The sequence below is a fragment of the Onychomys torridus genome, chromosome 3 (assembly GCF_903995425.1).
Source record: "Onychomys torridus chromosome 3, mOncTor1.1, whole genome shotgun sequence".
NCBI lineage: Eukaryota > Metazoa > Chordata > Mammalia > Rodentia > Cricetidae > Onychomys > Onychomys torridus.
The window spans coordinates 140,709,462-140,997,819 of record NC_050445.1 but is presented as its reverse complement, the minus strand read 5'-3'; the positions used below and the strand labels follow the sequence as shown (position 1 = coordinate 140,997,819).

General features: G+C 43.9%; 7 protein-coding genes and 1 long non-coding RNA gene across 14 annotated transcripts in view; 5 read left to right on the top strand and 3 right to left on the bottom strand.

The window, feature by feature from the left end:
• Nucleotides 1-13,796: 13,796 nt before the first annotated feature.
• On the bottom strand, nucleotides 13,797-24,507 carry Fgf6 (fibroblast growth factor 6). Its single transcript, XM_036180317.1, has 3 exons — nucleotides 23,942-24,507; nucleotides 22,766-22,869; nucleotides 13,797-14,547 (listed from the first exon to the last, which is right to left on the bottom strand). Exons 1-3 carry the CDS (start codon nucleotides 24,285-24,287, stop codon nucleotides 14,371-14,373), a joined length of 627 nt encoding a protein of 208 aa, XP_036036210.1. The 5' UTR covers nucleotides 24,288-24,507; the 3' UTR covers nucleotides 13,797-14,370.
• Nucleotides 24,508-70,088: 45,581 nt separating this feature from the next.
• C3H12orf4 (chromosome 3 C12orf4 homolog) lies at nucleotides 70,089-105,480 on the bottom strand. Of its 4 annotated transcripts, none has more exons than XM_036181407.1 (14): nucleotides 105,423-105,480; nucleotides 102,609-102,803; nucleotides 99,254-99,399; nucleotides 97,633-97,814; nucleotides 93,657-93,756; nucleotides 93,445-93,566; nucleotides 89,891-89,997; nucleotides 89,396-89,593; nucleotides 88,506-88,634; nucleotides 84,689-84,763; nucleotides 79,606-79,808; nucleotides 72,144-72,201; nucleotides 71,197-71,264; nucleotides 70,089-70,661 (listed from the first exon to the last, which is right to left on the bottom strand). In XM_036181407.1, exons 2-14 carry the CDS (start codon nucleotides 102,784-102,786, stop codon nucleotides 70,569-70,571), a joined length of 1,659 nt encoding a protein of 552 aa, XP_036037300.1. In that variant the 5' UTR covers nucleotides 102,787-102,803; nucleotides 105,423-105,480; the 3' UTR covers nucleotides 70,089-70,568. The 4 variants fall into 4 exon arrangements, with proteins under 4 accessions (XP_036037300.1, XP_036037303.1, XP_036037301.1 ...); XM_036181410.1 differs by lacking the exon at nucleotides 105,423-105,480 and adding an exon at nucleotides 103,903-103,923 and having other exon boundaries at nucleotides 102,727-102,803; XM_036181408.1 differs by lacking the exon at nucleotides 105,423-105,480 and adding an exon at nucleotides 103,903-103,922.
• Nucleotides 105,481-105,841: 361 nt separating this feature from the next.
• On the top strand, nucleotides 105,842-120,162 carry Rad51ap1 (RAD51 associated protein 1). 3 transcript variants are annotated; one of them, XM_036181806.1, is made up of 9 exons: nucleotides 105,842-105,959; nucleotides 109,112-109,167; nucleotides 110,696-110,834; nucleotides 112,911-113,014; nucleotides 114,517-114,603; nucleotides 115,032-115,184; nucleotides 116,212-116,373; nucleotides 118,394-118,543; nucleotides 119,117-120,162. In XM_036181806.1, the coding sequence occupies exons 1-9, from the start codon at nucleotides 105,943-105,945 to the stop codon at nucleotides 119,260-119,262; spliced, it is 1,014 nt and encodes a 337-aa protein (XP_036037699.1). In that variant the 5' UTR covers nucleotides 105,842-105,942; the 3' UTR covers nucleotides 119,263-120,162. The 3 variants fall into 3 exon arrangements, with proteins under 3 accessions (XP_036037699.1, XP_036037697.1, XP_036037700.1); XM_036181804.1 differs by having other exon boundaries at nucleotides 115,029-115,184; XM_036181807.1 differs by lacking the exon at nucleotides 105,842-105,959 and having other exon boundaries at nucleotides 109,114-109,167; nucleotides 110,724-110,841; nucleotides 115,029-115,184.
• Nucleotides 120,163-122,806: 2,644 nt separating this feature from the next.
• Dyrk4 (dual specificity tyrosine phosphorylation regulated kinase 4) lies at nucleotides 122,807-160,009 on the top strand. Its single transcript, XM_036182551.1, has 15 exons — nucleotides 122,807-122,896; nucleotides 127,925-128,018; nucleotides 136,492-136,572; nucleotides 137,280-137,396; nucleotides 138,600-138,738; nucleotides 139,585-139,748; nucleotides 142,384-142,520; nucleotides 142,820-142,960; nucleotides 144,646-144,784; nucleotides 148,047-148,128; nucleotides 150,399-150,571; nucleotides 151,746-151,806; nucleotides 155,430-155,559; nucleotides 158,723-158,898; nucleotides 159,663-160,009. The coding sequence occupies exons 1-15, from the start codon at nucleotides 122,859-122,861 to the stop codon at nucleotides 159,887-159,889; spliced, it is 1,899 nt and encodes a 632-aa protein (XP_036038444.1). The 5' UTR covers nucleotides 122,807-122,858; the 3' UTR covers nucleotides 159,890-160,009.
• Nucleotides 160,010-161,847: 1,838 nt separating this feature from the next.
• On the bottom strand, nucleotides 161,848-190,891 carry Akap3 (A-kinase anchoring protein 3). Of its 2 annotated transcripts, XM_036180226.1 has the most exons (5): nucleotides 190,525-190,891; nucleotides 183,351-183,461; nucleotides 180,256-180,351; nucleotides 173,634-175,928; nucleotides 161,975-162,323 (listed from the first exon to the last, which is right to left on the bottom strand). In XM_036180226.1, exons 3-5 carry the CDS (start codon nucleotides 180,349-180,351, stop codon nucleotides 162,168-162,170), a joined length of 2,547 nt encoding a protein of 848 aa, XP_036036119.1. In that variant the 5' UTR covers nucleotides 183,351-183,461; nucleotides 190,525-190,891; the 3' UTR covers nucleotides 161,975-162,167. The 2 variants fall into 2 exon arrangements, with proteins under 2 accessions (XP_036036120.1, XP_036036119.1); XM_036180227.1 differs by lacking the exon at nucleotides 183,351-183,461 and having other exon boundaries at nucleotides 161,848-162,323.
• Nucleotides 190,892-190,961: 70 nt separating this feature from the next.
• Nucleotides 190,962-219,005, top strand: Ndufa9 (NADH:ubiquinone oxidoreductase subunit A9). Its single transcript, XM_036181421.1, has 11 exons — nucleotides 190,962-191,036; nucleotides 193,555-193,725; nucleotides 194,076-194,173; nucleotides 196,004-196,095; nucleotides 197,586-197,727; nucleotides 201,345-201,447; nucleotides 202,932-202,999; nucleotides 204,888-204,964; nucleotides 209,790-209,885; nucleotides 213,753-213,819; nucleotides 217,194-219,005. The coding sequence occupies exons 1-11, from the start codon at nucleotides 190,988-190,990 to the stop codon at nucleotides 217,362-217,364; spliced, it is 1,134 nt and encodes a 377-aa protein (XP_036037314.1). The 5' UTR covers nucleotides 190,962-190,987; the 3' UTR covers nucleotides 217,365-219,005.
• A 23,333-nt stretch (nucleotides 219,006-242,338) lies between these two features.
• Galnt8 (polypeptide N-acetylgalactosaminyltransferase 8) lies at nucleotides 242,339-273,628 on the top strand. The gene is made up of 11 exons (XM_036181955.1): nucleotides 242,339-242,525; nucleotides 246,255-246,501; nucleotides 252,003-252,169; nucleotides 255,586-255,769; nucleotides 256,987-257,184; nucleotides 257,653-257,767; nucleotides 262,757-262,942; nucleotides 264,757-264,894; nucleotides 265,323-265,418; nucleotides 267,413-267,583; nucleotides 273,485-273,628. The coding sequence occupies exons 1-11, from the start codon at nucleotides 242,339-242,341 to the stop codon at nucleotides 273,626-273,628; spliced, it is 1,833 nt and encodes a 610-aa protein (XP_036037848.1).
• A 13,165-nt stretch (nucleotides 273,629-286,793) lies between these two features.
• Nucleotides 286,794-288,358, top strand: part of LOC118580402 — a 15,228-nt gene continuing 13,663 nt past the window's right edge. The window contains exon 1 of the long non-coding RNA XR_004944526.1: nucleotides 286,794-286,820. This is a non-coding gene — a long non-coding RNA (uncharacterized LOC118580402). The remainder of the gene's footprint in view (nucleotides 286,821-288,358) is intronic.

Genomic DNA, 288,358 nt, shown 5'->3' with positions numbered 1-288,358 from the left:
TGATGGGTCTCTTGTCTTTTCTAGTGACAAGAGCTAATTCTTCCCCTCTCTCTGCTGCCACTCCAACAGCACTTTTAATAACAAAAAATTCCTAATGGCACTGTACTGTGTGCAATAAAACCTATGACTGATACAGCCCACCTACACATATCATCTTTTAAAAGATTCAACTGCAGGAGAAAGAAAAAGCAAGTCATTTAACACACTCTGGAGTCTGATGTCTTAAACACTTGGGCACAGCTATATTACAGAACAATAGAAGCTGCATGTGCTGGCACAGGCCTGTAATTCCAGTCTAGAGACTGGGGCCTCAAGGCTTGGAGTTCTAGGACAGCAGGGGCCACCGGAAAAGGCTCTGTCTCAACCAACAAGGACAAGAAGACTTTCTCAGATGCCACATGGAGTACAGTGGATGCATTTTTAGTTAGAAGGAACCAGAAAATTTTCTGCTGAAAATTATCTACATTTTCTGACATTTGAAATAACATTTAGAAAAAGTGTGTGTGTGTGTGTGTGTGTGTGTGTGTGTGTGTGTGTGTGAGAGAGAGAACCTCTGTGAATGTGATACTACAGTTATATTAATATAATTTTTCCAAAGTAATAAACAACTCAAGAGTTTCAAGTAAGACACACCATTGTTTTCTCCTTCATTCACACTCTAGTTAGAAAGTTCAATGAACTGTGACCTGATTGTGCCTCCTGTGAGGCAGGCTGACTCTGGCTCAGATTCATAAGCAGACATTCTGAAGGCTGAGCAAAGTAATTCTTCACCATGGGGACTGGACTATCCTACAAAGAGACAGTTGTTTTCAGTGTCTGTCACTGACCATCACTGTCCCCAGTCACTATGACAACCAAACACCTTCCCCAAATTGCCTGAGGGCTCCTTTGAGAACTCTTGGTGTAACCTGTCTGCCAGCACCCAGCACTCACAGAACAATCTCCTTTCCCTGACTTCGTTTGGATTTTTTTACTTTGGAGCAATGAAAGGAGGCAGAACCTCTTGCTGTGTTGAATGGGCTGAGTCAGCCAGATGAGTCCCCTGTGAGGCGAGTTTAGATGTCACACCATGAACCCATTCTTATTCTTGTTCTCACAGTGACTGAAGCTTCTGGTAACCTTTTTATAGCATGTGGTCTCATCAGATGCACCAACTGATCCTGCAAGGCAGTTAGGTAGGATCCAAGCCATGTGACACCCAGGGAGTGCATGTGAGATCCATCTACCTGACAGCCTCCCATGACGTGTAATTGTGTTGCAGTGTGAGGTGGACCAATGGATGTGTCTACTTTGTAGTGAGGTGGACCAATGGATGTGTCCACTTTGTAGTGAGGTGGACCAATGGATGTATCTACTTAGTTAGAACAGAGGTTCCCAGAACACAGGCTCTTGCTGCCTCTCTCTCTTGTTCTTCTTTCTTTATAAGCACTCTGCCATGATTTTAAATGAGCAGGAGGAAAGATAAATATTTACGAAGTGAATTAGCACTTTCTGGTCTTTTATCCCCTTCAAAGGTTCTCTTCAGGTCATGTTGCTTGGTGGCAAACACCCACAGCAGCACACCATTGTCTAAAAGGTAATTTGGGGCTCCTTAGGTTGGCCTTCAAGCTCTGTTTTCAACTCACATTTCTCTGCACATTCATCCACATCTATTATCTGTTCTCCAAGACTTCCTAAAACTCATCTCATGACCCTACGTGGAGTCACATAGCTGAATGGGGAGTTCTGAAAAGTTCAGCGGCAGTAAATGGTATCTCAACACGCACTAACGAAAAAGAGAGCTCACAATTAAACACAGAACGAATCTGAAGTGTGTTTGGCAGCATTTACCCATGGTGAATCATGCAGCTTCACTGCAGCCTTGCTATCAAAACATATACTCTACATATTTTGTGCTACGAATGCCCGTGAATGCTACCTGAAACCCCTGGCTTCGATTACAGATAGCTGTATATTATAGACTGCTTCTTTCAGTATATACAGCTTTCTACTTCATAGAAACATAAAGGTTTAATTATGGAAAACAGACCTGTAATTTTTTACTGTCAACCCTCAGCATATATCAGTGTTTGGGGGTTGGATTGAGCGAGACAGACAAGTACAACCATCTCATTAGTATGCAAATTAGTTCTTATTATCAGTGCATGATAAAGCATATCTACGCCTGTGCTAGTTTGATTTCTGTTGCTGTGATTAAAAAAAAAAAAAAAACACTCCAACCAAAAGCAACTTAGCGGGGAAGAAAGGGTTTATTCGACTTACACTTGCAGGTCACAGTCCATCACCGAGAGAAGCTGGGCAGGAACTTGAGCAGGAGCTTGAGGCAGAGACTGCGGAAGAACAATGATGCTAGCCTGTGCATTCACAAGCTCAGACTTAGCTAGTTTTTCTATACAGCCCAGGACCACCCAGGGAATGGAGCTCCCCACCATGGGCTGAATCACCTGCATCAAACTCAATAACTAAGACAAATCCCACTAACATACTCACAGACTGATTTGAGCGAGATAGTTCCTCAATGGATGTTTTTCTCTCTGAGAATTCTAGGCTGTGTCAAGCTAGAATTTTTAAGTTTTTAGTTTAAGCTAACTAGGACAATACCAATGGCTTATTTTTTTAGAATAAATGCCCTTATACTTCATTATCATCAAACGTTTTGTTGGAACACCTTTTTTAAATCTACCTTTCTTGGAAATACCCTGTGCCACTTGTCACCAGTGGCTACCTTTAATCATTGTAAGGCCAAGTAAAGTAAGGAATTCTCAACAGTTAATCTTCACGTCGACTTATGAGGCAGGCACTATTATCACCCCCATTTTTGTGAAAGAGGAAACTGGGGTTTGCATAGCTTGCCCAGGACCAGGTGTCTCTAGAACAGCACCTCCAACTCTCTGTCTCCTGCTGTCCACTCCTTAGGTCTACACTGTCATGCTGTAGGCTTGAGCTGTGCTGGGGCTGGAGCACAGGCTGGGGTCCTTCAGTCTAGGATGCTCCTTTCTCTCCTAGCTCAGTGCCCTCCCTCTAAAGTCTTGTCGCTCTCTTCAAAGGGAGCCTACCTTCTCTCCAGCAAGTTCAAGTGGATTCTGACTCTAAGCATTACTGTGATCTTTCTAGGCAAGGAAGGGCCAATCTGTTTATTCCTAAACTCAGCATCCCAGTCCCTGCTCACAAGTCCGCAGGCTCTGGTGATGAATATTAGTTAAGAGACAACCACAAGGGGGCGGAACTAACAGCTCTGGAGATGAATTACCCTGACTGGGACAAAGGAAGTAATGAAGAGACGCAGTACTGTGAAGCATGTCAGGATGACAGAAAGAAGGTTAGGGGGAAGTTTTTGGAGTTTTTAAAGCATATGAAAAGCATGGGGGATGTTAGCATTTTCTGATGGACAGCTTGTTATACGTTATAAAAGGTTCACATTTTTAGTTCCTCAAATAGGATTTTTTCAACCAACCAAGAAACTCACAAGCCAGTTGGTATGCACTTACAGAAAGCACACACTTATATCTCCAAGGGCAGTTTAAAAAATGACTTTTCTACAATCCCCCCTAATTTGGCTCCCTTTCTTATCCCTTCATTCTTCCCAGTTGCTATCCACAAGTTTAAAATGTTTTAAACCTAGAATTATATGGAGCATGGCTTCACGGAGAAGGCTAGGGAAGGACACAGAACAGTGTGTAGTGGCCGTGTGGATCTACATTCAAGAATTCACAGGATTTACCTATTGGGAGAGTCAGACAAGAGGAAGTTTGAAAGGTGATGTTTTAGAAGAAATTGTCTTAGGATCTTTGGAGGACCCAGAATCCCCTAAGGATTGAAAGAAATTTCAGTGGAGCCTAATGGGAAGCTTGATATGCACCCCCACCCCCTCACCCCCTCACCCCCTCCAGCCTCAGTGGATGGATGCAGTGGACTGCTCTGAGATCTCTACCTGTGAAATCCCAAGGTGGTGGGGGGGGAGGGGAGGAGCAGAACTCCACTGCTGTCTTGGAGTTCAGAGTGAAGTGTAGGCTGTTACTGCCCCAGCTATACATATTCAAGGGGTTTGTTGTGGGAGGAGTTTCTGCATATTTCCCAGGAACTTAGCTTGGGACACTTGTTAGTGAAAGGGTGATGGAGGCCCTGTCCAACACTATTGCCTTTCTGCATATTTCTCAGGAACTTAGCTTGGGACACTTGTCAGTGAAAGGGTGATGGGGGCCCTCATCCAATACATTGTCTAGGGAAGTAGTACAGAGTGCAGAGAAAAGTAGCAGTGGATGGCTGGCTTCCTAAGGAGGCAGAGCAAGGGAAAAGACCCCCATAGATGATAAAGCCACTGGGTCCTGGATGTTGTAAGCAAGGGATCTTCAGAGTCGGGGGCCTCTGAGTAACCCAAAGCCGTTTCTAATGAGAGAGGAGGGTTCTAGCATTTCTGAAGCGCAACAAGCATGAGCTCATTTCCAACTGGCCTGCTGAGGTGAGAGCCTCCCTCTTACTTGCCTTCCTCCTGGCCAGTACTCGTTGGTCCAGAGGAGAAGACTGGGGGAGAGAGAAGCAGCCACAGCCTTCCTTCCTCCTCGCATCTGGGAAAGGAGTCTCATTGGAAGCCAAGACCAATGAGCACCTCGCTCTGTTCCCGGAATTTGTTGTCTCTGACTTGCCTCTGCATTTGTGAAGCTTGCTAAGACTCCACAGCTTTGCAGATCGCCACGAGGGGACAGGTCATTCTCCAGGCTGCCTAGTTTTGCATCCCTGGACACTAACCTCGCTGAACAAATTTAAAAAGAGCTTCTCGAGACAGAAATAAAATTGCTCTGCAATGGCACCCTTCAGCTGTGCTTGTCCATGTGCTGAATTTGCTTTGTATATGGGAGGCTGAAGGAAACTGACATCTGAGCAGCAATGGCCTTTGGGAGGGGAGATTGTGAGTGAAAATTATTCCTTAATGTCTGGGAGTTTTAACCAGCTTTCTGGCTTGGTGACAAATTGCCTGAGATAAGTCAGCTTAAAATAAGAAATGTATACTTCGGCAGAGGCTCCAGTCCATCACACACATAGTAGAAGCATGTGGACAGGGGTCTGCTCCCTTGGTGGTGACTGGGAAACAGAAGAGGACAGAACATAACATCCCCTTCAAAGGCACACTCCTCGATACTGAATGTTTGTCCTTTTAAGACCTCTATCTTGGCTGAGTGGTTAGTGGTGCAGGCCTTTAATCCTAGCACGTAGGAGGCAGAGGCAGAGGCAGAGGAAGTTAGGTCTCAGTGAGTTCAAGGCCAGCTTGGTCTACAAGGCAAGTTCCAGGGCAGCCAGGCTACACAGAGAAACTCTGTCTTGAAAAACAAACAAACAAACAACAACAAAACTCTATCTTTTTATTCTAGAGAAAGAACCCAGGCCCTTGTACATGCCAGGCAAGTGCTCTACCATGAAGTCACATTTCCAGCCCAAGTCCCATCTCTTGAAGATATCACCACCTCCTAATGCTGCCACAGGCTAGTGAGCAAGCCTTTAGGTGAGGTGCCTTTGGGGGACATTTAAGACAAACCAGAATACTGGAGCTTTCCTTTGTTTTTTTTTGTTTTTTTTTTTTTTTTTTTTTGCTTTCTAAATTTTTGACCAAGAATCAAGAAAATGTTGTGTGTAGAGGAGTGGGGTGGGGGAGGAAGTGGCTGGAGAGATGGTTCAGTGGTTAAGAGTACTGGCTGCTCTTTCAGAGAGGAAGCTTGGGGGCCGACAGCTGTCTAACTCCAGTACCAGGGCTCCAATGCCTTCTTCTGGTCTTCAAGGGCACCAGGTATGCACATGATACACAGACATACATGCGGGGAAACACCCATACACATAAATAAAAAATTTAAAGAATTTAAAAAGGAAATGAAAATAAGCAGTCTTTTAACAATGAAAAGGTTATAGAGGAAGAGATATATTCTATTGGACTAAAGTTCATAAGCATAGTCCTGCTGGCCTATGATGAAAGATAGTGTGGGAGGAGGGCTAGAGGTGGAGGCTTGATCCAAATATGGTAAAACAAAAAGTGCTGGTGAGCACCAAAAGAAAGTGAGTGTCCACTTCCCTTGCCCATGACCCTGGCTTCTCATGCTGCTCCGTCTCCCCCGGATCCCTTTCCTCAGGGCCAGCCTACAAACCCTCCACGATAGACAGACTGTGATAATGCTAACCTTAGCAACTCCAAGTGGGAGTGGCTTAGGATGGGAATTTCCATGCTAACATGGACACTAGCACTTAGAATATTTCTTTCCGGTCTGGGTTTTGGCAAGAGGGTCTTCCATAGAGAAGTTCATGCCAAATCACATGGGTATCACACCTCAGCAAGGGCTTCTCAACTTTGTCCCCATTGCTATTGGTGCTATTCAGCAGATGAAGGGTGTTAATATTATCCCTAGTCATTTCCCTCTAGTTACCAGTAGTACCCATAACTGTTTGTGATAACCAGAGTAGTCTTTAGACACTATCAAAAGTCCTCTAGATGTTAAAATCTCTGCTTTCCATGTAACTGCCTATCTTACTTATCCACAAGAAGAGGATCCCCAGTTTGGAGCTATTTATGTTGACAGCAGATCCTCTCAGAGTCTGACCAAAGTGCCAACTGTAGACTCCTTCCTGGAATGTTGTGAAAATGACATCAGATATGAGGTCAGACTTTGCCAGGTGGCAGCGAGGCTCTGCGATAGACTGCTCTCCTTCACCCACCAACTCATAGATTGAAGCTCTAATTTCCTGTGTGACTGTATTTGGAGATGAGATCGTTAAGGAGAACATTAAATTTAGACAAAGCCATATGTTAGGGTCTTGATCTGACAGGACTGTGGGCTTGTAAGGAGAGGAACAGACATGGACCAAAGGCCCTCTCCTCACATACAGAGGAAAAGCTGTGGGCAGACACAAAGAAAATATGCCAGTCGGAGAGAACTCACTAGATACCAATGCTGTTTGGCCCTGATCTTGGATTCTAGCCTCTGGAACAGCAAGAAAATCAGTCTGTTGTCTAAGATACCATCTGTGGGATTTGTGGTTGCAGCTTAAGCTAATACCAGCATTCAATGCACTGTAAGGGAAAGAGGCAGCATCTGTGGCCTGGGGACCAGGAGTAGCTTTGACTCGGAATGTTTGCATGATCCACAGGAGAGAAAGTATCCCACCAAAATGTGAGGAAAGGGATGTTGTGGTTTTAATGAAATAACTAATTATCAATCATTGATATGGACAATAAATCCAATCCCTTGGCCAGCCCTGAGAATCCTCAGGTCCTCTTCAGTTCAAGTCTCCCATATAGTCATGACCCTTTACCACCTCTTCTATCCACTTCCATATTTTGGTTGTATGATATTTTTTTTTTTCTAAACTGCATTGAGCTCTGGGTGGGGTGGGGGATAGGGGTCTGTCCAAAGCTTTGTGTTGGAATACCTGTTAAAACCCCACTGGCAATAGAGAGTTTTGCGTGTCTTGGAATCAACATTCTCAGCATTTCTGCACGAGAGAGGAGGAGAAGCTGGGCATGGTGGTGTACACTCAGGACTCCAGATTCTGAGGTAGAGGATCTTAACTTGAGGCCAGTCTGGGCGATGAGACTCTGCTTGTCTCCAGGGATGGGTGTAAGGATAGGGGTGGGGGTAAAACTAGAGAATACAGGACAGATATTTCGACTGAGTATGGGCAGAGTACAGAATATCCCTAGGAGATTATTCCTTGGCACCGTGGCTCTCTCTCCTAAGACATAAGGAAAGGCAGGATAGTTTTTATTGTGTGGGGTATCTGTTTTTCAGGTTAGACAGCAGGGCCATTTTGCCTGTGTTCATGTCAACACTAGTTTGCTCTGAGAGTCTCAAAAGTAGGCACACATACTGTCATGGGAGCGGTAAACTGGCTGCCCCCATGACCCGTATAAGAAAGATGGATGGTCAGAAAAGGAATCTGAACCGTTCAGGGTTCATCTCAGTCAGTGATGGAGGCTGGCTCTTGAGGCTTAGATTCAACCTGTAAGCAGCATCCTGGGGTCAGGCTATGGTTGAGAAGGTGGGTCAGATGTCTCTCAATCCCCCTGTCACTAGTCTATCCAGCCAGCATCTCCTGTAACCTGGAACACTTCAATTGGAAGCCTCCAAATTATTCTTGCTTCCCAAGTTATTTCAAGCTGACCCTCAGTGACATACTTCCCACCAGCAAGGTCACATCTCCTAAGCCTACCCCAAAAGCTCCATCAACTGAAGATTAAGTATTCAAATATTTGAGCTAGTGGGGGACATTCTCACTTAACCCACCACAATATACGACACAATTTTATTTTTATTCTGAGAGCTGTAAATTTACTTACCATGGCAAGGAGGTTACAGGTCTGTGGTGGTACACACCTTTAATCCTAGCACTTGGGAGGCAGAGCCAGGTGGTCTCTGAGTTCAAAGCCACTTTAGAAACAGCTAAGCATGGTGACCCAAGCCTTTAATCCCAGAAACCCAACCTTTAATCCCAGGGAGAGGGGGCAGAAAGAGAAAGATATATAAGGGATGAGGACCAGGAACCAAGTGTAAGCAGTAAAGCATGTAGTTAGTTAAGCATTTAGTTAGTTAAGCATTTGGTTGGTTAAGCGTTCAGGCTTTGGAGCAACACAGTTCAGCTGAGATTCATGTGGAGGAGGACTCAGAGGCTTCCAGCCTGAGGAAACAGGATCACCTGAGGAACTAGCAAGGTGAGATAGCCGTGGCTTGTTCTGCTTCTTTGATCTTCCAGCATTCACCCCAATAACTGGCCTCAGGTTTGTTCTTACTAATAAGACCTGTTAAGATTCATGCTACATCTCTGAAGAAGGAAGTCTCAGAAAGATGATGTATGACGGTGTCACACAAAAACTCTACGGCACAGTTTCTCACCACCCATCTTGAGTCCCATCAACACTGCCCGCAGATCTCCTCTCATTTTGTCCCTGCAACAATGGCCACATTTTGATCAAGGAAGGTGCAATGTTCTCTCCCCTTTCCCTAGTAGCCCTACCTTCAAGCATCTCTCGTATTCCTCTCCCAGGACACTCCCTGTCTCCTGCCTTCCAAACCCAGCTGCTCCTCTGCCCTCAGTCTCACACCCTTAAGAGCTCATCTTTCTCAAGGACTGCTCCTCTTATCCACTTATGTGAGGTAAGGCCTTTTTCTAAGCTCCAGAGGACACGGGAATTTCTTCTTCCACACCCTCAGTACTGTTTGCTGGAATTGTTTCACATCTACCTTCCTTGCCAGTCGATAAGCCTACATGGAATTTGTCAAAATGATATTCTAAGGGTCTAGTATGATTTCTGGAACATAGTAGGAGGCTAGAAATATGAATTTCATGAATAAATGCAGAAACATGCCAAGTACCACACTGTTCTTCCAAGAGTGTCTAGATGTATGCAGAACCCAGCCCTGCTCAAATGAGGGCGTGGATTCTTCTCCTCAGGTGTGAGCACAGTAAGAAGCATGTGGGGAAGGGATAGCTGGAGAAAGAACATGCAAGGGAGGTAATGGGCCTGATGGTGGGAGGTGGGCATGTGTGAGGGGAGGGGCCTACGTTCCTTGGTCTTCATCACCTTTGCTTAATTTACTATGAAAAGTCAGACAGTGGCTCCCCTTGCACAAATGCTCTGCAGTTCCACTCCTACTAGACAATTTTCAGTGTCAGAGCTGCCTAGGCACTTATAAGAAATACAACCTCCTGAACCCCTTTTGGGTCTCATCAGAGTCAATGGAGTGGGCTTGGGCATCTACGAGGCAATGTGCTCTTAAGTGGTGGGCTTTGTCCTCATCCAAATTATTTTTATTTTTTGCAATATTTAAAAAAAAACTACTTGGTGGGGACAATGGGAAGAGTTGGGGATACAAGACGGATTGCATCATTTCTTCCTCCATCTCTTCTCCCCAACTCCTCCCACCCCTTCCAGGTGAGGTGGTTTTTTGTTTGTTTTTTTTTAAGATGTATTTATTTTTATTTTATGTGTATGAGCATTTTATCTTCATGTATGTCAGAGCACCATGTGCATGCAATGCCCTTGGGGCCAAGAGATGGCATTAGACTCCCTGAAATTGGAGTTGGAAACACTTGTGAGCTGTGGGTAATGGGAACTGAAGCCAGGGCTGTTGGAAGAGCAGAAAGTTCTCTCAACTATTAATCCACCTGTACACAAGGTTTTAGACTCACATCTGTGAGAGAACGGATGAGATCTACTCATGCATCCTCCAAACCAGGATGAGACACTCATTAAGTAGTTCCAGGTGGGTTAATGAAGGAGAGGATTCCAAGACAGAAAAATGTTCTAACTTAGATGAAGGCAGAGAGGAAGGGGGCTATAGTCCCCTTCTGTATTTGGTCATGAACTTTCCCTGGACAATGTGCCATTTGTAATAGAGCCAATGGGCTCCCCACAAGTTCTTCCTGACCTTCATCATCCACAGCACCAGAACCTGTATCCACCCCACCCTGAATCCTAGCTCCCAGATAGGAGTAGATAATTGAGATAAAAATCAATTACAAACTGTGAGATTTGTTGTCAGTTTTAATAGGAGGGGTGAGTCAAACAGTTTAGAGAAAAGTATAAAAAGACCTTGTTAACTTCTTGTTGGAACATGTTATGGTTTGTGCATAGCACATACATATTAAAAAAAAATAGAAGCATCACATTTCACAAGCACATGATTGAACAGCTTCTGGATTCCCTATCCACTGCCCTCAAGCTTGAGGACAGGTCTGCACCAGGACCCAGCCCGAGGTCCCTAACAATGAAACAAAGAGAACTGTGTCTGAGGCTGGGCTTTCAGTAGTTCATGAGGTATACAAACATGGCTCCATGTTGGCTATCTGCATGTTGCCCTAGAGTCAGGGTCTGATTGGGGGAAGCCACTCTCCTTCTGCTCCGTGAAGAGGCTTCACTCCAATGTAAACACAGCCTGGAGTATTCCTGTTGGTTCTAGCCTTGTCCCAACATTTCTATCTTTAGTGCTTTTTCAGGGAAGTGACGTGGGTGGATGGTTCATCATGGAGAGGGAAGGTAGGAGTAACTCATAGAAGTTACTATGAAGACTTGTCACCTATTCTGTCACAAGTGGCTTGGAGTTTTTCTTAAGGGAAAACATAAGGGTAGAAAGTTGAAGAGTTTTCTAGCTTAGTTCTATACAAAAAAAGGCCAGAAGGGAATCTCAGCAGAGATGCTATTCTGGAGACTTAGGGCCAGCAACTGCATATGGTAACTGTGTTTGTCCCGGCAACCACAGCACTAGTGACAAAGGCAAGGAGCATCATGGACTCTTCAATGTCCTTCCTTCCTCAGAACTCACACAGAGTGCGAACCTGGAGAATCTGTGGTCTTAGGGCAGGAGAAGGGGCTGGAGGCCACATGAAAAGAATGCCAAACTTCACAGACTAGGGCTGGGGACAGGATCAGAGTTCAGGCCTGGGCTGTTGATTTAGAGATAAACTTACATGTCTAAAAAAGAAGACAGGTTGTATTGATTCAGATGACAAGGAAAAAAACACCCGTTCTTCTTAAACAATACAATAGTTGTGACCAAGGGCTTGGAGCAATGTGTGAAGAGAAGTTTGTCTGTTGGAGGAACTGTGGGATGTGACAGAGCAGAAGTCTGAAAGGGTGATTGATGGCAGCATATTAATTATTAGATTGCCTACTGTCTTCCAAGGGGAGGCTAAAAAAAAATGTATCGGAAGTAGGAAGCAAAGAGGTGGTACAAGGCTGTGGGACAGTGAAATGTTTTGCCTGCATGTCTGTGCAGTGCCCTTGGAGCTAAGGGACACAGGGTGTTGCATGTTAGGGAGTTAAAGATGGCTGTGGCTGTCTTGTGGGTACTGGGAACTGAACCCAGGTCCTCTGGAAGAGCAACAAGGGCTCTTAACCACTGTCTCTCCAGCCCTGCCCCCATCAGTTTCTAGAATGCGCATTGGTGAGAGGATTAGGAACAACGGCTTCAAATAAGGCAGGTGACCAGGTAGAAATAACACTCCACCCTGTGCACAGTAGCAGGAGAGAAGGGATCGGCAGCACCTTTCACTGACTGTGTTCTGCTCTTGCCCCTTAACTTGCCTGTGGATTGGGTTGAACTTGGATGAAGCCCAAGTCAATTCAGGTCAAAGAGAAACCTCATAAGAGAATTTCTTCACATGAGAAAAAGTTGAAATTATCAGCCATGCATTAAACTGATAAAGCAAAATCCTGGGGCCAGCTAGAGAGCCCAGCTTCTCAGGACTGACACCAATCATAGGAAACCCTCATGCCAGTATGGCTCCCAGGCAGCCAAACACCGGGCCTGCCCCCCACCCAGGGTCCTGTATCTCCTCCTTCTTACCCTGACCATGAAAGGTGGAAGTGGGCAATTGATAAAACTCCTTGTTATTATGATTTGAGCAGCTTCATGAAGTGGGGAAGATCTAGCAATCTTTCCAGAGTATGTTGGCTCAAGGCATGTAGGCTTAAAGGTCTAGAAAGGAAGACAGGAAGGGAGGGAAGTAAGAAGGGAGGCTGGTGGTTGATTGTCTTGGGGCTTAAAACATTTTCTCCTATCTCTCTCGCAGACCACAGCCCCAGCCATCCTGGCCTTATAGTTCCATCAGGAACGAACACACTTGAAATTCCAACTGGCCTCATTTCTGACAAACCCTGTAATGAGCTTGGTGGTGCTGGCAAAGATGTCTTAAAGGAGTGTGGCTTTCTCCTTCCCAGCTGACTTACACCCCAACATCCCAGTATTTAAGATGGACCAATTTCTTTCCCCCTTATACCTGATCCAAGACTCGGTTCTTTCTAGTTTCCATCCAAAGCTTGGGGATGTCCTACCATCTGTTAATTTATCTCACCTCGCTCTGGCCTTTCCTCCTCACCTATCATATGTCCACCCTGACACTTGCAGGACAAAGGAGGAAGCCAGAATGGAGTCTCTCTTTTGCATTGCCAACCCCATCTTCAGCTCAGAATCCCTGAGTCTAGATCTGTCTATAGAGGGGTGAATCTACGAATAGAGAGGTATGTTGAAGACTGAGGTATTTGCAACAGATGAGGGATTGTCTTGCAGGTCAGGGCTCCCAAGAGTAGCAGAGGGTGTCAGGTCATTTTGTAACATATGCTGAAAATATTTGTGCACTGATTCGGCTCTCTCTGGTATCAGATTTAGGAACATTCCAAGAGTTCAGGAATCTGCAGGCTCTAGGCAGACCACATTTATAGTCCCTCGGGGAACCTCAGTTTAAAATACTCTGAAAGGACAAGAGGCACGAAGGCACTGAAGAACAAGGAGCCATTTCAGCTTGGCCTTGACTATCACACCTCTCCTACTGTAGTGAGGAAGAGGGGCACACGACAGAGGTCACAATACCCATTCTACAGCATCCAGGTGGCATTGTGTATGTAAGATTAGGACAAGTGAGGAGGAAGTGAGGGTATCAGGTGAGAACTTGGGCGAGTTTCCTGGACATAGTTGGAGAGGGATCACCATGGCGAGTCCAAAGCCTCTGGACTTCCTTCATGCCCTAATTTGCACACTGCCCTCCCTTGCCAGGGAGGTTGCCATTATTAGGATCCTTGTCATCCGAGGTTAAAATAAGACCTGGTTCAAAGTGAGGAAACGCTATGGGCAGGCAGCCTGGTGCTGGCCTGTTCTTAGAGCCACACACGGCTCAAAGACCTTCAGGCAGAACTGCTCTCTACAGGACATCCAGTCCCTCTGCCTCCACAGATCTCCCCAATGGCCACAGACACTGTTCTATCACCTTTTTCCAATGCATCATAGTGTTCTCAGAAGCCCAGTGCCAGTTATTTTTTTTCTAGTTTGCCATTAGTTGTTATACCCCCATTTCCTCCCTACACATAAAAGACAGCCGCTCACTGTCACTCAGACAACTGGTGCAGTTAATGCCTCAGGATGGATGGATGATCAGAACAAGGCAGAAGGAGGCACACCTCAATCCTGCTGACTTGACAAGTGATGCTCTGGTAGGCAGGTTCTTGCAGTGACAATGTCAGAGAAAGAAAATTTTGAAATGCCTTTGCTCTGAGGATCTACAGGAAGACATATGGGCATGCATGGACACAGGCACACTCCCATCTCGACCTTTCCTTATGCATGGGACCACATGTCACAAGTGTCATCCATTCTGTCTCTCCTTAGGGGAGGTTAAAGTGCATGATCCACTGGCAGTCTGAAATGTCAAGTGCAACCCTTCGGTCATGTGGGTTACATGCCATGCAGTCCAGTGGCCAAGGAAACCAACTCCAGTCTCTTGAGGCACAAGATAAGCCAGACTCAGAAGTCAACAGGATACGAGCATAATTGTTCTCTTGTGGAAAATTCCAACAGAAAAGATGCAGCTGTCACTTTGTGAGCCTTCATCTGTGGGTCCTTATATCCTGGGGAGGAAGTGAGTAACAGTCATGATGGGGGACACCTTGCTGCCCCGCTTCACCCGGCCATATTTGCTCAGTGCAATGTAGGTCCCTCTGTACAGGTCTGACTCGTAAGCGTTGTAATTGTTGGGGAGGAGGGTTTCTCGGAACTTGCATTCCTCTTGGAAGCTGGGCTGTGAAGATGAACAGACAGCAGAGACCCAGTGATAATTAAGAAGTGCCAAAACCCCAGCTGAGCCACGCAGAGGAGGCCCTTCCTCTGTGTTCCCTTCCTTCCTTTTGTAAAGACACTACCACAGGGCTTCCACTGCAGAGGGAGAAAGGTAAGAGGTTAAAATGGAGGCACTTACAGTTCCTCTCATTTGCCCTCCTACAGCAGGAGGAAGCCAAGGCAAGGAACACAGAGGGGTGATATTAAGAGATTGGAGCAGACCTCCAGACTTCCAGGTAGTGGTGCTTTCTACCCACTTTTCGGGTGAGAATGTGTTCTATGCGGAGCAGAGACCAGGGAGGGTGATGCTGAGCTATGTTAACGATACATTGGGAGCAGGACAGAGGCCCAGGGCTCCCCTCAGTGACTTTTCCATTTCCCAATAGTGTGAGCTTGGACAGTCTCCTCCACTCAGAGCCTCAGTTCTCCTTCATGCAAACTGGGTGGTGGTGCCAGGGAGCTGCTGGGGTAGTGGGTGCAGGAACAGAGAAACAAATGAGCTCTTGAGTCTTTTTCCACCCATAGTTCTTCTGTCCAAGGTCTGCAGTCCCTTAAAGAAAAAAGGCTCATTCTCAGTTTTCACTTTGAGCCCAGAAAGTGAGTGGAGCTTCATAGTCCACACTATTCTCTGGGGTCACGTGCACCTGAGATAATAGCCACTTTACAGAGAAAAAGAACCTGGTTCCCCAGAGAACTAGGCAGAGAGCTGTAGAGGGAGTTGTTTTGTGTCTCTCTCTGGCTATCATGTGGGCATAGGCATATGCATGCATGTGCACATGCATGCATGTATATACATGAGTACTAGCAACCACAGTTCAATGGCTCTATGACTTCTCCCTGGTACCAGAGGTGTCCTTGGATTTCTGAAAGAAAACTGTTGTGGAATATTTTGATCACACTCTGGTACTCCCAAAACTGCCAATAAAGTGTACCTTGAATCAGAAGGTAGAGCTAGCTGCTAGCTGACCATAGAGGTTTTGGAGGACCCAGGACATACAAACAGACACAGGAAGTAGTAGGGAGAGGCTTAGAAAGAGTCTAAGCCCTTTTTGGATCAAGGAAAGAGAGAGAATGGAGATTACTGGTTGCTTCTCCACCATTTTCCTGATCAAACAGGTTTTTACTGGATATCTGACTCCCAAGTTTTACTTAGATCAATGCTTCATCTGGCAGTTCTAGTCTCTGAAAACTAGCAAAATTAAGAAATGCAGGTTAGTAGTCAGTCATCTATAACAATCAAACATAGTCATGTTGGGTATGTTTTCAAGGTCAATCAGAGATATATTTTAGATAGATAGGTGGTCTTCAAACACTTCAGAGATCTACAGAATGTGACATTTAAAATGTTTTAATAACATAAGGGTTTTTTTTTATGACAGTGAAACACATCTGCTCCTGACAGCACTAATTTACTTCAAAAAATGATGATGGCCTTCAGAGAACCTCCTCCATATGGTGCTTTCATTTATGTCAACGTTAGCCATTGGGTAAAGAAACTACTTTTGCATTGACTGCTGACAGAATGCTGTCAAAATTGGTCAATCAGGACACATAAGAAGTCAACTGCCAACTTTGCCAGGACAAAGTAGAACAATCCTTCAAAATGCCTGCTTCACAAAATAGTCTGTCAGGTATTCTAGACCTGTAGGCTGAAGATGGATGCCCCAACATTGCAGAGGAACCTTGGGTGACTGTCCAGGCAGCCAGCTCTCTCTGTCATTTCTATAGTTCTGGAAGTTGTTTGCTCTGCACTTCCTGTTTACTCAGGTAATATTTTACCCTTCTCGGGTCTATAATGGGGTCGAATACTAGATAGTTATTGTTTTATAGTTTTCCTTGTTACCAAATTAAAAAAAGAAACTTACATAAGAGATGTAAAGTTTATTGAAGTCAAGAAACATAAAAGCTTAAGTTGTTTATGTAAAAAAAATGTTTTGAGCTCTAAAAAGATATTTTTAGGATGGTAACACAAGTTAGGGTAGAGAGTGAATTAGATACAAAACTTTGGACTCACCAAGATAGGATAGATAATGGAGTGTTTCCTCTTAATCTGCCAAATGCAAATGGACTGGAAATTGTGAATATAATTCTTACCTGATAATTCTCCTTATTGTTTTAATTCTCCTTATTTAGTTTTACTGTGTTAGAGTTAAAACCTTTTCTTTTTATTTACATAAAAGGGGGAAATATTGTGGGATATTATGATTGCACTCTGACACTCCTGAGACTGCCAATAAAGTTTACTTGAATCAGAGGGTGGAGCTAGCTGCTAGCTGATCAGAATTAGCCATAGAGGTTTTGGAGGACCCAGGACATATAGAGAGACACAGGAAGAAGTAGGGAGAGTAGAAAGAGTCTCAGCCTTTTTTAGGCTCAAGGAAGGAGAGAGAGCAGAGGTCTCTTCTCTGCTACTTCTCTGATCAATCAGGTTTTTACCCAGATATCAGACTCCCAAGTTTTTATTGATAAAAGAATAATTAGAGAAATACTTCAGTAGTCTGTACATCCAGCCTCACCAGCAATGGGGACACATAGGTCTCCCTTCGTGTTGCTATCATGGGGTGGTAGAGAACCTGCCATCCTACTCCAGAGCCCTGGGGGCAGATGCCTCCACCAGCATTTAAAGAGCACCTGAGCCCTATGGATGTGCTTCTTTCCAGTAGACTCCAACTCCTACCCCCAGACAAATATGCCAGGGATCAATGGTCAGATTGCAGGGAGAAAGACATTTGATACTGTAACTGGTAAGGCCCAGAGACTAGAGATTCTCACTGTTCTTTGGTGTGTAGTGTTATTACTTCTATATAGAGCAATTCACAGTATCTACTAGAATTATTTTTGAAAATGGAGATAACTGATGATCAGCAATTCTTTTTCTAGAAACAGATTTTGGCCTTCAATTCCCGCATGTGTACAAAAGTTGGCACAACACTTTTTTAATAGTAAGAATCCCAAACAGTCAGTCTCTGCTAAGAGGGGAGCAGTTGTCTCAGCTATGACTGAGCTACACTATGGGATGCTTTAAGCCATGAAAAGAAAACCTTTTGCACATTGACACTGGACTGTCCCAGAAACATATTACCAAGCGAAAGATGCATAGTTTGAACCCATGTTCTACAGAGGATCTGGGTGCAATTCCCAGTACCCACATGGTAGCTCACAACTGTCTGTATTAACACCCTCTTCTGGCCTCTGAGGGTACCAAGCACACAGGTAGTACACAGACAGACATGCATGCAGGCAAAACAGTCACACACACATAATTTAAAAAGCCTTGAACCTCTGTAATGTGACTTTTTAAAGCTACCAGTACATACACGCATGCACAAACAGGTTATTCACGGAATGGTGCACAAGGAACTGGTCACACAGGTTGTGTCTCAGGAGGAACTCATAGGCATCAAGACAATGGTAGGAATGAAATAATTTAAGTTCTGTGGGAATCTTTTGTGCTTTTTCTTCCTTCTTAAATCATTTTCATGTGCCCACATAAATTACCCACATAAGTAATTTATTTAAAATGGCAGAGGAGTACAGGGTACAAAATGGGCCAGGAAGTGGGGGGAGGAGTTTTGATCAGAAGCAGTGGTCTCTCATGATGATGCGGCCCCCTCCACCCACCTACTTTCCCTCTGTTCTAACTTTGGGTGTCTCTGGAGAGGAACTCGCCCAGCCAGTTTCCAGGAGAATTTATTTCTGATCTGGATAGTGGTTAAGGGAGAGGTTTTTGTGTGTTGTTTGCAAACTGGTAAGAGGAAATCAGGCCTTAGGGTGGAGAGCAGAGCAGAGGAAGGGAGAGGAGCTGAGCCATTGGATTAAGGACTATGGGCATTGCCCACATCCCATTGTCTAGAATGAGTCTGGCTAAGAATCACCGTTTTTGAAACATCTGCATCACTGTAAGTGCATATGCAGATGACCATGTATATCTGTGGGTTCTGTAACCCTAGAGTCAACTGAATACAGATCAAAAATATTTGGAAAAAGATTGCACCTATATTAGACATGCATAGATTTTTTTATTCCCTAACAAATTGTTCCCTAAAAAAACCAGTACAATATCTATCTATGTATCCTTTAGATTTTATTTAAGTGTTAAAAGTAATCAAATGATGAGTCAAAATGTCTAGAAGGATGCACTCAAGTCACATAGAGATGTTACAGTATTTTTATGAGGCACTCCTGCACCTAGAGATTTGGGGCTCCATGGGTCTCCTGGAATATCTGGATATTTGAGGATATCAAGAGAGGCTACACTTCACTTTGCTTTCTGCTCAGTAGATATTTTTGACAGGGACAGTGCTGGAAACGGAACCCAAGGCTTTGTGCTCTAGACCAGCTCCCAGCCACATTTCAGCCACCATGCCCATCAGATTTTGATGATCTGAATCTGTCCCGATGCCCCCACTTGTTTGCTTTGTTTTAAGTTGACTGCTTTTGCTTCCATTCTGTCCTTTCTCTCCAACCTGTCTTCTATCCCTGGCCTTCCCAGAACTTACAAACCTGAAGTAGGAACTGAGAGCTCATGCTCTTTAGGAACCTCCTACCTGGCCCTGCTTCTGCCAACTCCCCATCCTGCAGGACATTCAGGTGGCTTGTGACATGACAGCACCACAAGACAGCTCCCTGAACCCACTGGTGCCTCTCCAGGCTCCAGGCTGACAGTGATTTCCACAGGTCTGTGGTGGTGCTTTGTGCCACACCCCTGAGCTTTGAGTTCCCATGGATCAGGAACACTGGTTCTTTGGCTTGGTGAGAAAGGCATCAGCCAAGCAAACACCGTGTTAAAAGTAGCTACCATATATTATGACTTGAACAAATGAAAATAATTCCACCAGATCACATTTCCTGGGCCTGCCACTCTCAAGCACCAGCATGACAATGTCTTGAATTCCATGTAGGGCTAAGCACAGCCAAATCCATTTAAAAAGAAATAGCCTTTAACTCCCCCAGTGCAAAAGTACTGGGTGTTTGGTGTGAAATATTTCTGGTAAAAATGGTCCCAAAAGTTGGGGAGGGGGGCGGTGCTACCACACCCATCCTCTTGTCTTTATGCCTAGCTAAGCCATCTCTGTCTTTAATAATCTTCATCCTGGATGTGCTTTGGACATGTGTCCCTATTACTCCTGGACACATGAGGAGATGGGAGGTTTGCATGTCACTGTGATCATATTGATTGTATGTGAACATGGTATAAACTCTTCAAAGTGCAACACTTATTTTTCTCAATGGATAGCCACAGAACCACCTTCAGGAGGGGATCTTTGATGACTTTCTGGATTTTAAGGGGAGTGAGAATGTTGGAGTTCACTCATATTCTGCTCCAGTCTACATCCAAGATGGCAAAAATCCAGGCTGAGAGAAGCTCAGTGACTTTGCCCGAAGTAAGTCCAGCAGCTAGAGAGTAGGACTGGGCAGCAATGGGAACACTAGTTCCAGTCCGCCCTGTCACATGAGCTTCTCCTGCAAGCTTCCTATGCATCATCTGTGGAGTCTAGAGATGGTTCTGCACACAGATGCCACTGGCTGAGGGCACAGAGCCAGAGACTGTGGACATCTTGTGTCTCTACCTGCAAAGGGAGGCTGAAACCAAATGCTTCTCCAGGGCACTGCGGGACAATGTTTATAACCACTCTACAGGACCGCAGATAATCTGTATGTGCTCAGTACCGGGCTGCTTATGCCATCTGTAGAGAGAGCCTAACAGGCTCTAAGCTTCATGCTCCTTCATCTGAAAGGAGGAAGACCACTTCTAGGGAGCTTTTCTTTGCCCTTTCCTCCCACCACACGGTGGCTGCCTCTTCCTCCTCAGCAGTCTCCCCTCCCCCACCATGAGAAACAGCCATTTAGAGGTTACAGCAGCTGATCTTCTTGAGGGAGGAGGCACCTCAGGGGGGCTTAAAGGGAAATAGTGTGAATGAAATCACCACCCAGCAGGAGTCTTCCTGGCTCCTGGGATCAGTTGGCAATTGTTTTTTTAGACTGTGATAACTGCTGCTGAGGGCCGGGAGAGGGATAGGGAGGGATGTTCAGCAGCATCTGGTCCCCAGCCACACACACAGCATCAGGTGCCCTAGCTGGAGCACTGCTGTCCAGCCAGCTTCGATCTCTAGCTGGGATCTAGGGAGAATCCCCCACCAAGAACACATACTTCCAGGCTGCTGGGTATGGAAACCAGAGTCTCCTCTCAGAGAGTCCCCCTTTCTCCCTGGCAATGGCTGTTTAGTGAGAGAGCACGCCAGACACCTTTAGAACCTGAGTCTGAGTGGCTCAAACTTCAGAGAAATTTGCTGCCGTGGGAGGGTCTACCCTCAGGGAGCATTTCCTCTGGTAGCCACAATGTACGCTCCAAGTCCTCTGCTTCTCTTAGAAGCAGAGATTTGGAGCAGGAAGTGGATGCATTTACCCTTTTTTATGTCCCTTTCCCTTGCCATAACTGAACTATTTTCTAATTGAGAAAAAAAAAATCTGTTAATTATGGTGGCAGAAGTGTTTTTAGAATTTGGGCTTCTGGCAGATTTGCCTGCCAAAATGCCCACCCAGAGTCATAGACCCAGCTGTCCCGGATCTCCTGGCTGATGGAATTCTGGATGCCATGGGGGCTGAGGAGGAGAAGCTTTTAGGAGGACTCACTCCATAGAAGGGGTGCCTGTTCTACTAAAGCCTCAGGTGGTCACAGGCTGCTTCCTGCCCTGCCACTGTCCCAGAGAGTGGTACATCTGGCATCTGAGAATTCCATCTAGGCCCGGTCTTCTTCTTCTGATGCCCTCAGGCCTTGCTTCACACCAGGCAGGTCTGACATCCTTCCTTGTTTTCCACATGCCTTGCAGCACCCACAACTACCTGCACCTCTAAAAACATAATCAAAGACAAAACAAAAACCTGAACCCTGAACCAGACAGACTGACAGTCTCTAGCCTGGGGCTGCTGAGTTTCTGAAGCAGGTCCTGGAAACCTCGGCATCTAACAGGCTCCCAGAACGATGAGTGCACATGGGTGTCCACAGAACTGTGCTGGAGAGGTGCTGGTTTTAGCATACACCATAAAGCAACTTTGACACCTGCTTGAAAGGTTTGGAAGCTGAGAAGCTCTGACCAGCTCACTCGATTATTTTCCAGACTTTCTTTGCTGGGAGATTTCCTTAGGAAGCCAGCACTTGTCCCAGGTCTGCTCTTCCCTTCTTAACCCTTCTTCTGTCCCCTCAAGAGACAGAGGAGCAGGCCCTACACTCTCCTGTGGACTCCTCTAGTGGATCCAAGGCCCCTTCCTTTTTAGCCATTGGCTCCCCTCCCCCATCTCCCTCCACATCTTTTTTGGTGCCAGGGATTGAACGTAGAGCCTGGTATGTACTAGGTAAGCGCTCTACCATGTAGCTAGATCCAGCTTCCTTATTTCTGTCAAAGGCCTCTTGGCTTATCAACTCCCTAGAATGTTCTCCTAACACATGTTTTGGAATAGGCCAAGTTGCAGGCTGAGAGCCCTGGAAGTGAGTGGGTCAGAGAAAGCCAGGGTTTTAACAAACACATTTAATGGTTGTCCTTACACCACGGGGCCAAATCTCTCAGACTTTGCCCTCCCATAGTGATCTATGGTGCAGAGGGAGGGGTGGGGCCCGATGCCTGCTGGGAAGGTATGACAGAGGAGGATACTTCTGTAGTCCCTGGGATCAGCAACCAGAGGACATAAAACTCAGGCTAAAGTCTCTCAAGACACTAATGAAGATGAGAGATAGCCTCCTTCTGCAGGCCTCCTGCAGCACTCCAGCAGAGTGTCTCCTGGAGGGGTGTGTCATGTGGGCAGCACACACAGGCTGACCCACAGGCCTGCCTCTCTGGGCCTCTTGAGTTCAGCCACTCAGACCCAACTGTGAGCCCACATGACAACTTTATGTCAGAATGCACATTTGTCCTAGCCAAGAGCTCTCTGAACTGTGGCTTCTTTAAGGACAAAGGTCCTGGCAGGTGGGGCTGGGAGAAGCCCAGGCCTGTGCAGGTGTTTCTCTGGGAAATAGAGGAAGCATGAGCTCCAAGGTGCCTGGCTAGCAAGGGCTTCTTTCACTGCCCTTCTTTCTTCCTCCTCAAAAAAAGAGTCGGCTCTCAGTGTTGTCTGTGCGCTGTCTTCAGCCGTGTGAGCTGCAGGCTTCCTGCAGCCTGGAGCTTCCCCTCTCCCGAGGAACTCACCGTGGTGTACAGTCTTCCTTTACTGTTCATGGCGATGAAGAGGGTGCTTTTCACACCGAAGAGGCTCACCACACCCCGCTCTACCGTGGAAATCTCCAGCAGGCCTGACAAAGAAATGGAGAGCACACATTCATGTTCATAGAAGTGAGAGAGGAGACTCAGATCCTTCAGAGGCACCCAGTTGTCCCCCTTCTAGAGGCTCAGCCTCTCCATCACTTCTGTCCTCAATCTCTCTAACCTCACAACATCCCTTGGCTGCTACACCAGCCACACCCTGTAGCACACTCAGTTCTGTTCACACCCTGTAGCACACTCAGTTCTGCATGAAAAAGTTTTACATTGGAATTGGGGATCACAAGGAACATTCAAACATCTATTTAAGATTAGCTTTGAATCTGGGCTTTCAGTGAATCTGTCATTTGAGGCCATTGACTTGGGTGAAAAAGATGGGCATTGGAGATATAGCTCAAAATGATAGAGTACTTGCATAGTATGCCCTGGGTCCCTGGGTTCAATCCTCAGCAACACACACACACACACACACACACACACACACACACAATCAATCAATCAATCAATCAATCAATTTTGATTGTCACGGTTTAATGTCTGCTCTACAACCTTCAACTCAGTTCACAGACCCTGCAGCTACACAGAGCCAGATGGCTTGTCTGGGACCCCATAGCCCAACCTTGCCTTGGCTGGAAGACTGTCCATGAAGGCAGGCACCTGACATTAGAGGAAGCACAGTGAAAAGAATGTGTTTCAGAACGGCACTTTTCAGACCACTTGCCCTTCCCTTTCAAAGAGGACAGCTGTATTGAAATGTGTGGGTCTAACTGGGATGGAATATAACAACTTATCTTCCTTACCAGTGCAGTTAGCTTTTCAGGCTGACTCCAGGTCCAGAGATGGGCCACTAACACTGGAGTAATTAGTACCACCAGGATGGAGTTACCCGGGATGATGGCTAAGTACACCAAGATGCCCAGGTCTGGGTCTACTGGGCCTGGACTTCTATCTGGGTAGGGGAGGGTGGGATCGAGCCATCTAAACGTTGTCCTGCACGTTCCCTTTAGAGTGCAGCTCCACCCACCAGAGCAATGCTCCTTCATCTTTTGACTCTGCTTGTGCCCAAGCCAGCACGCACCCCATCTGTCTGCTGGTGACACTCACTGTAGGGGTTCTCCTCGTGTGTTCCACTGATCCGGCCGTCGGGGGGCACCTGGAGATGGAAGCCGATGCCCACGTTGCAGTAGAGTCTCCGCTGCCGCTTGATGCCCACCAAATAGCCACTTTCCCAATTCACACCCGAAATCTCTCCAGCTAGCCCAGCTCGGGACCTGGACAAGAGGGTACCCCAGCCTCTGGAGTCCAGGAGTGTGCCGTTGGCGCGGGCGCCGGCAGGTGAGGGCACCACCATGCCCACTAGGACGCCTAAGAAGACGAGAGTCTGCAGCGTGCCCTGAACACGTCCTACTCCCTGGAACATAGTGATGAACAGCCTCTGTCCCAGGGCCATCCACCTTGCCTCTCAGGCACGTGGTCAGAATTAATGGCCCTAAAAATACCGCCCTTCTTGTTTTTCTCCCCTCGGCATGGTGGCAGGGGCTTATTTTTGGAAGGCAGATGAAGGCTGCTGACATGAAACCAAAGCCTGCTTCAGGCACTCGGGTTGAGAGTAGAGGGACCCAGACTGAGCTGCGGCTGGTAGGGACCATGGCTTGGGGACGCTCTCTATCCAGTTTGCAGGGCTCCGTCCGGAGGTGATCCTATTTGATTTGACCTATCATTATAGTTCAGCAACCCAGCCCTCCCCTCCACCCATCATCACCCTGACGTCAGCCCGCCCAGCTCACTTACCCAGGGCTGTAACATTAACCTGCTCCTGGGCCTGGCTGCCTCCCCAGACCCTCCCCACCCTCCCCACTCCCCAGGGATTCTGAGAGGCACTGTCATTCCAACTATGAGGCAGGAATGAAGTTAGCAGGGAGCATCTCTGCGGGAGGGTGGAGCTGGCTGGGGGCCCAGGGAAGAGGGAGCAGAGGCCACCCAGGACCCAAATTGGGCAGCAGTCCTTGGCCCCACCATGCTGGCTTCCTTATTTAGAGGGCAAAGGGTAAAGAAAGATGGGGAAGGCGTGGTGGCAGGTGATGATGCTGGTCTACAAGTGACTCTCAAGACCTATTCATGGAAAGAGCTCATGGCTGCGGAGGGCCTATCTCCCAGGACAGGGGATATAGGCGAGGGGCTGGCCAGCAAAATGAAGGCTGTGGGGGCAAGGAGGGATGGGCTCACCTTTTCCTGCTCACAGTTCTGGCCATGACTTTCACCCAGAGGTGAAAGTGGTGTCATGCCCTTCTCCCACTTCAGCTCACCCTTGGCCTCTAATTGTAACCATTCATCTTCAAGAAGGTATGAGGCTTACCACAGGCTGTAAGAGGCAGAACTGGGCCTTATAGATTCTGCACAGGTCCAAAGCCTTCTCACAGCATTGCTTAGAAATAGAAGCCAAATTTTCAGAGGCTACCACAATTTTCCTTATGTACCAAGGAGACACTGAATGACTATTTCAGTAGGACAAAATGTGTGTGTATGTGTGTGTGTGTGTGTGTGTGTGTGTGTGTGTGTGTGTGTGTGTATTTGTCTCATCTATCCCAAGTGACCTCAAATTCATTGTGTAATCAAGGATGACCTTGAACTTCTGAATACCCAGAACTTGTTTTACTGGAATGTACTAACAAGCCTGGTTTTCTGTGGTGCTGGGGACTGAATTCAGGAATTCATGGATGTAAACAAGCAACCAATCAACTGAGCTATAGCCCTAGCTGCAAAATGATTTTTCTGTAAAAAAAATAAAAAAAAACAAAAAACTTACCAAATGTCTCAGAAAATTTCTGTAGTTTCAACCAACTTAAAATTATTTAAAATTTTTTTAAATTATGTGCATGTGTGTGTCTGTGTCTGTGAGTATATGCATGTGTATGGTGGCCATGGAATCCAGAAGAGCGCTGGATCCTCTAGAGCTGAAGTTACAGTGATTGTGAACTACCCAGCGTGAGTTCTGGGAACCAAACCTGGGTTCTCTGCAAGAGCAGTAAGTGCCTCTAATGGCCGAGCCGCCTCTCCAGCCTGGATAGTTAACTTTCACTAGGCTAATATTATAGCTAAAAACTACTAAAATCATTTCTATAGTTACCCTACACCCACTTTATCCTCTCAGGTATCATTTAAGTAGAACATGTCTATTCCCTGAGGTTAAAAAATTATTTTAAAAGGGTATAGAAAGGAGCCTGCGCTGGTGAGATAGCCAAGTATGAAACGGTGCTCACAACCAAACCTCATGACCTGGGTCTGATCCCTGGGTCCCACATGGTAGAAGGAGAGGACTCTTGCAAGTTGTCCTTTTAACCACACATGTGCACCATGGCCCACGTGGAAGTGCACACCACACACACACACACACACACACACACACACACACACACACGCACACAGAAGGGATACTTACAAATGGTTATAAATATATAAGAAGGATACATATCTATGAGTGTGAAATAGGTTCACAAAGGCCACCTGAGGAGACAACTTGAGTCTGACATCTAGTTTCATTGTCCTGCAATCCGGTTCTTAATCTGTTGGTAGAACGCCAATGCAGGAACTGTAAGGGGCACATCCTGAGGCCAGAATAGGTGAGAATAGCACCAAGGATAAGGAACACGGCATGGTAGGTGGCAGCTGATCCCAGATCCTGTCCTGTGTACATAAGACCTGGATGCCACCTCACTTACATGCCAACCTCATCTTTATGCCACACTCTCACTGAAGGCTGCTGGAAGCCTAGACAAACTCCTCGGCAAGTTCCACGGCTTAGCCACACGTCCCCTGTGGTCTTGAGTCTCCTGCTCAGGTCTGGGGCTGAGCCTCCAGTCAATGGCTTCTGCATATTATCTGTCCCTCTCTCGTTCAGTTGACTGATGCTTGGTTATCATCCCTTTTAGTTCTGCCCTAAACATGCATTCTTAGATCCCTTGAAGCTGTGTGGCCAGAGATGGAGTCTATCACATAGGTCTTCACAGAAAGAAAAATTAAATTAATAAAGTAGGACTTTTGGAAGTATCCTTCTGCAGGACAGCAGTAACCTAGAGTAACTCTGAGTAACCCAGAAATGGAAGAATTTCACTTTGGACTCCCAGCTTGATTTCATAGACTAAACTTTGACATGTGCAAGAGCAGAGGCATGCTCTGACTGATGTTCAGCTTGGAATCTCGCTTTAACCACACTCCCACTGCCTTGGGAACCAGCATCCCAGTCACTTAATGATTGGTTTGGAGAATGCTGTGGTTTGCACATAGAATGGCCTCTAAAGGCCTCTGTGTTGAAGGCTTGGCCCCCAGCCTGTGGTGCTGTTGGAAGATGGAGGACTCTTTAAGAGGTAAGGCCCAAGAGGAGGAAGTCAGGTTGTTGGAGGTGTGTTCTTGAAGAGGGTATTGGGATGCCAGTCTCTTCCCACCTCCTCTCCCCTACCTGCTTCCTGGACACCATGAGGTAAACAGACTTCCATTATATGTTCCCACCATATGAATCACCACAGGCTGAAACCCCAGAGACCATGAGCCAAAACGAAGCCTTCCTCTTTGAGGCTGATGGCTCAGGGATTTTGTTACAGTAACAAAAAGTTGAGCAATGCAGAGAAGTTGGTTTGGAATTAATTTCCTATAATTAGTGAGGTATTCATTAGTGAGGACAAGTCAGAATCCCTGGAGTTCTTCTTGGAATACACCCCCTTTCAAAACGAAACTAAAGTACAGCAAGGCCCACAGGCTGCCTCTCAAATGACGCAGGTGCCCGCCCCTCCTTGGGTTTACCTCATCTCCCATTCCTTCCTGTGCAGATGTCACTGCTGTGGTGACATTTTATAAAGTGATGGGCTTTGTTAGAGAGACCCCTGAATTGAAATTCTAATGGTATCCTTTCTTAGCTGTGTGATCTTGGGTAAGTTTTGGACCTCTCGGAGCCTCATTTCTTCTCATTTGAAAGGTGGGGTGATTAGCCCGCGTGGTTTTTATGGGGAGTGGTACAGCACATGCAAAGGGGCATCGCTGAACAGCATAGTTCTCAACGGACCATTCTCTGAAACACCTCGGAAATCCCTCACCCAATTAAGGAAGGGCCCTCTCTCATCTCGGTATTGGGGTGAGAGTGGTACATGGCCATCCAGTGCTTCACTGCTGCGCTCCACAGCACATGCAGTGATGGCTGTTGACATATGCAGGAGCAGGCAGTCCAGATTCCTAAAATATTCTGAAAACCAGTAATAGCTTTGGTGTTGTCCCCTGTTAAATATAAAACTTAAGTAACTCATTCTATTAAAAAGCCCCAGTCTTATTTTTATCGGGTGATGTGATGAGGCTCCACTCTAAATGCACCTCCTGTCCCTGTGTCCATAGCAACTCCACTCTGCTCAGATAGCCACATAATTTTCCTGAAGGCTAATTAACCTGACAACTGCTAGGGCGGCTTGGTTTACCAGATTTGCACTTGACCCTTTACTCGGGGCTTAGGGACCCTTTGGATACGAAGTGATAAAGAAAAGAGTAACAGGTGGAGGAGGCCTCTCCGGACCCTTCTTTCACATAGTTGATCTCAGTAGCCTTTGGGGGCTGTCAGTCACTCTTGCTTGATGAGCCAAGACGTAGTGTGAGTGAGTGGGAAAATGTCCATGCGCATCTTCTTCCATGAGTTGGGGCAGCATGAACTGTGGATGGCTTAGATTGGGGGCTGGGCTACACCAACCTGTCATATCAGCTGCTCAGGGGAGCTACCTCTGCATAGCATGCTGGCTGCCCTCAAGACTCTGGTTTATTACATAATATTATTTAACACCCCCCCACACACACACATACACACACCAGGAGCACCAACAAGAAAGAGAACACACAAGCTGGTCCTAAGAGCCAGGCCTGTTGACTGCCTTCATTTACACAGCTTATTTGACTTTTCACAGTTGGTTCAGAAAAAGCAGCTTTACCCTTTTCAAACGACTGGTTGGAACATTCAGAAAACTGGCAGTGAGAAAGCAAAACAGCAGTCTGTGCTTACTGCATCTATACCCTCCATCTTGGGCTCTGGGTTTGCTCTCCTTTGGCTCAGAGCCTTGGGGCCTCCCCTTGCTCAGAAAGGCACACAGAACCTGCTGTAGGTTGCTCACAGGCACCATCAGCACAGGATGGGCATGTAGAGAGGTGAGGGTTGAGGAAGGGCCCCTCTCTTAGACCTGAAAAAAGATATTAGGACACTTAGGGCTCATGAAACTTGTGACAAGAGATGGGTCTGCTGTCCTGTGGCTGTTTCTATGGAGAACCTGTGCTTTTCAATTTCCTAGCAGAGCTCCACCAGACCCAGGCCTCCCCATGTAAGTGGAAGCCCCATGTAAGTTCAGAGTCTTCACCCAAATCCCCTGATTGCTGTTACCAATTTGTGTGTAACCTCACCCATGGCAGATCACTCCCAAGGGATTTCTGGACATGCCAAGCATGCCTCACATGTATACCTGAGCACATGACTGCTCTTGCTTATGGCCATCATGGGGCATCGGACCACACACCCAGGATATGACTACAACTCTATTCTTAAAGCCCTCAAGGCATTGTGCCTGCCATGTGTGTCCTTTCTAGGCAAGTGAGAACAAACGGGTCTTTCTTCATGTTGCTCCTACAAAAGGATGTACACAGTTGAATTTGATTTTCTGACTTCCTGTCTAGCAGAGGGCTAAGTCTCTTGGTGGGTCCAACTCATCAGGGTGTGAGCTCCCTTCCCCTTTAGGGTGGCTTCTTTCTCAATAGGTCCCTAAGTCCCTAGACACAGGGTCTCTGCTGGGAATAGTCAGTCTATCATTGTCCTGATATGTCAGAATATTGATGAATAGTTAACTGGAAACTATGCTCTATCCCTGATTTCCTAAAGTTGGGGATGCACCAAGGAAGACCTGGGTGTTCCACTTTGTGGTGTAGCTGACCACATTGTTTCCTTTGCTCCACCTCGGAAATCATGTGCTTGGGGGTTTGCATGCTGTGGGATGCATTCCTTCAACCCGAGTCTCCATCTGGTTGTGTCTCTCAGGGTGATTGACATCCAGGCTCCCAGTTCTCTGATCTGATCTCTGCTGTCTCATTTTTCTCTTGTCTCTCTCAGTGCCCCCTTCTCACTATGCCCCAGCTCTCTATGCCAATGCAAAGGGTCATCCTGTGCTGCTGGAAGCAGTGTGTAGGGTTGGACGGCCACCATGGCTGCACTCCTCAGCTGAATCTGCAAAGGGGCAGAGGAGTCAGATAACTTTCTGGAGCTTCACAACATAAAGGACCTTGGCTCTGCTCAGAGTTTGCAATCTCTCAGGTTTGTCTCTGTGGTCATCATCATCTAATAATACCTCATGCGTGCTGAGGCGGGCATGCCCCTGCCAGCCATCATGAAGAGTTATGTAAAGCTCTCTTCCCTTAGTGGCAGGCTCCCCAGTGTGGCACAGGAGGCTCTCATGCCCTGACCTCCCCTGTCCTCTCCAGCTCCATTCCCCGCTCCCCTTCTCTGGGGACTTTTCCTTCACCCACCTCAAATGGCCTGTTGCTCTCAGGCACATTTTACACTATTCCTGTCTCTTGACCCTGCTCAAACCACCCTCTTTTGCTGGTGGATGGGGTCCCATGCTAAAAGATATCATGAACACCACCTTCAAAGCAATCCTTGCCATTCTCCCACTTGCCTCTAGCTACTCTATGTGCTCTGTCCTCACACTCCTCCTTCCTGTCTCATGGGTGGTTTGTGTGCACCTCTGCCATTGCCATTACCTGACTGACAAAAATCAAACGAATATTCCCTTTGATAATGAACTCCATCAGGCAGCCAGAGTATACTCATATTTGGATGCGCAGGATTGCACCATCCCTGCCACAAGATACAGCTGATGAGCCATCTGCATAACTATTGGATGGAAGGCTTGACTCCATGGGTTTCTGTAGATCAGTGGTATCAAATAGGAGAGAAGCCTTCTATAGAAGGGAGATTAGAATTTTGGTGCTGATAGGACACATTAATTTAAAAAGCACACTTTCAATAATAGCTATTAACATTTTGTCATTAAAGATAACACTGGGGATGAGAAGAGTCAAGATCATCAAGAATAGATAATTTTTCAGAAGATGGTGATTAATATAGACACCCACAACTGGTCAACATGCAGAGAATAAGAGACAGTGGAGTGCTCAGCTCTACATGGGACATTTGTAGCATAACTCATCTCCCACAATGCTCATTGGCTCACAGATAAGGGGCTAAGGTTGTGAGGGTCAGAGGTTGTGGGCATGTGCAGTGAAACAGCATTTGCTGGATGTGACAGGGCCACTGCACACATCAATTCACAGAAGCTGTGACTGCAGGCATCAGATGTGCACAAGAGCAGGCCATCCGCACTTCTGGGAAGGATGGGGCATGGGCTCATAAAGTCCCACCCCTAGCCGAGGAGCTATTGGCAAATACTGGCTTCTAGGGAGAGTAAGTTTTCTTCAGAGATGTGGCCCCTGAGAAGCTTCTTCAGGCTTCAGTAGGTGGCCCTATGCCCCCCTTACTGACAGCATTAAGTGAGCTCAGTGGGTTTGGGGGGATCAAGAGAGTAAAAACATGAAATTGGGAGGAAAAAGTAGTACTGTGGATAGGGAGGAATTGGGGGAAAATAAAAGGTGGATATTATCAAAATGCATATGTGCGTTATGGGACTCTCAATAAAGTTCTCTGAGGAGGGGTGATTGGAATGTTGGTGTTGGTGGGACACATTAATTTGAAAAACTCACCTTCAATAATAGTATTCTTTGCTTTTTTGTCATCAAAAATAGTTACACGAGGATTGAGAAGAGTTGGGATAATCAAGAGTAGAGCATTCCCAAGACAGGAAGAGATGAAGAACATCGGAAATCATAGAGTGGATAACAGAACAGCTGCAAAGGGCATCTCAGCACAGGGAAGGGATACAGAGCCCCAGCCACTTGACTCCCCTGCTTATTCCACAAGTGAATCGGATAGCCTATGTGAAAAAGTGCTGTCCACTAGATAACCCATCGGACCTGGAAAGCCTCAAATCACTGCTAAGATAGCAAAAGATAGATAGGAGAGAGGGGTCAGCAGTGGAAGTGAGTCCTCTAGCTCAGAGGGCTGTGGCTAGCAGAATCCTGAGAGAAAACTTGTTGCTTGAAAGTGAGTTTCACAAAACAGCTTGAGGAAGGGGGAAAAAAAATCACAAGTCAGGGAGCTAGTGTTCAACCCACCACAGCCCCAGGGTGATAGACAGCCACAGGAAGAAGTGATTGAAAACAGTGAGGGGCAGCAGCTGGCAAGCCAAAATGTGCAGGTGTCACGAGGCTCAGCCCAGGCAGTGAGGTTTACAGAAGAAGGTAGACCTGCCCTTAGAAGCTAAATGCTGACCTCAATCATTTGAGAATAAATTTGGAATCTGATAGCCATGAACTTATGTGGCCAACAGGCAAACAAACCTCCAGAGACACTTTTCTTTCCCAAGGTGCTCTGAGAACTCTAAAAGCTCAGCAGACTTCTTGACACTCCTGATGTCAACCCTCAGGCAGGGTGCTTTAATGCTCCGTGGGTTGTGGGAGAACAGAGACAGGTCTAACTGTCCAGGTCTCGGTCCTGGGTTGTTTCATCAATTCTCAACATATTTGGGAGACAATCCCCCAGCCCAGATAGAACATTAGCCTCCTTAAGGTGTGTATCCAAGGAAATCTCATGAGGGAGGAAAACCTGCCCAGCCGACAGAACAGAGTATGCCAGCAAAGGACCCTGGTGCACAGAGCAGGAACATCATTGAAGTGCAGACAGCTCTGGAGGACGTTTGATACTTGTCCAGTACAGGTTCAGCAACAGCAGAAAATACAGGAAAGACAGTAGCCCACAGGTTTCACTGACATCCTATCTTCCTGGTAGGCTTCAATTTCAGTGGACTCAGAAAAAAGTCATTCAAATCCCATCTTTCTCTTTTTAACCCCTTACCCCCCTCTCTCCCTCTTCCCCTCTCCCCCTCTTTCTTTTATACTGTTAGTTGTACTTGTTTTTATCTTATTTTTTTTTTTTAGAAAAGCTTTTAGGGCTAGGAAGATGCCCTAATGGATAACATGCTTGCTGCCCAAACCCTCAGATCTGATTTCAGATCCCCAATTACCCATGTAAAACAAAACAAAACAAACAAAAACAAAAAACAACAAACCCACCAGGCATGGCAGTGTGCAGCTATAACCTCAGTTCTGGGAAGATGTGCAGACACAGGCAGATCCTGGAGGTTTGCTAGCCAGAAAGTCTAACCAAAACAGATAAGCATGGGATAAGTGAGAGACCCTGACTCAAAACATAAGGTGGAGAGCAAGGAAGAAAATCACCTGATAATCTGTGGCCTCTACATGAGCCTGTAAGGGCATGTGCACTCACATACATGTATACAGACACAGACACAGTTTTTAATTTGTATTACTTATATTCAACTACATTTTTTTTATTACTGGATGTGGTTGTTTGAATAGGAATGACCCCCACAGGCTCATAGATTTGAATGCTTGGTCACCAGGGAATGGCACTATTTGAAAGGATTAGGAGGTGTGGCCTTGTTGAAGGAAGAGTGTCACTGGGGACAGGCTTTGAGATTTCAGAAGCCCAAGCCAGGCCCAGTGGTTCTCTCTCTTCCTGCTGCCTGTGGATCTGCTGGATGGAAAACTTTCAGTTACCATGTCCTCCTGTGTGCTGCCGTGCTCCCCTCCTTGAGGATAGTAGACTAAGCTGTAAACAAGCCCCCAATGCAATGCTTTCCTTTGTAAGAGTTGCTGTGGTCATGGTGTCTCTTCACTATAATAGAACACTGACTAAGGAATGTGGGAATACATTTTTCCTGTTAAAAAACACTTCTTGCTCTTCCCTCTTATTTTTATAGCATTCCTCTCCACTTTTATTTTTCTTTCTTAAGCCAATTCTTTGATAATGTCACATACATATGTAATGCACTATGACTATCCTCTTCTAACTTTCTTTAACCTCCCTCCCATGTTTATCAACAACTTTTCTTCCTGACCTGTCCCTTTCTCAGACTCGTGACTTTTGTTTTGTTGTGTGTCCCATCCAGTTTAACCAGAGCCGTCTATGTGATCCCAGGATTGGGATTATCAAGTAAAGCCTGGTGGAATCATCAGTGGCTACCCCACTGAAGGCAATGATGCCCCCTTTCCCTGAATCTTTCTACAGGAACTGGTTTATCATTGAGGGGTAGGGTCCCCCGAGTCCCTCCTGCAACCTTCTCTGACTGTTGATGGGCCCCTGCTTGTGCAGACCCGGTGAATGCATCCACAACTGCTGTGAGGTCCTGGCTGCAATGGCTGTGTGCTGCCCAGAAGTCGGCATTTCAGAGAGCCGTTCTCACCGTCTTCCTACTTGCACTGTCTTTGACACCCTATTTCACAGAGTCCCCTGCACCTTGGAGGGGATGGGACGAAGATGTTGTTCAGGGCTCAGCACTGTCACTTACTTTCAGTGTTCTGTGCGGCCGTAAGTCTCTGCATTCCTCATAGCTCACTGTAAAGAGGCTTTTCTGACTAACACTGAGAGATGTAATTTTATGTGGGCTTAAATATGCATATATATTTAGAAGGTGGTTTAACACTGAGTCAATTTACTGAAACAGCAGAATGAAGTTACCTCCTAGGTCTTGTGACTTTCCTAGCCATGTGCTTTTAAGTGGGTTTAAAGACAAAGTAGATTCCCTCCTGTGGAGTGGGCCTCAATTCCAATCAGAGAGTGGTTGGTTAACCCGCCCCCCCAAACATTGGTGACATTATTAAATAGGGAGACACATCTTGCCTGGCAAGTTGGTATCTGTCAGAACAGCCAGAAGGATGACCCATGATGAACAATGCCTTGGGGAACTGTGAGGGAGACTCCAGGAAAAAGGGTAGAGGGACTTTTATCTCAGGAGCATTTTGTTCCCTGGATTGGTCTTGAATGTGATTCTGTGACTTCTGTGACAAACATTTACATTCAATTTATCAGACATGTTTATTCCTGTTGGATGTCAGAACATAGCTCTAGAATCCAATCTGGTCAGTGTGCCCAGAATCTAGATATGGGTTTCTGCCTGGCTCTCATGCTTTCCCAGATATAGTCTATAGTACATGTTGGGCAATTGTGTTTAAATTAGTTTGTCCTGAGAAAATTCTGGCTAAGAGCTGCTCTGTTAATGTTTAGTATGTGTATTGGTGTTTATTTACATGTTTTTCTGATCATGTTTCTCTGAACTCAAACAGCCGTCTTTGGATCATTGCTTTCTTTGTTTCATGTGTAAAAGCATACTGAAACTGAAGTGAGGTTGCCTACATTAAGATGTGCTTCATCCCATTATTTCGTGTCCTCAGGTTCCAGGTCTAGCACACAAGATCTGCTCAGGTTGGCAGAAAAGTCAACAGAATCCATAGTTCATAGGGTTCACAACTGAGTAATACTATTGATGCCATTTTTCCACCAGCAAGATACATAGTATCTTCAGCTGCTGTAAAGACTAGCTGACATGGAAGAAGCCTCAAGCCCAGTTCCAGCTTGATTTCTATATCTCATGAAACCAAGTTGTCTTCAGCAATAGGGTCTTATCATCTAGTTCTAGTGAGCACCAAGGAGGAGCAGTAAGAGTTTAGGGTCTCTAGGGCCTCCATGGCCAACAACTCATAGGGCATTATCCCACACCTGGCTTTGCGGTTGAGCTTTTTCAGCCAGATACAGTGTTCTGATTTTATTCTACTGCTCTGATAAAACACTCTGACCAAAAGCCACTTGTGGAGGGAAATGTAAAGGCTTACACTTCCAGGTCATAATCTATTATCAAGGGAAGTCATGGCAGGAGCTCAAGATAGGAACGTGGAGGCAGGAACCATGGAGAAACACTGCTTACTTTCTCACTCACAAGCTTATTTATACCTTTCTTGCACAGCCCAAGTACAAGGAATGGAGCATCTGCACAAGAAATGGTGCCATCCACAGAGGTCTGGGTTCTCCTACATCAGTGTAAGCAATCAAGACAACCCCTCACAGACATATCCAGAGACCAAACTGATAAGGACAATTACCCAGTTGAGACTCTTTCAGGTGATTCTAGGCTGGATCAAATTGACAGTTAATGCTAACTACAACACGGGTCATCTCACTTCCAACCTTTTTCAGGGTGGGGGTGGGAGTGTGGCTACAAGATTATAGTTTCCCGAATGTCTTTTTCATACCCCTGTCTATTGGGTTGGCCCTCTCCCAATCCCCTGTCTTCTTTATCCCCCCCCCACGCCCTACTTAAGCCTTTCCACTCCCAGTATTCCGATCTCTACTTTCATACCCTCCCTCACTACCCTCCTTTGAGTCCTCCCCACTCCTAGTGACCTCTTTCTATGTTTCTGGCCTCTCTAGAAACTCTAATTTGAACACACAGTATTAGAGATTCAGAGCTAGAATCTACACATGGAGGAGAACACATGGCATTTGATTGGGGCCTCGGTGACTTCATTCAGTGTATATATTTCTCAGTTTCATCCATTTACCTGCACATTTCATGGCTTCATTTTTCCTTACAGTTGAATAAAATTCCATTGTGCATTGTTGCCATATTTGTATGAACCTTCACCATTTGCTGGGCAATTAAGGTGGTTTCCTTTTGGGAATAGAGATTCAATAAACATGGATAGGAGAGAATCTCAGCTGTAGGAAGCAAAGTTCTTGGGTATATGCCCAGGAGTGGAATAACTGGGCTTTAAAAAGGTGTTTATCAGCCTTTTATGAATACAAACAGCCAAGAAACACTTTTTTTAAAATCTGAGGATCGAACCCAGGACCTTGTACTTGCTAGGCAAGTGCTCTACCACTGAGCTAAATTCCCAACCCCAATTAAATCCTCACAAGTTTTCCTAGAGTGACTTCTCCACAAATGATGAATAAGGGTTCCTCTTTTCCCACATTTTCACCAGCATTTCCATTTTTTTATTTTGATCTTAGCCAAGCTCAAAGCAGCTCTAGTTTCCCCTGATAGCTAATAATGCTGAACACTTTCAATAAACACTTTTTAAATTTATTTATGTTATCTTGGTTTAACTTGAGTAGGTCGGATATAGGCTTTCCAACTTGGGTTTTAAAAATATCCTTACGATTTTTCTAGATTTCTTTGATGTATGTTGTGATATCTCTATATTTAATTTTATTAACTTGGGTCTTTTATCTCTTTCTTTCAGATAATTTGACTAAGGATTTTAGTAGATTTTATTTATCTTTTCAAAAAACCAACTCTTTCATTGATGCCTTGTATTTTTAAGTGTTTTTCCATTTCATTAATTTCTGCTCTGGTTTTGACTATTCCTTCCTGTCAACTGCTTTGGGTTTGGTTTATTTTTGTTTTTCAAACTCTTGAATTAGAATATTAAATTTGAATTCTTTCTTTTTGTTTATTTTTATTTTATGTGTATGAGTGTTTTGCCAGTGTGTAAGTGCACCACCACATGTGTACAGTGCCCACGGAGATCTCAAGAGCGTCATCGGATGCCCTAGAACAGGAGTTACAGATGTTTGTGAGCCACGATGTGGGTGCTGGAAACTGAACCCAGGTTCTCTGCAAGAAAAGCAAGTGCTCTTAACCACTGAGCCATCTCTCTAGTCCTCTCTCTTTTTTTATGTAGACACTTATACATTTCCCTTTTAGGACTGTTTTCATTGTATCTCAGAGGTTGGACTATGCATTGTTCTTGTTCTCATTTAATTCCAAGTCTTTTATCACTTCCTTCATGATTTTTCAATGACATGTTTTTCATTCAAGAGTGTGTTATTTAATCTCCATTAGTTTCTGTATTTTCTGGAATTTCTTCTGCTATTAACTTCAAGCTTTTTTAATATATAGTATTTTTTGGAGAAGCTTCAATGGGTGACAGGGAAGAATATGTTATGGAGTGTTTAAATGGAATCTTCTGAAAATATATGTTAGAGCTGTTTGGTCCATGATATCATTTTGATCCAATGTTTTCTCACCATTAGTTTACTTAGGCTGTTTTTAAAATGGAGTTTTTCTTTTTCCTTCAATTATGATAAATACTGTAGTAGTGTGATTGAGCAATGTCTCCTATAGGCTCAGGCACTTGAACACTAGGTCCCTAGTTGGTGGTACTGTTTGGAGAGGTTATGGGGAGGTACAGCCTTACTGGAGGAAATACATCACTTGGGGGCAAGCTGTGAGAATTTAAAGTCTCATACCACTGCTTCCGGTTCACTTTCTCTGCTTCAAGCTTGCAGTTGAAAATGCAAGCTCTCCACTTCCCACTATGATGCCTGCTGTGTGCTGCTGTGCCTCCCTGCCATGATGGACTCTTATCCCTCTGGAACCACAAGCCCAAATCAACCCTTCTTTCTGTAAGTCACCTGTGTCATGGCATTTTATCACAGGAACAGAAAAGTCGGCGACACAGATAGTTTTGTCAGGTAAATTAGTCTGGGTTGGCATCTCTCAGTACTTGAAGCATGTTCTCCTATCTCTCCAGGCATTTATAGTTTCCATTGAGAAATCCATCATTCTGATGGGTCTGCTTTTACATATGACTTGTATCTTTCCTCTTGCAACTTTGATACACGATCTTTGTTCTGCACAGTGAGTGTTCTAACTATCATGTACTATGGAGAGAGTTTATTTCCAGCTCCTGTCTACTTGGCATTCTGTGTGCTTCTTGTACTTGAACGTACGTCTCTCTCCCTAGATTTAGAAATTTTTCTTCGATGATTTTATTGGACAATTTCTATGCCATTGACTTGGAATTCTCCATTTTCTATGACCAAGTATAATTTGTAAATTTTGTCTTTTCATGGTGTCTCAAACATAGTGCATTGCCTGATTTTAAGGTTTTAAAAAATTATCTTTTTGAATGATCTAATATTCTACTTTGTCCTCAGGTCTTGAAATTCTGTTCTTTACATAATCTATTCTGCTGAAGTTTCCACTGGGTGTTTTTAATAGACTTGCTGATTTTTTTAAAATTTCAGTTTGGGTGTTCTTTGGTATTTTTGTCTCTACTGAATCCATTGTCTTCAATACATCATTCAGCTGATTGTTTTCTTGGATTTCATTAAGTTTATTCTTGTCTTCTCTAAGTTCATTAGGTGTTTTCTTTGTGACCTTTAGTCTGGATAACATAACAATTGATGAAAGTGTAGTACTGAAGCCACCTGCTATCATTGTATGGTGACCTAGCTGTCCTTTTGTGTCTATTAGTGTTTCCCTAGATAGGGAAGTAGAGACAGGAGGATCTCTGGGATAGTTTTGCTCAATTGGTGAGCTCCTGGTTCCGTGAGAGAGACCCTGCTTCAAAAATAAGGTGGAAAAAACTAAAAAGGAGCTGGTGCCACACACCTTTGATCCCAGCCCTCGGGAGGTGGGAGGCAGAGGCAGGAGGATCTTTGAGTTTCAGGCCACCCTTATCTACAAAGTGAGTTCCAAAATAGCCAAGGCTACTCAGAGAAAGTCTGAATTAAAAAAAAAATAGGATGGAGAATGATAGAAGAAGATAGTTAATATAGACATCTGGCCTCTATCCTCTATGTACACATACACAGAGACATATGCACATGCTGACACTATACATAGAAAAAACAAACAAGGTGAAAACTGTAAATTTAATAATAAAAGAAATCACAGAAACAGATATTTTGAGGTTGAACAACACACCCTTGAATGATCAGAAGGTCACTGAAGAAATCAAGGATGGAATGTGAGATCTCATAGATTAAAAGGAAACTGAAAGCACAACTTAATGGGATCCTTCAGAATACAGGGAAAGTAGTTCTGGAGGAACCTTTAGAGCCATGTGTACTTACAGTAAAAATTATAGGGACTTCAAATAAATAAAGTTAAAGGTGCGTCTTAGGGTCTTAGAAAAGCAAGAACAAGCAAAGGCACCAGACAGGAAGCAATTATAAAGATCAGAGAAGAAGTTGATGAAAAGAAGATTAAAAACAACACAAAAATCAATGAAACAGTTCCTTGAAAAACAAGTGAGATCAAAGTGTTTACCCAAACAACCAAATGACCCAGGTCAATAAATTACAAATGAAAAGGTTGGCATCACAGCAGATACTAGTGAGATTCAACAATTGTTAAGAAAACTTTGACCCTCTCCACCCACCCATCAACACTGGAGACAGGTGGGAGAGCTGACCAAGTGGTCATAAGAGCATGAGAGCTGTTTCTGACCCCCCACTAACTGCAACACTTGGGAGAGCAGGCCCTGCACCTCACCACAACAGCACAATAGAGCCAACCCTTTTAGGACAGGTGTGGGTGAGCCAGCCCAGAAATTGTGACGATGGGAGAGCTGTCCCCATCTCCCTTCTGGCAGACCAACAATACAGCTGTCCAAGCCTAGACCCAGGGTTATTACCTGGCCTGACCCAACATCCACCTCATCTATGATCTGCTGGAGCTTGTGAAGGGACCCAACCTGCAGACCCAAAGCTGTAGGATCTCCACAACACAGGGCAGAAGCAAGATGTCCAGGAAGAGTCCTAGTGGGGACCCAGCATCAAATGCATAGTGAAGACCAGGGCCTAAAACCAGACCAATGACTCTTTGCAATGAACACTTGCATGGAGAGACGTACAGACAAAGGGGTATATGGCACAACTTGGGTCCCACTGCAGCTTCAATGAGGAGATTTTTAATTCCTTCCATTTTTAAATTTTTCTCATTTTATTTTCTTCTTTTTTTCCTCTTGAATTTTGTTTTATTTGGGGGAGGGTGCAGGGGTGGAAGGTGGTGCAAAGGGATGGGGAATGAATGGGATCAAGACACATGATATGAAAACACATAGAATAAATGAATTTTTTAAAAAGAAAAACTTTGAAAAACTACCTTCCACATCTTGGAAAGTCCAGAAGAATGGATAAACTCATATGCATATTACCTATCAAAATTAAGCCAAGAAGGTATAAACAATGTAAACAGACCCACAAGATCCATAATAAAATCCACAACAAATAATAATAAAAAGCTTTCTAACAAAAGAACACCTTTGCTGGACAGATTCACTTCCAAATTCTACCAGACTTTTCATTCTGCATTAATATTTTGAGACAGAGGCTCAGTATGTAGCTCAGGGTAGCCTGGAACTTGCTATACATATCAGGCTGGCCTCAAACTCACAGAGATCCACCTGCCTCTGCCTCAATAGTGCTGGGATTAGAGGCGTACGCCACCACACCTGGCTTCCACCCATCTCTAAAGAAGTGCTCACACCAATGCTCTTGACAGTTTCATTAAATATAAAGAGAAAGAGTATCTCCAAACTCACATTATGAACCAAGGACTACCCTGACACCAAAGTCAGATATAGACACAACAAAAATGGATCAGTATTCTTTATGAATGTAAATGCAAAGATTCTTAATAAAAAGTCAGATTCATGCTTAATGTTCTATGCATGCCTTTAATCCCAGCATTTGGGAGGCATAGGCATAGGACCTCTGTCAGTCAGGGGCCAATTTGGTCTACATAGAAAGTCCCAGGCCAGTCAGGGCTATAAGTTAGACCCAGTCTCAAAAGAAAATAATTAAAAAACAAACACAAAAACCAAATTTCAGCACAAACAAGGCAATGCTCACTCCACTTTCCACTGCTTTGTCACACTGTCTTGGATGTCCTAGCCAGTGCAGTGAGGCAAAAGGAAAATACAAATAGATGAGGAGGAGAAAATCAAGCCGCTGTTTGTAGAGGGTGGAAAAATCCAAAAGAATTGAAAGAAGTATTTTTTTGGCTTTGACAAGAATAATAGCAATGAAAGATGCAGGTTAATGAACAAGAGTTGTTATTATTATTACTGATGTCATTGTGTGCATATATTATATTTATATGATATATATATATATATATATGAATTACGTGTGTGTGTGTGTGTGTGTGTGTGTGTGTGTGTGTGTGTGTGTGTGTGTGTGTGTGTGTGTAGAGGAGTGGTAGGCATGGGACACATAGAAAGGCCAGAAGCTAACTTTGTGGAGTGAGTTCTCTCCTTTCACCTCTATGCGGGTTCCAGAGATAGAATCCGGATCATCCGGCTTCACCAGAAGCCCTTTTACCCACTGAGTCACTTCACTGACCCTTCATTAATTTTCCACATGCTACCCTTGAAAAGTGGAATTTAAAGTTAAAACTATATTATCATTTATATAATCACTCTTCACATGAAATATTTACATACAAATGTGACATCACATTCAGAAGAGTTGTATGCAGGAAGTGAAAATCTCTAATAAAATATATCAGAAAAGAGCCAAACAGAGGTACTCTGTTCACACAGGAATCAGTATTGCATATCTTGATGTACATTTTTCTCAAGCCAATCCATAAACTCACTTCACTCTCTGTGAAAATTCTATCAAGTTGTGTCCTTTCTGGTTATCAAAAACTTATTATACACCTTTAACATACACACAAAAGATCAAAATTAGCCAACAAAACATTTAAAAGCAAAGCTGGTGGACTGCTATTATCCTTCAAAGCCAACTAGGGAGCTTCAGTTATTGGGACTGGGATTAGCAAAAGAATATGCGCATAGCTCGGTGGAAGAGAAGCGAGCCCAGAGTGGGTGCAGTTAATGCAAGTGTCTGCTTTTGACAAAGACACAAAGTCAATACCATGGAGAAATGTTTCCAGCAAATGGTTCTAGGATATCTTGACATCCATGTAGGGGCAAACTGAGTCTGGAGGACCTTACAGTCTCCATTTAAAAAAATCATTCAAATGGTTCACAGATCCAAATGTAAAATGTAAGATTATAAAACTCCTAGAACAAAATATAGAGGAAAACTTGAGAGGTTTGAGGGTGTTGACTTTTAACTGTGGCACAAAATAAATACTTCAGGGAAGAAGATGGACTTTATTCATTTAAAATCTTCTGTTTTGTGAAAGATAATATAAAGGAAATGAGAAGATAAACACAGACCAGCAGAAGCTATTTGTAAACGATAATACAACAAAGGACAGTTATCCAAAGGAGAACTTAACAAGATAATGAACAACTTGACTAAAAAATGATCCACAGACCTTAAAAGATATCAAAGAAGGTGTGTGTGTGTGTGTGTGTGTGTGTGTGTGTGTGTGTGTGTGTGCATATACCACACATTGTGTATACAGATGTATATACACACATATATGATATATATGGTATAAGTGTATGTACCATATATATGGTATATATACATAAACATACAGTATACACACATATATAATACATATGTTAAGGTGTATATGGTGAAGTGTCTATGTATGTGTGTGCATGTGTATGGCAACTTATCACATGCTTGACATCAGGTGTCATATGGAATGACAATGTAGATAACAGCAATGTATCACTGCATTAGACAGTGGAATCCCACAGAACTGATAACACTGAGCACTGGTGAGGCTGTGGAGCACAGAGATTCTTGTAGGAATTGATATATAAATTGCTTGTAGGAATGCATATAATTTGGTGTTGACCCTAATTGAACTGAAAACATGTTCATAAAAAACCTCAATGTGGATTATTATTACACCTTTATTGAAAAAACTCTTCAGACTTAAAAGCATGTAGCATGCCCTTTAGTAGGTGCATACATAAAAATCACGTCACAACCAGACAATGGACTGTTAACTGAGAAGAAAAGAACACCTAGCTGTAGAAATACATGGGAGAGTTCAAAGGAATGCTACTATGTGAGAAAGTGACTATGTAGAGCCACACACTGTACTATTCCACTATATGACATTTCAGAAGAGGCAAACCTGTGAAGACAGAAAGCAGTGGTTTGCCCGGAGAGCAGGAGGAAAGCATAGTTAGACAGAGGACAGACTCGGAGGACAGTGAAACTGTCATGCACGATAATGTGAGGGCAGATACATCCCATTACTATCTGTTGAAGGCCACAGCACATCCACAAAAGAACCCCAATGCACACCATGTATACAGGCTTCAGGGGATGGTGTGCCAGTGATCTGTTCATTAGCTTCAACAAATGTACCCCTCTGGGGCAGGATAGTAACTATACATATATGAGGATAAGCAGCATGCAAGGGATTCTGTACTTTCCAGGGAGTTTTGTAGTCAACCTAAAACTTCAGTTACACACACACACACACACACACACACACACACACACACACACATATTTAAAGCTAGGTGTGTTGTCTCATGCCTGTAATTCTAGCACTTGAATGGCTAGTGAAGGTAAATTGCCTGGATTTGAAGCCATCTGGGCTACATGGTGAGCTCAAAACCAGCCTGTAGTATGGATACCCTGTATCCAAAAACTGTGCTATTATTATTATTATTATTATTATTATTATTATTGTTATTGTTGTTGTTACTTTAAAATTAAAAAAAAACTGAACACAGCACCCTTTGCATTTCCTCTTAGTTATATAACTGGCTTATCTAACAGAGGGGGTGGGAAAGAAAAGACATTTCAAGAAATAATTGCTTAGATTTTTCCAAATTTGAGGAAAATGACAAAGTCACAAATCTAAACTTAACCCAAAACACTAGATATATAAAGGAAAGTACAAGGTACTTTGCTTGAATTGAAAAACAGGGGCAACAAACAAAATCTTCAAGCAACTGAAATATCTCTCTTATACACAGGGAAACAAAGATAAGGGTTTAACAAGACTTTGAGGGCTATATTGGGATGGTTTGGGGCATCAGTTTATAGGCAGAGATCATTATATTTGATTTTAAAATATATGCTGCTTAGAAGAAAGTTCCTAGCTGGTGTAGTCTAATTGGTGAGTTCTAGGCCAGTAAAAGACACTGTCTCAAAGGAGACAGAGAGTATACCTGAGGATGACTCCTGAGAATGCCTTCTGGCCTCCACACCCATACACACCCTCACACAATGTCCACATAAAAAATAAATTGAGACAGCCATTATGTCTACACTAATAACTATCAAAATAGATTTCTGAGCAAAAAGGAACAAATAGGGTCATTTTATAATGAGAAAGGGTCGAATGATCAAGAAGCTGCTATACTTCAGAGTAGAATTTAAAAGAAACAAATAAAACAAAATCCACTGTAGTTGCAAGAAGAAATTGACAATTCTACAGTTACAGCAACAGACCTCCCTCCACACACTTAACAATTCACTGAACAAGTAGACTAAAAATTAGCCAGGTTGGAAACAGCCTAAAGAACAGCATCAGCTTATGTTTAATGAAAACCTAGAACACCCCATCCAATAACACAGGATAGACATTATTTTCAAAGGAACATGGCAAATGCACCAAACTAGATCGTGGCATAGTGGTAAATTCTACCAAACATTCAATAAACAAATTATGTCTATTCCATACAAATTCTAGAAAACTGATGAAGAGGAAATATTTTCTGTTCTTTCTCGGAAATCAACATCATCACTTCCCCAACCAGATGACGTTCTTGTGTCTTCACCCCTAGCATCGTTCTCTGTTCTTTTGGATGCTGCTGTGAATGAAATTATTTTCTTTTTTCACGTCATTCTTTACTAGCACATAGAAAGCCCACTGCTTTTTGTATACTGATACTGTATGACGTATGAACCCATTTGTAGTTCTAATTGACAATGGTATCTTCATGCAGGGTCACATCATCTTCATAGAAAAATGGATTTTCCTCTACCTTTCCAGTTGGATACAGAGTACTTATTTTTCTTACCTCAAGGATGACTAGAAGTGGTGACAGCAAACAAGCTTGTCTTGTTCCCAGCTCCAGGGTGAACATCCCCAGTTGTCCATGTTCAAAACAATATTAGCAGAGATTTTACATAGATGACCCTTGCCAAGCTAAGTTGGTTCTTGTATCTTCTTCCAACTGATACTTTTTCTCAATTTTTGGAGTTTTTACTAACAGTGTTTATTAATTATTAAGTGTTTGTTGTACTGTGAATGGGAAAGATGCCCCATAGTCTCATGTATTTGAACCCTTAGTCCCCAGTAGCTGGAACTGTTTAGGGAGGTTTGGAACTTTTTGAAGGTGGAAACTTGTTGAAGGAAGCAAAGCCTGGGGAAGGGTGCTTTGAGGGTTTGCAGTCCTCAACCATTTCCTGAGCCCCCCTCTCTGTTTCCAGTGTGTAGATGAAAATGGGACCAGTCAACTTTCTGTTCCTGATACCATGTCTTCTCCACCATGATGGACTCATCTCCCTTTGGAACCATGAGCTAAAACAAACCCTTTCTTTGTTAATTCACTTTTTTTCAGGGATATTTCAGCACACCAATGGAGAAGGAACTAAAACAAGACTTTATTTCCTGAATAAATTGAGGTAATCATAATCCTTAATTTGTTAAATGGTAAACTACATTGATTGCTTTGGTAATGTTAAATTAAGATTGCTCTCCTGAGAAAAATCTCATGCAATTATGATATATATATATGACATCATATATATCATAATAACTGATTTGCTAATTGTTGCTAGGAACTAGATGTGGTAACTCACATCTGTAACCCCAGCCCTCAGTAGGAGAGTACAAACAGGCTTTGTACCTAGCACTGGAGGTTTAAGGCCAGTTTCAACTACGTAGCACAGGGAGATCCTGGATCAAAGCAGCAACAGCATTGTTAAGGATGTCTACATCTAACTTGGTAGTAGTGGCACATGCCTTTAATCCTAGCACTTGGGAGAGTGAGGCAGATGGATATCTGAGTTCAAGGCCAGCCTGATCTATAAAATGAGTTCCAGGATACCCAGGGATGTTACATAGAAAAACCCTGTCTGGAAAAATAAAAATCCTGTGTCTGTGATTACAGGAAATGTTGGTCTGTAATTGTAATTATTGTCATAGCACCTTCCAGGAAGTTCTAAAACAATTTATCTGAAGATAAACATATAGTTCAGTGGAATAGCGATGGAGATCTAAAATTAAAATATGTATGGCCAGTAAATTTTAAACAAAGCTAACACAAAATTTCAACAGAGAAAGGGTAGTCCTTTTCAAAAAGTGGTTCTGAGAAAATTGGCCATATGAAATAATATGGATTTAAGCCCTAGCTCATACCATGTGCAAAAATGTGATGAGTTAGGCTTTATCACAAAACTTTAGTGTTTCAGGGGATATTATTAGGAAAGTAAAAGATGTGGGTCACAGTAGAACACACTTGTTATATGAGCATTGGGGAGACTGAGCCGGAGGAGTCTGAGTTTAAGGCTAGTCTGGGCTACAAAACAAGACCCTCTTTAAACCCCCACCCCACGTATTTACTTACTCCCAAACTAGGAGAAGATATTTACAAAACACATAGTTGATAAGGCTCTTAGCTCAGAATGAAGAGCCCTCACAATTCATGTAACGTGGCCCGATTATAAGATGTGCACAAGACCCGTGTCCTCCTGTGACAGTCTGTGTCACTTGGGTCACTTTTGTCCAGGTATTTACCATGGTGACAGAAAAATAAGTTAGACTCTTATGGAAGAAAATATGTAAATGACCAAAAAGGAAATGGAAAGATGTTCCGTATCATTGGTCATAGAGAAATACAGATTAAAACCACAGCTAGATATTCAGCCCCACCTATTGAGACAGCTCTATAAAAAGGCAATTCTAAGGTTTGTGAGGTTAGGGAAGAAGTTAGAACTCTTATCTGGTGGGGATGTAAAAGTATACAGCCTTGAAAAATGCCCTACTATCTTTAGTAGTTTCTTAAAAAGTTAAACATGAATTTACCATATGACCCATCAATTTCACTCCTACATTTGCCAATTGGGAATGAAATGTATGCCCAAACAAGGACGTGTGTATTAACGGCTTGGGCAGCATCATAGTAACCAAAAGTGGAAACAAAATAGCTATCAATAGGTAAATGAACTTGCAAAAGATAACCAAAGGTAGCAAGGCTAAGGATGTAATGTGTTTGTAATAGCTGTTACGAAATACTGATGGATGAGAAACAGTGGAAATACCTCAAAAACACACAAAATGAAGAAGAGTCACACATTGCGTAATTCTGTTTACATAGAACATCCTTCAAGTGTGGCTGTAATGACAGAAAGTAGATTAGTGATTGCCAGAGACAAGGATGTGAGAAAGGGAAGCTACTAGAAGGGAACAGGAAACATCTTTGGGGAAGAGAAAATATTTGAAAATTGGGCTATGGGGAAGGGGACATTGGTGCCAGAAAGTGTCTGCACACTAGCCTGGTGGCCGGAGTCTGGTCCCTGGATTCCACATGAAGGTGGAAGGAGAGAGCTGACTCCACACTGTTGTCTTCTGATCTCAGCACCATGGGCGTGCTGGCCTACACACATGTATCAAATATGCACAGATTTGATTACATAATGGTAATCAGTTTTAAAAAGCATTAGCATTGAATTGTGGGGTTTGTTGCACATTTATGAATTCACTGAAACTCATTAATTTTACACTTAAACAAGTAAACCCTGTAACATGAAAATTAGATAACATTAAAACTATTTTTCAAAAGTCCAAAAAGGCTTAGTTAAAAAAAAAAAAAAAATTGACACCCACCTATCTAAAAAAAAAAAAAAAAAAGAAAGAAAAAAATCAAAAAATAAAGGAAAAATAAAAAAAAAAATAGTCAAGACAGTTTGGAAAGAGAACAAATTGAAAATTTGCAGCCTGGCTTCAAGACATCTGTGAAGTGACAGAAAGAAGAGACGGTGGCAGTGGCGTAAGAGACATAAAGAGACTGGAGAGATGGCTCAGCAGTCAAGAGTGCAATTTAATTCCCAGCACACATGGGCAGTTTACAACTACTTGTAACTCCAGCTTCAGAGGATCCAATGCCCTCCTCTTCTGACCTCTGTGGGCATACCATGAAAGTATATACACACACAAAATAAATAAGATAAAATAAAAATATTGAAAAGGCAGGTAGAGTGATGAATGCAGCTAGATACAATCCATAAATAGATGCACTGATGTGTAGACAACTGGTTTCTATGATCCCAAGGTAAATGATGTTGGGATAACACATGGGTGTGGTGGACACAGGGATGCTGTACCAACAACCTTTCCAAAGATGGCCATGTTTTAATCCCAGGACTGGAAAATTGTTACCTTGTATTGGATGGAAAAAGAGAGGGGATGTATTAGGACTGGTGAGGCCTGAGTTACAGTTTTTACCTCTCCTGGTTATGATGGTGTAAGTCAGCTTCTAAGACTGGCCCTGCTGACATGACCACCTTGTTCGTCCCTTGGCTAGTCTCTCCTCAGTGCAGAAGTGAGGCTGGATTTGGTGAAGAATGGAGTCTGGTAAAGACGATGACAGATGATTTCTTGGGGCAGTTCTTGAAGGGCATTTCAGCTTCTGTCTTGCCTCCTTGGATTGCTTCTCTGGGGGAAGTGAGCCTCATGTTGTAAGGAAACCCTGAAAAGGCTCACAGGAGGAGATAGCAAGGCATCTGGCCCACAACTCTGGCTGTCAGGTATGTGACACCGAGCCTTTGAGCCCTGTGAAACCTTTGGGTGGCTGTAGTCTGGCTGACTTAGAACTGCTCCTTATTAGAACTCATGAGCCAGACCACATGGCAAAGTCATTCTTGAATTTCTGACCCCCAAAAGCAGTAGAAACAATACATATTTAAGAATTTAACAATAGAATTTAAGTCATGAAGCTTGTGGTTAATTTTCTACACAGAAATAACTACTAGAGGCATCCCAATTTTACTCATCAACTCACGATCAGAATTGCTGTCTTTCCATAGATCCATGTTCCTAAATTTAGGGATCCCTGAATTTACCCACAAATTAATGTTTATACCCTGCCTACTGTGGCCTGGGCCCAAACACCCCGAGTTAGCTGTCTCCTCCTCCTCCTGTTTCTCCTTCCTCCTCTGTCCTCTATCATTCTGAACTTACTCTAAAAGTTTCAAGATTTTTGGAACTAGGTCCTAAAATTAGGTCCCTTGAAACAGGATTTAGAAAATTATGGTCCACCAGCTGAATCCTCCTGTTTTCCCATTTTAATAAATGGTGTCTTATTGAGATATAGCCATCTCTAGCTCATGTGCAGTCTTTGTCTACCTTTGGTGTATGATGGCAGAGTTGAGTGGCTGTAATAGAAACCACGTGACTTATGGAATACAAATTATTTACTGCTTGACCCTCTAAAGAAATAGTCTGCACCCCCAGATTAAGGTTTCTAATATTTTATACTATGTGCTACTCCACTCCGGACCCCTACTACAAAAACTCCTGGAGAGAACCAGGCTGAGGTGTCCCCCTACAATGGCATCCATCATCTGGAGAGACTATCACACCAGCTTCTTATCTTCAACTCTCTTCTATATGTCAGGGGATGACATCTCCATGCCATAGCACACTACAGACCAACTCATGTCCATCTTCCTGTTTCTGTCACATACGCATTTGCTATCTACGTGGGATATTGTTTCAGTAGGCAGGCACGGGTCTTTATTTTTCCTTCTTTCCTTTCTCTCTCTCTCTCTCTCTCTCTCTCTCTCTCTCTCTCTCTCTTTCACTTTGTACCCCCCAAAATGAATGACATGCCAAAACATTTAAATTTATTACTTATGAATTGAAGAACAGCATAAAAAGATTCTTGATTCTTAACACACACACACACACACACACACACACACACACACACACACACACACTTACAAAACAAAACCAGAGCCAAGCAAGTTTGGCATGGAGATGTCATCCCCTGACATATAATCACAGAGCTCTGGCCCTGCAAAGAGGAAGAGGAACAAGAGTAATTCCAGCTATTACAGGCTCCTGGACACCAAATGAAACACGGCTGCAAATTGTATATAATCAGTACGGAAGACTTGTTTCTCTGTGGTTCTGAATGGGACTTTTCCTTCCTCTTGTCCAGGAGGGAAAGAACTGGTTTAGATCATTCTGGGGGAGTTTCATCTGGCAAAGATGACCAGAACTCTCTCTGGATCTTACCAGGGCCCTTGTCCTATAATCAGGACTTATGCAATGGAAATTCTCTGTCTCTTTTCTTATACCCAAATCTCCCTTCTCCTAACCACACAATTTTGGTCCTCAGAATCTGGCACACCAACCATGAGATGACAGATATTGATAGATGGTTGAAAGTGTTGTGTACAGAATAGTAACACCCACTCATTCTGTAACACTTTTACAACTGTGTCCACATACTTTCTGCCCCCATGAGAGATCACCACTTTGTAGGGAAGTCCAATTTTTTACAGGAAAATGCAGTTGGAAGGGTTTAAATCCTTAAGAAGCATGAGATTAGGGGGGATGTGTGATTGGGTCCTAGATATGTTCCCTCTGTATCAAGGCAAGATGACAAATTCCCTCTAAGTTATGTTTTTAGCAATGGCCCTTCTAGGCGTGACTAGTGATGTCCTACAGGGTGGGGACAGTGGCAACCAGAAGTTGGAGTGCCCTTGCTAGTCCAACTTATGTGGCATATGTCTTCAGCAAATCCTTTAGCCATGGAGAGGTGGGATGCTAAGGGCAAGTGGGAAACCCACCCTCCCTGTGGCCACTGCCTTTTTGAATGAAGAAGCCAACTGCACATGCCAAGCAGCTCGAAAGCCAGACAGAAGGAAGTAGATTTATAAACTGTTAAGGACAGATGACAAGAAATTCCAACCTGAGAGAAATGGAACCATGGTCTGCACATCAGATAGAGACAAGAACTGAGGTGCATGGGTGTGGTATCATCAGGAAGGAAGGTAGGGCTAGAACAGCAGCCTCTTCCCACCCCAAGACTAGAAATGACCTAGTTCATACTTTATATTTTTTCCTATTAAGTAATTAAAAAAAATTTGTTCTGATTTTATGATATTTCTATATTACTTGATCTATCAATTATATAATTTTATTGGCTGTTTTTGATTATCATTTTCTGTCTCTATAATGTTCTCATTATGGAATCTATTTACTTCTCAAATTCTTTTCACTATCTCCCTACCCATTGTCTGTGGATCATTTATTTTTACTTCTATATATCATAAAATATCTGTGTTTATTTCCGATGTCTTACCTTTTTAGAGACTTCTTTAAGGGCTATCTCCCTTTGTCTCTGCCTACACAGGACTCCTTATACATAAAAATCCTAAAGAGTTAGGATTAGTAAGTGAATCCAGTAAAGTTGTAGGGGATAAAATCCACTCATAAAATTAGTAATATCTCTATACACAAACAGTGAACTATTTAAAAAGGCAATCAAAAAATAGTGCTTTATTGGCAGTGTTAGGGGATATAAATTAGTATAACCATATGGAAAGAAGTGTGAAGGGTCCCAAAAGACTAAACCAGAACCATTTCAGGATCCAGCAACCCTACTTCTGGGTATATATCAAAGAAGATAAAATAGTGTGTCAACGAGAGACCATGCTTATTGCAACACTATTTGCAATAGCCAATATAATAGAGCCACCCTAAGTATACATCAAGAGATGGCTAGATTAAATAATATGGTATATATGCACAGTGGGCCAATGTGCAGCCTGAAAAAAGAAAGTGTATGAGTTACTTTTCTATTGCTGAGATAAAACACCATGGTCAAGGCAACTTATAAAAGGAACGGTTTGTTTGGGTTTATGGCTCCAGAGAGAAGAGAGTCCATCAGCATCACGGCAGGGAGACATGGAGGCAGGCAGGCACTGCAGCTGCAGCATCAAGCTGAGTTCACATCTTGAATGGTACACTTTGAACAAAGAGAGCATTGAGCAAAGCAGGGAGAGGCACAAGTCTTTAAACTCTCATGTCCAGTGACATATTCCCTCTAACAAGGCTACATCTCCCCAAACAATGTCAACTACTGGGGACTGCCTGTTCAAATAAATAAACTTAAGGGGGGTATTCTCATTCAAATCATTACAGAAGGATCTGTGAAACGGAATGAATCTAGAGGTCATTACACCAGGTAAAACAAGACAGGGAGGAGACACACATGATCTCATTTACATTTAGAATCTAAAACACGTTAAGCTACTGACTCACACAACAGAATAGTGGTTAATGTGGCCTGGGGTTGGGAGGGTGGATTAGAAAGATGTCAAAGAAAAGATGTAAACTTCCAGCTAGACAAGAGGAGCGCATTTCTCCTGGCTGTGTATGTAATGGCTGCAGTTACCAAAGATGCATTGACAAGTTGGGGGTGCTGCTCTCAGCTGGCTATGATGGGGTAATAAAGGCAGGCATTGTAAGACTAAGAACTTCTAGGAGTCGCTTTTAAATGTTCTCATCACAGAAGGCAAATGAAAAGGAGTGCATATTAGTCAACTTGGCTTTGGTCTTTCTACAGTGCATGCATATAGGAAAACACCATCAATCACTAAATAAGAAACTGCCTTACAGGCTTGCCTACAACTAGATCTGATGGGGGGGTTTCCTTAATTGAGGCTCCCTCCTCTCAGATGACTTCAGCTTGTGTCAACTTGGCATAAAACTGTCCAGCACAATTGACTCCTTGTCAGCTTGACACATAAACACATCACAACTTTTCCTTTCTCACATTAAATATATAAATAACTTTAAAAACCCTATAGCCTTTACAAATTAAAGCACATTAAAAGGTCTGTCTTTTTTAAATAGCCAATCTCTTTTAAAATTCAAAGTCTCTTAACTGTAGGCTCCTATAAAGTAATAAATAAATGAAATACTTTCTTACTTCAAGAGGGAAGATCCATGCTACAGTCAAAATCAAATCAAAGCAAACTCAAAATGCAAAAATGTAAGTAACTCCACATCCAAAGTCTGGGATTTACCCACGATCTTCTGGGATCCTCCAAGGGTCTTGAGTTCCAGCTCTGCCCTCTGCAGCACACACAGAGCATGTCTTCCAGGCTCTATCTGGCTCCACTCTCCTGCTGCTGCTGTCCTCGGCGGTCATCCCATGGTACTGGCATCTCCAAAATGCTGGGATCCTCTACTGCAACTGGGCGGCACGTTCACCAATAGCCTCTCTTAGGCTGTCTTCACGGTACTATACCTTAACTTCTCAGCATAACCCTTTCAATCATGGGCCTTCAACTGCCACTGAGGCTGCACCTTCACCAGTGGCCTCTCCTAAGCTCTCACACTGACAAGCCTCAGCTACTCTCTTCATGCCTTCAAAACCAGTACCACCTGGGTGGTGCTTACACTACCAAGTTCAACTGCCAGTGTGAAGTATAACTTCGGCCACCTCTGGAACACAGCTTCTGTGTGATCTAAGAAACACTTCCCAGAAGATTTCATATCAATGATGCTTGTCTCTTCTTAATCACTGCTAATTTCTCAGCTCCAGATGACCAGCATAGAGTATCCCGGCAAAGCAAAGGTCACTTTAGTAGTTCTGGTATCTTGTTAATCACAGCTGATTCTAGAGGAAGATAACCAGAACCGCAGAGCCTTAATCCAAAATAACAAATGGCATCCAAGAGGCCTGATAGAGGAAGAATTGTAGGAGTCAAAGGGGTCAAAGACACCAGGAGAACACAGCCCACAGCATCAGCTAAGCAGGGCTCACAGGGCCTCCCAGAGACTGAAGCGGCAATCACCAAGCTCGCATGGGCCTGTGCTGGGATCTCTGCATATATGTATGGCTGTTAGCTTGATGTTTTGTGGGACTTCTGACAGTGGGAGTGGGGGTGTCTCAGACTCTTTCGCCTGCTCTTGGGACTGTTTCCCTCCTGGCTTGCCTTGCCCAGCCTTGATGTGGGGGTTTGTGTCTAATCTTGTTTTGTTTTGTTTGTTTGTTTTTGTTTTTGTTTTTCGAGACAGGGTTTCCCTGTGTAGCTTTGCGCCTTTCCTGGAACTCACTCAGTAGCCCAGGCTGGCCTTGAACTCACAGAAATCCGCCTGGCTCTGCCTCCCGAGTGCTGGGATTAAAGGCGTGCTCCACCACCGCCCGGCTATGTGTCCGGGTATGTGTCTAGTCTTATTGTATCTTGTTAAGCTGTGTTCAGTTGATATCCCTGGGAGGCCTGCTCTTTTCTGAAGGGAAACAGAGGAGGAGTGGATCTAGGGGAGAGGAGAAGAGTGTGTTAGGGAACTGGGAGGAGTGGAGGGAAGAAAATCTGTGGTTGGGATGTATTGTTTGAGAATAATAATAGTAAAATAAGGAATGGTCCTGATAGAGTTTTTAAACTCCCCCGAACTTCACAAGCCAGGCCTCCATCTCTTCATTGTTCTCAACAGTCTCATCTTCCAAGCTCATTCGGAACAGCTCCCCAAGCATTGAACACTCAATGGCTTTTCTTGTACAGAGTTCCAAAGTCCTTCCACATTCTCCCCAAAACATCCTGCTCAGATCTGTCACAGCAATACCCTTTTCTTCTATTACCAACTTGTCCTAGTTAAGGTTTGTATGGCTGCCATGAAACGCCATGACCAAAGCAATTTTGGGAGGAAAGGCCTATTTTGCCTACAGTTCCACTTAACAGTTCATCATCAAAAGCAGCAATAGCAGCAGCTCACACAGGGCAGGAACCTGGAGGCAGGGGCTAATGCAGAGGCCATGGAGCAGTACTGCTCACCGGCTCTCTCCCTCTTGCTTGCCCAGTCTGCTTTCTCAGAGAACCCAGGGATGGCACCACCCACAATGGATTGAGCCCTCCTACATCAATCATTAATTAAGAAAATGCCTTACACTCTTGCCTACAACCCGATCTTAAGGAGGTTTTTTTTGTCCCCCCCCCCCCCAGACAGGGTTTCTCCGTGTAGTTTTGGAGCCTGTCCTGAATCTCACTTTGTAGACCAGGCTGGACTCAACTCACAAAGATTCGCCTGGCTCTACCTCCCGAGTGCTGGGATTAAAGGCGTGCGCTACCACCGCAGGAGACATTTTCTTAATTGAGGTTTCCTCCTCTCAGATGACTTTGGCTTGTATCAAACTGGCATAAAACTATCCAGCACATACACTAAAATAAAACTTTTACACCAAGCAGTGTTATAAATACTTCACACATATTTATTTAATCCTCAGATATGACTGTGAGATAGTTGATTCACACTCTCATTGGGAGGAAACCCATTGTACTGGCTACCATTTTTACCTATGACCAAAATATCTGAGAGAACTTCTTAAAGGAGAGAGGGTTCAGCCCATAATTGTTGATACCCATGCACTTTGGCAGAACATGTGGCAAATAGGAAATTGAACAAGAAAGAGATTGAGATATAGGCAAATAGCCTTCAAATGCATCCCCACACCCTGTGACCTACTCTTTTCACATAGGCTCCACCTCCTAAAGTTTCTAGAACTTTCCTCTCAAAATAGTGCCACTAGCTTCATTTCAAAGCATGGGAGGCATTTTATATTCAACCATAACACAGAGATCCAGAGAGGTTAATGCTGTGGGATGTTGTTCTGTGTTGTAAATATATGTTGCTCTGATTGGTTGATAAATAAAATGCTGATTAGCCAGTAGCCAGACAGGAAGTATATGCAGGGCAAACAGGAATTCTGGGAAGAGGAAGGCTGAGTCAGGAGTCACCAGCCAGACACAGAGGAAGCAAGATGACAAGGCAGAACTGAGAAAAGGTACCAAGCCACGTGGCTAAACATGGATAAGGATTATGGGTTAATTTAAGTGTAAGAGCTAGTCAGTAATTAGCTGGAGCTAGTGGCTGAGCAGTTATAATTAATATTAACCTCCTTGTGTTTACTTGGGGGATGCAAGTGGGAGAGATTTGTCCCTACCACTGGCCAGCTGGGACACAGGAAAACTTCCAACTACAAGTTAACATGCTTGTTGAGATAATCTTTTTGTACACTGTGTGAAGATGTGTCTATTTATCCTCACCTGCCTAAGATAGCTTCTGATTGGTTTAGTAAAAAGCTGAATGGCCAAGAGATAGGCAGGAGAGGATAGGAGGGACTTTCAGGGAGAGATAAGAACTCTGGGAAAAAGTCTGAGGTGCAAGAGATTTGACAACCAGACAAGGAAGAAGTTGGATGTATGGTACTGAGTAGGGCCATATGGCAGAATATAGATTAATATAAGCCAGTTAATTTAAGATTTAAGAGCTAGTTGGGAACAAGCTAAGGCCAATCTTTCATAATTAATAAAAAGTCTCAGTGTTATTATTTAGGAGCTGGTGGTCCAAAGAAAGACATTCCACACATGCTCAAGGTCCTAATGATGAATAAATCATGGTGGCAGGGCTTGTTTGCTGGCCTCAAAAACCATACCATTAGTCACAGTATGTGACCTCTCAAGAAAGCATGCATTTGCACCTCCTCCTGCCCAAGATACCTCTGTTACTATGACCATGGGCTTCCCACCCACTAGAATAAGGTTAGCTAAACCTAGGAGTTTAATGAAAAATTGAATGCTTAGGAGAGTCTCTCCTACTAAAGAGTGATGTGTTCACTGTCCAAGGCCTGTGTTTGGGGGCCACAAACTTGTCTGCCTCATCTAGGTTTGGGTTTTGATTTTTTTTTTTTGTAATTTTTTGGTTTTGTTTTAAGACAGAGTCTCCTTATGTAGCCCTGGCTGTCCTAGAACTTGTTATATAGACTAGGCTGGCATTTAAGAGCTGGGCTTAAAGGTTTGTGTTGTCATACTTGCAGAGCAATGCAGGATTTTTTAATCTTTGAAACCTGGAGCTTTGGGGTTTGGGCTCAGCCTCCTAGAATTAGTATGCTGTCACGTCTTGTGAAGCCCCTACTCCCTCCACAACCAGAAAACACCTTCTCTCCAAAATGTGGGGGAATCTCCCTCTGACCTTTGTTATCTCTTAGCTTCAGCTCCTACTGCCTCACAATAGTCCCTCTCTCTCCTCTCAAATATAATCCAAACATTGAGTTCTAATTCCCTAAAATGGAAGGTGGAGGAGGTTGGCCACAGTGTCTCGCTTTTCCAGTGTTGTTAAAAAACACAGACATCAGGAGGATGAATGGAGGAGGGGGAAATACAAGATGAAAAACAACACAGATTATCCATGTGATTCCCATCGTAAGTCTTGTTTGTCATGGATGGGTTGAGAAGATCACTTAGGAGGCAACTGGCATGTGACTTGTTCTATTTCAGATCTCCAAGCTTCTGAACCTGTTACCCATTCTAGGTCCTCTGTGGTCATCCCAACTCTGTTGCTAAGCTGATCTGCTTGAAATACAATCATATCCCATGTGTTCTCTGTTCAGAAACAATCAGGAGGATGTTATCTGCTCTGGAATTAGAATGTGGTGATGGTTAATTAGCTTTGCAAATGCAGTAAAAAGACCTGTATTTTTTTCCTTTAAAGGGATTTTATGGGGGCTGGAGAGATGGCTCAGATTAAAAGCACTTTCTGCGTTTGCAGAAGACCCACATTCAGTTCCACATAATGGCTCTTTACTGCCTGTAACTCCAGTTCCAGAAGACCTGACACCCTCTACCTGTCTCTGAAGGCCCCTGTATGTATGTGATGCACATAAATTTACCCAGGCACATACACACATACATACAGTGTAATATTTTAAGAGGATTTTATGCTTCTTGAATTATAGCTCACTTTAATAAAAATGAGATGTTGTTATGCTTCTTTCTCCCTTGGAGTTCAATTCCAGATCTTCAAAGTCTTCCAGAATATGATCTTTCATTCTCTCTCTACCCTCAGCTCCCACTGTCTGGAACTCCTCTCCACCCTGAGCACTCAATCCCCTTGACCTCTCGACATTTCATTTCCTCTAACTGAAATCTATTTTCCTTTTCTCCATCCCCATCCCACACTCACTTCAAGAGCAGTTCAAGTCCCACCTCATGGAAAACTCCACCCTTTATTGATCTCTCCCATCTAAACCCTCTTTGCATTTAGTGTTGTAGCTTTTCTGCTATCTCTTGAAAAAGGGACCACTTTTTCCCCCTCATCTTTGTAACCCAGTGTCCTGCATGGCATCTGGCACTGAGTAGACAAATTAAAAAGTATATGAGTAAATTAGTCAATTATATTTCTGTTACACTTTCAGGGGATCCTATATGCTTATCTTGAGTTTTTTTCAACTAGAAGGTAAAACCTCGGTGGAAGGGTCTAGACTGAATGCTAATTTAAGACAGCACAAGGAGGCTTGGCTGAGAAAGTAGACCTTTTTACATTTCATTGGAGATGATCTGTAAATGGGAGGAGCCTGAGCAAGCTGTAGCCAGTCCCAGGATGCCTGGCTGAATGGTGGCCGTTCCACCCATAACCACAGATAGTTCATTGTCCATCACTTTTGGCATTCATGAGAGCATCTGGAAAGAAATGTAACAATTTCCCCCGAGAGCTTGTTTTTAAAGCCAGCGTAAGAGAGTGCTTGCTGGAAGTGGGCTCAAACAGATTGGAGAACGTTCATCTGCCTGATGGACGGATGGGAACTACTCAAGAAAAGATTCAGTGTCTGGTTCTCAATTTGGGACCTCTGATTCCCTGGGAGAAGTCAGGCTAAGGGGAAGGACCGACATCCCACTGAACAAACCCTCTCCAGGGAGATAAGGCGCTAGTCAGACAGGGTTTCCTCAGCTCCAGTTTTAAGGTTAGGGATGGAGAGCGAGGGAGCCACTCAGTGGCTTTCTCTTCACTGAGTGAAAACCATAAAAGTTTTATTGAGGGGCTACATGTGCCTAAAACTCTGCCAGGCATTGGAGATCAAAATGGGACATGAGATTTTGACCCTTTAAAAACATCTAGAAAACAGTAGGAAGATAGACAAACAAATAAATATTCTGCTGTGGTAAACACACCATGATAGGGTAAAGGGATAGGGAATCCTCTATAAAACCAGGAAGAGGGTCCTCAAGAAGCAACATCGAAGCGGAAGTGTGGGCATGAGCTGGACAACCGGACAACAGGAGGGAGGCATTACCAAGAGGAAAGTGTGCAGTGCTCAAGGCAGGAAAGAAGGGGCTGTATGTATGTCTGTAAGTAGTTCAGTCCCCTCCAGCAAAGGTGGATATCATAATGGCCCAAAGGCCACATCCAGCCAGTCACCTGTTTTATTCAAACACAGTCCCACTCCCCACCTTGCACATTCTGTGCTGCCTTTTCACTACAGACAACCATTGATTAGCCCACAACGTCCATAACACTTTGCCCCACAGCCATATTTTGCCACAGCTGTCATTATTGTAGTTCATGGGGTTCACAGACAGGTAAGAATGTTAGTGACTTCCCCCTCAGCAGCCTGCATAGTACCTTCCAGTACTGTGAAATCCAGTCATCAGCAAGAAAGCTTCCTGGTTAGTAAACTTGATTTTTCCATGTCCTGTGGTAAAACTGTGTGGTGTCTTCAGCTATGATGTCTTACCATCGAGTTCTGGTGGCCCATCAAGAGGACTGGCAATAGCCTTCTATTGTTTTGTGGGTTTCTGTGATACTCTTGATCAACAACTTGAGGGGAGATATTCCATGCCTGGCACTAGGATTTTTATTTGGCAACCTATGGCTTCTTGAAGGAATATTACCTTTGTGTATGATAACTAGCAAAACTCCTTCATATGAAAAAATATGAAGGTTATAAAACAGTAGATTTCCATGTGGCATTTTCAAACATCCTTAGTGTTTGTTTGTTTTGTTTTTTGTTTGTTGAGACAAGGTTTCTCTGTGTAGCTTTGCGCCTTTCCTGGATCTCGCTCTGTAGATCAGGCTGGCCTCGAACTCACAGAGATCCACCTGACTCTGCCTCCTGAGTGCTGGGATTAAAGGTGAGCGCCACCACCACCCAGCAATCCTTAGTGTTATTTGTCCCTTCCCCTACCTCCTCCGCTGCCTTACCCTCTCACCCTCAGCCAACTTAAATCTCCCTCTCCATTATTTCCACTTCTCCCTGTGTTCTGTTATACCTCCTCCCTTAAGATCTTTCCCCTCTCCACTAATGGTCCTTTTCTAGTTTTCTGAATTTTACAGGCACTCCAAATTAAACACACAAACCTAAAGACTTGACAGTAAGATCCACATATAGGTGAGAACATGCAACATTTGTCTTTCTGGGCCTGGGTTGCCTCACTTCGTATAATGTTTTCCAGCTCCATTTCATTTACCTGAAAATTTCATTTTTTGTTATAGCTGAATGAAATTCTATTGTGTATAGGTACCGAATTTTTATTATCCATTCATCAGTTAATGGACACCTGGGCTATTTGCAAATCATAGCTATTGTCAATTGAGCATCTATTAACATGAATTAGCATGTCTCGGTAATACGAAATAGAGTCTTTTGGATGAATTCCCAGGAGTGATATGATGATAAGGTTATATGGTAGATTTATTTCCAGTTTGCTAAGGGGCCATCACTCCGATGTCCACAGTGGTTGCACCATTTTGCTTTCCTAACAACAGTGCATGAAGTGTTCCCTGCCCCTCTCCAACCTCACCAGCACTTGTTGTATTTTGTTTTCTTCATATTAACCATTCTGACTGAGACAAGATGAGATCTTAAAGTAGTTTTGATTTATATTTCCCTGATAGCTGATAATGGTGAGCATTTTAAAACCATTTAACCATTTGCATCTCTTTATCTGCAGCACACCATTTAACTGGGTTGTTTTCTTAGTGTTTAGTTCTTTGAGTTATTTCTATATTAAAAACACTACTTCTCTGCCAGATGTACATCTGGCAAAGATTTTTCCCATTCTGTAGGCTGCCTCTTCTGTCAAACATTTTCCTTTGCAGTGCATATTCTTTTTAATGCCAGAAAGTTCCATTTGTTGATTGTTGATCCAATTTCCTGGGCAACTGGAGTCCTATGCATGAAATCCTTACATAAACCTATACCCTGAAGTATATTCTATGCTCTTTATTAGAAATTTCAGAATTTAATCTGAAAGCATTTCATGTCTTTGATCTCTTTGGAAATGATTTGTATACAGGGTGAGAGAGAACTGACCAAATTTCATTCTTCTACATGTAGAGATTCAGTTTTCCCAGTATCATTTGTTAAAAATGTCATTTTATGAGACTGTAGGTTTTGATTCAGTCCACTGAGGAATGGTGACCTTTTCTCCTAATCAACCTAGTTTGTTTGAGGTCATGCATTCAGACCCACCATTAGGAGGTTGTGGTTTCAATGCTGGAATTTTCAGGGATGTCACAGTGTCACTAGAATGTATCTCACATTTCTCTTCTGCCCACACATCTGCATTTTGGCTTACCCCACAGAGATGTGGAGATCTTTAGAATATAGCTCTGCTCTGAAGAATCAAATCTATCACTCTTATAACTTTGTATTTGTAAAGCATTCTCGTATCTATTTTGTCTTTGTGTGGTTCTATGAAAGAGAGAACAGGAAAAGATAGAAATCATACCTTGTAGACTTATCAACTGAGATTCAAAGTATACTGGCTGGTTTGTGTGTCAGCTTGACACAAGCTAGAGTCATCAAGGAGGAAGGAGCCTCAGTTGAGGAAATGTCTCCATGAGATCCAGCTGTATGGCATTTTCTCAATTAGTGATCAACGGGGGAGAGCCCAACCCATGGTGAGTGGAGCCATCCCTGGGCTGGTGGTACTGAGTTCTATAAGCAAGCAGGCTGAGCGGGCCAGGAGAAGCAAGCAAGTAAGCAGCTCTGCTCCATGGTCTCTGCATCAGCTCCTGCCTCCAGGATCCTGCCGGTTTGAGTTGCTGTCCTGACTTTCTTCGATGATGAACAGCAATGCTAAAGTGTAAGCCAAATAAACTCTTCTCTCCTCAACTTGCTTTTTGGTCATGGTATTCTGTCACAGCAATAGAAACCCTAACTAAGACACAAAGACATCATTTGTTCAAACTGATGGCTAAGGATGGAATGGCTGCCTCCTTGGGTGAAAAGTCTGTCTTAGAATTGGTGTTTTCTGATGTCTACTGAGAAGATGCTGTTATTGTTCAGAAGTCTATGTACTTATTTGTCAGGTTTTACTTGATAAAACTTTTAGAGAGATTTTGTTTTTATTTTCTGTTCAGGTTTCTACCTTTTTCTCTGAACCTAAAGATTTATGTCCACCAGTTCTAGAAAGTATTTAGCCACAATGGCTTGTCTAAGTATTCTTCCTGGACCCAAATATAATGGGATGCATAACTCCCAATATGTAATATGAAGTAACAGATGGACTAAAGACCAAAGCAATAAAACTAAAGATGTTAAAAATCATATAGGAAAATACATGAGAACATGTCTATATCAGTCCTCAGAAAGGAAGACATCCAAGTGCCCAACCAAGCATACTCAGTGTTGTTCGGGGTCACCAGGACCCTGGGATGTGCAAAGCAGCAGGGAATGTGGTTTTCTATCCTCAGAATAGTAAAACCCCAAACCCCTACCTAGTTCAGGCAAAGATCTGTGAAAAGGGAACGCCCATTCCTCTTAGAAGAGAGAACAATCCCTTGAGTTAAATTAAGAACACATCTGCTAATCCTGAAGATGTCTGCAATCCAGAAAACTCTTCTTGCAGCCCTGGAGAAACTCTAATGTGTACCTGCACAGCTGTCGTGGCACAGAACCAAGTGGCACCAAGATGGGCAAAACTTCAGGTCAAAGAGTAGAAGAAATGAGTGAGTCAGTTGGATCATAGGCCTGTCACTCAGAGTACTCAAAACTAAGGAGTTAGGCTGAGGATGCACCTCAGGGATGGAGTGCTTGCTTGCCTAGCATGTGTGAGGCCCTGGGTTTCATCACCAGGACCCTCCTCACCCAAAGTAGCTGCAGCCAGGATTAATAAAGACACTATACCTAAGTACACGTTGGATCTTAATAAAGCAAGCTGAGTCATGTGTAGAAAACAAAGCTCTCAACTGCCCTTCTTATAGCAGCATCTGATAGTGTTCCATCGAGACTATGAAACACCCATGAATGTGAAGAATGACAAACCTGAGGGAGTGCTGAGGAGAGAGACAGCCATGACCCAGTGACATGAAGCTTTCCTGATTCCTCTTTCTATCCCATGTCCTTGTTTTTTCTTGTGTGGTTATCCAAAATACGGAGTCTGCTAGCCCACTTCTTGAACCCGCTTTAATTAACAGAATGTGGTAGAAGCAATCATGTGTCAGTTCTCTCTTTTCCACCCCAACTTCCACTACACGACCCACCTAGAGGGTGAGACCTAGTGAAAGGAAGCCAGGACCGTCGGAAAGCCAGTCATCAATTCCTGCCAGCCAACTGCAGATGCCAAGCCAAGGTCATCAGTTGTCCACTGAATCTATGGCTGACCAGAGACTTACAAATAAGCCAAGAAGAGCTGCTAATGTGACCCACAGAACCATGAAACATAAATGCTTACCAGCAGCTAATTCAAGAAAGAAGAAAGGGAAGTGGATCAGCCGGGATCTATGATCCTTTTAAAGGAGAGTCCAAAGTCAAGAACTGTGTGCACATCTATAATTCTAGCACTTGTGTGATTCAGGCAGGAGGATTATGAGTTCCAGGCAAGCCTAGGCTACAGAGTGAGACCCTTACTAAGCAAACAAACAAATAAACAAACAATAAAAAGATAATATTTAAACAAACACAGTACAACATTATGGTTTAACAAACATAGGGACTGGGCGTGCAAGCATGTACATAGGTAGGGAGGTAGGCCGATAATTTGATGAACTTTTCTATACTTTGGAAACATTTTATAATAGAGAAAAATCCCATTAGAAAACGTTACACTAACCAAGATTCTCCAGATGCTCCTGGGAAAGAACAGAGAACACTATCCCACTTCTCTCAGCTAACCACCACACAAAAAGCAGCCTGAGTAGACTGTGAATTCTGACTGCTAGTCCCCCCCAGGACACCCCCTCTCTTCCTTCCTAGCACTTAATCCTCTTGTTTCACTTGCTCTGTAAAGCAGGAAACATCTCATCAGATCACCAGCAAGAGAAAACCAGGGATGTGAAACAGGGCAGCTACTTCCCCGTAGCAGTTATGTGGACAGACTTTAAGCTCCCAAACTACTTCATCCTATTGTTATGTCTAAAATTTAGGTTCACCTGATAAAAATATGCCGACCTTCCTGCTCCACTCACATCCAAAGTTAGTCACCTACCCTGTGACTTCCTCCTGACATTCTAACCTGCCCAACCCTTTGTATCTGAAACTTTCCACTACTGACACAGGTGGTGCTCTGTCTGCCTGCCAAGAGGATTTGGGCTTGACCCACTGAGAATAACAAGGGCTTTCAGAGGATACCTACTCAGTGCCAGAGAAAGACAGGGCTAAGCCCACTGCTCTCAATGGATTTGACATCTCTTTTGGACCATGTATTGCTGATGTTTCTATTTTGACTTCCACAGCACTCTTACGTTTTATTCTGCACTGGTTGTCTATCCTGGTCATACATTGGCTCATACTTTGAGTTACTATGTGTTCTTTCACCAGCTCCTTGAGTACACAGTGTTTTAAGTGACTCTTATCTAATGAGAGGAAGGAAGGAAAGAAGAAAGGTCAGACAGGAAGGAAGATTGGAAGAGCAGGCAGGAAGGAAGGATAATAGCAAACATTTATAGAATGACTATATGCCAGGTAGTCTGCTCATATTTGACCCTTCCAACTACTCAGTGAGGTAGATACTATTATTAATTTCCATCCAGCCTACCAATGAAAGAACATGCTTAAGAAGGGTAGGTAATATGCCTAATGTAACAAACCACTGTGCATAAATTGGAGCCAACATTTGAACCAGGTTTATGTAACTCTTCAGGCAATGCTCCCAATTTCTGATGCTATACTGTTGCTTGGATTAGAGAATTTTGAATATGATGAGCTAATAGGAAAATAGAATTCATTATACAAGGAAAAATGAGAGAAATCTAGAAAGCATGGGAGAAAGACAGAGATACCAATCAATATGTTTTCCTCATGGGTCACACCTAATCTATGACAATACCATTCCTGCTGGATGCCTAAATGTCTCCAGAGTGGACCTATTTGCTACTTTGGTAATGAGTTCTAAGTCTCAGTTTCTGTATGATAAATGTGGTGGTTTGAATAAGAATAACCTTCACAGGCTCATATATTTGAATGCTTAGGGAGTGGCACTATTTGAAAGGATTAGAAAGTATGGCATTTGGAGGAAGTTGTCACTGTTCATTGAGCAACTCTCTTTGTTTGCTATGACTAAAAGTGCTCCCAAAGGCCTCGTATTTCTCTCCACTGGGAATTTACTTCACATTTGTTAGTTACTTTTCTATTTCTGTGATAAGAGCAACTTGGCCACAGTCTATCAAAAGGGAAGTCAAGGCAGGATCTCAAGCTAGGAACCTGGAGGTAGGAACTGAAACAGAAGCCATGGAGGAGTGCTGCTTATTGATTTTTCTCTGCTTTCTTATACAACCCAGGACCATACACATAGGGGTGGTACTGCCCACAGTGGGCTGAGCCCTCCCACATCAATGACTAATCTAGAAAATGCCCAATTTTCTCAGTTGAGGCTCACTCTTCTCAGATGACCCTGGCCTATGTCAACTTGACAAAAAACAAACAAACAAACAAACAAACAAACAAACAAAACCTAACCAGAACAATACATGATCTAGATTTGATGAAACTACTGCCTTTGTTGGCTCACCTCGCCCCTGTGCATGTGTGTGTGTGTGTGTGTGTGTGTGTGTGTGTGTGTGTGTATTGTATGCATGTGCACCTGTCCATGTATGATGGTGATGTAGCTCTGTATGCTGTAAATATGTTGCTCTGATTAGTTGATAAATAAAATGCTGATTGGCTGGTTGCCGGGCAGAAAGTATAGGCAGGAGAAGCAGACAAGGAGAATTTGGGGAAGAGGAAGGCTGAATCAGGAGAGACGCCAGCCAGCCACCCAAGGTGCAACATGTAATGGGACACAGGTAAAGCCACAGAAAATGTGGCAAAACATAGATTAATAGAAATGGGTTAGTTTAAGATATAAGAGCTTGCTAGCAGGAAGCCTGCCATGGCCATAGTTTAAAAATAATATAAGCCTCTGTGTGTTTACTTGGGTCTGAGCAGCTGAGGGACTGGTGGGTGAGAGATTTGTCCTGACTGCGGGCCAGGCAGGACACAGGAAAACGTTCAGCTACACATGTATGCACATGAATGTTGGTGCACTGGGTACAATGTTTTGTCATCCTCTGCCTTATTCCATTGATACAGGGTCTCTCACTGAACCTGGATTTAGGGAACTAGATTTTTGTTGGTAGCAAGCAAGTCCCAGAAATACTCCTGTCCTCACTCTTCAAAGTAGTGGGGTCACAGGTCCATGCACGGCCACACCCAGCTTCAAACTCAGGTTCTGATGCCTGCATGGCAAGAGCTCCCGCCTATTGGGCCACTCCCCAGACCCTACTGTTAACAACTTTTTTGCAGGTACACTACACTTTAGTGACTAGGTGGGCTCACAAATGTGGAATGTGTGATTGGTGAGAATGGACTGTATGTGGCATGAAGTTCAGCCAACTCTTACCAGGATGTACCAGGAAGTGTTTTCCTATGGGAAAAAAAGAAAAGGCAAGCAAGAAAAATCCCAAGTGTGCAGTACTAACCTGAGCTGTGACTGTAAGTGTGTGGCCACAAGAGCATCCTGGATCTGTGGGGAACCTCAGAAGATACTCAGCCATTTCCCAATCTTTCTGTCTGCAGCTGTGGTGCCCATTTGGGGTTCTGTACTTTAGGGGTACCACTGAGATAGGTAAACAAACTTCAAAACTCATATTTCACTTGGACAAGAACCCATAGCTTACACCAAATGCCAAGGTTCTGGTTTTGATTTTGTGAATTCCTGGCATTCTATAATGACAAATCTATTTTATAACATATATGACAATTACACAAAGACAGCCCTATATGGTAAGACCACACGCCACCTGGCACCCAGAAATTCACCCGCAGACACGCTTACAAACAAAACAGACAGCTTAAACAATTTCAACTGTGCACTAAGCTTTCACAGAGCTCTGTGGGGACACCAGGAAAGTTGCTGGTTGGAGGAAAGAAAAATCATTTATTTAAATGGTTCTGAAGACAATGGCATTTTTTGAAGGTAGGAACTGCAAAATAATCCTTTTATCGTTTTGTTTATGCTAATGATTTTTACATTGCTGTGGGTACTTTTGGGCAAAGTCCAATTGAACAGGAGAGAAATCACAGAAGAGCAGCCATTGCCAATAGAAACTCCTGAGTAGCTGCAGCCTCAAGGCGCTTTCTCTCCAGCTCTGGGGCTTCTCCCTCAGGGACCTGAGCAAGAAGAGTTTTCTTGTGAGGAGTGGGACGTAACTAAAGTGACATAAATGATGGTGTATGCTGTGTCAACATGAGAACAGCTAACTCCTGGGCCAGCAAGATTCTTCCGCTGAAATTCCTTTTCCATGTGTTTCTTCCATTTTGGTCCCAGTGTCGTGCTGAGACCCAGCTGGCGCCACACTTCTAGATCAATGGAAAGGTTAGAGCTGCCCTTTGCTTCACTTAGGAACAGGTGGGAGGGGAGGGAGGAGCAGTGAAAAATGGAGGTCCCAGGCTCAGCATTCTGGCCTTAGTTCCAAACCATAGCTTGAAAGCCTTGAGGACCTCACTGTCATCTACCTTAGGAACATTCAACTGTTTATACAAACAGAAAACTATGTTCACTAGGACATTCCTTACCCGTGTGTGTTAAGCACACCACCTTGAAGTCACAAGACTTGAAGTCACTTCTCTCAACATACTGTCTGTTCACTATTGCACTGTCTGCAATTCTTGATGTTTGCGGAATTTTTGCTGTCTGTCTTTCCTGCCATCATCAGAACTGCTGAGATCTCCTCATCTGCTATGATTTGAATCTGGAATGCAGTATAATGGGGAGGTGGAAGAATCTTTAAGAGGTATGGCCTGGTCAAAGGAAGTTTTCCTTCACTTGCCCATCTACTGTGAACATACTCCCACCAGAGTGTACTGTGCTGACACAAAACAATAGTAACCATGGGCTGAACCCTTATTAAGCCGATTATCTCACATATCCAGTCACTGTGACAGAAGATAACACATCTTCATGAAGTGCTCCCCTCCAAGAAGCAGATGAGAAGACTTGGAAAAGGCTATAATCTTAGTCTTCTTAGCTCAAATAAAAAACTCCAGGTTCCCTTAATTGTAACATAATTAAAATCTTCACCTTAATACTGGCTTGGTTTTTGGTGTGCTTTCATGAGTGATATATAAAATTGTAGGAATTTTTTTCCAATCTTATTGCTGATATGTATTATATAATACAGCACTAACTGAAAATGGATACTCAATAAATTGGTCTTGATTTTCTAGGTCAAGTTGTACTTTACATTGCCATTAAGTGAAGGCTCCAGGTTACAAGTGACTTAGTAAAACAGCCTTGAGGTGATAAAGAAAACTGGTCCGTGGCATTCATCAAATTTCTGCACCCTGACAGCTGCGTGTGCCACCCTTCCAGCTGTTGGTATACCCTTAAATATATTAAGTCCCACAGCATTTGTAAAAAAAAAAAAAAAAAAAAAAAAAAACAACCCAAGACCTCTTTTTGAATGCTCCTACACCTGGCTGGGGTTCAAACATACTAAACAAGCATCCCACCACAGAGCTACACCTCTGTCTGAGTGATTTTTATCGATCCCACTACACCTACCCTAGCTAGATCTATCAGTTTATGAACATCAGTCTCTGATCCTGACCTGTTCCTCTCCAATTTCTGTCTGTCTGTCTGTCCTGTATCAGAATTAGTCCTAGTGAGGACAATGGTGCTTGAAGGACCATTTCATGTAGTACCAAGCCCCTTGGCAAAGAACTTGGAAAAATTAGTGTTTGATGGTCAGAGTGTGGACCGGGTGTTCCATCTCTTCCTTGAGTAGAAATCTAAGAGACAGTTCTCCACAGGAAAGCACTCTGTCTACCAAGAGAGTGTCTGCCATAGTTTTGATACTCTGGCATACTTAAAGTGCTGTTTTTGCTGTCTTGAAATGAAGAAATACCACTTTCTCATGACATCAAAGGCTCAGTCACCGATCTTAGCAAATGACTTACATATGGGATACCTGACAAGCAGCCTCTGAGGAAAGAGTGCACCAAAAGCCAATTTTCATAAAGGAGGATAAACATCAGAGGCAGAAATCTGAAGCAGTTTCTTCAGTGGAAACGGTGTAGAAGAAAGGGTAAGGAAACAGAATTGACAGAAAAGAGAGGAATGGGAATGACCCTGACTGTCAATGTTATAATGCTGCCAGGTGCAGGTTTAGACTGACTTACATCAGGCCGGTCTTTTCCCAGCCATGCAATGTTATTAATAGACAGGGCAAGGTCACAGAGGGAAGGTGAGACAGCGGTGAGGAATGCAAAGCCTTCTCTGACTCTAATTTATACAACCTTAGAAAGAGTAGATTAAAAGCCAGGGTTTGAAACAGGAGAATTTAAAACAACAAGCACATTTGTCTTGTGTATTTATATTGCTACAAAAACATTTTCACAATGTATATTTAAATTCTGATTTGACAATGTAGAAGGAAGATTGTACTTGTATGATAATTATGCTTGTATCTGACATGACTCATGCCTTGGAAAAGTCAGAGGGTTCCATGGAAATGTAATGAACATACTGATAAATGTCCATGTTTAATAAACACTTTAAGTTTTAACATTATCATTCACAGATAGGACATTTAAGTAGAAAAAAAAAAAAGAAGTATTATTTCATGAAGGGGCTTTCTGAGTAAATGCTTCAGTTGGGAGCTGATCTCTAGTCTACAGAACACACACATTTTTGGAATGTTTGACAAGGTCCATCATAACTTCACAGGTGGTTGAGTTGCAGGTTCCACTGGGCACCTTTTGCTGGACAGGATTCCAGCACAGTTCTTGCTCCCAGAGAGTTGAGAAATCCTCTTCGGCCAGTGTCACATACTAGGGTTTAGTGCTTGGATGTCAGAGTGAGTGTTGAGGAGACCCGGAAGATCTGGGGGAGCATGTTACTTAGCTGATAAAACATTTCTTCAGAAATACTCTGCAAGAGGCAAACAAGAAAAAGAGTTTGCACTTGTTAGACCATCACTGACCTTTTCACCTTTTCAAAGTATTTGAAAATGTGGATCTCATTCTAGGAAGGGAGTATAATACGTGAAAACTATCTTGCATGACTGATTTGCTAACTATAGATTGGAGCTGTTTTTCTAGTTCCAACCCTCTGGCAACTTACAGAAATATCAAGTAAAGATTCTGATTACTAGCAAAACTGTTAATCAACAGCACTAGTTTTCCACTAGTTTTGCTAAGTTCTAAACAGAATTCAGAACCACTGAAGGTATCAACCATTACCAATGGTACCAATGGCTCAATCCCAGCACTTGGGAGGCAGAGACAGACAAATATCTGTGAGTTCAAGGCCAGTCTGGTCTACACAGTGAGTTCCAGGCCAGCCAAGGCTACACAGCGTACTTGGCTGTGTCTTTGAGGAATATCTTAGAAGCCTTTAGTGTGGAGTGGGATTTACTCAGATAGCACAGCTTTGGGCTGGGGTGGGATCTGCTCAGATAACATACCTGTGGTACCAGAAATTGCACTGTCCTAGAAATTCCTCCATCCCATGAAGCCATCTCCATCATGAAACCTAAAATAGAACAACAGGTTGTGTGTTATGAGCTTCGGCTTTCCATCCCAGCACTCCTTTAACACGGTGAGCAGGATTTTCACTGTGGGCCTCATGTCTTGACCCCTCCGGTAGTCACTTGTCCAAAGGAAAGGCTAAGCCTCTGGGACAGATAAAGACCCACAGGCTCTGAGTCTCTATGCCAGAGGTTTGTTTAACAGTTTTGCCAATATGCTCAAAGACCTATATGGCCTTCACAGAATGAAGATAAAACAGATTATGCAAAGTTAATTCAGTATTTGGCTCTATTTTTCAGAAAATAAAAGGCAATCAAGAGCAGTCAGAATCAGCAACATGAAATGGCATCTGTGGTAGTTTGTATCAACCATCATCTTGACAAGATCTAGAGTCGCCCTGGAAACTCTTCACATGTCTGTAGGGCTAACTGAGGTAGGATGACACCCCTCAGGGTAGGTGGATCGTTCTATGGGCTGAGGTTCTAGGCTACATAAGTGAGGGAAGGCTACCTGAGCCTCCCCTTCACCTGTTTCTTGACCAGGTGAAATGTGACACGCTTCACTGCTGCTGCCACGTCTTCCCTAGGTGATGGACTCTAACTTCAAAGTCTGAGCCTCTCCTCCTTCATTTGATTTTGTCTCAGCATCACATGACATAACTAATACAGTACCAGATATCCTGATGTTTCAGAATGGCTAGAGATCTGTTTATTTGTGACTGACAAATGATAACATTACACAGTCTTCTATGAGATATTTGATTAAGCACCTGACTGAAGTACCAGGGACAGAGGCAACTTTCACATCTTCCCTTTGGCTTGCTCTTCTTTCAATAACTGAGATGGGATTTACACAGTAGCTGCTTAGCATAGGCTCTGCTCACCTTTGACACACTTAAATACCAGTTCTGCTCGCCTTAAGCACCAGGGTATAGTCATTTCCTAAAAACACATACAAAAATATGTTTTCAGCAAAATTTTATATAAAAAAACCAAAACCCATATCATCAGATCTTTATCTGTAATGCTGAGTGCTCTTGTTTAGATACATCCAGGCTAATATGCTAATCATCCCAACTGTATTTCCTTGGTTTTTAGACATATAGCTTCTACCTAGTAAACTATACTTGTGGAATGCAAGTTGATTTAACGAGCCTAGCAAACAGGACTTAAAAATAAACATATCCTTGAAGGTTCCTAGGTAATTAATTTTAAAGTCAGCTAGTGACATAGTCACTCCACCAAATAAACATTCAAGGCGTGATAATTATGTTGGATTATACAATAACTGCAAGTGAAATAAAATGTTTAATTTACTGTATCATATACCATTATCACAGAAGTAATGTCAATAACCAAGTAGCCTACATCAGATAGCTAATAAGTTAGATGTACTAATTTTCTTCACTTGATTTTTAATCTTTAGCCAATACACTCATGGATACACCAGACTATGCCAATACCTTATGATTTTCCATAGCATGAATATACCATTCAATTCAATTTCTTTGCTCTGTCACCAGAATCATCTTCCCATTCTTCAAATCTTTTCATAACTATAAAATTTATTTGTTATTTCATCATGGGGTTTCTTAAACTTTTGGAATTCAGGATATTTTATATTTAGTTATACCACACAAGAGATTTATTGTGAGGGAAAACCCTAGAAGCAGCAGAGAACTGAGCAGAAGACAGGATTTATTTTATATAGGGTTCCTTGGGGTGGGGGTGGGGCGTGGGAGTGAGCTTTCCAGAGTAGAGATTTCCAAGGTAGGAATTGGTGGGATTTTAAAGTCCTGAGCTTGGGCTTTTTACTCAGTAGAGAGGTGGCTGGGTCCAGCTCTTAAGACAGTTAAGAGTGTTCTGTGGGTGCAACCTGGCTATTGGAGGTCCCCAGGGGAAGGCCTGGCCACTTGCATGCCTCAAGGGGCTTACAGTTATTATAAACATTTACTAAAAATCACATGTAGGAATGAATCAAAGGTATAATTGAGTTTTTGCATTACTGTAAAACATTACTGTACACAACATTTTTGAAATACCACAGTAGTAGCCTAAATGAATTATTATATGATTTTAATGAAGTGCTTGTTTTACATATCACCAGACAATAATTTGTTTTACAACCTGAAGAACAACTTATGAACACCAGTTAAAGGTTGGGAAAACAACTAATTGTGAGTTATGAGAAAAGGGCTTCTGAATGGCCAGCTCTGCACACCAACATATAGAGCATGGGTTATCCAAATATGTTATCATCAAGGTAACAGTGGTAACGTGGAAGGCTGTAGCACAGCTGGAGTGCCCCGAAGAATGTAGGAAAAGGGATCAGATCTCTTCACTGTCCTTCTTGTCCCAAAAGCACATTTATCCATTTATGCCATGCTTCCTTACTGCTTTGTATATGTGTGACTAATTAATATATAGCCTAAACAAATATAAGTGAGACAAATTAAGAACTTCATACTCTTCAGAATGATGTGAATTGATAGCTTATCATCGATGCTACTTAGAAGACATACCAAAATACCAACTCATGAACCCAGCATAGCTATGAAGTGCAGGTTATAGTCTACAGCACAGTCTAATGTACCAACAATTCACACTGTCATATACAATTTATTTTTAACTTACTCTTGTTCATTAGTGTAAGTCTGGAAAGAAATGCTGGACATCTAAATGTTTTCCCCAAATCTTTCATATATCTACATAGCAATTCCATCTCATAAATGAGTTAGATGTTTGTCAGTTTTCCTATTCTGTCACCTATTCTTTTCTGATTAAAATTGTACCTAAGGAGGATGGAGAGATGACTCAGCAGTTAAGAACACTTGCTGTTCTTGCTGAGGACCCAGGTTCAATTCTCACCCCTGCATGGTGATTCACAACCATCTGAAACTCCAGTTCCAGGTGACCTGACACTCACACACTCTCTCTCTCCTTTTTTTTTTTTTTTTTTTGCCGGAGCTGAGGACTGAACCCAGGGCCTTGTGCTTGCTAGGCAAGCGCTCTACCACTGAGCTAAATCTCCAACCCCACACCCTCTCTTTTTACCTCCCCGGTTACCAAGCATGCATATGATGCACATACACACAGGCAGACAAACACTGACACACAGAAAATAAAATTGAAAAAATTAAAGACACTCTCCCCACCCAAAATAAACCCTTTGCCTACAAGAGTAGCCTTCAGAAGTTTGGAAGGCCATTAGAAGACATGACTTACTGCTTGTTATCATGGGAGGTAGCCAGTGGTTACAAAGCTCACTCCAGAAAAAAACTTTAGGATATATTGTTGTAGATGGGACAGAAACAGGCAACAGCAACAGAATTTAGAATGTAAGTCCTATAATTGATTGGCAAAGTGACTAAGTGAACGTACCATGTAGGAAATTCACCTAAAGCTAAATGGACCAAATGACACACTTTGGAATTTGGAACCAAGGCAGAAACTTGGGCCATGCTGTTATACTATATATCATAAATAGGCATTGCACAAGGAACAGATTCTAAAGATCTAAAACTGAAATTAACTCTCAATTTTTATTTTAATAAAAAATATCTTTTATCTAAACATAATACCCATTCACGGACATCTGAATCTTCGGATTAGGGTTAAAGTTGAATTACTGGAGTGTTTGTTTACTTTCTTCTTTGACTTTTTGAGACAGTATCTTGCTACACATTCCAGGCTGATCTCAAACTCTTAGCAATCCTCCTGTCTCAGCCTACTGAAGGTTAAGATTACAGGTGTGTGAAACAACAAGCATAGTCTCAATGTGTCATGTTAGGTCCCACTCCATGTCTTCCAAGTTAGATACAAGTTCATGGAAAGTAATGCAAGATGATAATGATGATGATGATGATGATGATGATGATTATCATCCCTCTTTACTTCTCATGTATGTGCCCCTGAGATGTTTGAAACATTTTTATAAATAAGCTTTATAGTCATTGCAGAGGGTGAGAACACAGCTTTGAATCTTTTGGGGGAGGTGGACAGGATCTCACTATGCAGGCCTGGAAGGCCTTGAACTCACAACGATACATCTGCCTTTGCCTCCTGAGTGCTGGTATTAAAGCTTTTGAACCATCATATCCAGCTTGTTTCTTACTTTTAACATTAAAATACAACATGGCTATTACAACCAATTTGGAAGACAATTTGTTCCTATCTGTCAAAGCTGATCATAAACATACCCAATAACCAATAGTTCCATCTCTAAGTTTAATTATAACAGAATTGCCAAAAGAGATGTATAAAGTGTTCACAGGAGCATTACAAGTAATAACAGAGATTCAGGACCCTGCACAACTCACACCTCTACATCCTGGGCTATGCCATCTGAATTTGTAGAGTAAACTTCTTGACCTTGACTGGAGGTTTAAATTTAACAAAAGGAAAATCTAGAAAACACCCAAATGTCCTTAAATAGTAAAAAGGTTAAATAATTGCAATCAATCTACATCATGTTATATATAACAGTGAGGCAAAGACAAAGATGTGCCTCATAAATGCAGTACTAAATGAAAGGAGCAAGAGCTATAAAACACTACACATGTGGACCCGACTGGCCCACAAGACAAGGGTGTGCCTCCCAAACTCAAACACTACACACGTGGACCTGACTGGCCCCCATTTCAGACATGTTTCTACACTTCTCTCCGCACTGCTCCCTCTCATCTGTTTATCAAGAAGCAGTTCTTTCCTGCCACTATGTGGGCTCTGGAGGTCACGTTCAAGTTGTCAGCCTTGGCAATAGGCACCTTTATCCAGCAAGTCAGCCATCTTCTTAGCCCTTAGACCCCACTTTTAAGTGAAAATCAGGGATATTCTTGTGTGGAAAAGGGTTTAAGTAGCTGGAGTACATGGATAGCTTCCAGGGTGCAAGAAATGTTCTGTTCTGTGTATGATCTGGGTATGAGTTCCAGGTGTTCAGTAGGAGAATCTGAACAGAATGCTTGCATACATTATGGACTCAAACCTCTTCATTTCTCATAGCAATTACAAAAACCACAAGCCCCAAAGGATCCAGTAGTTAACAGTGAACAAAGAGGAAAGTGGGGAACTCAGGGTTCCTGACTTGCAGATCCATCCACTTTAGGTTAGACTGACTCCAATAAGACAGTGTCTTTAGATCACAGACAGATAAAAGCCACATGTTTCCCCCCTAAAGCTGCTTTTTTTTTTTTTTTTCATTTCCTCTTTATTTTTAAGCTGCAAACAATTCCACAGCTTTCTTGTCTGTCATGGTTATCAGGAACTATTTCAGACCCTACCATTACTTTGACACCTTAACGTGTGGCAACCACATCCAGAAATCCTATTTGCTAGAGGAGAAGAAACACCATCTGAGAACACTTTGGGATCCCTGCACAAAACCCACCACACACCTCTATATCCTGGGCTGTGCCATCTGAGTTTGTCAAATAAACTTCCCGACCTTGAAGGATGTTTAAATACAGCAGATGGGAGGCCTGTGGCTCAATCTACTTTTGTGAATTAAATTGGACACTTCCGAAACAAACTTAATGTTCTGCAGCTGGCTGTCCCAGTTTGAAGGGCAGCTTTTGTAACACCGTGGGAGAGGGAACCCTGTCCTATCAGATGTCTGGAAGTCGATCTGAACTGAGTGACTTTTGGAAATTGTTTTTGAGGTTGTTTCCCACCTACGTACAACCATTTTTATAAGATGGTTAACCAGGAGTCCAGCTGCAGGAATGTCTGGCTGGTTCCTTGCGGCAGGAATTCATCATGGCTGTCACTCCCTAAAGACCTTTTAGAGATGACTAGTTAGTGAGGATAATGAACACATGCCACAGAACTGAAACTTTACAAAACACTGTCTATGTCTCCTGATGTCACACAGGGAGAATGGGGTAAACATGGGATGTGAGGCACTGCCACACAATAACACAATCCTCTTGACTAAAACAGCAGTGTGCTCACTGAGCAAAGACCCCAGACTACAGCGTAAGCTGGAAATCACCTAGCTTCCTCACTTAGATGGAACTGATTAATGTAGTGTTTATATTGATTGCAAGATTAAAATGAGGCCTTCTGAAATACAATCAGTCTGATGGGGGCTTAATTCTTCATACTCCCTTCTATAATAAAACATTTGCACAAATTTTTATTTTGGTAATAACTTTTGGTCTTGTGCTGGGTAGTTTTATGTCAACTTGACACAAACTAAAGTCATCTGAGAGGAAGGGCCTCAATTAAGAAAATGTTTCCATAAGATCTGGCTGTAGGCAAGCCTGCAGGGCATTTTAATTAGTGATTGATGGGGGAGGGCCCAGCCCATCATGGGTGGTGCTATTCCTGGGCTGGTGTTTTGAGGTTCCATAAGAAAGCAGGCTGAGCAAACCAGGTGGAGAGAGGCAGTAAGTAGCACCTGTCCATGGCCTCTGCCTCCAGGTAACTGCCCTGTTTGAGCTCCTGTCCTGACTTCCTTTGATGATGAACAGTGATGGAAAGTGTACCCTTTGCTCTCCAAGTTGCTGTGGTCATGGTGCTTCATCACAGCAACAGTGACCCTAACTAGGACAGTCATCAGACAATGAAGCCTGCTTCCTGGCATTAAGTCTGCACAGCAGACAGCGGCTTCTATTAATGCCTCTGGCTAGTGCGGTGGCTCACAGCTGTAATCCTGGTACTCTGGAGACAGAGGTAGGAGGGTTGAGGCCAGCCTGAACTACATAACGTTGTGGGAATTCGGTCCGCCAATAGCTGTGGGGTACAAACCTTAGGGTGTGGCTTCTTGTCTGCCCACGTGACTGTTTAAAAGAGGAGAGAGGGTCACTCTTTTAGGTGGTGGAGACCGAGTCAGGCAGCGTGGAGTGGTGTGTGTTGATCCCCATCTTTCCTGGGCAAAACAAAAGAACTCTGCAACTGGCTCTCCCTTCTCCTGCATCTGTGAGTCTGCTTTCCCACAGCTCCCATTAGCAAATTGATACATATTCACATATACACCCTTTTGGCTCTCATTTCAACATAGTGAGTACCAGGCTAGCCAAGGCTACAGAGCAAGACTATCTCAAATAAATAAATGAAAAATATAAATAAATATCCACACTTCCTTCACCCCTCCCCCAAAAAAAAAAAAAAAAAAAAAAAAAATGTGCCCATGCCTGGTTGGCAACCCTGTATCTGCTAGTTCTGAAGAAGGGCTCATTTGCTTACGCAGGGAACTCCACAAAAGGACTTATCTACATACATGTGGGTTACAGTTCATTCGTTCCTTTATCTTATTTGAAGTTGAACTTTAAACTTTGTTTACTTTCTACAACTTATTTCTTATCCTTAGTTTTCACATGCCTGAGGGAAGACAGCCAAAGGGAAGCAACCACAGAAATTTTGTGCAACTAAAAATGACAAATAAATCCTAGCACCTAATAAAAATAGGTAAATGATTTTGTCACATCTTTATTGTGTAAGCCAATATCTGTACCATCAAAAAGACATCCTTGAGAAAACGGTTTCTTTCTGCTGTCTAAGAGTCTCTTTCCATTACCTACTAATGCATATCCAGAAAATGCAAACTTATCTTAGCATTGACCAAAGGCAAGTGTAAATGGAGAGGTCAGTCTCTGTTCAGATGGTGTCATGAAAAGACAGGGAATGTGAAAAGCGCCAACACCTCCTTTGGCTGTTTGAGCAGACTTGAGCCTCTGGAACACTAGATGACTCATAATGAGTCCCAGCTAACTGGAGACACTCGAATTTGGCGCCAAAGCCCAGGGTGTTGCCTGCTTCTTGTCCTTTGTCTACAGACATAAACACATTGCCCTCCCTGTACACCCTCACATAATGCAGGTTGCGTGCCATTTGGACCCATTGGACAGTAACTCAACATGATCTTAGCTGATTGGATAATGTATGCATATATGCCAATGAACATACACACTAAACCAGATCTGCACCTCAATGCTGGTCTCTGGAGTGTGCTTCCCAGGAAACTCATCATACTCTATCTTCCATACCCTTCTCCCATTAAGCTGCTGGTGAGAGGGAGAAAAACTCCACAGTAAACGTGAAGATAAATCTACAGCTTCTTCAAGTAAAACCAGAGAAAGAAAAGGAAGTGGAAGAGAAGAATGGGTAGAAGAAAGGCTGGAAGACACATTTCTTATTGAAAGTTATAGATTCTCTTGAATTCCATGCTTACTAATATCAAGCAACATATAATTTTCTGAGCATCGCTCACTGTTTTATATGTCACTGAATTCAACTGACCCAACAGGAGATACAAGTCTACCAGTTAAAAGGAACCCTATAAAATGTAGATTGTTAACAGTATTGCTATGTAAAACAACTCAGTAAAGGTCAGGGTTTTCTGCTTACCTCTGACATATCATGCACCAGCAAGAGAGGGATGCTTATTGTTGTGATGTCATGGGTACAGCAAACCTTGAGTATATTTCGGAGTCCCATAATAGCAGGATCCCGAGCAGTGATATTTCCAGATTTCACATTGTCATCCACACAGAGATGGAAAGCAACATGGATTTCAGAGAGATTAGAATGACGTGTAATATAAAATTCTCCTGTGAACAACAAATACGGCCTTGATTTTCAAAAGCACGAGTCACACTCATCCACAGCTTTATAAATAACCATGGGGGAAGCCAATGTGTTGACTTCACCTCAGGAAGCAACTGCAATCACTGCTTCTTATTCTCAGAGAAGAACAATTCAAATAAGAGATAACAGCCAGTTTGTCAAGAGGGTCACAGAGTGGATGAAGCAACCCCTTGGATAATAGGTACATAAGTGTTTATAATCTCTACTCAACATAAAATGTCAAATTTAACATGTGAAGATATGTGACTTGGCTACCTGCCTCCCTGCATCCTAAGTTTGCTCTCTCACGTCTCAGCTGACTGACTGGCCAATCTCTGCTTAGCAGTCTCTCAGATCCTAAATACAGAAACTGCACTTAATCCCTTTCTCCATTATCCATCCCCATCCAATGAGCTCTTTGTTCTCACCCCTGCCTGACTATAACCTACTTCTTCACTGGTCCAAAATGACTCAAATACACTCTCTGACTTGGACACACTCAGCAGTTGAAAACAGCCAGCTCTTTACTATGATCCACAAGGCCTACACAGCTTGGACAAGGCCTTTCTCTTCAACACCCCCTTGCCTCATCTCTCTCCTTTGCTCTAGCCACACAACCTTTGTTCAGCTCTAAAAGCCTGTGGAGACTTTTCCCAATTCAGGCTTTTCTCCAATCTTTTCGCATGGTTGATACACCAGTCACATCTCAGAGCAAATGTGGCCTTCATGGAAAGGCTTTCTTTGACATCCAACCTGACACAGGACTCTACCTGCCACATGGTTTTTACCACCATTGCTTTATTTTTTTCTTAACAATGCCATCCTATTATTTACATAGACTATGTTAAAGAGAGTACTACTTATGGCTCACAGTACTGAGAGTCTTTTCTATTTTAATAAACCATCTCTAGTACATACAAAGTTCTCAATAAAGATTTGTTGAATGCATGGGTGAGTGTTTCAAATGGACTGCTGGAGTGGTGTTTCTTAAACTGTAAAATCCAGGCTTCTCACAATCATTATTTTTCTTATGCAGCCTAATAGCCAAGAAAATCTCATCAGCTTTTATTCTGTCAATGATGAGTACCAGAGCAGACACATGTAAATTCATGTTTACCTACATGCACATCTCAGTGGAGATCCTGCACTGTCCTCCCAGAGGTTTATTTTCACTCTCCCTCAATTAGTCCTCACCCTCAATTTCATTCATCCTTGCCTCTAATTATAGTAGAGTTGTCTTCTTAAACCTAATACACTTGTGTTTAAAGATACTTAGTAGGCCCTACAAGAGCCAGGGTAGACAGACGATGGCATAGCTAGGGAGGTGAACCTGTGGGAGAAGTCCCTAAAGCGATGAAGGGGACACACAGGGAGCTCAGGGCGAGTGACAGAAGCAATGGTCCAAGCCTTACAGGACTGATAACTACAGCAACCCATTTGTCAAACAAGCCCATATGGAGTATCCCCTGGAATACTATGGAAGGAAAAGCAACAGTTAGCAATGATTAGAATACAGGATCACTTGAGCAGATGGACACATCAGCAGAGAGGGATCTTAATTCACAACCTGAAGACAGTCTCCCTTGCAGGTCAACTTCACCTTGGGAAATATCCTACCACACTGTGAATGCCATCACTTTATAGTTGACCTGACAATTTAAGCAAAGGAGAAATATCTTGCTGGCTTTGTCACATCCATCCAGACATTAGGCAACATCTATCTAGTACTGTCTTTATCAAAAACAAATTGTATACTAACTCCCATTGGGACTCATGCTATTCAGAAGCGTGCTTTAGAATATTGTAAGGTAAGAATATTCTGGAACACAGTACTAATACATTAAATTGATAAGTAGTCATTATTTACTTGTGAAGTTGGTAGAATTTTTAAAGTGTAAACTCTTATCTGAATGTTTCGTTGCCTTTTCATTGAATTTTTACAATGTTGCAGTGTATAAAAACTCAACTATCAAAAACAGTTGAGAACAATTTGTAAATTATCTTGTATAGATGAAATTTATCTTAATAAAAGTTACAATTCAGTGGCTTAATACTACAAAATAGGTTCATCTATCTGGCTACTTAGTAACCTCTTTATGTTTTAAAATTCTTTTTCCTGGGGTTGGAGAGATGGCTCAGTGGTGAAGAGCACACTGGTTGCTCTTCCAGAGGACCTGGGTTCAATTCCCAGCACCTACATAGCAACTTACAACTGTCTGTAACTCCAGTTCCAGGAGATCTGACACCCTCACACAGATATACACATAGGCAAAACACCAATGCACATAAAATAAAAACAAATAAATTATTAAAAAATAAAATTCATTTTCCTTTATGAATATTTTTGGTATTTTGTTTATTAAAATCTAAAATAAATCAATCCAGGAATACATAAAGGGAAGACATATGTACTTGTTTTCAGTATTTATATGAGACAGTAAATATGTTTGAGAAAAAAATATTTTATAAAAGTACTTTGGCCATGTTAGATGGCTCAGTAGATAAAGGCATTATGTCAACACTGAGGACCTGAGCTTGATTCCCCAGGACCCACATGGTGGAAGAAGAGAACCGACACCTACAAGTTGTCCTCTGACTTTTTTTGCATGTGTACCAGAGCATGTGTGCACACATGAATGCAGACAGAATACAGACACACATGTGCACACACACGAATGCAGATAGACTACAGATACACATGTGCACACACATGAATGTAGACAGAATATAGACATACACATCTGCACACACATGAATGCAGACAGAATACAGACACACACGTGAGCACACACATGAATACAGACAGAATACAGACATACACGTGCGCCCGCATGGATACATCTAAGTAAACATAAAGAAATTTGAATATGCAATATGGTTTTGCACTTTAGCATCTTTAGTTACCAGTGTATATAAGCTGCACCCCAAGACGCCTCTCACAGGACCTGGGCAAAACGCTTCTTTAAAAACAAACTAACGAACTAGAAAAAGAACATGGACAAAGGATGGGGCTGGAGAGAGAACATAAGCTAGTCAAGGAGAAAGGAGAAAGGAAGTTGTCTGGTGACGGCAATGAGAGACATGGACTGCTTGTCAGAAAGGAGCTGACCATGTGAGGCAGTGATCTTCTGGGTCCTGTGACCTGTCTGCCATGAAGTGCCTGCTCATGGCGCAGTGGGAGGGACTCCCAGCACTGGGTTTGGGCTGTGGGCCAGCAGGAGGCAGGGATGGCTTAGTGAGCCAGTCAGGTGCTCCTAATCCCCAACCTGGCACTGCTTTGTTCGACCTTAAATGACTTGCCTCTGGTCTCATTTTACCCATTAATAAAATGGGGCCAATCCAGGTGCTGGCAGTAGTAACAAATTGCTAAGATACTGTAGAAAAGGGTCTAGTTTGAAGTGAAGGAGAGGTGCCGCATGCCAGCACTCCGGCGAGGTGAGGCAGCGGACTCACCTCAACTTACTCACCTGGCACTTTGTGCAGGAAATGTGGAAATCAGGCCTACCTGCTTTCTTTATGAAACTTAGATGGCATAAGCTGTTAAGTACCTACTTCATAATAAAGAAACAACCATTCCTGGGTTAAGGGGAAAGGAATAGGATTAAAAACTTCCTGTACAGAAAATTTTAAATTAAAAATTAAATTTTGAAAAAAGTATATGAAAACAACTGGTTTTCTTCACAGTTTGAAATAAGTTTTGATGAAGATACTTTTCATCTCCTGTCAATGTGTTGGCTACAGAATTCAGATGCTGTCAGTATAGTGGTAGGTAGTTTCAAACTCCTTTCCTAATGCAGACTTAAGGCATATCATTCCTTGTTCAGTGGTAATAATGACACTAAGTCACAGGCTTTTTTTTTTTTTTAAAGGAAGGAAGGAAATAAATAGAACAATAAAGAGATAGGCACTTCCCAAACAGTAACAGCCAACACACTCCTAGAAAGCCACAGTGTGATGACTCAGGTCACAGGCCCACGAGGAATAATAGATAAATGGGCTCCTGCTCCACAGAGGGGAGGAAACAGCCTGTGGTGATTCTAAATATTATCCCTGAGGGCAGGAGATGCGAAGGTAGGAGGAAGTTTGGAGGCTGGTGACCACAGTCCGATGTGCTGTGCCTTCTAAGATGAGTGCAGAAATGGGAATGGGTTTCCTGAAGTTAGTGACATGACCTGTGTGTTCAAAGTCTGTGGAGGGAAATGTGAGAAACTACCTTAAAGAGGATAGAAAACTATCAAGGAAGATGGTTTTTAAGACTGTAGAACCTACCACTATGTTTAAGAGTTCACATTTACAAAGCACACACAAGGCTTCCTGTGGTGTCTGGGCATGGGAGTGACTGTAAGAACCAGCTATGAATTCAACCAGAAGGAAGACTAAGAGCTTGAACTCCACCTGTTAAATGCATCCAATAACAATAAGGGAAATAAAGACCCAGAGGCGGAAAGATATGAGGGGAAATGTGAACACGAGTCTACAGCAAATGGCCCAGCTACAGGTTCAACCACGTTCATCTCTGTGCACTACTCCTTATACTTTAGAGTTAAAAAGACCTCTCGGCTCATTACTTAGTAACTAAGAAACAATGTATAAGAGCACATTAGAAATATAAAATTGTGAAACTTCTATGTAACTTTTTGGGGTTTCTATATGGATCTAGAAGTTAAGTCCTTACTAGTATAAAAATGAGGCTTACATTGGAGAACATCTGTCAGAGTGTATTATCCAGACACAAGTGCTGTTTCAAAGAGATATGTGGCCAAACATTTTATAAATGGACACCATAAGAAAGCATGTTTCAAATCTACTATTTTAATGTGTGTGACTATAAGACAGCAAAAGTTTAAAACAAAATAATACTCACCAGGTAAAATATTTAAATAGTTTCTCTCAGAATTCTTAGATTTATCATCACTTCCTCCATTTTGGTTTCCAGAATCTATTCATAAAGAAAATACAACACAAAGGAATATTGCCACATACAAAAATATATTAGCCCTCCTCTTTCAAAACAACCACAACAGCAAAGTGTACCATGTGCCTCCGCACGCCTGCAGTCTGCTCCATGCTTCACAGCCCATGACCAGGCACGTGGGAGGTGGGAGTGGTGCTCCCTTCCCTCCTCTGCCCTCTGCTCCCCTCCCTTTCTTTCTTCTTACCTACGGTTGACCAGAAATGCGGGAGGTGGGAATGGTGCTCCCTTCCCTCCTCTGCTCTCTGCTCCCCTCTCTTTCTTCTTACCTACGGTTGGGCTCAGGGACTCACCAATGCTAAATATGTGCACTATAATTTAGCACACCTCCTTATTTTATACAAGCGAAGAAAGGCTTTGGCTAGCTGTTATATAAGCAGGGGTGCACAGATAAGAGGTGGGACTAGCCTTGACCCCACATGGTCTCAACCACATTAGACTTGACGACACTCTGGTTTCCTTGTGAGAGTACAGGGCACTACGTTAGCTGTGTATAAAATAACTTCATTAGATAGCTGTGGTGTGGCCATCTTTATATTTAGACTCTGACTCACTGTTGTTGATATAACCTGCTCTGGACCAGATAGCCTGCTAGCAACATCAAGAATCATTTTATATTCAGCACATTCCTAAAATTTACTGTCTCATCTGATACTACATACAACTGATTTCAAGCAGATATGTGATACTGTTTCAAGCAGAACTTTTTCAGACAATCAATTTTTTTTTTGAGGCATGGTATTTTTCTTAGAAGGATAAATGTTGATTTAATGAGAGACATTTTGATTGAGTATCCATTACTAAGACTGAACACATTATTTACATAATACAAATATTTTAATAGAAGATACACTTGGATTTTATAAGACTCTCTTGTCACAAATACAAAATAAGTACTGCCTTTCAAAGTACCTGTCTTTTAGAGGCTATCTACTTAGTCAAATTGAATTAAAACTATTTTAGAATCTATTTTTGAAATGGCATTCCATACTAGAAAAGTCAGACTTTCAAATGACTAAACAGTACACACCAGAACATCAACTCTAAAACATGTCTGAACAGACCTGGTAGAGTCGCCTAGTACTCCACTGACAGACTGACCAATACCACTGTGTCTTTAAAGGCAGAAACATTTTTAAGAATGAGCAGAGAAAGTGTGAGAAACACACACAGATGGAAGGCTCTGAACTGTTGGATATTCTGTGTAACAGAGCAGAACCTGGCAATGGACATGCTTCAAATAAGCGGTGGGTCCCAACACAGACTGCAGGGAACAAACATGCTAATTCTGACTGTACAAGGAATGAACAATCCCTTTCAAAGAAACAAGACCTAGGGAACAACATGCCAACTGGATGTCCAAACAGTCAGCCCTGAAAACATAACCTGTTGAGCCCATATAATGTTACTTGTATGTATATTTGGGATACACACACACATACACATACACACACACACACACACACACACAGAGAGAGAGAGAGAGAGAGAGAGAGACAGAGACAGAGAGAGACAGAGACAGAGAGACAGAGACAGAGAGAGACAGAGAAAGAGACTGAGAGAGAGACAGAGAGAGAGAGAAACAGAGACATATATGCATGCACTAACAACTCATGGAAAAAGAGACCATGAATTTGAAGGAAAGCATGGAGAAGTATATGGGAGGGTTTGGAGGGAAGAAAGGGAAGAGAGAAATGTTGTAATTAAAATATAATCTCAAAATAAAAAGGGAAAAAGAAACTAGAGAGAACAGCTCAAAGTCTACTCTCCTGTCCATGTTTGATAAGTAACATCTTTCATGGTAACATGAAGAGGTGATTTGTATTTAAACACACACACACACACACACACACACACACACACACACACACAATATAACAAGTATATAATGAGTATAACAACCACAGTAAAAAGTGAATGAAACTGAATAAACAAGTACTTGTATATCATGATGTAAATATGATGAATAAATATGTACTCATGTGCAGAAAAAGACACTCAGAAAGTGTTTTTCACAAGACTTTTCTGTAACATACAAGTGCCTTTAAGAGGCTGAGGGAGGAAGATCCCAAAATCAAATGAGTTCTGGGAAAGCTGGGGATATACTGAGACCCCATCTCAAAACAAATGAACAAACAACAACAAAAGAGAGCTGTCTTTTAAAAACGCCTCGTTCTACTGACTCCTTCAAAATCGCAATGTAGTTGCTATAACAAGGACAAAACACCATGCCACACACAGGCTGCCTTAACTACAGGCGGTTTAAAAACTTCCTGTCATGCGCTGTACTTTCTCTCATATATAGACTCCAAATCCTCCTCCTCTCCCACACTTACGATCTCAGTCTTCATGCGTTTGGTCATGACTAACAACGACACTAAAATATTCCTGGAAGGCACAGGAAGGAGGAAAGAGAAAGGGAAAGTGGCATCCTTATATTTTAACTAAATGTATTAAAACCCGCCTATGAAAAGCACTTAGGACTCCACCATCACCAGCTGAGTGAGGTGGGGAGGGTGACAGAATAAGAGGACCCGCTGAGCTGCTCTGCACAGTCCTCTGTGGGAGGACTTTCACACCGACTTCCTGCTGATCACTGGCTTGCTCTGAAATGGAACACATGCTGCTGCCACAGCAGACCTTTGGTAAAGAGATGAATCAGGGAGCAGTGGCGGGCACTGGAAATAGTAAGGGGAGTACATGTGCCCTGTGACCACAGACACGCTCGCTCCTTACACAAGTGCACCATGATTCACACACAGTATTATTTATGCACTACTACTTACAGTAAAATATGAAGAATAAATACCTACGAAAAGGGGGTGACTAGTACCAGGTACCCTGCAATGCACTACTACACAACAGCAAAGGCACAAGGGCTTTCCAGACGAGAGATGACCTCTAGGGCAGTCCCTAGTGCACAAGCAGCATATGGAACGGGCCGTGTGTAAAAAGAACTAGACGCGTGCTTCGATGCACACGAGTCTATCTGGAGGTCCAGGCGAGACAGCACAGAAAGGTGGGCAGCTGTCACTTTCTGTGCACTTTCCTTCCCACAGTGTCAGTTACCCACCACCCACTGCGGTCCAGACATCACAACGTTCCAGAGAGAAGTAGTCCGTAAGTTTTCCATTGCCTGCCATTCCAAGTACCAAGATGATGTGTCATGCCACCACACACTACTCCACTGGGACGGGACTGGCCCCTGACCAGTGCAGTCAGGGTGCATTCAACCTGCCATCAGTCAGCTGACAACTGTGTTGTCAGATCAATGTCAGATCACAGTGTGCTCAAAAAGCTTTTGTTTTCCTTAACAGTAGCCTCAAAGCTTGGGACTGGAGAGGGACAATTCAGATGTGCCGAAGAGAAGCCACTTAACTGCTTCCTTTGGGTGAAAGGTGAAAACGTACCAGTTAGTATGTATGTGGAGGAAAACCTAGTGGGTGCAAGTTTAGCACTGCCTGTGGTTGGCAGCAACCCTGATGAGGAGGAGGAGAAGGAGGAAGAGGAGGAGGAGGAGGAGGAGGAGGAGGAGGAGGAGGAGGAGGAGGAGGAAACTGGGAATAGAACCCAAGCTTCTGAAGAAGTTAAAGTCTGTTGTTAATTTTTCTCCCAGCACTATGAACTTCTGCATGTCTCAGTGCCATCTCTGGCCAGCAGGATGGCCTAGGTGCAAGGGTAAGTGTGGCTTTAAGGATGCTTTACTGACCCCGTGCCTCTTTGCACTTGCTCCTGCGCTGCGTTCTCGCGTACAGCGCCACCTGCTGGACGACCTCCAGTTGCTCTTCAATCCGTGGGAAGTGGAAGTCGGTGCATTCTTGGCAAACTGTGGCAAAATCTAAGGGATCCATCAAATATTTATCAATTCCTTATAGAAACTGAGATCTGAGAGAGTGGAGACTGTAAATATGATTTGTCTGGTAATAACTATGCACTGCTATAGAGTACAATGACTTTCATCAACACTTTACTCCTGGAAGTAAAGGATCAGTGCAGAACATTCTAATACAGCTCCATGTCATCTTTAAATAGCAGACATGAGCTCTGTAGATGATAAGAAGTGTGGTTCTGTTTAATTTGGAAGGAACAGGAGACACTGGGTAAACTAAGGTCACTCGGCAGGACTTGCTTCTAAAACGAAAAATGCATTTATAGCTGGATTATTATTTTTAGCTGCAACCTGAAATAAGAATCTTCTTCTATAGGAGCACCAGACATGATGTTTTAGAAAGAACTAAATACCACTGAGCTGTTACGAACGAATGTCAAAGTAGTCAGGGCTGTGTGGGTTTTTTTTTTTTTTTTTTTTTTTTTTTTTTGCTATTCACTTTAATTTGAAATGGCCAGGATGAGGTATGTTTGCAGCTTGATGTACTGAAACACATAAAACTGCCAAGTTTCTCATAATCCCTTCATAAAAATGGTTTTATTTGAAAACTGGGTGTAGTGGGTCATATCTGTTATTCCAGCACTTAGAAAGCAGAGGTAGGAAGATTGCTTTGAGTTCAAGATCAGCGTGGACTACAGTGTGAATTCCTCTACAAAAATGGTATTACTAAGAGACCCCGAATGGGAGATGTATGTGCAACATCTACTTGCCTCTTTTGATGCCACTGTATGAATTGATTCGATTATCTACTAGTAAAACCAGGCCGCAGAGAGATGTGGAGTACAGGGACAGAGCTGTCTGGAGCCGGTGGAGCTTCACGCCACTTCCATGAGTTCTTTTGTGCTTACAGAAGTCCAGCATGTCTGCCCTCAGCAATCGCAGATTGTGCATGGTTTTCAGCTGGGCTCCTAGGGATGGACAAGTTACAGGAAGATACTGAAACAGTTACAGAAATCCTCTAACAGATGCAAACTTGTATGGCAAGGTAAACCCATGTTCCAAATAATAACTAAAAATGGGCCCTTCAGCGTCCCATCTACCATAATTTATCTGCAAATATCAGAGCTAAAACACAAAATACGTAGCACACAAAGTCTAGGCTTTCGTGGAGAGGGATGCGATGAAATTAGAAATAACAGGTGTGTTTTGCTCCCATGCTGGGATCGGTCCCAAGCTGCTCACAGCTATTAAAAGGGTGTCCATACCCAGGTGAATGGTGAAGCTCTCTTCCAGTTTCCTCTGCTCCTCATAAATCCTCCCAACGGCATCTGCAGTCTCTCTGAACTGGCTCGGCTGGACTTTAATTTCCTCACTGAAATCAATACAAGGACTGTTATGCTCTCCCTGAAGATTCATCACAATTTTTCTATGAGGAAAATAAGTTCTCCATGAAATGAGAGAGAACTGAACAGCTGACAGCAGAGTTTTCTTTATTCCTAAACTCATCCTTAATCCATGGTGACAAGTCAAACCATAAGCAGCAACGGGTTCTGAAAGTCCCACTTGTCCTTCCATTTCCTCACAGTGAGCAATGCGGATTATTCTCTTCAGTCATTACAATATCAACTAACACTGCTTACTATTTCCTGGTGGCTTAAAAATGATTCAGGGATTAACTGATGAACTAACATGTAATACCTTTAAAGGTCAGATTGAACATATTTAAAAATATACAGTAGTTCTCATGACAAGGCTAATTCTAGACAAAACAATAAGACAGACAAGTGAGAGCAAGGCAGATTAAACATGAAAAAGTTGGGCTGTTGAGATGGTTCAGCAGGTAAGAGGCTTTACTTCACAAGTCTGCAACATGAAGTTCCATATCCAGGCTCATTGTGGGAGCAAAATGGCAACTTCTGAAAGTTGTCTTCTACTTTCCAGATGCTTGCTTACATACACACACACACACACACACACTCACACACTCACACACACACACTGATGATGATGATGATGATGATGATTGTAACAGTGATAGCAATCATAAGGTTTAAGTCCTTTAAAATTAAAGGCATGAAAATCATAGAGCTGTGAGGTTCGTGTGGACACTTCTCACTGGCTGCATTTCCGCCGCACTCTCCTCTCACAGAACAAGCTCTCTCTTTGCTCTGCTCATTACTGGAAAAGTTGCCCCAGAGGAGCTATAACCACACAACTGCTCCAGTCAAGTCCACGGCACAAGGCAATGAGGAAAACTTCATGACAAAGTGTGGCATGGCTCTCCAAGGAGGATTAGGAAACAGGGATAGCCTGTCTGCATCAGTGCACAGTTGACAAAAGCTGTTGTCATCGAAGGGAGTCAATGGAAATCAGCTGAAAATCACATCAGACTTCTGCAAGGTCAAGTGCAGGCTAGCAAGTCCTTTCAGAACAGTTAGGGGTCATAACTTGTGCACCTGAGCTCCCCCGTTAGTCTTCACTAAGTGGTCCAGGACACATGGGGACTGACAATAAGAGAAGCCTTTCCGAACCACTGACAGCTGAGAGCCAGACACAAGGCTTGCTCCAGAGTGAAGCTGAATTGATAGACAGCAGAACCAGACAACAGGTCGACAAGGGCTGGGATGGAGCAGTGTGCGGAGAAGAACACTTTTAAACCCCGAGTTCCAACCCAGGCACAAACACCATCCAGCTACTACCAAAGAAAATGAAGCCTACTGGGCACTGAGGGTCTAGATGATAAAATCCGAAGGTCTGCTGCCCTACTGACAAGATATATATACAATCTTAATAGTGATGGCCTGATAATTTCTGCACATAATTACTATTTAGATAAGTATCTGCCTTTTGACAGGGTCTTACTGAGTAGCAACTCACTCTGTAGATCAGGCTGGCTTCAAACCCAGAGATCCACCTGCCTCTGCTTTCCATGTGCTGGGATTACAGGCGTGCGCTGCCACTCTACAATATGAAGCAGGAGGAAGAAGAGCTGGCTATGGCAGCACACATCTATAATTTAAGCACAGAGAAGGCACAAGAAGGCAGGTCGCCTACATGAATGACAAAGTCTGCTTTTAAACGATGAGTAATAAAACAAAAAGATAAGCCACAGAACAGCAGCCAAGTATCTGCAAAACAAATACCTGATGATACACACATAAGTTTCACAGCTCAATAATAAGAAAACGTAAAGGAGAGACATAAATACAAAGTTATCACATGGAACACTGTTCAATGTATTAGCTGTCGGGGAAACACATAGTGAACCTGGAATGAGAGGTCATAGTAATGCCCTTGAGAATGACCCCAAACACTGGAGTGCGGGCAAGGATCCAGCACAGCTGCCACACTCAGAGAGGCTGACAGGGGATGGCAAGAGGAAATGCCATGTCTTGACTGTGCTGACAGTTCTATGACCGTCTCAATTCCTTAATCTGTGCTTCATTCAAACAGGCAGACTTTACCTCATGTCACTTATCCCTCAAAAACCTAGTTTTCTAGGAGTTGAAAACAGAACTTCTATTGCTCAAGGAAACACCTACCAAAGATAGTAGTAGTAAAAGCACTTTCCCTGAGGCGTATGGTTTAAAAAGAAGAAACTAAAGGCCAGGATTTACAGTGAACTGACCTACACATCAAGCCAGAAAGCATAGCAGCAAACAGATAGGCGGCTTTTGTAGCAAGGAACTTTTCAGCTTCCTTAAATCCATTGCCTGAAACATATAGCATGTGCTCTACATTTGGGTCAGTGCATACATTCCTGCATAGAAAGCCCAGTGCATGGCACGCTCCGACCCCTGAACCCCACTGCTCTCAAAATGCTGGCTGTAAAGTAAAATACCTTGGTTGTCCCTAGAAGACAGGAGCAGTTTGAAAAAACAGCTAAGTAAATGAAAGACTGTCATATGCAGGGAAGTGGTAATAAAATGGCCGTGAGAAGATTTCACCAACTGTGTGTGTGTGTGTGTGTGTGTAGGTGTGCACGCAGGCAAAGCTGTACACATGTGTGGAGTTCAGAGGACAAACTCAGATCTTCACTTTATCAATTGTGCTAGTTCCCAGCCTTACTTAACGCATCCATCCATCCCAATACTTACTGAACAGTTCATATGTGCCAGTGTCAAGAGCACTTGGCAAGGAGCTGTCTGGACATACAAAACAAACAAACAGGAAGAAAGAGAGAAAGAAGGAAAGGAAGAAAGAAAAAGAGAAAGAAAGAAAGAAAGGAAGAAAGAAAGAAAGAAAGAAAGAAAGAAAGAAAGAAAGAAAGAAAGAGAAAGAAAGAGAGAGAGAAGGAAGGAGAGAGCGAGCGAGCCAGCGAGCGTGAGCTAGCGCATGCTGGAGAGAAGAAAGAGAGAAAGGGAAAAAGAGAAGACATATTTCTTATCCTTGAGGCAAGACTAGTGGGAGGCTGGCATCACATAAGGACAATGCTCCTCCAAAGCCAGCCTGGGACTGTACCAATGCTTACACCCTATGCCTATTCTGGAAAACAATTTACTGTACTTAGAGATATTTTTCTCTTTCTGCTTAATGAGTGTCTGACATTCATCCAGTCATGCCAAGTGGAATACAATTTAATGAAATGAAAGAAAATGCCTGTAATTCTACCACTTGGAATAGTGAGTCTGAAGGATTTCTCCAAATTCAAGGCCATCCTAGGCTAAATGCCAAGTTTGAGGTCAGCAGAGCTACACAATAATGAAGTACAAAAACTTGCATTTTCATTGCCAAACACATACAACCAACAAGGCTAATTCTGGAATAAAATGGACAGTGATGGACACACACAGGACTAAGAATAAGTGAGGGCCAGTACCTGAGGGAGCTGTTGTCAGGGTTCTTCAGGTCCTGGTGAAGTTTTATCACCCACTCCTGATACTCTTGCTTCTGGATAGCTGTTGACTGCTTCAGTTCATTAGACCACTTATTCTCCAAGTCCTAAACAGAGAGTGCCAACTGGTCAAGTTCTTCACAAGAAAAAGAAAACATAATTATATACCTGAAGCCATTATATTTCATTTCACTTACTTGCTGAGACTCAAAATGCTGGGCAGCCAGTGAATTGACATCTTGATCTGTGAGTGATTTCCCCAACTCCTGCATCACCTTTTCCATTTCAATACCTTGTCTAAAACATAATTAATAAATTAGATAAACTCATCTGCAGGTTACAGCCACTTTAGTTCAGTGAATAAAATAAAACATAATTTTTATTTTATGAAAGATAATATATTCCAAGAAGTAAAACTCCAATATCTTGAAAATACTCAGTCCTTGAAAATGAGTAAGTGAATACTGACGAGTGTGTCTTCAAAGTGTCAGCCACATCACGTATGCAGCCAGATCATGATTTGAACTTAATGTATAAATGGAAGCAATCAAAATCCAAGCGGACTCTCAGTGACTGTTTAATAGTCCCAACCCCTTCTCATTTGCAGAGTTCCTCTAAGGAAACAGTCTTATCCCAACCTAAGCAGATTTTCCACACAAGTATATGAGAACTGCCCTGAGCTCAATGCTGAAAGTTAGTTTCCACTATACCCAGAAACTGTCAATTAAGTTTGAAAAGACAGAGACAAACTGTTAAGTCACGCAATTACTTTTAAGGAATGATGTAAAATACAGCCTGATTTTGTAGCCTAGTGCTACTGTCTTCATTTACCAAAAAAACAACGTACAGAATGGCTTCCCTCCAGAAGGAGCTAATCAGTGGTGTTGTGAGTACAGACAGCAGTCGTTTACAGGTAAAAGAAAATGGTGACTAGGAAGGCATGAGGAAGGCTTCTGTTGCTAAAAACATCCTATTTCTTTTTTTCTTTTCTTTTCTTTTCTTTCTTCTTTTTTTTTTTTTTTTTAAGATTTACTTATTTATTATGTATTCCGTGTCCTGCCTGCATATATACCTGCAGGCCAGAAGAGGGCACCAGATCTCATTACATGTGGTTGTGAGCCACCACGTGGTTGCTGAGAATTGAACTCAGGACCTTTGGAAGAGCAGCCAGTGTTCTTAACCTCTGAGCCATATCTCTAGGCCCCAGCAACCTATTTTTTGATTGGGTGGTAGCTAACAGGGTCAGCTTGCTCTGTGACAATTTACTGAGCTGTACTTTCATAATTTATTGTATGTTCTGACTGCATTGGTAAAATCTCAAATTAAGACTTATCTCTTAATACAAACAAATGCAAAGTTTGTTCTAAAAGCTATTTTGAGGGGTTGGGAGATAGCTCAGATGCCCAGTATTTACAGAAAAGCTAGGAGAGGTGGCACATATCTATAATCCCAGTGCTCAGGAGGCAGAGACAGGCAGATCCCTGAAGTACATTGGCCAGACAGCCTAGCCAAACAGATAAAGTTCAGGTTCAGTAAGAGACCCTGTCTCAAAAAATATGGAGGACAGAGACTGAGGAAGACACTCAATATTGACTTGTAGTCTTTACACACACACACACACACACACACACACACACACACACATTGTACCTACCTACACACATGAACACACTCATATGAACATGTACATACTCTGTACACATACATATGCAATTACGTAAATACAGAAAATTTCAGCAAACATATAATATACAGAATGGAACACAAACTACGTTTTACTGTCATTCTGGCTAAGTAAATTGTTACAACTGATTTTATACTTATTCATAACATTTAAGTAAGACAGATCGATGTAAGAAATGAAACTCAGACAATTTATACACATGAATACTTTGACATCTTCCGGAAGTAGATATTCAGTATCACTTAGCTCCCACTTCACTACATACAATGTAGACAGTCCCATAAACGGTTTTGTTTGATTTTTGAGACAGGGTTTCACTATGTAGTCCTGGGGGCCTCATACCTCTGCCTCTTGAGAACTGGGATTACAGATGTATACCCCCAATCCTGGTTGTTAATATTTTAGAAAGTATGAGGCATCAGGTGAAGATTATGATTATGAGAGAGGTTTTCATTTAGAAACAAAAATGTCTACTAAAAACTTAGATACATATCTGCACTAATATTTTACAAGTGTTCCCTCTAGTGGATAAAAAGTGTTATTGCCATTTCTTCTGAAGTTTAAAGAACTATCTACAATATGGTTTCAAAAAAGCAGCAAATTTCTCATAATAAAAAAAAGACAAGCCGGGAGGTGGTAGTGCATGCCCCCAGCACTCGGGAGGAAGAGGCAGGTGGATCTCTGTGAGTTTGAGGCCAGCCTGGGCTACCAAGTGAGTTCCAGGAAAGGTGCAAAGCTACACAGAGAAACCCTGTCTCAAAAAAACAAAAACAAACAAACAACAACAACAAAAAAAGACAAAAGAATTCAAGGAAAATTTCATGAACATTTATGTCACCCTGAATGTATCCAAAATGCAAGGAGTTAATCATATAATTAATGATTTAAGCTATTGCCTAGGTTAAATTCAAAGGAAAGTCTACTCTATTTCAGATAAACACTAACTACAGACTGGCTCAGAACACCAGGTCTGACAACTCTGCAACCTGAATGTCAGTGATAAAATGCCATAACTTCTCCTAAAAAAAAATTCCACAATAGGAAAAAAAAAAAAAAGGATCAAGCATCAAGTTTCAGAGAGGGTAAATAATTAGTAAGTTAATTCAATGTCCCTGGTAGAATAAAAGCTGTTTTGAAAAATAATAAATAAAGAGAATAGAAATCACCTCTGATTTTGAAAAGAGAACAGTGTAACCATGGGTGGCCAGACAAGGGGCTTTTCAGGAGGAGCAGGCAGGGGTTAGAGCAGTCACTAGCTGGGTGGAAGCACTGATGAGGGGCACACAGGAGCCAAGGATGTACAGAGCAATACAGTTAGCCCTCAGGACTCACAGAGCACTGGTCCAGGCACAGTATCTGTATCCACCTATGCACACCCTCCAACGTGTTTTCAATGATCTCTAGACGGCTTACAACAACTAGTGCGATGTGAGTAGTTGTTCTACTGTATCCTTAGGAATAACTGTACAAGACTTAAAGCCTGGGGATGTCCAAAGGAGGCATGACTCTTTTTCTTGCATGTTTTTAATTGACAGTTGGCTGAATCCTTAGACACATGAGGCTCAAAGCCTGGGTTCATTGTTCAGCATCATGAAAGAAAAGAAATCCATCTGTGATTATTTTATATTTCAATTTTTAACTATAATAACCATTAAAATAAAAAATATTTTTCACACACTGTTAGTCTTAATATTTTCCAATGTGAGGCTAATGAGAGACAGGAGCACATAGCATCTCATTTTAAATTGACTTCTTTAGTATTAATATTAAATCAGTCATAAAAATTAAGTGTGATTTGGCCTTAACAAGCTTCCATCATCGTATACCAGTAATATTAAAATTCATCTAGATGTTATATATATTCATACTCTTAAATAAATGCTTTAAAGGTAATAAATGGTCTGCTAAATCAAAATGGATTATGTAGAAGAAGGGCATCCTGCTTTACACCACAGTTAACAGAACCAGCCTGGAAAGCTACACTTCAACATAAAGGAGTTGGCGGCTTTTTACTAACTCAGAAACCTATATTCAAGAAAGCACTGTTTGTGTGCTGTCTTAGGTAGACTATACAGAGGAATTCGAATCTGATTACAATTTCTTGGGGCAATGCGATGGCTATTTCTATTTTCTTCCTAATGTGGGAAGCTTACAATATAATTGAAAGACACCATGGCCTAGAGAAAGGCAATCCAGAAGACTTTTGAGTAGGAACAGAGCAAGGGGTGGCTAATAGTTCTGAAGTCACAATCATTTGGTTAAAATTCTAGCTTGTCCTTGGGTAACTACTGGATTTATGTAAGCCAAGGTTTTCTCACCTGCAAAATGAAGATAGCAATTGTAGGGCTGTGGTAAAGATCAAAGAAGACAGCTCACTCCAAGCATTTTGTAGTGTTTCAATTTTATGAAAGTGCAAACAGGCTGGCCTACAGGCTATTACATTTCACAATGTAACATTTAATTATAATAACACCAGAAATGAGTAGTACCTCTCTCGTAATTTTTTCAGCTCCACATCTCTTTCACCAATCAGTTCTGAGATGCTAACAAAGTAATTATGTTCCAGATTAAGGAGAGTTTCAGAGGCTGGGGAATGGATCAGGTCATGGTACACATCTGCAAAATCTTCATCCCAGTTTGGCTCCTCAGGCCTCGCATGCTCTAAGGTGGTCTGTGAGAAAATACACACATTCAGTCATGGCAGAACATCTCTGCTTAACATACCACTAGAGAAGTATGGATATTATGACTGTGCTTTGACACATCAGACCCTGCATTTACACACATGTAGACAGATGTTACTATAGGACTATCTGAATATAAAAAAGAACATGGAGAGATAGAACCTAAGCTGTGATTACGAACTGCATGGGGAATGAATGAGGTATTCCTACAGAGTGAGGGATGAAGTGCCTACAACAGTAAAGAAAGTCAGTATGCCATGACCCTTGGGGAGGAAAGGGTTTATTTCATTCAAGGTTCCACACAACAGCTCATTATCAAAAGAACTGAGGGCAGGAACCTGGAGGCAGGAGCTGGTGCAGAAGCCAGGGAGGGATGCTGTTTACTGGCTTGCTCCCCGTGGTTTGCTTGGCCTGCTCTCTTAGAGAAGCCAGGACCTCCAGCCCAGGAATGGCATCATCCACAATGGGCTGGGCCCTCCTCCATGTAGAAAATGCCTGTCTATAGCCCTATCTTATGGAAGCTTTTCCTTAATTGAGGTTCCCTCTTCTCAGATGACTTTAGCTTGTATCAAGTGGATACAAAACTATCCAGCACAATAAAGATAATTTGTATGAAGTAATCTATAATCAGAAGAAAATTTTCTTATTAAAAACATACTCTAAAATGATTCATAAGTTAGTAAATAAAATAATAATGTGTGTAGCATCTTGAACTTCATTAAACATGCCATTCTAGCCGCAACCCTCCAGAAAATTAATGACACCATACAACAATGACAAAAACAAGTGAGAAAGCAGGAGTAAGCAGAGCTGAACATTAAGTTGTATTGCTGGCTTAGGCTGTCAGAAGAAATTCAAAGTGTTAGCTCAACTGGAACTCCAGATAGAGTAATGTAAACACGTTAAAAAAAAATGTAAACATGCTCCAACAAATTCAGAGGATAAAGTAGCTTCATGTTTCCAAAGGTACAATTCCAAACATATTTCATTAAAAAACTGGCATTGGGGCTGAAAATAGTTCACTGGATAAAGGCACTTGCATATAAATCTGAGTTTGATCCTTGGGACCTACATGGTGGAAGGAAAGAACCAATTCCCTTAAAGTGTCCTCTGTCTTCCACAAGTGTTTTGTGGCTTAAGCGATAGACAGACAGAGACAGACACACACACACACACACACACACACACACACACACACACACACACACACACACACACACACACACACACACACACAAATACTTTGCCTCGGGAGCTCAATTGACATAGAATGGAAGGGTAGAAGCAAGAACATATGGTGTATATTACTGGTTTGCAAATAAAAAAGAAATGGGTTCTCTACTTTGTTTCATATGACTTCAGCAATGAAAACATCCTCGTAGAGTCTGGAATATTTTTGAAATGCACACTCTTCCCTCTGTCTTACCTCAGCATAAGCTTTGGCCCATGTACTTGCCAGCTGGTGTAGATCTACTTCACCTGACTTAACAGCATCCAAGGATGCTTCGGCATGTCTGTCATGGTCTCTGAGGGATTCTTCTTCTACAAACCGGCTCAGAGCTTCTTTTAAGTCTGTACAAGAGACAATAACTGCCATCTTCAGCAAGACATACACACAGTAGGAGACATACATCCAGATGAACTGAGTTTGGTCCCTGGGACCCACATGATGGAAGGAGAAAGCTGACTCTCCTGAAAGTTGTATTCTGACTGCCATACACGTGCCACGGTACGCACATGCACACACAGAGAGACGCATATAAAACAAAATGAATAAATATATAATTTAAAAAAAATTTAAGCTGGGTGGTGGTGGCACTCACCTTTAATCTCAGCACTCGGGAGGCAGAGGCAGATGGATCTCTGTGAGTTCGAAGCCAGCCTGGTCTACAGAGTGAGAGAGTGAGATCCAGGAAAGGCACAAAGCTACACAGAGAAACCCTGTCTCAAACCACCCGCCCCCCAAAAAAATTTTAAAAAGTAGAATTCACATTTCTTACAAGCTTACAAGTTCCCAGTGATGCTATTTGTCTAGGATGGGACAACATTTTGAGAACTAACAGTGGGGTAAGTATTGGCCCTTTTGTGTCCTGGGTCCTGGTTTATATGATAGTGCTAGAATGCGTCAAGCTTCCCTTATCTGTTTACCACTCTAGCTGGTGGGGTGAACCTGGGAGAGTGGAGCTGAAACATAAGGCAGACTAAAGTCACATGCAATAGCTAACTTATTCAGAGCGTCAGATAATTTATACTCTGAGGATTAAGGAGAGTCATCTGTGTAAAGTATACAATCACAAGGATGAGCCACATGTGACAAAAACATGTTTTTCCATACGTGCATATGAGTATCAACAACTGAAGTAAACTCACTCCTATCTGCTACACTTGGGAGGAGCACAAAAGCATATTCCAAGAACAATTCTGTGTTTTGAAGAAACTGAGGTCACAATATTCTTATCTTGTTTCTTGGGAGTTTTCTTACAAAGTCTCAGAAATCTCCTCACACAGCTTCATTCATGGTCTATGTTCCAACAATAATCCAAGCACCAATGATCCAACAGATTCTCTATTTGAAAGTTCCCCTAGTTGTGAAAAGACATGGCCCTTGCAAAATAACTTAGAACAGATGACCATGGAAGTCAGCAGACAAAGGAAGTCAGCAAAGCTCCACCATGCAAGTGATGCTGAGACCCTTGATAAATCCCCACAACCAAACTCAGAGGTTAAGTACTGTAGATAATTGCCAATTAATGGCTAAATGCCAATTAATTCAGATACTAAATTACTTCATAAATAACTACAGTACAAACAAAAGTTTCAAAAGTTCTGGTGAGGAGTTTTTCTTCTTGGAAGCTTAACTCATATTTTATACTTCCGTTGCTGTTCTAGACAGGGCTTCTTAAACTTTGTACACCCACAAAGCACTCACCAGAGAAAGTTTTACATGACTCGGATATTTAGGTTCATGGTTGGTTTTGTCAACTTGACACATAGTCATCTAAGAGAAAATGTTGCCATAAGCCTGGCATGTGGACAGGCCTGCGGAGCATTTTCTTGATTAACAACTGATGTGGGAGGGCCTAGCCCACTGTAGGCAGTGTCACCACTGGGCTGGTGGTTCTGGGTACTGCAAGAAAGCAGGCTGCGCAAGCTGTGGAGAACAAGCAAGTAAACAGTGTTCCTCCATGACCTCAGCTTTAGTTCCTCCCTCCGGATTCCTGCCTTGAGGTCCTGCCCTGATTCCCTGATGATGGACTGCAACTGCAACCTTTTCCCCACAAGTTACTATTGGTCATGATCTGTACCACAGCAATATAAACCTAACTAAGACAATAGGTATAAAATCAAATATTTACTATTTAAAAATCATGTGGAAATGAATGTTACCTTGGTGTCTACAAATCCTACTGTTTATTAAAGACTAAATTAAAGGCTGGGGAAGTGGCTCAGTGAGTACAATGCTTGCCCTGTAAATGTGATTTCAATTTCCAGGGCCTATGTAAAACGCTGGGTATAGTAGTATGTGCCTATAATTCCTGGGCCGGGGAGGCGGAGGCTGAAGCACTGGATCCCTGTAACTCACTAACCAGCAAATCTCACTGAACGGATGAGCTCTAGGGCCGGTAAAAAACTCTCTCTCGAAAAAATCAAAAGACGGACAACAATAGAGGAAGATCTGACACCAACTTTTGTTCTCCTGCATCCACTCCAACACACACGCACATATATCCACACCCACCTCACAAACACACCCATACACACACATACCCCACACCCATATACATACACATCCCCCCACACATATCTCATACACATACACCCCAACACATATATACCCCAACACATATATACCTCACACACATTCACACAAAGACCAAAACAAAGATGCATACTAATGGAATGGATGTGCTTGTTCATTTTTACATAAATAATTAAATCTTGTCTGAGTAGTTAAACAGTAGGATGTAGAGTATCTTTAATATTTTTCATTTTGATTTTATAATTGTCAATGACAAATATGGCATTTTTCATAAATATGTAGTATAAAATGGCAAAACATATGTTTAAGGGCATTTCAGAAATTGTTTGCAATTCTGTCTTAATTTCATGTCAAAATTTATTAAACCAATTTTTATAAAACTAAAGTCGACAACTAAAGCAGCAATTTTTAAAACTCAAACATTCAGGAGCCAAAGAGACAGCTCAGTAGATACGGATGCTTGCTTCCAAGGGGAACAACCTGGGCTAGATATCAGGACCCACACGGTGGAAGGACAGACCCAACTCTGTAGGCTGTTCTCGAGCTTCACATGGGCTCTGTGGCACACCATACATAAATGAAATACAAACTGTTTGAAAACGCAAACATTCTAACACAATACAACCTAAAGACATAGTGATTTAAAGAACTTCAGTGCTGAGGACTGAGGAGAGGAAAATACTACACTCTTTGTTTTCCACAACTAAACCATTATTTCTACAAGAACAGAAAACTGTAAAAGCACCGCAATGCCGAAGAACAATCTGGAATCTGAGTCAGGAAGCTTTGGGCAGCACTCACTGGAGGTGCATAACATGGTGGCATCAGCAGTACCAAGTGTACATGCAGTGTGCACCATGAACCCACTATACATCTGATTTTGAATTAATTTTTGGTCACGTTTTCATGATCCTCACATTCAGTTGTGCAGTCTCACACGTCAGGTCTCAAGTTCAGAATCCGTGTGCTGCCAAGAAACTTCCAATGACAGAGACTATAGGAACACAAAATCAGTCCTCACCACTCTCTATGAAGCAGGGTAAATTGTGCAGCAGCATCAGACGTCCATGCAAATGGCTGGCATTCTCGTCCACAGGAAACCTGAGGGGCACTCTCAGTTCGAAGCGCTCATTTCCTACCTTGAATTTGTACACAAATTCTCTTTCCTTGTTGCAGAATCTTTCTCGGTTTTTCTTCATATTCTTCAGCAGGATTTCTGTAGAATGAACAACAACAAACCCTGAGTCAATCGTCCACAGGAAACATGTTTCATTATTGCTGCAGCATCTCTAAAGCCCAGCCCAGCAGCACTCAGAGACTGTACCCATGCGGTTCTGAACCAACTGCTCCGATTGCTATTTTACTGCCATTTCATTTTGGACACGTTCTCACTGTGCAGCCCAGAATAGCTTTGGACTCACTGTGTAGCCCAGGCTTACTTCTAACGCTTAATCTTCCTGCCTCAATGCCCCCTGATCCCCAAGTGCTGGGATTATAGGTATACACCATCACAATCAGCCTAAAAGTTAATTTCAGGCCAACAATATGCTCAGAAAGTACTTTTATTTCTAGGTAAGAATAAAAAATACTTAATACAAGGGAAGGAACAGAGATGGGGCAAGAGGATCCTTAAGAAAGATACATGGGGGATGCAGGTGTGGACCTTATGGAACTGGTAAAGGCAGCCAAACCAACGGAGACCCAGTGGTATCTTGAAGACGTTAGATATAGTGGTCGTGAAATGTGATAGGAAAGGATGAGAGAATACAATAAAGGCCTCCAAGCAGGAAGCACATATACAGTAGAACACACCATACATGATGCCACCCACAAGGCACGCCGGACACTACTCAGAGAGAAGAAAATGTAGTAAAGAGAGTAGAATAAACATCCCTTAAAAATCTACTCATCAGCCTCCCAACTGGACTTCCCATTGCTAGGATTTCCCCACCAAATCAGTCTTACAATGATCTCTACCTAAATCATAGTAATCTGTCTCTTAAAAAAAAAAAGCATATATATGTGTGTGTGTATGTATGTACACACATATCTGAAGCCCCCCAAAATGCAATACAGATTCATGTCATTATTCTTGGTTGCCCACAAAAACTAGATGATAAACCCTATTGCTAAAGACACTGCACAGCTCAGTTGAAGATACAGAGAATCAAGCTGGAACTCAGCTGGAAGTTTCCTCTCTGCTGGCTAGCTTTTACAGTCCTTGAAGGTACTCTGCAGGCTGCGATGGGAGAAATGTTATTAATGGTCTTATCCAGTTGTGAACTATATTAATCTGCCAGACAAGATGCGCCCACCTGTTCACTCTCTGTTGTGAGAGTTTCCAACTTGCTCTGACTGGATTTGAGTTCAGCTCCATAGGAGCAAATCTATGCCTGGTACTGTAATCCTGGTCAGAAACCCACACAGGCCCTAGGAGGAACCTAAAGATCATTGTTCAGTTAAACTGACAGTGTCAACCCACCTTCTAAATATTGACACTGGGACTCAGAGGGACCCAGAGACAGTGCTACTCTCAGCTTTAATCAGATAAGTGTCTTTCCAGTGAACAGTAGTGAATGTACAGATTCATGGGGACACAGGTGCTGAGAATAAGTGGTGAGTCGGCCCCAAACACATTTATAGCACCCGTTTTGAAGGCTCAAGAAACGCTGCAGCAGAGGGGGTGGAAACATACAGGACCCAGAAGATAGAGTGAATGACAACAAAATGGCATTCCCTAGGCAAGACACTGACATTGCAGTCATAAGCTCACTGCAGCTTCAGATGCCTGCACCAGGTTTGCAGAATAGGCCCATCAGCAGCTGGGGGAGACTCAGAGGGGCCATGCTCATCAGCAGCTAGGGGAAGACTCAGAGGGGCCATGCTCATCAGCAGCTAGGGGGAGACTCAGAGGGGCCATGCTCATCAGCAGCTAGGGGGAGACTCAGAGGGGCCATGCCCATCAGCAGCTAAGGGGGGAGACTCAGAGGGGCCATGCTCATCAGCAGCTAAGGGGAGACTCAGAGGGGCCATGCTCATCAGCAGCTAGGGGGGGACTCACAGGGACCCATGCCCATCAGCAGCTAAGGGGAGACTCAGAGGACCCATGCTCATCAGCAGCTAAGGGGGGACTCAGAGAGTCCCATGCTCATCAGCAGCTAGGGGGAGACTCAGAGGGGCCATGCTCATCAGCAGCTAAGCGGGGACTCACAGGGACCCATGCTGTACTAAGGGTGTGGTTTTTAAAGGACATATTCAGGGAAAGGGGAGTCACTGTCTTCAGTTGTGTATCCATTGGTGCCCCCACCAGACTCCAATGAGTAGATTCAACCCAATGCTCATTCATCAGGTCTGGCTAAGTTAAACGGGCCACAAAACCAAACCAAACATTCCATGAATCTGGAAAGCGGACTGGTAGGGAAGTGGGGGGTTAGAAGGGATGAGGAAGTTAGTATGGATGGGAGGGGGTTAGGGAGATGAGGAAGGTGAGGGAAAGCGTAATCAGAATGCATTATATACATGTAACAGAACAAAGCCAATAAAAATACATCTTCATGTTATATTTGCTCATGAGAGTCCACTGCTCTCAGGATAAATTCATCTTAACCCAGTTTAAATCTCCGGTCTCTTCTCTGGGTGTGCCTACACTCTGTCACACCAATATGCAACCTACAAACTTAAGTTTTCCACATATACTGAACTGTCAATGCCAAGTTGCATTCCCGCGCGTTAGATAGTCGCCAGGAAGCCTGCTCGAGTTCCTTAAGCCTTTAATAGGTACCCTCACTGAGACCTCCGCAGTGAAGGGCTTTCCTCGCGGTTGGCGTGGGCTCACCTCCTTCCTCAGAAGCCAAAGCAGCCCTCGGAGCTGTCAACGCCGAGCCGCCCAATAAATCAGCTGACTTCTTGCTTGTTTTTACAGCCATCAGATTCTCTTCTGCCGATTCGCTACCCTCTGTTCCCCTTTCCTCCAGCCCCGAGGAAAACTCGGATCCAAAATCCCTTTACGCCATTCCTCTTTAAGTTAGTTATTATAAAATTTGGAGGAGTGTTGCTATTTTTATACTCTATTTTAGAGTCGGAACCAAACCGCTGTGGTGACGAAAGTGCAGTGAGAAAACAAACACTGGGTCCGGGCCGACAGGATCCGGAATGGCGTGCGCAGGGCGAAGGTGTGTGAGCGCAGGCGCGCTCTTCTTAACACGCAGGCGCCGCCTCGGGCAGGCGAGCGGTGATTGGCGGGCTGGGGCTCCGGGGCGGGAGCCGCGCGATGTCTGGTTTTGGGCGGGAATTGAAACCGCCTCGGCTGCTCTCCAGCTCCAGGACTCTGCAGCGCTAAACCGAGGAAGGGCACCATGGTGCGCCCTACCAGGTGCGCGGTTGGTGACGCCCCGCGGGGCGGGGAGGAGGCGCGGGGGCCCGCTGGAGGCCAGGGTCCTGCAGGGTTGAGGGAGGGGCCGGGTCCGACCGAGGGCGGCCGGTCGGGGAGGATCGTCGCCGCAGCTCGGGGTGGCCGGCCTGGCGCCTGCCTTCCGCCCCGCCGCTTCCCTTTGCGGCTGTGGCCCGCTGACCCGTCCTATTCCAGAGAGACAGGGCAGGCTGGCGTTTGCACCGCGCTTCGCGTTGCAGCGAGCGACCACGTCGGTGGCCGCCCTGTGCTGGGCACTGCAACCCCGCCGTGCGGAAAAAGCAGGCGTGCCTATTTTATGGCCGTCGACCCCCCCACCCCCCTAGGCAGAAGGGCCCATTTAACCGAACCATCCAGCTTGTAAGTTAGTAGTGACCAGTCACGTGCCTCCAGTTCCTCTCCAGTTCCTCTCGGCTGCCCATAGTACAGTTGCTCTCCGCGATCACAGCTGGGATGCTAGGCCATCCATCCGTTTCGTGGACGTACTGAGTGTAGCTGAGGCTGTGGCTCAGTGGTGGAGTGATTGCCCAGTACGTGAGAGGCCCCAGGTTCGATCTTTCCCAGTACTGCACAACCAAACAAAAATAAACTTACTGAATTCACTTAGTTCTGTACTGTACTAAGAGCTGGAGGTTACACTCGAGTCGAGGATGGGCCGGGGGCAAAATAAACACCACAATGTAACATAGTAGGAAGGAGGAAAGCGTCACTTTAAACGGAGTGAGAGGGTCATCTAGGCAAAAATACAAGAGGCACTGTCAGTAGATGACACAGAAGCCAAGGCCCTGAGCTTGACCATGTTTGAGAGACACATTGCAGATGTGGTAGTCACAGGCATGGAGGAGAATTGTCGAGCATTAACTCAGATAAGTAGTTAGATGCCAAAGTAGGTCGGGCTTTGCAGGCCTTAGAAAGGAGTTCGGGTTTTATTCTAGACCAGTGGGAAATCAGTCGTTTTAGTGGAGGCGGGTGGGGTTGTTCTGATTTTACTTTATAAAGGTCACTGGCTGTTGGCCGTCCCTGAGTGGGGGCAGGAGTGGCCGGATTGTGATTTGGCACAGTGTGTGGATGTGGAGGTCGAGCTTAGGTACTTCTGTCAAGTAGGTGAGGGGTGGGGGTGAGGAAACAAGGGAAGACTCAAGGTTGACTACTTATGGACTGAGCTAATAGTGGGTGGTCTTTGTATTGACTGAGATGGGGAAAGCTAAGATAATGAGGTTTAGAAGGTAGGGTTAGATTTTTGTTTCTGACATGGTAAAGTTGAAAGGGGATAGGCATGCAGATAGTGAAGGCGTAATGCTGTTATTTGGCAGAGTAGTAGTTAGAGTGTGGTCTACAGGCTTCTAGGGTCCCCTGAATCCTCAGGCCTGTGAGATTATGACTATGGTCTGTGTGTATGGTTTTTTAAATTATTATTTTGTGTACATGATAGGGGTGGGGATGGTGGTACACTTTCCATGTCTTGAATGTGGAGGTCAGTGGGTAACTTTGGAGTCACTTCTCTCTTTCCACCTTTTCATAGATCCAGGGGTCAAAGTTAGGTCCTCCGGACTGCACAGCAGTGAACTTTACTGGCTGGGCACCACTGGATCATCACTGCTGTTGTAGTGAAACCAAAGCATGGGTTGCCAGCACTCTTCAGTCCTTTGCACTCCGGTGGCCGTAGGACTACTGGCACCTCGACTCACACTGGCAGTGCCGTCAAACTGGGGTGGTAGCAGTTATTGTGGTTTCCATGGCCACATACTCAGATTTTTCAAAAGAGAAGCATTCATGGGCTGGAGAGATGGCTCACTAGTTAAAAGAAAGAGTGTCTGCTGCTCTTCCCAGCACCCACATCCCACAGTTCACAGCTCCTCCAGCTCCAGGGGATCCAGTGCCCTCTTCTGGCCTTCACAGACATTGTACTCATATGAATATGCCTGCACATAGGCACACAAGTATGCACGTAATTAAAAATCATTTTAAAAAGTAATGGTTTTCTGCATAGCTCTCACCCTACTGACTTTCCAGAATACAATAGGTAGTTTGTTTCATGAATTAATAAGAATTGATGTGTGTGTTATAACTCAATCTGAGTGTACTTACCTTTCAGAGGCTTTTGGTTTGATTTACTAATTTTCTGTCCCAGAGTTTTTAAAGATGTTGGCATATTTCATGTGCCTGTTAAACTCTGGAGACTGAGAGGACGTGAACACTGTCTCTTCCATGAGTGTGAGGCCATGGGAAGTACACACAGTGGTTCTCCAAAGGAGACGCCTGTGAGTGCGAAGGAGGAGCTAGACAAGCCTCTTGCACAGAACTCCAGTTTTGCCTGAAAGAGCAGGCAACTGATAAGCACGCTTGTCTACACAGGGTGTTCAGTAGACGACAGAAGAGAAACTGGACAACTTCACATTTCTTTCCTGGAAGAGAGAAATTAACCTTTTCACATTGAATGTCCTTTTCCTCCACCTACTTTAATTCCTACAAGGATGATGGGGACAAGCTGTTTTAAAGTGTCCATCCCATTAAAAAACTTTGTTTTGTATTGCAGAGAGATTTCTTTTAAATATTTATTTTATTTTTAAGTGTGTGTGTGTCTGTCTGTGAGGGTATGTATATGTGAGTGCAAATGCCTAAGGAAGCCAGAGGGTTTTTACCCCTAGAGCTGGAGTTACAGGTGGTTGTGGGCTGCCTGGCATGGGTGCTGGGGATCAGATTCAGATCCTCTGAGGGAGCAATATATACTCTTAACCACTATGACTCTACCTCTGAGGGATTTTTTAACGTATGGGTAAAACTGGAGAGAGAATTTATAGTGCAACCAAAGAATAAGCACAGAGGAATTTATGAATGTGCAGTAGCCACTCAATAGAATATAAGTTTTAACTGATAATTATTTGTATTCTTATGTTGGGGGTTTCCTGAATTAATTTTTTTTTTCACATCCATGTGTATTAGGTATGGTTTTGGCTTTTCAGCTAATGCTAAGTTCTTGTGTTAAATACAAATAACATTTTGGATGGAAGTACTTTTAATAGACTCCACCCACATTATCCTTCTTTTCAAAACTATTAAGAACGGTGAGGGTAAAAAATTAATATTTGTATTAAAATTTTCTGTCTTGATCATAGAAATAAAAAACCAGTCAATTACTCACAGTTTGAGGACTCTGGTGGTGACTCTGATGGTAAGTAGAGATATTTACTTTTGCTTAACAGATTGAGAAATTTATTTCCTCAGGGGTTATTATTCATGAGTTAGATATGGAAAAATTAGACCCTGAAAGCATTTTATGTTTGTTTTCGTTGTTAAAACTTAATCAAAGTTTGAGAAACATTTCATTTAATTACAATTTATTTGTAGTAGGATATTTTTCCTCTGTATGTGGTGTGTTTATGTGCTGGGAATCAGTCCCAGGGCCTCCCACGTGCTGTGTAAATACTCTACCACTGAGTTATAGTCTCATCCTAGAAGTAAGCTGTATTTGTAGGCAGACTTTTCTTTCCCACCTGCCAGTTCCCAAATAATCAACACAGAGACTTACTATTAATTATAGAAGCTTAACCAATAGCTCAGGCTTGTTACACTAACTCATACAACTTAAATTAACCTATTTCTATTAATCTACATTCTGCCACATGCCTTACCTCTCTTTCATCTTGCACCTTCTGTTTCTTCTCTGTGTCTCACTGGCGACTCCTGGCTCTGCCCTTCTTCTTCTTCTTTCCAGAGTCCTTTGTCTGGTTCTCCCAGGCTAACCTTGTCCTGTTCAGCTATTGAACAGTTAGCTTCTTTATTAAACCAGTCACAGTGACATATATTCCACATATTTTCCTACCCAGACCTCCATAGATTCCTTTAAGTCAAATACTTTAATAATTTCTCTGTTCAGAGAAATCTCTTTTGTATTAAGTGTGTCTGTAACTTGAGAAAAAAGTCTAGCAGATAGCTTTTAGCTTTCTATTACTGTCAAAGGTATGTGACCAGGTACTTAAAGATTGCCGGTTCTGTTCATGATACCAGATGGGGTGGAATGTGCAGAAAGTTATATTTCTGTATGTGGAAGCATGAAAGAAATATATGTTAACAAATTCTGTTAAAAAGTATGTGATCCTGCAGGTATACATTTATGTGTCATACATGGGTTTTCTTGAGTATCCTGAGAAGAACCACAGGAGTTTTGAGGATTTATAGGACAGAAAATGCTGTGAGAAGCAGCAGTGGGTGGGGGAGAGTTGATCAGATCATAGGAAGGCCTTCAGCATCAGCTAGACAGCAGCTGCTGTTGTGAAGCTGCACTGCCTCACCAGTGGTGCTTCCTGTTTTCTAGGCTTGATTTTTTACTAGTGATGTACCTTTGTAACATACTGGGCTACATTGTGACATTTAGTTAATGATTTCCTTCCACTTGGGAGGTAATTTTTACAATTTCCTAATGGTTCTGTGGGGTTTTGGTTAATTGTTATGTCTGACATTTGTGAACTGTCTTAAATTACCTTTGTAGTATTCAGTGAACTTATTTTTGATAGGTTGATTTTTTTTTATATTCAGGCTGCCATTCATCTTGGGAGATGAATGAAAGTAGAGACAAGTTGTTTTTATTGATTTTTAAGGCAGAAATTAAACATGATTATGCATAAAATGTAGATAGACAGTAATGAACTTTAGCTGCCAAGAAAATAATTTTCCTTTTTTTTTAATTTATGCAAAAATAGACGATTTTATTTCTTCAACCATGCCTAGAAACAAAAAGCCCAAAACCGTGCCAAAGGAGTTAAAGCAGGACAACCCAAAGCCTAGCTTGAAGACTCTCCAAAAAGAAGACATCCTACCAGCGAATGCCCCTAAAAAAAGGTGAGAGGTAAGACCCAGAAAACACATGGGGTCAGACTTGCTCACTCAACACCTCAGTTTAAATGGGGATTGAGCAGGTGGTGAGTGTTGTTTGCAGCGCAGGGAGGTGCCATTAAGTGCTTTCTGACTCGAAAAAAAAGTCACAAGCATTAAAGCAAAAAACTGAGTCTTTTCTTTTTATTAGTACATTTGTGTAACATTGAATAATAATGTTTCTGACCCTCTGCCTATTTCTGCCCCTTCAGATCTCACAAAGCTACTTTGTTAAAAGGAAGGGTAAGGGCAGTGTTACCATAGATAAAAGGTGTTTTCTCTCTGTCCTACTGAGATTTGTCCTATAGTGTCTAGACTAACCCTCACATCTCATCATTTGGTACCAAGAGGGAGAAAGCAGTCCTAAGAGACCCCAAAATTATAATGCACAAAGGATATGAATAGGTAATGTTTTACTGTCATGGGTTCCTCTGTGAAAAGTTAATTAGCATTGAGAAATGTCATGCTCTACTGTTTGTTTCTACTTTTGAATGTCATGGATAGAATTTTAAATATAAGACAATCTCAGCCCATGAGTGGGAGACAATATTTGCAGATACAACTTAAGTAACTTGCATTCAAAGTATATAAAGAACTTAAGCTCTACGGTAAAAAAAGGCTGATAGTCCAATTTCAATGTATAAACTCTGAGTGAGCATTTCTCCAAAGGTTCAGAAGTAATCAGTACACACATAAAAAGATGTACAGCATTATTAGCTATAAGGCAAACAGAAATGGGTAATTCTCACCCACTAGGTGATGTTAATAAGTGTTAATGAAGATATGGCAAAATCGGAGCCTTCAGACATTGCTGATGGGGTTGTCAAATGGTGCAGGTACCCAAGAAAATAGATTAGCAGTCTTCATTCTGTTAAACATAGGACTATTCTATGCATAGCTTAGGTAGTACCCAAGGAAACTGAAACTATGTCAATGATTATAGCAACATTCATAGTATTAAAAATAGGAAAGCGACTGGATGTCCACCACCAGCTTATGCACAGGTCAATCTGTTGGGGCATTTTCTCAATTGAAGCTCCCTCTTCCAAAATGACTCCACAGTGTGTCAAGTTGACACAAAACCAGCAAGCATGGCTTAATCAGGAATGGCTGCTGGTGGTGATGGGTAATGAAGTGGTCTAAAATTAGACGGTGAGTTCAAAACACTGAAGATACTAAAAGCTGCTGAATTATCTATTCTAAAGGGGTGAATTTTATGGAGCAGTGGATGTAGCTTCAGTGGTAGAGTTCTTGCCCTCTGTGTAAGAATTCTGGATTTTATTCAGCAGGAAGACCAGAAATTCAAGGTTATACTTTGCTAAGGTTTGAGGGCAGCTTAGGATACATGATGTCCTATCCCAAGGAGAAGAGGAAGAAGAAGAAAACTATTTTATAATACATGAGTTAAAAAAAAAATACATGAGTAAAAAAAAGTAAGTTCTTCAGGTTTTTCCTCATCTGCCTTTGTGTTTTCCTGTTATAATCATTAGCATTATAGGTCAACTTGAGCAGGAGGGCTTTACAGTCTGCCCTTTTTTGGGCAAATTATTGGTATGGCTTATTTCTCCACCTTCCTAATTCACCTAGAAGATTCCTTGAGGGTACGTTTAGTATTCCACCCCGAATAGTATCTTTACATAGTGTGGAGTGAAATATTTGTTAAAATCTAAATTGGGAGAACAGAGGTAGACAGCAGTGGATGAGATGAGGAGATTTCTGGGTGGGAGTGATGTGAGAACTGAGTCTGTCTTGGGGTAGACCAGAGCTTTGTAGGCAGAACTGATAGTGAAGAGAAAGGGCAGTTAGAAGAACAGTAGTCAGCAGAGGTGCAGGCTACTCCTGCCACACCCGTACTCTGTGGATAGCAGGACCCTGCTACATTTTAAGAGTCTCAGTCAGTCAAGGACACTTTAGGAACATTTTTGGAAGGTAGCTGCTCTTAAGTACTAATATAGGAAAATCTGAAACTTGCTTTTTAGATTTAGTGGAATTAGTGCTCTAATTGAAATTAAAACCCCATTGTTATTTACATGTCTATTTTAGGATGGCTTTAGATGACAAGGTCTTCCAGCGAGGCCTAGAAGTTGCCCTGGCTTTATCTGTGAAGGAACTTCCAACAGTCACCAACCAGAAGTCTCAAGAGAAAAGTAATTCTATTTCTGTGTGTTTATCTTTAAAAGTGTCTTATAGTTTTTGTAAATACTTTTTAGGGTATTTCACAGAGGAAAGAACACGATTTGATCTATAAAAAGAGCACTTGGCAGAGAGCCCCTGTGGATTCAACTTTTTATTATATCAATCAGCCAACCTCACAGTGTAAGTCCCAGGCTCCTTTGTGTGTCAAGCAGAGATGTATGTGTGCGACACTGCTATCATAAAAAGTTGATGCTGTGCAGTAAGAGTCCAGTCTTGATAAAATGAGTGGGACAGTCCTAACAGTCCAGTTCCTTGTCTTTTAAATCAGTTTCTTGAACATGACCTAATGGTGATACTTTGTGTTATCTACTAAGATTCATAGACAGTTCAGTAGACTTCATAGTATGACTTCTAGATTTCTCTGTGATTTTTTCACTTCTGAATTTTTTTTTCTGTAACCTTGTAGCATATGATGATACAGATGAGGCTTTTACTTTAAGTTAATGTTGCCTCTTTAGTAATCAGCTGTTTTGATTAGGAAGACTGTTAGTCAGGAATCAGGAATGTCAAGAGTGTTGTCATGTCCTGTATCTAAAATTAGAAGATTAGACCTCACCTCACAAGACTGCAGTGTATAGCAGGCATTTTTCTTGGAAGTAGCACTCCTCACTGAGTAATGCTCTTCACAGCCTAGGGACTTACTGTTATCGATATCGTTGTTTAAAGGTCTCCTAAGTTCTTGAGATTGGTTTGGTTTGGTTTAGTTTTATGGTGCTAAGGCTGAAATCCAGGGCATCGCATATACTGTGCAAACACTCTAGCACTTCACCACTTGTGGGTTGTGATGATTGGAAAGAGTTTGCATCAGTTGCTTTTCTGCTGCTGTGATAAAAGACCAAAAGCTGTTTATTTTGGCTTGGGGTTCCAGAGAGTTAAGAGTCTACGGTGGCAGGCAGGGGAGCGTGGGAGCGTGGCAGCAACGTGGGAGCAGAAAGCTGCCTGGTCACATTTCTGTTCACACCCAGGGAGGGCGCCAAGAGAGTGAACTGGAAGGGACTGAGCCTATAAACTCCAGAGGCCTCCAGTGACTTCCTTCCTTCCTTCAGCAGTGGGGCTCAAGTGTTCAAATATGTGAGCTTGTGGGACAGCATGAGCATGGGTCTGTCCACCTGACATTTACTGACTGTACTGGTCATATAAAAAGCAGTTTCCACTTGAATTTAATCTTCTACAATAATCACATAAGACATTGTTATCTTTATATTACAGACAGGGAAATTAAATCTAGAGAAGATAGGAAAGTTTACATATGGAATCCAACGATGAACCCCAGTCTTATTGTAGAACCCAAACTGGTGCCATATGCTAGCTCCTCCAAGTTAAACCACTGGGCTGGTGAGAGTCCAGGATGGCTCCTCCCGGTTGTGTGTTCATATGGTTCCTTGGTCATCTTCCTGCTTTTTAGACACTGATTAGGATGCATCTGAAGCTCTTTGCTTACCTCCTGTGCTAGGCACTGACGAACACAGCAATAGGAAAGCAGAGATAACAGAGAAGTCTCCTGCTGTCTCTAACTGCAGTGGAACCAGTGATAATTCAGGTACGTTTTGATGTTAATAACAGTTCTTTTCCTTCACAGTTCTATTTTCTAACTTGTTTTAAATTCCTGTGTTTATAGCTAGAACAAAGTCTTCCCATGTCCCAAGCCTTTCTCTCTCCTGGTCTTTGTTTCTTTATACTTTAGTCTTGTTCTTTCTGACTGCAGACCTCCTTTCTTCCCTCCATGACAGTTGTGACTACTCAGGCCCTCCGTTCACAATGGGTGACCACTCAAGGGCTGCATTTTCCCAGTGCCAGCTGGAAAGTTCTTTGGCAATGACTCTAGGGGTCTCAGAGTAACCCTTAAAAGCAGAGGCTATTGCTGGGAGACGATGGACTTCATCCCAGCGTGGCCTGTGCTGTGTGTTATTGGGAGCAGAGGTCCTAGAGCCTGCCCAGAGTTCTCACTGATGTTCCTGTCTCCAGAAGATTTGGACAAGGTCGGAGAGGAGGGGGACGCCAGCAGTGGTGAAGGGGAGAAAAAAACAACATCTAAAGCCAGGTCTCAGCGGCAGAGGAGGGCGCTCTCGGAAGGCAGTGATGGCAGTGATGTTGATGACGCTGAGCTGGACAGTACAGCTGGTGAGTTACACCCTGCTTCAAGTCAGTCCTCTGGGAATGCAGTAAAAACTTCTTTGAGAGCAGGATGTATGCAAAGCACCGTATTGAGCCTTTGAAGTCCATAAACTCCTAGACCAGTTCATTTGAGCTCAGCCCCAGAGGGAAAAACTGTCCAGGGGATAACCTTTAAGCCCTGTCTGGACAGGCCGGCCGCCAGGGATGAAGTCACACTTCTGACCAAGGGAAAGGCTTGAGCAGTGGGGCAGACAAGCACAGTCAGTGGGACTCTGGGGGAAGCGGCTGAAGAGGCAGGTGGCTGCCACTAGCTGTGGAGCAACTCTTAACCTGTTCTAACAGGTTTCAGCTTTTTCTGTAACTAGCAGAAACTTAGGAAGTATTTTGAGTTGAAAGTGGTGTGAAACAATGTTATTATTAGTTGTTTTCAGACTTAGTAGAAATGAAGGCAAGGGGGAAATATGGTGACTTTGACAACACTGTAATGTGTTAAAAATTTAAAAGAGTAAGTCTGTACAATAATACCAATCAGATACAGCATTTTAGATTTAACCTTCTGTCGTCGTAACCCTGTTCATCAACACTCACTAAACAAATACTTGATGCCTATGATGTTTACTATATTCTAGATACTAGGGAGATCGTAATGAGCGAACTGTTCAAATTCTAATGAGGGGTCACAGACGGTAAACACATACATAGTGTCTTGAGAGTTGTGGTATGCAAGCTGAAGGGCTCGGGCAGCTCAGTGCCAGGGCACTTGTCTAGCAAGTGTGGATTCCGGGGTTTGAGCCCTGGGACTAGGAAATAAAGCACCACAAAGAAGGAATGAGGAGGTTATAAAAGGCTGGTGGGAGTGACATGGGACCTGTTATTTGGGGTCAGGAGAGGCTGACATTTGAGGTTAGAAACTGTGCTTTCACAGAGGGAAGAGCATCCTTAATGTGTTGAGTGACTGTGAGGCCATTGCAGATGAGGCAATGGAAGTCTCAGTTTTGAGAGCAAAGGCAGAACATGTGATCTTCTGTTTTAGATGAAGATTCGGAAAGTGAATCTCATTTTGATGAGAGCGAAGAAAGTGATGACGAATTTGCAGTGAGAAAACGCAAAGTTAAAGGAACGAAGAAGAAAGCAGTGCAGAGAAGGCCTGCAGTGGGGAAAGAAAGGAAGTCGGAACACGAGTGTGAGGCGTCGGGTAGGCCTGCCCCCCACTCGTCCTTTGCAGAGTCCTCTTGGCTGTTTCCGGAGCTTCCTTTGTCCCTGCGGCACTCTGCTGATGCTCACCTCTGGTTAGAAGGAGTCGTGGGGGGAGAAGAGCTGAGAACGCAGAGCCCTAGCAGCCACAGGAGCATGAGTAGGGACCCTCCACCCCTTGGCACGCAGCCATCCCTGAAAACGCTCTGCACCCACACCTTACCATCGGAGCACGGAGAACATCTCAGCATATGTTGGGATTTGTGCACATGAGTGAGGGTCAGGAGCTCCATCCCAGGTTTGCTCAGTTAGAGGCTGGACCATGCTGTCTGGATGTTTCATCATGAACATTGCGTGAGCTTAAGTCCTTGCTTTCCTGCATGACATGATCTCTGTTTTAAGGACCCATTTTAACATCTTAGCGTGGTTTTTTACAGTGAGAATTTGTGATAACTTGGACATGGAACACCTGTTTCTTATGTTCAAAAGTTAGATTATTTTTGAGCCTGTATTACCTAATAGATTATTACAAAATGCTACTTTTATTAATCAAATTTGTTTTACTTATTCATACCAATTTTTTGCTTTCTCAATCTTCTTACCTCAGTCTTCTGGCAAGTGTCTTAACACTATGACTTGTTGCACGAATCCTAAATGGTCTTATAATAAAAACCCAGAACCAGATACTAGGGTAAATGCTGAAAGATCAGAGACAGAGGAACAAGCCACTAGAGAAACTTCTCACCACTATGGAATCCTCAGGCCAAATGTGAGATCCTATCTCTATGAATCCTTAGACTGCAAGCCTCTGAGTCCTCAGCCGAAAGCTCCTAGTTCCTGTCTCCTCACACCTTATATGTCTTTCTCCACGCAGCCGGTTTACTTCCTATTTAGTGCTGGGATTAATGGTGTGTGTGTGCTTCCCAAATACTGGTAGCAAAGATGTGAGATCTCAAGTGCTGGGATTAAAGGCTTGTGACTTCCAAATACTGGGATTAAAGGTGTGTGCCACCACTGCCTGGCTCTGTTTGTCCCCTAGACTGGATCAATCTCATGTAGTCCAGGGTGGCTTAGAACTCACAGAGATCCAGATGGATCTCTGCCTCCCAAGTACTGGGATTAAAGGTGAGTGCCACCATTGCCTGGCCTCTATGTTTAATCTAGTGGCTGGCTCTGTCCTCTGATCCTCAGGCAAGCTTTATTTGATATACAGCATATCACCACATTCCAGTAAGAAGTTTTTAATGTGGATGTCACTTGTGAGAAGACTTAATACTGTGAACAGCCCGACTCCTTTCCACAGCCTGTGGGTACATGACAGTCCCCTGATTGTACTCTTCTGCTTTCCCACCCTTCAGATTGCTGCTCCACCCATACTAAACTAGTACAGGAGCTTGTGCTTGGGCATTGCATGCTCTACTCTCTCTGCCAAGAAAAGGTCCGTTTACTCATCTTTCCCCTCAGCCATGATTCGGCTCCGCCTGTGATCATCTCCTCTACACCTCCTAAACACACGAGGTTCCAAGGTCCTTCCCTCCCGAGCCTTCCTGACCTTTGAAGTCAAACCTGGTTTCTAATATAGGCTCTAACAACAGCTATCAAACGACAGGCAAATTGCTTAACCTCTCTGTTCGCCTATCTGATAGTGGGTCAGTGATCCTGAGGTGGGAGTTGTCATAAAGGGCGAAAGTTCACATCTGACACAGCCTGGCAGGCACAGAAATGCTCATCCAAAGTTGTGGTCCTTAGGCTTGTTGTAAGTGGTGTTTGGTCTGAGACCATCTCACTTTGTAGCCCGCGCTGGTCTTGAGTCTGAGATCCTCCTGCCTTAGCCTCTGGAGTACTGGGTTTCAGGCAGGTACTGCCCCACCTGGCAGTAAATGATCTTTTTTGTTTTTTCAAATTGGGAATCTGTGCCTTTTGAATTTTTGGAAGGTATGAGACTTCATCATTTTTAGACATCTATGTTAGTCTTGAACATTATCTTCCTATATGACAGTTCCTTCTTTTATGTTTTTCAGTGACTTCAGTAGATATGGCTCCAGCTGCCATCAAGTCAGGCTCTCCATCCTTTCCTGAGGCTGTTGGTCTTTCTTCTGAGACCACTAGGAAACCAGCAAAAATGTGCAGCCCTTCAGCTGAAGGCAAGAGACCCAAGTGGGTCCCACCAGGTATGGGAACTTGCTATCAAGCGCACCAGCTTAGAAAGCTGCCAGTGATAGCTCTTTCCTAGTCACAGGAGTTATCTGTGAGCCATTCCAATGTTATTTCATGTTCTTCCAAACCAGCGTTTTTCGTTTCTTTATTAGGCATCAAGGTTGAGTGTGATTTGTTTTCATTACTATAAATAAAACTGCAGTAAACATGGACATTCTTATTTCAAAACTCTGCAGACACATCCCTGACTATCACAGAGTCAAGGGGCATTAGTGAAGTTTTTTTGTTTTTTTTCTCCTGGCAACAAAGTTTTGCCTCAAGATCTGCTGACCTCCACAGTTTCACTGAGTCTCCAGGCCTGGGGCATTTGAGCATTGTAACATGCAACAAATACAGATGCCATGGCAAACTTGTCCTTGTTTTTATGTTTTGTTGCACAGCCAGAAAAATTGAAGACTGAAGGTTTTGGAGTTGGGGTTCTTGGGCTCCAGTGTGGGTCATTCTTTTGATCTGGGGCTGTACTTGACGGGCTCTGTAGAGCAGAACAATATACCTGACCACTTGTTTGCCTCTGTGTTTCCTTGCAGCCGCCTCAGGAAGCCGAAGCTCCAGCAGCAGCCCTCTGGCAGGAGCACCCACCAAGTCCCCAAGTCAGAGCCTCCGCCTGGGCCTCTCCCGGCTAGCACCAGTTAAGCGTTTGCACCCAAATGCCACAAGTAGCCAAGTACAGTAGCAGGAAAGGACCTGTGGGACCCTCAGTCCTGCAAGCTGGTTGTTGTGTTCAACTTGCACGTGGAAGAACCCTTTAATGAGTCACATGAAGGATCTCTGTTTTGTGATTCTGGTCTCATCAACGCTCTGCTGTCCTTCAGCAGAGGGTTCTGGGGGCTCTCCTGGTGCCTCTCCTGAAGAATGTGTTGTGTTTTCTTATGGTTCATAAGTCACTGTCACTTGGCTCTGGCACATCTGGAATCACATGATATGTCTCCCAGCTCCGTCTGGTGTATAACACCCTAACTGAACTCTTCAGAGTGTCTGGCAAGGGGGCATCTGGATTCCTTCAGGAGGCATTTCTGAAATCTGTCTCACTACTGTGTTTCTTTAGGTTTGTTATTAGCTTGCTATTTACCCAGGTTGTCCTTAGTAAGGATTCTGCTTTTGTATTTATTAAAATAATAACTGCAGTATATGTTCCCTACGTGGGAACAGATAGTTATTGTACAGCAAGTAGAATTTAGTAATACTTTATGAGCTCTTCATTGTCAAAACTTTAATAAAGTGGAAATGTTTAAAAATGTGTTCTTTGATACCATGTATGCACCTCTGTCTACATTTTGGTCAATGAGTCTTCTGTAGTCAACATAAGCAAGGGGGAGGAGTCTTCATCACTTTAGATGAAGCCAGAGCTTGGAAGACTGGCTGTCAACTTGTCACCCCTGTAGTAGCTAACACAGTTTTTCAGGAATTTTGGGTTCATTTTTGGTAAAAGTAATTATTTTTACGGTGAGACTATCAACTTGTTCCTGATCATTTTTTAGTAAAAAATTTAATGTTTACCATAAAATGTTCAGTGCCTTGCTTAGTTCTCAGCTGTGAGACATCTGTGTTACCATGAGAAGAAGCAGTTTTGAATTATGAGTAAAATGAGCTTTTGCCTATTTTGTGCTATTTTGCCTACTTTGTTTCCTTCTTACCTCGTGTATATACGTACACTATCATTCACCACCTTACCTGCTCCACCATCCCTCTTAAAACCCCAGTCTTCAGTTTGTGTTCTGTGTGATTTGAGACAGGGCTTCCTATGTAGCCCAGGGTGTTCTTGAAGTCCAGGTCATCCTGACATAGCCTCCCTAGTGGTGGGTGCCTCCACACCCACCTAGTTACCTGGTACTGAGTTAATATGTATGCGTTGAGCAATAGCCACTGTTAACTGATAATAACTACTTACTGGCCCTCACTTGAGGGACTTGGTTTTTCTTGTGATTCATATTATTACTTTTGTGTTTAAAGTTCCCTCAGAGGCTGGAGAGATGGTTCAGTGCTTAAGATTACTTGCTCTTGCAGAGGACTCAGATTTGACTTCCAGCACCCACATCTAGTGACTTAAAACTACCTGGAACTCCAGGTCCAGCAGATCTAACACCCTCTTCTGGACTCCATGGGCACCTGCATTCCAGTGGTGCATATGCATACATATATACACCCAGACTCACATTAAATAAGAATTCTCAATGTGTTAAAACTTGCCTAGCTACAGGCATTAATAACCATCAGTTGCCAGCCTCGTCTTACCTTTTCCTCACCCAGTCTTACCTACTCCAGTCATGCCCTGAAAACATTCTTCTCCTTTGGCTCATGCGGCACCTCCCTGCCCACTACAGCTTTCTGGTCTTGTGTTATCCATACCCACTTGCCACGAAATCATGTCTGGGCTTTAGACTAACTACATGTTGCTTACAACACAACCTATTGCCTAGGCCATTGATAGCTGATGTAAGTCAGTCTCTAGAGTAATGGTTCTCAACCTTCCTAATACTGCAACCCTTTAATACGGTTCCTCACGTGACACCAACGATAAAATGATTTTCACTGCTACTTCATAACTAGTTTTGCTACTGTTAGGAGTCATAATTAAATATCTATTTTCCAATGGTCATAGGCAACCCCTGTTGGACAGCTTCAAGGGAGTCAAGACCCATAGGTTGAGAACTTCTCTCTTCAATCTTTCCAGGTTCAATAGCCAGCCTGCCTGCCTGCCCTCCTTCCTCTTCTCCCATTTATTTTCTTTCAATTTTAAAATAAGCTTACAGAGTGACAGGTTTCCATATGTGGGTTTCATTCATATTTCCTTTCAGGTGATCCTCCCCCTGAACTCCCTGCCACCCACCCCCCACACACTTATCTCCATCTTCTCCCAGGCTGCACTCCGTTCTTGTTTTCAGTCTCATGGGCCTCTACTTCCTGGTCTTCACCCATGTTTCCTCCCCCTACTAGATACACATATTCACCATAACAGAAGCTAGGATCCCCATTTCAAAAACAAAAACAAAAACATGCTATTTGAGCTCCATTATTTAAAGTATCTTTCCAGTTCCATCCATTTTCCTGCACATTTCACAATTTCATTTTCCTTTAGCTGAGTGAATTTCCAGTGTCTGTATGCCACTATGCTGTATACTACTAGCTGAGTTTTTCCTTGCTATTGTGAAAAGAATAGTAATGGGCATAGCTCCTGTTAGTTACTGGCAGCACCATTAGCCCAAGTGCCCAAGTGCAATTCTAGAATTTATAACATTCACTCACCTTCACAGCCAGCCACCACTGTTCCACCAACCCGGTTTCTCAAAGCTAGCTGCTCTTCATCTGCCCTATTCCTTCCTCTGACACATCACTGACCTGTGCCCTCGCCTCTACTCTTCACTCCTTTGCTTATCCATACTGTTACACGGCATTCTCAAAATCAGCATGAACAGTGGATGTGGTGGCACACACCTTTAATCCCAGCAGAAGTGGGTGCATCCCTTCCAGTTCAAGGCCAGCTTGGTCTACATAGTTCTGGGCCAATCCGAACTACATAGTGAAACTGTCTCCAAAAAAAAAAAGAAAGAAAGAAAGAAGGAAGGAAGGAAGGAAGGAAGGAAGGAAAGAAGGAAGGAAAGAAAGAAAGAAAGAAAGAAAGAAAGAAAGAAAGAAAGAAAGAAAGAAAGAAAGAAAGAAAGGAAAGAAAAATTAAGTCAGCATGAACCAGCCCTGCTCACAGTCGGCACAAACACAGGGCAGTCTGTCCTCCACAAGCTGCGGCGGGTACTGGCTTGTTCCATGGCTAAGTACTGGAACACTCAAAATTCAACTCTGCTTCTTTCCAGTGAGTCCCCTCCTTGCATCAGAGCCCTTCAGAACAAGCCACTGTCACTTTATAATTCCATATGGTGCTTTCTGAAACTTGGAACAGACTAAACACTCATGGACATCTCATAATGAAATTCTATTCAGGGCTTTAATCTACTTCTACATACTGTTTCTGAAGGGGCCTAGAAATGTTCCAGTGTGGTCTGTCCAACCAACTTTAATCTCAGGGTCCTGGAATTTCTTTCCTATCTTGGCTGATCCATGAATTGGGAAGATAGATAGAAAACGAGATGAGGGGGAGATGTATTCTTTTGGCTTATGTGAAAGATAGTTTGGGCCTTGGCTGGGGTAAGCCTGTTCAGCTCAAGAGTCACAAAAAGGGCCTGAGCCGTTTCTACAGCAACGGGAGGAGGGTGTGGCCCTCCCTGGGCTGCCGGCTCACCCTAAGCCTCTGCAGGGGTCCCTGTCTGTGACAGCCCGATGCAGCTCCTCCCACTTCCTGCCCTCACCGGGACAGAGTAAGCGCCGGGGAGAAGAGGCTTGCGATGGGCGCGAACCCTGAGCCAGCTAGGGCTGGGTCCTCATGGGGCAAGTGGAAAGGGAGAAGGAAGTAAGAGAGAGGGCTGGGCCGGGTGCGCTAAGCAGAGGAGCTTCAGGCCTCTCCAGCTGCACGCTGGTGAGCGTCCTGACCCTCCTCCCAATGGAACTTTGTGTTAGGGAGGCCCGCCGCCGAGTGCGGGCAGGGGGTCTGGGACGCCCGCGGAGTGCTGGCAGGGAGGCGGGGCCTGACTCCAGCAGCTCGGGGCCTGAAACCATTCATTCTTTTCCATCACTGCTCGAGGCTGTCGTTGTCACATACACACACCACACAAACACACACAGAGAAACACACACAGAGAAACACACACAGCTCAGCCCTTTGACACAGGAGTGGAGGGACCACATGCCCAGATCAACTTTTATCAGTGGTACTTGCTTGCACTGCACGAAAATCCCCAATTTTGGCAGTATGGTTTGTTTTGAGAGGTAGTGGGCACACAACTCTGAGCATTTAGTATCTGAAATGTCCAGGCCACTTGGGGCTTAGGGAATTTCGTCCTTTCAGACAAGTTTTAAAAATCATTAGTTTCCACAATCTTAAGTTTTGGTGGAAACATCTCATAAGAATGTCCTTTGTCTTGCTTGAGAGTTGAGATGCGGGTGGTTGGAATTCTAAGGAATCTTCAAACGCGACCCATGCCTGTAATCTCAGTATCCAGAGGCAGAGAAGCAGGAGGAATGGGTAGTAAGTTTGAGGCCAGCCTGAGTAATATAGCAGGTGTCAGGCTAGCCTGGGCTACAGAGTGAGATTCTGGGCCATGACTTACTGGTCCGGGACTTAATCCTTCTCAATTTCAGTCTTCATCCATAAGAAGATGGGAACCTGAAGGTCTGTCTGGCAGTATGCCAACCATTCCTCTGACTTTACCCTCTCCGACTCCATGTTGTCTACACCCAAACTAAAATACATGCTTCTCAAATGTGGAGGATCCGGGGCAGCAAAGTGTGGTTTTAGCTGACTCTAGCCCCCATGTTAGTTTGGTGTGACCAGCTGAAAAGGGGAAAAGGCTCGTGTAGACTGTACTCAAGTCACCAGAACAATCAAGGGCTGCTACAGACAGACACAGTGCCTGAGCTAGTGATGATAAGAACACAAGACTCCTGGAAATGGTAGCCACTTTAGAAGAGATCCCTGAAAAAGGAGCAAATTGAGTAAAATAACCACAGTGCAATCTTAATCTGCCATGCCTGTGGTATGCTCTACCATGGAAGAAGTTTGGGCAAAACCCCACAGGCTGCCTGGGGTGGGGTACACATAGGGGAGAAAAACAAGTTTTTATGTCCTGAGCACTCAAAAATTCTTGGGCAGAAAGGAGGATAGATTTGGGTTTTGTGCTTTTTTGAGGATAGCAAAGAGAGGTGGGGAGAATATCTTGTGTAATATCAATTACCCTCCTCACAAATATTTAACAAGAACCTACCATATGTAAATTAACAGTTCAGTATGAAGTGGGCTGTTGGGAAAAACATTCACTGTCTCAGGAACACTCCAGCTCTGACAGGTGGTTATCAGGGAGACTAAAGGTCCCTGCACTACATAAGGGCATGGAAGAGAGGGTTTCTCCAAACCTCCAGCTCTTACAATTAAGTCACTGGACCATGAGGGGTTCAAGGACTCACGTAGGAGGGCTGAGTTGAATTTTCTTTGTCAGGGGTGTCACTGAAGTACTTAAATAATCATGTCCCTGTTTGAAGAAATGCGAGGAGAGTCGCTCTCTCCTATTCCACCACCATATCTGCCCCAAAGACAACCCCAGGGTCACAAAGGTCAAGGGACTGTCACCTGCACTAGAAATCATGAAATCACACTAGGTAACCTCAAGAGATATGTTTTCCCTTTGGACATTAATATCCTTTATCCTATACATCATTTATCCTTTATAAATATAATTTTTAAAGTTCCACACAATAGGATTTTAGTAACAGTAATGCTGACACCTCCATGGTTTCCAGATTCCAAACTTCCTGAGAACAAGAAATCCATTTTCCTTATCTTTCATCCTTCATACTTAGCATAGTTGTTAGCACTCGGCCGATGCTCTAAGTTCTTTGGTGAATTAATGTAAACTCTCTTAGCTTTCTCTTCTTTCAGCAAATTTGTACAAAGAGTTTTTAATAGAGACATATCACCATGCTCAAGCTTATGAGGAATTGAAAAAAATAAATACCAGCTCACCATCCATGGCCCCACGAGACTCAGGATCAAGATAAGACAAAAATTTCAACACCTTGCCAAGACAAGTGACACTAACGTTGTTGACAAAGGGAGTTCACACAGAAAAGTGCTGCTAAATCCAAGAGGAAAGAGAATGGTATGAGGAGAGGAGGAAATTCTGATCTGTGTGTAAGATCATCGTTTACATTTTAGATTCATTTTTCAAATGGTCATCACTCCAGCTCTGGGCTAAGTTTATTATCTTCAGTCATTCCTGCAATAAGATGCAAAGGAAATATTAAGTAATTTTAATTTGTTTTCTATTCAGCTCATTGCAATTTTTGTGCACTGTGCTTCAATGGACCCAAAGACCTTATGATGTGCTCTACCGCTGAGCTACATCCCAAGCCCTCATAACATATTCTGAAGATTAAAAAACATTTACAAAGTTTTGAGTCCCACTTAAGTGTTACAATTAGAAGCCAGATAATGCATAAATGAAAACACAGAATAGAATTCTTGGTCATCACTGAATCATCACAGGGAAAGAAAGAAATAATTTAAGTTCCCTCTGTCTCTGTCTCTGTCTCTCTGTCTCTCTGTCTCTCTGTCTCTCTGTCTCTCTGTCTCTCTCTCTCTCTCTCTCTCTCTCTCTGTGTGTGTGTGTGTGTGTGTGTGTGTGTGTGTATGTTCAGCCTGACAGTGTATTGTAGGATTAGAATTAAAATTACTAGAAGGGTCTTTAGAGTTCATTTGGTCTGGTCTTAACATTTTACAGATGAGGGAATGGATTGCAGAGAAAACCAAATGGCTCACTGGCCTCTTGGCAATGAGGAGATGAGGCTCCAAGGTCCCTCTGAAGACTTTGGTCTGGCTTTTTACCTTCAGCTGCCAGGGAAGGGGGGAACAGAGGGAAGAACCACAACTATATGAAGGATGCACTTTACATCACCCCATCTTTCTTGTGAAGTAGACAAAAAAGGATGTGGTACAGGACCTTGACAGGATAAACGCCTTCATTTCTCCCTAGTGTTGGGAGCTGACCAACACTGTGTCCAGTTGAAGGCCAAAGTTCTGCCTATTTCATCTCTTGGTTTATTTCCTAGTCCAGATGTCCCCTCTGTCTCTGCCTTTGCTGAGACTCTCACTATGCATCAATAGGTTCACAGAATGGCTTCCTAGCCAAGTCCCTCCAAGCTGTGCCCCATGGCATTGCCATGAGATGATCCTAAAACACAGAGCTATCTTGTAAGCCCAAGTGTAGAAAGATAACACAGGCCACAAGGCTAACCTGGGCTATGTGACCCTTCACCTATATATGTGTCTCAGGGATACGTGCAATTCCTGGGAAAGCCAGAGAATGATCCTTCATACTTTGTTCTCTGTGTGTGCCTTTGCCCACCTGCTCTTCACTCTGTCCTCTCTGCTCACTCAGTTCTCCAACCTTGGAGGAAGGTCTTTTATCTTTGTGTGTTGTGTTCTAGTTTTTAACAGTTCTCTCCTTCTAGATTCTTTTAGATGTCTGGATGGAGATGTTAGCATCAAGCCTTTTATTGGATAAGTATGCAATCCTATGACCTACTGTTCTACTGGTTTCACTCCATTTGCTGTGGGTGTTGTAAGACCCACCTCATTTTAAAACTAACTGTATCGTATTCCATAAAGTATATATGTCATGTTTTTAAATTCTTATTGGATATGGAGAGGTAAAATCTTGTTTTAAAATATTTCATGTGTACCTGTCTTGTCTTCAGTTCTATGAATAAATGAAAACCGTGCTGCAGCCTTTACTGACTGGTTATAATGTTTACAAAAGCTAACTATAATGACTTTATGCTAATCTCCATTCTGTCCCGTTTCTTGTATTTTTTTAAGTCCCCTTTGCTCTTGCCAGAGCTGGAGACTGTAAAGGGACTCCATGAGACACAGCAGGACAGTACTCCACGACTAACAAGCACTAAAAATGGGGTTGGGGATTTAGCTCAGTGGTAGAGCATTTGCCTAGCAAGCGCAAGGCCCTGGGTTCGATCCTCAGCTCAAAAAAAAAAAAAAGAACTAAAAATGTCCTGAGAGTTCCCCAAGACTTGCCTTCCATTTATATACCACAGCTCTGTCTAGAGTCCATAACCATATGCAAGTTTTTTCTCATCTTGCGCAAGTTAATTATTCACTGAGTTGTGCTTTGAATGAGGAAGATGCAAAAAAAAAAAAAAAATGGTGACAGGACACCAGCTCTCCCTTTCTTTTCTGAGACATTAAATCACTCAACTATCCCACCCCATGTATGGTGTGTCCATATCATGGGTGCGGGGAAGGTGTGCTAAGGGAACGAGGTTGGCTTTGCAGTAAGCTAGGGAAATGGACTCTGGGCTGGCCCTTGTAACTAACTGTTGCCGGCTAACTTTGCCGTCCTGCTTCTTGGCTCCTGCCTCTCCCACTGCACTCTTGTCTTTCCTGAGCCCAAGAAGGAATCCAAGAGGAGCAGAGCTTGTCCTTGCTGTAGGCTGGTCCCTGATTTTCTCTAAGCTCTTCTGCTTTAGTTCATCCCCAAATGTGTAGGCCTTTATTTGTATTGTATCCCTATTGCCACCTTGCTGTTGTATTATACCACTTCCACCACCATCATCATTGGCATCACCACCACCACCATCTTGGAGGCAGAGTCTTCATTTGCAGCTCAGGGTAGCATTGAACTTGAGTTTTTCTTTCCTCAGATCTCTAGTTCTGGTATTGTAGGTATACGCCTCCATGCCCAGAGCCAACTTTATTGTTTGCTCTCTCTCTCCTGCAGGACTCCGATGGATGGAAACAAGCCGAGGAAGCGCAGTTTGACTACCTTCCCAATTTTGAAAGCAAGGAAGAAGCAAAGTTTTACCTCTGTGAAGGTAAGCACCATCAGGTCCCACACGAAGAGTGGAAATATCTCCCAGAAGATGTGGAGAGCCCTGGACCCAAGGGGATTCTCCCACCCAAGCACCTCGAGGATATGATACTAGGTGAAGATATACAGGACCCAGTCAGATGGTAGAGCCAGTGCTGACTTTTTCTTGTTTCTATGGCAAGATAGTTTAAAAGAAAAAAAAAAAAAAGCAACTTGAAGGAGAAAGGGTTTGTTTTGGCTCTGAGTTAGAAGGTACAGTGCACTGAGATGGGGAAAGCGTGGTGACAGGAGCTTGAGGTGCCTAGTCATACTACATCCAAAGTCAGCAGAGAGATGAAAGGTGGTGTCCTGCTTGCTCCCTCTTTATTCATTCCAGGGCTGCAACCCATGGAGCATCACTGCCCACATTCAGAGTGGATCCTTCCCTGGGAAGCTCTCTGGAAGAATCTTCCCAGCACTATGCATAGATTTGTCTTCCGAGTGGTTCTGAATCCCATCAGGTTGATAGGATTACCCATCACCGTGGACTTGAAGGGAAAAGCAGCCGGACTTGTGAGGCCTTCGTCCAACAGGTGACTTGTGTTGGAGACGCAGCCCAGCCAATGACTTGTCCACAGTTGCTGCTTCTCCCTTCTGTCTGCCTGGGACTACCTCAGAACATTCTGCCATAGTTCACAATGAGTATTCAAGATCATTTCTGGAAAACATGTTCCTTTTCCTGACAAAGACATCATTTATTTTTTCGTTGGTCACAAAACTAAATGAAAGGCACAGCACAGAAGTTAGACCAGGATGCAGTAACCATGTTTACCGTCTATGAACTAAGTAAAGGGGAGACTTTTCAATTTAGTACTATTCAGTGTGTTCAGAATATTACATTGTTGAATGTTGAATTTCAGAATGTTTTGCAGCTTAACCAGACCCATCAGGTGTGGAGACCTGAAGTGCACCCCTGCTTCCGTGGTTGGAGGCTCCAGGATTAGCAGCCTTTGTGGTAGCTCCAATGACCACTTGTCAACTCCCTAAACCTAGGATTCCATGTTACCTCCTCCAAGTAGTGTTACTGATTGAACCCCCCCACCCAGCACCTCAAGATTATAACTCACCAAAAGGATCCACGCAGGTGTGGTGACACAAACCTGTATTTCTAGTGACTGGAGGAAGAGATTTGGGCTTGGGTTTTTAAATAATGTTGAGACTGTTAAGACTTCGAGAGTTCTTGGTAATGAATGGAATGTGTTTGCATTATTAGATGGGAATAAGCCTTTTGAGGGGGAGGGGCAGTTTGAGGAGACATGAGGGTATCAAATTGACGTGAGGTAGGCTTATCTTGGGTAACGCCCATTGACACTTGGTTGGTTTGAGAAGGCCAAAGTAGATTTACAAAAAGTACACTTGTGGGCACATCTGCGAGGGAGTCCAGAGAGAATTAACTAAGCTGGGAAACACCTTGCTAAATGTGGGTTGCTCCATCCTACAGGTTAGGTGCCAGCATTTCACCAAAGGGAGGAAATGGAGAAGGCCTTCATCTCTTCAGGCTCTCTGAGCCCCCTTCTTGGAGCCCATGGCGTGGATTGCTCTGCTGTGTCCTCTCTACCATAACATACTAAAACCTCTGAATCCATGAGCCAGACGAAATTTTCTCCCTTTCAGCTAGGCCAGGCCTTCTGTGTGTATCAAGAAAGCAATGAGCACAATGAGCTTTGCAATTTGAATTGTTTTAAGCTTCTTGAACTTGACTTCAAGGATGAGATGATTCACAAATGAACCTGAGAGACAGGTGTTCTCCTTCTCCCCATTTTATAGATGGGGAAACTGTTAACAAGCAAGAATCCCCAGTTCATGGGGGGAAAGGACAGGGACTGCAACCCAGAAGCCAAACCCATATTTTTAATCTTACTATTCTTTGTCTCTGAGCTAAGAGGCATCTGCTAAACCGGGTGGCAGTGGTGGCACACGCCTTTAATCCCAGCACTCGGGAGGCAGAGGCAGGCGGATCTCTAGGTTTGAGGCCAGCCTGGTCTACAGAGTGAGATCCTGGACAGGCACCAAAACTACACTGAGAAACCCTGTCTCGAAAAACAAAAAAACCAAAACCAAAACAAAACAAAACAAAAAAGCATCTGTTAAATGTTGCTTTTTAAAATTTTGTTTTGTTTTGTTTTTAGAGACAGGGTTTCTCTGTGAAACTCTGGCTGTCCTGGAACTTACTCTGTAGACCAGGCTGGCCTTGAACTCACAGAGATCCACCTGTCTCTGCCTCCTGAGTGCTGTAAATGATGCTTTTTAAAGTTACTTACGTAATTAATTTCAAAAGCTGGGCATGGTGGTATTAATGAGTGATATTAATTAATTAAGAAAGTATTAATGAAAACATGAACTCTTTGGCTGGCAGATCTTGGTATTTCCCTCTCTGTTGAATAGAAAGCAGGTTCTTGTGAGAGACATCATCCCTCATCCAAAAAGCCCAAGGAAAAAACACCAAACCAACCATTTGCTATTGCAGAGAGTTAGAAATCCCAGACAAAACCAAATGGCACACAAAGCAAAGGTCTTGTTTGTCAGTCGGCTCTAGCTCTGTTACATGGCACACTGGTATCTAGGGTGATCCATTCGTAGTTTAAATGCAAACAAAAGGTTCACAGGAAGAGTTTGTCATGATCACAGAACATTTCAAATAAAAGCATCTGCTAGAGTTAGTAGGCAATGAAAGTCCAGTGTAAGCTTCTACCCAGTGTACATCTGGATGAAACTTGGCATCCTGAAGGGGAACATTTACATCTTTTTTTCCCATTCTCCCTCAGGGTCCTACCCTTCCTCCTGAGATCTACACGGTGAGTTCCTCTGCCTTCACTCCCACAGATGCCCTACTTTGGAGAGAGGGGAACAAAGGTTTGAGATTACCATCAATTGCTGTGGAAAGGATATTAACACAAACTGCCATAGGAGAGTGTCTCTGAGTGCTGGAATTCAGCAGAGCGAATACATACTTCAGAGGGCAGCATCTCTAAGTTGTGAAACAGTGTGTTAACAGGGAGGATAGAGAGTTAGAAATGTAGTGTGGCTTTGGCCTTTCTTATTTTCTCCTTACATCTGTGTTGGATAATCTCCCTCAGTTCACAGAGGAGGAAACTAAGACCCAAAGAGATTAAACAAGGTATCTAAAGCCAGCCTGCTAATAAAAGCTGAAATCAGGACTCAAGATTTATTCTGTAATTCATGAGTGTTTTAAAAAAATATTCTCATTCTAATGTATTTTAAGATCTATTCTAAAAAGAACAATACACAGTGATCCTCTCATGTACCCAGCACAGTATAAGAAGTCACCTCAATGCCCCTTCCCATTTCATTTCATCCCATTCATTGTCCCCCTCCGAAATCATCATTCTCTTGAGTTTTGCACCTATTATCCCATTGCTCTCCCATGTGTGCATGCTCACGTGTGTCTCTGGTCACAAATGTGATAGTGTTTCCAGACTATTTATCTACCCGTCACCCTGGGTGATGACATTTGAAGACTCTGAACTTAAGCAGAGATTGCGAAATCTCCCAACCCTGTTATCAATGTGCTTTGCCCCTGGCACTGTACACAAGTTTTATCTCCTCACCATTTTTATCAGTTTTTACCCTGTGAAAGCTTCACGTGCTGACTTTGTGTAGGAGGAAGTTTCTCTGTGTCCTGCCCAGCTCCGCAGTCATGACAAATCTCTCCCACCAGCAGTCCCGCAGCTGCTTATACAATAATTACATAGAGCCTTAATATTAATTACAAACCGTATGGCCTATGGCTTCAGCCTCTTGTTAGCTAGCTCTTACATCTTAAATGAACCCATTCCTATTAATCTATATGTTGCCACGTGGCCGTGGCATTACGGGTCGGCTGGCATCTTGTTGCTCCTTAGGAGGCGTGCTCTCCTCTCTCCCGACCCCGCCCTTCTTCTCTCTCTATTTCTTTTGGATTTTCCCACCTGTGTCCATCCTCCTCTGCCATAGGACAATGTAGCTTTATTTATTACCCAATGGGAGCCACACATAATTCACAGCATACAGAAAGACATCCCACAGCAACTTTGCAGCTAAGTGACATTTTAATTTTCTTTAACTTGCACTTGATGATTGTATTAATGAGATTGAACTTCCTCTCATCTGCTCATTGGCCATTTGTGTCCTTTTCTAAAAAAGGCCTGCTCAAGTCTTTATCCCTTAAAGGTTTTTCTGTGGTGCCACCATTTCTATATTGGCTATAGAATATTTTATATGTCTATCTACTAGACCTTTGCCAGTTGTAAGTAAGCTTTTCTTTCTCCATGTGTAAAACAAGGGCATTCTGTGACATATTTACAAAGACTGTCCCTGGCAACATGATTATCCAAGATCCATCAGTGAAGTCATGAGGAGATGTGTCCCCCGCCATGCCAGGCACTGAGAAGTAGGAAATGACTCCAAGTGTCTGAGCTTTCAGGCCTGGGTTTCTGCCCTTCTCTCAAGTATGGCCAGGAGGCTAGTAGGCAGGTCTCCTGGGAGGACACTGCATCCATGCCATGAAGCTGCCGTTCCTAGGTGAATGGTCACGTTCATCCCACTAATGGGTCTCCAGAGTCCCTCCTTGCCTGTGGGAGGACCCAGGAGGCAGTTCCTTCCTGCTTAGGCATCCTGGGCTTCCTCATGCACAGCAAAGGAGCTTTCGGCAAAGACTCTTAGCTAGAAATGGCAGTCGAGAGAAACCTTGATTAGCTGAGATCTACAGCTAGTAATGCAGTTTAGTTCCTCAGCTGGGCTGCAGGATCAAGGCGCCTTCCCCTTTCCCAGCTCTTCGTCTGGTTCAGACGGGCCTAGTCATCCATTTAAATTGTGTTCAGTATCAAATCCCTAATGATTTTCTTCTCTCTCATCATCACACTCTCTCCCTTACATCAAGCATTTGTTTTGAAACTCATGTGTTTTTTTTTTTTGTTGTTGTTTTTGTTTTTTTGTTTTTTTCTTTACTGGTCTCTGGGAGAAGATTCTGGAGCCTGCAGGGAGGAAGCTGTGAGCTGATAGCAGAGAACTTAAACCTCTTCTGCCTGCCAGGCTCATCCAAGCTCTAGGGATTTTTTTTGAAGGGGGGAGGGGAGAAAGAGGAGGAGGAGCCAGTTGAGAAAACAGAGAAGTAGCCAGTGAGGAGTGACTAAGGCGGGTTGTTCGATGGTGTACTTCTGAAAAATCTAGGTGGCCTAGGGGCATGGGACCAGGGGAACTGATGCCCACCTAGAGCCCAGATGCTTTCTTCCCTGGACATCACAGATGAGGACATCCAAGGCTCAGTCCAAGGTAATAAGACCAGGAGATGCATCTTGGGATCCTGTTAAGACTAGATCTAAATGGGGGAAAAGAGCCATTGTCTTTCAGCTCTCAGAATAATGGTGTTGGACATAGGTCCGTCCCCCCACCCCTGCCTACCGTAGCCCTTGTAAACAACGCAGGGCTTTTCATCTGAGGTGGGGGAAGGGTGTGCATGTTCACTTGGGACCTGGTGTAATGTGAACAAAAGCCAGAGGAGAAGACAGAATGTCACTGGGTGGCCCTGAGGATTTCATCCTCGTATGGTTCTGGGGACTCCATTCTATATCCCGCCTTCATGCTCCCAAAGAGGTCACGTGATCAGGTCGGTGTGGCTCACATGGGAATGAACACCTGCCTACTTAGGCTTTCCAGGACTGGGTTTCCTAACATGGACCACTTGTTTACCCCCCCCCCCCCCCGGCCCCTACACTACATTCAGAAGAGATCCATTTGTTGGGAACAAAGCAGTGAGGGACCAAAGGACAATGCCAGAAAGTGAGCCACCTAAAAAGAAGATTTTGTTTTGCATTGTGGATGTGGGAAAGCACAGTCACTTCCTCTTGTCCCTTGAGGATGCTATTGTAGAATGAGGTGCAATGAGAGCTCATGCCTCTTGAAAAAAGTGGTCTGCAAGTCCATCATTTGGTACAACACACCACTCTCTGAGGCTCTCTGCCCCCACCCGTGTGTGTGTGTGTGTGTGTGTGTGTGTGTGTGTGTGTGTGTGTGTGTTAATCTATGTATATGCACCGATACAGAAGGATTTCTGTGTAGCCATCTGTAGGTATATTAAGTTAAATACAAGTTGTTCTGTATCTAGTCCTAGTCAATTATGACATGATGGTGATGGAACCTCACTGATATGTAAATCTTCACCCCAACAATGAGAAACCTGCCATCTTCCTTCCAGATACTTCATTCAGCTCCAGTGCACTGGTCAGGCAGAATCTGATTGTTGTCTCCCACAAGTTCTGTTCTGTTTTATTCTTTTCTCAGGTTAAGCATTATGATCCTTTAGGTTTTGTGGCCACATCATCTTGTGCACCATCCATCAGGTCTGTGTTCATAGCTTTTCCTGTTTCAGAAAAACGAGCAAGATCACCCCATGCTCTTCACAGCTAAAGACAATGAACTCCAGTCGGCAGTCTCGGTTTGTGTAAGGCACAGGTCTCAGCAGGTTACACGTATATTTTATTCCTCACACCAGCCCTCTGAGGGTTTCACGGATAACATCCCCATATTACACAAGGAATGACTGATAACTGTCCAAGCTCAGTAATTAGTGGAGTTGTTGAATTAAAAACTGTCAGCAGGCATGCACCATCCTGGCATTAAGAAGAAGAAGAAGAAGAGGAGGAGGAGGAGGAGGGGGGAGGAGTTGGAGGAGGAGGAGGAGGAGGAGGAGGAGGAGGAGGAGGAGGAGGAGAAGAAGAAGAAGAAGAAGAAGAAGAAGAAGAAGAAGAAGAAGAAGAAGAAGAAGAAGAAGAAGAAGCAGCAAAGTGGAGGGGGCAGTGATTTCTAAATCTTCATGCCCCTGAGCATTATTTTATTCCATATCACTGCTAAAGGGGTCTCTCTGAAGTACCACTCTGCACATATGGTATAAGCTGCCAGTGCTTCATAGCTGCCCACAGGATAAAGGCCAAGTGTCTTTGCTTTGCTTCCTGTGCATTCCAAAATCAGCCCCAGGCTACAGATTACCAAGCATGGGCAGTGGAGAGCCCTGGTGCATGCTGGACACTACTGCTTCATCCCATAGTAGACTCTCTCTCAGCTCCCATGTCTTTCAACTCTCCCTGCTCCCCAGGGCATAGCTCTCACACTGGCATCGCTGTTGGTGAAGGCACTCATTTCCCACCCTTTGTCTGATAGAGTTACATATTATTAATATAATTCTCATTAATCTGTCAGTCTCTCCATTGCATTCTCAAGACTAGCTTGTTGATCTGATGGTCTTTATGAGTTTTAACCACCATAAACACACTTAATAACATTCTTTGGGTTTTAAAATTAATTTTCAGCATTTCTCCAGACACTAGGGTCCATTTGAAGGACAGGAAAATTCTGAATTTAGCACACACAGGCAAATTAACAAAGGTGGTCTGAAACCGTAGCTATTCTCCTTGTATATCCCTTTCCTTCAGTCCTCTTCCAACGTCTAGGAGATCACTCCTGACTATTGAAATAGTCCCCATCTGTATAGCTCTGAGTAGGGCTTAGCTAGAGGGTCATAAATTCAGATATTGTACCCAACCGCCGAATTTTACAGAGGTAGTCTGTCTCTGCCATATTTTTTTTTACTTAAATTTTAATCATATCTCTAATAATAACAAGCACAAAATTCAGGTCCACTGTTCTGTTAATAGCTTCCCAAGTGGATCATGGAATGAACGTATAGCCACTGGACCACTGTTTATCTGTGTGCAGCACACAGTGAGGCAGCTTACCTCCGTGATGGGCTTTCTTAACCTTGGTACACACTGTTTGAGGATTTGATTTTTCTCTCTCCACCCCATTCTAGATGTGAATTCTCTTCTAATCAGATCATGGGCATTAAGGCTGGCCACCTAGATTCTGGAAGGTTCCACTGAGGTGCCTTTCAACATATTGATGGTAAAGACAGTTCTGAGGTATAAGCATTTTATCATCTAATGAGCAAGAACAACTTGGATTTTATTCCTTTCCATGTCTAAGGATTCTGATAATGTTTTGTTGGTGAAAAGGTTATACTGACTACGTTGTTTTTGAGATGAGAATTTGTTTTATAGTCAAGCTGTCCTAGAACTCACAATCCTCCCATCTCAGGTATTCCACTGCTGGAACTACAGGCAGGTATCACCCCACTTGGCTTTGCATTGCTTCCATTCTTTTTTTTTTTTTTTTTTTTAAGTGTGACAATTATAGGAATTAGTCAGTCGATGCTTAACACTTCTGGAAAGATCATTTGTTTGGATAACAATTCATTTATGCATTCACTGAATAACAATTCATACATGCATTCATTGAGTACTTCTTTTAGCTTCTCTTGACTTTTCCTAACTTTAAAGTTAGGAAAGTTGGCTTCAAGGGCACTTTATCATAATTGGAAAAAATGCACAGGTGGCTTGGGATGAAAGCAGGCAAGCTCTATTTCAATTCTCTCCCGCCTGACCCAGGTTGAGAGTAAGCCTTTGGTTCAAGTCCAGAAGCCATCCTCCAAGATCAAGAAGCTAAGAATGACCCGGTGTTCATATAAGGTAGGATGTGATGGCCAGTGCCATTTCTCTAGAAGAAGGTGAAGGAAAGTGGATGGTTGGGATAGAGTTTACCAGGCCATGTTGTTTAACAATGACCACACTCTAAATAAGGCTGTGAGTTGATAGGTGAATTCCCATTCAATCCGTAGACCAATCAACACAGGATAATAGGGATCAAATTATAATGTACTGTAGAGAAGATTAGGGTTTGTGTTACACATATAGCAGGAAGAACTTCTCCACATTTGGATGCATTTTCAGAGCATTGTATGAAAGTCAGACAAACACTTACTTTGGGAGACACATTAAGAAACTTACTATTTCTTAACTGAAAATAAATACTGGTTGGAGATAGGTCTTTTAGGTCCCTGATATTGCAATGGGGATAATAAATCCAGTACCTTTAGAACATTCTACATATATTTTCCCATAAAAGTCTTATAAGGTAGGTCCTATTTTGTCATCATGGTAACAAATGAGGCTTAGAAATCAACATGACCTACTGGAGGCTTACAGTTCATAAGTAGTAGAGGGAGGATTCAAACCCATAGCCCAACTGATTGATTACTCCACTCTCTGGAGTCTGCTTTTTCTTATGAACCTGAGTTAGGTGTCACATTATTGCAGAATTAAGGTTAGAGGAGATAACCCAGAGTGCACTTCCTTTCCTGGGATGTTTGTAACACACTCCCTTTCTCCTTTTGTAGAATCCAAACACCAACATTACTGCACTCCCTTTTGTAGACACAAAGGGGAAGAAGAACACAATCAATTTCCCACACATTGGCAACAAAGTCCAATCAAAGCCATCCACGCTGTATCAGGTGAGTAAGACGATGGCCATGTCCTTAAGCAAGCAGATTTGAAGCCTGAGTTCAGTGCAGTACCAGGTCTGGGGAGGTCTGGGTTCTAGAATTCTCACTCGATAGGAGTAAAAACTTGAACAAATGTGCCCTGACTTTCTTTTACCTATAAAATGGTCTCTCTGTGGCATCATGAGCATTCATCAAGGAAAAGAAAAATGAAGTCCCCACTGTATAAATGGCAGAGCTATTCAAAAGGTCGTCTTCCAGTGTCCTCTGCTTAAAAAAAAAATGTAATTATGTGTAACGTCTGTGGGTATGTGCATATGAACGTAGGTGCTCATGGAATCCAGAAGAGTATGTCAGAGCCCCTGGAGCTGGGGTCACAGGCAGTCATGAGTCACCTGATGTGGGTGCTGGCAATGAGCCCCATCACCAGGCTCTCCTCTACATTTCCTGGGATGACCCAATGAGATGCCGTGAGCTAGTAACAAGTTGACCGGAGGCTAGTCTCACCTCCGTTGAAGGCCCTGCAATCCACTGAGTCACTTAGTTTATTTGGAACTGGCCTATGCTAGTTACTTTTCTCACTGTTGTGACCATGTGCCTGAAAGGAAGCAACTTGACAGAGGAGGGGTTTACGTTTGGCTCAAAGTTTAAGCCAATGAAGTTCTTCATGGCAGGGAAGGCCATGGGCAGGAGGGGCCCAAGGCAGCTGCTCGCATTGTGTCTGTGGGCAAGAAGCAGAGATGAATGCTGTGATCAGCTCGGTTTCTCTTCCCATTCAGTCTCAGGCAACCCCCAACTCTCCATTAATGGTGCTGGTGCTTCCCACATTCAAGGTGGGTCTTCAGGAAACCTCTCATAAACAAATCAAGAGATGTGTTTCCATAGTGATTGTAAACCCAGTCAAGTTAATGACAAAAAGTAACCACCTCATGGCCTCCTCAAGAGCAGCAGTAAACATTGTTGAGTCTCTCTCTACAGAGACATGCCACTGGGTTGTCAAATGCATAATGTAACACAGTGAATCTTCCAGGGAATCGCATGAGAGCCTTTCTAGTAGAAGGGTCAAGAGACCCACAATCTCTTAACTCATAACTGTTTTCTCCAGGGAGTGGTAGGAAATGATCCGGGCTGGAGGTAGGACTATTGGGTCAACTGGATGACCTATGACCTCCAAGAGAATCTAGTCATTTATTACAAACTTGTTTCCCTGGACAGGAAAATCATATTCACAATCAAGTGCTCTCCTCTGAGGTCAAGACTTCAGAAATACCTTTCAACTTTAATCCTAAAGCCCAAGACACCAAGCCACATTCAGAACTACCAAAGAAACACAAGGTCCCTCTTACAGCAGCAGGTATGATTTTCAGGGAGGAGCAAGGTAGAGTGGTGGGGGAGTAGAGTCGTGGGGGAGTAGAGTGGTGGGGGAAGCATGGTTATAGATGTCTAAAATGTTGAGAGCTGAGACAAACTGAGCTGAGCTACGGTGATCCAAGCTTCCATGTACTGGAGTTATCAATTAAGGCCAAGAACCAAAATGAACAAAATTAATCCCAGGACCTCTCACTGTGGCTGGCTAAGCAGGAGGCTAAGAGGGAGCAGGTGCCAGCTCTCTGTGGTCCATTGCTCACCATAGAACTGCACAAGGTCAAGGTCAGCTGTGTCAGTGGAGACAGAGCGAGGGCACTGTCTCACTGTGCTGCTGTATGGACTCAAGGGGGAAAGGCACGTGAGTTAGAATTAAGGTTGAAAAGCGCTGGACTGTCACAGTCAGGTGTTTTGAAGCCAAGTCTTCTGAGTGTCTTCCATGTGCCAGCATTGTCCAGTCTGCAGCTCTTCCGCCATAGAGCTGAGCTGCATTGGCTGTCCTCCTTCAACCATCCCAGGAATGACCCCAAAGCAGACAAATCCTCTCTTTGTGTAGTATGATTCCACATGAACTTGGGCACATGACACCTTAATACTGTTGTGGCCACAGAATTTCCTCCTGAAGCTTTTCCCCATGCTGTGGCACACCATGGTCTTGGGTTGCTAAATTCTCCTTGACATTTATCCCTGGTACATTTCCACGGGGTGAAAGGTCCTCTGTGTGGCCCTTAGGAAAACAGTTTGCTGGGGAAATGCGCCCTGAACCGGAAAGAATCTGTATCTAGGGCCGAGCCCTACGTGACTCAACTGAGCTGACAATGTTTTTCACACACAGAGGCCCTGAAGTTTTTTAAGAATCAGCTGTCCCCATATGAGCAGAGTGAAATCCTGGGCTACTCAGAGCTGTGGTACCTGGGGCTTGAGGCCAAGAAGCTAAAGGTGATGCCCGAGAAGTTCAGCAAGACAAGCTTTGATGACGACCACGGCTCCTACCTAAAGGTGCCGGGCTAGGAGGACTTCACTGGGACTGGGGTGCGGTGGGGACTATTGTATCTAGAGGAAAACAGAGGGGGCACTTTACAGTACTTTATGCTGATGTACTAGGGGGTAAGTTTCCCAAAAGATTCTAGTGGGTCCTAAAAAAATGCTATACTAAAAACAAAACAGGAAAATATGTGATTTATCCTACGAAACTCTCTGTTATCAGAATACCAGTGCTCTCTATGAATGCTGGGGCAAGAGATGTATATGTTGGGTGAACTACCACAGGCTCCTCTGAGTAACCCTGGACCCATTAAGAAAGGAGTAGGACACATCACCTTTGTGTTTCCTTCTTCATTCTCTTCCATACAAACCCCACATGTGGACTCTCTTTCTACTTTATAGTGAGAGTCATTTTTCCACCAGGAAGGAAAAAAAGCTTTTGTTACTGTGGTCTCAGATGCACAGTACTTAATTTCCTTTTGTTTTCAAATTTTTATCACAACATCTCCTCTTCTTCCTCTCTTATTGGTCCTCTGGGGTCCTGGGGCAATGCCTTCTTCCAGCCTGAAGTGATCCCCGCTTTTGGTAATGTGTGAAGGTGATGCTTCACCCACCAGACTGAGGTTGTCCAGTCTCCTCTTTGGACATCTCATTGTAACTTGGTTTTAGACGAAGGTCTTTGATGGTGTCTTAGAAGCAGGAGGTTTTCTTAATGGCATGTAAACCCTGTTTCTCAACCTACTGTGCATACAGATCAACTAGGGATCTTGTTATAGAACAGATTCCTATCTGGCAAGATGTGATGGATAAGGGATTTCACGCTTATAAAATGCATTTAGGTGATACCCAAGGTACCAGCCAGACCACACTTAGAGAAGCAGGCATGTCATTTCTACTACACACACTACACGAGAGGCCAGGTTCTCAAAAATTTTAAGTCAAGGATCCTTTGGAAATCTGATAAAAGCTATAGCCCCTCACAGCCAGGTGGTGGGTGCACACACCTGTAATCCCAGCACTCAGGAGGCAGAGGCAGGTGGATCTCTGTGAGTTTGAGGCCAGCCTGGTCTACAAAGCAAGTTCCAGGACAGGCTCCAAAGCTACACAAGGAAAACCTATCTTGAAAGAAAAAAAAAGAAGAAAGAAAAAGAAAAAAAACTATGGTCCCTCTTCCCTCTCCCAACCCCTCTCAAAGCAATCTATGCATACATAAAGTTTCAGGAGATTAATGTATCATTGGTTACAAATCATCAATGTAAGTTTTTTCCTGACATTATCACCCATTTCTTCCTGGATCTTTCCATCTCCCTATGAGGGCATTAGCCTGGACTTTAAGGGAATGCACTGGACCTAAGTAAAATCATAGAGAGCTTTCTTTTTAATGTTGTGGTCAGGGTGGGCTGGGGTAGGTGTGTCTGTGAATGTGTGTTCTCTATAAGCTCCTATCAACATCTTTATTCCATTTTACACACAAACATATCATGCATACAAATACCCAAATAAGCTCCCCTCTACAATCTTACATTTACTCTGCCAACATCTGTTACCTACATAGCCATTTATTGCTCCCCTATCACAAGCCTGGGCATCTTCTTGACTCTGCAAATATAAAGGGAGTAATCTATCACACATGGTATACTGTGGTTATTCAGGTAACTACAGTTAATGTCAAAGTGGATATGTAAGCAAGCATGGTAAACCAAACCAGTTCCATGAAGACTAAAAGAATGCCAGGAAAACACATCTGCACTTTTACATGAGCATGTCTGCAGATTCTGTCCCGTTTCATCACGAGCCCTTACCAGGATGAGCCCTTTTTCATGCTGATGAAATTGTACATGTTTAAACTCATGGTGTAGATTCTTTCTGTATGAACAGAACCACTACATACATGTTCACAAGTATATCAGGAAATCTACACAAACACTCATTCTTTGTTCTCCCAGACTCATGAGTTTGGCACTATTAATCTGAGACTGACACAGCTAGAGAGCCTCAGACACCATTGCATTCCGGATCCCATGCCTGACTTGATAAATCAGAACACTATAGCTCAGGGTGAACAAGGGATGTCTGAAGCCGCTCTGCTCGAGTCTTCCACCAACAACTTCGTGTGGCTTTGACTGAATGCCTGCTTCCTGCTTTCTGACCAAGAACTGGATGATAATTCTCTCTTTGAATATGTTTTTATTCTTAGCCAAGAAAGGCCCAAGTTCCTTACTTCTTTCTCAGGCTAGAATTAAATCTAGATAAACAGAGGAGGAAATGTCTGGCCAAGAAATGGCAAAGTAGGCACCTAGCTTTCTCTTACGGACTGAAGACAAAGCAAGGGTCAGAGTGGAGGTAATCTTTTTCTACCACAGGCCCTGATCATATCGAAGCACCAATTTCCCCAAAGAGCATCCCATGCTCTATTAGACACTATCAGACATGGATTAAGCCTTGTGGGACACTTCCTAGTACCACATGTGTGGTCTGGGGTCCAAACGACCTAATCATTTATAAGGAGATTAAGTTGAGAGCAGGGGTATGGAACCATTTACTCCCCAATAGTGAGCCAGCATCTAGGTGGTAGGATCCAGGGGCTCTGGTGTGAGTTGAACCCAAGAGTCCATGGTTCTGTCCCTCACTGCTGACCTGACTTCTGCAGGTCCTGCATGACCACATTGCCTACCGATATGAGGTTCTGGACATGATTGGGAAAGGGTCCTTCGGACAGGTGGTCAAATGCTTGGATCACAAAAACAATGAGTTGGTGGCCTTGAAAATTATCAGGAATAAAAAGAGGTATGGCTTGACGGGTGACATATAGACATTGGACCGTGTGACTCTGGCTGCTTCCAAGAGCCAATTCCCTTCTCCATTGCTCTTCTCATCTCTCTCTTTGGCTTTTCTTGTTTCTCTCTCTATCTGTCTGATACCACAAAGGGGCAAGAAGAAGCAAAAATGGAGTTTTGGATGCATTCTGACATCTTAGAAATTCCTGGGATCATTGGGCGGGACTGAGGACTGTATGCAACATTGTGACACAATGCTTGTTTTCCGTTCTCATTGCCCACCATCCTGATCACTCCCAATTACGCCAGATTTCATCATCAGGCTCTGGTGGAGCTGAAGATCCTGGAAGCCCTCCGAAGGAAGGACAAAGACAATAGCCACAATGTGGTCCACATGAAGGACTTCTTCTACTTCCGGAATCATCTCTGTATCACCTTTGAACTCCTGGGGTCAGATGCTTTTTCTTTGTTCCATTACAAATGGTTGCATAACTGACAAAAGAGAAACTGGGGTCAGAATACTAGATTCTGGGTTGGGGATTTAGCTCAGTGGTAGAGTGTTCGCCTAGCAAGCGCAAGGCCCTGGGTTCGATCTCCAGCTCAAAAAACAAACAAACAAACAAACAAACAATACTAGATTCTGGATGTGGTACTTACTGTCTAGAGTGGACCTAATAGCCACTCAGATAGAAAGGAGGTAGGGATGGAAACTGACATCCCACCCATGCCTCAGTTAAGGCTTTCATCTGCTTGTATCCATACTTAGGCTGGGCTTCCGGGATGCTCAGTATTGGAATAGTGACATATCACAGCCCTTGCTCTCAAGATCGAAACTGAAACGTGCTGAAAGGACATCACTTTGCTTTCATGTCCTCTTGTCCTGGCTTCCCAATCCTCTGGTGCAGAAATCAGAACACAGAACCACAGGCAACTGGCTACTTAGAGTGGGCCAGTGACTTTGAACTAGAATAAAGGCAAGAACAGAATTTTTAAAATAAGAAAACAGGACCCTGAGTTATGCTGGTTAGCAGCAAATGACTGAGTATGGATCTGAAACGACGTGCTTGTGGGAAGGGGGCATGCTTATTTGATTATCTTTCTCTCAGTGAACACTGATGCATTTCAAGTCAAAGCAGAAACCCAGAATGCATTTCTCAAAGAGAATGATGAAAGGGAGCTCTCAGTAGCCAGATGTTCCTGGGTCATTGATTTAGTAGCTTGATGCTTCCATGACATTGTCAGGGATCCTGCTCCACTTCAACGACAGAGTGGACATTCTTTTACCCTTCTCTGGTGACTGCAAAATGTAACCTACTCTCCAGTATACATAGGGAATTATCTTCCCTGTGGTCAAACAGACAGGACAAAGTACCCCTCTTAGCCATTTAACACCATGCCCAGGTAGGATGTCATTGTATTTAAGAGCTATGAGAAACCCAGCTACGTTGGGGAGTTGCTCAAGGTCAAAGGTTGGGTTGCCTAGAACCACCTCTCCTGTCTGTATTGTACCTCCAAGACTATACGGCTTTCTACATACCGCCACAGATACTGTCGGAAATGAAAGAGGGAAGGAAGTGGCCCGGTGTTGATACACGTGCCATTTCCTTCCTGTCCTCATCTTGAAGTCTGCACAGAAGAAAAAAGCCATCAGTTCACAAATATGTTTCTTTTAAAATGCTTAGCATTCATTTCCAAGACTTGCAATTCAGCAGATTTCATACAATACAGCATGGCTTTATGGAATGTTGCAGACTTCCACAACTGTGGAAAACTGAGGATCATATAGGAAGAGCCAGCTTTCATTCTTACAAGACCACAAGTAGACATACTTTGGTAGAGTGAGACCTCCCTGTTTTATGTGGGCTTCCATTGGCCCTTTCTCATTCCCCACACATGTCATGATGCTGAAGTACTTGGCGAGCCCTACAGACTGGGGCAAGTGTGGCTGCTCTGTCGAGGGCTCCCTGGGTCTTATCCAAGAGCTGGAGGAACTGTGGCTGTGCAGGCTTGCCTCCTGATTTATAATCTGTTTGATATTAGAGAGAACCATGTGCCACAGGGTGTACATGTGTGTCCAAGCTGAGCAGGATGTTTTGACAGCCATCTACATCACTCTCCCTCTCTCTTTTTCTCAGAATCAACTTGTATGAGTTGATGAAAAACAACAGCTTTCAAGGTTTCAGTCTGTCCATAGTCCGGCGCTTCACCCTTTCTGTTTTGAAGTGCTTACAAATGCTTTATGTGGAGAAAATCATCCACTGTGACCTCAAGCCGGTGAGTACAAACTCTGTCCAGCAGGTGGGGCTGGCTGCCATCACTGGTTCCAGGGTGGAAGCTAGGCAGTGTTCATTTACAGGTGGGGATGCAGTGAGGACAACCGCCCGCATAAGTACTGGGGAGAGAAAGAGGTGGCGGCGGGGGTGATATATTGAGGTATCTAGTAACGGGAACTTCTTAGGGTGTTCCTACAGAAGTGGGGGCAGGTTTGATGTCTTGAGCATCAAGGTGTACTACAAGTAGTCCCAGGAGTACTCTTTCGGTACTTTTGATTACCAGCTACTGCAGTCTTTAAGAGTGTTCTTGTCAGTTAGGTGTGGTGGGAGATCAGGAGTTCAAGATCATCCTCAGTTTATTAGCGAGTTCAAGACCAGCCCGAGATACCTGACACCCTGCCTTAGACTCCCTTTCCGTAATATTTATTACTGTATAATGAATGAGGGAATTGGAGATTACTCTATAACATGCCTCCACAAACAAAGCCAGTAAAATCTTATTGGAGAAACTCATGCATAGCCACATTGGAAAGACCCATCATGACATGTAAAGGGAGGTACATCCCTATTGATATCATACTTTGCATATTCAAAACTGGTGGACACATGGGCATGGCACACATGTAGGCAGATGGTCTCCATTCAATCCTCATCCTTACTGGAATTGTGTACATAGCTCTATAGCTGTACTGATCACTTTATTTAGTAATTGCTTCTTTGGGAAGGGGTTAGTTTTTGCTTTTTTGAGCCAGGGTTTCATATAACTCAGTCTGTTCTCAGGCACCACATCTAGCTGAGGCTGATCTTGAACTCTTGATCCTCTTGCTTCTACCTTCCTCTAGTGCTAGGAGTACTGGCGTGCACCACTGTGCCTGGCTAGGAATTCTTAGCTCCGTGCCACCCACTAGACTGCAAGCTCTTCCTAAGAGCAGGGGCCACTTCTTCTCCCGTTATGTCCTCAGGACCTGACACAGACCTGGTGTCAGAGACAGAAGGCAACAGATGATTGTGACATAGGTAATGTCTGTCCATTCAGAGCGGTGGCGTGGGACAAGCTAGAAAGAACTGGTTCATGAACCAGCCTGACTCACAGAGAGGCAACTGCTCTCTCTGTCTCTGTCTCTCTCTCTCTGTCTCTCTCTCTGTCTCTGTCTCTCTGTCTCTCTGTCTCTCTCTCTGTCTCTGTCTCTCTGTCTCTGTCTCTGTCTCTCTGTCTCTCTGTCTCTCTCTCTCTCTGTCTCTGTCTCTGTCTCTCTCTCTCTCTCTCTCTGGTTTTGCGAGGCAGGGTTTCTCTGTGTAACAGCACTAGCTGTCCTGAAATTAGCTCTGTAGACCAGGGCGGCCTCGAACTCACAGAGATCCGCCTGCCTCTGCTTCCCAAGTGCTGGGATTAAAGGTGTGCGCCACCACTGCCAGGCTTAGGGGCAACTATTCTTAACTTGTTCTTACTCTCTTCTCTTCATCCCTAAAAGTGGTTAATTTATTTTTGAAAACTGTCAGTCCTGGTGCTAAATTTTTGTGATTAAAGATTTCCAAGGTAGGAGTTGGATATTTACCTCAGTGGTAGAGTGCTTGCTTAGCAAGCACAAGGCCCTGGGTTCGGTCCTCAGCTCCGGGCAGGGGGTGCCGGGGAGGAAGGGCAGGATTTCCAAGGTAGATGCTGTCATAGCTGATTGGAGCCTCATAAAGATGGAAATATATTGATTTATTCACCACACCCCATTCCAAATCATCAGCTTTCCAGCTCCAAAGGGTCCAGTAATACCTGAGGTCTTTAGATTTAGGGGGCTGGATTCCACCAAGGAAATTTGCAAGATATTCACTAGCCCAATTATCAGGTAACAGTTTTCTTTGAGACATGAGTTGAGTGTGCTCAGTAAGTGTGTCCCTTTGGAAAATGAAACACGAACCAGGAGGGTGTTTTGTGAATGTGTATTAAAAAGCAGGGGCTCGTTCTGGTGTCTATGGTGTTTACAGTGCATGACTTCGGAGCATCCCACAGCGTTCCCCTTCTAAGAGAACTTTCTTCTCCCAGTGGGAATGGAGCGGGGAGGGTGTGTCTGTCAGTCTTCCATTGCTGTGACAAAATACCGATGGAATCAGCTTCTAAAGGAGGGGGTAAAGTCTGTTTTGGCTGATGGCTTCGATCCGTGGTTGGCTGGCATCATCATTTTTGGAACTGTGGCCAAGCAGAACATCAGGACAGAGAGTGAAGCTATTCCATCCACAGTGGCCAGAAAGAAAGAAAGTGGGGGAAGGGCTGGCTCTCAGTATCGCCTTCACTGCGGGGCCCCAGGGAGCTAAACTTCCTCCCCCTAGATCCCACCTCCTGAAGTTCCCACCATCTCCCCACCGTGCTGCAGACCAACAACTAAGCTTGCAGCACACAGGCTGGTATATATAAGATCCAAGGCGCAGCCTAGGGCTAGCCCCCATCTTGTGAAGGAGCCTCTCCATTGAGCTGGAGACACACAAGAAGTTCTTATTCTTTTAAGGCTTCTTCTGCCCTGCCTATCTTCCCTGGGTTAACAGACATTCTTCTGAGGTGCCAGAGGCTTCAGATTTGCTCTGCTATGTCCTACGTGTCATTAGTTCAGTAAGCAATCTTCTGACAGGGAGACCCTTGAGACACAGGACATCTTTCTTCCAGCCCTAGCCAGCACAGGTTCACATTGAGACAAGAGGTCAGAGCTCTGCCTTGATCCATGACTTGACTTAACACTTGGCTCCCAAAACTCATTGTGAGAGCCATACAGCCCCCATCAAATCATTCTTTCTATCTATCTATCTATCTATCTATCTATCTATCTATCTATCTATCATCTATTTACCTATCCATTCATTGGTTCTATACTATCATAGCAGAGTGTTAACGATAGCATTTCTTATAAACATTGCATTTATTCAGCCAGTGGCATTTGTGAGGCCTTATGTAAGCCAGGCAAACAACCAGGTACCAAAAAGCATGTAGATAAACTGGTAATTGTCAGAAGTTTTTGCACAACCAGTGAGGGAAGAGACAAAACACACAAATGAAGGAATGCAAAGCAGTGAATACTGGTCCAGATCAGATACTGACCGTGAGTCAGTGGGAAATCCCAGGATGGGAGGACAGTGGACAGTGGAGAAGAACTAGGAAGAGGACCTTTGAGGTGGTTGTCTTTGAATGGGACCATCCATACAGGAGTGACAGGTAGGTAAGGAGAGGAGAGCCTAGGTAACATTAGTTTCAATAAACTTAACATACATCTTCTTCTTTCCAGGAAAACATCGTGTTATACCAGCGGGGCCAAGTCACTGTTAAAGTCATTGACTTTGGCTCAAGCTGTTACGAACACCAGAAAGGTAGGCCCTTTGCAAACCTCTTCATCTAAGCTCTGCTATTATAAGTTCTCTGTATTCGCACCCCAGGTTACCTGGGTGCTAGCCTGGGCTCAGCCATCACCACCGCCAGGGTACATTTGAGCCAGGTGCTTCATCTCTCTGAATCCAAGTTTTTCATTTGTAAAAGGAGAGAGTTGTATCCAGGGAGCATACAGACTCTCCGAAGTTCTCCTAGTCCGAAGGTATGGGATGACCAATGAACATTGGGTCCCCAAACTGACTAGATGTGCTTAGAATCACTCCAGGGCTCTGGAACATTATAGTTCCCAGGTGCTCACCTTACATGTGTCAAATCCAAATTTCTGGTGAGTGCTCAGGAGATTGCACTTTAGAAAATATTCACTGTACAGTTTAGACTCCACTGCCCTGGAGTCATCCTCTGGACCTTTTCAAGCTAGAACCTAGAAGGAACCCTGGTGCAGATTCATACCAACCTTCACTGAATTTAACTTGATTTATCATCGGCTTCTTTTCCTTTCACAAAGTCTGATTTAGGGAATATGTCCCAGCTGTATGTCATTCATTAGTCTAGGTACAAAAAGACAGAACCCGAAACTCTAAACTGAGATAGCATCTGGCTATGTATTCCAGGCTAGCCGGGAACCAGAGGTCCTGCCTCTACCTCTCAAACGCTGGAATCACAGATATGTGCCACCACACCCAGATAAATTCATCTTTTAAAAATGCCTTGTGTAAGATAGGGGCTGTAGCTCAGTTGGTAGAGTGCTTGCTAGCATACACCTCGGAATTAGTGGGTCTAATCCCAGCACCACATAAAGCAGGCATATTAAAGGGTCGCAACACAAGGAAGGTTGACAACCACCATTCTAGGTAGTATTCAATGCTACATTGTGAGTTTGAGGTCAGCTTGGGCTACATGAGGTATTGTTCACAAACAAACACAAGCAAAACAAAATGAACGTCTGTATGTAGAAGTGCTTGACAAATCAAATCAATTTTACAAGCAGGTAGGGTAGAATGATCTAGTTTTTAATAATGCAATCTTTAAGTTGAGGGATTAGTACACTTTCCCTTTACCAATTTAACAACAGAGACATGATTATGGGACCACTGCCTCTCTTTGCACCCACTCAATAATCAGAAATCACGGTCACATGGAAATAACCCAAAAGTTCTATCTCTCTGCCTCCAAGCTCCTCACCTACAAAATCTAGGGTTCCTGCAGCATCATTGTCTGTGTGTCCTCCCCTGCTGAGCTTTCTGAGTCTTTGTCTCTATGTTTCATGTTACACCACGAGTCATACATAGTGTATCAATATACACTTAAATTATAATAATTAATTATTTTTTTAAAAAACAGGGTCTCAATATGTAGCCCAGGCTAGCCTGGAACTCACAACTCTTGCCTCAGCCTTGTGAGTGTATGGGCTACTTGGCCTGGTTCTAAGTAAATTATGCATTTTGCAGGTTTCCTTTCCAACTGTGATTTGCTTACTTCCATACCAAATAGCAACACTCTCAGAAGCCGTCCGCCCAAAGTTTCAAAACTTGGCTTATGTTAGCTTTAAGATTTGCTTTTGCTGTTACTGTTTTTTTTTTTTTTTTTTTTTAGTTTTTAGTTTTAAGACAGGGTCTTTCTATGTAGCCCAGAATAGCTTTGAACTAAACAAGTAGCCATCCATCTGCCTTGATTTCCTAAATGCTAGGAATAAATGTGGATAGCACCATGCACACAGTTGGTAGGTTTGCAGGCAGTGGGGAGAGGGGGACAGGGTTGGTTGTTGGTTTCTTTCTTTGGCTTTTATTTCGTTTATTTATTTATTTATTTTTAAAGTTTTATCTATTTATTATGTATATAGTATTCTGCTTTCATGTATGCCTGCAGGCCATAAGAGGGCACCAGATCTCATTATGGATGGTTGTGAGCTACCATGTGAGTGCTGGGAATTGAACTCAAGACCTCTGGAAGATTAGCCGGTGCCCTTAACTGCTGAGCCATCTTTCCAGCCCTTGTTTTATTTTTAAAACAGCTAATTTAAATGAACTTCCTTGGTATTTACTACTTTGGAGTTCCTTATCAATAAGATAGCAATAACAAGCAGCTACTAGGGGGATTAATCTACTGGTAGATAATGGAATAAGACCCACACTTTCTTCTTCCTGAGAAGCCCACAGAAGTGGGTGTTTATGAGGGTGAAGCTCTAAATTAGTTACCACAGAGGCATCTGGAGAAAGCTTTGTGGCGATGTTTCTCTCCCTTTGTACCACAGTGTATACATACATCCAAAGCCGGTTCTACCGATCCCCTGAGGTGATTCTGGGCCACCCCTACAACATGGCCATTGATATGTGGAGCCTGGGCTGCATCATGGCAGAGCTATACACGGGATATCCACTGTTCCCTGGGGAGAATGAGGTCGAGCAGCTGGCTTGCATCATGGAGGTGAGGGGGAGGGTCAGGCACCATTGTAGATGATGTCCTGGGATATGTCCATTCTCAGATACTAGTTTCATAGACCCAGCAAGAGCAGTGCCCTGCACGCTCCTCCTGCTTCTGAAAATATTTTTGAAGTGATGCACTGCTTGTATTTTGCTGAGCTGAGAGCAAACTTTTTCATCATGATGTAAATATCTGCTGCTGATGTTCTTTCCCTCGCTGTAAATACTGACATTTTCAAATGAAACAGTGAGATGTACCAAATACATAACCATAATGATGATAACAACAGTACCGAAGCAAGTGTGAACTGGTACCCACCAAAGCTACCTCAAAATCAGGTGACTGTATTCTTAAGCAACCACATCTTTCCCTTGCCTTATCCTTCTTTCTCCTTGAAAAGGCAGATAGATTAAAAATAGCTGGAAGTGGTAGTCAATGGTAGTTAACTGGTCTAGCAGTTTGTAAACCAGAGGTCCAGCCTTGGATTTATCTTTATGGCATGACACATTATTTGCTGTGGACTGTTGAAAATGAGGGTCAGGGCATGTGTTGTTGCTAAAGCTGGATGGAGTACTCGTGAACCATCCCTGCTTCTAACACGTGGGAAACTGGGGTGTGTGAGCTATGTTTCCTGCTGTTCCAGGACTGACTCTGTTCCCTTTGGATCTCTGAAGGGCTGCAGAACCAGAGGGGGGGGTCACGCCTAGGCTGTGTCTGCCAACCAGGGTGGAGGGTGTGCTGGCTAATTTCTCTTGGTCTTATACACATGTAAGTTCCAGAGAAAACAGTGACCAGTCAGTACTAAGTTTTCTTTCCAAGAATGTTCTTTTGTCCCCTCAGGGTCCAGGGCTTCCCTCCTTCCCCCTTCCCAACCCAGTGCTCCATGCTGGGAGAAGTCACTCCTCATTCCCTGTGGTCTGCATGGGCTGACAAGGAATCTGGATGCTACCACAGTCTGGCATGGCCAGTGTCCCTTCGCAGGGTGCTGAGGCAGCCTGAGCAGGAACTGTAAGACCTAGTGTCTGTGTCTGCTCTGCCGCTGATGTGATGTTGTTGCTTAAATCTTTTGAGCCTTAAATGTAAAAGACAGAGTCTGGCCAAAGTCCCACCTAGCTCTTGACAGCCTTTGGATTTGTGACTCCGTGTTAGTGACACAGCCACACTGTACTTGTTGAAGGTGCTGGGTCTGCCACCTGCCCACCTCGTCCAGACGGCCTCCAGGAGACAGATATTCTTTGGTAAGTCCCAGGATCTCTTTGTCACATTGACACCTCACTGGACTTGGAGACACCCCAGGCAAACTGATAGACAGACTGACAGATAATTTTCTTTTCCTTGGCCCCATCTTGAAGGGTGATGAGGGGCTGAAGAGATGATAAGTGGTACATGGTAGTGTGACAGATAGTGTCTCACAGTGGAAGGGGGTCTTCAAAGTACAATACCAGGAGTGTGGAAGACCCTGTTCTTCAGATTTATCAGCTAGGACTGAAACCACAAAAGATTAAAAACATACTCCCTCCTACAGGTGCTCCCCGAACAACTTGGCCTCTCTTGCCATGTACTGTGCTGAGAAATCAGGGCAGAAACTTCTGGCATAGTGGGAAATTCTATTGTTTATAGTCTACCTTTAATGGAGAATAATAATAATAATTACTATTATTGTTATTATTATTATTATTAGGTTTGCACGTGCAGGGGTGGGGTGTACGTGTGTGGGCACATGTGTATGCATGGGGATGCCAGAGTTCAGCATCATCTGGTCCTGTTGTGTGACACTATTCTTGGGATGGTGTGAACAAACATATGCTCCCCTCAGATAGGGAACGATGACAAAGTAGGAGAGGAGCGAAGTCCAGTTGGTGAGCTGATGAGTTTTACTGGGGTTATTTACAGGAGCATGGGTGAGGGGTCACAGGGGGCAGAAATGACTTCAACACAGCTGCATCACCAAAAGCCCAGCGTGGGTGACAGCTGCAAGTCTGAAGCTCGCTGCACAACAGGTTGGAGAGTGGGGCAGTCCACGTGGTCTGGGCCTCTTCCAGGTAGTTCAGCTGGTCTCTGTTTCTTCCAGGCGGAAGAGTTATCTCTCCAGGCAGCTTATATATGTTTGGGGAGAGAAGGGACTAGCAAATCTGTTTCAGGGACTTCCTGAAGCTTTTGAATTGCCTCCTGAGTCTATTGAGCTTTGCTGAAGGTTGACATCCTACACCTCCCTTTGGAACACACCGAGTCTTAAGGAGCTTCCCTCTAAGATGGATATTTATCTTGGAAGGGATTGCTACACAATGGGTATATTCTCCTGTCACTCTTATCTTAATTTTGAGACAGCACCTCTCTCCCTGAAGCCAGCACCTACATTGTGGCTCTACTAGTTGGCCAGCAAGCTCCTGGGATGATCTTGTCTCCATTCCCTGGTGCTGGAGTTACAGGGGCTGGCCTATCTACCGTTTCCATGGGTGCCGGAGATCGGAACTCATGTTCTCACGCTTGCACAGCAAGTGCATTACAAACTCAGCCTCTGAGGGTTATCCAAGTAGAGGGAAGCCAGACCTGAAGGAGCAGAGGAGACTCCACAGGCCAGGCCACATTGCTAAGCAGACACTGTTGTCAATCAGGCTAGTCACCAGGCTCACACCAACTATGGGATTCCAGTCTTTTTAGTCCTCTCTGATTATTGACTGGGAGTGTTCTCAGGAAAAGTTGGCAAATCATTGGTTACTCTCAGCCTTCTCCATCAGCAGGAGAGTTAAAATTATCCCCACAGGGGGCCACGAAGACAAAATGGTTTCAGTCCTGCTGATCAGTCAGTATGTACTGGTTTCCCCTCTGTACCATTCAGTAACAAGTCATGATTTCAGGCTTTCTGGCTCCTCCCTTAGGTTTCCTTAGACTCTCCATGATATAAAAACTAAAATTTGAAGGCCCAGCAAGCAGACATACTCCATTATGATTGGTCTGTCCCACGCCATTCCAGTTTTTCAATCTTTCAAGTGTCACCTCATATTTCTGGCTAGAGAAGACCGTGCCTCTGAGCAGGGCAGTGCGCTTGTTCTATTAGCACAGGACCCCCATACTTACCATTCCTCCCCACACTTTGAGGACAAGCACAGGCTCTGACTGACTTCCCTGGTGAACTGATGTGAGCTAGGCTTTTGACTGCAAATGCCCTTCCCACTAGCTGCTTATAGAACTGAGTCTTTAGGTCTTGAAGAATTTGAGGGTCGAACAATGGGGATGGGGGTCCTCCCTCTTGCTAGAGTTCCCTGCTTCGCACCAGGGGGAGAGTCATATCCTAAACCTTTAGCACTGACCTCAGGAGACAGCCTCCAAGTGGGGACTTAAGGGGGTACAGGGCTACTCTGGGTTACACTCCAACTCAGCAGGAAAGAGAAGCTGCCTCGGGGTAGTGTGATAAACACTCCAGGTAGCAAGAAGGAGATGGGAGAGAAGAATTGGATAGTAAATGGGACCAGAGGAGAGAGAGAAAAATTGGACAAGAAATAAAACATAGCAATGACTTTAAGTGCTAAGTTACTTACAAGGCCATGAGCTTGATGCTTCCGGAGAAGATGAGTCCCGGTGCTACCTCTAAGAGGAACCAGAATTGGTGTGGGTTTCTAGGCCCTATATAATCCTCCGGTCCATTCATAACCTTATAAACACAAGGATATCCACGACCACAAATTCCCATTCACACATTTCTAGAAGTCTCTCTTCAGGAATTCAGTCAGAGCAGATACCTTGGAGGCTCTGCAAATTACACTGACTACAGAGCCAATGGAACAAAGTTGGGCATGGGGTCTACAGCTTTAATTCCTAGAACTCGGGAGGCAGAGGCAGATGGATCTCTGTGAGTTCAAGGACAGTGTAGTCTCCTTAGCAAGTTCCAGACAAGACAGGGCCACATAATGAGACCATGTCTCAGAAAAAGGAGTGGTGGGGCTGAGGAAAATAATAGAACTTCATTATGTGGCCTCCATAATGCCCACCACATGAATACCACTGTCTCTGAGAACACAGTGAAGTACACAGATGTGTAAATACACCTATTTGCTCACCCATTTTACAAGGTGTGACTTGAACAGCCAGCTCTTCTGAACATCACACAAGAACTTCAACATGCTGTTGGTTTTTACCTTCAAAGCACTGTACAAAACATCTTCAGGCAATCTTTAGAACCTTCTGGACTTCACACTTTAGGCATGGGTCTTACTCAGCAGAAAGGATTGAAGAAAGACCATTCCAAGCCATGTCTTCTAGAGTCAGGCAAGACCCAACACTCCAGTTATTGACAAATTTTGGTGTGACCCCAAAGAATGAACAAGAATTAGCTTGTGTGGCTTGTAAATGAACTCTGAAAGCACTGTAAGATGTCTTACTTAATTTTGTCCCTGAATGGCCTCATTTTTACTTTACTGAGCTAGTGACCAAAGGCATAGCTAACACAAGAAGATGTATCATCCTTCTGCTCAGAGGTGGATACTCTGGCCATTTGAATTTTATTTTTATCATCAGCACCCGATATCTGCTAACACTGGTCAGTAGCAAGTGATTTAAAGTATTTGCCTGATGTGGGAAGCATGTGGTGAAGAGGAGGCTCAGAACATACAGGATAGTAGGAGACGTTGTGGTTGGCACCAGTTGTATTCACTACATGATGTATGTGGACTGTTTCAACAGGGCTGAGACTTTTGGATGCGTTCATGTGTGTGGGTGGAGAAGGGTGGAATGGGGCAGGCATGTGAGACGGGACAAAAGCTGCAGAGAGCAGTCAAGAGGCAACATGGTTGAGTGGACAGCTGCGAAGTCATCGGTGAGTATTCATGCCTGCAACTAAATACAGAATGTTGTTTCTCTGAAGATTCTAAAGGTCTTCCCAAAAACATAACCAACAACAGGGGAGAGAAAAGATACCCAGATTCCAAGGATCTCACGATGGTGCTGAAAACCTACGACACCAGCTTCCTAGACTTTCTCAGAAGATGTTTGGTGTGAGTTTGTCTGGGAGTCTTTGCCTGTGGGTTTTCTAACTTTTAAGTACTATGTGTTCCCATGTGTTTGCCAGTGAAAGTCCAAGGCTGGGAGATAGGTATAAGAGTCAGCTCTCATGGTACAGCTTTGAAGTATTCAAGCCATTTAATGTGTGTCTGGTCAGACACTGCTCTCCCGTAAGTCTAGACTCAGCCATTTTCTCTGGACTGCCGTGTATGTGTGGAGATTGTCACCATCTTAATCTCAAGCTGCCTGACAAGGGACTGCCTGACAGTCCTACCTACCATTGGGCTCTCCAAGGACTAAAGCCAGCTCTTCAGTGGACCTGTTGTATTGTATGCCAAGCTATGCCGTGTACACGGCTCCAGGACCCCTTTGAATATCCCCTAGATTTAGTGTTCAGATCTCCACATACAGGTTAGTTAGAGGTAGGGTGAGCTGTAGACAACTATGCACAGCTGTTTAGTCAGAATCTGAGAAATCAAGTTCTTCACTTTGGTCACATCCTCATAAACAAAGAGTGGCCCATGATCCATGTAGCCCTGTTCCAGTTCTATGGTGTTTGGCAAAGCTTGGCCGTGGCTGCTCTTTAAGAAGACTTGCCAGCCTGTCTCTGTTGAGTCTAAGTAAACTGGCCATGTGCTTTTTAGTTAATCACCATTGCTCTCTGGGCGTTTCCTTTTCTCTAAAATGAGAAAGGTACCTTCCACCCATCAGTCCTATAACTGTTGGTCAGTGTTTTCAGAAGAGTTTATAATTGCCCATTCTTCTGGAGAGACAGCGTGACTTTAGCAAAATACTCTGGGCACTCATGCCTTCTAGAACTCGGGCAGCAGTCCAGCTGACAATCAGTATTGCTAGAAGAAGAACCCTCTCCTCCATGGGGGCAGTCATGTAACACGAATTGCTAAATGGTCTTATTAAAAAAAAATCCAGAGCCAGATACTGGGGCGATAGCTGAAAGATCAGAGAAGCAGAGCAGCCAGTCATATTCTTACCTCTGAAATCCTCAGCCTCTAGAGCATGAGTTCCTGTTTCCTCATACCGTTTATACCTTTTTTTGCCCTGCCATCTTACTTCCTGGGGTTAAAAGCATGTGTGCTTCCCAAGCGTAGGCATGAGATCTCAAGTGTTGATATTAAAGGTGTGTGCCACCACGCCTGGCTCTGTTTCCCAGCGTGGCCTTGAACTCATGGAGATCCATAGGGATCTGTCTCCCGAGTGATAGGATTAAAGGTGTGTGCCATCACTGTCTGGCCTCTATGTCTAATCTAGTGGCTGGCTCTGTCCTCTGATCCCTAGGTAAGTTTTATTGGGGTGCACAATATATCACCACACAGTGATGCTATTTTCCACCTGAAATCAAAGAGAGGGATCCTGTACCTGATCTTTACCCTCCTATGTCAATCTCTGGCTAAGGCTATAGTACGAACATCTCTTTAAAAAAAATGACAGAAACCAACACTGAGACTGGATTTGGGATAGGGGTTACCCAGAACTCTAGTCATCTAGAACCTATTTAGGAGCAAAATGATTTATTTACTTATTGTTTGTTTATTTATTGCAAAGGATTAACTGCTCTCAACTCATACAAGGCAGTAATGTTGACAGGGCCTGTTATTCAACCTGAAATCACTAAGCAGCAAAACTTTGGAATGGCAGGCTAGAGGTTCTGGGCCAAAGCCCACAGGGTTAGATGGAGCACTGTTAAGACCTGTCGCCTAGTCTTAGAAACTAACTGTAGAAATTCAGGAGAGGGGAGATATAGTTCAGCAGCAGTTCATTTGGCAACTGAGAGCTGATGACTTTGATGAGGTAGAATGTTCACACTGTCTCCCTGTAGTTGGAAGCTCTGCCCAGCATGCTGGACAAGAGATGGAAGTGACCACCATGAAAGGTGGCCAGCCGACAGAACCACAGCATGCAGCCAATAGATAGTGGTGACTTAAGTTTGCAGAAGGGCATGTCTGTCTGTCATGCTGGAGAAACGGTGCTTTAGCACGAGTTTTCAGAGCTAAAAGAACGAGGACCTAGAGGCAGCTCAGCTATTTTATCCTGGATAACGCTAATGGGCAGACTTTAGAATTGGATGAAAGTTACAGGCGACAAGTCAATCTTGGCTCCGTAAGACTGAACATGAAAACCTTTTTCAGATCGGTGTTTCAGCTGAGTGAGATAGCAAGTGTACATAAACCCAGCTGTTTGGGAAGCTGAAGCAGAATTTAAAGTATGAGTTCAGCCCTGGCTAAATAAGATCCTTTTTCAAATAAAATTGAAAAGGACTAGGGTGAAGTTCAGCGGTAGAGTGATTTCTGAAAGTACTCGAGGCCCCGGGTATGTTGTCTAGCATGAAACAAACAAACAAAAGGAATTCAGAAAACTTCAAAACTGAAATCTGTGCTAGTATCTAGTTTCTGAAGGTATTTTACAGTGGTAGATGGTTTGTTAAAAGTTCTGTAAAATGCATTTTGTTACTATGCTAGAAATTTCCTTGAATTACAACACCCATGGATATTTTTTGTTTGTTTGTTTTAATACATGATCTCATGTAACACAGGCTAGCCTCAAATTCACTACATACTTGAAGCTGGACTTGAACTTCTGATCCTCCTGCCTCCACTGCCCCAGAGCTGGGATTAGGCATATGCCATGATGTTCTGCCCCCGTATGAATCTGATATCCTCTGATTTTCTTTTCCCTTACCTTTGGAGCTCCAGATGGCACAGTTTGAGAAGCATGCATCTTGTTTCCATTTTCTTAACTTGCCAAATCTTATGTTTCATTGGCTAGGATTCTTTAATATTTTTTCGAGTTATTTGTTGCAGTTCTGGAGACTGATACACAGGGTCTCGCACATGCTAGGCAGGTGCTCTACCGCTGAACTACACTCCCAGCCCTAAACAGTATTTCCTGCAAGAGAATTTCTAGGGATTCTAGACAATTTGGTATTAATATAGTACTTGGTTCATTATGCAACTTTCCTTTAAAAATATCAATAGCTATTTGCAGTCATTTTACAATTATGTCATCTCTGTTCTTTGACATCTCTAAGATACAACACAGCTAAAATGAAAAACATCTGATCAGGTTTACAAACTATTTTACTATGAGAAGGGTTAAGTCAACAGTAACAGGCTCATGTTGGGCTGTCTTGGTGTCCAGATGGGAGCCTTCTCTCCGCATGACCCCTGACCAGGCCCTCAAGCATGCCTGGATTCACGAGCCACGGAAACTCAAAACCCGGCCTAAGCCACAGATCCTAAGGAAGTCCGGTGTCTGTACTCCTGAGTTGGGCAAGGACAAGGATGAAGAACATCAGTCCAGCAAAAGCAAAACAGGTACAGTCCAAGAAGCCAGGCACGGGGGAGCGCGCCCTGATGTCTGCATGGGATGTGGGCTAATTCAGTTCTGACTACACCATCATGAACTTAACCATTTCTTATTTTTGTGAGTTTCCTCTTTTGGGAGACTTCATTCTAGACGGTTTCCTCCTTTTGGCCTCTTGCCATTAGGATTTTCCATTTTTCAATACTCAATTCCCTTTCTCCTTCCTCTTTTATTATTCTTATCCCTTGTGTCCTGTGACCACCTTTTATGTTCTTTTAAAAACGTGTTTTATTGTGTGTGTGCTGCTGCCCCCAGAGGGTTCCAGAGTACCTGGAGCTGGAGTTACAACAGTTGTAACCATGTATGTGGGTGCTGGAAATGGAGCTCTGGTCCTCTGGCAGAGCAGCAGGTGCTCTTAACTGCCAAGCCATCTCTCCAGCCCCTCTTACGTTATCAGAATGACATACAATGGCATGAGGCAAATTTTTCTTTGCAGTGCAGCCTAATAAGACAGATCACTGGACTCAGGTGGGACTAAATTCTGCTTCTGCAGTACCAGGTGTGGCTCTTAGGTAATTTACCTCTCTTTGTATCAGCTTATAAAAGTAGGACAATAGTGCTTATTCTGTGGGGATTAGAAAGGGATCCAATGGATAAGTACAAAGTGCTTAGAATAATGCTGGCCACAGAATGTTCAATTTCCCTAAACTGATGTAACATCTAATACATAGTGGCCAGTGTTTGAAGGATTCTCTTTGTTCCTTCCTTCCTGCAGAAGAGACCAACAAAGACACTGCAGACAAACTGAAAGATGACACTGAGAAGCATGGTCTGAATTCAGGCAAGCAGCAGAGCTCTCTCCAGCACACAGCTGACACAGTACAGCTGCCTCATCTAGCAGAAGCTTCTGGAAAGCCAGAGACTGTTTCTGGGTCAGAGGTGTCCACAGAACAATGCACCTCCTCCCCCAAGAGCACTAACATTTTACCACCCATCATGTGACCCTTGTGGAGGGTGCATCCTGTTCCTTTCCACCAGTGATTTATATTAGAGAAGGCACTTCAATTGTACAATACTTCACATTGCTTTTTTAATGCATAAAGGTTTGTAAGAAAAATCAAACTCTATTCACATAGTGAGTTGCCATGATTCCTCCAGTGAAAGTTGACGGGGGCTGGGGGAGGGAGGTGCTTTACCTGAACTTACTTTTTAAGGTATGTGTATGTTTACGTAGGGGACAGTGTCAGATGCTACAGTCTCATTCATGGAACTCCAAATAAAATCAGATCTTTTCTTGTGACTCTCAATTGGTGCCAATCAGGACTCTCTTGTTTTGTTTTGTTCATGTGCTTGTGTTTGTATCCATGTGTGTGTGCAGGTGCACTTGGAGGCTAGAGAATAACCTCGGGTGTTGTCCTTGCTGTCCATGGTTTCCTGAGACAATTTCTCACTGGCCTGAAACTTGCCAAGTAGGATGGGCTGGCCACTGAGCAGGGATCTGTCTCTACTTCTCCAGGGCTGGGGTTACAAGTGTTCTCCACCATGCCATCCTTTTAAAGATTCTCTCTCTCTCTCTCTCTCTCTCTCTCTCTCCCCCCCCCCCCCCTCTCTCTCTCTCTCTCTCTGTGTGTGTGTGTATACTACCATATGTGAGCAGGTGCTCAAGGAGTCCAGTATTGGGCATCAGATCTGCTGGAGCTGGAGCTGCATGTGGTTGTGACCTGCCTGCTGTGAGTGCTGGGAACAGAACTCTGGTCCTCTTGAAGAACGAGCAAGTGCTCTACCACTTAGGCATCTCTGTAGCTCCACGTCTGGTCTTTTTTCATTGGTCCTGGATATCAAATTCAGATCCTTATGCTTACGTGGCAAACATTTTACCAACTGACCTGGGTCCTCAGCCTGGTGTTCTTGTTTGAAAATGCTGGCCGCTGTCATACCAGTTTATTGACTGGGACGTTAAGGAACAGTCAGACTCCCCACTCATCTTTAGCCCTGTCTTTTGCGTCCCTCTGCTTCTACCCCTCTGTAGCTAGCTTTGTTCTGATGACAGGCTCAGCCTGGAAGTGAAGGGATTACACACATCCTCTCCAAAGTGCAGTCCTGGGGTTGGGGATACAGCTCAGGTGCTAGAGTGATTGCCACATAAGCAGGAGGGCTTGAAGGTGGTCCCCAGTACCTAAGTGAAAAGCTGGTTGCAATGGGCTTTCGATTGGCTGGAACTCAGTCAGCTCTGGGTGAGGTAGGCTACTTTAGAGCCCACTTCACCACAAGCAACATTAGCTGCATCCTCTAAAATACATCAATAAACAAATGTAAAAAAAAAAAAAAAATGTCTGGCTAGCAAGATGGCTCAGTGGGTAAAAGTGATTGCTGCCAAACTTAAGGAATAGTCTGAGTCTCTTCCTTGCCAGGAGTAAAGGCCTTAGACCTCACATGGCGGAAGAAGAGGACTGCTTTTCCCAAGTTGTCCTGACCCCACACCTGGGCTGTGGTAGGCATGTCGTGCCCCCAGATAAATGGATCAATAAATGTAGTTTAGATTGGAACTGGATATGGGGCAGACGATCCCTTTAAGCTACTGAACATACTGTCTCCACTGCCCAAGTGCGAGCATTGCAGCCTAAATGACCACACTCTACCGAGAACTCAGCCTTAGACCAGTGCTTTCCGTTTTGCCACTGGGATGAAACCTAGGATAGTGCCGGCCACATCTGCCACACCCACAGTCCCTGGGGCTGTTTCAGCTCTAACTTGAACTGTGGGTACAGGTGGAGGTGGGCAGTGGTCGCACAGCTGTGCAGACATGAGGCCACATCCACAACAGCACAGTGTGAATAATTCTGACTGGCTGTTAGAAACTGTTTTCTGGCTGCTGTGGTTCTAAAGGATGGAAATGAAACAGTAGAGCCAATTGTGGCTTATTTTAAGGGACCAGTTTACTCAGCTCGTAGCTGGGGACAGCAGGGAATTGATTGGGCTGCTAGGCTGTTCTTCTCTGCCATTCGGTCCCTGCCTTCCTTCCTCCAATGGCTTTCTCAGAGAGAGTGCAGCCTCACCTTTCCAACAAAAGTAAGCCAAACTCGTGCAGCCCTTTAATTGTAATCTTTTAATTTATGTCCTTGCTCGCATGGACAAGAAAATCTGCAAAATCCAGTGAGTAGCGTTAGATGGTGCATCTGGTGTGGGTGGTGTGAAGGGTACTTTAGGGCTCTGTGTGACAGGGAGGGGAGCTGAGGGAGTGGGGACATGGCCCACTGCTGGAACACCAGGTGGGCCCCAATCACAGGTTTGCCATCAGCCAGTCCAGCAGCTGCAGTCGCGTGACATTTCCCACCGCCTCATCCAGCTGTCGCTCCTTCTCATACCTCAGCACCGACTGCAGAACCTCCCCGACGCTGCGGCCTTTCTCCACAGCAGCGGCTGAGAGCTGAAGCAGCTGTGGAGAGCAGAGAGAAAGGTGTTGGAGGAGTAGAGTACCCCAAACAGGCCAAAAGGAACCTGCATGGCTGCAACCAAGCAGCCATGCAATGGGGAAAGTGAAGTAGGAGAGACTCGGGTTGAGGACAAACTCCCAGGGATTCATGTAGCTGAGGCTGGCCCTGAACAAGTGCTAGGATTGCAGGCATGAGGCAGCTTGAGCCGAACAAATGGATCTTAATTGTTATGGTTCATGGAATGTAGCTAGGGCTTTTTGCATGCTTGGCACTTGGCCCATCGGAAGAAGATTTTAACTATAGCCGCTGTTGCTAAAAGGAAGCTTGCCTCGTCATCCACAATACAAACAAGTGTCAACATTCCCTGTTCATGATATGGGATGTGCTCTCTCAGTGAGTCAAATTTTCCCCTTTTCTTCTTGAGGATGGTACTTTAGTGAGTGTTTGTCAATACTGTTCTTGTTCCCCAGGGCTGACCCTAATGCAAGTCTCCATTTGTGATGGTTTATATTGACTGCCAACTAGACAAGATCTAGAACCACTTTGAAATCAGACTTCCGGGTGTGGTGAGGGGTTTTCTAGACGAGGGTGACTGAGGGGCGGTGGCACTATTCCACAAGCAGCACATGGAGAAGAAAGCTAGCTGAGGGCGAGCATTCATCTCCTTCTACTTGGTCACTGTGTGGTGCAATCTGCCATAGGAAGGAAGTCATGGCAGCAGGGTCATGTGGTCAGTCACATGGCCCCCACAGTGATGAAGTAGAGGAGATATTCGATGTGACAATGCTTACTTGGAATTCCAGGACTCAGAAGATGGAGGCAGAAGGATCTCTGTTTAAGACAACAAGTTCTATAAAGTGTGTTCCGGGTTAGTCAGGGCAACACACTTCAAAAAGAAACAAACAAACAAACAAACAAACAAACAAACCCAAGCCAGTCTGGTAGCATAGGCCTGTCATCTCAGTTACTAGGAAGGCTGAGGCAGGACTTTTGCAAGTTCAAGGTTGGGTTATGAAGTGAGTGCAAAGCCGGCCTGAGTAACTCAGTGAGCTTCCGTCTCAAAATGAAGTATTTCTAGGGTGGAACAGTTACCTCGTATGTGCCTGACTCTTGCTTCCATTTCCAGTTCAGGGGCAGAACAAAAGTTCAGCAAAGAAATAACAGGTATAAAGGAGAACTAAGTGGAAATGTTAGGGTTAAAAATTACATTAAACACATAAACTATGAGGGTATCAGATTGAGGAGACCACAGAAGGAAGATAACAGAATGAAGAAATTATCCAAGACATGATAAGCAGAACTCAGGGCCTGAGAACAAGACTCAAAAGGTTTAATGTTCCCATTCTTAGAATCCCAGAGAGGAGGTTTGGTGTGGAACAGCATCTGAAGGAATGTGGCCCAAAAAGCTTCCTCAGTTTACCTCAAGTCAAGAAGCTCAGCATAGTTAAACAAAAGAAATCCACCCCAAGACCTATCACAGAGTTCTCAAAGCTAACTTAGTTTTCACAAGACATATTGTCTTACAAGGTCTTATCTGTACTCTGGGCTGGCTTCGAACTCATGGCAATCCTCCCAAGTGTTAGGACTGTGGGCACTACCATGCTCAGTATTTAAAAAGAAAGTTTGGGGCCTATAAACATGGCTGCTCTTCTAGAGGAACTGCATCCAGTTCCCAGCACCCATGTCAAGCAGCTCATAACTACCTGTAACTCCAGTTCCTGGGTATCTGATGACCTATTCTAGCCTCCACAGGCATGCACACATATACATACACATTCATTTAAAACAAATAAAAAAAATCACTTTTAGAAAGGCATTAAAAATATATTTTTGAACTGGTGATTGAGCTGAGGATCTGACATATACTAGGCAAACACCACCACCACTGAGCAACATTCCTAGAGCAGAAAACATCCTGAAAGCAGCCAGGTGGAACTAGAATATCACTTAAAGGGAACCACACTTCAAATGACGTTGCATTGCTTTTAATCAAAGACTAGAGGAGTCAGAAGGAAGGGAATATACAGAAAATGTTGATGGGGTAGGGCTGGTAAAATGGCTCAGAGGTTAAAGCATTTACCACGCAAGCAAGAAGACCAAAGTTTGGGTCCCCAGGACCCACATAAATGCTGGATGGCTGTGATGGCCTGCCTGAAGTTCCAGCCTCAGAAGACAGTGGGAAGGTGTTTGAGCACAGGATCAAACCTGCTAGTTGTAAGAGTGTCTCAGCAAGCTCTGGATTTGATTCAGAGATCCTACCTCCAAAAAGAGGAATCAAGAAAGACATGTACACACATGCACTGTACCCATTCACATGTGCACACCCACATGTAAACTCACATACATACACATGGGGAAAAAAGGACACAGACCATACTAACAGAAGAGAAAGGCCAAACCAGAACTCTTCCAGCAGAAATACATTTCAGAAATGACAGCCAAATAAAAACATTTTCATATAGTATGGGCTACACCCAGGTTTGAACTCTAGTACAAAACAGACCATGACATTCTCAGATTAAAGAGACTAAGAAAACTCATTGGTGGCAAACGTGTTCTAGGAGAGTCGCCGAAGGAAGTTCTGTGGAGGACCACACTAGCTGAAGGCAGCAAGAGAAGCAGTGGCTCTCAGTGCAAACGGGTGACTGTCCTTAAGTCCTGTGGAGCTAACACAGATGCCTGGGCCACATAGTAACACATCTTACAAAAACAAAGCAAAATAAGCAAACGAGAATCTAATCAAGACACCTCCGAAAACATCGCCACAGTACAGAAATCATAGTGGGACATTGGAAGATGTTCAAATAAACCAAAAAGAGGCAAAAAAGGAAAACAAGAAGGGATGTTAGACAAGGACTGACCCAAATGTATGAGGTCCACAGAATCCACACCCAGATCTGATGAGGGAAGTTGTTAGAAACACTATAGGAAAAAAAAAATGTAACACACAATTAACTCTAGCACCATGTCCTCTTAGTGAAGAGGCTGGAAAATTCACAGGGATTGGATACCCATGGCCAACCAATAAGTCACATATCCTCCCATGAAGGAATAAATTTAGTTCCCTTCCAGACAGGTATGCAAAAGCTAACTCAAAGTAAACCACCTATAGGAGGAGCTGTAGCTCAGTGGTAGAGTACCTGCCCAGCATGTACAGGGCTATGGATTTAACCCCCAGCACTGAGAAAACAAGACCAGACAAAGAGCAAGGAGCCCACACTAGCACACAGAAGAACACAAGAAGGAAAATCCATGTGACTTTGGGATGGGTCAAGTCAGTCAGCGCTGTTCCCTTTACAGGTTCACAGTTCTTCACTGTGACGCTGCCGTGTACTTTACAGATGCTTAATTATGTCCTTGGCCTCCTGCTTCACTAGCAACTGTCTTCTCTGTTTTGACAGTCAAATTTCCCCTGGGGACAAAACTGCATGCTGCCAAGCAGCCCCGGAAAGAGTTGAGGTAGAATGACTTGCCTAGCTTGTGAGGCCCTAGGTTCAGTCCAAACACAACAAAGATAAAGAACAGAACACTAACTGGGCAGAAACTATTCATATTATTAGATGACATAAAAAGCACACAGCTTTAGTACCCTGAGGTGGAGGCAGGAGGATCAGAAGTTCAAAGTCCTCCGTACTACATATGGAGTGTGAAGCATGAAGACAAGGAGGACAAAGCAAAGGCAAACAAAAACAAAAAACCAAAAAAGCAGAACAAAAAAAAACCTCCCAAAAACCAAAACCAAAAACCAGATAAATCAATTTATCATTAAAAAAACGGTTGCTCTCCAAAAGGCTCTTCTTGACACAGAGCAAACATTCGAGAGTTGTGTCTGACAAAGGACTTGTTTCTAGAACATATAGAGACCTTTGGGCGTGTAGCTCTGTTGGTAGGGTGTTTGCCTACCATGCACAAAGCCCTTAGTTCAGTTCCCAGCACCACATAAACTGGGCATGGTGTCATACACTGTAACACAAACACTGGAACCTAATACATGCTAGGCAGGAGGATCAGAAGTTCAAGGTCATCCTCAGCTACAGCCTAGGATACATGAGATTCTGTCTCAAAAACCAGGCAAAGTAGCCAGGCAGTGGTGGCACACACTTAATACCAGCACTTAGAAGGCAGAGGCAGGAGGAGCTCTATGAGTTCAGGGCCAGCCTGATCTACAGAGTGAGTTCCAAGTCTGTTACACAGAGAAACTATGTCTCAAAAAACAAAACGAACAAACAACAACAAAAAACAGGCAAACAAACCTCTTTCAACTCCAAACAAGAAGAAAACAACTCAACCAGAATGTAGGCAAGAGTTCTGCATAGACATGATGGCTATTAATTGCACCAAGGAATCTACGAGAGTGGATGACGGAGTACCTTGGATTATGTTCAACATCTTTAGTCATTTGAATTTATGTTTATCAAATCGATCCACAATGATCTATCACTATGCTTCCTATAATAAAGTCATGTTGAGGAGAATGGGAGGAGTAGAATCCCATCTAAACAGCTAGTGAGACTATCAAACGAGATGGCTACTTTAGAAATCTATCTCACCATTATTACTATTATTATTTTAATTCAGTGTCTTAAACATAGCCCAGGAGAGTCTCCAGCTCACTGTGTAGCTCATCCTCCTGCTCAGCCTCTCAAGTGCTGGGTTATAAGTATGCATCATTATTTCCAGTCCAGTAATTGCCCCTATCATAAGATAGCAATACTCCGGTTTACCACTCAGGGCTAATGAAAACACGTGTCCACACAGGTGTGAATGGAAATGCTCACAGTGGCATTATCCATAATAGCAAAAAATAGAAACAATGGAAGGAATGGACAGTGCGTATTCATAAAATGAAATACTATTCAGCAATAAAAAGGAGTGAGCTACTGATACAAATGACATGGAAAAGCCTCAAAAAATATGGTAAAGGCAAAGAGCTAGATGTAAAAGACTACATATTTTATAGCTGAATTGATGGAAAACGAAAACTTAATAGAAAGGTCAATGGTTGTCTTTGGGTAGGAGGAGTAAACACACACACACACACACACACACACACACACACGTAAGCCTAGTGCTGTGGTTTGAATGTGACCATAGGATCTTGTGTTGGGATACTTGGTCATCAGATGGTAGCACTCTTACGGAAGGCTGTGGAACCTTCAGAAGATAAGCATTGCTGAAGGAAAGGAGTCACGGGGGAAGAAGGCACTTGAATTTCTTAGCCTGGCTCCACTTCCTGTCTGCAGACACATGTGACCAGCTCCTGCCTCAGCTCCTGCTTCTACACCTTCTCTGCCTTGGCCTGTACCCCTCTTAAACTGTAAAGCACAATATACCCACCCTCCCTTCAGCTGCTTTGTGTCACAGCCGGAGAAAAATCACAGATACAACCACCTCAACATCAATACTGACCATCAAGGAGTCTTTGGTCTTAGGAGACACTTTAAAATTCATAAGACTACAATAAAGAGTCTGCCATTGGCCTAAGAGTAGACAGAATGGACAACTCAATGGCACAGAATAGAAAGTTCAGAAAGAATCAAGCGGAAGCCAGCGCGGAGGGTAGGAACACAGACCGACAATGACAACTAAGATCTGCCTCCTACCTTCCACTCTATAGACTGCATGCTAAAAGAACAAAGCCACAAATACTGGGAAACATTTTAAAGCACTAAAAGAAAACCCAAGCAAAATCCAGGAAATAATAAAAGGAAGAACTATCTTAGACTAAATTCCATAAGGTGAAATGAAATTAAACTCCAAACACTAATACATAACCTAATGGCACTGGGCATGGTGGGGTGGAAGCCTGTACTCCCAACACTCAGGAGGCTGAGGCAGGGGTTTGCGACCAGTCTGGGCTATACAGTGAGTCTAAGGCCATCCTGAGCTATGTAGAAAGTCCCTGTCTCAACAAACAAATTAGAGAGCAAAACAAAAACAAAAATATGAAAACTGTGTGGGAGAATGTGTACCTTCACATATATACATCTATGTAAGTTATATAATATGTGTGCATAAAAGTCTATTTATCATATGTATATGTTGCATGTATATTCTGTCACTTATATAAGCATGTAACCACCTGTACTAAAGGAAGGCATAAATATACATTAGTTCTACATGTACATACATATGTATTTCTGGAAGAACACATTAGAAATAGAAAGAGTAATACAGAAGTGATCTAATGAGGAGACACCTTTTTTTTTTTGGTGTTCATCCTTTTTTAATTTGGGGTTTGATCTTACATCCACATGACCTATTAAAAATAAATTCTATAGTGTTGAAGGCAATTGGGTTCCTGGGCACCCCAGTCTTACTAGGTTCAGTGAGTGATATTTGCATACAATAGTCTCTTTAAAAAAAACAACAACCAATCACTTCAGCTGGTTTCTTTGTTGTATGTCTCATTCAACTGGACTGACATGAAGAAGTCAGACTGCATTCCTTCAATAAAATAATTGGTGGATATACTTTTCTTCAGAATTAACAAAGCTGTGTACAGGATCTACAAATGAGAATCAACAGAACACAGGGACCAGAGGATATACCTTCCCTTACCTGATGGAGTTCCACTCCATGCCTACATTTTCCCCAAGCCACCACAAAAAAGAAGCCAGCCCACAGGGCATAGTAAGAGTGAAGCCATCTATTGACTAACCTCTCTTACGCCTATACTTAAAACAAGTGCCGGATCCCACAGGATCATCCATATCTACATCTTGTTTTCAATCAAAGACCTCCAACAATGAAAGCAGGAGCTTTGAAGGACCCACACAGATTTAACAGTGACTTTCAGCCTTTAGTTTTGATTCCTTGCTGTGCCCCTGGGGAAAAACAGACACTCTGGGAAGAAGCTAAAAAGCAGGCGTCAGACTGTTAGTCAATGTCCTAATGTGCAAGAATTCACTGATTCTAACAAGCTAGCAGAGGGCCACAGGCATAGAATGATGATAAATAGCCCTAATACATATCTAAATATGCATTTTAAAACTATTAACTATGACAGTATCAGAGAGGTCTCTCTCTCTCTCTCTCTCTCTCTCTCTCTCTCTCACACACACACACACACACACACACACACACACACCTTATTTCTCAACAGGCTAACTGAAGCTTTCAGGAAGTTCATCAAATGATCTCTCATCTCCTAAAAGACAAGTCTTTTAAGGTCAACATTTTATTAGCCTGACAGCTATTGGAATTTGTAGAAAGCTTCAGAAACTATAGATAGGACCTCGGACCCTTCAGGTTCAGCTGTTGGACACTGTCTTCTGAGATCAGGAGGGAAACCAATGAAGAGGAATAACAAAGAGAAAGGAACCCACATGACTGTACTTGCCCCTGATGGCACTTTTAGCTGGACCAGTACACCAAAGAATCCTTATAGTAAGTCCCTAGGTCATGCCTGCTTCAAGTGCAAAAGCCCAGCCATTAGAAATGTTACTAAAGCAACATCTCCTTTCCCTGTGGTCATGTCTGACATGTAAGGACCCAAGGGCCTGCGACCAGAAGGTAGACTGGACAGTCTCAAAGGAGGAGGAGGCTAATCTCCAATGTCGTGGCCACCTTGTAGAACTGAGGGTGCCAGGGGACAGACAGGCTGGATCCAGTTGCTGACATATCCAACTCTGCTGAAGAAGCTCAGGTTGCCATGGACATGACAGGTAAAAAAGTTAATCTGCTCAAAGATACTAGGGCCTCTGGCTCAATCTTTACCATTTTCTCTGGAACTTGCCTCCCGATTTATAGATAGTAGGGGAGGAAGGAGCCTCCCACACAGTGTTTTATACTCCCAAATATCCTGTCAATTTATATAGTTGGAGAGAAGAAACACCCCAATTATCCTATTTTATCCCCCACTCCAGTATTCTGTCAATCTCAAGACCAGGTCAATCATACATTCCTGGTCACCTCTCAGTGTCCTTAGTCCCCATTGGGAAGGGACATATTGAGTCACCTAGGGACAATCTTGCAATTCAGTCATGAAAGCCCTAGCTAGCCTCTGAAGTTCCCTGGGGAATTCTAACAAAGGTGGATTCAGTTATTTGGGATTGCTTACCCAATAAAATCCATTCAAAGCCTGGAGGAAGTTATCCTAAAGAAAAACTAGATCTATCAAGAGCAGGCACTAAACTAGAATTATGACCTATCATTAAACTTTTTTTTTTTTTATCAGTAAACATGGCTTACTGGTCTCTTGCTGAGTCCTACGTAACACCTCAATCCTCCTAGTAGTCAAGCCAAAAGAGAATACCGTACGGTGCAATCCTGACGAATCAGCTGGTGGCTAATCCCTATGCTCTTCTACTCAAGTCCCTGAAGCTACTGAATGGTATATAATACAGTTTTTTCGACTTTTCCTTTCTTTTGCACTCCTTTGCACCCTGACTCTGATACCTGTCTGCTTTAGAATGGGAAGATACAGTCATTCGATTTCTCCAGCAGCACATGTGGAGAATCCTCTATCAGCGGTTTAGGAACCTCTTTTCCCAGGACACTAGAAAAGGATCTTAAGGACCTAGTTTTTTCAGAAGGAGCCACCCTACAATATGTAAATATTTTGGTATAAAGCTCTACTGGGGAACATTTAGATGAAAATATCAGCGTCTTAAGTGTCCTGCTCTTTTGAGGCTACCATGTCTCCACAAAAAAAGCCCAGGTAATCAGTAGGAAGTAATCAGTAATCAGTTGGATGCATGTTGGTTCTGGAGGCTTGGCAATCCCCCTGCCTCCAATGGCAGCACTAATTAAACCAATTCCACCAAAGACAAGCAGCTTTGACCCTTTAGGGGATGGCTGCATTTGATCAAATCTGTATTTTAAATTTGAATTGAGATGAAAGCTTCTGCAAGGGGTTTTGGCTCTTAGCCCTTAACTGGGACAGCCAACTAGAACAATCCTTTCATCAGATAAAGTAGGTTCTGACAGAAGCCCCTGGCACCAGACATGACAGATTTCTAAACGCTCTTCTTATTATCTGTGGCAAAGCAGAGAGGCTTTGCTGTTCCCGTGTTGACTCAGTGCCTAAGGACAGAATGGGAGGGCTGTAAAGCTCCAAAGAAATCAGATGTAGCATCAGGATGGCCCCTATCTCAGAGCTGAGACAGCCACAGTGCTTTTGGTTGAAGACATCTCTAAGATATTTGGGGGGCAACCATTAGAAGCCCTAAAAGCCTACCAAGTAAAGGTCATACTAATTAAAGGTAATGTAGTTAACTGGACATAGACAAATGAAACATCAGATAGTCCTCCTAGAAGCCCAGAGGGAGCTGTTAAGATATGTGGTACCCTACATCTTGCCTCACTCACATCAGTGGAAACCTTTTTAAATCTGCTACACTGTGCATGCACTAAGACCATTTTCTCCACCTGTCCAGCTGGGCTGACTTCAGTGACCATGCTGAAAGAAACAGTTATGTTCTAAATGGAGAATGTGAGGCTCTGCCAGAGAGCAGGAACTGAATCTTCCTCATTGCTCCCTTTTACCTTGGCCCCAAAGGCCAAACAAATAGCCCCAATGAGGGGAATCATTTTCAAAAAAGGAAAAAAGATTAGTATCTACCATGATTTGAAGAATGCCTTCCTGGTCTATGTGCCATACAAAGACTTCTGATATGCAACAACTCATCCATAATATATAAGTAAGAAATTCTAGGTCTATGAGACACACTCCAACTCTAAATATCTCCCTGTACAACTTCATTGCACCATTTGTATTAAAAACAGAACACTATACTGGGAACTGGAAAGTGATGTGGACCTAGTCTATAAATCCTCTAGCCTAACTTTCCCTGTGTTCTGAGCAATAGGGTATCTAAATATACTCACAGTAGGCATTCTTCATACACAACACTATTAGTCAATGGTATCGAGAACAAACCTTTGCATAACTCTCTAAGGGTAAAGGCTTTTTGTTAACATACAATCACATTCAAGGCTCCCATACCATTTTCTGCAATTCAGTCTTCTTATCTTTGTCACCAGCATGTGGCCTGTGAAGCTCCCACAGTGGTACCTCCTCTCCTTCAGTATGCATAGAAGATAAGTTCCTTGGAAACCATCTCTCTTCTGTTGGGCCTCAGGGAACATAGGATCCCTCTGTCTCACCTCAGAACTTTAACATATTTGTATCTCATAAATATATTTGGATCCAAGAGTCAACTACTGCCATAAGATTATATGGCACTGGACACTTTCTTTGTGGAACAAGGGCATTTCTATCCTCTTCCAAGACGATAAGGACAATGTACTCTTGCAGCTGCCTTCCCAGATCTAATAAAGTGTACCCCTAGTATTTCCCAACTTCTGGGTATCTTACCAACTTGCAAGTCTATTCTCCAGACCTTACTGTTACACCCTCCTTTTAAAACAGATAGAGAAAACAGAGAGTAATGGCCCCAGAATTACCAATGATTCTTGAGTTTAATGGCCTGAATACTGAGAACCCACTATTTGACTGATCAGGAATGAAGAGGGGTACACCAAGGTTTATTCCCAGTTTCAGGAGTTTTAAGTTTAGAAAGGCCAACCCAAAGCCTGTCCTTAGCACCACAACAATCATGGAAGGTCACTGTAGTTGCTACTGAGGCATAAGAAAGCCTTAACTCTCTTAAACATATGGTTCCGCAGAACTGAACTGCAGGCTCTAGAGAAAGGATCTCTTCACCTGATATGATTCAAGTGTCTCTTTCATTGGTGGAAGTGTAAGAACCTCTGGATGCAAATCCACTCCTATCATGGTACTAATTGTCAAGTCCACCAAACCTCCAGTACCACTAGACAACAACAGAGAGACTAGTGACAGGTTTGTGTGTGTGTGTGTGTGTGTGTGTGTGTGTGTGTGTGTACACATGTCCATAAATCAGGCTTGTGAGATGGCTTAGTGGTAGAAGTATGCTTGCTGCTGTTCCTGATGACCTCAGTTTGATCTCCAGAACCTAACAATGGACAGTTGTACTCATGAAACCTATGTACATGTGTACACACACACACACAAGAAAGAAAACAAAAAGTCAGCCTAAAAGTACAGACTTTTGTCTGATTCCTACACCAAGTCTCCTGGAGAATCTCCACTTATGCTCCTGGCACCAATAAATTCAGAAAACAGACAACACTTCTTGCCTCTCTGAGTGTGTTTCTGATTACTCATGATCTCTGCTCAGTTTATTCTTACCTGCCGAGAGGCATCATCTTCAAATTCCTACTGTCCACTTCTCTCCTTCCTACAGCTGTGTTCCCATTCAGAAAAACACACAGACTGTAAAACCCACATCACCACCCAGAAAAGCTTTCTGGCTTTACTTTCTTACCTTCTCCTGGATTCCTTCATCATCACCAGCAAAGTACAAAATAGGGACATTGAGCTCTGAGGCAGCTACCCACTGCAGGACTGCTTGCAGCTGCTTGTTCTGAACAGTGTCAGCCAGGTTGTGGTTGCTGACGATCACCTTGGGTATCTCGCATCCCTCAGGTGGCTGTCCTGACAAACCTCTCAGTTCGTTATGGATGGCTTGATAGGCAGTCTGCAGGAGGGCTTCTGCTGTTCCCGTGCCCTTGACTGGTAAGCATTCATATAAGTTATCTGGGAAGGCAGAACTTGGCCTGCTGGCATCCCCACACTTTTCATCTCCCAGCTCTGCCAAGGGAGAGTCACAAGATTTGGCAATAATGAGGCACAACTTCATCACAGAGTCCATCAGGTGTTCCACCATCTGCCCATTCATACAGCCATCTAGCTGGTTGGCGACCATCTTGGTTAGTCCGGAAAAGGCACCACCAGTCTCCTCATCCTCACAGAAGTTCGGGGCAGGAGGGGTCATAGGCCTCTCGCACATATTGATTTCTTCTTCCTTAACGTTCTGCCCCTTGGATTCACAACTACGGTTACCCTTGAAGATGGTCTCACTGAGTAAGTTCCGGATAAAATTGAAGATGACACTCATCAGATCCTTCTTTTCTGTTTGTTCTTGGTCACATATCTTATGAGGAGACTTAAGTCTGGACTCATCGTGAACTACCGGCTGCTTGTTGGCGGGGAAGTTGGTGCTGGCAGCAGCTTCCAGGAAGCTCTGAGCATCCATTCTCCCTCCCTGGGCCAGGTGGTACTGAATCAGAAGCAGGGCTGACACAATCAGGTCCTTGGCCCAGGAGTCTGATTCACACATAAAATTTTCAAAAGTCTCTGGCTGCTGTGGAGGAGGGATTAAGTCACAAGAGTCTGGAGACTCAAAGGAAACCTCATGCTGATGAGGGCCACCCTGCTTTGCAGCAGGGTCGAGGCCAGGAGGCTTACTATCGTCTTTCTGATGAGTCTTGTGCCACATGCTCAGTCCCTCCTTAATAATGTGCTCACCCAGAGTTTCAGCACACGTCTTCTCTTTCTCTGGTTTGCATGAAGCAAACAAACTTTCTCTCAGTTTTGATTCTGATTTCATCGCAAAGTTCAGGTTAGGTTGCCTAGGGTCACCACCCCGTGATTTCATGGAGATAAGGGAATAGCTCTCAGACTTGTCCTTGGCTTTCCTCTCAGGGAATTTCTTGGCAAACATCACATTGTACAGCTTACCCATCATGGCATCCATGATATCTGTGGCCTTTTGGCTTCCATGAGAAAAAAGGCTTCGTTTCACGGCTGAGACAAAGTCTGTGTCAGTCATTAGGCTCCCTGTGACATTGTGGAGGTTCTTCATGAACGAGTCGATGAGATCAGAGACGACCTCTTTTGCATGCTTGATCAATACCTTCTTCAGCAGAATAGTGGCAATGGTTGTGTCTTTCACCTGGATCCTCAAGGTCTTCATGATGGAGACCATCATGTCAGATACCACACTGTTGGCATAGGTCATAATCCCTTGACTGACAGAGCTTGTAAAGTCATCAGTTCTGTCCTGGCCCCTGAAGAGCTTTCTTTCTCCAGGAAAGGACCTTCCACCATCCTTGGCGTCCCCTGCATTCCGAGACTCAAATACTTCCTTATAGAAGAAAGACTTCTTAGAACCAGGCTTGTCATCTGGACACTTGCCATCCTTGGTGCTCTCCTTGATTTTCAAAGTGCTTTTGTATCTTAGACTAGGGCTCTGTCCTGACCCCAAGGCTCTGTCTCCAGAGCCTGGAGCTTTGTCACCAGTGATGTTCTTGGAACACGCAGAGACGGTCTCATTCACCAGCTCGGAGGCTACTGTACTCAAGCTTTTGTGGGGCATGGGCTCATCCCCCATAAACAATGACTGATGGACACATTTGTTTTCAGAGCCATGGATCTTCTCATTGATCTCCTTCCGGGCCATGGCTATCACTAGGTTTGTGAGGCGGTTGGCATAGAAGGAAACTTCATCTATGGAATTCCCATTACCAGCTCGGACACAGGGGCCTTGGGAAGGGATCTCCTTGTGAGTCATCTCAAAATGCAATCTCCCTGGACTGCCCTTGTGGGTGGTATTGTAATAGTCGACACAGAAACCTTTGCGTTGGTCTCCCGGGATGGGCACTTCCTCCATAATTGATGACTCTCCAGGCTTGAACCTCGAGTCCTGGAACCCTGCTGTACTTTTTTCCAGGTCTCTTCGGAGCCAGCTGAGCACTCGGACAGGATCTGTTGATGCATCCTGGAAAGCAGACATGGTTTCACCCAGTTGTAGCACAGCAAAGATATGAGGCGTTCAGGACAACCTTGAAGGCCAGCCTCCCAAGCTGGCTCCAGCATCACAATTTACTGTGCAGTCACTACACATTATCAGATGCTGAGGATTTGAGGGCTACCATCCCCTTTAAATTACCTTCACAGTAAACTCACATGTTAATTCTCTTGCTTCCTTCAGTTTACAAGGGAGAGAATTAAAGATCTGAGAGATTAAGTTAGTGAGTCATTTGAAATTATAACATTAATGGGTGATGAAGCTGGAATTCCAATCAGGCCATCAGCTACTACATCATGTTGCTTGTACTGTGTCAAACCAGCAAGATCCTGACAACCACGGGGAGTTCCTATCTGACCTGAGCTGGCACTGATGCTCATCACGCCTTCTCAGATCTAACTATTGGGTTGTTATTGTCGTTTTTTTTTTTCTTTTTCTTTTTTGAGACAGTTTCTCTGTGTAGCCCTGACTATCCTCAAACTTAGAGATCTGCTCATCTCTCTCTCTTGTGCCACGCTCATCTAGATATGTTGTTTTTAAATTTATGTCTTTTATTATAAGTACAGCTTTAGAAAAATGGGAAAATTGTACCTAATTATTTGATACAGCAAAATCTTGGCATGCTATGTAGCTTCCCATGACTAATTGATATTAATGAATTGATTTGTAATTGGGGATTAGTAACTGTGGGTGATTAGTTTTTTGCAGTTATAGACTCTGATGGATGTGAGCTGTGATAAGCACACACATACACACACACACACACACACACACACACACACACACACACACACACAGACAGAGTTATATATCTACTCACTGTATCTGTATGTGGCAACCTGAACATAGTACCATGTATATATTTATGCTTTCTTTCCTATCAAATGTAAAAAATTTTGTCAATCTAAGAATGACTACAAATATGGCCATTTTAAAAAGAATAATGCTTGGTTATAAAATTGCTAATATATTGTCCAACTACTAGTTTATTACAAAAATAAAAGTTACTAGCTACTGGGCTAGGGGGATGGCTCAGTGTTCAGAGCACTTGCTGCTCTTTCAGAGAACCTAGCTTTGATTCCGAGCACCCATCATGGTCACAATTGTCTTTAACTCTGGTTCCAGGGAATCTGACACCCTCTTCTGGCCTCTCAGGCACCAGGCATGTACTAGACACACAGACAAAACACCTGTACGCATAAAATAAAATGACATGAAATAAAACAACATAAAGTACTTAAAAAGTTACTGGCTATTATTTGTTCCATAGCAGTAATTTTAAAAAGTTTTCTTAAATTTTTTTTTTTTGTGTGTGTGTGTGTGTGTGTGTGTGTGTGTGTGTATACATGCACATGGATGCTTGCAGAGGCCAAGTGTCAGACCTAAGTGTGCTCAGGCCTGCTGCAGACTGTTTCTCAGATTTGACTTCTTCATCTCATGATGGCAAATAATAGAGGCCTTTTCAAGGCCTCCCTGAGCTTCCTCAGAACTCCCAGCAAAGCCAATGCCATGAGGCAGTCAGGCCAACATGGATGTGATCAGCCTCCTGCTGTGATCAGCACAATTCTTCCTGGAGGTTGGTATTACTTTTTATCCAAGTGGAATGGAAGAGACTTGCAGAAAAAAAAAAAAAACAAAAAAAAAAACAAACTTGTGCTTTACTATAAAACTATAGATTTGTCTATCATCTATGTCCAAATGCAATGTATTCTCTACACTATATATGCTACCTGGTTCTGCTTCTGAGATGCTCTTTTAGAACTCTCTAGCATGCATGTACTGATGGAAACACAAAATCACCTGAGTTGCCTGAGACAAGCACTCTGCTTTCCCTTCTGTCAAGAGTCTGCTGCTCCTACAGGACCCCTCTTCTTACTCAATAGTACCCTGAGCTGTGTGCCAGGAGAATGCCAAACCACTCTTTCCCCTTTTCAAAACCAGGACAGTTTCATGCCCATGACGGAGCGCACAGAAAGATGAATGGGTTTAGTTTCTCCCCTTGGTCATGGCATGCTGCAGTAGCTTAGTTTATGCTAACTGACTTCCCAGCCCTGCTTTTCTTTTCCGTGTCTGGCTCGTTAAAGATCCCTAATCCAACTATCTTCCATCTCGACCTTCTGAGTGCTGCAGTCATAAGGTATGCCACTGTGTCCTGCATGCAGTGACCCATTATTTAAACTCTAACACTATTGTTCAGAAAATTACTTGGCAAATGACCGTGAACTGCTTTTTTTTATTAATGTCCATTGGTTATTTACATAACTTCAAATGCCAGACTGATATCAAATTATACTCATGTCTTAAATTATATTTAAGCTTTACATTATAAGTATATTTTCCCATGAGTGGTAAGGTTCACTATGGCAGAATTTAGTTTTGTTTTGAATCTCCTAGGGTACTTCTTGCTTAGTGAAAGGTGTTGGAGTTTTGTTTGTCTTATTTAACTGGATCTGATTTGTATTTTGTTTCTCTACAAATAAGGGCAGAGGTGGATAAAATATCCAACAAAGGCACTTTGGGGGTCTTTGGCAATTTGATATGAGTGTCTGTATGTCTTATGAATATTTCTCAAGGTTTTTGGCTCCTATTGATAAGAAAATATTTTTGGTATAAAAAGAAGATGGGTCATGTGACATTACATGCAAGTATGTATTGGGCAAATGTTAGTGTTCTGAGCAAGGATATAATGATGTATGCGCTGGATTACGTCATCTTTAATTTTGTGTTGCAGTGTGTGTGTAGATGCATGTGTGAGTGTGAAGGAGGACAAACTGTGGGAGACAGTTCTTGTCTTCACCCTTTCAGCATGTGGGTTCTGGGACATGAACTGAGGTCATCAGGCTTGGTGGCAAGCATCTGCACTCTCTTAGCCATCTCATTGGTCCAAGAACTTCAAAAACAGAGAATTCTGTCTAATTTGTTTAGATGTTTCTGATACCAGAACCTGCTGTCTGTACAGGTCCACATATGGTCTTTAGTGCAAATTCATCTTGCTTTGTGACTCTGGATTAACTCCTTTAAGCATCTCTCTTTGGGCAGTGGCCTTTGTTAGCAGAGGGCACTGCATGGCTACAAGAGGGAGAAGAGAGCTGTGCCCTGGCCCATCTGTGTCCAAACAGCCTTGACTGAGGGCTCTTGAGAGTTTCAGCTTAACAGCTACTTTCTATGTTTACTTCTAGAATCCTGAAGTCTTTCCCTTGTATCTTTCAATAACATACTACCTCTTCTCAGGAAACATTTTTTAAAGATTAAAGCATAGGTGTGGTTTATCATTACTTTATTTTTACTTATTATTTATTAATATCTTCTTATTGAACCCTGACGGATACAGAGCCACCCCACTCCCCTTCTCCACCAAGGGCTTAATAAGTGCTTACTGAACACCCAAGGAGCAATGCCTGAGAGGGGAGTTTAAACCTCTCAGAATTTTTTTAAAGATTTATTTGTTTATTTATTTTTTTGTCCCTGCAGGCCAGAAGAGGGCGCCAGATCTCATTACAGATGGTTGTGAGCCACCATGTGGGTGCTGGGAATTTAACTCAGGACCTCTGGAAGAGCAGTCAGTGTTTTTAACCTCTGAGCCATCTCTCCAGCCCACCTCTCAGAATTTTAAGACATCCCGAATTTCAGGAATTATTTCTGATGAACCTTGGAAACATTTATTATATTTCTTACACTGACTGATTGGGAGCAAGGTTTATTCCACAACATTTATGTGGCGGTCAGAGGGCAATTTATCCCGAGTTAGTTCTCCTCTCCTTCCACTGTGTGGGTTCCAGGGGCCAGGCTGATGGCAAGCACCTTCACCCACCGAGTCATCTCACCAGCCCACAGGCACATTACTAATCAGTGGTTGTTTAAAACGTAAAATGTTGTCATTGTAATACATACTTTTTATTAATCATAGCATATTTCTCCACTAAGTATCAAACGCAGGCTCAGCAGTTAGGAGCACAGAAGTACTGCTCTTACAGAGGACCAGAGTTTGGTCTCCAGTGCCCACACAGTACCTCACAACTGCTTGCAGCTCCAGTTTCAGGGGAATCACACCCTCTTCTGGCCTCTGGGGTACCTGCACTCACATGCTCAAGCCAACCCCCCCCTCACTCCCCGCCAACACATAATTAAAAACTAAAGTATCAAATATCATAAGCTGCAGAATTTGTTGGAGTAGATGGAAAATTTTTGTTCTACAGGAGGTCATTTTAACCACCTTCAAAATGAAGGTCGGAATAAGGCTGCTCTTGACGACAGTCCAAATGTCCCTACCTAGTGCTGCCAAAGAAGGAGACCTTACCATTTTCCAGTCCTGGTGTTGGTTGTCTCCAGGTGAATAGACATCAACTTTGCATACACCATTTTGGCTTTGTAACCAGTCAACCCTATCTGCCATCTGGTAGCATTAAAAGAAAAAGAAAAAGAAAAATCATCAAAAGGTTACATGAACAGTAGGAGAAATAAAGAGAATGGCAGAGATATAGGGGGCAGGAGCCATGCTTTCCACAGAGACCTCTAGAAAGAGCTACTTCAGCCCACTCAACCAGTTATCATCAGCTTCAGCTCTCACCTGCAACACAACTTCTCAAACGTGTTTATATCTCTAGAGAAGAAGCTGATGCCTGTATTGTTCAGCTGTGTCTTGCTTTGTTCCCTACCAACACCCCCCTTCTGATTTTCAGTAGACACTCAAAACTAATGTGACCAAATGGATTAATTTACTTTTTCCTTGCCTGTTCTGTCTACATGAGCTAATTTTTAACAATGGAAGAAGTTTTGTTTCTCATCCCTTTCTGGAGCACTAACTTACACTAGTAATCTTCCTTGAGGTCATTTTCTCTCCAGTAAGCTGAGGATGCTGGGAGATGCTCAGATTCCGTGATCCCGTGTCCAGGATGCGCTAGTGGCTAATGCGTCCTTTCACAGCCCTCTTAACATTTTGCTCTGTTCTCTCATTTCAGCAGTGGCGCCACCAGCAACCTGGTCCTCTGGCTAGCAGGCTGAGATTCACTTTGCCTGGCATCCTCTACGTACGACACCGGCCCTTACCAGCCACTAATTCTTTCACCCCCAGTCGCTGGCCATTTTCTTAACCCTTGATGCTTCATTGCCTCCCTCAGAATCCTTAATCCAAATCATCTTTGTTTAGTCTCATCCACTCTTCAAAACCTGGCATTCTATGTCGTAGTCTTTGAAAATGTAGCCCAGTACCATAGCGACTTTCGTATCCTGATGTCAACCTGAAGTGGCAAGAAGGGTCTCTTTGCCCTTACTTTCTTTTCCCATGCCCAATTTCCCCTTCTAGGCTCCACACCGAAAATTCCCTAGCTCATTACAAATGCGGCTCCCATCCATACCCTTCAATGGTAAGATGAAATAAGACGCACAACTCCCCACCACCACCCCAAACATCCTGACATTCTCACGAAACACACAGCTATCTTTAGATTTGGATTACAGCAAAAATACTGCTTTAAAATTCCGTTAAAGTTCAACATCTTGCTTGAAGCAGACATCATGATCACAAACAGCTGACTGAAAGGCATAGCAATTTTTAGTGGTGTTCATCTGACTAACCGGAAATACTTGTTTGAAAGGATGTTGGCTGACATGGGGGCATGCACCCTCGCTCAAGATGGAAACAAACATAAGTCAAAGGTCACCCACCACATGATGAGAAGTAATGAAAAGGAAGGACGCTGAGGTGACGCCTACAGGTAAAGGTGTCTGCCGCCGACTCTGATGGTCTGAACTTGACCCCTGGAACCCACATAATGTAAGGAATACTGACTCCCACAAGTCTTCTGACTGTCACACAAGCACCACAGCATGAGTGTACCTGCCTCACCGCCATACCCGCACAATAAATAAAAATATAAAAAGAAGAAAATAATAACGTTTACAAATATATGGGCATATTGCTTTTGTTTTGGAAGATTATGGATAATTTTTAAAGGAAAATAAAAATATAAATTCACTCAAGAGCTGTTTTCTGTTCTCACAGAGATTCTTATTTTCACACTCTACTGTCTCTATACTCATCCAGATGACAGAGATTATTTGAGGAAACAATGGATTTTCCAAAATGAAGAACTCATGCAATTACTCAAGAGTGGAAAGAAACTGAACCTAGGGCTGAGGGTGTAGCTAAGTAGTAGAGTGCTTGCCCAGCCTGTGGAAGGCCCTGGGTATGACTCTTAGTTTAAAAAAAAAAAAAAAAAAAAAAAAAAAAAAAAAAAAAAAAAAAAAAAAATTCTATCTATCTATCTATCTATAGAGAGAAAGAGAAAGAAATATAAAAATTTTAAATAAAAATCTCCCTTCTTATGGTTTTTGCATTGAGGGACTTTAGGCTTAGATTTCTTATAAGGGGCCAGCAAGGTGTCTCAGCAGGTAAAGGGCATCTGTCACTAAGTCTGACAATGAATTTAATTTCCAGGGCCCATGTGGTGAAAAGAGATTCCTGACTCCTACAAGTTGTCTTCTGAGCTCCACATGCACATTATGGCATGTGGTAACCCTTCCCCCAAATACATGGAATAAAGAAATCTTATTTTAAATGTTCTCACAAGCTTTCTGGATGATTCTGATGGACAACAAGAATGGCCTGTGAGGCAAATCTATGGAGCACTTTCTAGATCAGTAATTAATATAGGATGGCCCAGCTCACTGGGGGGATGTACCATGCCTGGATAGATTGGCCTGGATTATATAAGACATGTAGCTGAGCAAGCCTGTAAGCAGTACTCCTCTGGGTGTCTGCTTCAAGCTCCTTGGCTTCCCTTGAGGTGAGACTCCACCCAACCGGTAAGAAGAAATAAACCCTTTCCTCCCCAAGTTGGTTTTGGTCAGTGTTTTACCACAGTGACAGAAAGCAAAGTAGGACAGATAATTTAGAAGGTTTTCTAATCTTTGATTTTGTATTTTAATAATTTGTTCCCTTTGCAAAGAAGTTTATGCCAATGAAGTTAAACCATGTATTGTTCTCAGTAATTCATGATTATACATACATGTTCCTTTTTTTTTTTTTTTTTATTTGTGATAGTAGTGCCAGAGATGGAGTCCAGGGCCTCTTATATGCTAGGCAAGTGCTGTATTCATGAGTCACACCCCTTTATACATATTCTTATGCTTTGTGTCATGGGCATGAAGAAAAATGATGAACAGTACTGCTATTTGGCCAAGAAAGGCAAGATTAAGTAGCAGCTTGACCTAGAATGTTGACAGTATAAGATCCACAAACAATGGTCTTTTTATCTCTAGTTTATATTTCATCTAAGTGGGTTGCATCTGGTAGAGAACAACTATATCAACAGAATCTTTGCCTTATTCAGGCTATCTACATACTACAATTAAGACAGATATAAATTAAGCGCAAAGAAGTAAGTCACTTACTCTTACTGAGGATGGGTTCTGAGATACAAGGAAGACTCCAGATGAGCTTTGTTGGTGTCTTCACTATCCCTAAGTCTACCCGCCCCTCCTGCCATGTAATATATAAGGACTCTGTAAAGAAAGACACAGAGAAAAATTACTAAGTTTACACATGGACCCCACTGTTCTTATTGCCGAATGATGATTCTGACTTATTTTCATGTATACATAGAAGTGAGGGGCACAAAGTAACATGGACACTTCTGGGAGGGATCCACATACTACTCTTGGTGTGTTCCGAAGAGTTCTTAGATAACAACAAATCATTCAACTTTTGGCCAATGATTTCTTAAGTGACTATTGTTATTATCTGCTCTTAAATGAATGGCTTACTTAATGATGAAAATAATTGATTAATCTCACACACTTCACTTGGAAGCTTGAAGATAAGCAAGTGGGATGGGGGAATTTTTGGATTTCAAAACATTTTGTAAGCATTTTTTTCAGACTTGAGAAAAATATATGTTCTCATAAAGAGAGTTCATAAACCATGTCTCCAGGTCAACTAACTTTCTTAGTCTATCTCTTCTGAGACATTAATAGAGGACATTAATGCATTTTTTTCTTGGAAGATCTACCGAGCATTAACTGTACACATACCTCCAAGACGTTCCTCTAAATCTCATCCCTACTTGAGCCCAAGCCACAGTTATCCTATCCATGACCAATTTCTTAAGTTCCTAGTTGAAGTACGGCTTCTCCATCCAAGTCTCTACCATAAGTCATTTCAGATTCCCATCCTACCTAACATGTCAAGTGTTCACATGTATCCTGTCTGCTTTATTAAATGGCTTCATGAAGACAAGGCAACTCTCTTACTCATCTTGGTACCCTTCGCAATAGCTAGTACCTTTCCAGTTGGTGCTTAGTAATTTCCTGTTCAGAGAGTGACTACACAAGTCCTGCCCATTTGTAATTCCAGGCAGCTCATTCTTAAAATTGGAGAACCTGGGAACAAAAAAGAAATGGCTTGCTCAAATGAGTTATGATGACAAGCCATATATTCTGATTTTTTAAAATCCAATGCCTTAGCAAGAAGTTTACCACAGAAAGTTACTTTATGGTCAGATCTTCCTATTCCAGTAAAGCAAAGAAAGGAACAGCCCAAATGTTCATTACTCTTTTCACAGAAAATGTTTTACTAGTTTAGTATAGCTTGCAAACTCTTAGCTTACATATATTCTAGAGTTTTTAGTCTATTTTCTGTATGTTTGTCTGCAAACATAAAGTTTGTTTTAGTCAGCTAAAACTCCCAAGTTGTCTGGAAGAGGCATATATACATAGGCTTGTAAAAAAAACTTTCTTGCCTTTTGTTGTTGTTGTTGAGAGAGGAACTCATTATAGTTCAGGTTGACCTTATATAACTGAGGATGGCCTTGAATTCATGATCCTCCTGCCTCCCTCCCAGTGCTGCTATAACACACATGAGCCATGAAGCTTTTCAGATTTTGAAATTAATGTACACATTCCCACAATAAAGGAAGATCTAAAAAGATTAAGGGAGTCAGGTGAATACTGCATCTGTAAGTTGAAAACTGGAGGCGCATGTGATGCCTCATGCCTTTAATCCAAGCACACAGGAGGCTGAAGCAGAGATACTGTCAGCCGGGGCTACACAGCTAGTTCTAGACCATCCTGAGTGACAGCGTGAGACCTTGTCACAAACAAACAAATCAAAATGTAACAATATACTGGAGTCACAGCTCTACGTTATCTACTAAATCAACAGAGGAAAACAAGTCAATATATAAAATGTAAATGTCATTTATTTTTCAATTAATTCATACTGTCACCTTACGGATTGGGAAACTGAAGCCCAGAATAAGAAGATTAGAACCCATGGACTTCTTTCTTTAGCTAGCTATTCTAGCTCTTTATGTTAACAGCCTGGGAGATTTGGCATTTTCTGTGGTCACAAAGGACTGACTAAAAATGTTCCTTAAAAATTCCAAAGTGAGGCTGGAGAGATGGCTCAGGGAGCAGGAGTACATGCTAAGCAGCAAGGAGACCTGAGTTTGAATTTCTACTAGAAACTCAAAAGCTAAATGTGACTGCTCATTTGTGCCTGTGACTCCAACCCAGTGTTGGGAGTGGGGGGAGGCGGAGACAGGAACCTGGGGCTTGCTAGTTTTCTGGCTACCAGCCTAGCTGCAGGTTTAGTGGGGAATGAGGTAGAGAGAGATTAGCAGCACACTATTGTTCTTCTGGTCTCTGGGCATACACCTACACCTACACACACACACACACACACACACACACACACACACACACACAACACACACACAGTGAGGGGGATGGGAAGATGGCTCAGTTACTAAAATGCTTGTTATATAATCATACAACCACAATGATCTGAATTTCATCTCCAGCATCCATCTAACAAGTTGAGTGTGGTGGTTCACATCTGTAACTCCAGCACTGGGGTTACCTAACCAAACTGGTAAGCTCCAGGGTCAGTGAGAGAAGAAGTGATGAAAATACTTGATGTCAACTTCTGACCTCTCCACACATGTTCTTTCTCTCACACACGTATGAACGTCACACAAATGCCAAAGAGACAGCTGGATCTTAGCACTGGAGGCTGTGGCTGAATGGTGGCTGCAGGTTTGAGACCAGCTTGGACTATACAGTGAGGTCTAAAGAAGCCGGGGCTACAGTTATGAGGAAAAAAAAAATATCAAAAACAAGACCAAAAGATGAGGGTGGGGTGTCAAAGTGATTATTACCTCAAACTGAGGAGGAGTGCAAACCGTGAATGCCAGCCGAGAGCTGAGTGAGGCAGGCCTGCTCTACACCAGGCCACAACTCTACTTGAAAACACCACCCCCTAACACCCATTTCCTAATTTCTCAAGATCGCTAAACTCATAAAAAAGCTAAATTGTAGGCTATATAAATGAGGCTCTTATGGGGTCGCTTCATATCTGGTCACATCTTGAAGCTCTTTCAACCAAATTGTAGTGTTCATTTTAATATGGATGAATGTCTTAGTCTCCATACCATCTTCCTCCTCTGTCTGCTCTTTTGTCTAGAACACTGTAGAAACCCAACAAATCTTGTTGACACTGACGTTAGAGTTTCAACTGATTTTTTTACCAAAGAAATTAGGAATGTGCCTTTTCAGTATTCATTGAGCCTTCATGTGGCATGCCTCTAGCTTTACTGTCCCTTAATAGTACCTTCTTGTTTCATATAGATGCTTTTCCATGAGCTACAAATAGCTTGCCCATTCCCAGTGCTCTGCTGCCTAACTAAAGCTTCAATTTTTTTTTTTTTTTTTAAATGGGAGGCTTCAATGGGTAAGAGTTGGACTCGGCTATACCAGCATGATTTTACTCAGTGCACAGGAGAGAAAAGAGCATGGGAATTAGCCAGACCACATAGTTGGAGGCAAGCAACGCTCTACTCTCAACATCACACTGGGAGGAGAGAAAGGAGTAAGTCCCTCGGGCCTCCAAAGGGATGGCCTGGGATATCAGGTCAAACCCCTACATAACTCAGGACTTGAGGAGGAGGAATAGTGTGTGGAATGCTGCTGAAGGAGTCCACTTATTTCCACAGTATTCAAAGATGAAATTAAAACTGGCAGGGCTGAATCATGAAGCTAAGTTGGAAATAAAAAAGCTATCCATCGCTTCTCCTTTCTAACCATGGGGGATCAGAAATTGGGCAGTTCTACCAACCCAGTGGGCTTTCCTACCTCTGTAGCTCTGGAATAGTGAACCACAGAAGATTCCAGAATATACTTTTAAAGTCAATGAAGATGCTGGGATGTTCTTGCTCAGCTGAAGATCTTGTTTCCTCCCCCAGCCTTCCATGCACCTCCTCCTTGTTGGGACTAGGGAGTGACATCAGAATTGCAACTGGTGACATCACTGTTCCTATAGCAACAATGTGAGGCTGCCTAAGATTGAGTGCTCAAAAGGATAAGAGGAGTGGAGATACACTCAATGGCACCGACATTTAGTTAGAAGGACTGGGCTCGCTTCTTCCTATTAGTTCACTTCTTTGAGTGTCTGAGATAGGGGAGTTCAGGAGGGAAATCATGCCAGTGGATTCCATTTAAAACAAACAGCAGAGTATTACCAACAAATTCAGATGGCAGCAGAGGAGAGGATCCTGTTTCACACTGGCTCAGCCTGAAATTCGTGTGTGTGTGTGTGTGTGTGTGTGTGTGTGTGTGTGTGTGTGTGTGAAAGCTGGTGACATGGCCTAACTGTGGGACTATGTCTCTATAATTGTTGCTGCTGACTGTATCACAGGCATGAGCCACCAAGGAAAAAAGTTCCAATGAAGATAACCTAAAACACACACACACACACACACACACACACACACACACACACACACACACCAAACAACAACAAATTCCCCCACAAAACCCCTAACCAAATAAAAACCCCAAACTGAAAAACCCTAACAGATTCAAAAGTAGCTGGTTGGTTATTAGCATCCTTCAATAAAGCTATTTGTCAACTATCTTTTTATTGTTGAACTTTTTCATCTTTTAAAAAAAGGGGAGGGGGCTGGAGAGATGGCTCAGTGGTTAAGAGCACTGGCTGCTCTTCCAGAGGTCCTGAGTTCAATTCCCAGCAACCACATGGTGGCTCACAACCACCTATAATGAGATCTGGTGCCCTCTTCTGGCCTGCAGGCATACATGCAGGCAGAACATTGTATACATAATAAATAAATCTTTAAAAAAAAAAAAAAAAAAGCATATTGGCTTCTGCAGAGCCTTTCCAGCTCAGGCACTCTGCACTGGGTACTTCCCTGAAGCTTGAACAGACATACTTGCCAACGGCGCTTTGCAGCTGATGTAGGTCCTTTTTATCATTATGTCACATGAGGCTAAGGTTTTTTTTTTGGTTTTTCGAGACAGGGTTTCTCTGTGTGTAGCTTTGCACCTTTCCTGGAACTCGATTTGGAGACCAGGCTGGCCTCGAACTCACAGAGATCCGCCTGCCTCTGCCTCCCGAGTGCTGGGATTAAAGGCATGTGCCACCACCACCCAGCAAGGCTAAACTTTTGAGGCAAGTAGCAAGTGTTCCTTTCCCAGTTAGGTACTGAACTGAAAAATGGATCTAATATCTGGGTATAAAATTAATTAGTGCTCTTTCACTTCTGACATCACCTTGATACCCAAAGTATGAGCAGGAGGCAGCAGCGCTTGATGCAGAGATGTTAAGTGACACAATCACCACACAGGGAGACAAGGCAGCTGCAAAAGGGGGTGAGGTCTGTCAATCTATCAGAATTTGGAAAGTATGTTAATACTCATATCAATCTGAAATCAAGCATTAGCAAATTATAAGTTCTGATTCAAGAAAGATAAGGCCAAGAAACGCAAGGCAATTCGGCATTACTGAGATGTGCAGTTAAAGGGTTTCTTTTAGACTCAATTTGGGAAATGACACTTCTTTATTTTAAATAGTAGGGTGAGCTGGATCTGGCGGTGTAGACCTATAATCACAGTGCCTCAGCTATTCAGAAGAACTGAAGTTCAAGCTCAGCCTTGGCTACAAAGAGTTTAAGGTCAAGGCAACTCAGTGAGACACTGTCTCAAAGCAAAGTACAAAGAGGACTAAAACACTTGCTTTGCATGTCTGGTGCCCTGATTTCAGCCCCCGCCCCCGGTACCTTAAGCAAAAAGTAAACAACAGTAGGGAGCATACAGATCTTCCACCCCTACTCACAAGCAGTCCCTGCTCACTGCTAGTCAGCTGCCTATCCCAGCAACACACACTTTCCTCCTGGAAGCGAACGACGGACACTATTACTGCTGAACATTAAAAGAATGACCAAGTCTAGAATGATTCCCCCAAACTAGGCAGGTTATTGATAAGCCCGAGGTATGTTTCACAGGGTGACTGTGACCATATAAAAACCAGCTCACCTCAAAGGGGGACAAAAGGTAGTTTATTATGGAGCCAAATATGAATGACCAAATCCAGTTTACCCTAAATTCCATGGTCCAATAATGAAAGTTCTTGTAGTAACAGAACAAAGAGAGTTACAAATAAACACTTTTTAGATACATATGCAGAAGCATCAGGTGGGTGGGTTATAGTAAATCAGGACACCCTGGACAGACCTCAGTTGCTCTCTGATGGCATTCCTGCTCCGGGTCAGTGAAATCTAGTGGTCACCTGATACATCCCCAAAGGCTTCAGGCGATGGTCACAATGATGTTAGGACACACAAAGGTGGACAATAAATGGCTATTTAGAAGGTTAAGGATGGGCCGTGATAATCTGGCTTTGAGTCTGCAATATTCCATCCTCTCCACTATCATTAAAGCTCTAATCTATTAGTCGGCCTTTCTAGGACACTCAGTATACTTGTAGCTTCTTTCTGGGAACTTTAGTTCACTATTGGCTGTCTTCTACTCAGGTATATCAAGGTTGACTGGGATGAAGTTTTAAATTTTTTTAAATTTGAGACAAAGTCACCTAGGTTGGCCTGGAACTCCCTGTCCTCCTGCCTCTGCCTCCCAAGAGCTGGGATTACAGGCATGCACCACCACATCCTGAAAAAGATTTTAAAATGCAAGTGCTTTAACTTTTTCAGAATAGCCTCAGGCTCCAGGTGTCTCTTTCCAGAACTATACAGATTTTCAAAGAGACGCAGTTTAAAAAAACAAACAACCGCCACCATCAGTTTTTACCATAGAAAAAGTGCTGAATGTCAAGCACTACTTGCAATTTTATATCACATTTCAGGAGGTTCACGTTTCAAATCCATTATGTATCCCTAGATCAGCCCGAGATGGCGACTCATGCCTGAAGCAGTGCTGTGAATATCACAAGTTCGAAGCCAACTAGGGCTTCATAAGGAAACTCTGTCCGAAAATTCCAAAAAAGATCTTTCAGATTCACAGGACAGGTAGTGATCAGTGCGCTTCTATAAATTAAATTCAAAACCAAACAAACACATAAACCCCAGCCAACCAAAATTCATATGAATATATCACGGGGACTGATCACCACCTTGGAAAGGTCAGAAGTCTCTGGAGAGGTCACCTATCAGCAGATTTGAATTCGTGTAGACATCTAAGTAAGCATTCTATGAACTGCAACAGCGAGCACTAAAGTCCCAAAGAAAGGATGTTCTGGACGGCATCCACGTGCACTTACTTTGGTAGCGGGGGGTGGAGGAGGGCACCTCTGCGTTCCTATTTCTTGCCCCGACTTGTGCACTCTGTGCAGACTCTCGCTTTGCTTTTTCAGTTTTTCCTCCCTTCAACTTGGCGAGTGCAGGGCCTCGTCTCCTCCTTACCCCAGTCCCTACCCCGCAGAGTTGTCCGACACTTTCTGGTAACTGTCCTCCAAGTGTTGGACTTTGAAGGCTGGCCATTTTGCATGCAGACTCCCCAGCAATATAATGATCTTCACAGCTCATTCCAGAACAAGGATTCTGTTTTCCCCTTCCTTTTCTTTTTCTCTCCTCCAGTCTGCTTTAACTCCCAGTAGACAACCTGGTACCCGCCAGTTCCGTTCTCAGTTGGCGCCTGCGCAAAGAGGTCCGTGAGATACCGTTTGGCCCCGCGTTGTTGCCGTAGTTGGCGGAAGCTGCGGCCGTGGGGCATTGTGGGAGAAGATGGCGACCGCCGTCCACTCCCGGGTTGTCCGAGCGCTACCAATGTCACGTAAGTGTCCCCGGGCACCGCCGCTCGGGGCCCGATTCCGTGACGGGAACCTAACCTTTCTTCCTCATACTCTTGGTTCTTGTGTGAAATTGTGCACTCGAGAAGGGGATGGAAAGCTGAAGTAGCGGCGGGGACGACGAGGAGAACCTGGGCACTTAAAGGCTCGAGATAGTGCGGAGATTGTTAGGAAGGTTGAGGTCAAGGGAAATACTTATTCAGGGAGGAAAAGGGGGTCGGACAGCAGGACATCGATTGGCTTCATGATAGTAATCGCAGTGGAAAACCTCCTCTCTACAGATGGAGACTGTTAGGTTGTGGCACTAGGGTCTGCAGCAGAGAGAAATGCTTGTGGAGAATGAGTTGAGAGCTAAAAGCGCAGAAAAGTGAAGGATAGCTTAGAATTGGGCGGCATTATTTATTTACTTTTCTGTTGTGATTGCATTTGGTCTCAGCCCTCAAATGGAAAACATGCATTTGCTCTTCCAAAATATTGCATTCAGTCGTTACACCTCCCCGCCTTTTCACCCTCCACCCTGCAAACGTGCCGGCTTCAGTTATGTCTTTTCCAGGGTGTATTTTACTCATGACCGAATGTCATTCGCTGTCAAGATTGCTTCATGTCAGAATCACTTAAAAGAGCCAATTTGGAGGTAGCGAGAGAGACTCCAATAGCTGCTAACCAGAGAGTCAGATAGCCCTATGACACTGCCTCTTCCATCGCCATTGCTACTGCTTCTTTCTTCGTGTTACCAACTTAGCCCATACTGCTGAAAGCAGACAGAAATGGCTACTCCGAAGAAGCCTTTTATTAGGTCCCTTTGCTACACTACAGGGGAAAACCACAGAAGTGTCTCTGGGGAGACTCACCAAATGAGCCATGCTAGAGAGGCAGAGAAGAGATGTTTGGAGCAATCACAGCCTATTGCTATCTTCTTTAGTACCAGTCACAGCAGGCCCTCTGTGCTCATACTCTGGCCTAGGTGGAAATGTTTGCAGGGTCATCTAGAATTAAGCTGTGATAGCATAAAAGTCTGGTACAGACCATTTCAAGTAGCCTGGCTGAAGTGGGGCTTTCAGGAGTCAAGGCAATCAGCTTTGGTCCTGTAGGTTTCTCAAGGCATCGTGGGATAGGCAGGACCACTGGTGCTGCCGTGAGGGTAGATGGCTGTTTGATAGTCTTTTTGCTCTGGGGTGATCAGAGCAGCAAGGGAAAGTCCAACAGCTGTCAGCTGGGGAGTCAGTCCCTGTGCCTCAGTCTTTTCTTATTTACTGGTTGAACATCAAAGAACACTTAGTGTAGGAATGTAAAACAGAAAGGCATGGTAGCTCACACCTGCAATCTCAGTACTTGAGAGGCCGAGGCAGGAAGATCACTGTGGGTTCAAAGGCAGCTTAGACTATGTAGGGAATTCTAGGGTAACTTGGATTACAGAATGATAGCCTGTCTCCAAAAACTTCAGTTTTTAACAGTGGATAACACCAGCCCAATGCCCTAGGGTGAGGTGGTGTCCTGTTGTGGATGCCTGCTTCTCTCTCGTTGTACTAATTTACTACATTCTCACCAAACCCTCACCAAAAATTGCTTTTCAGTGGTTTACATCTAAACTGCGCTCCTTTTGTTTATCCTCTTCTTTTCTATATGTGTATTTATTTGGGTAGGAGCATCTATATGTGGATATACTTACATGTGGATACATGTGAATATGTGTGCATGTGAAGGACAAGTCAATGTCTGGTGTCTTCCTTAATCGCTACCCACCTTGTCTGTATATCTCTGTCTGTCTGTCTATCTATCTACCTGTCTGTCTAAGACAGAATCCTTCCCTGAATTTGAAGACACTGATTTGGCTAGATTGGCTTGATTGAGCTCTAGGGATCCACCTGTCTCAGCCTCTCTTTCACCTATCACTGGGATTACAAATGAGTGTCACCATGCTTGGCAGGATTTTCTTCTCTCTTTCTCTCTTACATGAGTGTCAGGGATTCAAACTTCACACCTTCATAGCAAGCACCTTACCAACTGAGTTAACTCTCCAACTTTTTTTTTTCTTTTTCCTTTTTGAGATGCCAAGAGTCTTCTGTCTCCAACCACATCATCACCTTTACTTCTCACTTGCCATCAAGTTTCAGTCCTGTCCAGATAGTCTTTTGCTATCTCTCCACTCCAGTCTTACTCATTTTTACTTCTACTTGGTTGTGTATGTTCTGTGTTTCTCATGGGATTCTAGTCTCTGTTATGCCCCTTTAAAATCTTTCTCAAACACTTTACCCAGAAGTCCTTTTTTTATGATAATATGGCTTAAGGTTATATATCCCATACGACATGGTATTTGCTTTCTAATTTTGTATATTTCCTGTGGATTTATGCTACAGTAATTTGTGTTTACTGTTGTTGGTACTTAAGTCCCTAAGGTACTGTTACAAAGTAAAATTATAAATTTCTAAGGAAAGAAACGTATTTATTGGTTGCTTTATGGTAACATGTGCCATGTTTACTGGCTCTGGTGTTTTCCTGAAGGTCCTGCCATTATTGCAGCAGCCACATCTGTGTTTCGTGGCTCACCCCATCGCCAGCTTCATCATGCTGTCATGCCTCATGGGAAAGGTGGCCGCTCATCTGTCAGTGGAGTTGTGGCCACTGTGTTTGGAGCAACAGGATTCCTGGGACGGTATGTGGTCAACCATCTTGGTAAGTCAGATTCTTTTAGTTCAATGTGCTCCATTGCCCAGAACTAAGATTGCCCCACTTAAGACTCTGAGCCATGTGTTTTTGTTTTAAGGATATTACAAGTTACTTTTATCTTAGCTTTATATAAATTTTATCTGCCTTTGCATTTAGAGAACATTCATGCTTTCTCTATAGGACATTATGGGAATAAAAGACCCTGAAGAAGTTATGGCATCTCTAGTATACCAGAATATATGTTTATTAAGCATTAAATTAATTTATCATATTAGAATTTAATATTTTATAAGTCACTATTGTGTGACATTTCCATATTATGTTGATGCTGATCCTTGTTTCACTTCATCTTTTAGGACGAATGGGGTCACAAGTAATCATACCCTATCGTTGTGATGTATATGACACCATGCACCTTCGCCCCATGGGTGACCTGGGCCAGATTATCTTTCTGGTAAGCCTTTATAATGGACATTGGAGTTGTTAATGTAATTTCTGAGGTTGTTGTTAGGGGTATGAGGCAGTGTAATAAAGCAGTAGTTTAACCCCAGACCAAGAGCATCCTCAATTCTCCTAGGATCCTGCAGATCTTATTTAGCAAGCAGACCCTAGTCTGATCATCAGCAAACTGTTTTTGTAAAACATTACACAATGAATATTTACAATTTGCAGATGATCGAATCTCTATCAGAGCTGCTGAGCTCTCCTCTTATGGCCCGAAAGCAGTCTTAGACAGGATGTGAATGAATGGATATGGCTGTGCTCCTGTATTATTCTGTAAACGAGGTTGTAGGCTAGACATGGTCTGTTGGCTCTCATTTGCTAACCCTGCTCTAGATAGGTGCTTCTGTGTGGTAGACAGTAACCCTGTGTAGCTACTTGAGCACTTGAATTGTCATTAGTTTAAGCTGAGATGTAATAGAAGATCAAAATACAGATTTCAAATACTATATGAAAAATTACATTCAGCATAAGCAAATATTTCTTGTTTCTCATTATTACATATTGAAATATTTTAGATGTAATGGGAGAAATAAAATATTAACATGAGTTTCTCTTGGTTTTGTGTTTATTTTTTAATTGTGGCCAGTAGAAGACTCTGAAAGTAGTAAATTTAGGATTGTGTGCATGCCTCATAGTATGAGTACAGCTGCTTTTACAAATAGCATCCCAAGGAAGAAGTTTCCGAACTTGGTTCAGTTGCTATGAATTTAGCTCTGAAAGTCCTTTCTCGGCATCCCATCTTGTTTTCCTTTGGTCTTTAGGCTTTTTAGGCCAGGAGTTGCCAGAGCGCTAAAGAGTGATTTAGCTCTTCCTAATCTCTGTAAGGGAATGATAGGCTGTGTGGGCTCTTTGGTTGTCCAATGATGATGAGCTGCTTGTAAATCACGTAGGTGTTCAGCTCAACTCATAAACTTTCCTATGGTGACTAATGGATTAAGTAATCTTAGGAAAAAAAGAACAAAATTTTCTATACTAAAATGAAAATTAGGAGTCTGAGACAGGAGGATTATTGTGAGTTTGAGGTCAGCCTGGACTGCATAGTGAGCACTAGGCCATTCAGGAATAGAGTGAGATTCCACCTTAACAAACAAGCAAGAGCTAGGCATGGTGGCGTACTCCTGTAGTCCAAGCAATGGAGAGCAGGAGGCGATCCAGGTTACCCTGGCCTATGTAAGACCCAAGCAATATTAACAACAGAAACTTGAAGTTTAAGACACTGCATTTCTTTCATTCTTGTTTTCATGTCTTTAAAATAGATCTGATATTATAAAGAGTATTAGAGGTTGGAGAAGTAGCTCAGGAAGGAAGGAAGGAAAGAGAGAGAGAGAGAGAAAGAAGAGAAATAAGGAAATCGTCCTGAGTTCCCTAGTTCTGTGCTGCTCCTTTTGGCCATCTCCAGTGGTGGGTGCCCAGGTTTCCTTACATCCCAAATCATGCTTCTTTGCACTCTTGGGGAACAAAAATTATTATGCCCACATCATTGGCCTCTGAGCTGGATGTCAGTTTGGGCCTCGTAAGACCCAGTATGCCCCACTAAATATACACCATTAAAGATGAATTTCCTCTTTCTAGTGTTTGATTTCGTGAATGACATGTACTTTTACTGCCTTGTCTAGGAAGAGTGGGAGAGTGAGTAAGGAATTTGAGACATCAGCTCCATCTGTTAAAATCAGTGGACTCTCTGAAATGGAACCATACCACAGATGACCTTTCTGAAAGTTGCCGCAAGTGCTGAGGTGTACCCCATGTGTTTTAATCTGATTGGTTCCTGCTCTTGTAGGAATGGGATCCAAGAGACAAAGATTCTATCCAGAGAGCAGTGCAGCACAGCAATGTGGTCATCAATCTTATTGGGCGCGACTGGGAAACCAGGCAAGTCTTAGTCTCTCCTGTGTACTTTGCATAAGTCTTAGGGTTCAGTGGCATTTACCAGGGACTTCTGTGTGCTAGGGATTATAGTGTCAGTTTTAGTCATACCATCAATAATGGTTGACTAGGTCCATTGGCAGCATGTCCTGTGGGGGTGGGGGTGGGGGGTGATCATCATGTCAGTTTCAGTCATACCATCAATAAAGGTGACTAGGACCATTGGCAGCACGTCCTGTGGATGTGGGGGTGGGGGGTGATCATCATGTCAGTGTGGTTGTTGGTGGGAATTTGACAGTGACTAGTGTTGACTCTGCTTGAACCTGTCAATCTGGAGTAGAGTTAGGATGTAGGATTTGCTTGACCCACTGTTCACCAATGTTTTAGATTGCCTCTGCATCATTAATTGAAAACGGTGTAAGTATTGATTTGAATGTTGTTTAGTTTTTATGGGGATTATCAATAATGATTTATTGTTCTTATTATTTTGTCTTTTGAGACAGGGTCTTGTGTATCCCAGGCAGGCCTTAGACTTATAGTTATTCTCTTCTACCTTGCAAGTGCTAAAACTATAGGTGTGTGCTACCACACTGGGCCAAATAATGTTTTAATCTTATACTTTCATAGTCCTTTTTTCTCACTTTTTTTTTCCTTTAGCATTAATTGAATGTCTGACTAAGATTTTTTTTTTTAAGTGCACCTGTTTCATTAAATAGTTTAAACTCTTTGATGACTTACAGGGTTCTTTCAACCTTATGTCTCCAGTAGGGACTAGCACAGTGACTTGTACAGGGTAGTCATTCAACTAATGTTAGATATTGAACTGTGACGCAGCTCCCTCCCTCCCTCCTTCATTCCATCTCTCCCTTCCTTCTTCCTTTCTTTCTTCTTTCCCAATAGTAAGGACTGAACTTCAGACCTCACTCATGCCAAGCATGTGTTCTACCACTGAGCTAGATCCCTAGTCCTCTTTTTCTTCTTAATTTTGAGATAAGATCTCAACTAAGTTGCCCAGGTTAGTCTTGACTCACTCTGTAGCCCAGGCTAGCTTTGAACTTGTGAGCCCCCTGCCTCAGCTTCCAAGTAGCCAGCATATAGGTCCTTGCCACCAGGCTCAGCCGTGACTGATTTTTTTTTTCCCCTTTAGGGAAACAAAGTTCGATGAGAAGTGAGTCCCTTTCCAGACCCCGTACATCCCTGCTTCCCTCTAGCTAGAACAGTCAGGTTTTCTTGACGTGCCATGGCCTCAAGACTCCTTGAGAATGTAAAGTACTTCCTATGCTGGATTATAACTTCAAGTAAGCCTTTAGCTAAGTGTATTGACAGTAAGCAGGGCTGGAAACCTTGAACGAAATTACTTTTGGCTTAAAGTTAAGGCATTACTGTTTAAAAGTTTAATTGTTACAAATTCTAATACTGTCATGAAAACCAAAGAGTGTAGAACACTTTGAAATTCTGAATCTTCTTGAATCCTTAACTGCTTCCCTTTCTTCCAGAAACTTTGATTTTGAGGATGTTTTCGTGAAGATTCCTCAAGTAATAGCTCAGTTGTCCAAGGAAGCTGGGGTCGAGAGATTCATTCATGTTTCACACCTGAATGCCAGTATGAAGAGCTCTTCTAGGTACCTGAGAAGCAAGGTTAGTGCTGGGAGCTCGGCAGGTGCTCCACAGGCCAACGGAAGTGCTCTGGAAACTAATGGAGTGGGAAGTGTTTCTCCACCATGTGTTGAGAAGCCAGAGGGTTTCTCGTTGGCCTTCTAGAACCAGGTGCACTTGTGCTGTGGTTTTAATTTGTTTGGTTTTGATGTTGAGAACTGAACCCAGGGCCTTGGCCTTGCTAGGCAGGTTGCTCTGTCCCTGAACCGTGGCTCTAGCCTCTGTACACATGTTGTGACCTTTTGGTCCAGTGGTCTGTTGATGAGTTTCAAGTATGGGTAGATCAGTTTACCTGCCTGCAGACGCTTGAGGTTGGGGGGAGACCTGATAAGAGAGACTCAGCAAACACTGGGAAACGTAGAGTGTGGTTCCTGCCAAAGGAGACGTGCCTGGGTCACCACCTGTGATGACGGGACCCTCTTTCCTTCTTGAACCTTCTGTAGTCACAGGTTTCTGCAATCCCACTTGGGCAGTGTGAAGGCTGGGAATGATAGGAATAGACAGAGCTAGTGAAGATGCTCTTCGCATAGTTCAACTTTCCTCCTGCAAACACTGGAGTCTGGGATTGGCCACCATGACTGAGGCCATCTGGAACTGAAAGTGTCTTCTTTGACCAGGCTCATTAGTGTCTGGGCCCGTCCGTGAGCATTTGTCTTCTGCCACAGGGAGCTTGTCTTGTGCCACCTGACAAGGATAGCAGAGTTCTTGATAATGACTCCAGGTTTTTGACCCATTGTATATATTTATTGAGAAAAGTATTTTTGAGCGCTAGTTTTTTTGTTGTAAATTCATGCAGTCACTTACCAAGCAGATCTGATCCTAGCCCCCATTAAGTTTCTAGTCCACCAGGCAAAACGATCCCAGTGCATGAAGCTTTGTAGAGTAGCAAGATGTGCCACAGGAGCCAGGAATACTGAGGTGGCGGAAGTGAACCACACCTGTGGCTAGTAGCATTTAATTGTTAGCATCAGAAAATTTGGTGTAAGAGGCTGGAGAGATTGACAGGCAGTTAAAAGCATGTACTACACTTGCAGAGGACCTGAGTTCCCATGAGTAACACTGCCTGTTACTCAAGTTCCAAAGGGTCTCGTATTACCTTCTGGCCTCCCCAGGCACTATATTCATGTGCCTAAACCTCCACTCTCAACACACATGTTCACATAATTTAAAAAATAATAATTCTTTTAAGGAAAATTGGATATAAACATAAAAGAAATTTATAGGCTCACATATCTAAAACCAGCACTGGGTAATCTTCACCATGATTGGTGGCGACACTTGTCAAGCCTGTAGCTTGTTCCTGGGATTTTTCTCAGCTCTGACTTTCTTTTTATAAGCACTGTCTCCCATAGCCGCAGGACTGGCTTCCAGCTCATCTAGACCACACACCCCATTACACTGGAGGAAGAAACAGTAGCATGGCTGCTGCTTTTCACTGTGTCACTTGACGTCACAGCTGCTGGAGGGTTGGGAATGTTGTATTTGCTTTAAGGCACCTGCAGCTGAGTAAGATGGGAACTCTTGAGTGGGGCTAGGATTTAGGCAGTGATCCTTAGCTTTAGTCACACATTGGAATCACTGAGGGAGATTTTCAAAACTCCAGTGCCCGCTCTGTACCCCCGACCAACTAAAGCAGAATCTTTTGGGGTAGAACTTGGATGTCACTACTTTTCAACTCTATGTTTTGTGTGATCTAGAGAATCATCTGTGGAAGCTGTGCTTTCTGTTTTGAATGAGTGAGTTTATTCAGAATATAGCAAGCAAAAGTACAGCAGATGGAGGGAAGCAGCAGGTGGATGTCAGAATGTCATCCAATCAGATGGTCACAAAGTCCAGCTGGAATGACTGGAGTAACCCAAGGGAGAGAGCAGACAAAAGCAACATCACCAAACTAGGGCCGACAGACAGACAGACATCCAGCAGAAACTGACTTGGGAAGCCCTCTCGAGACAGTCAGCCAGAGTTTCTGACTATGCTCTAGACCCAGGCGGAGCAGAACATCCCCTGAAAGGAGGTTCCAAATAAAAGGACAGACAGCAGCAGATTGAGCTCTGGTAGTCTCTGGCAGAAATGACTGGGGAAGCCTTGCTGAGTCACTTGGGACTTCCTGATGGAGAGTTCCAGCCCGAGCAGAGCATTCTCCATGCATGAGCTTCCGGCTTCTCTCCCACTGCAGGGCACTGTTACATCTTGAGAAACAGTAGTAGTCTCTGTTGGAAACGGTGGTCCTCTAGCTGCTGTTGAGGACGTACTGCTTTAATACCTCTAGGTGCTGCTGTTTTCCCATCTCCCATTACAGAACCAAGGTCCAGCCTGACATAGAAAGGGGTGCTTGAAAAGAACTTGACATCAACATGCTGTGCCTGGGGAGGCCGGGGAGTCAGCTCTGCCCCCAGAGCCAGCTTCTCAGCAGCCGCCTCAGAAGAACACAACACTTGACCAATGTGGTGCCCGTTCTACTCTCTAGGACATTCAAAGTCAGCACAGATTCAGAGGGACTGTTTTACTTGAGAGAATGCAAGGGGCCAAGTTTTGGACTTGGGTTTCAGTAGTGTCCCACTTGTTGAGGGTTTGTGGCCCTGGAGCTCCGAAGAGAGATCTGTGCTGGAGATAAGAGTTGAGAGTCAGCAGAACCTGTCTGTGGAAGAACAGGAAGGGATAAGAAGGCTGACTGAGAAGAGAGTCTGAATGGGCCAGAGGCATGCCAGTGCTTACAGTATGGTGGAGGAGGGATACTTACAGGTCCCAAAGCTACACGTGGACATGTGGTAGACGGGAAGTCAGAAGAGAGCAGTGTTACCGAAGCCTGCATCCCAGGAGGGAAGAGGCACTGTGGGTGTCATCCAACAGCCAGACTGCAATGCAGGTCTGTGGACATCTGTGATCTTATCAAAAATAGTTTCAGATCAGATGTTGAAGTTGTTGAAGCAGAATCCAGAGTAAAGTGAGTGAAATGTGAGCTGGAGCTTGGTGGTGGCGCAGCAAGGGTGGCTGGGCTTAGTTCTGTCTGGCTTGGCAGGAGAGAGGAGTTTGTGGTGGAGTTGCCTTTCTTTTTAAGGGTAGAGGCTCTTCCTTGTTTATATATCGAGTGAAGGAGTTGGTGAAGAGAGGGGGACAGATGTGGACAGTCTGTAAGGTGGGCAGGTTCTGTAGACAGTGAAGGGAGGTGACTGTCACTGCCACCACGCCCACCTTTCTCTGTCAGCCTGCTAGATTATCGACACAAAGCAGAGTCCTTAAATAGGACAAAGAAAGTGAAGGCTGGAAAACCCATACTCCAATTTTCCCCTTCAGTGTGGGTCACTAGCATGAGAATAGGAAGAACCTCAACAGAATTTCTGAGCCTGGGGTGTTTCTCCCCTTCCCCCCCCCCTCTCGTGTGTGTGTGTGTGTGTGTGTGTGTGTGTGTGTGTGTGTGTGTGTGTGTGTATGTAACATTCTGTTAATTGAGTTTTATGAGTAATATAATTATCTTCAAAATTATGGTTACCTAATGAAAATTGGGCCTTGGAAATGTCAGCAGTCTCTGGTGGTGGGGTGAGGGAAAGCTCTGTGCACTGGCCAAAGAACTTAGAATGCTTTTGTTTTTGGTTGTTTAGGCGGTGGGAGAGAAGGAAGTGAGAAGTGTGTTTCCTGAAGCCACCATCATACGGCCATCTGACATCTTCGGAAGGGAGGACAGGTTCCTCAATCACTTTGCAAGTACGCATCTTTCTTCCCCGAGGAGAGGAGTGCTGGTGGCTTAGCATGTCTAGCTGAGCACCAGCTGACACTCCTTCCGAGTTCTAGTTCCTCTGCAGTTGCCTTTCCCCTCAGAGTTTCGTTTTCATCGTCATGTGGTCCGTTCTGCTCTGGGTGATGAGGGTCTAGTTAGACGTTGTGGTGTGGATTTCGGGAGGTACAGTTTTACTTCCCCCCAGCCACTGAAGGCAATGGTCATGCTTGGCTCAGAGCTTGGCCTTCAGAGCCGGAGACTTGAAGTTTAAACTACAGTAACTCTGTGACCTTGGCAGAATACTAGCAAATCTCTTTGAGTTCTACAAATTCTCCCTGGATTGCCTGTCCTGGATGCCTGCCAACCACTGATCTTTTTACTGGCTTGGTAACTGTATGTTTTGCAAAATACTAGGACGTTATAGTCATACACTCTGAAGCTTTTCCAATTGACTTCTTTCCCTTATATGCATTTAGGACTTGTCCCTGACTCTTGCGGACTTGTTCTTTGTGTAGCTAAATAGTATTCCTTTGTGTGGCTTTACCCGTTTGTTGATGCAGTTTTCCTGTTTCTCCCTCTTGATTGTGCTGGCTGGAATTCTGCGTTGATTTCCACTTTGTTTTTAAATTCACACTACACTCTATATAATATAAAACTGCTAGTTCTTTAGTTAAAGCTTTAACTCCTGATGTAACTCAGTATGGACAAAGGGATTTGGAGGTCTTGAGGCTACATGATATCATAAGGGTTAGGTACTAATTGATGGGGTTAGAGGCTGTACTAGGAGAGATGGTCTCTGTGTACACACACTGAAGAAATGCCGTGATGAGGACACAGTAAGAAGGTGACCACCTACAAGCCAGAAAGAGAGCCTCACCAGGAACCTGCTGACACCTTAGCCTTGGACTTTTCAGCCTCCAGAGCTGGGAGAGAGTACAATTTGGGTTTTTAAGCTATCTGGTCTGGTATTTTATTGTGACAGTCTGAACAGACTAGACAGATCTGTGTGTGAAGAGGTGAAATGCTGGCAGGATCTGAGGATGTCAAGGCAGGGTTGGAGCTAGCTGTCGGGTAGGCTAGAAGCTTTGAGAGCATGGGAGCCGTGCAGACAGGAGAACGCTGTGCTGGCATGTCCTCAGGGCTGTGACTGAGTACCTGGCAGGAAGTGCCGTAGAGAGGTTTATTTTGGCTGACATCTTGAGGACTACAGTCCTCCACGGTGAAGAAGGTGTGGTGGTAGGAAGAGAAGCGGCCTGCACCAACACAACACAGCCTCTCTCTACTTGTTTGTTTGTTTGCTTTTGTTTGTTTATTCATGAGCCATCACAACCCAGCCCCCTTTCTACTTATTTATTTGTTGTTTGTTTATTTAGTCAGTCTAGAACCTCAGAGTCTGCTGGGTTTGTTACACTATTTTCATTATGTAAACAGCTTAGACATTCTCAGGACAGTTTCTCTTTTCTTCTTCCAGATATTCGTTGGTTTATCGGTGTGCCTCTTATTTCTTTGGGTTTTAAGACAGTGAAACAACCGGTATATGTAAGTAACCTACATGAGGGCTTACAATGGTGTTAGCGTGATTCAGATTTGGTTCAATTTTCTCGTTTCATTCTCATCTGACTTCTTTTTTAACTTGGTCAACTTGCTTCAACTGGTTGCCTCAGTTTACCTAAAAGGTACATGTCTTCTCCGTGTCCATTCACCTAAGAAAGCTTATTTGGAACAGGTTGTACCAAATTACCCAAGCTAGCCTTGAACCCAAGGTGTAACCCAGCCAGGCCTTGATACTTAGCCTCATCTTCCCAGGTAACCAAGGCTGTGTACCTGGTTCTCCAGTTCTGATGTGTTAGTTCAGTAATTGCTTAAACACGTCTATGATTTATATAGTGCACTGGCACCCTAAGTTTCTGGGAGTATAATAAGGATAACCAGTCAGACACACAGTTTTGTCCTCAAGTTCTTCTGAGATAAATAAAACAGCTGTTATCCAATGTGATAAGTGCTAGGAGAAGGAGAAGGTTTTATGTCATTGTATGAGAAGGCCATGAAATGCAGCTTTGGACTGGTTCAGAGTCAGTTGATAGGCCTGGGGCTCTGTTTCACAGTCAGGGAACAGTGTATACTAGAGCCCAGAGAGGAAGGACAAGTTGGGTTCCACACTGGTTGGGCTGGGTTGGACCAGGGTGTCTGTCTTAGAGTTACTGTTGCTGTGACAAAACGCCATGACCAAAAGTAAGTTGGGAAGGAAAGGGTTTGTTTCACCTTACAGTTAATAAGCTCTTAACTTAGGGAAGCCAGGACAGGAACTCAAACAGGTCAGGAGTCTACAGGTGGCAACTGATGCAGATTTCATGGAGGGGTGCTGCTTACTGCCTTGTTCTCCATGGCTTACCTTAGGACCACCTGCCTGGTGGTGGCACCACTCAGAGTGGGTAGGCCCTCCCACATCAATCTTTAGTCAAGAAAATGCCCTACAGATTTGCCTACAATCCAATCCTATGGAGGCATTTTCTCGATTAAGATTCCTTCTTTCCAGATGACCCTACCTTGTGTCATGTTGGCATGAGAACTAGCAGTTTCCCAACTGGCACTGCTGGTATTTGGAGCCAGAGAATTCTTCAATCCTTCACTGTGAGATGTTGAGCAGCCACTCTGTCCTTTAGTTAGTAGATGCCAGGAGCAGCCAGACCCCACCCCTCCATGACAAAAATTTCCATACAGTTGTCAGAAGATTCCTAGAATCAAAAACAATTTCTGGTTGTGGGTTCTGGATCTCTGGGTCTAAACCTGTATACAGTTCCTATTTTGAAAGTCAGAATGGCAGAGCATCAGCAGCTCCATGTGATTCAGCCTCTAGGTTATGGTGGCTTAGGACAGAGTGGGGAAGAGTGGTAAGAGATCACATGACTGAGATGGTGGCCTGGCCATGTCAAGAAGGCCTTAGGCTAACTAGATAAGACTTCTGACTAGGACACTACCTGGATGAGCCTTGAACGCCAGAATAGCTAAGTGGTTCCTTAAGGTGTCTGAGAAGAGATGGTGTCATTGTTCAGACCCATCCTGGTGACTGCAGCATCTGCGGTCCTTTCTGCCTTCCTCTTTCTTCCTGTCCTTCCATCTCTTTCTAAACATTTGCATATGTATGTTTGTAATCCTGGAGGTGAACTCAGGACAACATGAATGTCAGGCAAACACTCTACCTTTGGGCTACACTACCACCCCACTACTACCACCCCACTTTAAAAAAATTGAGACATGCTATTTCGAGTTGCCCAAGCTAGCCTTGAACCCAATGTGTAGCCCAGCCAGGCCTTGAACTTGTTTCTTCCGGCCTTGTCTTCCCAAGTAACCAAGGTTATGGGCCTGGTTCTGCAGGTCTGATCTCTTAGCTCAACAATTTCTTAAACATGTCTTATGATTTGTATAGGTTGTAGATGTTTCCAAAGGGATTGTTAATGCGGTTAAAGATCCAGATGCCAGAGGAAAAACCTTTGCCTTCACTGGGTAAGTGCCTAGATTTGGCCTTTATGAAAAGATGATGGGGTTTATAAAACAGTACTTTGGGCTAGAGAGATGGCTCACTGGTTAAGAGCACTGACTGCTCTTCTAGAGGACCTGGGTTTGATTCCCAGCACCTACATGGCAGCCCACTACTGTCTGTAGCTTCATTTCTAGGGGACCTGACACCCTAACACAGACATACATGCAAGCAAAACACCAATGCATGTAAAATAAAAATAAATTTAAAAAATAACTAAATAAAAAAAGTAAAACAGTACTCCCTGAACAGGTCACTCACAGGATTGGAACACCTGGTACCCACATTCAGCAGCTGGGAGAACCCAGGACTCTGCCTGAACATGCATGATTCTGTTAACAGTCTGAGACTACTACAAAAGCAGTCAGCACTTGGTATCTGCGGGTTCCTGTCTGCAGATTCAACTTTTTTGATAAAATATTCAAGGAATCCAGGCGTGGTGACTCTCACCCATAATCCTAGTGCTTGGGAGGCTGAGATAGGAGGACCACCACAAGTTTAAGGCCAGCCTCAGTTATAGTGAGTTTAAGGCTACCCTGAGCACATAGTAAGACCCTGCCATAAAAAGCAAAACAAAGGCTGGAGAGATGACTCAGATGGTTAAGAGCACCAACTGCTCTTGCAGAGGTCCTGAGTTCAATTCCCAGCACCCACATGGTGGCTCACAACCATCTGTAATGAGATCTGGCGCCCTCTTCTGTGTACATAATAAATAAAATCTTGAAAAAAAAAAAAAAAAGCAAAATAAAACTAAAATCACAGGGGGAAATGTCTGCACTGAAAATGTGCCTTTTTTCTTAATTCCTAAGCTCGCTGATTGAGCTAGACAGTCTGGGCATCAAGCCCAAGGTACCCGCCTGTTTTTGCCTGCCCAGCATTGGGATTGCAATATGCTCTGCTGTGCCAGCTTCCTTATGTGGGTGCTGGGATAGAAACTCAGTCCTCACACTTGTGCAGCGAGCACTTGAACAGTGGAGCCATCTCCCCAGCTCCTCCTTCGTTTCTGGTAGTATTACTTGTATTGCTTTATTCTGTCATTCATTAATTAAGGATCTATAAAACACACAGGGACACATGCATATGAGAATTATTAAACAAGCTCAGAAAGGACACAAAGTAGATCAATATAAAAGTTGATTTTCATATACTAGCGAGTAAGCAATCTTAAAGTAGAATTGGATGAATCTTACTCACAGGCTGGGGAAATGGCCCAGCCCTTAAGTACTTGTCATGCAAGCAGCAAGGCCTGAGATTGATCTCCAGGCCACAGTGAAAAAGTGAAAAAGCCAAGCAAGGCCTGTGACCCCCTGCTCTGAAGGAGGGGGAGTCGGGAGGCTCCCTGCGCTTCATTAGCTAGTCAGCCTAGCTCAATAGTGAGCTCCAGGTTCAGTGAAAGACTGCCTCAAAAAACAAGGCGTACAGTGGTAGAGGAGGATGTCTGGCCTCTGTGTGTGCTCAGGTGCACTCACACACGTGTCCACCTAAACATGTACATGCACCACAGAAAATCGTGTTTACAATAGCATAAGAAATAGAATACTAAGGTAAATTTAGTAAGGCATGCACCTAAAAAACACTATGAGAGGAAAGTAAGGAATAAATGATAAGACCTGACAAATTCTTGAATTGGAAGTGTCAATATTGTTAAAATGGTCGTTGTCCTTAAATTGCTCTCTAGATTGAATCTTGTCAAAATCTAGCAGCCGTTTGCAGAAAGAGACAAACTCTAAATTTAAACAGTAATATAAAGATAATATAAATCGGTAATAGGCTAAACCCTTGATCTTCCCAATTGTAAAATTTACTCTAAAGCTGTAATTATCAAGACAGTTGTGCTGAATCAGTAAGATTGGCTGATCAGAACTGGCAGTGCAGAAACCACCTTTGTGTGCTTGTTTGTGACAGGGTCTTGCCACCTCCGTAGCCTGGGCTGCTCTAGGACTCACTGTGTAATCAAGACGAGTATCATACTCCAAATCCTCTTCTTTCCTCTTCCTGGGATTATAACTCTATACCACTGGGCCCAGCTTCCAAATCATATTTGTGGACTGCTGACTGACTATGGGCAAAAGTACTGTGGCATCTGAGTGGAGAGAGGGTCGTCTTTTCAACAAGAAAAGACTCTTGGACTTCATACTCTGTGCAGAAAAGAAAAGAAACGTAAGCTTTAAGTTATAAATATTTAGAACAAAACATATTTTAGACCTTGGGTTAAGCAAGATGTTTTTAGCTATATCGTCAGAAGCTTAATCCATAAAAGGAAAAAAGTTAAGTTCGACTCATCAGAATTGGAAACTTTCGAATTTCAAATGATGCCATGTAAAAATGGAAAGACTGGGACTGGAGAGATGGTTCAGTGGTTAAGAGCACTCTTTTCCAGAGACCCTGGGCTCCATCCCCAGCCCCCCATATTGTGGCTCACAGCCCCATCTGGCCTCCATGGTCACCAGGCATGCACATGGTATGCAAATATACATGCCCACAAACAGCTCGTATACATTAAATTAACAACAGAAACTTGAGTGAAGAAGGTAGTATGGATGTTGAAAGAGCATGTACTGAGATGGTTGAGGTCTTGTAGTTACTAGGGAAAATGTAAAGTGCTTTGAGGGAACATATCATAGAGATAATAGCAAAAGATAGTGACAGCATAAAAAATAGAAAACCTTGCAAATTGCTGCTGGTGGGAATGTAAAATTGCACAGCTAGCCACATAAAAAGTGGGCCTGCTGGTGCACCTAGGATCCTAGCACTCCAGAGACTAAAGCAGGAGAATCAAAAGTTAAGGGCAGCCCGAGGTACGTGGTAAGACCCTGTCTCAAAACAAAAAAACAAGTAAAAAAGTTAGCATAATGGGCATGAAGGTGGGGGGAAGAAAAATAGTCTAAGGCTGGATTATGGTTATGGGTGCACAATTTTATAAATTAAAAAAATTGAATTATCACTTAAAATGGGTGAAATTTATAGTATATGAAATATTCTAAAATAATGAATTACACAGATAAGGTTTCTGGTTTTATGGAGTTGATAGACTAGTTATGACACCCATAAGTAGTAAGCAAAGCCATATATAATAAATCCCCAAAGGAAAGCCCAATGAATAGAGAACGTGGCGGCAAGGGAGTGACGTGACGTTGGATGATGCAGAGGGGGAGTGACCTGTGGTCACCCGCTGCACTTGAACCTGATTGTGTTGGACTGGGGGGGTCTCCTCGGGAGGATAGGAGGTGGAGGCAGTAGGCAAACAGCTCCAAGGAGAAGCAACAAGGACATCGTTAAGAGATGGGGGTGGGGCTGGCCAGATGGCTGAACTGTGAAATGCAGGCTGGGAAGGATGTAGGCTCCCATGGCCCCTTTCTCTGTGAGCAAGGGGTCTTTGCTTAGTCTGGTCATACTTAATGGAACGTGTTGCTGTGGAGCCTCTTGAGGAGGCACCTTGCACACAGGTAGCTTAGCCATGGTCTAGTGCTGCCTACAGTGTACAAACTAGAGAGCCTTGAAAATCCTGCTGGGATTTAAGGGCTTTTTGGGGGTTCTGTGTGATACTTCCTCTAGCTGACATCAGCATTTCCTTTTGCATGGTGGTTTTGTTTTTATGTTTGTTTGTTTGTTTGTTTGTTTGTGTAAATAGTTGAAATAATAAGGTTTGTAGCAAATTCTCTTCACTTTGCTCTCAGTAATAGATCTTTCTGAGGCAAATGGCGTTAGGAAGATGGGTGGGCAGAAGCTGAAATGTAAGTGACGGTTAGTTATTAAAGCCTGGTACCAGATTCATGTGTGGAAAACCTATGTGGAAAGGGTGACAGTTCAGAAGATGGGCTTGGTTTTGGTCATTGTAAGGGACAGAAACTATCAGAGGAAAGAAAGTTGTATAAATGACCAAAAATATGAAGAAAAATTAGTCTTGTACACTAAACAAATTCTGGTTAAGCCAGGCATGGTGACTTAGGCTGAGGCAAAAGGATTGCTGTGAATTTGAGGCCAGCCAGGGAGGCTACATAGTGAGACCCCATGTCAAAGGGAACAAAATGAGTAGGGTGCTGTAGCATGAATCTTAAAAGGTACTTGTTAATGAAATCAAACCTGAGGCCAGTTATTGGGGTGAATGCTGGAAGATCAGAGACACAGAACAAGCCACAGCTATCTCACCTTGCTAGTTCCTTAGGTGATCCTGTTTCCTCAGGCTGGAAGCTTCTGAGTCCTCGTCCCAATGGTTCTCAGCTGAACTGTGTTGCTCCAAAGCCTGAATGCTTAACCAACCAAATGCTTAACTAACTACATGCTTTTTCTCCTTTAATTCCTGGTCTTCATGCCTTATATACTTTTCTCTTTCTGCCCCCACTCCTTGGGATTAAAGGTTGGGTTTCTGGGATTAAAGGCCTGGGTCACCATGCTTAGCTGTTTCTAAAGTGGCCTTGAACTCAGAGATCCACCTGGCTCTGCCTCCCAAGTGCTGGGATTAAAGGTGTGTACCACCACCGCCCAACTTCTGTTAGGGCTTACTCTGACCCATTTTCTAGCCACCATTTTTGGCTTTGTTCTAGTGACTGTCTGTTCTCTGACCCCAGATATATTTATTTCAGGGAACACACAATATTTCAGGGAACACAATGCCCACCACAGGGTGCATCATAAACATATGTATGAGGATGGGAAGTGTATGTAAAATAGGTCGTCTTTGGCAGAAAGGTTAACAGGTGATTTTTCTTTGCTTAACTGGGTTTGTTACAGTGTGCTTCCAAAAAATTTGTAGGGGGCAAATAATGTGAAGTTCTGTGCTTTGGTTTCCAGACCAAATCGATACCTGCTCTTTCATCTGGTGCAGTACATCTATGGCATGGCCCACAGGACCTACATCCCCTACCCCTTGCCACATTTTGCCTATAGGTAAGTACAGTGTCTGTCTACTCACGAGAAGGTTGACTTGAGATGCTATTCCTAATCCCTTCCCAGGGTAACGAGAAGTACTTTTACAGAAGGCCAGTCTCCACACCTCTAATGAAGCTACTCCTGCTGTAATACTGGCTAAGAAAGGAACTATAGGTGACCTTAACAGCATTTGTTGAGGAGTACTTCAGATTCTTCAATTTAAAACCCTAGGGCTGGGGATCTGTCTGAGAGGCAGAGCATTTGTGGCAGTGTTAGGCTCTGGGTTTGGTCCCCGGTGTCTTGAACAAATAAACAACAGTTAAAACTGGGTTTTGATTTGGAGAAGTGTCTTGCTTGGGAGCTGGTGTGAGGGAACAGTCAGCTCTCCTGTTCTTTCTTTCTAGCTGCCCACCAGGGAAGGCTCTCATCTCTTGTTAAGGCAGTCTTTGGTGTTGCTGGGGAGGAGGATGCTGACCTAGAACTGGCTCTGCATCTTTAGTCCGTCCGTTCCTTCCTTCCTTCCTTCCTTCCTTCCTTCCTTCCTTCCTTCCTTCCTTCCTTCCTTCCTTCCTTAATGCAAACAATATTAGGTCCAGCCCATATTGTTTGCTCCCAGGGTCCGCGGCAGAGTCTACCAACCAGCTGCAGATTCTAATCTGAGGGATATTCAGTGAATCTCAGCACATTGAGTTCTTTAGTCCATTCACTTTATTCTTCTATGGTGATTCTATTTACACAGTTTCTTTTCTGCTCTCTTACTTAGCTCCTCCCACTCCCTCCGGCTCTCGGCCCCGCCTCGGTCCCCCCCACTCTCCGTCCCCCCACTCTCCGTACCCCTGCTCTCGGCCCCCCCTGCTCTCAGTCCCTCCTGCTGTTCTCTCAACATTCTACCTAGTTCTTTCCATCTCCGTCCTCATCTTTGTTCTTCTCCATCAATCCTCTTCTCCCAGTGCTCTCTGAGAACCAGTATATGTACCCACACAGTAATTCTTTGGTAAAGCAATGCAAGGCTTGAAGTTTTCAGGGTCTCAGAGAGAGGTGATAAGGACCCACTCATCCCAATCATAAAGCAATTAATTGTCAGCTTCCAATTACAGCCCCAAAGGGGAGTGACTAAAGGGGAGTTCTCTGGTAGGATCAACTAAAGACTAAGATCAATTAGGGAATTTATGTGCTCAAACTATAATCTAGAAATGGCTAGGTAGAATGTTAGGGCCCAACAAGTCACAAGAAAGTCAGCTGTCTTTGGTGCCACTTTTCCCGCTTGTCCCAGCTGCAGCTGCTTTCTGATAAGGAGGGGGACATATGCTAGGTGGCTAAGCAACCTCTGTCAGAGCGTGTAGTACTTGGTTAGTAAAAGCACTTTCACTCAGAGTAATTGCTGAGGAGAAAATCTAGGAATAGCACCAGGCTTAGGAGGAATAAAATCTTAATTTGCACAGGAAAGAAGCTTGGCACCTATTGCCTGTCTGGCCTTGCAGGCAATCTCCTTGGGTCAGTGGGAAGTAACTGCCTTAACTCAGTATCTAGCAAATGGCTAGAACCTTATCCCAGGAATGTGAGCAGTGAATCTCTTAACTTAGGGTCTTGTGTAAATAACCCGGGGTGACGGTAAAGAGTTGAGGATTTAATTGTTAGCGGTTCTTTTCTCTGTCTGTGAGTGAGATGAGCTAATGTTTATCTATGTGCAGTTTTGTCCTTGGAAAAAGGTATCTTTGCTGAAATACTTTTGTCCGGAGAATGGCCCTGGCCAGATATGTGTTAATGAAAGATAAACACAACTGGGGACAGTTGTCCAGTTACCCCAAATGTATAGGGAAAGTTGTACCCAAGATTGAGATGCAATCGTGAGATTACATGTAACATGGAGATGCATGGTAAATGGGGAGAATCATAGCTGTTACTGCACAAGAAGTTCACAACAAGAGACAGTCAGTTCATTCAAAAGGCAGTAATTCCATAACGCCTTGCGTGATGGTTTCCTCTGACAGAACCCTTAGTTCTGATAGGTCGACCTTCTGAACACTAGTTGTCACTGCTGTATACTCTCATGGACTTTCACTACCAGCGGCTCTCAATATTTCCTTCCTTCCTCCCCTCCCTCCCTCCCTCTCTCCCTCCTTCCCTCCCTCCCTTTTTTCTTCATTTCTTCTTTTTGGGAACTACAATTTTAGACCTATTGGGGATAGTAGCTCAACATGTGCAAAGTCCTGGACTCCTTCCCCAGCATGGTAACACATGTATTCATTCTTCCACTTGTTCTTTTTTTTTCTTCCACTTGTTCTTCATCCTAGACCCATCAAGGTACATCTTAGTAGTCTTGGCAGGAAGATTTTTCACATCTAATGTGCCAGAGATGTATTTATAAATCATTTCTTCATTTACTCAACAAATATTTATTGACTGCCTTCCATTTGTCAGGTACTGTTCTAGGCACCTAAGACATTACAGCAAATACTTGAGCAGCTTGTCTATAGGCTGTAGGGTGTAGCTCTGTGGTTGTATAGTGTGTTGAGCACCTGCAAGGCCCTGCCTTCAACTCCTAGCACCAAAAACAGGACAAAAAAACTTAAAAAACGCAGCACAGCATGCTGGTGGTTGTTTATTGACAACATTCTCCTTTAGAGGCTTTTCTTTGGCTTCTATAACACTCATAGTGACTGTACAGAATAAACAGAGGGAGCAGAGGAAGGCCCCAGAAGCCAGAAGACTGGCCACACTAAACAGGTAGCAGACGATGAGAGCTGCTGAGTGGAGGATGCTTAAGACATCAAGAGAGGCTGAGAGGGGTCCAAAGTTGCTATGCCCATTGTTTGGAGAGGTGTATGCATGCACAGTACATGTAGGTAAAGGAGCTAGACCAAGTGCATTGTGAGAATGGGCAGGTGAGGTGTGCATAACCCAAATCCAGTTAGAGTGTGAGGTTACTGAACTATCCCCTATGCTTGTCTGCCTCAGCATCCTGCCTGGTGCACAGACGGCTCCTCCGTTCATATTTGTGGATCTCCACAAAGGGACGGGAAGTCATTCGGGATACCAGCTTTAGTACAGTGGAGGACTATAAACCAGGTGTCAGGGAGGCATTTCATGTTGCACATGAAGGTGAGGATTAAGTCAGGGTTGGTAGGCACAGGTGGTGTGGCCCACTGAGGATGTTGTGTAGTCCACACAAGATCTGTTAGTGTGGACCCAGACATGGGAGAACTGCTCTTAGGAAGAGTGACTATAGTTGGGATTTTATATGCTGCTCCAGCACTCGGGAGGCAGAGTGGTGGATCTCTGTGAGTTCGAGGCCAGCCTGGTCTACAGAGTGAGATCCAGGACAGGCTCCAAAGCTACAGAGAAACCCTGTTTCAGAAAAAGAAAAAAAAACAACCAAAACAAAAACAAAAACCCAAGAAATTCTGAGCAGACTCAAGGCTTCCTTTTTCATGGATTTCTTTTAGCAGTGAGAATGTTCTTTCAAGCTTTCTAAAAGAGGACTGGGGTCATTGTTGTCAGTAGTAGGGTACTTACTTAGCACATGTGAGGCCCTAAGTTTGGTTCCTAGCACTCCCACCCCCCAGAAAAGCTATAGATGTAGACAGGTGTGGTGGCACATGACTTTAATCCCATCACTTGGGAGGTGGAGGCAGAAGGATTCGGAGTTCAAGGTCATCATCAGCTGCATAGTGACTTTGAGGCCAGCCTGTGGTACATGAGACCCTGATTTAAAAATCCAGGAAAGGAAGGGTGGGAGGAAGGATGAATTAGATATACCTTCACAACAGTAGAGCCAAGAAGTTGGTTCTCAGAAAACGGCAATGACAAAAACTCCTGGAGGTCTGACACCTGAAACCCGGCACAGTGACGCTTTTCACCGGTGCCGTACATGTCTCATTCCAGGTGGATTGGCAGGCTCTTTGAAATGAGTCCGTTTGAGCCCTGGACATCGAGGGACAAAGTGGAGCGGGTAAGTCTGGGCATAGCAAGCCTCTCAGCAGTCAGAGCGCTGCAGAGCTGAAGAAGCCAGTTCAGTTTGGTTGACTTGCTTGGATGGTGGCAGGGCTCCTGTTGGGGATATTTCTGCTGGCCAAGGCTAGCTCTTCTGCTTCTGGCTGGTGTGTATTCATTCTCATTTCCTGTCTGCATTCAAGCATGCATAACAGTAGCCTGTCCCTTACTGAAGGCCAGGCTCTCCTGCCAAGGGCCCTCTAGTCACTTTGCTATTGGTTGTGTTCCCCTACAGCTCTTTTGGTTTCCGAAACTCACTGTGTAAGTGAAGGTGACCTTGGCTTCCTGATGTATTTGCTTCTACCACTAAGTGCTGGGATTACAGGTGTGCCACCCTGCCTGGCTTTCCCTTCACACCTTAACCTCTGGAGAGGAAGCCATACCTGTTCCCAATATACTCTTGCCTCATTCATTCTTTAACCCATTTAAATCCAATTTTACCCCTCTCTGCCCTAAGCTGCTCTTTCCAAGGCTAACCACAACTCAATGCTGCCACCTCGCAGTCAGCTTCCTGATCTCCGTATTCCTACTATGGCAGCATTTGTTAAAGGACCTCATTTCTTCTATTTGAAATGGTGTGTTTGCAACTGTCTGGCCCAGGCTGCATTCTCTGGCTTTCCCTTCTCACATTGGGCTGGAGGATCTGTTCCCATTGTCCTTCATCCTGATTGCTGTCTGTTCTGATGGGGGGTCACAGCCTCAGCCATTCCCATTTCTGTTTGTAAATTATGCTCTTCCCAGTTGACAGCTGCTGCTGCTAAGGCCATACTACAGATTTGCTCCCATTTTGTAGTCTCCTGTTGAACTATGCAGACATAGTAATATGTTGTAACTAGAACTGCAACCTGTTTGGGTGTCGTATGTGTAATTTTTGTTGTTGCTTGTTTTTACTGTTATCAGGTGTTTTTATTGTTTTGAGATGGGGTCTTGCTATGTGCCCCAGCTGTCCTGGTGCTCTCCATACATCCCTAGCTGACTCTGAGCTCGTCTTTTCTCAGCCTCCCAAGTGCCAGGATTACTGCATGTGCCACCACCATGCCCAGCTGTTGCAAACTTGTGTTCTGTCCTCGGCTTTCAATGATGGCGCTTTCTGTGTTGTCCATGTGAAACAACTAGTAATCTCCTGCAGTTTTGATGCCTCTTCTAGACGTAATCCAGCCTTGCCCATGGGGCTTCCCGCAGTGTCAGGGTGGCCTGTCTGTACCACCTCATTGTCAGCAGCGGTGTGGGATGTGGAGGACTTGATATGTGGCCACCATGGCTGCAGATAGCAGATTTGAACTCTACTTAATTTTAGTTCATTGAAACTGAAATTTGAATCACACTTGACCAGAGGCTTCTGTGTTAGATGGTAAAGGGCTAGACCCTCAGCAACCCTCAGTAGATGCCAGGTCGGGCCACTCCTAACTCCTGCCTGTTCATCTAGTCTTTCATTAGGAACATACGTCTAGTAATACTGGAAGTTTGCCATGTACTGAGGGCAGAGTGCACGAGTGTGTCCCTGCCTACTGTAGCCCAGGCAACAGTCCTTTTCCTCTCGGAGAGCCCCTGGCTGCCGCTCTTGTCTGCCTGCAGTAAGGATGCTGAGCTTCAGAGCCCTGGCTCTTCTTTCTCACATTACCACGCTTGGCTGACTCATTGATCATTTGCTCCGTGTGCCCAAATCTTGCTGCAAAGATGCCAAATAAAATAAAGATATGACAGCATCTCAGCCGGAATACTGTGGATTTTCTTTCTATTGACAGGATGCAGCCAAACTATCCCCTAAGAGCCAAAGCATAGCAAAGAATTGAGAACAGTCCCAGAGAACAGATAGCCGGTAGCTGTTAACCTACCTCTGACAGACTGCCTGGAAGGCAGAGACATTTCCATGGTGTCCTTACTGTGTTTGTGAACCCAGTTGTCTGACACTTGCTCTTACTGTGGTGACTGAGAAAGTATGAGTATAGTGGCAGGGGGTCTCTGGGTTTAGTTTGCAGACAGCCCTAGAGCACTCAGTAAACACCCTGTGGTCCTTCCATGTTGTTCAGTGGTGGTCCCAGGAGGTCTATTTGCTTTGGTGCTTTGTGTTTGTTCTTCCCTAAACAAGATGGGTTTGGCTTCTGGCCTTGCAGTGAGCATTCCTTAACCCAGGTTGAGTATAATTGGAGTAAAAAAAGGCAATGGGGCCAGACAAGGTGTCATGACCCGCAGTCCCAACACTTGGGAGGCTGAGACAAACATCACAAGTCTGAGGTTAGCTTGGGTTGCATAAGGGTTCTTAGGGGTTACAGTGTGAGACACTGTTGTGGGAGATTTGTTGTGTTTCTGCTCTGAGACAGCCAGTGGGCTGGGGTCTTGCCTTGGAGGGTGAAGTCCACAGTCAGCTGGTCACAGTGGACCATAGAGTTTTCTGGCTGGCTCAGAGGGAGCTAGAGGGACTTAAAGAGATGTGTGGGCCTTTTTGATATGGGAAGGTGGAGAAGAGGGTCGGGTGATCATTTCTCCATTGCTCCATGTATCTATCAGGTTATTCCCTAATATTTAACTCCCGAGCATTATTTTTTGGTAAACAATAAAAGAAACCACAATATCTGATGCTCCCCATGAGTGACAAATATAGTAGTACTTTCTTGTTGGGACCACCAGCCTGCAAATAATGACACAGAGACTTACTAATTGTAAAAGCCTGGCCTTAGCTCCGGCTTGTTCTTAACTAGTTCTTATAACTTAAATTAACTCATATTTTTTAATCTACCTTCTTCCATGAAGCTCATGACCTCATCTCCTTCCTGCCCATCCTGCTTCCTCCTCATCTGGCTGGTGATTCCACCTTTCTTCCCAGAGTTCCCTCTGTGTCTGGAAGTCCCACCTGTGCTCTCCTGCCCAGCTATTGACAGTTCAGCTTTTTATTACACCAATCACAGCAATACATCTTCACACAGTGTACAGATATCCCACAACAAGACACTGTCAAAAAATTGCAAAACCAAACCAGAATAAAAAGTTAAAACTTAAGTAGAGAGCTGGAACGCCGAGACTCCACATAAGAAAGTGGAGGTGGGCTCGTTCTAGTCCAGCTCCTATCTGAATCCTGGCTGGAGAGACAGCTCCTGCCTGTCTGCACTAGGTTCAGTCCTGCGCACACGTGCCTGTGGATCTGCTGGCCCATGCTCGCTGTCCTGTGTCCTGGGCGATGGGAGCCCTGCCTCTCCTCTTTGATGGTCTTCACCATTTGTGCCAGAAGCAAAGGTTGCCATGGGTTCTCGGCAGGTGTTTGCCTTGGGCCAGCTTGAGAGTGTGGATATTTTAGGGGTGGTGTTTTCAGCATTCTCTGTGGTTCTTTGTTCACAGATACACATCTCAGACGTGAACATGCCTGACCTGCCTGGCCTGGAAGATCTTGGCATTCAGGCCACACCACTGGAACTGAAAGCCATTGAGGTGCTGCGGCGGCATCGCACTTACCGCTGGCTGTCTTCTGAGATCGAGGAAACAAAGCCTGCCAAGACAGTTGACTATTAGTGTCAGCCAGGCCACCTGTGTCCTCAGAACGCATTACGTAGTAACGGAGTCACGCCATTAAATGTCTAAGGGTTCAATCTACTGCAGGTTTCTTTCTTGATTAGTCAGAGGAGAACTCTCAGGCACTCAGAGCTGAGCCTAGTTTTCTTTAAATAACTATATATAATATTGACACATGTCACCGTTCTCTGAAATGTTGGAGAGTTTGAAATTTTTAGACCAAGGCCCTATCTTCAAAGTCGAAGTATTGTTATGATCTCCAGGAATGCATGGTTATGTAGAAGTATTCAGTATAAATGAGCACATACACATTTAAAACTGGTCTGAGTTTGTTGGGCTGTTGTTCTCACATGATGGAATGAACGTTGTGTCATCTAATGGTAGAAAGAGGCTGAGGGGTAGAAGGGGAGGAGGGAGCTCAATCATTCTGTGTTTTCTTTTATGCAGTGCTGGGGAGGGAACCCAGAGCTTTGTGCATGTAAGGCAAGCATTCTAAGACCGAGCTACACCCTTTCCCTCAGCCTCTGTTGTGACAACAGTGATCACTTATGATGGCAGAGCTCTTAAAATCTAGTCACCTAAACCAAGTCCAGGCAGGGGTTCTGCTGCACTCAGACTAAGCTTCCATATGAACTTTGGAAGGATACACACTTTTCAAACCACATCAGTTAAGGCAGTAGTTTCACCATCCCAAGCTCATTCGGTTTCTCTCTTGAGTGCAGATGGCACCTACGGGGGCTGTGAGTGGCTTATGATCTGGGACAGATACTTAGGGAGACTTGGAGCTTGTAGTCTCTCGCTTCAACTCATTACCTGATCTTCATAGCTGACTTGAGCCTGCAGGACCCTCAGCCCCATTGTCATTTCCTTTTCATTAGTCATTGATACTTATCATCCAACCTGTGTAATTTAACAAATTACCCTCTGCTGTTACTCCGAATTCCTTCCCTGTTATTTCAGAGCCCTCCTCGTGTGTCCTTCAACCTTGCTTAGAATCTAAGAGCATCCCCCATACTGTATCCTACTAGCAAACATAAGTTCTGTCATGTCTGCTGAGAGCTCAGAGAGGATAAGGAAGAGTCCATCTCTGGATAGATCAGGACAGAAATCTATAGGAAATGAACTTTTTAAGTTAAATATTGGGTCTAACCAGGAAATGTATGTGGGTGCAAATGTGTGTTTACATGTGTATGGGGTGTTTGTGTGTGTGTCACTTGCATGCCGATCACTCATCCGTTCTCTGTGAAGGGAACAGTATGCACAGATACCTGTGGTGTGACTGTGAAGACTGTTCTGGGACAGGGCAGGTATGAGGCAGTTAGCCTTCATCATGTAGGTGACCTCTATACAGATTGGCTTCAAATATGAATTCTAAGAGAAACTGTTGATGGGAATGTTAACCAGTGCAGCCACTATGGAAATGGAGGCCTGAAGGATCCTCAAAAAACTGAAAGTAGAATTCCTATATGCCCCAGCTGTGCCACTCCAGAGTATACAAGTGAAGGGCCCTACGTCAGCATACCGTAGAGACACCTGCACATCCATGGAACAGTAGCATTGTTCACAACAATCACGGTATGCAGTCTTCTAGACGCCTGTCAGCAGATACATGGATAAAAGAAATACAGTGCGTATGTGCAGTTGGAGGCTTTTGATTGTGTTTTTTCTCTTTTGGCCAAAAAGAATGAAATCATGTCATTTGTAGGAAAATAGACTGGAGATCGTTAGGTGAAAAGCCAGACTTAAGAAGACAGTATCACATCCTCTCTCATGTGGACTCTAGACTTCAGTGTATGTGGACATGACAGTAGGATGGAACTGCTGGAGGGAGGAAGGGAGGGGAGAAGGAGGGAATAAGAGATAATAGGCGGGGGTAAAGACATAATGTTACATATGTTATCTCATGCCAAGTCTAGTTTTAAGTGTGTGAGTGTGTGTGTATATGCACACATGTCATGGTGTATGTGTGTCCTCTGTATGAGATCAGAGGACAGCTTGAAGAAATTCTCTTCTACCACATGGATCTCAGGGATCAAACTCAGATCATCTGGCTTAGCAACGTGTGCCTTTACCTGCTACACCATGTCACCAGACCCTTTTCTTCCTTGTGTGCAGAGTCTCAGTCTAGTTCAGGATGGCCTTGAATTCACTTGTAGTCCAGGCTAGCCTTGAGCCTGCAGCAACTTTCTGCCACAGTCTCCTAAATGCTAGGATTACAAATATCAGCCACTACTATTGGGGGACAGGGTAGAGGGAGACCGGCAGAGATGGAGAAAATGGGGGACAAAGAAATGTAAGATACAAGGATGTATATGAAGATGTCACATAACACAGTCCATTATTTTATAGACACTAAATTTTAATGTAGAAAATAAGTAGACATTTTAGTACTTTATTGCTGTAAAAGTTGGGTAAGTCTACCAGTCTTTTTTTCTCAGCCTAGGTTTTCTTGTCTGTAAAACCAGGTGAATGCCGGGTGGTGGTGGAACACGCCTTTAATCCCAGCACTCAGGAGGCAGAGACAGGCCTGGTCTACAGAGCGAGATCCAGGAAAGGCACCAAAGCTACACAGAGAAACCCTGTCTCGAAAGACAAAAACAAACAAAAAAAATCAGGTGATAACCATAACTACATTCTGGGATTGTGGTGAGGAGCTGAATGAGATAATACATTTGAAATACTGAGCTTGTTTGGTTTCCCACCATAACTAGATGGTAAGGATACCACACACTTGGTTATAGGAATAGAGAAATCAATCTTTAACTGACAGGGACCCTTCCTCCCTATGGGCTTGCATTCATAGTACTGGAAGGTGCTATTCAGGCTGCTGGGGGAAGAAGGACATCCAAGTCTCACCCAGTGCTGGACCTGCATGCTACAATGACAGTCCACCAGAAAAGATGTACCTGCTGTGCAACAGTGGTATGACTGTTATGTCATAACCAATTGGTTTCTAATTGGATCTGAGGCCTACTCTGCAGGACAGGATTTATGGCTAATGCTATAAACCTGGCCGAAAGTCCAGGGATGGATCAGAGGCTGAAGGGGGAACCTACTACTGTGGTTTTGCTAAATGCTTATGTTTCAAACTGTCTTCTAAATATTTATGTTATACCTATAAATTAGTGTGCTCTCAGCCCTGGTCAGAGGAGCACGTGGTATGCCCTAAGTCAGTATGAACTTCTGTTCTTTCAGTACGAGGATTGTCTTTACAATTGTTTCCTGACTTAATAAAGCAGCTGCCACGCCAGGTATGGTGTTACAGGCCTCAGAAGGCTGAAGCAGGACAATTTCAAGCTCAGGGCCAGCTTGGGCAACTTACTGGGACCTTGTTTTAAGCTAAACTTAAAAAGAGCTCGGGTGGTTGTGGAGAAAAGTCTTAGTGGTTAGGAGCACTTGCTGCTTCAATCCTCAGCACCCATTATGACATTTATACACATATAAAAAAAAAAAATCAAAGGGCCTGGGAAGTTAAGAGTTCTGACTTAGTTGTGCAAAGTTCTATCTCCAGAACTACAAGAACAAACCAACGGTGGCTGTTTCGAAAGGGGAGGAAGAGACACCAGTTTTCTGAATAATGACAAGGACTAAGAGAAGGCAAATGGCCCCATCCGTCAGTACCTGAGTTGGATTTCTGAATCTCATTGTAAAAATGATGGCTTTTGTTTCAGGAAAACAAAGGATGCATGGACAAAGCTTGTCGGATTTCATTCTCGAAGTGTACAGGAGGTTTGGTGGAGCAAAAGTGTGTTTGGAGAAACCTTCCCATGAAGGAAAGGGTCCAAGAGAATGGGAGGGGGAAGTGTGAGTAGTCCTGAAGGTTGAGGGCATCAGTGAAAAACAAATCCCCACATAGTAAGCCAGGCCTTTTATCTAGGAAGATGCTGCAAAGGAGGACGGGACTGGTAGAGGAGAGAGGGCAGAATGAAGTCTGAATTCAGCACCACTGTATCCGTGGGGAGGACTTTCAAGGGCTGGGTGAGCTGGGAGGTAAGTCTTCGGGCACTTGAGGCCACCCAGCTTGTACAGGAGCTCCAGGGCTATCTGTAGGGATTCTAGGACCTCATGTCTGGGAGAAGCTCGTCTGGGTGATTAGGCTTAGGGGAATTATAGGCTTATGACTACCTTGGTTGGTGGAGGCAAAATTTTAAGTCCATCAATGTGAGCTGGCACCAGTGGTCACTGCCACTTGTCTGGTCCTGGAGAGGGCATCAGGGTCACAATCAAGTGCCCAGATGGAACAAAGTCCCTCAAGGATACAATGCGTGACTTTATTCATTTACGAACAGGGTCCCATATGGCCTAGGCTGGTCTTGACCTTGAACTTGTGATCCTCAGTGCTTCTACCTCCTGAGTGCTGGGATTACAGATGTGTGCCACCACACACAGTTTGTGTGGTACTGGTTATCAAACCCAGGGCCTTGTGCATGCCAGGCAAGCACTCCACCCACTGAGCTACATCCCTGCCCTGTGCTTTTATTTTTTAACATTCCACCTTTCTTTAAAATCTTTATACAGAATGTAAGGCACACAGGAAAGTGGTCTGCAAGTCTGTGTTTTGTTGAGAATGTCTGGCATCTATTGAATAAATATACGAGTGTGGTTCTTTGGATAGGAATGGCCCCCATAAACTTTGAATGCTTGGTCCTTAGGAAGTGGCACTATTTGGAGGTGTGGCCTTGCTGGAGGAAGTGTGCCACTGTGGAGGCAGGCATTGGGGTCTTATATCCTCAAGCTAGGTCTCCTATGAAAGTCTTCTGTTGCCTGTAGATCAAGATGTAGAACTCTCAACTCCCTCTCCAGCACTGTGTCTGCCTGCACGCCACCATGCTTCTTGCTGAGTTGGTAATGGACTAAACGTCTGAAACTGTAAGCCAGCCCCAATTAAATGTTTTCCTTCCAAACAAAAAGAGTTGCCTTAGTCATGGTGTCTCTTCACAGCAATAGAGCCCTAAGACAGAGAACCAGAGAGATTCCTTCCTTGTATTTAAATGGATCAAGGAAGCAGATAAGAATGGAGTAGAATGGGTTTGGGGCACGACAAGAGGAGCCAAGAGACCACTGTTGTACTGGGTTTCTGACAGGTCCCTAGCAAAGCCACTCTGACTTGGACGGCAGAAGGCCGTTCTCCCAGGTGCACTGACCTGAGCAAGGACAGAGGAAGTCTCCTGAGGCGCTGATCTGTTAAATTGCATTCTACCCACTACCTAGAGACCCAGGCTGTACCCAAATCCTTGCATGACAGCTCATTGCCCTTCCCCCCCACCCCCCACCCCCGTTGGTTGGTTGATTGGTTTGGGATAGCTTCAATATGGTGCCTAAGCTGGCCTGGAACTGAGTGATCTTCCTGCCTTAGACCACATTTCAAAGCTACTTGAATTTGTCTCTCCCAGATAATCTACAATTAAATGTATTTTTCCCTTGTTCTCAACCAAGTTAAATTTTATTCTCAGTTAACAGATGAAAATTCCATCTAACCCCCAGATTTTCTGGTCTTGTTCAAGTAACAAGAATTTAAATTGCAATTGCTTTCAAACTTTTAGCTAGGATTGAGTGTAATTATTTAAATTCTATAATAAAACCTCAAATTTATAATGGGTTCAGTTTGATAATTAGGATGCCTAACTCCTGTAGTCATTAAAACCTTGCTTGGTAGCCTTGAGTCTCCTCTCCAAATTCCAGCTGGAGAGTAAGAAGGCAATGTGGATGGCTGACTTCCTGCATTTTCGTTTCTCCTCATTCCAGATTGCCAACCTAAAGCATCCTCTCTCTGGGACTGAGTGGGAGGTTAGAGGAGTGGAGTTGAGGCACATATCTTGTCTCCTTAAGCAATGGCTATTAAAAGTTGATACCATGGGAATACTTTTGGTAAAATGATCATTTGAGCTGGTAACTGAAGCTGTAGAAATAGATGTTGAGGATAGAATACTGCGTTAACAAAACATCTATCCATTAACATGTTACCACAAATAAGAGGAGTTTATGAATGAGGTTGGAGTGGGGAACTGGATAGAAGCAGAGGAAATTTGGAGGAAGTATAACGAGTTTTAGGGTGAAAGGCTAAGCTCCAACAGGCCAGGCTCACCACACAATATCATATGCCAGTTAAAGGTGAGAAATAGAGATTTCATCCATGTGACTACATACAGAAAAACAGATAAAGGAGTCTAGTTCCCCATGTCATCTTTTAGGTGCTGATATGTAACAAATTGTTAGAAGGTTTTAGTAATTAAAAACAAACCCAGTGCCAGTTATTGGAGTGGATGCTGAAAGATAAGAGAGAGAACCAGCCACAGCCACCTCACCTCACCAATTCCTCAGCTGGTCTTGTTTCCTCAGACTGAAAGCCTCTGAGTCCTCATCTGGAATGAATCTCAGCTGAACTGCTGCTAAAAGCCTAAAAGCTTAACCAGCCTAACTAGGCTCTACTTCCTGGTTTTCATGCCTTATATACCTTTCTGCTTCCTGCCATCACTTCCTGGGATTAAAGGCATGTGTCACCATGCCTGGCTGTTCCCAGTGTGGCTTTGAACTCACAGATACAGATGGATCTCTGCCTTTGGAATACTAGGACTAAAAGCATGTGTGCCACCATTTTCTAGCCTCTATATCTAGTGACTGTTCTGTTCTCTGACCCTAGATAAGTTTATTAGGGTGCACAATATTTTGGAGAACACAATATTACCACACTGATATGAACTTTAAACAGAAGAATTAAGGCAAAGGTCAGTAGGTATGCTTACTGAAGCAAACTTGGGCAAAGAGTCATCTAATTGATCAGTCTTAGCATGCAGACAGGCAGTGAAGGGAAAACTTAGCGACCTAGGACTCCACTTGGCTTGGGATTGTACACACTCATCTGACAGTGCACCTAGCAAACTAGGACCTTGCATTGAGCCACATACACACCCTACTTCAAGCAGTGTTCCCTTAACTCCCTTGGTGACTCCTTTTATGGCCACTTTCCATTTAGATATGGTCAGAACATGGCTAGGAGCTGGGAACAGGAGGCTGGTCTGACTGGAACTCGTTTGGGTGCAAGCACAGTAAGTCAAATAGTCTCTGTGAGGTGACTCTACTTCTTTTGCCTGTTCATATCTGGATATGCGTATGATTAGAATCTGATGATGCTTGATGAAAAAGGACATGCACAGTGAGCTGAGCAAAGGCTCTCGTCATCCAAGCCTGCCAGTTACCCACAGTATACCCCTAAGCAACAAACTCATCCTGGACCAGCCCCAAACAATAACCAATGTCCTTGAGTACTTTAGCTCAAGGAGTTGACTGCTGGCTGGCGTGTCTGGTCTGTACTGCCTTTGTTACCAGTACTTTGCTTCAGAATGAGCCTGATTGCTACTTTGCAGTCTGCAGCTTTTCAGTCCTTTGAATAAGATGCCAAGAACCTGCAGACAATGGGAGCCAGCAATCAACAGTAGCAGCTCCAAGGCCGTAAGGTGGCCCCAAAAGTCCTTATCACTTTGAGGCAGGGTAGACAGAGAATATTAAGGGGACATGGGGATGGACAAACCCCTCATTGTAGAGTCTATTAGCAGCCTTTTACCAGATAAACATAAAAAATTCTAGCATAGTGAACATTTGCTTTGAAGGTTACCAACAGACAGTTCTCTTATAGAGAAATATTTTCAAATTAGTATATTAAAATAGCCACCAACTAGGCTTTAGGTGTGAATGTATGTGTATGACCTCAAACCTGCAGTTGGCCTGCCTCAGCCTCCCAATTAGCTGGATTACAGGCATACACCACAGCCACATGTGAATATTTTAGCACTGTACCTTATGCTGCTCCTGTTAGCTGATGTCTTGTTGGGAGAAAATGGGCTGGGGCCTTGGCAGGGCAGGGCAGGGCAGCTGCTCCTGGTTCTAAAGAGATGTGTGCATTCCTGCCATTTGCTGTTGGACTCTCACTTTTGTTGAACAGAAAGATGGGAATTGGAGCTTGATACTGGCCTCTAAGGAAGTTTTTCATAAGGTTTCTGCCCTATACCCACTTATCAAAGGAATGGACTGTAGACAGTCCTGTCAGGCATGCAGATAAATGGACTGGACCTTCCTCCCATGATCCATACGATCCTTTGATTCTTTTCTCCTTTGAAAATTGGAAGGGGTGTGTGTGTCTTTTTAAGATGGAATGTCTGCCCCATTTTCTTCAAGTCTGGATTAAATAAAAATCTTTTTTGTCTATGATAGCATAATTTATAAAACACTCTCCAGGCTGAGAACAGAGACACTGAAGACAACTTGAGGCCAGTCACCTTCCCCAAAGAATGGTGAACCAATTTCATAGCCAGGTCTGTCTTCTGCCCTTATCTCATGGATTTCTGTGACCCAAACACCAAAGACAGAAATTAGATTCTTTCTCTCTTGTTGGACCAAGCTGCAAATAAATCCATTTTATTCCCTAATTTTTGTTCCCTAATTTCATCTAGAATATAGGAAATCCAGGTCATGGACCTGTGTCCTGTAACATTACATTACCATGTTCCTCATTAAAAGAGTTAAATGAAAGAATTGCTGGGCCTGCAAAATGGCTCAGCCAGACAAAGGACTTGGAGTGGAAGTGGGGGAGAGAATCAGCTTCCTAAAGTTGTCCTTTGACGTGTACATAAGTCACACACACACACACACACACACACACACACACACACACACACACCACACACCAAGCCAATCTTTAGAACAAAGAAGACAGATCATCAGGCATCAGACTGGAACAAAACCAGGACCCAGCTGTATGTTGTCTGTGGGAAGTCCACTTTATGAGAACACGAACATAGCTTGAAAGGGTAAGTATGGAGAAAGTCATTCCATGCTAACACTTATCTGAAGAAAGTGGGAGTTTCAGACAGTTTTGAAAGGGATATTCTTAGAGGAAATGACAGCCACTTCATAGTAAGAGTCCCTACTTTAGGAAGTGTGGGGCTTTTACCCACCAACCCCACAGCTCCCCAGAGTTTTCTTGAGTGTGAGCAGCAGGAAATATTAGATAGAAGGACTTTTAGTGCAGAGATAAACAGATAGAAAATAAAGGACAGCCTTGAGAGGGCCTGGAACCTATTCCAACGGGCCCTGTCTCTGCTTCAGGGTATTTATAGAGACACCAAGGGGTGGAGCAAAAGACCTCCTCCCCCAGCACAGCCAAGTGCAGACCATTTCAGACACCTGCACTCAGGCCCATGGCCCTAATCATCCTCTATGCAGACCTGCTGGGTAAAGCCACGAGGAACCTGAAAACGGGCCCCCACAGGTCCCCCTTTCTTTATATATATATATATATAACTCATTAATATCTTACAGCAATCCCCATAGCTGTTATACCTCCCATTATGGGAGCAGAGGATGATAAAGATGGCATTTCTCCTTTGGATCAGGTCCAAGGTAACTACAGTAGTCTTAGCTGCCTCAAGCCCTTTCTAAACCAAAACTTAATGCAACTGCAAACTTAAAGAATCCCTTAGCTTAATCATTACCATTAACAGGTTAACATAAATATTGCTATACATAGTCACAATTCTCCCAATATTACAACTCAAAGCAAACTCTTAACAGAACCATTTAAATTAACATATATGGTGCTATATATAGTTAACAATTTTCTTAGTCTTACAACTTTAACTCTTAATCATTTGAGTTTTCTAGCTAACAGAACATAGGAAAAACTTCTGATGTATTCTCAAACTTAAATATTTCCTTAACTCCACAACATCAGGGTGCATTAATACCAATAGGTTAAACATAATTTCTGCAAACATAATTCAACCTTAATTTACTCATAACACCTTCTTTTCTTTATAATTTTTTTTAAAAAAATCTCAAGCCTAGTTAGAAAAAAACCAAACTTATACAATTCCTACAAACCCATATTGAAAAGCAATATTCTCAATCTAACCATTAACACTTTGAAAACTTTGCAAAACATGCAAAAGCAGTTTCTTAATAAAACTCTTTACACTTTAAAAGTACTCTTAGTATACCCCATTTGCATTTCTTACTAACAAAACATGACATTAATCCACTCAAACAATTTTTTAAATAGAGTAAGCGATATTAACTCTTCCTTTTCTTTATAATTTAAGCAAAATCTCAAGCCTAGTTAGAAAACCCACACTTTTCTGTTTAAACAGTTCCATTTGTAACACAAAACCTGTTCCATAAGTAATTACATTTTTACATAAACAGTTCCATAAAACAATTCATGAATCATCAGTTAATAAAGCATATATGCATACACAAAACTGCATCTTTAGTCTAGGTAGAAATGATAAATTTCTTCATTTAAACAGTTCCATTTTTAACACAAATAACTCTAGAAAACAATTCCTATGTCATTACTATAAGTAAACTCAGTTGTCCCATTGCAATGAAATCTGTTGTTCATTTCATTTCTTAAGTCCCAAAATTCAAATAATAAATTCTGGTACAAGCCTTCCAAATATGAAGAAATCCATAACTACACCTTTTTGTAGTTCTCTCATTTTCTTAAGTTCAAAAAGTTCAAAAAAAGTAAATTCTGATATTGGACTTCAACTTCCAAATATGAAGAGATATTTTACAACCAAAACTTTTTTTAGTTCAAACAAGTGTCTCTGCAACTTTTGTTCTCACAGACAGAAATCTTTTTAGTTACAGTAGTATTCTAAACTGCGCTGTTTTTGATGTTAGCTCATGTTTTTCTGTGTTGCATTTATTTTCCCCGGATCTCAGCTGTAGATGCCTTGTTGTGCTGGTTCTGGTGTCTGCCATTCTTAGCTTCTTAGAGGCTTCTGGAGCTTTTGAAACCATTCAGACTGCCTACTTTGCAGTCTACTAGGACACTGCCTTCTGTGTCTCAGGTTCTTTCACCATGTACATTAAGCATAGATTCACACTCAATATTTACACTTTTTCATAAACTCACACTCAACATTTACACATTTTTACAAACTCACATATAACATATTAACATCTACTTATTTACACTCTTTAAGGAAACTATAGAAGTACTTTAGCAAATATATTTCTTATCACAAGCTTATTACTACGTCTTAAGACTATGTTAGATTCTTCTTGCAAACTTATATTCTTTTTGTTTGTTTGTTTGTTTGTTTTTTGGTTTTGTTTTGTTTTGTTTTTTTCAAGACAAGGTTTCTCTATGTAGCTTTGCACCTTTCCTGGAACTCACTTGGTAGCTCAGACTGGCCTCGAACTCACAGAGATCCACCTGGCTCTGCCTCCCGAGTGCTGGGATTAAAGGTGTGCTCCACCACCGCCCTGCTATAAGCTTATATTCTTAAAGGATCTCTCTAGATTTATTTTACAAACTTATATTCCACCTTATACTTATTTAAACTTACATATTCAAACTTACATTTACAGCTAGCATCTTTACTTCTTACAAGCTTATTACTACGTCTTATTTTCATCTTTTTCTACTTCTTACTTTTAATTATCAACACTATCTCTATTAGAAAGATTCTCTTAAACTGGAAGTACGTACATCATTTCTAAAGTTTAGAGTTTATAGTCAGCTTTGCTATACAACACTGGATTTAGTTAGTGTTGTCATTAGAGAGTTGTGATAGTTGTTGCTAGGGAACTGTAACATTCTCGGGACAAAGCCACACCCCAAAGTTGCTGAGTTCTCTCAGCCATTCTGGAACTGGCAGAGATGCACTGTCAGCGGTAATGGTTTTTAACGAGAGGCTGTCCCTATGTTAAAATTCATAATAGGTCCCCTAAGTGCTTTAATTCAGACAAATGTTTCTATTTCAGCAGTACTTTTGGCTTGTTCTACCAAAAAACCTCACTTCACGCTGACGCTGAAATTACCATATTTAGTTGCTGTAAAGCTCTTGGCAAAATACTGCACAGCTATTAGGTGATATAAAGTATTTTTCTAAAGGAGCTAGTAAAGCCAAAAGCGGCACAGCTCCGAACTCTATTTCCAGCGACAAAACCTCAAACACTAATGGAGTCACTTTCATTCTGGTTCCTTTATAGGAACGTCATCGGAGCTGACCCTCCTTAGTTCCACGCTCCTTACCAAACGCTCCAGTAACCACCGAGCTTCATTCTCCTCTTATGAAAAAACACAAACACGTCCTCCACCCCGTAGTAACACAGGATCAGGACCCTACTACCATAATCCCGAGCAGGGATCTTTCCATTTCACTTGAACAAAAGTCACTTGGGTGCCAACTGTGCCAAAATCTATCTGCGGCAGACTGCTCACGGACATCCACATTTGAAAAGCTCAGAACAAAAAGAGCAGGATTTAATGCATTATGTGGTGATTAAGGGTAAATTTCTTCCTTTTCTATTTTATTTTTTGAAGTTGTGTTTTAAGACTGCTATGAGCCCTTTCCACAATACCTTGTCCCTGAGGACTATAAGGAATTGTTTTATGTACAATTTCCTATTGGGTACAAAATTGTTGAAATGCCTTACTACTATTATCCAGAATCATTATCAGTTTTAATAATTTTTGGTATACCCATATACGAAAAACACTTCAAGCAGTGCATAATTACATGTTTTGTAGCTTCCCCAGGTTGTACACTATCCATTAAAAATCCCGAATAAGTGTCAATGGTCACATGTACATATTTTAATTTGCCAAATTCTGTAATATGTGTACCATTCATTTGCCATAGATGATTAGGAAGACCTCGAGGATTTACCCCTAAGTGAGGGACAGGAAAATATTTTGGACATACCCCACATTGTTTAACTATTTGACAAGCTGCTTCTTTGGTAATATTGAATTGCTTTCTTAAGCTTTTGCTGTTTGGATGATGAAGAGCATGTGACTGTTGAGCCATTTCCACTTGGGATAATAGTACTATCTTTGTTAACTTATCAGCCATGCATTACCCTCAGCTAAAGGACCAGGAAGATTGGAGTGAGCTCTAATATGGCCCACAAAGCATGACAGCTTCTTTTGTGGAATAGCGTCTTGAATTTGTTGAAACATTTTGACTTGATTGTTGTTAGTTCCAATATTTTCACCAAAACTGTTACTATTCAAAAGAGTCAAGAACATAGATGTTCTTTCATGAAACAGATCCTTCATTAGCTTACTCTGAGAAAAAGCATTTTCAGGATTTAGTATTTTCACTTCATTAGCTTTAACTCCTGATTATTATTAGCAGCTGTGATATTTAGCATTGACTTCTTATAAGGAATTTTCAGGTGAAGCAACTCTTTTGTAAGACAACTAGATTTTCTGAAGTTTGTTTCCCATCTATAAAGCAGTCATTTCTTTTTTAAAAAATACATTTATTAAGATTTTTTTCATTTCACATACCAACCCCAGTTACTCCTCCCTCCCCTTCTCCTGCCTCCTCACCTCCCTCCCACTCTACCCCCATCCACTCCTCAGAGTGGGTAAGGCCTCCCATGGTAGTCAACAAAGTCTGGCATACCAAGTTGAAGGAGAGCCTAGCCCCTCCCCAATGTATCAAGGCTGAGCAAGGTATCCCACCGCAGGGAATGGGCTCCAATAAGCCAGTTCATGCACCTGGGCTAAGTCCTGGTCCTACTGCCAGGGACCCCACAAACAGATCAAGTCACACAACTGTCACCCACATTCAGCGGGCCTAGTTCAGTCCCATGCAGGTTCCCGAGCTGTCAGTCCAGAGTCAGTGAGCTCCAACTAGCACCGGTCAGCTGTCTCTGTGGGTTTCCCCACCATGATCTTGATTCCTTCTCCTCCTCTTCTCCTCTTTTCCTCCTCTTCCTCTTCTTCCTCCTCTTCTTCTTCCTCCTCTTCCTCCTCTTCCTCCTCTTCCTCCTCTTCTTCCTCCTCCTCTTCTTCCTCCTCCTCTTCTTCCTCCTCCTCTTCTTCCTCTTCCTCTTCCTCCTCTTCCTCCTCTTCTTCCTCTTCCTCTTCCTCCTCTTCTTCCTCTTCCTCTTCCTCCTCTTCCTCCCCTTCCCCTTCCCCTTCCTCCTTCTCCTCCTCTTCTTCTCCTTCTCCTCCTCCTCCTTCTTTTTTTGAATGCCGAATGCCATTTATTGAAGGAGGGACAGTCATTTCTTTTTGAATGCCTGTTTCCTTATCTCCCTTACTAAATTTGCAAAGGAATCACTCATGGTAGGCTGTTTGTTCAAGAGGTAAAGAATTTTTAATTTCACATAAGTTTCTTCATATCTAAGACAACGTTCAGTGTATAAACTGCTTTTCCTTGTTTTAAGGATTTTAAAGTGGCTTGTTTACTTAAAGGTAGCTTGTTGTCTGATCTGAGTTCTCAAGAGGTAAGATTAAGCTTTCTAGCATTGCTTTGAGAAGAAACTTCATTCTGGGCTGAAAAGTTTTTGGACAGTAGTGTCATCTTTAGCTGAAAAACTACATTTCCCAGAATGCATTTCTCTTACATCAGTCCTTTGTAGCAAACTAGTTTATGGACTCCATTTCCCATAGTTCTTTTTTGGGGTCTGGGAGTCAACTTCTGGTACCTTTACCTATCATGCTTATGAAGTTTTTGCTTTTGACAAGAGATTTGAACCAAGAGTTTTAATTTTTCAATTACGAGACATTGGGAGATTCGTTCTGAGCTGGCTTCAACAGGTGTCTCTCCTTCATTTGACACTGGCCCCCGAATTAGAACTGCACCCGCCTTGTTAGCGCGCATTGAGGTGGGCAATTTCTGATAGCATCTGTCCTGGGGCTTGTGTTTGCCTTAGCCAGTCAGAGAAAATCAAACTCTTACATCAGAGCTTTTTCACGACTCCTTCAGAGATTTTTTTCTCCCACTGATAGATCTTTATCATATTTCACTTTTTCCTCCCCACCAGATGCAGAGCTTCAGATATCTCAGGCTGCTCTGTTCCTCTGCTAGCTGCTTTTGGAGGTAGGGGCTTTCTTCCCCCCAAATCTGCCTCAAACTCTTAGCAGCTTTCACAGGTCATGCATTTTCTGGGGAGGAATCTGTCCCTGCTCTGTTTCTTCAGAGTCTTTCTCCCGGACAGGACAGTTCCCAGTTTGGTCTCAATTTATCCCCTCTACCCCAGAAACAGTTTCTGACACTACAGTGGCGGCTTTCCCTGCTATTAAAGGTAGGGGCTTTTTGTCCATTTCTGTTCTCGGGGTCTGTGAGGCTTGTGTTCAAAAATAAAGCTTAGCAAGGGAGGTTTTTGCCATAGCTAAACTCACATTAGGACAGGTGTTTTTCCCTCAGGCCTTCACCTGGCCCAGTCCCCCAGTGGGTTGCATTTGGTTGTCTGGGTGCTCAAGGACAGAGCTTATGCCAGAGGCAATCACCCCTAAGGGCTACACTCCCTCAACTCACCAGGAGTCAGCTTAAACAAAACTTTTCTCAAAGAGATGCTTTCTCTGACAGAAAAGAAAGCTTTACTCCTGGATAGTTGTTTTGCCCTGGCTGGGCCCTTTCCCCAGACAGCGTTCTGACTCAGCAACACAACTGCTTCAGACACACTTCAGCTTCACTGCTTTCCCAGAAAGGTCCTTTCTCTGGTAGGAAAGCCTTTCTCAGATTTCTTTCTGCAGCTGTGGACCTATCAACCCGGGACTTGTAGGAAAGCGGACAACTGTGCTGTTCCTACCGGCTTTAGCTTTGTTTGTTCATTAGCAATCCCGCACCTTCCTGCCTCAGCTCTGTTACAGCTCCAGAAAGTTTGCAACTGCAGGAACCCTAGTATCCTCAAAATGCACTCCAACTCAGAGATGCTGGCCAGTCGCCTCTGGGTTTTTGCTCAGAAGCAAGGATACAATGCAACAGTTTGTATCACTTCAGGGGATCTTTGCATTAGGGTGATTAGGAGCACCTTTTCATTCTGAAATGCTCACTCAGAAACAAAAAAAAAACCCTTGATGCTCGGCTGTAACTGGAAAGCTTGGCTTTTTTGCTTTTTTCAGGTAAGGTTTTCTGCCCCTTGGGCCCTGTAGCTCTTCACTCACACTCTCCCAGAGTTTCCCTCAGGGGACTCTGACCCACTGTCTTTTACTAGCTTGAAGAGACAGAACTTAGAAGAGGTTTTAGGAACTTGTCCCTGCCTCCTGCATTGCAGGGAGGATTTTTAAAGCTTGAAAGAAAGAACTTAGAGAGGTTTTGCTGTCTCAAGTTTCTTGTTTTCCCTTAGAATTAATCGCAGGTGGTCCCCATACTAATATCTTCAGGTGATTCTAATTTTTGTCCTTTTGAGAAAGTTAAAGGCTTTAGTTTTTAAGTTTAAGAGAGAAAGATTAAGGATTTTAAAGAGATTTTTCCCACAAAGTTTTCAAGAAAAGCTTTTTAGTTTGAAAAAGATTTTTCCCCCCCAAAAAGAAAGACCAACTTTTCCCAAACTTTTGTACTTTAACCTTTTTGGCTTCTTAAATCTACATTTTTGCCTCAGGGAGAAATCACTTTCTCCTGTCACTTGTCCAGGAATCTGGAAGGGCAGCAGGCAGATTCTTGGGCCCCTTTTGTGCAGCTCCTTTAACTTTGGTTCTTTCTACTGTGAGCCCCGTTGTAGCAGATCACACCTTCACTCCTGGACTCTCCTCTCAGTGCCGTCTAAGTCAAGACTGTGAAATTGTCCCCTGGGGCAAGGACAGAGCACTCCTTTTGTGTCCTACTTCTCAGAGCACATTCCTCTGCTTCCCGTGACCTGGAAACAGTTATCTCTCGTGTAGTTTTGAAGATGTTTTGACAGGGGGATCAATCCAGTCTCAGGTGTTCCATCTTAGCTAGAAGTAGATGACTCCAGATCATTAAAAAAGTACTGTGTTGGCTCTTCATAATTATCCACTGATTCAATGTGATGCACTACAGGGATAGCCTTCTCTCCAGCCCATCAAACGAACCTTTACCTCCCGGAAAGCCCACAGTGGCTTGTCCTAAGTGCATCATTCAATTTTGGTACAAACTGATAGTTTCTCCTTAAATTACTGAAAGTCTCCCTAGAATGCCTGAATGAGATGGAAGCGAAGCTGTTCATTGACAGGTGGTAGCTAAGGCAATTTTTCAAATTCTCACCCTTCCAGTAACACTCTGAGAACTGAGTTTAAAGGCTTGTGAAAATGAGTCACATGACCATTTACAGCTGCAGGTACTGAAGCAGCTCAGATGGTAGTGGTCAAGGCTTCCCCATGTGTCTGGGTGGAACTCCCAACCAACATACTCAACACCACCACCACCACAAACAAATGTATGAAAACTCCATGTTTCTGGTCTCTTCTGTTGCCTTATTCTGTAATCTATATTGATCTGTCTTCCAGGTGAATGTTTTTCTTTGGGCCATTCTCTTCTCTTACAGGCACTCAGGGCTGATACATTAATTGCAGAGTTAAATATGTATCAACCAGTGGGTTGCACCTGCCCCATTGGCTTACCTAATCTGCACAATGTCTGCAAACACATCTGGTTAGGATACAGTCCAGTTCTGTAGAACAATTCGTTCCCTTTTGTTGTCATGGTGGAGACACGTCTAGGACCCTTGATGTTTGCCAGAGAGAGCATCCTTGAACTGTGTTGAACCTGGAAAGTCTTTTGTCAGCAATTGTACTTACCTTAGGATTTCTTTTCTTTTCTTTTCTTTTTTTTTTTTTTTTTTTGGTCACACTGTCTGCTGTTGCCTCTCCTGGCTAAAACTACTATCAAAATAATTGTGTCTATATCATACACAGAATTATAGACAACTAATCATGGGCAGAAAAGATGTCTATCTGAGACAGGAAAGCTGTCTGTCAACTTCCAACTGCAACACAAAGAAGCATGATGAAAAAAATGGAAAAGACCTCAGGATTTGGGAGGCTGAGGCAGGAGGATTGTCAGAAGGTTGGGGCCAGCCTGGGCTACAAGGTGAGTTCTAAGCTAGCTATGAACTCCTATCTAAAAACAAAACAAAACAACAAAAAACAAAAACAAAAATACAAAACTTCAGAGCTGGGCATGGTGGCTTGCACCTATAAACCGAGCATTAGAAAAGTAGACACAGGAAGTTCTGTAGCTCAAGATTGTCTTCTATTACATGCCAAGTTCAAGGCCAGCCCAAGTTACCTGATACCCTGTGTCAAAAAGCAAAACCCCAAAGAATCCAATGAATACATTCCCTGGAAGCATCAGAGCCCAGGTCTCCTATGGGACACAGAGGCTATGCTGTGGATGGGCTGCCCACGTGGGGATGTGGGCAGAGTCAAAGTCTGTGATGCTACATGTGGCCTGTATGGACTAGTTCTGAGATACCTCTAGGGATGGTTAGAAATACTTAAGGAGATCTTGCATAGCTTGGAATCCATTAACAGATACTTTAATACAGTATTAAACATACCATATTACTTGAGCTGTTAGTGGCCTGTGACATTATTTAGATCTCCCACTTAGAGATGTCAGATGTTCCCAAATCGTATTCTAACCTCCCTCATCTCCCCTGATTATAATTTTGTTTTTAATTCTCAGTTGGTGCAGTGCTGGGAGGGAACCCAAGGGTTTGTGCATGACTGCTTAATCAACCACTGAGGTATTTATCCCTTTTACCATGAGCAGCTTTCTGTATCACAGGTTAGCTTTTGAAAGTTCTTCCTTTTACAAATGAAAACCATGGTGACAGCAATATCTTATATTTACTGACTATGCTGAGCCCTTTACAAGGCTGCCTCCCATCCCATAACCGCATTGCAGAGAAGACTATTGATCTGTTTACTTGTTTGTGTTTTGAGACAAGGTTTCACTGTGTAGTCCAAGATAACCCCAAATTTATGGCAATTCTCCTGCTTCAGCCTCATGAGTGCCTGAATTCAGGGAAGAACTCATTATGCCTAGCTTGCTTGTCCTTTTTTTGGCTATAGCACTGAGGATCAGAACCAGGCCCTTGCCCATGCTTGGCAAACATGAGCTGCACCCCCACAGCGCCAGACAGTCTTATCAACCCTCATTTTGTAGATAAGAAAAATAAAGTTCAGAGAGGTGAATTACTCCTTGACTAGTGAGTAATGGAAGCACTCTCTTAAACTACAATCCACTTTCCCCAGCCATCTCTTCCCAGGGCCTGTGGTAATCTAATCTATGGAGTGGGGTGACCATAATTAACCCATCAAGTGCTACAAATTATTTGATTATTCTCCCCGTCAAGCACTACAAATTATTTAATCATTCTCTTGTGGTTGTGGCATATAGGGACGATGGTGGTGATGGTGAATGTAGCGATTTGAATGATAATAGTTCCCATAGGATTTTGAATATCTTGTTTCCAGTTGGTGGAACTGTTTGGGAAGGATTGGGAGGTGTGGCCTTGTTGGAGGAGGTGTGTCTTTGGGGTTGGGTTTTAAAGTTTCAAATGACTCCTGGGATTCCCCGTGCCTTCTTTCTGCCTCGTTAGTGATTGTGAGTCAGGATATGAGCCCTCAACTGGTTTTTGTTTGTCTCTGTTTTGTTTTGTTTTGCCCCTCTATCATAGACTCTAACTCTTTGAAACCAAAAGCCAAAATTAAGCGGTATCTAGTTACCTTTGTCATGGTGTTTTATCACAGCAATAGAAAAAGACCTAAGACCAAGATAATGGCAATAGCAATGGTGATGCTTATGCATTATAAATGAATATGAGGTGAAAACATCTTTTTTTATCCCAGTCTCCATCGTGGCATTCTGATCTTCACAGATCATTTATTCTTCATGAAATGATGTGTATTCTTCTGCCCCTTGTAACTTTTCTTACACATGCTTTCTTCTTCTTCCTCCCTCCCTCCCTCCCTTCCTTCCTTCCTTCCTTGCTGGAGCAGCTGAAACTTGCATATCTTTGAAGATACCACACACTCAGACAGAATGCCCCCCTTTCCTGCTGCGGCCCTTGGCTCATATTGGTGCCCTTACAGGATTGTCAGCACATTGACCAATGAAAATCAGTCTACATGGATTTGTGAGCACAGCTAGGGAAGGGATTGTTACAGGATATTTGTTAACATGAAGGTGTCAGAATCCCACACTAGACCAATGAGGTTAGAATCTTCAGAAGGAACCTGGAAGTCTGTGTTTTTACCAAGTTATTCAGGTGATTCCTGCCAGCTCAGCATTGGAGAACCCCTGCCTGAGTGTTCTGGGCAGTACAGGATGCATATGAGAATACCTAGTTTTGCCAGAAAGGCACCCATGCCTCTCCTCCCTGAGGAGTCCCACTGCTCTTGCTGTGGACAGCAGCAGGTACAAGGGCTACAGAGAAAGCATCACGTGTGCTGGCAGTAGTAGCACATGCCTGTAATCCTAGTACTTGAGAGCTGAGACAGAAGGATGTGAGGTTCAAAGTCATCCTCGGCTACATCGTGAGCTCAAGGTCAGCCAGAGCTATGTGAGGTCCTGTCTAAAAAACAAAGCAAAACACCCGTGAAAAAGAAAAAGAAAAAAAGAAAAAAAGAACGACACCCTCTCCACCATTTCCAGTAGTCCAAGCTGGGGCCATTCTTGGGGATTCCTGGCACCTTCCCTAGCACTGGGTTTCTCTCTGCCCCATAATTTCTCCCTCTATCACGGTATCTCTTTCATTGCTTTCCCACTCCATCCCTGTTCCAGCTTGACCATCCCATCCCTTATGTTCTCATCTCCCATCCCCTACCCTTCATTGCCCACTCCTCATCCCCAGTTTACTCATCTCTTTCCCCTTCCCTTCCCATGCGTCCCTCTTTGGGTCTTCCCTGTTAGCTTCTCTGGAGTTGTGGGTTGTTGCCTGATTACCCTTTGCTTTATTTCTAGTATCCACTTATGAGTGGGTACATACCATGTTTGTCCTTCTGAGTCTGGGTTACCTCACTCAGGATGATATTTTCTAGTTCCATCCATATGCTTGCAAATGTCATGATGTCGTTTTTTCTCTGCTGAGTAGTACTCCATTGTGTATAGGTACCACATTTTCTTAATCCATTCTTTAGATGGGGGGTATCTAGGTTGTTGCCAGGTTCTGGCTATTATGAATAATGCTATGAACATAGTTGAGCAAATGTCCTTGTGGTATGATTGAGCATTCCTTGGGTGTATGCCCAATAGTGGTATAGCTAGGTCTTAAGGTAGGTTGATTCCCAATTTTCTGAGAAACTGCCATACTGATTTCCAAATTGAGCTGGCTTACCCCAGTGATCAGACTGATGAATACCCTGTCATCACAGAGCTTCCCTCCAGTGACTGATGGAAGCAGATGCAGAGATCCACAGCCAAACACCAAGCAGAGCTGCAGGAGTCGAGAGAGAAGAGGGATTCTATGAGTAGGTGCATAAGGATCATGATGGAGAAACCTGCATAGACAACCACACCAAACTAGTGGGAACTCATGAAAGTTGGATTAATGGCTGTGGAGCTGCATGGGAATAGACCAGGCCCTCTGCATGGAGAGACAGTTGTGTAGCTTGATCTGCTTTGGGGGGCCCTCTAATGGTAGGATCAGAATCCATCCCTGGTGCACAAGTGGGCTTTTTGGAGCCCACTGTCTATGAAGGCTTTCCCACACTTTGTGCAGCCTTGAGGCAGGGGGAAGGGCTTGGGTTTGTCTCTACTGAATGTGCCTCCCTGTGGGAGGCCTTGCCTTCTTGTGGGAGGGGGTAGTGGGGGATGGGTTGGGAGGGGGAAGCTGGTGGGGGCAGGAGTAGGGAAGAGGGGAATCTCTGATTGGTGTGTAAAATGAATGCAAAAATTTTCTTAATTAAAAAAAAAGAACGAGAGAAAAATGTGCTCGTTGTTCTAGCCAGGTGAACTTGAACTACTGCAGAGGCCACACAATTTCTGCTCTAAGTAATTTCTAACAAATTTTTTCGTTATTCATATATAATTCATGCACAAGCTAAAAAAATGATCATATTGTCCTGTGAATGCCATTCTCTTTCCAACCTCCGTTCCTGGGCTTGCCAGCACCCACCACCTCTAGAGGTATTCAGCATATGTTTGGTTGTGTTTTTAGTAAAGGATTTGTAATTTTAGGAAATTATATTCTTATGTGATTCAGTGGTCAGTTTGTGCAGAGGACAGATCTTGCTTTCTGAAATAATTTTTAAAATTTGAGGTATTGAGAGGATCACAAAATTTTGCAAAGATAGTGTGACATATTTTGGTCTCCTATTACCCTGTTTTCTGCAGTGTGTGTGTGTGTGTGTGTGTGTGTGTGTGTGTGTGTGTGTGTGCGCGCGCTCCCACACCACAGCACATGGAAGTCCAAGGACAACCCGTGAGAATCAGTTCTCTCCTTCCATCAAGTAGGTTTCAGTATTCATGCTGGGTTATAAGATTTGGTGGCAAGTGCCTTTACTTGCCAACCCAATGACTAGTTTTACAACTATTAACACGACACAGATGCTGCATATATATTATCACCCACAGATTCCAGTGACCAACCCTGCAATCAAGATACTTCATGAATCTGTCAACACCATATGCATACAACTCGTCGATGACTGACTACTGGCTTCTTCAGTTTGCCAATTCAGGTGACAAGTAGAAACCTTATAAGTTAATCTACCCGACCCGTGTTTAATTGCCCTGAATAGTTCATCCGCATCCTTGGAGAGCCACATCAGACAACGTGATATTTCTGCTCCCTATATCAGACACTTACTTTAAATATTTATTTATGTATGTATTTATTTGTTGTTTTAAGGCATGGTCTCACCTAACCCAGGCAGGCCTTGAACTCACTATGTAGCTAAAGATGACCTTGAACATCTGATTGGCCGGTCTCCAGCTCACAAGTACATGAGACATAGAACACTCAGGCAACAGAAGGGAAGCACTTTTATTGGCTCACATTGCCAGTTTCTGCTTGTCCCTTTCCCCTCTGCTGTTCATAGATTCCCTTCTTCCCTTGTTGCATCATTTGGGGAAACTTTCGTATTTTTTTTTCAGGGTGATGGCTTTTGTTGTCTTGATTTCCCCTTCATCCCTATTGGTGAAATTAAGGCCACTCCATGGAGGTTTATTTTGTGGGGTAACTTACAATGAAGGGGTAGGTTGCAGGGTCTGGCAAAGGTATAGCGCAGTCCGGCGGTGTTCTCTGGAGAACTCTGCTCAGTCTACCTCCAGTGTCCAGGGTCCAGGAACCAAGAGAGCCCCCGCATCTGGATCCTGGATCTCCAGCTTCCTCTCTCAGCCCCGCCTTGTAGGCGTGACCACTACTGAAGCCTCAATGGGGGTTGGAACTTCCAGGTCAAAGCTGGAATGGCTGCCCACTACAAACCCCACAGCTCCCCAGAGTTTTCTTAAGCTCGAGCAGCAGGAAATATTAGAAGGATTTAGACTGTGGAGACAAACAGATAGGAAATAAAGGACAGCCTCGAGAGAGCCTGGAACCTTTTCCAACGGGCCCTGTCTCTGCCTCAGGGTATTTATAGAGATGCCAAGGGGTGGAGCAAAAGACCTCCCCCCAGCACAGCCAAGTGCAGACCATTTCAGACACCTGCACTCAGGCCCATGGTTCTAATCATCCCCTGTATGAGGACCTGCTGGGTAAAGCCATGAGGAATCTGAAAACGGGCACCCACAGATATGGGCTTCTTGGCTCCTCCCTCTCCCCCCCCCCCTTTCCTCTTCCTCTTCTTGTGCCTGGCTGTACACAGTGTTTAGTTGCCCTTGTGATTAGGAAAAAGCAATGTGCCCACCTCAGCTCATCCAAGAAATGAGAGGGGTTATGTGTTTTGGATTTGTTTGACTGGAACTTGCAAGTGGGAAGTGGACATGCTTCCCGTTGATGGAGAACAGAGTGTGCAGGGGACCAACACCAGACTGAGGATTTTATACTTCTGACCTGGAGGACGGTTTTAGATGGTGGATTTATAGTGATAAATGGGTGAGTTGTCTAAAATGTGGGAAGTGTGGGGTGTGGAGGCGAAGGAGTTAACTGAGTAGAACTCCATGCCCCAGGGTTGGACAGTTGGAGGGAGGACTTACACACTGAAGCAGATCATTCCCTGAGGCTCACCCCAGGGCCACCTCCAGCTCACTGCACCTGCTCACAGGAGCCACCTGGGGATCCATCAGGGACTGACGCTTCTCCTGAAATGAGCTGAAGAAGCCTTCATTGCACACCTGCTGTGTTGCTTAGGAACAGGCAGCCATCATGGCTCTCACTGCTTTGTGGGTTCCTTGTGGAGAGGTTTTGTTTGTACTCTAGCGAATAAAATTTGCCTGAAGATCAGAGGGCAAAGCCAGCCACTAGATTAAACATAGAGGCCAGGCAGTGGTGGCACACACCTTTAATCCCAGCACTTGGGATCTCATGCTTTTGCTCCCAGTATTTGGGAAGCACAAATGCCTTTAATCCCAGCACCAGGGAGGTTGAGACAGGAAATGATATGGCTGGGCAGAGAAAGAAATATAAAGTGGGAAGAGACAGGAACTCGGTCCTTTTGGCTGAGGACTCAGGGGCATTCAGTCTGAGGATTTGTGGAGACAGGATCTCCCCTTTCGGCTGAGGAGTAGGTGAGGTGAGAAGTGGCTGTGGCTTGTTTCCTCTGACCTTTCAGCATTCACCCCAATATCTGGCTCTGGGTTTTTATTCTAAGACCAATTGGATTCATGCAATAGTCCTTTCACATCCTCCTTCTCTTCTGGGCTCCCCCACCCCCCTCCCCAGACCAGCCCTTACTTGTTATTCCAGAGGAAGAGACTGATGAACAAAACATTAACCAGACATCATCATGGCTCACTACCTAATCCTTGCACATGATAGGCAGAAGCCCAAAATTCAGTGGAAGAAAGGTTTTCCCCTAGGCAGTCTGAGGTAGCTACAGGAGCCACAGGGGCGTCCTTAACTTCTGAGGTGGCGCAAGTGTGTCCAGGTGATCTCATGATTGTGGGGTGGCTGCCCTGGTCCATTGCCCATGCCTGACACTCTTTAGAGACAAGGCAGGCAGCTTGTGACGGCTTTCCCGGCCAGAGAACATCAGGCTTAGTAGGAAGAGAGTCATTTGTGAGGCCACCACCCACCTGAGACACAGCCTGTCTGGTGGGCTCTGCTCCTGCTTTTGCCACAGGCTCTGCCAGAAGGGACCAAGGCTCCCCAGGCTCACGATGAGGCTCTGGAGGAGGAGCTGCTCCAAGGTCCTCTGTGCTGTCACTCTAGTAGCAGCCAACATTTTGCTGGTGGCGTTTTACACCAAGGGGACCATAAAGAGTTTGGTTGAGGGCAGCCTCCACAAGGAGGGGGCGGCTGTGGCCCAGAGACCCTTGCCCCTGAAGAAGGATGTGCATCCCTCAAGTAAGTTCTACACCCACTGGGAGGGGAAATCTTCGGGTGTGCAGGCTGACGGAGCTCTGGCAGCTTAAGAAAAAAGGGCATGGAGGGAAAAAAATCAAGGGAGAGGCCAAGTCTTCAATCTGACAATCACACTGTTGCAACAATGGACTCCAAAGAGAAGGGAATTTCCCTAGGAATCTCGTGCTGGGAGATGGAAAAGGCGTCAGCCAGAGGGGGAACTTGGGAAAGATTTCACACAATTTTAACAACTTGTCATATCACCATTACACGATGAGACTGGAGCCCAGACAAGAATGGGTTAGTGGTGGGGATCATCCAGGGCTACAGGGGGGGTCTCTCCATAAACAAACAAACAAGCAAATAAATACACGGAGACATGAGCATCTATCATCATTTAGAGTGAAGGAGAGGGTGGCACATGTGTGTTCTCAAAGACACACACATACATTAACAAAGGAGAAAGATTCAGAGACAGGTTTTGAGGCCAGGGGAAACAAGCACCATTGTGTGAGCACGTGCTTGGTATAAAACTGTAGCTTGAATCCTAATTGGTCTTAAAAACCTGTAGCCAGATATCGGTGTCTGTGGCTTGTTGCTTTGCCTCTCTGATCTTTCAGAATTTCCCCCAATATCTGGCTCCAGGATTTTATTATTAAGACCAATTAGAATTCTTGCTACATAAAAACCGTATGGCTAATAGTGGAATTTGAGTGGAACGCTCTGCACCAAGCTCTTGCTTTTCTTTCCACCTGAGCGAATATCCGGGACATTTGCACGGTCTCCTCTGAAAGACCAAACACTATTTTCTCCCCAAGTTTGCTTTTCTCATCTCCCTTTTATCTTGAACACCTCTCTTAATCTTTTTTTCCTTCTCCTTGGGCCAATCTGTATTGGGGTGAACGCTGAGAGATCGGAGAAACGGAACAAGCCACGTTCTCACCTTGCCAGTTCCTCAGCTGATCCTGTTTCCTCAAACTGGAAGCCTCTGCGTCCTCACATGAATGGATCTCAGCTGAACTGCTGCTAAAAGCTTAACAGCTCTAGCTCCTGGACCTCACGCCTTATATACCTTTCTGCTTTCTGCCATCACTTCCTGGGATTAAAGGCATGTGTCACCATGCTTGGCTGTTTCCAGTGTGGCTTTGAACTCACAGAGATCCGGATGGATCTCTGCCTCTTGAATGCTAGGATTAAAGGTGTGTGTGCCACCATTTTCTGGCCTCTATATCTGTCTAGTGGCTGTTCTGTCCTCTGACCCCAGATAAGTTTATTAGGGTGCACAATATATTGGGGGACACAATATCACCAAACCAATCTTATCTCATCCCTGTACACATTTGCCTCCCAGTTGTAGCCTTTCTTACATCCATCTTGGAGGGCTGTTCATGTCTCTGGACTCAAACACACATTCTGCTCAACAAGCCATGTGCTGTGCATGGGATGGGCTTGTGTCTCAGAAGAGCCATGCAGTGGGGTGGTCCCTTGCTAGGCTGGTAAGCCTGGTCTGCAATCATCCAGAAGAACTATACCTTTGTCTAACATGCAAGAAGATTCTGGATGGGGTAAAGGGGTCCTCTCAGTCTGGTTGGAATTTAAAGTGGGCTGGAGAAAGGGCGTGTGGTTCTGTGGTGGGAAGCCTTCATCACCATTGTGGGGTCTAATGCCAAAAGGTCTCTCTCTCTCTCTCTCTCTCTCTCTCTCTCTCTCTCTCTCTCCTCTCCCCCCCCTCTCCCCCTCTCCCTCTCTCCCTCTCTCCCTCTCCCCCTCTCCCCCTCTCTCCTTCTCTCCCTCCCTCGATTCAGTTTGAGAGCCTTCAAAGTGCCTATGTTAAGACTCCATTTTGCAGCATAAATCAATCTCACAAGGTTGTCAAGGGGAAGTTATCGGGGTAGAGGGAAGCAGTGACATCTGCAGGCCACTTTCTGATTGGGAAGCATCATTGCTGCTATTGGTCTACTGGACCCTTTAGGCCTCCTCTGCATGGGATTCCTCTACCTGTATCTGTCACCGTCTGGTCAGTATTTCAGGTTAAGATCATGATTCTCAATTGAATATGGCTATTAGCACTATCAGGAGCAACTGTGGAAAATAAACCAAGCTAAACCAGTTGAACAGCTTGTATATGCTATCCCAGACCCAGGGGATCAGTGTGTCTAGGGAAGGCCTGGGATCCTGCATTTTCCCTGAATGCCTGAAGACAATCTTGTAATCAAACAGACTGAAATGTAGGCCTGCCTTGTCCATAGCTTAGAAGTTCCTGGTCTATCAACCGTGTGAGATGTGACGGGATAAGTGGCCAGTGTGACACTCTAAAATGTCTTTGCTAGCTACTAATAGTATGATGTTTGTGAAGCACATGAAGATTCTAGTATCTTCTGTCTGTACACTTGCCTGGCCCTGAGACTTTGATTTGTTAGATTTGGGGAATATCTATATTAAAACACACACACACACACACACACACACACACACACACACACACACACACGGAAAAAAAAAAAAAGGAAGAAAATGCATAACTGGCATTTCTTTTGTGACTCTTAGGTCCCATTCTGAGAAATATTATCTTATTATAAGTCATTTCTGAGATCAAAGTCAGCTCCTAAAGGAGCCCTAGGGTGAGGTGTGGGTGGGTTTTATGGTGCTGAGGAGAGAGCTATGTCTTGCTAGAGCAGCCTTGCACAGCTCTGACAAGGACTCTTCACCAATCATCTTCTCTGGGACAGGAGTTTGTAAGGTCTAACATTTGGAAAATCTACCAATCAACTTTCTATAGTGTAACAGATTCCTGAGCTTATATGCTCATAAAAAGAAAAGGTTTCCATGTGTTCAATACTTTGGAAGTCTAGCTCGCGGATGATTGGCAATGCTGGTTGGCCTGGTGGCTTTGAGCTTGAGAGGAGGCAGACATTGTGGCGTGGTTCCATGGAGGGAGCAGATCACTGCATGGAACTGAGAAGCAAGAAGACATTGGCCTGCTCTCCAGTGTCCCCTTTGAAGGGTAGCCCCCCTATGATTGGAAGACTCTTAACTAGGCCAATCTCTTAACGTCTCTACCCTCCTCATGGTACTGGGGAAGAGGACCAAGCCTCAGACTCCGAGGCTCTTGTAGGAACATTTGAGGAGTGTGGTGATACTGTGTTCCCCAAAATATTGTGCACCCTAATAAACTTATCTGGGATCAGAAAACAGAACAGCCACTAGATACAGAGGCCAGAAAATAGTGGCACACACACCTTTAATCCTATCACTTGGGAGGCAGAGATCCATCTGGATCTCTGTGAGTTCAAGGCCCAACTGGAAACATCCAGAAATGGTGACTCACACCTTAAATCCCAAGAAGTGATGGCAGAAAGCAAAAAGGTATATAAGGCATGAGGACCAGGAATTAGAGCTGGTTAAGCTTTTAGGCTTTTGAGGAGCAGTTCAGCTGAGATCCATTCTGGATGAGGGCTCAGAGGCTTCCAGTCTAAGGAAACAGGATCACCTGAGAAATTGGTGAAGCGAGGTAGCTGTGGCCTGTTCTGTCTCTCTGATCTTTCAGCATGCACCCCAATACCTGGCTCCAGGCTTGCTCTTATTAATAAAACCATTTAAGAGTCATTAACAGAGGAGCAAGCTGTAGCAGAGAGAAAATGGTCCAGAGGAAGTTAGGTTGGAAAGCAGTGTCCAGCTTTCTAAGAATTGCCTGAAATGTTTTCACACCACTGCCATCCTCTTTATTTTCAGGAAAAAGTCTGAAATTGACCATGAAGCAACAAAGCCATGCGGGACAGGGAAATGCTGAAGTCCACCCTGGTTGGAAAGGAGTGAAAGCCAGGTTGGCACCCAAGAAATTCTTCCTGCGATGGGGGAAGGGACTCTCCCAGGCTCGTCAGAAAGAGGCTCATTACTTGTTCCTGAAATTCGGTTACAACACGTTCCTCAGCAACCAGTTGCCTTTTAACAGAAGCATCCCTGACACCCGCCACGCCAGGTGATCTGGACCCGGGGTAGCTTTGCCAGACCTCAGTGTATTTTGGTGATGAACTTTGGGTGCCATGCCAGTAAAGGGGTAGAAAGATGGGTGAGGGGAGCAGACAGCTGTGGGGAAGGGGATGAGCAGACCTTTCTCTTGCCATATTTAGTTTAGTTTTGTTGTTTTGAGGTAAGTTCTTAGCATGTTGCCAGGGCTTACCTCAAACTAGAAACCCTCTTGCCTCAGCCTTCTGAGTGCTTTGAATAGAGTGTGCCCTCCCACCATGCCTAGCTGGGCTCTTGTTTTTAATTCATTTTATGATGGCATATCAGAGAAGATAATGAACTAATTCAAATGCTCTAGCTTTCTGGAGAGAGGGAGAAGGTGCACAGGAAGAGGTCCCACATAGTGGGGCTGATCCTCTCCTCAAACCCTAGAGCACAATGAGGACTTGACTCAGTTTCCCCTCACTCAGCTTCCTGCTCTGGCTTTTCCTTAGTTCTCTGTTTGGATCCTGTTCCTTACTGAATCTCATAGAGTTTCCTTCCTGGGTGAAGCCTTCCTCTCAGTTTCCTTCTCCATTGTTCTAGCTCTTTCTGCCCTTCCCTTACACACACACACACACACACACACACACACACACACACACACACACACCAAAACAATCAAACAAAAACCACTCAAGCTTTTTGTGTTTTTGAGACATGATCTTACGTAGCCCAGGCTGACCACAGATTCCTTGTGGCTAAGGATGCCTTTGAACTCCTAATCTTCTCATCTTAGCCCTCCGTGTGCTGGCATTACAGGTGTCTACCATCATTCCTGGTACAGCTTTGTTGACAAATAAAGATGCATGGCTTCCGTGTAGCTTTGGAGAAACCCTGTCTTGAAAAACAAACAAAAAACAAAACAAAGAAACAAAAATGAATGGTTTCTATTCTAATTAATAAATTGTCTGAAACAGATTTCATTATATAGTCAAGGCTGATCTCCAACAGTTGGAGATCTCCTTATCATTAGTATGCTAGTATTACAGGTATGAGCCCCTGTGTCCAGCAATGGTTCTTAGTATGTTCAGACTTGTGCAGGAGCCACATGGTCTAAGAATGTTTTGATCATCTCATACAGAACCCCTGTACTCTTCATGGCCCATTTTACCGTTTACAAGCTTCCTTGTCCCTATGAATTTCCTGGTCTGAACTTTCCTTAGTATAGAGAGTGTGTGTGTGTGTGTGTGTGTGTGTGTGTGTGTGTGTGTGTGTTTCATTTTTTTGTAATATGTCTGAAGTACCATCCATGTAATAGCTAATAGCATGCACCAATACTTCCCCTTTATGTTGATATGTGGCATTTTGCTTTTAGTCATTAGCTAATGGCCATTCCATTGTTTCCAGGTCTGGGCAACTGTGAATGATATTGTTATGTTTTGCTTTTTAATGAAGCTGAGTTGGGGTTTGATACAGACATGCTAATAGACAACCATGAAAGTGAAGGGAGAGAGGTGCTCAGAAGGAAGTGAAACGTACCAGAAGTGTGGGTGTGGGCTTCTCGAAGAAGGGTTGTTTCATCTGCAAGTTTGTATGAGAACAAACAAATGTCTTCATTTTGTGGATACCTGTAGTGTAGTTGCTAGGACATATGCAACCCTGTATTTAACCTTGGGAGAGTCTACCTGACTATTTCCTAAAAGGCCGAATTTATGTTTATGTTCTGTCCAGCAGTGCTGAGCAATTTTTGTATTGCTTGTTTCTTATTTTTGAGAGGGGGATCAGGAATTCAAGGAGTTTGAGGTCTGGGCTACATAGATCTATGCCTCCCAAGTGCTGGGAGCACAGGGATGGACCACCCTGCCTGGCAGAAGCCAGGTCTGGTGCTGTGGTTGAACCCAGGGTCTTGTGAATGTAAGCGAGTATGACACCTCTGAAGCACAACCCTAGCTCCAAGAGTCTAATTTGTCTGAATAGTCTCCAACATGTGTTACTCGTGTGTGTGTGTGTGTGTGTGTGTGTGTGTGTGTGTGTGTGTGTGTGTTTGCCCAGTTACTTTGTTGGTTGCAAGATGGGATCTCATTGTTTTTTAATTAATTTATTTATTTAAAAAATTTGAGGCCTAATGATGAACATCTTTTTATGTGCTTATCCATTTGCATGTCTTTTTTTCTTTTCTGTTTGGACACATTTTTTCTTTGTTAGTGAATTGCAACCTCCCTCCCTCCCTCTCTTCCCTCCCTCCCCTCCCTCCCCTCCTTCCCTCCCTCCCTCCCCCGCCCCTCCCTCCCTCTCTCCTTTCCTTCCCTCCCTCCCTCCTTCCCTCTCTCCTTTCCTTCCCTCCCTTTCTCCTTCCCTCTCTCCTTTCCTTCCTTCCTTTCCTCCCTCCCTCCCTCCCTGAGCTGGTTTCCAGGACTGAGTAAAAAGGGGGAGGAAGCCATCAGTACCAGTAGCCCCCTCTTCTTGGTCTGTGCACCTAGGGATCCCAGCCACTTGTCCCTGCTGTCCGGCCTTCCCTCTCACAATGGACTGCACCTCTAGAACCTCCCTCCCTTAAGCTGCCTCTCGCTTTGTTGTACCAGTGGAAAAATGTTCTTAATGCAATCAGAGGCTCCACGAATGTGGCTGCTTAAAAAGAAACTGACAACCACTTTCTTTTAAGTGTGGATTGAAGTTTCCTTCCAGAGTGGCAGAATGCTGAAACATCTTTCCCCTCTAACAAAACAACCCTCTGACTGGAGAAAAACGATATACACCAAGCAACATTTTCAGAAACCATCTCAAGGAGACACAGCAAATGCAGAGTCCTGGCAGGAACATTTTCTAAATCCCAGCAGGCTCAGTAAGAGTCTGTGGCATATGAGCCATTCCCTGCTCCCTCTACACACCCCCCTCCCCGGGAAAGATATTCTATGCCAAGTTCTCTACTCTGGGTAGGAGTGGTCAAGGGGGCCCTTGCCACTGCATTTCCCACAGGGCTAGAGTTTCATCCCTGGGAAGGGCAAGCCAACTAAAAACACTTCACACCTTCCCCCTCCCCATCACTGAGATGCAAGTCCTCTACCTATGGAGGTGGCTGAAGCCACACTGGACTCCTCAGCTCCACCTCACCATCACCTACTGACACCCTCCACCTCAAGGTAGGGTTTCTTACATAGAGTTTCAACTCCACCTGCCTCAGACCAAGAATACTGGTTCTAGCTGTCCTGCAGCTCGCTTACACCGAGGAAGTTCTATACTAGAATGCTGCAGTCAGGAAGCCCAGGGGCTGCTGCCTCCTTCCTAGCACCTTCCTGTTCTTTGTGTCTGCCTGCAGAACAGTATGCCACTGGCTCAGGGCAAGTGAGCTGATGTCTGTACCTTTAGCCCCTGAGGACCAATGCAGAAGCTCTGTCCAGGATGAAATTCAGGGTGAAACCCTTCCCTGCTCTTTTTAGGGACTGGCCTTATTTGGAACAGTTTTTAAGTCGGGGTCTCACTATGTAGCTCTGTCCTGGAACTAACAGAGATCCTCTTGACTTTGCTTCCCTAGGGCTGGGATTGAAAGCGTGCTCCACCACTCCCTGCTAAGCATGTGCTCTTGGAGAATATTTAAGAAGATGCCCATAGCTCATGTTATAGGTAGTACCCTGCGTGAGGGTGGAACATTCAGAAATCTAACAGAAGCTGGGAAGACACAGCCAAAAAGAGCCTCCTGGGATCACACTTCTGCCTGTGGTCTAACCCTACCTGTGTGCTAACACTGGGCTGGACCCACAGGAAGAATCAGATGAGCATGAGAAAGACTGATAGACATTCCTCAGCCTACACACAGATCCATCAAAGTTAAACTGAAGCCTCCTGTCACACAGGCCATTATCCCAGCTTCCGAATAGTGTAAACAGTAAGCCACCCTGATCCAGGTCAATTCTAGGATGTCAGGCTTCAAAAGAAAAGTCATATGCCAAAATTCCTTTAAAAGCATAATTGTGCTTTTAAAATCTTTATACTCATCCCTCCAACTTCCACATTCCCAATTTTCTTTGGAGACTCTAATTAAAGTCATGTGTCACCTAATGATAGGCTGAGTTTGGGGGAATGTGACATTAAGTCATTTTTGTCATAGTACAAACATTACAGAGTGTGTTTACACAAACTAAGACAGCTGAGACATCATTGGGCAACATAATGTTATAGGAGCCATGTTTGTATATGTGGTCTGTCATAGACTGACACACTTTGATGTGGCATATCATTTTGTATAGAAGAATTGAAAGCATGCTAGTAAAGAAGCTTGTGCAAGGGCTGGACCCAAGTTTTCTTCTCAGCACCTACGCTGAGGCGCATCTGTAACTCCATTTCCAGAGGATCTGATGCCATCTTCTGGCCTCCACAGGTACTATGTGCATATGGTGCACATACATATATATAGGCAAACATCCATACACATAAAATACAAATAAATAATTTAAAAAATAAGCTTGCTTAAGAATGTTCCTCTAATTACTGTTCATAATTGCCCCCAAAGCAAAAATACCCTGACTATCTTTGATATCTATGTTCTGGCAAATGGATAAGCAGCATATGCTAAATCTTTTCAATGCAATGTATTGACCACAATAGGAAAGCTATTGGTACCTGCTGCAGCACTGATGGCAATGTTATGCTCAGGAGAATACTTAACTTGTTTTCACTTACATGAAAGCTCCAGGGCAGGTAAGTCTATAAAAACGGAAAATCAATCAGTGTACGCCTATTGGCTGAGGGGACATAGACAGATGGGTTGGGGAGAAGTAGCAAATAGCTGCTAATATTTTAGGCTTTCTTTATGCATGATAAAACTTTCTAAAATGAGAGGCTGGGGAGTTGGTGTGGTGAATGAAGTGATTGCTTCACAAAGTCCGGGTTCAGAGCCCTGAGTTCAGAGCCCCAGCACATCTGTCACCCAGTGCTCGCAGCAGGTGGGTGTAGATGGAATTTCCATGGCCATCCAGCTTAGCCCAATTGTAAAGATTCATGTTTAGTGAGAATTTCCATACCAATAAAATAAGGTTGAAAGCAACTGAGGAAGGCACTTGACATTGACCTCTGACCTACACATACATTTCCTCCCCCCCTAAAATTAATGCTAACCATTACTCCTCTCTATGGCTGACAAAGTTAGGGGATTACATGCTTTTAAACAGGTGAATTCTATTGCATGTAAATTATTTCTCAATAATTATGTTTTTAAAATGAGATCCTGGTCAATAGATATAAAGCCATAGTTACACAGATGACTAAATTCTAGGCATCTGCTGTACAACATGTCTGTAGATGAATGTAAAGGAGATGGGTTGCCTCTGTGTAAGCAGAAAAATTTTGGACAAATAGATAAAACAAAACAAAAAAGAAAAACTTTTTGCTTCTTGGACAAAGACTTGAGATTTTCCTTCACCCATTCAGTTTGTGGTTTAGTGAGTTGATAAATAGAATACCATAGATACTGAAGAGGAAGACTGGGCAGTTTAAATAATTAAAGAATAATGTGTTACAAAGAATGATGTCTTACAGGTGTCTTCAGAAGACATATCCTGTTCAGCTCCCATCCCTCAGTGTCATCCTCATTTTCATGAATGAAGCTCTGTCTGTCATCCAGAGAGCTATCACCAGCATCATCAACCAGACCCCTCCTCGGCTGCTGAAGGAGATCATCCTGGTAGATGACTTTAGCTCCCACGGTGAGGAGCCTGAGGGAAGGATAAGCAAGCATGATTACCATTGGTCATCTGAGCTTGGCAGGAAAGAGGTTGTCACTTGGGAGTTTGGGACATGGTGAGCGTTTCCCCAAGGGGAAAGTAAAGGATAATTTAGGGAGGGTCTACTTGTTATGGACACATTTGAATTTCAAGATGCCAGGAGTGAAGTTCATCATTTCGAATGCACAAGTAAGACACAGGAAAAGCACAGGGTGTCCAACCTGTATGGCCTGTCAGTGTGGATTTGGGGTCAGGTGCAAAACCACATGACTCCAAAATTACCTATGCCCTAAGTGTACACTGTGGGGGAGACCTGAGGGTTGAGATGCATGAGACCCCAAGAAGGGATTCATAACCTCTCCTTATAATACAAGAACCAAATTTATCAGGTAAGGAAGCCTGCAGGAGAGAAAGCTTAGGGACCTGGGGTTACTCTCAGTGGCAGCAAATTTTGTCTCCTGGCCACCCAGCCCCAGGTCTAGCCTAGCTAAGTAGGACACATAAGGAAGAGGCAAAGTGCAGACTTTCTCTTTTTTCTTCCTTCCTTCCTTCCTTCCTTCCTTCCTTCCTTCCTTCCTTCCTTCCTTCCTTCCCTCCCTCCCTCCCTCCCTCCCTCCCTCCCTCCCTCCTTCCTTCCTTCCTTCCTTCCTTCCTTCCTTCCTTTTTCTTTTTAAAGACATGGCTTCATGTAACCCAGGCTGGTCTAAAGCTCACTATACACTCAAGGGTGACCTTGGTTACACTGTTTTCCTGCTCAAGTGCTGGGATGACAGATGTACCACTATATTGAGTTCATGCAATAGTGAGGATGGAGTCTGTGATTTCTTGCATCCTAGGCAACCATGAAGGTGTAGCTTAGGTTGCCTTGCTGCCCTGTCCTTTCTCTCCAGTTTTGTTACTATGGTGCATCTGAGTCTTTGCCTTCTAAATTCATAACCCTGGCCCCCTCCCCTAAGAGATAGACCCTTAAGAATTGTATCATCTCCATGATTTGCTTTCTTTATGTGCAAAATGTGGTTGTTTATCAGAACCATCTTAAGAAGGATAGCTAACATGATTTTTTTTTTTCTTAGTTCTACTTCTTTTGGACATTGAATAAAAAGAAACTAGGATTAAATTATAGAATCAGAGATTTGGGGTTCGATCCTCAGCTCAAAAAAAAAAAAAGAAAAAAAGAAACAGAGATTTGGGCTAATGATAAGGAAGGACTTAGGAAGTAGTAGATATTTGTTCTCTTGCTGGGCATTTTTAAGGATGAGAGAGATGAGAATAGTTATCGAGTCTGAAGGTCACTGTCAGGAGAGAAAGAGAGGAGGCGAGGCTGAAGAACTCAGCCTCTGAAAAAATACTTCTCTTCATTTACACACATCCCCATTCTACCAGTGTAATTAATGCTGTGAGAAGGGAGAAGATACAATTGACAGAGTGGAATGTCACTGGAGATCATGAGTGAGAACCAATTTCGTTCCTTTCTGGCCATGGAGATGGGTACCAACCTGTAGTCTGGTTCTGATGGTAAGAAAAAAGGAGATCTAGACATGTACCCTGGACAGCTGAAGGCCAGGACCCATTTGGTGCTGTCTGAGGTGACCTTAGATAAGACCTCTCACTATCTCTGGGATTCAGCTTCTTCGTGGAACTGATGCAGGGTCAAGAAGGAAGACCTCAAAAGATCCACCCTCTTCCCACAAACACAACAATTCTATAATCCCATTCTCCATGGTGGGAGGATAAGACTTAATTCAAGACTCTGTGTCGTAGGACAGTAGCCCTGAGAGTACAAACAAGATCACTTAGGAAGGCAGATTCATGAAGACAAACCAGACAAAGCTTCCTGTTATCCTAACTCCACCATCAAGGGACACATCATTCTCTCTTGGGCCTGGAATCAAATTACATTTTTGTTAACTTATCCTATTTATTGTTATGGTGTGAGGTGGTATGGGCATGCACACGCCACTGTGCAAGTATGGTGGGAATGTTACAAAATGGGGTCAGAGCCCGCAAGATGGCTCAGCAGACAAAGTGGCTTGCTTTTAGACCAGATGGCCTGACTTAATTCCCCAGGAACTACACAGTAGAAGGAATGAACTGGGTTTGTGGCATGTTCTCTGTCTTCCACATGTGTGCGGTGGTATGTGTGCAACCCCACTACAGAATAAATAGGCAAATAAATAAATACAAGATAAATTAAAACTAAGACCAGGCTAATTTTAGTGCCATACCCATGTAAGTGTTGATTTTAGGAGATGGATACCCAAGACTTCACAAATATGTTCATCTTTTGAGAAAGGAACCAACATGAATTTCACCCCTTGGATGTAAGGAGAGAGGAGATGTAAGGTTGGGGAGCTTAATGAAATCAGGCAACGGTGCACATGGTTCTTGAGCCAGTGTGTGGTTAAAGACAGTACAGCTGTGCCACTAAATGGATGTGTGATTTGGAAAGTTTCTTCTCTTCCCATGCCTAAGTTTCCCTTTGTCTGTAAAGTGTCCAGCTGTCACACCCAGGCCACAATATGTTAGTGCTATCATTCATAGGGTTCTATAAATGATTAAGTGAATTAATATTAGCAGTGATGCCTGTAGTACCTGCCCTTAGGAGGCTACGGAAGGAGGACTACTTTGAGTCTGAGGCTAGTCTAGATTACAGAGTAAGATTGTCTCAAAAACCAACCAAGCCAAAAAACGTATGTCATCAGTGGATAACTTGGTCATTTGATTAGCTATTTTGCATACCACTTAGTGATTTGCATAAAAGCTGAAGCTGCTTCCAAATATGCAAAGAAGGCAACTGGTAGCCTGAGTTAACAAAGCCAGAGACAGGCTTTATAAAAAGAGAGGGACTGGGGGAAGGAAAAACCCACTGTAAACAGTCTGGGAAGAGTGAGTCTTGCTTGCATAATATTGAGAATAAACTCCTCAGCTAGATTCAGCTAGATGCTGGCATAAATCAGTCTGAGCATTTGTACCCATTGTGATGTAATCAGAACAGCCAGGGATGTCTAAAACAAGCAAAGCTGCTTATTCGGGTTCTCTAGGAAGCCTTGCAGTTTAGCTGTGGTGGTTCCCCAGGCTGTCTCTGCAAACTGTCCACCAGTGCTACAGCTTTAAGTACCTGCCCTGTTTCTTTGCCTACGCATTTCTGGGTATGTAAGATGTACTTTTGGCCAGTGCTTCACATATCCTAAGCAGGGAGATTCAAGGGTAGGGAAAGGAAATGAGGAATGGTAATTGTCTGGAGGGAAAGTGCTGGGCAAACGATATCTACATCCTCAGTCAAGGCTCTGGAGTTGCTCACCTTACAGTGGCATCCCCCCACGCTATTACAGGACAATGTAAAATTTCTGCATCATATTCGTTTTTTCACTCAGTGTCTCAATGTGTCTGATTGGTAGGAGAACTGAAGGAAAGATTGGATGAGGCGATTGTGCTTTACAACCAGAGCTATCCAGTCCTACTGAAACTTATAAGGCACACAAAGAGAAGAGGTCTTGCTCAAGCATGCAACACTGGCCTGGAAGCTGCTACAGCTGATGTGGTTGCCATCTTGGATGCTCACATTGAGGTGAACGTTGGATGGTAAGGTTCTGGAAGGCTGCTGCTTTCAGGAAAAGACAGAACTAAGTTATTGTATATGGCAAGTCAGGATGGTGTTGAGACAGGAAATACTGACACCAGCCCTTGAACAAAGGGAAGTTGCAAAGCTTTCATTCGGGGAGTCTTGTTGGACACAAGAAATAGTGTAAGCCTGATGTGACACATGCCCATAATCTCATGATTGGGAAATAGAGGCAGGAAGGTCACAAAGTCAAGGCTTGTCTGGGTCACACTACATGTGTGCATGAGAGAGGTGGGTGGGTGTTGTTTTTTCCATCAGTTTAGTGACTACCCCTGAATCTACTGATATTTTAACTACCACCTTCATTCCCCCACTCCCTACCCCCACAGTCGGTGCTTCTCAATTGCCACCAAATATAGTTTTTAACTAAGTCTCTATCATTCTATTTACCAATAAAGGCTGATCCTGCTAGTTCAGAGAGGCTGAGGAGCAATCAGCTAAACTTTTCTTTTTGGCTGGAGACTCAGCAAGAGAAGCATCTCTCCAGCCATCCCAAACCAAAAAGACCACCAAACTCCAAGTCCCTCCCTCCTCCTTTCTGTGCATCTCTCTGTCTGTCTTCCTGGCTCCTCCAGACTCTCTATGGTTAATTCCTGTCAACTAGTTTCTGGCTCTGCCCTCTGAGCCAAGGTTGATTTTATTAACATGATCTTGGGGTTCACAGTGTAATCAAATATCTTGCAACAGGTAGGGGCTTAAAATACTGACAGCCAGACCCTGACTTTGCTGAATATTTTGTGACTTTGAATGGTCACTTAAAAGACATTTGTTTATTTATCTTTAAAAGGTAGAATGTAAGCACCAGCAATTCTGTTTTCCTAGCTCTTAAATGACATGAAATAAAGATTATATGAACATAAACAATCACACAGGAGACAGACACCATTTGGAAACAGGAATAAGGCAAACGCAGATAGAATGCTTACAGTCCTCATTCACAGTGGCCTGGGTGTGACAGCTGGACACTAATTTCAAATCTGCTCTTGGCCTGGCTCAGCTGCTAGGAGCCCCAGCTATCCAGAACCTAGGAAATTCTCCAGACACTACAGAGTCCCTTTTAGTTCCCACCCAACTGTCATAAAAATGTCTTCCATGTGAGGGCAAGGTTCACAGTGTCTGTCTGCCCCACTGCTGACCCACATAGCCACACATCTGCTCTTACTGTATTCTCTTCTAGGGCTGAGCCCATTTTGTCTCGGATTCAGGAAGACCACACTGTGGTCGTGTCTCCTGTGTTTGACAACATTAATTTCAATACATTCGAACTGGAAAAGCAGGAACTGGCAGTGGATGGGTTTGACTGGAAGCTGTGGTGCCGGCATGATCGTATACCACGAGCCTGGCTTCAGCTGGATGACGTCACTGCTCCAATGACGTAAGTATGCGTGTGTGTGCCGAGAGAACGGAATCAGAATGAACTGTGCAGGACTCGTCTATCTTTGATGACTGTAATGGAGGCAAGGTAGAGGAGCAGATAGGGGATAAGAGAGACTTATAGCAGGGATAACAATAATAAAAAAACCTGAAGGCCTGAGCCCAGGGTAGAAATCATAGACGTTTGGCATTATCTAGGTTTTCAGACAAACATCAAATTTTTAGCATTTTAGAAAGTACTTGATACAACTTGTAGCATTATCAGACTGAAGAAAGATGGCGTTCCAGTATCTTTGTGAAGGGTAGGATGGTACAGTGAGCACACTTTCAGTCTAGCCTTATCATTTCAGAAAGCCTTCAGGATAAGAAAAGACTTAGGCATTATTCTGAAGACCTGGAGGGGCTTCCCAGCCCTCCCTGCCATGCTGGCCTGAGGGGGTGAGTGACCCTCTTACCACGTGCTTTGCAGAAGTCCTTCCATCATGGGTATCCTGGCCGCCAACAGGATTTTCTTGACAGAGATCGGAGCTCTGGATGGTGGGATGCTGGTCTATGGAGGAGAGAATGTGGAGCTGAGCCTAAGGGTATGTACTTGTTCTCTTCTCCAAGGGACGAGGCAGAGGGGTGTTATTGGAAAGTCATAGGAATTCTAGAATCCTAGAACTCAGCTGAGTGTTTGCTCAAGAGATGGACAGATTGTCACATGTCTCTAGGCTGAAGAGCAAGTGGTAGGCAAGGGGACTCTGGAGCAGAACTTTCTGGTACAGGCCTGTATTATGTGATCTGAGAGTTTTGGTGGTCAGTGGTAGAGTTGAGGCTGCGAGGATGTTCCTTTTTCTCCAGAGGATTCCAGGAATTAATTTCTGGGGTACACCATCTTTAGGGGAGACAAGTCCAAAGACTTTCTGGACAAGCATTCTAGCAGTGAGGTACAGGCCAAGCTCCTTTAGTTCTGAGACAAGGTCTTTCTGGTTGCACAGGCTGGCTTTGAAGTTGCCATCCTTCTCTGCCTAAGCTTCTCAAACCGGACTCTCCAGCAGGGATTTGAAGGTTGAATTCTGCTTTTTAAAATAAGAAGGCTTTGTTTGTTTGATTGTTTTGTTTTTTAAGACAGGGTTTCTCTGTGTAGCCCTGGCTGTCCAGGAACTCGCTCTGTAGACCAGGGTGGCCTTGAACTCAGAGAGATCCGACTGCCTCTGCCTCCCGAGTGCTGGGATCAGAGGCATGTGTCACCACCACCTGGCTCAATAAGATGGCTTTTTAAAAAAGGCTTTTATTATATCTATTCATTTCTCTCTCTCTCTCTCTCTCTCTCTCTCTCTCTCTCTCTCTCTCTCTGTGTCTGTCTCCTCTGTCTGTTATACAATCATGGGAAAGTTTATAAACTATGAAGGAGTAGATTTCAACAAATGTTTTTGTTTCCTGCTTTAATAAAACTCATTGCCATGTGGTAGCCCAGGGTCTGGTAAGCCAGCTTAGCTCAGGGGATGAGCCTCAGGCTCAGGGAGAGACCCTGGAAAGATTCCCAGGGAGGGTCACCTTGGATCTCCACATTTATACACATCTATACAAACATATGTGTACACACAACAATTACAAACACATTTTAATTAAAAATAAATAAACTAATGAATAAATAAATAAATTGAAATAGCCAAGTTTAAAATTGTTCAGCAAGAACAATTGATAAAATTTATTATTTTATAAACAATCTTTATTTTTAATATGAATAAAAGGCTCTTGTGCAAACTGTTACATTTTTTCATTTCCTAAATTTACATGAATTGGAAATTCCCATCAACTGTAAAAATTGAAATAAAAGCTGAATTTTCTGTTTTGTTTTGTTTTGAACAGGGTCTTACATTTTGTTCAAGCTGGCCTTGAACTTGTGGTGATCTCCTACCTCAGCCTCCCTTGTACTGGATTATAGGCATAATCCAACAAGTTTTACCTTGTGTTTGAATTTTTAAAAAAATTATTTTATGCATATGGATGTTTTGCCTGTTCTGTGCATCACATGTATGCAATACCTCTGGAGGCCAGAAGAGGGCATCAGATACCCTTGGAATCATGTGGTGCTTGGAATCTAACCTAGGACATCTGGGATGTGAACCAGTTGTCTAGACCACTAAGCCGTTTCTCCAGGCCCCAGTATTTGGATTTGAATTTTTAAATGATTGAATGGAAAAAAACAAAACCAGAAACAAATTGGATTAGGCTATGACATCTACACAATCTGCTCTGATGAGGGGAGACAGAGAAGGACTTGGAGGAAAAGACACACTTTTGACACCATGTAGTAGGTACTCACTGCTGTAGCAGGCACTTGGTCTGTCCTTGAGTTCTCCCAGCAGCCCAGGTGGTGGCTGCCTCTTTCTGTATGTGAGTAAGCTGAAGCTCAGGGAAGGGGGTGTTTTGTCTAACCAGCCAGATGAGGAGTCAGGATGTGAACACAGGCCAGTCTGACTCCAAGCCTGACTATTTAGGAGAAACTCCTCCGTGGGTCAAGAGATGAAGGGGTAGGAGAGGGGTCACCAATTTTGAATGTTGTCACTTAATAAGACTGAATCCTCAGGTTTGGTCTTCTATCACTTCTGCAATGCTAACTGAATTGGCAGGTGCGGGCCAACAGCTCTTGGGTCAGGGAAGGGTGCAGCAGGTTGCCAACCCAAATTGGAGCAACTTGCCAGAATTTTGCCAGAAATTGCCACCCTTTGAGGTCATGGTGAAGAAAAGACACAGGAAATATGATAGCGGCCCAGTAGGATGAGAAAATCCTTTTATCCACTGCCACCAAAACCGTATTTTGGGGGATTGAAGAAATGGCTCAGTGGTTAAGAGGACGTGTTGTGCTTACAGACAACCAGAGCTTTTGATTCCCAGCACCCAGGGCAGGCAGCTCACAACAACTTTTAACTCCATCTCCAGGGGATCTGATGTCCTTTTCTAGCTCCTGTGGGTATCTGTATTCACATACACATACCACCACCCCCCCCAAGGCACACGCATATCATTTAAACAAGAAAATAAATATTTAAAAAACTCATGTTTTCAAAGCCAAATATAAGCACATATATTCAGTGAGTGAGCTGGTGCTCCATCAGATCACAAGTCGTGGAAATATGGGGAAGAAGTGCATAAGTTAGTGATGTATCCTTTCAAATCAGGTATCTTAGACCAGATACATTCTTTCCTTTTTCCTTAAGTACTGAGGACTCATTACTACTGAGCTATTCCCAGACCTCCTTTTACGTTCGGCCTTGAGATGCGATCCGCTAAATTGCTCAGGCTGGCCTTGAATAGACTCTGTAGTTCAGATAAGCTTTGAATTTCCAGTTTCCCTCAGCCTCTGTGGTAACTGGAATGACAGACCTGTAGCCTGAAGTTTCTCGGTCCTGCCTGGTCCTGCCTGGGCAGCATCCATTTTTATAAAAGAATCACTCAGAGGCTTAATATTAATTACAAACTGTTTGGTCTATGGCTCAGGCTTCTTGCTAGCCATCTCTTTCATCTTAAATTAACCCATTTCTATTAGTCTATTGCCATGTGGCTGTGTTGTTACAGGTCTGTCAGCATGTTGCTTCTTGGGCAAGGGGCTGACATCTGCTCAACTCTGCCTTTCTTCTCCCTGCTGGCTATAACTTGTTTTGTCATAGGCCAGAGCAGCTTCTTTATTAACCAATGGTAGCAGCACATAGTCACAGCATATAGAAAGGCCACCCCACAGCACTTCCCCTTTTCTGTCTGATCAACAAGGAAAGTTTTCATTTTAACATAGTAAAATTACATATAACAAAACAGTTATCAAGCAAGAATTACAGTTACAATATCTAGTCTATTTGTATTTAGCAAAATTAAAGAAAATATTCTATCATCTACCTTGTCTTTGTGAGTCTAAAGTTTTATATCTAATTTACCTTTTATCATAACTAAGGAGAACTATAATTATAATTATCTAGTCTTCTGTATGCTATGAATATGTGTTGCTAACATTGGTTAATAAATAAAGCTGCTTGGGCCTATGGCAGAGCAGAATGTAGCTCGGTGGGAAAGCCAAACTGAATACAGGAGAAAGAAGGGCGGAGTTGAGAGATGCCAGCCCCCACTGCCCAAGGAACAGCATGCCAGCAGACCTGTGATGCCATGATCATTGGGTGATTATTTTCTAAAAACAGCTGCTGCCTGGGCAGGGCCAGGCAGGACCGAGAAACTTTGGTCTACACAGACCTGAGCCAGGAGGTCCTGAAGGTCTTGCACTGTGTCTTCCCTCCTTTTGTCCCCCCTTTCCTTTCCTTCTCTTCTCATGTCTTTCCCCTCTAGACAGGGCCTCATTTTGTGGCCTTGGCTGGCTTACAACTTGCTATGTAGACCAGGCTGTGTGTTCTTGAACATACAATACTCCTGCTCTGTCTGCCGAGGGCTGAGCTTATAGGTGCACATCATCACATCTAGCAAGATGTGCCTATAAACTCATCAAGTCTGTGATCAGGGGTCTATGCAAGGCTGGAAACCAATATTCAGTTGGTATTGGGCTCTCACTTAGGCTGAACTGGGGAAGGACTTGCTTTTAAGGTCACAGGACATTGATAGTGTTAATACCAACTGAGGCAACATTCGATGTTTCTTTGTTTTGTTTGTTTGTTTGTTTTGTTTTGTTTTTTCCTGACTGGCACTTGGTTTCTGGTCAAGTGTCCCTCCCTGTTTGGTAGCTTATCCCACAGAGGCTTGCTTTTTCAAAGCTAACAAAAGATTCTATCTTCTAGCAAAATGGGTATTGCTGTGTTTTATCACATAACCACACACAGATTCAAAAGCACTCTGTTGTCTCTGCCATGGTTTGTTGGTGGGAAGGTGGCAGGTCCATACTCAAGAATAAAGGGTTGGGGGAGGGTGCTGACCCCGGGAGGAAGGACCAAGGAGGCTACTGGCATCTGCCCACCCTACAGATGTGTATCTGGCATGCTAGTAGAAAAGGATTATGGGAAGCTGGCTAACTAGAGTGGTGCCTCAGGTGTCTTGGGCTTCCTTGTTCTGAGTAACAGAGGCGGTCCCTTCTCTGAGCCTTTCAGGAGAACTTCTGGAAGGAGGTCAGATTGACAGAGCTGTTTGACACCAGAGAGAAGCAGTCTGACAGGCTAGGTCAATTTATATAAGAAGTTGGGGAGGTGCCATTGCGGTGGGAGTGGGAAGACTAAGGTTTCCAAGCTGATTGTGGTGGCTCATGTTCCTAATCCCAGCACTTAAGGAACTAAGGCAGGAAGATTGCAGTGAGGCCAGTTTAGGCTGAGTAGGCCAACTTGAGCTACAGGATGAGACCCTGAATCAAAAGGGGAGGAGGGTCTTGCTGGGCGGCGATAGCGCACACCTTTAATCCCAGCACTTGGGAAGCAGAGGCAGGAGAATCTCTGTGAGTTCAAGGCCAGTCTGGTCTACAAAGAGAGTTCCAGGACAGCCAGAGCTGTTACACAGAGAAACTCTGTCTTGAAAAGCCAAAAAGAAAGAAGGATCTTTGTCAGTTCATTGGCTGTAGGGTCGTGGTATTGAGGGAAGGTGGCATTGTCGCTCTCCTGCAGGTGTGGCAGTGTGGAGGGAAGATTGAGGTCTTACCCTGCTCCCGGATCGCTCACCTAGGGAGATACTACAAACCCTACGCCATGGACCTAGATATTCCCTTGCGGCGGAACGCTCTACGAGTGGCGGAAACCTGGATGGACAAACACAAATACATGGTCTACTTGGCCTGGAACATTCCTCTCAAGGTTGGTCATGGATTGAACAGAAGGGAAAAGGAAGGAAGAGGAGGTAGCAGTGATGGTGGGGAATGAGAAGCTGTGGGACAAACACAGTGTCCTGGGCTTGATGGATTAAGGTACGGTCCGCAGTGTGACAGCAGTTCCCATACAACAGCAGTTGTATGTATGTACGTATAACACTGTGTCCAGATACTGTTTGATGTATTCATTTTTCTCCTTTGGTTTTTTTTTTAAAGATGGCATCTTCACAGTATCTCAGGCTGGTTTAGAGCTCATGGCAATCCTGCCTCAGCTTCTTCAGTGTGGAGAAATATAGGTCTGAGCCAGCATCCTGGCTCATGTATGAATTCTTTAACCATCAGCGTGCACCTACAGGGTAGTTTTATGGATGAGGAAGCCCGGGCACAAAGTGAGTTGGAAAGAAATTTTTGAAGCTAACACTAGTCCAGACAGTGAGGAGCAGAGACAAAACCCAGATATGTCTGCCTTCCAGATTCCATGTTCTTCATTTCATACGGAGAAGGGTCAAACACAGGGCCTTTTTGTCCTCCATCTTCCCCTACAACAGGGACTTATGTAGCCCTGGATGGCTTTGAACTTGCTCTGTAGCTGAGGATGACCCTGGGTTTCTGACTCCCCTACTTCCACTTCCCTAAGGGCTGGGATTATAAGCATGTACCTCCATACTTGGTTTCATGCAGTGCTGGGGATCGAACCCAGGGCTTCATGCATTCTAGGCAAGCATTCTACCAACAAAGCAACATACTCAGGCTAGGCATTTGTTCTCTTAAGAGGGCACGGATAGGGCAGGTGGCATGGATGAATGGAGGAGACACTAGTGTTGCTGGATTCACATGTATGGGGGGTGCTCTGAACTGAGCCCACTTTCCCCAGGCTACTGTGCTGTCTCCTCTCCCTGACCTCTGGATCCTGTTTGTTGAGGCATGCTTGATTCACAGAGACCAGTCACCTCATTGACAAACTCCTCTTCCATCACTGGATAAGCTCAGGGAGTCGCCAGAGAGCAGGGAGTCTGGGCAGTGAGAGGCTGTGGAATTAGCCTAGAGGGAAAAGCCTAGAGATCAGGAGCAAGGTGGGACTCAGGAACCAGTAGATCAGGAGAAGATAAAAATGAGCAGAAATTCCGGAGCCTCCTTCAGAGTTCAAAGTCATGAAAGTGTTTTCACAGGCTCCTGCAGTTAGCTCCCTGTTGGGAGAGAAAGTCTTCTGGTGTTCAGGGGTTCCAGCAGTGTGGTGGGCAAATGAGCGCCACCCCCCATCATCCTTAGCTTTCTATCTCAGCAATGTCGTAGTGTCATAAAGGAAGCCATAAAGGAAGTTTCCTAAACCAATGAACTAAGTACCATCAGAAACAGACCTTACAAGAATTCTGGGAAGATGATAGATACACACTTTCTGCATTTCCTTCTCTATCTGTCTCCCTTAGTATTCCTTCACAGTGGTTCCTCACAAACACCACTTCCACAAAGTTCCCTTCACAGTTTGAATCTTGGTACCAGAAGTTTTGTTTAAGCATTTTCTGGCCATTGTATTTTATATCCTTTTGATACCAGAGGCATCTCAAAAGGGGAGAGTCATGAGAAATCAGCTTGAGTGTACCCCACACAGGATCTGTCAGGATAATAAGCCAGCCAGGGTGCCTAGGGCTCCAGGCTTCTGCTTTCCCTGTGAATATAAGAGATCAAAGTCATCTCTAAGTTCTAAGGAAAGAGCCAGTGCCCACACGGTCCACAGGAACCAATGGAGTCAAGGCTGTTTTGAAGTCTAATGAACTCATACCACCTGTATTTTCTCTTCAGAATTCTGGAATTGACTATGGAGATATTTCTTCCAGAAGGGCACTCCAGAAGAAACTGAAATGCAAATCCTTTGACTGGTACCTGAAAAATATCTACCCACTCCTGAAGCCACTCCCCAACATCGTCTGCTATGGAAGAGTATGTGTTGGAAATGTACAGCTCAGATTTGAACTGTTTCGTTGTAAAAAAAAATAAGGCTCAAAGCAGTCAAGGAATTGTCCCAAATCCACCCTGCCCAAGCTCCCTTCAACTGCCCCCCTGAATCCACCCTGCCCCCTTCAACTGCTCCTCTTTCTTCTTGCTCCTGAGAGGCTTCCTTTCTTCTCATTCTTCCCAACACCTTGTTCTTTTTCTCCTCCACCTCTGCATCCTTCCCTTGACCCGCTTAGCTCCTCATCCAGCCTTTGACTTCATGCCTCTGAACTGGGCTGGAGCATATCGCCCTCTGCTGGTAGTGTTTTCTGTCATCCCATGGTATAACCAAAACCCAAACCAAAAAATACAGGGCCTGAGGTATCTTCTTTCTATGATCCTATCCAACAGTGTGGTTGTGTTTTCTCCTTTAGATGAAAAATTCACTGGATGAAAGTGTTTGCCTGGACCGAGGACCTGTTTCAGGCAATTCTCCCAAAATGAAACCTTGCCGTGAGCTCAGTGAACAGGTATCTCCTACTGGCATCCCTGCCAGGGTTGTAGGTCTGTACTGGCTCAGAGAACCTGTGCCACAAGTTAGCGTTTCCTTACTGTTAGAGGAAGGGGAAGGCAGGAGATGAGCATTCTGGGTAATGTGTAAGCATGTACCGTTCATCCTAAAAGTTCAGTAGTGACAGCCAGGCCCACAGGGGCAGGGAGGACAGGCAGGAGAGCTCTAGGATGACATTCATTCTCCGGGTGACAGTTTTATTGGCAGCCTCCCCCATCACTTATTATCCTCTAAACTTGTGGCTCTGCTATCCATTCTGATGTGCCTTGGAAACTGGACAAGCAATCCCATCTACATTCCTGCAGAAGGAAGCTGGAAGAGAAGGGAGGGAGAAGGGGATCCCTGTGCTAGTTGGGCTAGATGTGATGGTGCCAAGTGGGAGGGTGTTCTTAGGGAACTTTGTTATTGAGACTACAGACATATATTATCTTACTTTGCTTCTTAAAAATGTATCTAAAGATATATTTACTTTATGTGTATGAGTGTTTTGCCTAGATGCATGTAGGTGCATTGCGTGAGTGCCTGGTGCCCAGTGTCCACAGAGGTCAGAAGAGGGCATAGGATCCCTTGTAACTGGAGTTACAGACAGTTATGAACCACCACGTGGGTGCTGGGAGCAGAACTGAGGTCCTTTACAAGAATATCCAGCAATCCTAAAACTGCTGAGCCACATCTCCAGCTTTGGCACCCCCAAATCTTGGTGTGTCTGCTGCCATCCACCTCATTCCAAGTGCTGCATCTACAGGTGCTTGCCAGCCCACCCAGTTATGCAGTGCCAGTGATCACACCCAGAGCTTCCTGCATGCTAATCAGGCACTTTACCCATGAGCTACATTGCCAGCTGGCTTTTTACTTACGTTGTCCTTGCAAAGAACTTTCAGGGGGCACTTGGTAGAGGTAATAGCCACAGAACTATTGGAAACCTGATCCACAAAGACTCATCCAAGCTGACTGAAGGTCTATGTCAGGTTGGGAATTTGAAGGCAAGCTGCTTCCCTAGGATCAGCATCACTTGGGTGACCAACATCACGTGTGCTTCTGTTGATAGTTCTTCACTTGAGTTGAGATAATTCTTCAAAGATAAGTCCCATCCACCACCCATACCAGCCATGATTCTTTTAGATCCATGTTCATCAGCTCTTTGTTGCTATGGGAGAATACCCGTGATCAACAACTTAGGGTCAAAAGATTTATTTTGGCTCAAGGTTCCAGGCCATGGTTGCATGGCTCCAAGTTGTGGGCCTTTGGTGAGGCAGAACATCATATCAAAGTTGCTAGCAGGGGTGCAAGCATAGGAAGGGTGGGGGAGAGATCAGGAACAAGATGTAATCCTTAGAACATGTTCTAATAGCCTCCTCTGACTAGTCCTCCCCCGCAACAATGTCATCAAATTAGGAATCCACCAAGGAGATGATGAATCCATTGATTAGGTTGGCATGCCCAAAACCCAGTCAGCTCTCAGTGATTGGATCCACCCGCTGATCACCAACCATCCAACCTATGAGCCTCTGGGGACATGCTATAACCCATCATAGAGCCCTTGTGGGAAGGAGGGTGGGCTGAGTGTCCCTGTCTGCTCTTCTTGCTAGAATGTGCTCAGGCTGGTGAGAAAGGCAGTGAGACTCATGTCCCAGGATGTTCATGCTCTCCCCAGGCCTAGGTCACCCATCCTCATGTCTTCCCCGAGTTCCTGAAGTTTCTATGGCACTGTCTAGGGAGAAAACTACCACCTGGAACTGGCTGTGAAGTTGGGTCTCCTGAACACGGAAGGGTGCTTGAGAAGGAAGAATACTTAAGACTATTGTGGCTCCAGAGGGCTTGAGCTCAAATCCTGTCCTAGGCACTTTTAGAATGTTCTCAACCCTCTCTGTAGCTAGGTTTTCTAGCATACAATTTAATGGCTGAGGCCTCCCTGCTCACTGGGCCCAGCATGGTGTCCTTGCTCTCTTGTAGAATGTGTACTACCTCCTTTCTGGAGAATTCTACGTGGGGGAACTAATTGCAAAAGAAGACATCAATGAGCAATACTGCCTGACGGACTCTGGCCGTGGGGAAAAACCCACATTAGAGCTGTGTTCTGAGGCATCGAAAAGAGGAGAACACATCTATTGGGACTTTCAGCAGGTGAGTTGTTTGGGTTTGAAAGGGCAGTTATCCAAACACTGCCTGAAAGGTTCAGGTTTGGCTGTAATCTACAGTGCTTTACAAAAATGATTTTCTATGCTAGTATGTAGGGAGAAAACCACACACACACACACACACACACACACACACACACACACACACACACACACCAACAAAACACCCTAACAGTCATCTCAGGATTTGCTGTGTCCCCATCTTCTTGCTGTGTGTTGTTGCCTCATGGCTAATAGTTGCTGATCCACCAGAATGGCACTTCACGAAGGTTACATGGCAGTGGTACTTCCTTAAGACAACAGAATGTTTTGCGTCAATGGTACTGGCTATGGAACTGGGTCTCCTGAATAGAGGAGTGATTAAGAGAAAAAACTACTTCAGATTGCTATGGTTCAACCTGCTCTTGTTACTTTTAGAAAGTTCCCTACCCTATCTGTAGCTAGTTTTCCTTATATATAAAACGGAGACAGTAAATGTCTACTTTATGGGATTAAGTGAGATAGCATGTGACAAGCATTTGGCACATGCCCAACAAACGGGAAGATTTGATACATATGAGTCACTGCCTTTAATTTTATTAGGAATAAGTATCAAACTTGGGAGCACTAGGTGGGAACATGTAAAAGCCCCTCCTTCAGTTGAGTGCACACCTATGATGCTAGCACTCAGGAGGCAGAAGCAGGAGGATCACCAAGAGTTCAAGGCCAGCTTGGTCTGCACGGTGAGTTCTATGCCTACACCCTGAGACCCTGTCTCAAAGAACAATCAAAGCTCCTCCTTTGACTTCAGCATCAAATGACCAGCACAGGGTGGAGAAAATTTGCCAGAAGGCCTGTGACAGTAACATGAGGAACCTTACTGACCACAGCCTATGTGTGAAGTTTCTCTGTGTGCAGGATGCTTCAAAGGCTTGTGTCTTAGACTACTTGGGTAGGACCACGATGTCCTGTGGGGAAGATGCCAACCTGTCTGTGATCATATTTCTGAACACCTGCCTACTTCATCAGGCTCAGGGGCTACATTTTGAAAAACATGGACTTTTTTATTTAGACATTCTTACTCTGTAGCCCAGGCTAGCACAGAACTCAAGATCCTTTTGTCTCAGTGTCCTGAGAGCTGGAGTTATGTGCATGAACCTCCATGCCCAGCTAGCAAATGACTTTTAAAAACTTATTTCTTTACATTTATTTTATTTTAATTTATTAGTATGTTTCAGCCCCTCTGGAGCTAAAGGTCCAAGGGGTTGTGAGGTGCTGGGGACCAAATTCTGGATTTCTGCAAAGAGCAGCGGGGGCTGAGCATCTCTCCAGGTCCACAAATAACTTCTTAAAGCCAAAGTGGTTTTATTTATTTACTTATCTATCTATCCATCCATCCATCCATCCATCCATCCATCCATCCATCCATCCATCCATCTATCTATCTATCTATCTATCTATCTATCTATCTATCTACATCCTGACTGACGTTTCCCCTCCTTCCTCTGCTCCCAGTCCCTCTCCCTTACTGTTCTCCCCTGCCATCCACTCCTCCTTGTTTCTGTTCGGAAAAGGTGCAGGCCTCCTGTGGATGTCAACAAAACACGACATATCAAGCTGCAGTAAGACTAAGCTCCTCCCTTTTTATTAAGTCTGGGCAAGGCGACCCAGTGTGAGGAATAGGGTCCCAAAATACAGGGAAAGAGTCAGAGACAGCCCCTACTCCCACTGTTAGGAATCCTGCAAGAAGACCAAACTATATATCCATCACATGTATGCAAAGGGCCTAGGTCAGTCTCATGCAGGCTTCCTGGTTGTTGTTTGGTCTCTGTGTGCTCCTATGAACCCAGGTTAGTTGATTCTGTGGGTTTTCTTGCGATGTCCTTGACCGTCTGGCTCCTATAATCGGTCCTCCTTCTCTTCAGCAGGATTCTCTGAGCTTGGTCTAATGTTTGACTGTGGGTCTCTGCATTGACTGTGGTTTCTATCAACTGCTGGATGAAGCCTCTCTGATCACTATTGGACTAGGCACCAATCTATGAGTCTAGCAGAGTACCATTAGGCATCATTACATTGACACTTTTTCTCCAGTCATGTTTGAGTCTGTCCTGCCTATGAGATGTGCTGGGGTAGGATGGCACAGAGATTGTGTGAGTGGCCAACCTATGGCTGGTCTAGCCTGAGACCCATGCCATGAGAGTGGGCCCACCCGCAACACTGCCTGGAGCACCAGGACCCAGAAGCTGGATGGCCCAGAGACCTAGGATAGAACAAACATGACTGGCTTTGTTTTGTTTTTAAGAATTTGCCATTAGCTCTGGAGATCCCTTCAGGGAAAAAATATGTACAAAATAAGTTCAGAGGTTTTGCAATCTCCCTGAACTATACAATATTGATTAAGGAGGAGGGAGAGGAAGGGGAGGAAGGGGTGTGGAAAAAAAAGGAGGGGGGTGAGGAGGAACACTCTCAGCTCTAATGACAATGAGTGGCCAGACTCCTATAAGCCCTATGTGAGCATCATTCTCTCCAGTCTCTCCTCACCAGGACCGGAAAGTGTTCCTCTGGGTCCAGGCAGTCTTTCCTTGTATACTGTGCTTCACCTGCATGTATGCATGCAGGCCAGAAGAGGGCACCAGATCTCATTACAGATGGTTATGAGCTATCATGTGGATGCTGGGAATTGAACTCAGGACCTCTGGAAGAGCAGTCGGTGCTCTTAACCTCTGAGCCATCTCTCCAGCCCCTCCTAGGATTCCTTGAATCCTTGTCTCATTGTCTCTTAGAATAATGTTTACTTGAACTTTGCTTTTTTGACACAGATTTTCACTCTGTGGATTTAGGACTTACAAATCTCAGCCTCCAGATGCTGGGATTATAGGTGTGCTCTACCATGCCTGGCCTCACAGAGCTATGGCCTTATGGCTGGGTTTTGTCTGGTGTCTGTCATTCTGTGGTGACAACATCTGGAACATGGCAGGCATTTGGCAAGTGGTTGAGGACCAAGTGCAAGGTTGTCCCACTTGGGGCATCAGCTTGGAGAGGTGAGCTAGGAGACAGGGTTATGCTGCCTTCCCTAAGTGGAAGAGTCTTATCAGAGATAATCAGTTCCTATGTTCGCCCCGTCTATCTCCCATCAATTGTCCTCATGGTTTGAGGCCTGGAGTGAGTCAGCACATCATGGTGGGAGCACATGGTGAATCAAAACATACTGAGATCATGAACCAAGGAGCAGAAGGGAAAGAGGAAGGGCTTGGGCTCTCATGACCCCCTTTGAGGTCGTGTCCCAATAACTGAAGACCTATATGTAGTTTCTACAACCTCCCAGTAGTGCCACACTGAGGGACAAGGCCTTAACACACAGGTCCTTGAGGGGCATTCCAGACCCTAGTGATACTGAGGAGTGGCTGGGGAAATGGTTCTGAGATCAAGGGTGGGACACAGGAGCAGGGAAGGACTTCCTGCCAGGCCAGCGGTTTTGCCTGCCCTGCAAGAGCAGGCTGCCTTGGTCTGTCATGGCTTCTCTAGTCAATGCAGTCACCAGGCCCAGCATGTGGCAAGTTGAGTGTACCTGTGGGATTTTAAATCTTAATGGACTTGTTACTTCATGCACAAGCCTAACAATGCTGAACCATTAATTGTATCAGGAATTTTTATGGTTTAATAAATTGAATTTCCTTACCCACTGAAGACTATGTTCATAAATCACTCCCAGTATTTAACTTTAAATTTAATGATCCTTAATTTCCTAAGTGTTTACAAAGTACAATCTCAACATGAAGTCACAAATTCAATTATTCCATGACACATCTTAAAATTGGCATCACAATGTTCATTAGTAAAGATGTTGACTTATCTTAAACATAGCACAATTCCTCCTGGTAGCAAATAGATACAGAATCTTTGGGAATGTGTTTGGTTTCCTTAATGCCACATTTTATGGCAAAGCTCCTGGAATTAAAGATACTGTTTATTCTAAAGAAATAATTATTCAGACGTGGAAAGTGGTCTTCCCAAGAGAATTTTGGAAGACAGCTGTATTAGTGACTTTTTTGGGCATTGTGACAAAATGTTTGACAAATACAACTTAAGGCAGAAAGGGTGTGTTTTGTCTCATTGGGGGACACAGTCTTCCATGAGAAGGCACGCTAATGCAGGAAGCTGGTGAATGCTGCTCTCTCCTTTTTTCCTATTTATTCAGCCTCAGATCCCAGCTCATGGGATGGCGCCATCCAAATTTAGCATGAGTTTTTCTTCCTCAGTTAACTTTAACACCCAAGAGTGTGTCTCCTGGGTGATTCCAAAACCAGTTCAGGTCGACAATGAGAAGATAAGCCATCGAGTCCCCTACTCATTGAGGTTGATGAAAGAAGAGATATTTTTATTTCAGTGGGAGGCCTGGCCTGCAGGACAACAGGACATTATGTCTGCCACTCGGAGGCTGAGGCCAGGTCTGTTTATATGGCCTCTCTGACAAGAACTCTACAAGTTAAAGGGGAAGGTGACTGGGTGGCTCCTGGCTTCTTACATAATGCTAAATTCATTTGCATCAGCTCCTTCTCTCCAATCCTTTCCTATCCACGTTAGGTCTAGAAGCAGGAACTTTCAGATATAAAGATGGTATTTGATTGGATGCCCAGTCTCTACTATACCTTATTTATTTTGTAGGCCCCACTGACAAATTATTCTACTAAAAAACGTTCCAATGAACTGAGAGGCAGATATGGTTAGATAGTCCCTCTGTTTGCTTTTACTCTCATGATTCTGAGTCTTGAGTCCTTCAGAGGAGGCTGTGACCTCTGAGCAGCACAAGGGAGCAGTGTCCATGACTGAGAATGAACCTTTCAGGAGAGTCTAGGTCTTGATACACATGGATAGTCCTGTGAGGAGCCTGGTGTCCAGAGTAAACAGAGGAGGCTGGGTGAAGGTCAAGGTGGCAGCACAAGACCCAGAGAGGGCTTCTGGAGGCGGTAGGAGGAGTGGAGGGCACCATGGCTGAGGAGTGCACGAGGCGGCACCCACAGGATGTGGGAGTGTGGAGGAGAGAACTCCCTTGGGAAGGTGAGGAATGCAAAGGGTGGGGTCCAGAGAGCAGGTCCTGCCTGCAGACGGCAAGCTTCCCCATTGCTCAGCTGTGGCCATGACAAGGAAGGAACTGGGTGGGGTGAGAGACTGTATGAGAAAAAGAAGGACCAGCTTCTCTTCCCTCCCTCCCTTCCTTCCTTCCCTCCCTTCCTTCCCTTCCCTTCCCTTCTTTCCTCCCAGACAGAACAGGGAAGGAGTACACAGAGGTGGACTTAGATCTATCATACAACTTTCTTCTATCTGGTCACTCAAGGGACAGTGACCCCAATTCCAGCCTTCACATTACTTCTAAGCCCAGTTTTAGAGATGTGGAAATCAGACTCAGAAAGGTTATGGGAGTTGCCCACAGTCCTGTGGTGTGTCTCTGGGAAGTGAGGACTCTGCCTCAGTTCTGCAGTAAGGCCCAATAACATGATGGGAGGGTACCACTCAGAGGGGTGAGGTAAATGTGCTGAGGTTCCTGTGTGATTTCTGCTCTATGCCTCCTTCTGTGAAGAGGGAGGGAGACAACAAGGAAGCGTGGTTCTGAGGGTTTGGTGGGCTCCAGGGTGGAGGAGTTCAACGAAGGGCAAGTGACAAGGGGTGCCCTGCAGGATGCAGCCGCGATGCCCAGCGGAGTGCAGGGCTGCCCTTTTACCCCTGCGAGACACCATCTCTGCGAAGCTTGTACACACAGCTGTAGGCAGGCTAACTCTACTCTTTGCTTCTGTCTCCTCTGAGAGAGGACTGAGGAACTCTGCAGAGTAAATCTGACCACCCAGCTGAGCGAGGGGCTGTGCTGCCTAAGAAGACACATAAACACCTCGCCTTTGTCTCTTCCATCTAGGGAAAATCCATCAAAAACAGGGATACTGCACGGTGTCTGGAGATCAAGAGAGACCCCTCACGTACCTACAGGCTTGTGTTAGAGAACTGTACCCAACAAACATGGAAAATACAGCATATAGGCAGAAACTGGGACCACTCGTAGCCAGCGAGCCCCAGAGATTTGGATTTGGAGGGCCCTGTTCCTCGGACTGGAATGGTGTCTAGCCACAGTGCTTTCATATTGGGAGAGGATGAGAGACAGACATCTGTTTGTCTACTGTGCCTTCAGCATGCAGCTCACAGAGGGGAGGCTTGAGCACATGTCAGAGTGTCTGCCGGGGAGAGTGGCGGAAACTCTGAAGCCTCGTCCCCAGCTTGCCTCGAGAGATCGTGATATGCATCAAGCGCCATTCTGGGAACTTCTCAAAATAGCCAGCATCATCTGGCTGCACTGTGGAGACAGTGAGAGGGATGAACGTTTATCTTTGATTTCCACCAACGTTGTTTAGCCTTCATTCCAACAGCTACTACCACTACCTGGCCCACACCTCCTCTCTGGTCATCTGCTCCCCTCCCTAGACAGTCGTGGGCTGGGCCATGTGACAGGCTGGATACTCTTCCTAAGTCTGACAGCTACCCAGGTGGCCTCAATTCCCTCCCTGTCTGGACTGTCTCGAAAGAGGCAGCAGACATACAAGTGACTTTCTCAAACCCCTATACCACATCCTCAGTGTGGGGCCTCTGGATGGCCCGTCTCTCCTGCTGTGGCATGGTCACATAGAAGGAGGAGGATCCTGTGTGTGTGCTGTAGGCTCCTGGAGTCTCCTGCAGTGCGGCCAAAGACAGAGTAGCTTCAGATGCATGGAAAAGCTTGTGACTCCATTCCCAGTGGGGAGCCAGCTGAAGGTGCACAGAGGTAACTTTCCACTCAAGTTGGTGAACAGCAAATAGTACACAGTACATTCTGTGGGCAGGGATGTGGGAAGCAGGTCATCTCACACATCTGTGACAGGGTTTCAAACTGGTGCCAGCTTCCCTGTGGTCTAATTGGCAAGATCTAAACATAGTATATGTGCATTTTCTCTTTGTGCCAAGAATTCCACCTCTAGAAATTTACCTCCAAGATCATGAAAATGGACTGCCAAGGCAGCTCAGAGGGTAAAGGCATTTGCTGCCAAGCTGACAACTTCAGTTTGTTCCCAGGAAGCTACACAGTGGAAGGAGAGAACTGATTTTTAAAAGTTGTCCTATGACCCATCCACACATGTGTGCACACACAAAAATACTAGATGCAGCACACATACGTGAGATATAAAAACAAATGTAAAGGAAAAAGAGTAAGAACATATTCATGCACAAAGTAATCTCTTATAGCATTGATTCTGAGTGAAAAATGTTGGAGGTGAACCGCATGCTTGAACATCAGAGTAGTCAGAGACATCCACGCAGGGGGCTGGCTGTACAGCTGCAAACATCAGCAAGCCACATCTGTGATGGATATGGAGGGAGGAGCAGATATCTTTTGGTAAAAATGAAGGGGGACGTGTAGTGTTCATTTCTACACAACAAAAACAAAACAAAAACGTCTAAAGCTGGAGGTGGAGGCTCATAATAGTAATCCCAGCACCCGAGAGGGTGAGGCAGAAGGATTGTGAGTTTGCAGCCAGTTTGAGCTATGCAGCAAAATCTTGTATAGAAAATAATGGGGAGAAAAAAATCAAACTAAGAAGACTGAGGGAGAAACTAATGAGAGATGGCGGTGATGGGTGGTGGCTGGGAATGCCGTGTAAAGAACTGGGGCTAGAACCAGGAGAGAAGGCTCGTGTGTCCAGGGCAACACTCCTCTAAATAGATGTTTATGTAGCTTTGACATTTAGAGCAATGTTTCAAAATTAAATTTTCAAAATTAAATCACATAAAATCAGAGACAAAAATCTCAAATGGGTTGTAAACAAAAAATGATCTCACATCTCTTCTATTTTTATTGTTTGTTTAACTTCCCTTAAACTTGCGTGTGCACATGTGTGTTAGTTGTTGTTTGTTCTAAGACAAAGGCTCATGTGGTCTAGGCTGGCCTTAAACTCGTTATATAGTCAAGGGTGGCCTTGAACTGCTGATCTTCTTGCTTTAAACTCCCAGGCACTAGAACTACAGCTGTGGACCGCGACACCCAGCTTAGATCTGGCTTCTAAATATTTTTCCAATAGAATGAATGAGGAAATTTGGGCTTCTTAGGGGAGATCGTTAATTTTTGGCTGCTCCTAGGACACATTCCTGTGTTGGAAGTAAAAAAAAAAATTGCTCAAGGAAGGATGAGCTGTCGCAAATCATAGTGGCCAGATTGAAGGAGTCCCCACTGGCAATGTTAGGGACTGTGTGAGCATGAGAGTCCATCAAACATTAAAGTCAATTTAGCAATAGATGATGCCACAGAATAATATAAAAACCCACAAGTCATTTCGAATGAATGCATGAATGAGAAGGGAGCACTCCTTTCACGGTAGAATGCCAGCTAATTAATATTGAAATGATTATGAATTAGAAAGTCACCATCTGGCACCCGCCATAGCTGGAATTGTCTCAGGCAAGAATCATTATCAATGACAAAAACTAGCGAGTGCTAACAGGCAGGCTACGTGTGTATGGTGACAGAGTAGCTGCCCAGAAGGTATGCATTAACTGCAGAGGGAGCATAGGGAGAAGCCTGGCAGACCTTAACTCAGTAACCAGTTAGCATCAGCAGTGGCTGCACAGGTGGGCATCATATGCCTCCCAGCAGCAGGAACCCAGAATACAGAGCCTCAGGAATCTTGAGGAAACATTAAACCACAATTGAGGGCTGTTATCTAAGATAGTCTGGTGGGATGAGGGGGTGCGTGCAGTCTGTAATCCCATACTCAAGAGGCTGAAGCAGGAGGATTGTGAGTTGATATTACATGGCAGTGTAACATAGTAAGACCCTGTCTCAAAGCAAAACAAAAACCAAAAGACATGACAAAGCAAGATGTGCGCTTCAAAATGTCAAAGTCCCCCACCCCTAAAAAGCCCAGGAAAGATTGGGAAACTTTCCACATCAAAGTAGATTGAAGACACCATGATGTGTCCAGTAGTCCTAGAATCTGTATGTGTGTGTGTGTGTGTGTGTGTGTGTGTGTGTGTGTGTGTGTGTGCCCCTTTGCCTAGAAGAGCAGCGGGTGACTGGAGGCATTTGAATGGGGTTTGTTGCTTGGATGGTAGTGCTGTGTCAATGCTCTTTTCCTGGTCAGAGTGTGGTTGGTCCTTGTCTATAAAAGACCGTTGATTTTATGAAATACTCACTGACTGTTTTAATGGGAGATCCTCTCTGAGATTTTTATGTGTGGGGATAAATGATAGCTAGACTGGTAGGTAGCTGGAGCCAAGAATGACCAGGAAGACAAAGGAGGCAACACATGGGTACATGTATGGATGGACCGTGAAGGATATGCAAGAATTCCTTGTGCTCCATCTGGGACTTTTCTTTAAGCCTGAAATTGTTTCAAAATAAAAAGATTTTTAACAAATTTAAACACAAATTGCCCCATCTCTGTAGATAGTCATTCCCTCTCTGTGGTTTTGTTGTCTACACATTTGGTTTCTTGAGGTCAAATGGTTCAAAAGCATTAGATGGAAAATTCTAGAAATAATTCACAATTTTGAATAAGTTGGCTTGAAAGCTACAATAATGACCTGCCTTCAAGATAAGTCTGAGAAACGGTCTTCTTGCAGTAGATGGTAATTAACATAGAGACCCACAACGGGAGAGGTAGCGGAGACCAGGAGACTTTGGAGTGCTCAGCCCTGAGTAGGATCATATCCCTCTTTTAAGGCTCAGAAGTGGTGGGGGGAAAGACTGTAAGAGCCAGAGGTGGTGGGAGACTTCAAGGAAACAGCATTTCCAGACACAAAGGGGCAGATGCACACATGAGCTCACAGAGACCGTGACAGCATACATTAGACCTGCACAAGCTCCAGCCAGACCAAATCCCAGCATGGAGGAGGGGACGTGCGTGCAGAGTCCCTTTCAGTCCATTCAAACTGATAGCTGTGGAAAAATCAGTTCTCTTCAATGGAGTGGCAATGGGTAGGTTTATCAACCACACTTCAGGGCTGGCCCCAGGCTCAGGAGTAGTTAGTTAGTCAATGCAACTCAGACACCACTGTTTTTCTTTTTTTGTAGATATTTTGTTTTGTAAGAGAAAGAAAGAACATAAAGTTGAGTGAGTAGAGGAATCTGGTAGGAGTTGCGGAGGGGTATATGATCAAAATCTATTATATAAAATTATCAAAAATAAGTAGAAACACTAAAAAAATAAATTGGGACTGAAGAGATGGCTCATAAGAACCTGTGTTTGGGTCCCCAGAACTCACGTAAGAAGCCAGGAGTGGTGGTGCATGCTTGTAACCCCAGAGCTTAGGGAAAGAGACAAAAAGATCCTGGGGGCTTCTTGGCCAGCCATCTGAGCCAAAATAGTTCCAGATTCAGTGAGGGAAGCTGCCTCAAAAAACAAGATGGAGAGCTATAGAATAAGATATGTTAATCCCTGGAGCCTATCTGCCTACCTGCCCCATCATGGGCATGCCTATTTCCATACATCTCTCTCTCTCTCTCTCTCTCTCTCTCTCTCTCTCTCTCTCTCTCACACACACACACACACACACACACACACACACACACACACACACACACACCAGAGAGACAGAGAGACAGAGACAGAGGTAGAGAGACAGAGACAGAGGAAAGAAAAGAAAATTAACTTGTTCTTACAATTTCTCTAATTTATTATTGAGTTATTTCTCTTGCTTCTTCTAATTTTAAAATTCAGCTTTATCATCACTGCATCTTTAATAAGAAAAAAAAAAACCCCATGAGTATATGGGGTTTGCCACTGCCCACTGCTTTCAGGAAGCTGTCTACGAAGTGTTTATTCCTTCTCGGCTGTGGCTATGGGAACAGCACCTGCACCTAACTTTGGTGTCTGTTACTCATTACTCCTAAGAGGAAGCCTGCAACTCTCCCATGGACGTTGCTAATGTGACAAAGGGCTTCATAGGCTCTGGCTTCCCCTGCAGCTCTGACCTGCAGGGCAGGCTTGGTGACTGGCTTGCCTTCTTCTGCAACCTCACTTGGTATTTCAGAGGTTCTTTAGAGGGCCACACTTCCGTGGCTGTGGTCTGTTTCCAACGTCATCTGTCAGGAGATGTGAAGGTCATTTCAGCCGCTGACTTCAGTCTGACCACATTAATGATTCACAGATTCTTCTCTTCTTAAGTTTTGGGGATGCTGGAGCTCTATCTGTCATCAACAGCAAATATGGCCGGTTAACCATTGCTGATCTGGGAGCAAAAAGGTCGCAAAACCCTAGCAGAGAAGACAGAATTCCTGTTTTCCCCTTGGATTCAGCAACTGTGACCCTGCCATGCCAGATAACCAGACAGTGATGTTCCCAGGAGTGTCTTGAAATACCCGTTTTCTTCCCTATCCTATCTCACCTCTGGGTTTGCAGATACCGTCACTGATCTATCCTTTCTGGGTTCTGGGGTGAAACTCTGCCAAACACCTTCAAGGAGCTACAATTGCACAAGGTACAGGTAGCAGGCTCTGCTCTTCTTTCCTTTTATGCACTCTGTAGCCTGTCAGGCCTTGAACTTGTAATCCTGCCTCTGCTCTCCAAGTTGCTGGGGAAGGATTACCACACCAGCTCTTCTTCTACCCTTCTTTCCTCTCCTCTCCTCCCCACTTCTCCTTTCATCTCCCCCCAGGGTGGTGGAGGGGTGGGGGTGGGGTAGACTATGTAATCCTGACTGGATGGGAACTTGCTATGTAGATGAGGGTGGCTTCAAGTCTGTGAGGATCCTCTTGCCTCCGCCTCCTGAATGCTAGGATTAGAGGCATTAGCCATTGTGTCAGACTTTTCTTCCTCTTTGAACAGCTTGTCATTAGCCTCTTAAATGAGTGGCTGGCCCTAGTTTTGGTACATTTCTATCCAGAGTTAAATTGAAGGAGTGGAGTTCATGGTTTCTGTTTTTGCAGGGGCTGGGGCCTGGGGCCAAACCTGCTGTTCTGGTACCATGGCTGCTTCTCCCCTTGCAGAGCCTACATGGTGCCCCTTTCTGGGCCTGACTAGTCTTGTCTTGAATACTCTTTGAAAATTCCTTCCCAGAATGCACAGGAATTTCCTGTTTTCCCAATCCCAAATTCCAAGAAAAAAAGTCAGTTGACTAGTTGAGAAAACAGGAAAAAAAGCTTTGCAGTTTTTCTTCGAGTGTTAAATCTTCACACGTGGGATGATATGTTGAGGTTTGGAAGGAAGCAGGTGTGTCCAATGGCACAGGAGAGCAGGAAACAGACACATTCCAAAATTAAGGTCGATATTTTCGGAATCCAGGACAGGAGCATGAAGAGAGAAAGCAATCCCATGGCTGGCATCCTTATGTGTGTGCAGCATCCCCATGATGTAAACATGTGCGGTCATCTGTCTCCTCCCATAGTGACTGTTAAAATGAAAAGCCCTCTCAGTGGAATTTTATGTAGAGTGAGTTGTCCACAGTTGAGTTGACCATATTTCATAGAGACAACCACACAGATTCTTATGAATGGGGCTCTCAAAAGTAGCAGATCTTTGAAAGCAAACTACATGCTATAATTGGAATTGTCCACCTGTCATTATTCTGCTTGGAGCTGCTGACTTCATGAAGAAATCTGAATATTACATTATTTGAACACACACGACAATGTTTGTGGACATCCTCAGAGTTTGAATGCTATAAACACACTTTTGTGAAATTACTAATTTTAACGAGTCTACCCCTACTTCTCCTATTTTTTGAGCCAAGGTCTATGCATCTGAGGCTGGCCTTGAACTCTCAGCCTTCCTGTCTCATCCTCCAGAGTACTGAATCACAGGTATGGGTTTCCATGTCCAGCATAAATTCAATATTTCTGACACATGAAACAGCTTTTTAGTTCTACATAAAGGACTATTATAATTACCGTTAGAAACACTTAGCGAGTAATTGGCGATGTCAGGAATTTTTCAGAGCTCTCCTCCTTCTCTCCTGCATCGTTCAGACTCTGGTAGGAAAACTACCCCTGACCTTGAGTAAGCCAACCCCCCTGATTCATTACTCCGTATTCTCCACTCATTTAACAAATCAAGAGGTCATGAAAGAGAGGGAAGAGAACATCAGGGAGGTGGGAAATAGAGAGGGTGATATGGAACGGAAAGGCAGAAGCATGAGTGAACTAACTGGGTGAGAAAGGAACCACTTGCAGAGGGGAGAGGCACAGAGGAGAGAGATGGGAGAGGAGAGCCAATGGGAACAGAGTAAGCATAGTGACACAGATGTCTGGAAAAGCCACAGCGACACTCATTCTTTGTATGCTAACCTAAAACAAATGTTAAAAAGAGCAAGCATAAAATAACATTGTGGCTTCTTATCCTTTCCTGAATGTGTGTATATGTGAGATGTGTATGCTGGTGTGTATTTGTGTTCACATAGATGTGTGTAGACACCTGTGCAGGTGTGTGTGTGTGTGTGTGTGTGTGTGTGTGTGTGTGTGTGTGAGAGAGAGAGAGAGAGAGAGAGAGAGAGAGAGAGAGAGAGAGAGAGAGAGAGAGAGAGAGAAGGCTGGAGGTTGGCCTTTGGTATTCCTTGACTGCTTTCCACCTATGTACAGAGGCAGTGTCTCTTGCTTGAAGTCAGAGCACACAGATTTGTCTAATGTAGCTAGCCAGTTTGCTCCAGAAATCTCCTGCATCTGCCTCCTAAATTCTGGGATTACCAGCATCTACTTGGTGTTGGGGATCCAAACTCTGGTCCTCACCCTTGTATGACAATCAATCACTTTACCCAATGAACTATCTTCCCAGCCCTTTTCCTTCTTAAAACAAGTGGGTTTTTTTTGTTTGTTTGTTTGTTTTTGTTTTTTTTGTTTGTTTTTTGAGACAGGGTTTCCCTGTGTAGCTTTGCGCCTTTCCTGGAACTCACTTGGTAGCCCAGACTGGTCTCGAACTCACAGAGATCCGCCTGCCTCTGCCTCCTGAGTGCTGGGATTAAAGGCATGTGCCACCACCGCCTGGCAAAACAAGTGTTTTTAATGCTTTTGGGGAAAAGTTTAGCAGTCTTCTTGTTCAGGGTAAATGGGCTGTGGCTGCCCATGAAAGGGCAGGACTGGGTGACCCACACCCTGCAACAGGGTGTGTTGGCCCTTGCTGATTCAAGCAATTCTCAATGTGGGGACTGTATCTATAGAAAGTTCTAGGAACTTCTTAATCTTTAGGACCTTCCCACCAGGCAGGAGTCCTTTGCTGAAGATGGAGTGGAGTACCACAGACATGCCAGCTGCCCTGGCACAGGAGTGGGTCTTGGGATCCAGCATGACTTGATGCAGGAACACTAGTAAAACAACACAGCTTGGGGTTGGGGATTTAGTTCAGTGGTAGAGCACTTGTCTAGCAAGTGCAAGGCCCTGGGTTTGGTCCTCAGCTCTGGGAAAAAAACCAAAAAACCAAAAAACAAAAAAACAAAAACAACAACAACAAAAACACAGCTCCCAAACACTCCAGTGTCAGATGAGCCTTGTACACCCCATGCCTCCTTTCTTCATGAGATCCCTTCCCTCCTTTCCAGAATGCCAGATGGGTGCAGGTATACCACACCATTGTTGACACCAGCTGTTGCAGATGTCACATTCAGAGAGATGTACACTGTCATTGTCACAGGCTGGTGCAAACACAAGACGGGTGTCGCAGTAAGGACCAAGTGCAGGGCAGGGATTACGGGAAAGTAGAGGTGAATGGCAGATGTCACCGGCCATTAAAGTCGCTGGCAACAGGCTATTGTAGGCACAAGGTAGGTGTCACAGGCTGGGGCAGGAGCCAAGCAAGTGTCATTGCTGGCCTCCATGCAGAGGAGGTTTCATAAGCTGTCATAGCTGCTGGCAACTGTAACATGGTGTTGCAGACACAGGGCTGGTACCTCAGACTGCCACAGGTACAGAGCAGATGTCAAGCTGCTGCAGGTGCAAGGCAGATGTTATAGGTTGGTGCAGACATGGGCTGTTGCAGGGACAAAGCAAGCATTCCAGTCTGGAACAGGGCTGGAGTGGATGTCACAGGCTGTTGCAGTGACAGGTCAGATGGCACAGGCTGGCACAGGTGCAGGGCGAGTGTCACAGGCTGCCATAGGCACACAGCAAGCATCACAGGCTAGAACAGGTGCAGGACAGTGGTCATAGGCTGGCACAGGTCCAGGGCGAGTGTCACCTAGCTGATGCAGGCACAGGACAGGTGTTCCAGGCAGGCACAGGGATAGAACAGGTGTCCCTGGCTGGTGAAAACACAGGGATGGTGTCACGGGTTGTGCAGGCACCGAGCAGATGTCACAAGCTGGTGCAGGGTGATACAGGCACTGATCACGTGTCCCTGGCTACTGCAGGCACTAGTCACGTGTCCCTGCCTGCTGCTGGTCCCAGGCAGCTGGTCCCGATTTGGGGGTCTAGAAACTGTTGACTCACGCGCTCCTTTCTTTGTATCTCTGCTTTTTCACTCTCATATTTCTCGTAGTCGGGGGCAGAGACCCCCTCAGGCCCAGAAAAGAGGGTCAGCATGCTGCTCCTTCGCTAGGCTGCTGCTCTGAGAACTGAGGTCTGCTCCTCTTGCTCCTTTAGGTCTGGCCTCAAGAGGAGCACTTTGCTCCTGAGCTCTCTGGTATGGCCGAGGCAACAGAAGACGGTGGCCGAGGGGGCGGAGGAAGACTGCCTTCAAAACCACATGGGCCACTGTCAAGCTGGTGTGGGCTTGAGAACATTGAAGTGTGGGTGACTGCAGGTGGATAGGAACCAATAGCTCCAAATGAAGAGTCTGTGTGTCTGAGAACAGGCATTAGGCAACGGCTCTTGTGGGGGCTGGATAAGGTGGATAGACTGGGGACTCTGCCTGCACCTGTTAGCATTGCAGCAGGATCCTGAGGGCCCAAGACACCCCGAAGAAGCTCTGGCAGCTGCAGGAACCTGTTCCTGGTACAAATGTCTGTAGCCAAGCCTGGGTGTTGGGGCAGGGTCAGTTGTGGAAGACCCCGCAAAGAGGCCATTGTCCTTGGTGGCCACCACTCTTCCCCCAGCTGGAGAGCTTTGATGGCTCTATCACTCTGCCTGAGGTTTTCCTGGCCTCTGCCTTTCCCAGATGTCAGGGCCTGTGTACACAGGATTAACTCAGCTCCTGAGGAGCAGGTGCTGCTGAACACAGGATAATCAGATCAGATGGGCTCTGCATCTGTCAGGATGGAGCAGCAGGGGGGCCTGCATCCTGCGCAGCATCTCCAGGGAGCTACAGACGTGAGCATTCATCTTGAGACACAATCTGTAAGAGAAGAAAATCTTCCTTCAGCCCTCTGTGAACAGGGAGGACTCCTCAATACTCTGTGGGAACTATCCCTACATGGTGAAGGTGTTTTATCCACTGGCCTGGACCAGTGTGAGCTCGGAGGCCAGGAAGAAGAGAGAGTTGGGGAAGGGAAGAGGAGTGTGGCTGTTTGGGTTCTATCCAGAGTCTGTGCGCGATTAGTGTGAACAAAGCTACCGGTGACCCACCCACTGCTTTCTGAGTAAGACTCCGTGACTACCACAGCAGACCCTTGCTGTCTCAACTTTTCCTAAACACCCTGTTTATGCATAGAGGAGTTTGGAGGGTTGAAAACAAACAAACATACATACACACAAACAAATTCCCATTCATCCAGGGCAGCTTCCACTCCAAAGTCAAGGATGAGAGGGTCTTATGAGAAGAGAAGCTCCTCAAGAGCCACCAGCTGGTCTGCCACCGGCTGGGCCTCTTCAAGCTGGCCAACCACTCCCTGACAGCAGTGTGGCCCGATGTACAGGCAACCACCCTGAAACCCAGCTCACCCTGGCGCTGGTCCAGAATGCCCTGGCAAGTTGAGCAGTGCAGAGACTCTGGACAAACAGCCCGCTGAGGTCCTGGCCAGCACCTCTGCTCTGTCTCCACTCCATCCTCCTGGTCCTTTTGGCTCCAGACAGGATCAAAGCTTCCCACTCTTCTTGGCTGGAGGCCTCATAAAGAGTCGTTTGCAAGAGCCTTTTCATAATGGTTACTGGAATTTGAAAACCTGGCTGTGAATATTTATGCCAAGCCAGCTGTTGGCACTGGTGCTGTAGCAAGGATCCATGTCTACCTCTGGCCTCTTTCAAGGAGAATACGGAATGCGTCCATTTTGTGGCTTCTTTCCCTAAAGCATCTGAGGGGGGAGAAGTGGGGAGACAGAGACAGAGAGAGATAGAGAGACAGAGACACAGAGAGAGATTGAAAGAGTGGGAGAGGACAAAGGGAGGGAGGGAGAGAATTTTGCCAGGTTTTAGAAAGAAAACTGTAGAGAATGATGTGTTCTCATGTGGAGTTATTTCATCAGGGTTTTTAGTCTGTTAGCATGGCTCCCAGATTGGACTTAAGAATGGGCCCTGGCAGGTTGTGCAGGCCACCTCTAAAGCCACAGCCGGGGATGTGGGGGAAGATGGTTAAAAGACAGAGAAAGTTCAATTAGACCCATGAGTCAGAGAATACAGAGGACCAAGACAAATATACTCCCCACAGGTGTGGCTCTGGGGACAGGAAGGGGGAGTCAGGGAGGCTGGGTGTTGTCCTTCCTGTCTGGAGGGACATTGTAATACAGCCTTTCTTTAGAGGTCTTCTGACTGCATGCTGGGATGGATGACAGCAGGGCCCCCCTCACACATGCTAGGCAAGGGCTGAACCCTTGAGCCGTATCCCCAGCCAGCAGAGACACACTATCTCTCCTGCTACTACAGGGATCAGAGAAGGAAGAAAAGGACCATTTCCTGTGGCCTGAGACTTCACAGCTGCTGGGAGTGTGGCCTAGATGCACTAAAGCTATGCAGATGCAACCCTACTTCCTTCTGAATGTTATCTTCCTTCCTTTTCCTTCCTTCCCACCTCCAATGTTCTCTCTCTCTCTCCTCACACAAAATTGAGTCAAAATGATGTCGATGATCCACAGGAACCAGGAACGGAGCTGGAAGGAGGTGTGGAGGCTTCCTAATGCGGTGGGAGTGGAGGAACAGAGTGGCAGACACTTCTCCATCTAGAGCCCAAGACTCTTCAAGCCAGTGTTGTCCACCATGCCTTCCCTAGAAGCTGGACAAGGCAAGAACCACAAACAAGAGTGACTTCTTCCTTAGTACCCATTTCAGGCTTCGGAGCCTCCTACCTGCAAGATGATGTATGTAACAAGTGAATTTAGTTATAAAACGATACACTTGTTTCAAGCCACCATCTGAGGTGGTTTGTAACACCAGCGAGAGAAAACTTATCCAGGGTGGTGGTGTTCTTGGAGACAGTTTTGTTCGCCACAGCTGAGTGTGGCTTAGGACTGGCTATATGATGTAGGCTTGCCTTGAACTCGTGCTGATCTTCTTGCCTCAACCACAGCTTTCAAACTGCAGAGGAAGCACTCACTGTTCCCTCTTCCAGGTTAATTGAACATCTATTTGTGAGGAGCTATGTCAGGTCCTGGGGGAGACAGAATTGAGTCAGAACAAATCTTGAGCTCTAGCTTCCAAAAGATCTGGGGGAAGGGGCAGAGCATTTTAAAAACAACCACAACTTGTAGGGTGTGGCTCTCTTCTCTCTGGCATCAGTGATAGCTTGCCAGGTCCCTCTGCCATTTCACCATTCTGACACCATTTGACCCCCCTCTTCTTCCATCTTGAATACCGTGGGGACCACCCGAGATATTCAGCATCGTCTCCCTGCCTTAAGATCAGATGATTTGCAACTCTAATTCCATTTCCCCCCATAACATAGATAGAAGGATTAAGCTGAGGACATCTTTGGAAAACATGGTATTCAGTTCAACACAACGTCAAGTGATTTTCCTTTAGGGTCCTGCTTATTTCAAGCATTGCAGTCTAGAATCTGTTGAGCTCCTGCTGTGTCATGTGCCAGGCGCTGGGAAGTCAAGAACACACAATACACAGACAGTAGCAGACAAGAAAGAGCAGCAGCAGTGCAGTTTGACAGCAATGTAATAGAGGTGATAGAGGGGACTGTGGGCACAGAGAAGAACCATCAAACCCAGACCGTAGAAGCAGACTGCACCTGGCCCGAGTATAAAGGCTTCCCAAGAGCTTTGGGAGTATCTCTTGGAACCCTCAGGGGTGACACCACTGAGAGCTGGTACCTTTAAGAGTGAGCGCCTGGGAAGTTTTAGGGTCACTGGAGATGTGCCTCCATAGACATTATAGGACCCTGAGCCCTGCTCTCTTCTCTTCAGCCTTCTGCTTCCTGGATCCCAGTGAGGTGAGTGGTTTGGCTCCACCGTGGGCTCCTGTGTGGTGTGTTACCCCTGGCCCCCAAATGATGGTTTGGTTGATCATAGACTGGAAATTCCAAATCATTGAACCCAATCATACCTTTTCTGTCTCTAATTTGATTATCTGAGGTATTTGTTATAGCAGTAGAAAGCTAACACACACACGTGGCTTCCTTCCTTCCAAGGACAATGAGTGTTTGGCTTTCTCTCAATGAGTGGTGTTCTCTATGTGTACTACCACCGTCCTGGGCTGCCACCTCCTGTTGACTAAGGCTGGTTTGAGGTCCTCAAAGGTGACTTTGTAGCATCAATTCCCAAATCAGACCAGGGTCTGGCCTTGATTACCTCCCTGCTTTAGGTCTCTTCTTTTCCCTGGAGCTATCTTCATTAAAGTCCTAATTAGGACAGCACCAATGAACTGGAAATGCATTTCCACAAAGTGATCTTTTGTCTCAGCAGATTCTTCGCTCCCTTGAAGGCAGCAGCTGTGGTACGATGGCAGGAGGGAGGGTTTGAATCCAAAGATCTGGCTGGGACTCCAACCTCTGCCACTTAATCTGACCTTGGGGGAGTTACCACAATTCTCAGTCTTGATTATAATTATGGGATGGGGGCTGTAGTAATCAGTATGAGCTAACTGCTGTAACCAAATTTTAGACTTCTAATGTTACAAAAGCTTTTATCTTGCCCATATAACAGTCTGACTTGAGTGTGTCTGATCACATAGCTCCTCTAGCCTACTCTTTTTCCACTGTGATTCGGGGACTCAGGATCCTTCCATCTTAGTCCCCCAGAGTCTCTCTCCTTGGCTAAAAAGAGGGAGAAGGTTCAAGTTTTCGTAGTTTTGTGAGCCAGGTCAGGATGTAGCCTACAGTTCACTGGGCAGAACTCAGGAACATGCTATGCCTAATTAGGAGCAAGGGTATCTGGGAAATGCAGTCCAGCTGTGTGACCATGAGGGAAATCGTTTGTAGAACTGCAATGTCCTGTGAGGGTAAACTTGTTTCTGGAATTAGATGAGATAAATAGGTACCTGTGCTCCGACAGGCCCAGAACACATAGTGTGTGTGTGTGTGTGTGAGAGACTGTCTCACAGAATAACACACCCTTGAGAAAGGAAATGTAAATTAAGGGCTGTGGGAGGAGGCCTGCTTAATATTTTCTTTTAGAACATAGTGTATCAGGGGAAAATAGTAAAAAACAGACCATTATCATCTGTAACAAATACTCCACAAGGAAACATAACCCATTAGCCCTGGGCACCCCTCAGAAAGAGCTCTCTGACAAAGGGACCCTGAGCTGGGCCTGTAGAGCCCACGGCCCTTTTATCTGTTTCCACTGTGTTGTGGCTACTAATTGCTTTCTCCATCTCCAGCACCACCTCACACACATGCTAATTCCTCTCTCTGAGGATTATCATGGGAGCCAAATCAACACTGATAAAGGGTGTGGGGTGGATTAGACCCGACAAGATAATTCAGAGGAATAAATAGGGCACCATAGGCCAGCTAAAGGAGAATTAAAT

Coding starts and splice junctions, on each gene's coding strand:
- Fgf6 (XM_036180317.1), bottom strand. CDS start 24,287: ATGGCCCTGGGACAGAGGCTGTTCATCACTATGTTCCAGGGAGTAGGA. Junction 22,870..23,941: donor ACACGAGGAGAACCCCTACA/GTGAGTGTCACC, acceptor TTTCTTTGTCAG/GCCTGCTGGAGATTTCCACG. Junction 14,548..22,765: donor AAGGAAGACTGTACACCACG/GTGAGTTCCTCG, acceptor TCATCTTCACAG/CCCAGCTTCCAAGAGGAATG.
- C3H12orf4 (XM_036181407.1), bottom strand. CDS start 102,786: ATGAAGAAAAACCGAGAAAGATTCTGCAACAAGGAAAGAGAATTTGTG. Junction 97,815..99,253: donor GGGCCAAAGCTTATGCTGAG/GTAAGACAGAGG, acceptor ATTTTCTCACAG/ACCACCTTAGAGCATGCGAG. Junction 93,757..97,632: donor CTGAAAAAATTACGAGAGAG/GTACTACTCATT, acceptor ATTATGTTTTAG/ACAAGGTATTGAAATGGAAA.
- Rad51ap1 (XM_036181804.1), top strand. Junction 110,835..112,910: donor GCGAATGCCCCTAAAAAAAG/GTGAGAGGTAAG, acceptor TGTCTATTTTAG/GATGGCTTTAGATGACAAGG. Junction 114,604..115,028: donor TGGAACCAGTGATAATTCAG/GTACGTTTTGAT, acceptor TCCTGTCTCCAG/AAGATTTGGACAAGGTCGGA.
- Dyrk4 (XM_036182551.1), top strand. CDS start 122,859: ATGCAGCTCCTCCCACTTCCTGCCCTCACCGGGACAGA. Junction 122,897..127,924: donor CCTGCCCTCACCGGGACAGA/GTAAGCGCCGGG, acceptor TCTCTCCTGCAG/GACTCCGATGGATGGAAACA. Junction 139,749..142,383: donor ACCACGGCTCCTACCTAAAG/GTGCCGGGCTAG, acceptor TGACTTCTGCAG/GTCCTGCATGACCACATTGC.
- Akap3 (XM_036180227.1), bottom strand. CDS start 180,351: ATGGCAGATAGGGTTGACTGGTTACAAAGCCAAAATGGTGTATGCAAA. Junction 175,929..180,255: donor AACACCAGGACTGGAAAATG/GTAAGGTCTCCT, acceptor TCTGCTTTCCAG/GATGCATCAACAGATCCTGT. Junction 162,324..173,633: donor ATGAAGGAATCCAGGAGAAG/GTAAGAAAGTAA, acceptor TGCTCTCCACAG/CTGCTTCAGCTCTCAGCCGC.
- Ndufa9 (XM_036181421.1), top strand. CDS start 190,988: ATGGCGACCGCCGTCCACTCCCGGGTTGTCCGAGCGCTACCAATGTCA. Junction 193,726..194,075: donor GTATGTGGTCAACCATCTTG/GTAAGTCAGATT, acceptor TTCATCTTTTAG/GACGAATGGGGTCACAAGTA. Junction 213,820..217,193: donor CGAGGGACAAAGTGGAGCGG/GTAAGTCTGGGC, acceptor CTTTGTTCACAG/ATACACATCTCAGACGTGAA.
- Galnt8 (XM_036181955.1), top strand. CDS start 242,339: ATGAGGCTCTGGAGGAGGAGCTGCTCCAAGGTCCTCTGTGCTGTCACT. Junction 257,185..257,652: donor GACGTCACTGCTCCAATGAC/GTAAGTATGCGT, acceptor CGTGCTTTGCAG/AAGTCCTTCCATCATGGGTA. Junction 262,943..264,756: donor CCTGGAACATTCCTCTCAAG/GTTGGTCATGGA, acceptor TTTTCTCTTCAG/AATTCTGGAATTGACTATGG.